Here is a 288,358-nt window from a genome sequence, read left to right as displayed (position 1 = left end):
AAAGATCCACCCTCTGACAGTTAGTGGGACAATTAACTGGAGTAAAAATGAATTAAAGCTCTTTCATCCTGTTTTGCTGAAAGTTGAGTTTTAACTGCTTATGTTATGTTATAGTTGTGTTCCTGCAGTTTTTCCTCCTGTGACTGATTTCTATGATTAGAGCAATGGTCAATAAAAACTGTTACTGCAATTCAATTGTGTCATATCTTGCTATTTCCAATCTGGGTATATGTCATACCTTGCTGGTTATATGTAATCATTATATTTCCAACCTGGTTATATGTAATCATTATAATCTAAAAACTTGAGCAAATTAGTATTTAGTCTGGTCATCTATCTGTTACTGGATAGTGTGTCTATGATATTCAAGTGTTTTTTTTTTTTTAAAAAGTTTGTAAATAATGAGAGGACAATTAGCACAGTGAGACCAAACTGCTATTTATGGGGATTATAGCTGACAGCCTTTTGCCTGTGAGACAAGCATCTCTTCACATAGGAAGCTGCTGGCCAATCTATTTTGGCCCCTCTACATCTTGTAGCTGTTCTTGCAGACCAGTCTTTCTATCTCAGACTGTTCTGACCTTTATTTGTTAGATTTGTGGGGTTTTTTGTTGTTCTAGATTTTGGTCAAACTACAGGTATTGACTTGCTTCTGGGACCTAGATCAGCTTTGATTGCCAGCACTTCACACCACACATATCCTCTGCATGGACTGAGAGTCTCTGTCAGTGCCCATCCTGAAGCCGTTTTGAATGAGGCTTTATCCTTTATCCCTGATGGACTGATATGGGGGAATTTAGGAACCCTGATTGGGTCATCTATTACTGCATGTTTAAGATATGGGATGGATTTGTTAAAACTGTGTAATGATTGCTGTATGTTTGAGGGATTTTTAGGAAACTTACTGTACTAGTTTGTTATGCATAGGAATTTTGATTCACTCTTGGGATTTATATGTGGAATGGTTATTTGATAATTCCTTTCTGTGAGGAAAAAAGGGAGAAAGAAACTGGTTAGGAAATTGGGGAAATTGATGTATTTTTCTAGAAATCTTTAAACAGTCCTTTTTGTTTTTACTTCTTGCTTAAAATTTACTGGACTATGATTTGCTGGTTATATTTTAACTTTGAAATCCCTTATTCTATTGGAATTGCTCTGGCAGACTCGGTTTTGGGGATCATTTTTTAGAAATAACCAGAAATCAGACACCTGTCTGGGGACTGACAGTCTCTCTGATCTCTTTCTCCATTCCTGTATCCCAGGTCCTTAATTAGTATTGCAGCATTCTCAAAGGACATCACAGTTTGGTATTAGGCCTCTAAAAGTTTGGGGTTGCCTGCCTTGGTCTAACTGCATAATTTGCTCAGAAATTTGGATCCTAGTAGCAGTTACTGTTCTATCAGAGGGGACGTATGGAGCTATTCCAGGCCTCACTTTCCCCCTCTTTGGAGTCGCTGACAGACTTGAGGTGCCCCTCTTAGGTTGGGCAGCAGGACTGTCTTGAGCACTGCTACTCCCTATATAAGTAGAGGCTGACTTAAATGCACAAATGACCACAGACCTAACTCACAGTGAACTGTCCATTTCAAACTGGATTCTCTGGCTGAGATGCTCCCCAACTGCAGAGGATCTGACATGCTAGCAACAGGGAGCCTTTGTGCATTGCTGATTAACTGGGGTTATCAGAGAAAGACTTGTCCTTGCCATAAATCCTTGCATTGTCTAGTTTTATTTTGATTTATTTGCTTTATATAGGGTTCAAATTTATGGTCAAAATTATGGTGGTAAGAGCTTCTGGAGGAAGGTAATTCAATGATTTGAATATTCAGAAGAGAGAGAGTGTGGAATGTTGTGCCACAGTTCTCTTTTATTGTCCTGACTCGATTTCCCTAAATTGTCCTGCCTTGGTTACCCTGAATTGTTCTGCCTTGGTTTATAATTGTTCTGCTCAACCACCCCTCCCTCCTAATCATGATGATCCAGATAAGGAGAAAGACATTTTATCTTAGGCATCATCAGAATGTTGGGAGCCTTTTCCCTTCTGTAATCCCAATTATCAGATATCCCCCATGCCTCCCCTCACCCTGTCAGAACCGGATTGTTAGTCCCGTGTTCCCACTCTCAGCACCCTGACTCTGCTCCTACCTCAGTCTACCCCCTGTGTCTGAGCTACGTGTATATAGGTCATTGAGAACTCACATTGTTTGCTGGATTCTTGGAGACCCATAGACTCATTCAGCCCTGGGACCACACCATGGATCCATTTGGTCCCAGTAAATCTCCCCCTTTCAAATAAATAATTAAATACTCTCTCTATTTTGCCTCAGTTTCTCCGGCATTACACTCTTGCCTCCATGTTTTTACCTTGGCCATCTCATATGCCTGGAATTCTATTCCTTTTTCCCTCAGTCTTACAAAAACTCATCTACCTTTAAGATATAGCTCAGTTATCATTTTCTACATGAAATCTTTCTGAATCTTTCCTCTCCCCCTTTCCCTGACAACTGCTAATATACTCCCTTCTAAACTACCTTATATTTAATTACTTTAAATATATATATTTTTCTTTATTCACTTTATATTTCATAAATTATATATTATAGTTTATGCTATATATGTGTGCATGTATCTATGTATTTATCAGTCTACATAGATAAATACAAATATATGTGTATTGTAATCTCCCTCATTAGAATGTAATATTTTTGCAAATAAGGATTGTCTTTATTTTATGCATTTATACCTCAAGTTATCAGCCCCAAGCCTAGTACATTGTAGATGTTTAATAAATACTCATTGATTGAATGATTTTGATTCCAAATCTAGAATTCTATTCACTATGTCATACTGCTTAGGAAGGAAAGAGGTGAATCAGATTCCATTTCTCCTTCATGGAAGGTATCTTCCTCCAGACAGAAGCTAAAAACCCAGAACCACTTTTGGGAAAGCAATTTTAATAGTTGCCTTGGGCTGTATATTTGTAACAAAAAACAAATGAGATATATAGTGATTCAGGTGACAGAGGGGGATTGTTGCCTGACCACATCTGCCGGAGAGGAACTATATTTGTATCTCAGCAAATAATTTGTAATTAAGTACGCCAGCCTCTTCCACCCAACCTACCAGTTAGATTGATCTGATTCTCCCTGATGTTATCTTTCAGGCATTTCTCATAGATGCTAATGAACATTCCCTTTGGCTGTCTTATCGAGCTATCGTTACATGGGCTCTCTAGACCAACAAGTGACTTCATTCATAAGTATGAATTCTTTGACTTCTAAGGCACTTAGCCAAAGGGTGGAGTGAATGGGTTGTAAACAAAAGTCTATCCTATACCATCCCTTTCTACTGAAGGCCCAGTTCTCTTCCACCAAGCCCTTGAGCAAGGAAAAATGTCTCAGTGGAAACTAATTTGAATCAGAGAAGACTGCCTCAAAAAGTTTATGTAAATCCTTCCTTTAAATGTTTGAATAGCCTGGAAAAAGCAAAGGAAAAGACAGAGCGAGTTTCTTGACAGGTACAGGAAGGCAGCTGCTACTGGAGGCTATTGTGAATCAGATATGAGAGAACAGCAATAGCTTGTTCTCTTATTATATATGCTCCTGAAGTCAGAACTATTGTGTACTTATTGTCCAGTACTCAAAAAAAAGAGGGTGGAGGAGGAGGGAAGCATTTCCTGAGGATAGAACTGTACTTTCCACCTTCCCCCACTTTTTTTTTTTTTCATAATGATACCTCTAGGCCAAAATCTGAAACCCTTATAATAGCCATGTCATAACCTCTTAACTGGAACATCCTTTGAGGCAGGAGTTCCTTTTTATAGGATTCTTCCCCAGATTGAGAAAAGAGAAAAAGTTGGAAATGAGAAACTGGAAGCAGTAGGTGAGGACCTTTCACTTATGGAGGAGAGCATACTGGATCCGGATTCAGAAATACCCAATTTGGTTCATATCATGTCTCAGACAGTAACTATCAGCGTGATCCTAGTTGTTGTTGTTAATAATAATTAACATTTATGTAGAGTTTTAAGTTGGGCAGAATATTGTTATTTATGTTATCTCATTTGACTCTCACAATAATGATATATCCATTTTACAGATGAGGCAGTTGAGGTACAGAGAGCTTAAAAGACACAGCTATGAATATTTGAGGTACGATTTGAACTTGGGTCTTTTGACTCCAAGTCCAGAGCTTTATCCACTGTACCACCAGAATCTTAATAAATATATATTGAAGCAATCCCTGTGGTTTTGTAACCGATCCTTTGTGGATATAGAAATAGCAGTGTTTGTTTTTCGTTTTTTTTTTTTTTTTCCCCAGGTTATATTATGAAAGGAGAAATTTTTAAAAGGATAGAATTTAGGAGACATTGGGCATGTCACCAGAGTTCATGATAAAAATAGGGCCCAGACCCAAGTTTCAATATTGAGGTCTCTGAGAGAAACAGGTGTTTTAAAAGAGGGAAAGTCAGTCAAGCCAATTGGCCATTACTATTTTCAGGAAAAGGACATTCCTGGAACTTTCCACAGAGAGGGAAGGGTGATTCATCCCTGGAATACTCTAGTGAAGCAGGAAACTCTTGCCTAACTGCGTACTTCCATCCACTGTGGTACAAGCCTGGATGTCCTGGCTTTGATCAGTCACCTGCTCAGATGTCACTAGCTCAGAGTCCCCTGGGGACTTTTTCCATTGCAGTCAGACAATCGCTTTAATAGTGACTGTATAATTGTTGCTGTGATCCACCAATAAGCCACGAAATGACTAGCATTTAACGAACACTTTAGAGTTCTTTACAAATATTATTGCTTTTTCCATCAGCAGAATGATTTCAGAGACACCTGGAGAGACTTACATGAACTGATGTTAAGTGAAGTAAGCAGAACCAGGAGATCATTACATACAGCAACAAGAAGACTACACAATGATCAATTTCTGATGGACGAAACTTTTCAACAATGAGATGATTCAGGCCAGTTCCAATGATCCTGTGATGAAGAGAGCCATCTACACTCAGAGAGAGGACTGTGGGAACTGAGGGTGGATTACAACATAGCATTTCACTCTTTTTGTTGTGGTTTGCTTGAATCTTATTTTCTTTCTTATTTTTTTTAACCTTTTTGATCTGATTTTTCTTGTGCAGCAAAATATTAGTATAAATATATCTGCCCATTTTAGATTTAACACATATTTTTACCATATTTAACATAAATTGGATTACATGTCATCTAGGGAAAGGGGTGGGGGGAAGGGGAGGAAAATTAGAACACAAGGTTTTTCAAGGGTCAGTGTTGAAAAAAATATTCTTGCATATGTTTTGAAAATAAAAAACTTCAATAAAAATAAAATAAAATAAATTTTTTATGTGCAAAATGTTTTTTGTTTTTTGTTTTTTGTTTTTAACAGATGAGGAAACTAAGGCAGGCAGTGGTTAACTAATTTGGCCAGAATCACATAATTAATAAATATCTTCAAGCTGGATTTGAATTAGACTCTTAAGTCTGGTGCTCTATCTGATGTGTGATCTTGTTGCCATTTGTGGATCTTTCCTTTGTCCCCAAAACAGGAAAGCAAGATAAGTTATCTTTTGGTATCTTGTGGATAGAGTTATGCAGAAGAATTAGACTTTCTCTGGTGAGCCCTAGATCACAGCTGTAGGTGCTATATGCAAAGAGAAAAATTTAAATTTAATGTCAGGAAAAACTTTCTAAAGTTTATTAGAACTATTCACAAACAAGATATGCTACTATGGGAAGTAGTAAAGTTCCTATTCTGGAGAATTTCAAAGGCTTAATGACTACTGGTCAAATATATTGTAGAATATGTTCAAGTACAAAATGAACTGAATGATTCAAAGGTTTCTTCCAAATTGAGATTCTTTAATATCCTATGGTTCTTTATGCTCAAAGGGCTACAAAAGTGTGCAAATCCTTTGACCAGCAGTGATACTATTGGATCTGTATCCCAAAGAAATCATAAAGGAGGGAAAAGGACCCACATGTGCAAAAAAGTTTGTAGTAGCTCTTTTTGTGGTAGCAAAGAATTGGAAAATGAGAAGATGCTCATCAATTAGGAAATGGCTGAACAAGTTGGGGTATATAAAGGTAATGGAATATTATTGTTCTATAAAAATGACGAATGGGCTGATTTTAGAAAGGCCTGGAAAGATTTACATGAACTGGTACTGAGTGAAACAAGCAGAACCAGGAATACATTGTACATAGTAATATCAAGAATGTGTGATAGTCAACTATGAAAGACTTGGTTCTTCTCAGCGGTTCAGTGATCCAAGGCAATCCCAATAAACTTTAGAAAGAAAATGCCATCTGCATCCAGAAAGAAAACTATGGAGACTGAATTAAATCAATATAGGCCATTTTTACTTTTTTCTTGTTTTTTTTTCCCTTCTGTAATAGTTTTTTTCCTTTTGTTTTGAATTTTCTCTTTCAATGTGATTCATAAGGAAATATGTATTTAAAAAGTTAATATACATGTAACAACAAAATAAAAGAAAATATATATGGGAGGGGGGAAACATTCTGTGGTTCTCCACTAATGCTCTCCTCTATTTCCTCATGATGGAATAAAGGTGATTTTTGATGCTGAAGGTATATGCTGTGGTGGGTCCTCCCAAGCTGGAAGAAGGCCTGGTCATGGATTGGGTTGCTGCTGTCCAAGAGCTAGCCTAGCCAAGTGTAAATAGAATTCGTAATGCATTTCTGATTGTGTGGTATACTATTGAAAAACTTCAATACTCTGTGATTTAGAGAAAGTTCATTAGAGTTTCCCTCCAGGTGTCAGATCATACATATATTTTATAGTAGAGGCTTTAGGAGGATACCAAATAATTGTTCATAGTAACTAATGCTTTTGCCTTTTAATGAGGTGAGTAAACACACAGGTACAGATTTATTTCTTTATTTTGGTTTTAAAAAACGCCAAAAGCTGTAGGTATATGTAATTTCTACCCTCTATATCTGTCGTATTTAGAGACATAATTAACTGAAACTGTGCCTGGAATAAATTCAGTTGAAATTGGGAATGAGGTGCCATGACATTACACAGAGCCAGAGATTCAGGGGAGTAAAGGATTTCCTGTGATCTCTTAACGAGTCAGGAGGAGAAGCAGATCTAACTCTAAATCTGGAACTTGCTCAATTAGGATTCCCCTCCCCAATTCCTGCCTCTCCAATAACATGCATTAACATCTTCCTATCGTGTTCCTGCCCACCCTTTCCCCTTCCCTCAAACTCTCTACTCTTCTACCCGTTGCTCCAGAAATAGAAATCTAATTAATGTTAGCACTGTTTTTGGAAAGGGCACATAAATTTGATTGCTCTATGGCACTCCTTACTATCCCTTTGACTTCACCCCTCCATGGTTGCCATTCCCCCATTGGAATGTAAACTCCTTGAGAGTGGGGACCATATCTTTTCACATTGGCACTTAGCACAAGGCTTTGCACCCAGTCATAATTTTTTAAAATTAATTCAATATATCTGATAATTGTTTAATATTTCATCATATTTATTCTTCTCTAAAAAGCCCTTTTGCAGTGCAGCATCCTGGAGTCCTCTAGCCAAGTTTCCATTGCATCATTTTGCTGGTTGAATGGGAAGTTTCAGGATAATCCAATTTTGCTGCCTCCTTCCTTCTTCTATCCTGCCAATTCTTCTACCTGGGCACACTTAACCTTTACCTGCAGGCATCCAGATTCTAAGATAGGCAGGAAAAATATAGATACTTGACAAAGTGAAAGGTCTGAATGAAAAAATTTTAAAATATCTACTATGTGCCAGGAATTATTCTAGACTGCTGGGAATACAAAGATAAAAATTAGATTATCTCTGCTTTCAAGAAGATATATTCTAGTAATATGGAGATGCAATATATATATATATATATATGGAAATGTAACCTAGGAATGAGGTTTTAATGTAATTATAGGGACTTTAAGAGGAGTCACTTCATGTCTATCATTTATACTTTCAAGATAGTTTTGATCTGATTATTGTGGCAAGAGATGGAAGAAGGAAAGGAAAAGGTAATCTTTTCACATAAATGTATATGTATATATATATGTACACACATATAGGCGTCTATATACAGGCAAGTATATATATACACATGTGTATTTGTGTTATATGTATAAATATTATGTGTATGTATATCTACCTCCTGTACAATGTGCCCATACCCTATCGGGGTATTTCCTGGCAGATGGTTGGATGAGGTCTGAAGCATAAGGCTGGGATTGATTAACTATACCGGTTTCAATAAGTATTCATTCACTCACCCACCAGAGCTGGTAGTTTGAAATTTTAATATATATGATAGAATTTGAAAGATAGTTTCAATCAATTCTATCAATCAATCAATAAAAATTTATTAAGAGCCTACTTAAAAAAAAAGCACTGTGCAAAGTACATAAAATACAAAAAGAGACAAAGATAGCCCCTGCCTTTAAGAAGCTTGCAGTCTAATGGGGGAAACAATATGCTAGCAAATATACACAAGGCAAGCTATATACAGGATAAATAGGAAACAGGGAAGGCACTGGAATTAAAAGGGGTTGGAGAAAGTTTCCTGTAGGAGGTGAGATTTTAGTTGGAACTGAGAGGAAGCCCTGAAGGTCAATAATTGGAATGAAGGAAAAAGGGAGAAGCCTGAGGGAGAGCCAGAGAAAATGCCTGTAGACCTGGAACTCCCTGCTAAAATACCAAAGTGGAAAGAGTTTTGGGGTTGGTACCTTAGAGCTCATCTAGTTTAACACCTTTATTTTCCAGGGAGGAAAACAGAGGCCCAGTGAAAAATAAATTGTCCAAAGTCACATAGATAGCTAGAAAGTAGCTTGCTTTTTCTATTACAGCAACTTATTCAGGGTCACACAACTAGGAAGTGACTGGGGCCAGATTTGAACAGGTTTCCTGACTCTGGTTACAGTGTTTTATTCACTGAAACACTTGGACCACGTTGCCTTTAAGAGGGCAAAGTCTTATTCTCAAGAAAAGCATAGTCTCTATCTATCTCTGTATCAAATTGTTTACAGACTCAGGAAGGGGAAGGAGAAAGGGAGAGGATTTGGAATTCCAAATTTTAAAAAACTAAACTAAACTAACAAATGTCAAAAATTGTTTTTTTCATGTAATTGGAGGAAAATAATTTTTTTTAAATGTGCAGTGCCTAGGTGTATGTGACATATACACAAATAAATATATTATAAAATAGACTGGTGGAACAAAGGAGAGATTAAGGCAAAATGCTTTGGAAAACAGGAAGAAAGAAATAACTGCTCACCTATTGCTACTGACAGAAAGGAATTACTAGTCCTAATAATTGCTACAAATAGGTTTTTAATTTGGTAATTATTTACTGAGTACTTTCTATATATCTATCACTGTTCTGGGTACCCTGAGAGATACCTATTATGATATAACACAGCTTTTAACCTTGAAGAAATTATTCTTTTGTTAATACAGTCACAGGCTTTCAGATAAATTAAAGCCACAATAGGAAAAAAAAAGTGGAATTTGATATCATTTGATATCACATCACAAACTCTACTACAAAATAATAATAAAAACAATTTGGTACTAGTTAAAGAAAAGTGGCAGGTTAATCAGTAAAATAGACTAGGTACATGATATATTGAAACAAATAAACACAATAGCATAGTGTTTGAGAAACCTAAAGAATTTAATTAGTAGGAGAATGATTAACTGATCAACAAAACTTGCAAGGAAACTGGATAGCAGTTTGGCAGAAATGATGTTTAAACTAACATCTCATACTATATACCAAATAGATACATATCCTAAATATGGCCATATCATTAAAAAAAATTAGAGAAGCAAAGAAGAAACCACCTTTGGGATTTATGAATAAGGAAAGAATTCATGACTCAGTAAATATTAGGAAAGACTACACAAAATAAAATAGACAATTCTGATAATTTATAATGAAAAAGTTCTTGCACAAACAAATCTAGGGATTTGTTTAATTAGACGGGATATCTTTGTTTTTTATTTTTCTCAAAAGTATTTTATTTTTCCAAACACATGTAAAGTTAGTTTTCAACATTTATTTTTGTAAGATTTTGTGTTCCATCAGCTACACCCAGCAAAAGAACTCTGGGAAATGAGTGTGAACATAGCATTTCCAATCCCTCTATTTTTGTCTGCCTGTATTTTTGATTTCCTTCACAGATTAAGTGTACATTATTTCAAAGTCCAATTCTTCTTGCGCAGCAAAATAACTATGGATATGTATGTGTATGTATGTATGTATGTATATATATACATATATATATATATAGTATTTAACATATACTTTAATATATTTAACATGTATTGGTCTACCTGCCATCTGGGGGAGATGATGGGGAGAAGGAGGGGGAAAAGTGGAATAAAAGGTTTTGCAATTGTCAATGCTGAAAAATTACCCATGTATATATCTTGTAAATAAAAAGCTATAATAAAAAAAATAAAATAAAAAGATTTTGTGTTCCAAATTTTTTTCCTTCTATCCCTCCCCAAACCAGCAAGTAATTGGATAAAGGTTATATATGTACAATCACTTCAAACATATTTCCTTCTTAGTCATGCTGTGAAAGAAAAATCAGATTAAAAGGGAAAAAAAGCATGAAAAAGCAAAAACAAAAAAGGGTAAAAATATTATGCTCTGATCCAAATTCAGTTTCCATAGTTCTTTCTCTGGATGTGGAAGCATATTCCATATCAAGTCTATTGGAATTGTCTTGGATTAATATATTGATGAGAAGAGCTAAGTTTATCGTAGTTAATGATCACATGATCTTGCTGTTATTGTGCACAATGTCCTCCTGGTTCTGCTCATTTCACTCAGCATCAATTCATGTAAATCTTTCAGCCTTCTCATCATTTCTTATAGAACAATAATATTTCATTGCATTCAAATAATATAATCTATTCAGCCATTTCCCCAAATGATGAGCATCCACTCAATTTCCAATTCCTTACCACTACAAAAAGAGCTGTTACAAACATTTGAATTTGTGGGTGAAGGGATACCTGTGTAACAGGTTTCTCTGATAAAGATCTCATCTCCAAGATATATAAGAAACTGATTTAAATTTATAAAACTAACGATTCCACAATGGATAAATATGAACAGGAAGTTTTCAAAGGAAGAAATCCAAGCTACCAACAATGAATTAACTAGTGGGAGAATGATTAATTCTCAAAAAATTCTCAAAAGTACTAATAATTAGAGAAATGCACAATGAAGCATCTTTGGAGTTCTACTTTATACCCATTGGCAAAGAAGATAAAATTTTGAATATTGGAGGGGCTGCAAGAAAATATGGATACTGGTAAACTTTTACTGGATCTATAAACTTATCTGGCCATTCTAGAAAGCAATTTATTCAAAAACTTATCAAATTATACATATCCTTTTTGACTTAGCAATACTACTACTAGGTATGCCCAAAGAAATCAAAAGAAAGAAAAGGCTTATATAAAAATATTTATAGCCACAGTTCTTTCTTGTGCTAGCCCAATACTGGAAAAGAAGAATGTAGCCTTCTATGGTGGGAATATAAACATAAACTAATTATGATATATGACTAGAATGGAATATTACTATGCCATAAGAAAGGATGAAGTAGACAATTTCACAACAAACTGGGAAGACTTCAGTGAAAGCAAAATTAGAAGAATTTATATATAGAGAAAAACAACTTTGAAAAACTTTAGAATTCTGATTGATGCAATAATAAATCACGGGTCCAAAAGACTGAAGATGAAATATACCACTTGTTTCCTAACTTCCTACTCCTAAAGAAAATGCAGTAAGAAACATACATTTTCAGACATAGCAAATGTAGGAATTTATTTTGCTAGCTTGTGCATCTATGTAATGAGGATTTTATTTTTCATGTTTTTTTTTCCCTCTAATTTTTTCTTTTGGGAATAGGGAAGGATAGAGGGATAGAGACAGATGAGAAAAAAAGAAATATATATTGCATATACATACAGAGATGTACTATATATGTTCTCTGGGTTGGTGAGGAAAAGACATTTGTGGGAAAATTTAAGTGATGTAAAAACACATTTTTTAAAAAAAGAGATAAATAATGAAACTATAGTAGGAAACCATTGAAATCAAAAAGATTTTATTGTCACCAAATCATGTTCAGTGATATCTTGACCAGGGGCAAAGCTACATTTAAAAAAGCTGGCCATATCCCAAAAAAGGTTGGAGAAACTCAAGAGTCTTCTCAGAACTGGGTAATAATAATAAATTATAATTTATTATAAATATAATAATAAAGCTGATTGTAGTGACCCTACATTATTATTTCATGGGTAGTTTAGAAACTGGACCTATTGCAGCCCTGGTGAAAGTATAGCTTGCTTTCCTAGCATCTCCTAGTATAGCCTAAGGTACTAACCAGGATTAGCCTACTTGCATACCTTTAAGTCAGTGATCCCATCATATGAAAGGCAGGAGTTTAGACCTTGTGAATTATGGAGTGCTTTAGACAATGAAATAATATTAAGAGACTCTCATTCTGAGGTCATGCTGTGATCTCCTAGATGAGACTGTTCCCTCCAATGATGCAGATCACTACTTATCCATGCCTGTTCATCTAGTGTGACCCAGTACTATGATCTCTCAACATTTTGTTATAAAAAGGTCCAAACATGTTGAAGACCTTTCTCACCTTCTTTTCACGTCATTTGAATACGTCAATAGAGAACGTGCACTCCCCATTGCTCATCTCTCATTCTTGTGATCAGCCCTTCTTTTCCATTTAAGTCTTTATTTAATGAAATCCTTTATGCTTTCTCTCCTTCATAATTCCTTTTTTGTAACACTAGTCTCATTGATTTAATTAGTGTAATGTGTTGCAGTTTACTCATACCCACCATGAACCTTTCCATTGCCTTCTGGGCAAATGGAAAATAACACTTATTTCCAATTACTCAAAGACTGTGTTTCCTAGCCACACAGTAACTGCAGAAAAATTTTGAGATTAAAAAGATGGGTCTTTGTTTTAGGGAGATTTGCATGAACTGACATGAAATGAATTAAAAAGAACCAGGAGAATAATATATACAATGAACATATTAGTATAAATAATTGATAACATTAAAAAATATTAGAACGCAAATTAATGCTATAACCACTTTTTTTAAAAATGCCTTCTTTATTAAATAAAGCCAATCTGCTACCTCTAGATTTGTTTGTGCATCTCTACACTGTTGTTCAAAAGTGTTATTCCCATGGTATTAAGACAATCACTGAATGCTTTCATAAAGTAGATGATTAAAGTGAGTATTAAGTTTGATACCAGTTACTCATTTCATATACAATCAATATCTCTGGCTAATTGATATATCTTCAACTCTGCTGTTACTCAGGCCTACAGGCTCTCCAGGAAATGGTCATGACTTTGCTAATGTGCCCATTGCAAAATACTTTAATAAGAGTCATTTCATCTTTGCTAGTGAAGAATCTAATATTTTCTGATGCATTCTATTCACCATAGAAAGTCCTTAACTCATTTCTTATCTGGGTCAAGATAGCTGAATTCCTCTCACCTCCTCCCTGCCTCAGAATGTAGATTGTGTATCTTTACACATTGATCTTTACTTTTTGATGAGTCTTTCTGAGATTGGAGATTAACAGCTAATAGGCCAGTATGCTGACATAGAGTGTGTGAAGGCAGACAGAATGAAATAAGGCTGAAAAGGTTCTTTGGAACAAGTAATGCTTTCAAGTTTGCAAAGTACTTTCCTTAAAACAAATCTATGAGGTAGATAATATAAATATGTGAAACACTTTATATACCTTAAAGCACTATAGAAGTGTTAGATATTATTTTATTATTTGAGGATTTTTTCTGTGCTTCATGGGAAGTCCACAGGCTTTTCTTTTTTCATCAGGAGCTATTAATTTACTTTTCTTCACATAATATTTATAATAGATTTTTATTTTTCAAAATACACGCAAAGATAGTTTTCAACATTCACCCTTGCAAAACTTTGTGTTTCAAATTTTTCTGCCTCCTTCCCTTCCCCCTCTCTGAGAAAGCAAGTAATCCAGTATATATTAAATATGTGCAATTCTTATAAACATATTTCCACATTTATCATGCTGCACAAGAAAAATCATATCAAAAAGGAGAAAAAAATGAGAAAGGAAAAAACAAGCAAGCAAACGATTACCACAACAAAGTGAAAATATTATGTTGTAATTCATATTCAGTCCCCATCATCCTCTTTCTGGATGTAGATGGCTCTCTTCATCACTATTGAAACTGGCCTAAATCATCCATTGTTGAAAAAAGCCATGTCCATCACAGCTGATCATCATATAATCTTGTTACTGCTGTGTACAATGTTCTTTTGGTACTACTTTACTTCACTTAGCATCATCATATAAGTCTCTCCAGGACCTTCTGAAAACAATCTGCTGATTGTTTCTTATAGAATAATATTATTTCATTACATCCATAAACCATAACTTATTCAGCCATTCCCTAGTTGATGAGCATCTACTCAGTTTCCAGTTCCTTGATACTATAAAAAGGCTGCTACAAACATTTTTGCACATATGGTTTATTTTCCTTTTTTTTATGATCTCTTTGGGATACAGAACCAGTAGTGAGACTCATATAATATTTGTTAAGAGAGTTTTGTATATCTGAGGTTTTATTCATTCTTCCTTCTCTTTGTTGATTTATTTGCTTTATGAACTAAGATTTTTCCTCAAGAAATCTTAAGAGTTTTAGCTCTTTTTTGGATTTCCTGGTCACTTGCTTTCTAGCTCTTCCCTCTTTTCTGGTAATCTAATGAGGAGAGGCTGTAAGGCTGCTTCAGACTTCTTGTGTTGGGGATATAGGGTCCACTGGTCTGGTTCTTGTGCTGATTAACTTCTGGAGAACAGAATCAGTTGCAGTTAGACTTCATTTTCCTTTGTTTCAGGCCAGGCAGCTGGCCACACAAGCCGGCATCTTGATTCCTCCCTCTGTTTTCATCATTTCTTTCCCATATGAGAATAAAATGAAATATTTGTAAAGTACTTTACAACACTTCAAGTACAACAAAAATGCTACTTCTTTTTTTCTCTTCCTCTTCCTCCTGTTCTTTCTTTCTTCTCCTCCTAATCCTCCTCCTTCTTATTGTTATTATCATTATTATTATGGTTATCTCCAGATAACATTAACCTATCCACCCATATATTATTACTACCTGTTAAGATCCCAGCGTGGCTAACTTTCAGTTTGATGAGGTTTTATTTTTATCCTTTCCATCATTTGTCCTATTCTCATATCTTTCTTCCTCTAGCAAGAAACAATATTATAAGTGAACTTAAAGCCCTGAGAAAAAGACAAGGTCATAAAGACAGGTAACAAAAAATTAATGACCTCAGACCACCAGAATAGTTGCAGGAATCAGAAAAAAAGAAAAGGAAGAGGAGGGAAATTTCAAGAAGCCTCAGAAGTATATGGTTGTCAACCAAGACAGTGACTAGTTGACAATGATAGAATCATTTTCTTAGGGACTTATAGAAATGGCAATTAAAAAGCATTCTCTTTTGAATTTAACTTACATTCTCCAAGCTGGGGGAAACCCCAAACCTAAATCCTTTCACTCTGTCCCACTGTTTTTAATTCTTTGGCATTTCCTAGCATCCACCCAGACATAGGGAACACAATTTCCTAAATATTCCCAGGATGGCATTTGAAAAGTTTCCTTGGACACCAAAAGGAGGAAGTGTAGTTTCCTGTTGTATTCACTCCCTGTTCTCTGTCATGGTGCTGACTGATTATTTATGTCCAGGGGCAGCTGCTGTCCTACCTGTCCAAGAAAGCCTGTCTCATAACCATCCTCTTGTGCCCTTCCCATACCCCACAGCTGTGTCTGAATTCCTTCCTTCCTTCCTTTCCTGACCACATTTTTTTAGGGGAAAAATGCAGTTCCTCTGGAGATTTTTTTAATGACCCCAACTAGATGAGAGGTCCACGTCATCCTTTCCTAAGGGACACTGGGACTATTGTAAAATTTTATCATACAAAGACATAGTATAATGCAGTGGTTCTCAAAGTAAGGTCTAGAGAATCCTGGGGATCTCTGAAACTGTTTTAGAGGGCCTACAAATTCAAAAATAGTTTTTATTTCCAAAATGGTAAATGTTTATAAATATAATCCAGATAAACAAAAACGCTTTGGAGAGATCCTCAATAATTATTAATAGGATAAAGATACTGAAAACAAAAGTTTGAGAGCCACTGGAGTAGAATTGAAATAATGTTGAAGTTGGAGTCAAGAGATGTGCTGTTAGTTCTGACACGCCAATTGCTAATTGTGTAACATTGGACAAATCCCTATAGGTAGAGGTGATCCTGGAAGTGACAGGGAGTCTCTGGGATTTATTGAATAGATTAGGGGTGACATGGTCATAATTACTATGTGCTACAGACCTCATACCCACCATCTGCCTCCTTCATTTATGATGAATCATATTTCTTATAGCACAGTAATATTCCACCGCAATTATATAACACAATTTGTTCAATCGTTCCCCAGTTGGTGGGCATCTCCTCAATTTTCATTTCTTTGCACCACAAATAGAGTTGCTATAAATATTTTAGAACACATAGATCTTGCTATTGTCTTCTGAGTGACATTCATTCTCAATTCTTTGGAGACGCTGGTGCTCTATGATTCACAGCCATACAATAATATAAATATTATTATAAAAGAATGATGGAGCAATTAGTCCAAAGTACTCATAAAAATAAGAGGAAAGAATTGAGCATTAGAGGTGTTTTGCTTATCTGATGGTGGGAACACACAAGATTAGAATTTGGTTCTTTAGAATCTCAATCCTGTACTTAATATAGATTCACAGAGTTAAAGATAAAAGGGACTTAGGACACCAACCTCCCTCATTTTTAGATGAGGAGACAGGCCCAGATAAATTAACTGACTTTCCCAGAGTCTCACATACCAAGAAAGAAGTTTTTATCATAGAATTTCCTTTTTTTCCTCTTCTATTACTTCATTTCTCTATAGTTCTTGGTTTGGAAAATGTAGAGTTCACCTGCCTGAATCCCTGCACTGAATAACTTTTGAAGGAACAGGTCTACCAGTCCCAGTTGTTTATACTAAAATATATATAATTTTTTAAAAAACCCAAAGTTTTGTTAATATGAGTACTTAGAGAGAAAGGAAAATGACTAGTAGTCAATATTGTCATTAACTTGAAGATAATTTATTATGCTCAAATTATTTTTTCCTTTCCACTGACTTTCCTTCCTAAGATGTACAAAGAAATAAATAGGTATTACTATACATCCAGGATACCAGCTTAAAAATGTAATGTTTTAGAGTTAACTTATTTTGCCTTAAAACACACACACACGTACAAACACACAAAACCTAGCAATGTAGGAAGAAACAATACTGTAGCTGAAAGGAATAATACTCTATATCTTAGCATCTAACTGGTAATTAGATGAAAGATTTGTGTTGGGAAATGTCAAAGGAATGATAGAATTTTTGAATTGTAAAACACCTTAAATTGTCTAATTGAGAAGTATCAAATATGCCCAAGCAATACTCTTGAGTTCAGCTTGCACTAGATTAAAATGTAACTAGGAAATATTTAACAAATACAATAAAACAGATAATATTAACATTTGTTTTTCAAGCTAATATGAAGTTGGTAGGGGTGCACATGTATGGTTTAGCAGCTTTAATTTCTACTTTAATTTGATATCGCTGGTCTAATCCAACTCATTTTACTGAAGAGAAAACAAAAGCCCCAGAGTAGTGTTAATAAATAATTTTTAAAAAATTTTACAAAGGAATTTCTTTATAACAACCCAATGGAGCAGGTGGTCTTAGTATTGTTATTCCTATTTTGTACATGAGATTTAGAAAATTTATATAACACTAGTAACAGCTAATGAGTAACAGACTTAAGATTTGGATCCAAGTCTCAGTTTCCCCATCTGTAAAATAAACTGGAGAAAGAAATGGTAAACCATTACAGTATCTTTGCCAAGAAAACCTCAAATAAGGTTACAAAGAACTGGACACCACTGAAAATGATTAAACCACAACAAAACCTGTGACTCCAAGTCCAGCATTCTTTTCCTTATACTATGCAGTGAGTATACTACACTTCCAGTGAGAAATTGGGAGAAATTCCAGAATTCACCTGACCACCAGAATCTCTTCCTTCTGTAAACTATTATGAACCATTTTTTTTACATATCTATAATTTTCTCTTTCAAACAAAGTGGAAACTATAAAGGTAGAGATGGATTTTAACCTGTAAAATTTCTTCCACAATGCCAAGGATCATGTTTTCTTTATATAAGATACTGAATAAATATTTGTTGATTGATTGAGCTATCTGATAATATAGGTTTGCATTGAAGGTATATCCTGTATTATGTTATTGCCACCAATGACATTTTGCAATGAAAAGAAAAGGGAGATCCTGCAAATTATTCAACAATTAATTATTGTTTACTTTGGTATTGGAAGAAGGAAGGGAATACACATTTGTTAAACATCTATTATATGACAGGCACTGTGCTAAGTATTTTACAAATATTATCTCATTTGATCTTCACAACAATCCCGAGACATAGGTGCTCTTATTATGCTCATTTTACAGTTAAGGAAACAGGTATTGGACTAGGTATTAGATTTGTAAAGACAATCCCTGTCATCAAGGAGTTAGCAATCTATTGTGGAGAGAAGAAAAGGTTATAGTGTGTATACAAGTAAGTAAACACAAAATCTATACAATATTGTACAAAGTAATGTCAAAAGGGACAGAGTCAGAATATTGTGAGACTCAAATAAGATTATGCATAAGAAGCACTTTGCAAAATGCAAAGTTCTATATAAATTCCTATTATTATACTATTATAGTAATGATATTATAATTGTCACATTATTATAATAGTATATTGCTATAAAACTATTATACTATAAGTCTCCAGACCCTCAGTCTGATAATGACTTTATTCCCTGAGTCTTCTTCTTCACTAAGTTTAAACAATATATATAGAGCATAGGCGTATGCTATGTGTGCTAGGTGTGTAACAACCAGGCTCTCTAGAAGAAAAAAAAAGATATATATGTCTATACTTTCAAGTTTAATGAGCATTAGTAACATTTTTTTTAAATCTAGTCAATCAGAAAAACAATTAATTAAGCCTTGATTTGTATTAACTACCTAATTTTTGAGGGTTGAATGCTCGCACTGAAAATGCAACAATCTTGTAAGCCAGTTAGATCTGGCTCCAGCAAATTCTTAGAAAGAGCTAATAACTGAGAGCGATCAGAGAAAGCCTCAAGTAGGAGACAGCACTTGAGTTGTGCTTTTAAAAGAAGCTAGGGATTGTCTGAGGCTCATCCTTTCCTAGAGAGATTACCATGAAAATTTGAGGCACTGTCCATAAAGAAACATTTAGTCAAAATTTTCCAAGTGTCTATGATATTGAAAGAGAAGACAGAAAAACTAAAGACTGGGAGTTGGACAGAATCTGAGTCAAGATTACATTCTGAACTGTCTCTCCAGAGAACTGAATAGTAATGATTGGTGATCCTCAGTCAATGAACAGACTTGAATGAAAATTGCAGAGTCCAAGATACATACGAGAACAGAGAAGGGAAAGGCAAATCCAAGACAAGTCAAATGTGAATAGAACCAGCAGATTGTAAAGGGGCTAGTGAAAGAAATACACTTGATCCTCCTTTCTTTTCTTTTTATATGTTATTGTATGAGTAATTTAAACTAATTACTAATGTTCCCTATTCTCCATCAGTAAGAGAATGGGGAAGAAGAAGGGAGGGGAAAATAACCATTTTGTTTTCTGTGAGTTGTAGTCCCATGAAGCCATTGTTTTGATGAGTTCTCTCCTAATTGTTCATTTTTGTTTACTATATTATTTGGCATTGCTATGAGCTCTTCCATGGCCTATAACCAATTCATGGTTTTCTTTGAGGCTTTAGATATAGAAGTTTTGATTTTATTCTCTTTTTCTGAGTTTGAGCTTCCCTATAACTATAGTGACTTTCTATAGTCAGGATTTTTTTTGCTGCCTGCTCATTTTCCAACTTTATTCTTGACTTTTAACTCTATGCTAACATAGAACTCTGCTTCTGGAGAGGAGGGAGCACTGTCCCAAGCTTTAGGGTTTTTTGATAGTTGTTTCAAAGGTAATTCTAAGTTACTCAAATTTTTGGTTCTTTCATGGTAGTATGATCTAAAGAGAGATGTGTTTACTACTCTCCTGTATAGTGCATTGGTTTGTGAGTAACAACAATCATTCTTTTCTACCCTGGAACTGTGACCATAGTCCTCACTTTCTGCAGCTCCAGAATTTGTTTTATGGCATTATTTAAAGATGTTTGGAAAGGTTGAGGGAAGAGCTCAAGTGAGTCCTGGCCTTTTCTCCACCATCTTGACTCCACCCTCTCAATTCAATATTATGAAAACATTAGATGACCATCAACCTGACTTACATGGTCATTGGATGTTTGTAGTTTAAGAGAGAGAGAAAAGAGATGAGAGACATTGTTTTTTGTTTTTTTTTTTTTCCCTCAGCAGAAGCTAAGGCAGGGGTTGGAATCAACAAAAGAGCAAACATTTGAAACTTTTATTACATTTCAGAGTGTATGTGAATCTTGGCCATCCCTTAGACACACAGAGAAATACCCATAAAGAAAGTGAGCTGAAGAAAAGAGCACACGATGGTTGTAGGAGGATGGGAGTTGCCATTTTAGCCTGCTGAAGTGGGCCCACCATTTTTAGGTCTGTGAGCAACTGAGATATTGGGGCTCCCGTTATCCTTTCGTGGAGGTAAAAGAGGCCTAAGGATTAACCCCATCACATACAGTAAGAGACTTACATGTAGAAACTCATCCTTGGGAAATTTTTTCTTTTGGAAAAAAAATTTTTTTTCATCCTGTCATTGAGATGATTAGACTTTTATTTCAATTTTTTGTTTTGTTTTGTTTCAACAGATTGCCCAGGTGACAATAAGAAAATTCTGGGGACACTTTTTCTATTGAGAATTCTTTGATGATTTTGAGTTTTGGGAAGATTTCTTGTCTAGCTTTTATTTCTGCTAAGTGAAAGACATTTTTAATGATTCTCTTTTCTTTCTTTTCCCCTCCCTGGGCAATTTATTGAGCACTATTTGACTCATTTGCTCATGTGTAAAATGAAAAGGAACTAGCAAACCACTTCAATCTTAATTGGGGTCACAGACCCTTCATTTCAGTTGAACATGACTGAACAACAAAAAACTTGGTTGAAATATATTACCGTGTTAAAATATAGGGACCTCTTGATATTAGGAAAAGACCTTGATTATAAAAATGAAGATATAATTAAAATGTTGAAAAGAATTGAAATGTTTAGGGAATTGCAAAATAACTTACAATAGGGTTATGCCAGATTATGATTCAGGATATACTAGACTACCAGACTTATTTATTCACTGTGGAACTTAATGCAGTAGGAGATAGATAGTATCTAGGAATAAATTCTAGATCCATTTCCATCTCCACCTAAGGAAGAGTTGTTTGCCTTAGTGAGCAAGGGGATCTTATCATCAGAGTCTGAGAAATATAGTTAAGACAGAAAAGAAGTTCTCTGTGAGTAGAGTAGAAATTAGGTCTTTTATGTTAGAAAAAAAAAACTTTGCCTTTAAGGTAAAGTTGAAGTTAAGGTATCTTATTAAAGTATCTTATCACTTTGCTCAACACAGATTAAGCTCCTTCTTCCAATTGTTCAAGGATGTACTTACTTCCCAATTAGAATATGGTTTGTAAGACATTAATCACCCTTTGTAGCGTTGTTTCAGTCAAGATCATGTCTTCACAGAGCTCGTGAACCAATTATTGGGGTACAATGATGTACCTCCAACTCCAAACTATGCTGCTTCTATTCTGGCCCTTATCTGGACCTCTTCCCCACCAGACTCTCCTCCTTAAGAACCATCATGGACTCTGAGAGTTGAGTTCTTCCTTTATCTTGCCCAGATCCAAGCCTCACAGCCTGGCTCCCAGCTCCAAACCACACCCTCCACTTGGCTCCCAGTCATTATCCTTTCATAATCCTTTACCCCATTATAATGTAAACTCTTAGAGAGAGTAATAAGGGGATAATAACTGGCTAAATATTTGTATTTGTATCTCTAGTACTCAGTTCAGCATCTGGTAGCCAGGTAGTGCAGTGTGATAAAGTGCTTGGCCTTGAATCAGGAAGATCTGAGTTAAAATCCAACTCAGACTCTTATTATCTGGACAAGTCATTTAAGCTCTGTCTCAGTTTCTTTATCTGTAAAAAGGGGATAATAAAAATTATTTTAAAGTTATAATATAAACATAGATAAACATACAAAAATAAAATGAAAGTTAAAAGGGTTATCATGAGGATCAAATAAAATATTTGTAAAGTGCTTTAGCATAGGGCCTGGCACATAGTAGGCACTTGTTTCTTTCTTTCCTACTAAGTGCTTAATAAGTAATCATAGTGAATATTTCTAATACTCTATGTGTTTATGTACACATATATAAACATATATAAACATATATAACACTATATACATGTATACACACACATATATATGTAGATATATATATACTATATGTACTATGTATATATGTCTATGATATATACACTATATGTGTATTGTATATATAGTATGTGTATCTATATACACAGTTCTATCTATATGTATATGTGTCTACACATGTCTACAATATGCATATATATCTATATATACTGTGTGTGCATATATATATATATACACCCACATATACATTATGTACTCATTTTATATATATACACATTATATATATATATATCTATTAATACATACACTCTGTGTGTGTGTGTATATAAATACACAGCACTAGCTATATGTGCATATATACACACAAACACACACATATATATTTATATCTATCTAGTTATCAATCTATCTATCTAACTACCTATAGTCATTTCATCCTCTCAACAACTCTGCAAGGTAGAGATTATTATCCTTCTTTTAAAGAAAAGGGAACTGAGGCAGACAAAGGTTGAATAATTTGTCTAAGGTCACACAGATAGGAAGTGTCTGGAACAGGATTGGAATTCAAACCTTTCTTACCCTAATTTCAGTAGTCTTAGGCACTGTATTTATCTATATATTTATCTAAACATCTCTCTATTAATTGGTACTTGTTTTTACAATAAAACCTTATTAGTTCAAATCCTACTCATTCAGATTTGTAATCAATTGAATTGGGACTGGTTCTATCATAGATAATGAAAATAAATCATTCAATCCCTTTATAGATAGTGAAAATAAATAGTATAAGAATATTGAAGATGCTTAAAACAAACTCTGCAAGAACTTAAGCACTTGAGAAACAAATATTTATATAAAACACTTGATACTGTAACCAACTATGTCTACTAAGAAACATTTTTTAAAGCTGTTTGCCTTAGTGCGCACATTTGAAATTGAAATCCCTTTGAAATGGACATGGAGAACTATGGTCTCATCTCTCCTTAGACTTTTTCAACTTTGTTTTGATTCTGCTTTTTGCTCCATAGTTTTCTGCTTCTAGTCCTTCAGGAACTCAACCTATCTCTGGGTTAGCTTGACTTACCTAGCAGCTTTGGCTCCCCATAGGAAATGTCTAGTCTTATCCTCTCAAGAGATATCACTCCTCTGGTAATCCCTTCCCTCCCCATTCCCTAAAATGGAAAGCATTTAGGAAACCTGACCTGGAAAATCTGCTTATGTGGATTCTGGTTTTGACCTTGTTCCTGGAGTGAAAACAGTATAATAATAAGGGGATATCTCTTTTTAATATTCTATATTTGGAATAATTCAGATTTGTATTCATTTTCCTTCCTCTCACCTTTGAGTCTCTTCCCTTTAGTATGAATGAGATTCACAGTTATCAACTAATCCTTGAGTTTACTTAATTTTATTTATTTAACTTAGTTAAGTTTAATTTAATTAATTATTAAATTAATTAGTTTAATATTTATTTATATTAAGTAAATAAGTTTATTTACACTTATTTAAAAAGTGTAAGCGGCTGTCCCTGAGAATGCCTAGAGTCACCTAAAGTGGAGGTACTTTGTTTTTCTCTATATCTTACCCAAGTAACTGGAAGACGTTTGCTTTGATTAGTTATGTAGAAAGAACAGGTTTCTTCTTTTTAAAACTTCCAAAATGGGACAGTTGCTCCTTGGGCTTCCTTCCTTTTACTGTCTAGAAAGTGAAAGATCACATATAGTTTGCCCACATCATGGGTACCATGAATTGAACTAGGAGGGATGATACTTCTGTCTCTTCCCCTAGACTAGGGGTGTCTGCTTCTATGATTTCATTTTTCCTTTGTTTCAGGAATGATAGTTTCAGGCATTCAAGCCATGGCAACCTTGCAATCAGGAAAGCCTAAACAAGGCAGGGTGTCTGGGGCTCAAGTCTGTGGGAGAGTAGCGGTGTGAAAGTGCAGGGATAGAGGCGAGTTAGTCTTAGAACTTGAATCACTGCTGTATGAGAATTGGATTAAACTATGAACCCAATTCTGATAAAGGCCTTATTTCTAAAATATATAGATAATTGACCAAAATTTATAAGAATTCAAGCCATTCTCCAATTGATAAATGATCAAAGGATACCTACAAACAATTTTCAGATGAAGAAATTAAAACCATTTCTAGTGGAATGAAAAAAATTATCTAATTCACTGTGGATCTGAGAAATGCAAATTAAAACAACTCTGAGATACCACTGCACACTTCTCAGATGGGCTAAAATGACAGGAAAAGATAATGATGATTGTTGGAGAGGATGTGGGTAAACTGGGACATGAATACATTGTTGGTGGAGGTGTGAAGTGATTTAACCATTCTGGAGAGCAATTTGGAACTATACTCAAAAAGTTATCAAACTGTGCATACTCTTTGATCCAGCAGTGTTACTACTGGGTCTGTATCCCAAAGGGATCATCAAGGAGGGAAAGGGACCCACATGTGCAAAAATGTTTGTGGCAGCCCTTTTTGTAGTGGCAAGGAACTGGAACTGAGTGGATGCCCATCAATTGGAGGATGACTGAACAAGTTATAGTATATGGATGTTATGGACTATTATTGCTCTGTAAGAAATGACCAGTAGGATGAACACAGAAAGGTCTGGAGAGACTTTAATGAATTGATGCTGAGTGAAATGAGCAGAACCAGGAGATCACTGTACACAGCAAGAGCAAGATTATACAATGATCCATTCTGTGGATTCTGTGGAAGTGACTTTTTTCAATAATAAGATGATTCAGGCTAATTCCAATGATCTTGTGATGAAGAAAGCCATCTGTACCCAGAGAGAACTGTGGAAACTGATTGTGGATTGCAACATTGCATTTTCACTTTTTGTTGTTGTTTGCTTGTATTTTGTATTCTTTCTCTTTTTTTTTCCTTTTTGATTTGATTTTTTTCATGCAGCACAATAATTGTGGAAATATGTTTAGAGGAATTGCACATTTTTAACATATAGTGGATTACTTGCCATCTAGGGAAAGAGGGAAAGGGAGGGGAAAAATTGGTTTTTGCAAGGATGGATGCTGAAAATTACATATACATATATTTTGAAATAAAAAGCTTTAAAAAACAAGCAAAAAAACCCTGTGAACCCAATTCCTTTCCCTTTTCCAGAGACTGAGGTGATATAATAGAAGTTGATTAAGCCTCAAAAGAGGAGTAAGCTATTTGTATACTTGTTAACATTCCTTTCAAGTAAACATTTCCCCCTAAAAACTAATCTATTAGTGGTTAAATGGAACTAGGTTACAAGGGACTGTCTTCTCCATTTGTGGAAACACTGTCAGTGAGGGTGGGAACCATTTATTTACAGAGAGCTAGACACCTTCCAAATACTCTTAAAAATATGGACAAACCCTATAGGAAAGGTGAGATGTAACACATTAAGCTTTAGGTGGTAAGGTTTAAAATGACCAATGTTATATAAAGTAGAGCCAAACAGATTCCCAGTACTGGTCTTTGTGAAAGGAGGGGGCAGAAACTAGCCCTAGGTGTATGGAAGAAAGAATATGGTGTTATCAACTTTTGGATATTAATAAAAATAGTTAACATTTATATAGAGCCTACTATACTGCCAGGACCCAAACTAAATGTTTTACAAATATTATATCATTTGATTTTCATAATAACCTTGCAAAGTAGATGTTATATTATCCCCATTTTACAACTGAGGAAACTGAGGCAGGTAGAGGTTAAGTGACTTGTTCAGGACCACACAGGTAGTGTCTGAGGTAAAATTTGAACTCATATCTTAAGATAGACCCATGTTTATAGGGAGTAATGTTCAAAACCCAACTGTGAGGGTTTTTGCATGGAAGATATAATACTGGACAATCAGTATTTTTCTTTTTACCCTGAAAGAGACAATCTCCAATTCTGAGCAATGCCTGATTACTCTCTTTTTCAAGAATCTTTGAATTCTTTTTATTTATTGATTTTTTAGTCTAATAGTATTTTATCTTTTCAATTATGGATAAAGATAGTTTTCAATATTCATTTTTGTATTTTTGATTTCCATTTTGATTTCCAATATTTTCTCCCTCTTTCCTTTAACTTCCAAGATAACAGGCAATTTGAAATAGGTTATACATGTACAATACTTTAAAAATATTTCCACATTAGTCATATTGTGAAAAAAAATTAGAACAAAAGGAAAAATCACAAGAAAGAAAAAACAAACCAAAAAAAAAAAGGTGAAAATAGTATGCATTCAGTTTCAATAGTTTCCTCTCTGGATGTGGACGGTATTTTTTATCCCAAATCTATTGGAATTGTTTTGGATCACTGCATTGTTGAGAAGAGCTAAGGCTATCATAATTAATCATCACTTAATCTTGCTGTTCCTGTGTACAATGTTCTCTTGGTTCTGCTCCCTTCACTCATCAGTTTATATAATTTTTTTTAGATATGTAAGCTTTATGTAGATCTTTCCAAGCTTTTCTGAAATCAGCCTGTTCATCATTTCTTATAGAACAACAGTATCCCATTACATTCATATAACATAACTTATTCAGCCATTCCCCAACTCATGGGCATCTAAGAGTGTTTGAATTCAACTTTCTACTAAAGGCAATGGTGGCTTCCTGAACTCCCAAAGAACCCTTTTTCTTCACCTTGCCTTTGTTTGACTTGGAACTTTTTTAAACATGAGATCCCAAAGGCACTTGAAGGGACACTAGGCAGAGTCCCTATAATTTTAGAGAATGAAATTTCAAAGTGAGAGAGATGAAAGCTGAGATAAGATGAGAGTTCTTTGTGGACCAAAGCTCTGGAAACAAATCTTCCTACACTCCCTAAAGAAGTGGTGAATGTTACTGTAGAGATGGACTTTCTTTCCCTGCTTCCGTCACCCTCTCTTTTTGTAGGCAGTCCTTTTGTTCTTCAAAATGGTTTTATTCAGGAGGGAGGCAGAATCAATAGCTGTCAGTTAGTCAAGCATACACAAGGGGAGTGACAGGATAGATGGGAGGGTCAGAGAAGGAAAGATTTGATGGCATAGGGGTTTTAATTGGTAAGAAATATAAAAAAGACGCATGTATGACTATAACACTCTCCAAGCCACAAAATTCCAGTGACTTCCCATCATCAGGATCAAATATAAATTTTTTGGTTTAGTTTTTAAAGCCTTTCATAATAAGATTCCTTCCTACTTTTCTGGATTTCTTGCACTTCATTCTGCTCTGCTCGCTCTAATCCAATCTCCTTATTGTTTCACCTGACATTTCATCTCTGAACTTTGGGCCTTTTCTGTGACTACTCCTAGGACTAGAAAGCTCTTCTTCCTCATTTCTGCTTCCTGGTTACTTACTGGCTTCCTTCAGGCCTCGGCTTATGTCCACCTTCTGCAAGATGACTTTCCCAATCCTTCTTCATCTTAACACCTTCCTCCTCTGAGATGATTCTCAGTTTATCCTTGTATATATCTTGTTTATATCTTATTGTTTGCATTTTGTGTCCCCCTCCCACTTAGACTGGGAGCTTCTGGAGAGTGGGACTGCTTCTTGCTTTAGCATAGTGCCTAGAACATAGTAGGTCTTTAATAAATGTTAGTTGAGGGATAGACTGATTGCTAGTTCCAGGGGAAAAAAAAGAAGAAAAGCAAGGGACAAGATCTTTCCGTTCCAACTAATTAAAAAAAAAAAAAAAAAACCCTGAATTTGAAGCTTCATGAATGGGGGAGAGAGAAATCATAAGTTTGGGAGAGATTTCTCAAGAGTTCCAATTCAGGGATTTCTGCCAGATTACTGAGGTTCACACCCTCTGGGGCTAACTCTCAGCTAGATCTCTTGCCACCCACTAACCTACATTCAAATTAAACAAACAATAAAGGATTTGTTTATTTCCCCTGAATATCTGGAATTTTTTGTATCTTTTAAAGAAAGTGAATACTTGATTTTCCTCCCAATTTCCTACATGTATTTGGGGATATATGGACACAACCATATATGTGGTTCTTTTTTTTTTTTTTTTTTTTTTTTTGATTCCCTTGAGTCAAAGAGACCAGAAATCTGATTAGTAATAATAGCCCATACAAGTATTGGTCCATTTGGCATCTTTGTTGTTGTTTGCCCTTTGTTCTTTTTTTCTTTATTAAAACTTTTTGTTTTCAAAACCTATGCATGGATAATTCTTTAACATTAATCCTTGCAAAACCTTGTGTTCCAATTTTCCTCCCTTCCCCCATCCCCTCTACTAGATGGCAAGTAATCCAATATATGTTAAACATGATAGAAGTATATGTTAAATCCAATATATGCTTACATATTTGGACAATTATCTTGCTGCACAAGAAAAATCAGAGCAAGCCAGAAAAAAATGAGAAAGAAAATAAATGCAAGCAAACAATAGCAAAGAGAGTAAAAATGCTAAGTTGTGAACCACACTCAGTTCACACAGTCGTCTATGGCTCTCTTCATCACAAGATCATTGGAACTGGCCTAAGTCATTTCATTGTTGGAAAGAGCCACGTCCATCAGAATTGATCATCCTATAATATTGATGTTGCCATGTGCAATGATCTCCTGGTTCTTCTCATTTCACTCAGCATCAGTTCATGTAAGTGTTTCCAGATCTTTCTGAAATCATCCTGCTGGTCATTTCTTACAGAACAATAACATTCCATAATATTCATATATCATAACTTATTCAGCCATTCCCCAACTGATGGGCATCCAGTTTTCAGTTTCTTGTCACTACAGAAAGAGTTGCTACAAAGTCCTTTGTTTTTGAAGAAGACCAGGACATCAGGGAGGTGATACCATGACATGAAAGTGCATCTGATTTAAGTGATGGAGGGTTGGGTAAGGTCACCTGCTTCACTTTCCCCTCCAGAGCCATCTGGGTCCAATGGCCAGACATAGATCAGGACAAAAGGAGATGGCCCTGGATGAAGTGGAAGAAGCTGGTTTAAACTAAAGTTTTTACCAGGTCTCTGTGTGATTGAGGCAATACCCAATCAGTGATTAAGTCTAGGTAAGAACTGAGGCAAAGAATGATCTCTTACCTTAATCTGGGAGGGAAAGACCCTTAGGTTTCTGGCTAAAACAGAAACAATTGCTATTTACAGTCACTCTGAGATATCAGGGCCCAAATAATTGCCATTTGGGGCTTGGCCTGGGACCACTGTTGGCCAATCAATGAGAGGTAGAGTAATCTGGTCCTTAAGAAAGAAATGGAGCCCTTAAACCCCAAAATATGTTGCAGGGTGTCCTTTCCATATGGGGCATCCACTTGAAAACACTAAATGCTTTTGAATGAGGACAGATTTAGGTACTAGATTTATGATTTCATTGGTCTGGGAAGTGCTCTAGACAAGGAAATTCATTCTTCCATTGCATGTCTACACCTGATCTAGAGAGAGTTGCCTCTAGCACTAAGAAATGAAATGGTTTATTCAGTGTCTCACAGGTAGTAAGTGTGAGAGACAGGACTGGCACCCCACATTTCCTGATTTCAGGGCCAGCTCTCTATCTAGTTTACCATGTTGCTATAGAGGCAACTTTGGGATGAGAAAAAAAATTAATTAAATATAAAACTTTTTGTTCTGGGCCCTGCCACCTGTTCCCACCATGTCACAGATGGGAGATGCATCCCACAGTGGCAAGACTTCAACTGTGTCTTCATCCAGCTGAGTGCCCTCACACCCACGTTGCCACAGAGAGGAGGACGACAAGTTCCCATCAGCTTGTCTTGCAGTATCATATCAGGCTGTCTATACCCCAGGAGCAGCATGCATCTTGGCTAATCATCTGCCATTGGGATCATTGCTGTCTGTCTTTCTCTAACATGGAACCTGAATGGCTACTTAGTACCAGTGCTTCCATTTTTCCCTATTGCTTCAGCAAAATGAATAGCAATCTAAACTCTTCCAGAAGTTGCCACAATTCGCTGTGTAATCTCTTCCATCAGACTTGTAACACAGCCTGGGAGGTATAAAGTAAACTGTTTTCTATTGACAGATGTTTCTGGGGAAAAAAAGAAAAAACAAATGAGAATTTATAGTTATTCCAGATTTTTTGTTCTTTGGGGTAAATGTCAAGTACATAAAACAGAAGGAAACCAATTTCTTCATAAAATATACATTCCCACAAAACTCCAAAAGTGGTTCAGGGAAGAATGACCCCAGACTTCTGTTTTGAAAGCAAAATTGTCTGTCTTTAGTAAGACACTTAAGCTATTAGGGAGGGGAAAAGATGAAATTTGCCTATTCCCTTTGAGTTCTTTCCTCTACTTCCTGACCCATCATTCACAACTTACCAAAAAAAAAAAAAGTCCTTGGATGGGATTCAGATGTGACCCATTCAAACTGATAAGCAGGCCCAGCAAGTGACACTGTGCCTGCTTTGACATCTTTAAGAAAGAAGGATGTTATACTTCCTGGCTGTGTGATCCTAGGCAAGTCCTTAACCCCAATTACCTCAGCAAAAAAAAATAAAAAGAATGAGAAAGAAAGAAAGAAAGAAAAGAAAGGAAAGAAGGAAGGAAGGAAGGAAGGAAGGAAGGAAGGAAGGAAGGAAGGAAGAAAAGGAAAGGAAGAAAGAAAGAAAGAAAGAAAGAAAGAAAGAAAGAAAGAAAGAAAGAAAGAAAGAAAGAAAGAAAGAAAGAAAGAAAGAAAAAGGGATGTGAGAAAGGATGAGAAGTAGTTTTGGATGAAAGCTCAAATCCTCATATTAATCATCAGAGTTTAGTTTATAGGATTACAGATTCTGATTCCTAAGGAACCATAGAGACCAACTCATCCGACCACCTCATTTTGCAAATGGGTAACTAAGTCTTAGAGCGGGGCAAAGGACTTCCCCAAACACATATGAGATAAGTGGCAGAGTCCAGTTTAGTACCTAGGACCTCTAAATACCAATCCTGGTGTTTCATAAATGCCAATCAGTGCAAAAATGAAGGTTAGATGGGCCAAGGAGATAGGCACAGAGCCTGAGATAGGAAATCAACAACAAGCCCAAAGGGACAGTGCAGATTACAGTTTATATGTTTGCAGGCCTGGAGGTTTAGAACCCTCATTTTGCAGATGAGGATCAGAAGCCAGGCCAGATGTCTGTCAACTGGGGTAGGGCCAGGAATTTGGTAAGTAGGAATTTGGCAACAGAGATCTAGGGCAACCTTAGGGAGGGTTAGAGTTGGCAAGGGCAGTATTTATAGGAGCTGCTGACCCATTGAGTTCTGGTTTTATAATTCCATTGGCTGAGGTCCTCTGACATTTTAGCTAGAACTCCTACAGCTCATACAGTCATGGGTCCATTTATGTATGAAGAATAATGAGTGAGGGGCATGTAAATGGCACACTGGTCAGATTACTAGTCCTGGAGTTTTTGCCCACCTAGGTGCCACAAGCTAAAAGATAATGATTAAAAAACAATTTTATGCCCCTATTAATAGAAAAACAAGAATAATCTAAACACCAAGTATGTCAATGATATCTTCTTTTTTAAAAAAAAACATTTTTAATAGTATTTTATTTTTTCAAGTACATATAAAGATAAATTTCAACATTCGTTTTTGTAAGATTTTGTGTTACAAATTTTTCTCCCTTCTTCCCTTCCCTTCCCTCCTTCCAGGTTGATTTTTTGTCAACCTACTTCATGGAGGTATTGCGCACAAATTTTAGAGCATTTTATAAATGTGAGTGTAAGTATGTACATATTTCATCAGAAGAGTTAATCCTATGAATCAGAATCCCTGGAAAGAGAAGGGAAAATATAGTTAGAATTTTCACTTAGGGAAGTATATTTATGTAGGGGTAGAGGATAGTAGGGTATACTGAAGAATTTTCTGAATAGACATGGTTGGTTAATTCTCCTTGTTATTCCTCCTCCCACCAGCATCTCTAGTAAAGGTATATATATTTAGTTTTATTTACTTATTTATTTTTTACTCAAAAGTATTTTACTTTACTGGTAAAACATTTACATTCAAAGGTTCTGAAAAGGCCTCATTTCTAAAATATATAGAGAACTGACTCACATTTATAAGAATTCAAGCCATTCTCCAACTGATAAATGATCAAAGGATATGAACAGACAATTTTCAGATGAAAAAATTGAAGCTATTTCTAATTACATGAAAAGGTTCTCTAAATCACTATTGATCAGAAAAATGCAAATTAAGACAACTGAGATATACTTATCTGTTAAATTGGCTAAGATGACAGGAAAAGATAATTTCAACTGTTGGAGGGGATGTGGGAAAACTGGGACACTGATACATTGTTGGTGGAATTGTGAATACATCCAGCTCTTCTGGAGAGCAATTTGGAACTATGTTCAAAAAGTTATCAAACTTTGATCCAACAGTGTTACTACTAGGTTTATATCCCAAAGAGATACTAAAGAAGGGAAAGGGACCCATATGTGCAAAAATGTTTGTGGCAGCCCTTTTTGTAGTGGCAAGGAACTGGAAACTGAGTGGATGTCCATTAATTGGAAAATGGCTGAATAACTTATGGTATATGAATGTTATGGAATATTATTGTTCTGTTAGAAATGATCTGCAAGATGATTTCAGAGTCTCATGGAGAGACTGCCATGAACTGATGCTAAGTGAAGTGAGCAGAACCAAGAAAACATTGCGGCAACAAGAAGATTAGGTGATGATCAACTCTGATGAATTCGGCTCTTTTCAACAGTGAGATGATTCAAACCAGTTCCACTCGTGCAGTGATGGAGAGAGCCATCCACACCCAAGGAAAGGACTGTGGGAACTGAGTGTGATTCACAACATAGCATTTTCACTCTTTAAAAAAGTATTTTATTTTTCCAAATACTGAAAAGATAGTTCATCCCTGTAAGACTCTGATCCAAATTTTTCTCCCTGCCTCCCTTACCTCTCCCCCTTCCCAAAACAGCAAGCAATCTGATATAGGTTAAACATACAATCCTTCTAAATGCATTTCCATATTTGACTTGTTCAAGAAAAATAAGACCAAAAGGGGGAAAATATGAGGAAAAAAAGCAAATTAAACAAGAGGAGATGAAAATACTATGCTTTGATCCTCATTCAGTCTTCATAGTTGGATGTGGATAACATTTTCCAACCCAAATTTATTGGAATTATCCTGGATCACCACATTGCTGAGAAGAGCCAAGTCTATCAAAGATGATCAAAGGATATTTGTTCTTGCAGAAAGGAGAAGGTCTTGCTTACTAGGGTTAGGAGAGCAGCACACTTCAAAAGTTTGCAGAGTTTTTTTCCCAATAATCATTTGCTTTCTTTTCCAGTGATTCCACCCTCAGGATGTTTGCTCTGACTCAGCTCCTAATAATACAAGTGGCAAGATTATTGTCCCTATAGAGCACAAACCCTGGGACACAGATGGACCTTCTGAACACACCAGTCAGAGAGACATAAATGTTCCCATACAAGGAAGAGCTTCTTGATACCCTATGGCAATGGTGACATGCCCCTACAGAGACCACTCCCAAATCTCACTCATACTTAACTCCTAGAGATCCCTTTTTTGTTCAGTCCCCTAGAAAGTCTTCTCCAAATTTTGGCTCATGAACTTTTATCAATGGATTTACTTGTATTAGTTGATCAATCTCCAAAAATTTGTTATATGCCTGCTTTGTACCATACCCTGGGTTAGCTGCTAGGAAGCAAAGATAAAAGTGAAAGAGTCCTAGTCCTCAAAGAGCTTACATTCTATTGGGGAAGACATGTATAAATAAAATTATGTATAAGATCTATGCCAAATAAATTTAAGATAATCCTTTTGGAAGGGAAGGCATTAGCAGCTAGAAAGGACTAATAAAGAAATAACATTTGAAATGAGATTTGAGGAAATTGGGGATTTCAGGGGCAAAGGAACTATATATCTTAGTTCGAAGCAAAAGCATTTAATGAAATACCATGGCAATAAAATTGGCAGCAAAATATTCTACCCCACCATTGTACTCCAATTGCTGAATCCTCATTTTGTTTTGGAGATTGTTGAGTTTTTTGTTACCATAAAATGTTGCAAGAAATATTTTGACATATAACATCTTTTTATTTTTTTTATTCTTGGGATAAATATTCTTGGATATTCCCAACAGTGGGAACTCAGGGTCAAAGGATATGAACAGTTTTAATGACTTTTCTCATATTGTTCTAAATTATTCTCTCAAATAAAAATATAAGGTCATATCTCTGCCAAGAATATATTGGTATATCTTTCTTACTTCAGCTCCTTCAACATTGACAATTATTTTGTCATCTTTGGGCATCATGTTTTAGGGATGAAGTAGACATGTCTGGATAAAGACAGCAATGGACCATATCATTTGAGGATTAGTTTAAAGAGACATATAGTCTGGAAAATAGACGATGATGATGAGAGCACATGAAATTTGTCTTCCATTTCCAAAATAAATTTTGGTCTTATTTTGCATTTTCTTATTACTTTGGGATGTTCCCTAATGAAATAAAGCTTGTTAGTTTATGAAACAATAAAAAAAAAAGAAAAGAAATTTTTCTTCAAGTATTTGAAGGAATTTCATGTTGAAAAGGGATTAATTTTTTTTTCTTAGTCTTAGAGAAAAGGAGCAATGGGTGGAAATTTCAGAGAGACAAACTTAGATTTGAAAAAAGGGAAAGTTTTATAATAATTAAAACTATCTAGAAGCTTCTAGAATGGGCTTCTTGTGATGGAAATCAATTTCTCTCCAAGTCCTTAACAGTAATTAGAAAACTTAGATGGGGCTTCAGAAAAAAAATCTCAGACTGATCAGTAGTATAGAAAGTAATATGTACCATGTGGTCCAGGGGACCTCCCTTCCTATCCCTTCAATTCCTATCCCTCCCATACACATAAAAGAAGCTTTGGGATTATCTAGACCCAGGTCCATTTTAGGGATCTGACTTCTAGGACATCAGGTTTTTCTCACAGGCTCCATTTTCATTCTGGAGTAAGGCTCCAGTAAACTTTTAAAATAGAGTATTGTTCATTCCTAGGGTGTCTCCAAATCCTGCATAGAGACTTGAGGTGCAACATAATTATTGGGTATGGGCTAGCCTTTATTTCACCCCATAGAAAAGGATCAATTTATAAGAATCTCTGAACAAATCTAGCACTATTAAGAACTCAAATAGCCCATCAGCTTCCCTACAGAAGGAAAATTAATTTGGTGTTCTTGTCAGGGTAATTTTCTGTCAGTTCCACAGAATCCTATGTAGTTTCCCCAAGGTTCACAGTACCTGTGACATTAGTTACTTAGTAAATTAGTTTTTAGAAAGAAGTAATTATTAAAGTGGTATAGGAAGAATAGCTGATATGACACTTTCCCATAATTCTGTCTCTGTGCTTTTCACTGACTGTCCTTCATGCTTGGAATTCATTCTCTTTTTTTTTTTTTTTTTTTGCTGAGGCAGTTGGGGTTAAGTGACTTGCCTAGGGTCACAAAGCTTGGAATTCATTCTCAACTCACCTCCACCTCTTAGAATCCTTTGTTCCCTTCAAAATTCTACTTACATGGCATTGTCTACACGAAGGCTTTCCTGATCCCTTCAGCAGCAATTGTCTTTCCCCATAATTTTCAAAATTGTGTTATATTTAATTTGTATATATTTATATTTAGATACATATATATTGTCTTTCCTAATGAAATGTAACTCCTTGAAGTCAGGAACTATTTAGTTTTTGTTTTTGTATTCCTATGTGTAGTACAGTATTTGACACAATAACACTTAATAATTGTTTGTTAATTGATTGATGGATCTACCACGTTCATAACCCTTGCAGAAAAAAAGAAATATGTTTGAATTGAACTAGTAAATACTCCCAAACTAAAATACTTTCCATTTATTTAATGAAATGTTTTAAACATTTCATTAAAACTGATTAATGAAAATTAATATGGTCCCTGTTTGATGAAATTAAGAGAATTTTTAAAAATTCTATCTAAAAAGAAGTTACCTTTTTCTTTCACTCACAGCTCCTAGTTAATTGTACATAGTTAATTATATATAACTATTTCTTAGCTAGTTCCAATGTCTCTTTCAAAAACTTTAGGCTTCATTTCCAGGTTTCTTGCTCTTTTCACTGTAAACACAAGCTCAAAGATGAGCAAATCTAAAATCTAATGACATTTCTATTACTATCCCTAGTCCAGTCTGAGCTTAGTCCCTCTTAAGTGGGGAGGGAGGTTTCTGATCCAGCACAAACACATGTTTTTAATGACTTGTTTCTTGGCAGGAGTTTTGGGTACATTTGGCAAGGTATGCCTCTGCCAGGGGGCTGTGGGTGAGATAAAGATAAATATCCATTCTGCTGGATAGCCAGATTTGTGTCTATGTGGCTTCTGCTCCAGCCTACTTTGGGGGAGGAGGACCTAGACTAGGAAACCCTTGGAAGGCCAAGGTCGAGCCAACCTTGGGAGTAAGGAGCCAGGGAGGGGAGAAGTAGGTTACTTGAGCTTGTGCAAATAAATATCTTCTCCTCTGCTCAGAACTCCACCCATGAGCTTAACTACTGGGAGAATAAACAGATTCTGAATTCAAACTGTGGGTACCAGGGGTATCAACCTCAGCCCCAAATTTACCTTTAAAGAAAAAAAACAACAACAACAACAAAGTTCTGTACAGGAAACCTCTTCCATTTTCAAAGGCTGCTCTAGGGCGTCCCTTCGTCCTAAGCTAATAAATAGAGTATCTTCTAAAAAAAAAAAAAAAAAAAAAAACATTTTGTTCCAGAGACTTGCTTTTTTTCCCCCTTTCTAGTTATAACATCTTGGAACCAAATAGCCTGGCCAGCATATTGGACAGTCAGCTCAGAGTGACTGTGCAGTAGCTTGCCTGTGCAGCCTCAAGACACCTGCACACAGGGAGTTGCCCCGAGAGCTGCTCAGCTAGTTCCCCCACGTTTGCTACATGCGTGGTTTTTTGGTTTTCCGTGTGGGTGGAAGAACCTCCCCTGCTTGCTCACCTTGCCTGTGAGGAGTCTTTCAGTCTTATTGGTTTAGTAAGACTTAAGTCTTTGCACCAAATAGTCAAAGGGATGGGAGAGTTCCTGTGGGGAAATCCGAGCAGACTCCTCTCTCTATTTCATCATCCATCATTATCGTCATTAAATATTTATTGGGCACTTTTTGAACTGTACTGAGTGTTAGTGATTATTCTAGGTACAGTGTGAGGTACAGAAAAATGGAACACATGAGTTGCTACTTGCAAGGGCCTTATAATTTAGTAGTGGGGAAAAGATTCTATCTTTATACTATTTTATGGCTAGGTAATCATAAAAATACCTTACATTTTTATAGCTTCGCTCTTTGTGATTTGTCATTCCCATTATCTCATTCAGTGTTTTCATTTATTCATGCCCTTAAACCTCAAAATCATGTTTTTCTGATTCCTTTTCCAATATCCATTTTGAATCCAACCTGGGTCTTAAAGTTATTCATCATCACAATCAATTACTCAATTAACAATCAATCAACAAGCGTCTATCATGTATCAGGCACTGAGTGGGATACTAGGGGTACAGAGACCAAAAAAAAATGAATCGAAGCCTATTCTCAATAGTTGATAATCTACGGCGATAATACAAATGAGCATAAATACATACACAATAAATATATAGCACATGGTTGGAAAGTTCTTAAACCAATCCCTGCTTCTATGAATGAATCAAGACCTCAAAGCATAGCTAAGATATAATCCTATAAAATTATGAGTCCCTACCAGTGTGCTCCTTACCATGATTATCAATAATATTAATTAACTGATCCAGGATGGACAGAAGCAGCTATACCCAAAGAAAGAACACTGGGAAATGAATATAAACTGCTTGCATTTTCGTTTTTGTTCCCCGGTTATTTATACCTTCTGAATCCAATTCTCCCTGTGCAACAAGAAAACTGTTCAGTTCTGCAAACATATATTGTATCTAGGATATACTGTAACCTATTCAACATGTAAAGGATTGCTTGCCATCTGGGGGAGAGGGTGGAGAGAGGGAGGGGGAAAATCGGAACAGAAGTGATGCAAGGGATAATGCTGTAAAAAATTACCCTGGCATGAGTTCTATCAATAAAAAGTTATTTTAAAAATAATAATAATAATATTAATTAACATCTTTAAAGTTGTTGTGAAGATAAAATTAGATAATATATGTAAAGTGAATTTACAAATCTTAAAGTGTTATATAAAAACTATCCAATGATCAACTATGAAAGACTTGGTTCTTCTCAGTGATTCAAAACAATCCCAATAGATCTTGGACAGAAAAAGCCATCTGCATCCAGAAAAAGAACTAAGGAGACTTGAATGTAAATCAACACATGCCATGTTCACTTCTTTTTTCTGTTTTTTTTTTTAAATCTCTCCCATGCTCTGATTTTCCTCTCCCAACATGATTTATAAAGCAATGTGTGTTAAAAATAAGTTTTTAAAAGGAGATAAATAAAGAAACAAATAAATAAATTCCATCCAATTTGAACAGTTCAGCCTACTAAAGTGTCCAGGTCATGTTCATACCTGATGAATAAAGGAGTTGTATTCTCACCCAATAAATGTCTCAGCTAAATGAGGGTGAGATAATTTCTGGCTGTACCTTTTCAAATACAAGCAAAAAAAATACAAAATAAATATTTGGTAGTTGGGGAGAAAAGTGTTAACTGTTGAGGAGGATGAGGAAGGGTTTTGTGTAGATACTATTTGAACCAGGTCCTTGAATGAAGTAAGGGATTCTATGGGATGGAAGTGAGGAAAGAATATATTCTACACATGAGAGGAGGGGAGCAGTCAGATGCATTGAGATGAAAGAGGGGGTCCCATATGTGTGAGGAATAGAGAGAATGTCAGCCTGTTCAAACCAAAGGCAAAAAGACTTGCTGATACTTGACGTGATCCTTAGGATGATATCCTTACAAATCATGCTGTTGCCTTCCCAGCTGCTCAGAAAAAGAATTACCTAGAAATAAAATGGAATTTCTTGGTAAACTATGAGTTCTCATCACTGGAGATCTTCTAAATTCCTGATGAGCCCTAGCAGGACTACACTATAAAGGAACTTCAGTTAGGGTTGGACTAAATGATCCCTTGATCTTCTTTCAGTTCTAAAGTTCTACTAGGGAAAACTTTAGCAACTGGTGTTAAAAAGATGAAAGATTGTAAACTCCTTGAAGGTAGGAATTGTTTTGTTATGTCTCTTCTTCCCTCTAGGCACTTAATAAGTGCTTGTCAAATTGAACTAAATTAAATGTACTCTTCCCTTTATAACTAAGAGAGGGGAATAAAAGTCCTCTGCTTTCCCTCAGACAACAAGGCTGCATGTTACTTTTTTGGTGACTTCAAATCCCTTCAAGCCTGCTCTGAATGTTTATTTGCTTGAAGTTTGTCCCTGAGCACCACCTCATTCCCCAGGAATCATATCTCAATTCCCTTAGAGATAACCTTGCAGTTATGGTGGCTGCTAGGGAAGGAAAGGGGGTGAGAGAGGTCAGATCATAGCCCGACAAGGGAGGTCAGCGAAGGATTAGAAGGTAGGAAAAACTAAGGGAAGAATGGAAGAGTCACCTAATTTAAGCCTCTGGTGTTCTAAGCATTTTCCAGCTCTTTGAATCTTAGGATCTCTAATCATCTCTTCCCTGAGGTCCATAGCCCATAGTTCTTGGGTTCTAGACTTCAGAATTCCCTCTTCTAGCAGATAAAGAATTTGAGACCCAAGGAAACTGCCCAAGGTCACAGAAGGTCATACTTTCCTTCTGCAGAAGGACCTAAACTGTTATTTACTCAATGCCAAATCTTTATTGTTGAAAGTTGGGAGGGGAAGAAAAAGACTGGATGTTATAACTCCTAGAATTACTCTATCCCCCACCTCCAGATAATCTGACTAAAATTCAAATAAATTATTTATGCATCTTAGACATTTGATTTTAGAAGGTGGTCAGAGACATATTCAGTTCAAAATTATGGTTAGACACATACTTGCTTCCTCAAGCATGAACACCTTATCTTCCTCTGGACCTGACTTAGTTGCCCCAATATTATAAAGAGATAGGAGAGATTTTTCACCAGCAGAAAACAAAGAGCTGACAGTATTTGGCCTATACTTAATAGAAGATCAGAATTTTAAAATAATTCTTCATCAATTGTTATGATGTATTTTTAAAAATCCATATGGCAAAGAAAATAGGGTGAAAATTTTCATTTCAGAAATAATATTTTCCCCTCATAATTGGTATAACTGGCCCTTCTAGGTTTTTTTCATTTTTTATAATAGTTTTTTTATTTTTCAAAATACATGCAAAGATAGTTTTCAATATTCACCTTTGCAAAACCTTGTGTTCCATATTTTCTCCTTTTCCCTTTTCCCTCTCCCCTAGATAGCAAGTAATCTAGTTAAAGTTAAATATGTGCATTTCTTCCAAACATTCCCACATTTGTCATGCTGCACATGAAAAATCAGATCAAAAAGAAATAAAAATGGAAAGGAGAAAACAAACAAGTAAACAACAACAATAACAAAAAAAGATGAAAATACTATGTTGTGATCCACATTCAGTCCCCATAATCCTCTATATCACAAGTCTATTAGAATTTGGCCCATCTAATTTTAATAGCCTATAGTGTCTATTTTCAAACAGCTTTCTCTTTCTTCTTCCATAATTCTCTACTTCCTCACCACTGCAGGGTCTTTGATCCATATTCTAGTATATGCTGCCAGTGGATAAGAAATGTGGTCAAATACTCAGGATAAGCTGAGTGGTGACAGGGAGAGTGACTAGAAACTGTCAATACTTCAGTGGATTCTGAGGGAGGGAGAGGGAAAAATAAAATTAAATGAAAAAAAAAGCAAAACATCCAGATCAAAAAATTCTATATTATCAGTCCTTAACATTTTTCCTTGATTTTTTTCACTATCACGTGAACATAGCACCACCTTTTCTTTTCAAGGATTTTACTTCCCAAGGACAGAAACAAATGTCACAATTGTGCTTGCCAAAGTACCCAGTGTTTCAACAAACTGTTTTCTTCCTGTGTCTGTTTTTATCAAGGAAAACTAGAGAAGCCCTGTTTTCCCCTCTCCTGATGACGCAGTGGATTTTTAGCTTGACATCCCTTCACTGGCTTTTCCCCACTTCCTGTCTTCTGTCTTCGACTTTAAATTTAGTCCTGGGCTAACCAACAGAGAAGCCTGGAAGGCACTTCTCTGGTTCTGGCTTTACTCTGTGAGAATGGGTAGATCCTTTTTGTTTTTATTTTCCACAGCTGTAAAATGAATCACAGAATGGTAGAAATTTAGATCTTTGAGATGATCTAGTCAAGCCCTTTTTTAGGTCTTTAGACAGGAAGGCGATGTCGCAGAGATGTCACAGAAACAATCCAGTTCAATCTATTCCATAGTTAACTAAGTCCAGACTCTCTTCCTAGCCAGCTAGTTGGTTCAATGGATCTGAGTTCAAATTAAGCCTTAGACTAACCTTGAACAATCACTTAACTATTTTCTGCCTTAGTTTTCCCATCCGTAAAATGGAGATAACAATAGGACCAACCTTCCAGGGTTTTTATGAAGATAAAATAGATAATATTTGTAAAATTCTTTGCAAATTCTAAAGCACTATATAAGTACTAGTTATCATTATCCTGTTAATGGGGTTATATCCTGCACTGGGACTCTGGAAATAACTTCTCCTATTGAGGGACTTAGTGAGAAGTTTCTCTCTCTCTTTCTCCATATTGATCTATAAAGTGGTAAAGATTATATTAAACACAGGGCTGAGGATTTGGTAGTACCGGCTAACTGAACCTGAGCTTCCTGGGAGCTCAATAGAGGAGCAGAGGGGTGTCCAGTGGCCTTCAATTTCTGTATTTCCCATCTGTCACAGCTGGCTAAGGTGTCGAACAGCCTTAGTCCCTTAAGAGGAGATGTCACAATCTATTAGTCCACAAGAGCCTTTTTTTGGTGCAAATTCTAAGATGTTACCAGTTGGGCATTTTTTATGTGCCCAGGAACTATTTCGGGTGCTACATCTGTACAAAATTGACTTGTATCTCAGGAATGTGTACCATGGCTGACAAGTGGACTGGCAAAGAGAGCATGATTAAATCAGTACCTACCCCTCTCCTTGGAAAAACAGCTTAAAGGGTGTTGCCTTTCCAATGGCAACTAAGGAGTATGGAATTTTCTAACTCTTTCAGCTGAATCCTGTGGCTTCTGCTGACAGACGGTAGCTTTCTCGGTCCCATCAAGACATATTTCTGTGCATTCCATCTGGACATACTCAGGACACTCCCTGGTGACTTCTGATTTCCATGGTCTTTCCCTAAGATGAGGCAATCACTTAGATGTTATCGGAGAGGCTCTAGAAGAAGACCCTCTGCTTCCAAACTGCGTCCATCAGCAGACCATGAGATTACTCAGTGGGTTATTTCTAGATACCATGAATTAGCCCATGAGCCATTAGTTCTTCAGATGGGTTGTTTGAAAATGCTGATGATCAGACAATGAGGTCTGAAACACAACTTGAGACTAATCAGAGACAAGCAGATGGAGGGTGGGAGCAGAAAAGGCCCTGGGGAATGAGGTGTCTGTATGGCTCAGGAGGATGAAGAAGGGGGAGAAAGAAAAATATCATTTAGAGTTGTTGTTTTAGTAAGAACAAGCGGCTCTGTGAGTGAAGGCTATCTTTAGGTCCTGCCCTCTCCCTCCTTATCCCCATTAACACTCCCCCCACTCCTCCTCAGTTGGGGTATATTCTGAAAAGAATAAAACCTGAGCTTTATTTTAAAAGTTTAGCACAATACATTGGCCGGGTGGGGATCCAGGAAGAGGGCTGCTGGCTGACTTGTTGGTGAAAGCTAACGACTGAGCTTAGATGCTCTCCTCATCACCTGGCCAGCCCCAACTGCTTCTCAGTTCCTGTGGTGAGCTCAGCTCTACTTATTCAGATCAAGGGAGAAAATACTCACCTGACACTTGGGTTACTCCTTAGCTACACCTCCGTTCCCTCCCCCCAAGACTAAGGGGTGGGAAGAACATTAGCAGTCTCCAGGTGCTCTTTTCCCAGTTTAAAAGCTATCTTATCCTTCCATCTCTTTATATTTACAAGGTTTTTGTCACTCTGTCTCATTTTCTTTTCCATTGTCCTTATTTCACAGATGAGGAAATGGAGGCCCCAGAGCTAAAATGACCTCTTCAAAGTCACAGGGAAAATTGAGAGGCAGGTATGTATAGACATAAGATGTACCTGCTAGGAAGGGGAAATAGCATGACAAAATATAAAAATGAATAAATCATTATGGCTCCTGACTCTGAACCACCCCCTCCTCTATCTCTGTATCTTTCTCTTTTCCTCTTCTTCTCCTCCATTTCCCCCCCATTTCTTTCCCTCTTTCCCTTGGTTTCTCTCCCTCTCCCCTTTTCTTTTTTTTCCCTCCCTTTGTTTCCCTTTCACTTTTCCACCCTTCTCTTACTTTGTCCCCACAGTATTATACATTGCTCTTCTTCTGGCTCTCTAAAGTCCAGCCAACCGACCTCTTGCTGTTCCTTGTCCTCCATGCCCAGAATACACACCCACATCATCACATTTTTTGGAATTCTTTAGTTCCAGCAACAATCTGCTCAATCAACATGAAATCTTTCCTGACTCCCTCCTTTCCTAACTGCTAGTCCTCTACCCCAACAACAACAAAATATTTATCCTGTATTGATTTAAAGTACATGTGTATAACAAATTATCTCTTTATATACATATGTGTATACATATATTAAAAAATTCTCTTTATATGTGTAAATTTGTGTAGTCGTTGCCAACCCTATAGAATATAAGCTCCTTGAGGGCAAGAACTGTTTCATTTTTGTTATGGTCTCTCCAGTGACTGACACATGATAGGTGTTTAGTAAACGCTTGGGCTCTCATTGTGTTATGGAGGCATCCTGGTTTCTCAAGGGCTGGACCAATGCCCCATCACTAAGCCCTTCTAAACTAGAAAGCCTTCTGATATAGACGATGTAATGGCATCCGTTGTTTGAAGCACAGGCTAGCAAACTCTGAGGAGGCACATCAGAAACCTTATCATAGAATGATGAGTTTTGGTGATAGCAACTCTGAAAGATTGCCTAAGTGAGAGGAATTAAGATGGACAGCTACATAATTATAATAATCAATCTTGATTCTGAATAATAGATAAGGGAATACATATTTCTTTTAATTGGAAAGGCAAGGGAGTATGACTTTGGATGCTGTATATGATACCAGAAATGGTTGTTATATGGGTTGTTTTTGCTTAATTTTTCTTTATCACAAGGAAATGCTCATGGAGAGAGGGTAAGAGGGCTCAAAGGGCACAGTAAATAACTGATGTAAAAATGAAAGATATCAATAAAATCAAAAGAAAGAGAAAAGGATCACATAAGCACTTCAGGAGAGAAATACTCCAATATTGTACACATACACATATACATATATCTATATCCAACAGCATTTCCATGTACATATATATGTGTGTGTGTGTGTGTGTGTGTGTGTGTGTGTGTATAATGCATGTATACAATAAGAGTATACACATACACATATACAAATATACATGTGTATATACACACATATGTATACAGTCCTTTTGTATCACTAAGCACTTGATACATATCAAATAAAATAATGATGTAGGTGATTGTGAAGTTTTTGGAAAAAATTATAGTCTTAGCACCTTAAGAAATCTTTCAAAGCTACAATAGGTATTTTAAGGGTGACAGCCTTATATCTTGTCTCTAAATAAATACATATTATGGAGAATCATATTTTATGCAGTTTCCATTTTTGACACAAATAACAAACTAGGCTTATTTTCAGACTCATTTAACACTTTGCTCAGAATTACCTGATCTCGCTCCCTTGTGAGAGATAGTATGTAGCATCTATTCCTGCAATAATCCTGCCAATTATCTAGCTGTGTGATTCTCTGGAAAAGGCAATACAGAAAGGAAGAGGGAAATTTAGTTGGGAACTAATGGGTAGACCAGTTCATGGGCAGCAGAATATTACATGAGGGATAGTGAGAGATAAGGCTAAACGGATGCATTGGGGCTCAATTATAGGAAGTTTTAAATTCTAGACTAAAGAATTAGAACTTAGAAGAAAGAAAAAAAAATTACACATAAAGTTGACTAAGTGATTCTTTGGTTTTCAACTCTGAATAATTCTTTAAATAAATTCATTAATCATTAATTAATGAATAAAAATACTTATTTCATATGCTCTCTCTTACACACACATACACACACCCCTATATGTGTACCTATGTATATACCATATATACAATATGCTTATAAACCTATATTTACTATATAAATGATATGTATATATACCTACCGTGTTTCCCCGATAATAAGACCTATCCCAAAAATAAGCCCTCCCCCTTACTGTGTAAGATTCCTCTAAAATAAGCCCTCCCCTGAAAATAAGCCCTATTGAGATTGCTACTGTAGTGAAGGTGATCCCCTGTGCTACATGCTACATTACGGTACCTTCTGTATGCACCGTCCCCACCCCCCCTCCCCGGTGAAACGCACACCGCGCTCCGAGCTGCATCCAATCAGAGCTGCAGCAGTGAGCACATCATCCTGTTCTTCCTTTTTTTTTTTTTTTTAATAACTTTTTATTGATAGAACCCATGCTAGGGTAATTTTTTACAGCATTATCCTTTGCATTCACTTCTGTTCCAATTTTTCCCCTCCCTCCCTCCACCACCTCCCCCAGATGGCAAGCAGTCCTTTACATGTTGAATAGGTTACAGTATATCCTAGATACAATATATGTGTGCAGAACTGAACAGGTTTCTTGTTGCACAGGGAGAATTGAATTCAGAAGGTATAAATAACCTGGGAAGAAAAACAAAATGCAAGCAGTTTATATTCATTTCCCAGTGTTCTTTCTTTGGGTGTAGCTGCTTCTGCCCATCTTTGATCAATTGAAACTGAATTAGATCTTCTTTTTGTCGAAGAAATCCACTTCCATCAGAATACATCCTCAAACAGTATCATTGTTGAGATATCTCCTGGTTCTGCTCATTTCACTTAGTTCATGTAAGTCTCACCAGTCCTCTCTGTATTCATCCTGCCGATCATTTCTTACAGAACAATAATATTTCATAACATTCATATACCACAATTTACTCAACCATTCTCCAATTGATGGGCATCCACTCATTTTCCAGCTTCTAGCCACTACAAACAGAGCTGCCACAAACATTTTGGCACATACAGGTCCCTTTACCTTCTTTAGTATCTCTTTGGGGTATAAGCCCAGTAGAAACACTGCTGGATCAAAGCATCCTGTTCTTCCCCAGTAATTTGCTCGCTGGCACCACTGAGAGCAGTGCCACAGAAGAGAGCTGAGGCAGGACAACATAAAAACCCAGTATGTAAGTGGGAGTGAGGGAGCATGATGGAGGATAAAAGGGGCATGATGGAGGATAAAAGAAGAACTCAGGGGGCATGATGGAGGATAGAAGGAGCACTCAGGGGGCATGATGGAGGATAAAAGAAGAACTCAGGGGGCATGATGGAGGATAGAAGGAGCACTCAGGGGGCATGATGGAGGATAAAAGAAGAACTCAGGGGGCGTCATGGAGAATAAAAGAAGAACTCAGCCAGCACTCACCACACTAAAGAAATGAAGAACTTGCTTGCAGAGAGAAGAATAGATCAAGTAATGATTCCTGCAGGAATGACTGCCTACCTCCAGACCCTTGATATTGCAATAAACAAGCCATTCAAGGACCATTTGCACATGGAAGTCAATGACTACATTGAAAATAGAATGGAAAGAAATCAGCGTGGAAACTTTGTGAAGCCCTGTCTGCAAGAAGTCGTGACTTGGGTGAAGAAGTCATGGGATAAAATTACTGACAGCTGTGTCGCCAAGGCACAGGTTATCTGGACAGGACATGTTCATTTAAAGAGAGCTATATTGCTGGACATGACAGATTGGGTCCATTTCTTCTGAAGGAAATAGAGGCGCAAGACATCCAGGACGGAATTCAGGGTATGGACACTTATGACGATGTTGTTGAAGAAGATGACATGATCATTATTGAATAAAGGTACTTTTTTTTGTTCACATTTACCTGTTTATTAAAATTGCTGTCAATGTTCATTAAAATAAGCCCTTCCCTGAAAATAAGCCCTCTGGTGTTTTTCTGTCCAAAAAATTAATTAGACAGTGTCTTATTATCAGGGAAACACAGTATATATATATATATATATATATATATATATATATATATATATATATATATATGTATGTATATATATGTATATGTATACATATATATATCACATAAACCATATGCATTATATATACACATACTTATTATATATAAGAAAGAAGGAGAAGAATGGCCTTTACTTCTCCAAAGTTCCAGCCCTCTACATCTTTTATCTAGTCAAAAAAAAAAGTTAAGGTCCAATCTAGGAGAGGAAGATCCTCAAGGTTTGTGGCCAGAAGAAAATAACGCACTCTGAGTTAATCAGGCCCCAAACAATGATCAACTGGGACTTGACCTGGGACCTATTTCTGGCCAACCAGTGAGGACCAGAGTGAATTGGGTTTAAGAAAAAGTCCTTGAGGAAGAAATCTAGTCAGTAAACTTCAAAATATCTTGGGAGTTTCCAGAACTAAAGAAATGACCTCCTCTGGGCATCCTGTCCCTTCCAAATCCTCCAGAGTTCACTCTCCCTCCTTTTCCATGGACTTCTAAACTGGACATAGAATACATTTAGGAGCATTTAGATGAGAAGAATTAGTCTACATATTATTCTTTTCAAACACATACATAGGTAGATTAAGTTTACTGCATACTACCCCCCATCGAACATTCATTTTTTAAATGAAAGCTTTTTATTTTCAAAACATATGCATAAATAAGTTTTCAACATTGACCCTTGCAGAACCTTGTGTTCCAAATTTCCCCCCTCCTTCCTCGCACCCCTTCCCCTAGATGGCAAGTAATCCAATATCTAACATTCATTTTTGACTCTGTCCTGAAAACCTATATCTGATTTCACTAGAATGAACATTTGGAGGTTTGTGGGATGGGGTATTAAACATTACATCGTGTCCTGCCCTGAACTGCCCCTGTGTGCTGACCCCAGAATTCAGCTGGCACACTGAGAGTGCAGACAGCATAGTCAGCCAAGCCTTGATGCAATCCGTTGTTTTCCTGGAAGTAATCCTTTCAAATCAAAGAAATGATAAGCATAACAGTAACCATCCTGTTACAGTTCCTGCTAAAGCTTTTGACCCCAAGCACTCAGAAATTTCACAGGGAATCAACAGAAAGCTGACCTACTGCTCCTAGGGGGCCACCTCTCAAGCACCATTGTTGGACGGGATTATCTAATCTGCTCCCTTTTCCATATTTAGCATCAAGTTTCTCAAAAAGGAAATATTTACAGAGTTTGGAGATTGGAGGCAAGGGTCAAATTGTCAGCTGAACCTTGAGTTCTTAGAATATCTGGAAAGGGGAGTGGAAAGGAGGAGGAGGAGAAAGAAATATCAATAATCTTATGGAACAAAGAATTATAATTCTTTCAGGCCCTCTATTATCAGACAATGACGGTAGCCAAGGATTAAGAGTCAGATGGTGGGAGTGTAATTTGTGGACTATGAGTAAATCAAAAGGAGAACAGAGAATAGTTGCAAATGTGTCAGAGTAAGAAAGAGAAGGGACCCACGGATTAAGAGAGCTCTCCATGACGCTAACATCCCTGTCCACTTTGTTCTCCATTCACCTCCTACATGCCTAGGAATGCAACAAGGGCACTCCATCTCTGTTATTGCTGTTTCCTACAGACCTTGGGGAGGGATGTAGGAGTAGGAGTGGAATGGACTAAGTATGTGGAACTGGGAGAAGGGAACAGATGAAGTGTTGAGCACTTCTGGGGAGATCCAGTTGGATTTCTTAGCTATCCAAAGGACACTACCTCCCTCAATGTCGATTCTTTTTCCTGATGTTTCTGATCTCATTTGCTTTCCTCTTCCAGGCTTTCTAAGATATCCCATTCCCTCTGCCTTCTTCCCCTTTGAAGGAAGAAGGAGACTATGGACTAGGGGGCTTCATGAGTAGGTGACCGCTTCTCTTTTGCTTCTTGGCCATGGGAAAGCAAAAGAAAGATCAGAGATTCTTAACCAGGCCTATGAATTTACTTCTTTAAATATTTTGATAGCTGTATTTCAGTATAATTGGTTTCCTGTGACATCCCATGTTTTTTATTTTATTCACTTATAAACCAGAGAAAGGATTTATCCACAATGAATTTGTCTGATCTGCCCAAAGTCACCTCTTATGTATACACATTGAGCTCCATCTTCAAGAATGGCTGAAGCTATGACAGAACGTCCAACTCTTTGCTCAGCTCTTGGTATTGTAGTTTTGTCCTTTGTTTTACAAGAGAACCATGACACCAGGAGTGACGCTGTGACATACAAATGAATCGGATTTAAATAAGGGAGGGCTGTGCAAAGTCACCTGCTTCACTTTTCCCTCCAGACAGAGATATACATCAAAATGTCTGGAGGTGGCCCTGCATGAAATGGGAGGTCTTGGTCTTTTTAAGCTAAGGTCTGTTTGACTGAGGCTGCACCCATTCAGTGATTAAGGGTAGGCAGCAATTAAGACAAAGAATCTCCTCTTTCATTTAGTCCAAAAAAAATCTAAATAAATGAATGAACAAATAAATAAATAGATCAATGAATGAATGAATGAATAGATAGTTAAATAAATAAACAAATAAATGAATGAATAAATAAATAGACAGATAGATAGATAAAGAAAGTGAATGAATGAATTTGGGAGAGGAAGCTCTTTAGGGTTTATGACCAAAGTATTGAATGACAGAGGGAAACTGGCATAGGTTATCCCTACCTACCAGTAAGATTCCATCTAAAACAGTCACAAATGAGTCTTCCTAATTCCAAGAGCAGTACTCTATCCATTGTGCTACCTAAGTACCCCTAAAAGGAGCAGTTTAGACTAGCTTATACCTAAGATTCATCCTGGCCTTGCATTCTAAGAGTCTAAGATTCAGTATCTAACTATATTTAAGTCATTTTTAGCAGTAATGTCTTCACCAAAGGCAGCACTGAGCCTATGTAGGAAACTCTGAGAATAACAGAACTATCAACAAGAATTGTGAAATCATTTTCCTGAATCTGAGTGTAGAAAGACCCTAAAGACTGTCCAATCCCTGATCAAAGTATATCCAACAACCGGCCATCTAGCTTCTGTTCAAAGACCTGGTCAAGGAAGAGGGAACCCTCTACCTATTGAGGTAACCTGTTTCATTTGTGGAACGCTCTGGTTCTTAGGAAGTTTTTCCTTACATCAAGTCTATATTTTCCTTTCTGAAACTTCCTCTTATTGTTCCTGTTTCTGCCCTCGAAGGCTCCAAATCCCTTTTCCAGATGACAGCACTTCACCATCCTGGTCACTCTTATTTTGGAAACTAGCTTTTTTTGTCTTTCCTAAAAATGTGGCACCCAGAATGGAACACAGAATTCCAAATGTCATCTAATCAGGGTAGAATGCAATTATATCATTAATATTCTCTTTCTGGATATCTTTTTCTCTCAATGCAGCTGAATATAACATTAGATTTTTTTGTGGTTGCCATTTCATTCTGATGACTTTTATTGACCTTATAGATTATTGGACCCCATATCTTTTCCAGATAAATTGTCATCATCTTGTACTTGGGAAGATTTCCCACTCTGCTATGTCATCAGTGAACTCTAATGCCCCTTGTTTCATCTACCTGTAGTCTCTGTGTTAGATATGAAGTTCTTAGGTCATTGTGAGAACCTCTCATCTCTAAGGCTCTTGCACCAACTCAGAGAGCAATTGGGAATAATATCAGTATTTGATATCACCCTAAAAAGTAGTCATCAACTCCCCTTATAAGCACCCAGATTCACAAAGAATTGAACAAAGTATATATTTTGTTCAAACAGAAAGGATTCAATCCTAAATCCATAGTTGAGCAAGAAAGTTTATTTTCCCTTTCTGATGGGTCTCCATTATACCTTTACCCCCACTTCACCCTCTCCCGTAGAGACTTTTGACTCAATTCTACTCTTTGCAGAACTCATAAAGGGAACAATTGGAACTCTACTTCCCCATAGCTCCCTGCTCTTTGGCTTTCTTTCTGCAGATGAAGTTCCTCCAGAATGGTGCTAAATCCTTTTTCCCCTTTGTATTTTCTTTATGGAAAATTTTCCATAAAATTCTGGAGATTTTCCAAGTCTAAAAATTCACTAACTAAAATGTGGGAGGGATGGATTTAGCCATACTTTTGCCAAGAGCCTATGACAATACAAAAAGAGACAGAAAAATGGCAGATGGGGTAGGTCAGACAACTATGACACAACGGGGAAGCTTCATGTCCCTGCTACATACTACTCATACTATTTATTGTATGAACTTATGTTTTATTGATTTAAGATTATTTAATAAATCAATTTGCCAGCAAATTATTAAATACTACAGTGTCAACTACTGTATTAGCCTCTGAGAATACTAAGAGAAGAATGAAATGGTTCTTGTCTTCAAGGAGCTTACTTACATTCTGTTGGAGAAAACATGCAAATAAATAAATAGATGCAAATAAAATAAATAAAAAAGAAAAAGTGCAAAGAAGAATTGAGAGAAGGGAACTCTAACTACTGGTTGAATCAGTAAAGGTACATAGGTGATGCCTGAGCAAAATTTTGAAAGAAAGAAAGGATTGTAAGAAGTGGAAGTTCATTTCAGTGAGGGAGAAGAATTATGAGACTGAGTGTTGTATGAAGAACAAAAAGGCAGCTTAGAATATAGGAAGGGGAGTAATGCATAATAAGGTTGGAAAGGTTATCTGGATCCACACTGGGAAAAGCTTGAAAAGCTAACTAAAAAGCTTACATTTGATTTCAGAGGCAATCACCTTTATAGCTAATGGAGCTGAGTCAGATTTCTACTTCATGAAAGTTACTTTGGCATCTGTGAGAAAGGACAATTGGGTATGGAGAGATTTGGGATGGGGAACGCAAATAGGAAATTATTGGATTAATACAGAGGTGAGGTGATAGAGGGTTGAACTAAAGTGGTAGTCTTAGGGATAGAGATTAGGAGCTTGATACAAGATAGAGACAGAAATGTAGAGATAGAAATGACAAGATGTGACTTAATTATATATATGGGATAAGGAAAAGAGAATAAGCATTTATACAGTGCGTATTCATGTGCCAGGTATTGTGCTAAGTACACCATTTCATTTGATCTTCATAACAGTCCTGAAGGATGGATACTAATATTAACTCCATTGTACAGCTGAGGAAACTGAGACAAATATATCAGGGGTATAAAAAAAATTGAGTTTGCAAAAACTTTTACTATCAAAGATCTTTACTTATTAAAATACATAAACTTTGAAAAATTATTTGATACAGTAAGATGAATATGGAAATAGGTTTAGAAGAATTGCATGTGTTTAACCTATATCAGATTGTTTGTTGTGTTGGAGAGAAGAGAGGGAGAAAAATTTGAAACACAAGTTTTGCAAAGGTGATTGCTGAAAACTTATCTTTGCATGTATTTGGAAAAATAAAATACTATTAAAAATAAAAAAGTTAAATTGATGACTTTAAAAAAAAAAGTTAGTATATAACACTCCAATTCCCACCCAATATCTTCCCCATTTTTTAAAATGAAAAAAATCAACAAAAAAATCAAAGAACAAAACTACCCCTCTCTCCTTTGATTGGGGTTATTAGATTTAATTGACACATTTCACTGATGTTTCCCCCCCAGACTTTTAGCCTAGTTTGCAGATTATGAGCCAGCAGAGTTTTGTTTTGTTTTGTTTTGCTTTGTTTTTTCCTGGGAAGCCAGAAACATTGTACTGGAAATGCCTGAAGTAGGATGCTACCCTCTTCAGAGTCAAAGTTCCTGAAGTCTGAGAGCAGCTTGGGAAAGTATACCAGCACTAGTTTAGGAATCAGAGGATTTCACTCTAAGTACTCCCTTTATGGACAAGTTATTTTTCTGTCTGAACCTTCATTTCTTCATCTGTAAAATAGGGAATTGGACTGGATTTCCAAGGTTCCTCCTAGCTCTCAGTTCTATGATATTATAACAGTTCTGACCTTTCCTACTTCCATTCTGCAGAGCCAGACTGCAGAGAAATGGAAACTTTAATTCTTTTTCCTATGGCCTCCAGCTCATTTCAAATCTAAGAAGGGGATGTGGATTATCTCAACAGTGTCATGATGCATAACAAATATTCACAAAAGGAAAAGATCATTCTTTGCCCAAAACCTCCAGGGAAGGAAAGTCCGGAGAAGAAGGGGGAAGAGAGAGAGAGAGGGAGGGAAAGGGAAAGAGGGGGGAGGGAGAGAATGAGGGAGAAAGTAGAGGGGAAAGAGAGAGAGAGACATAGAGAGAGATACACACACAGAGACAGAGACAGACAGAGAGACAGATAGAAAGAGGGAGGGAGGAGGAGAGAGAGAGAAAGAGAGAGAGAGAGAAAGAGAGAGAGAGAGAGAGAGAGAGAGAGAGAGAGAGAGAGAAAGAGAGAGAGAGAGAAGGAAGTGATGAGACCAAAGTAACATCTTTTATTATTTTTCAGACCAAATGATAAAAATGTCCCATTAAAGGCTTACTAGAACTCTCCTATTACGGAGATGAAATCTCAAGCTGTTCAAAGTCTTCACCCTAGAAGCAGAGAAAAGCCATACTGTAGTGGAAGCTGAGCAGTGCCTACTTTATATTTCCTTCTTTCACTGATTCAGATGTCCTCTGTGCCTCTAGAAGCCTTTCTTACAGACCATGACATCCTGGGACTGTGCAAGATTAAAAGAAAAAAAGAAAACTAATAGCAACCTCAGTTTATGGAGATCATTACTCTTTTTAGGCCACAATCCTTATTTGGTCTTTGGAAAAGGAAATCTTTCTGCTGATTCACAGAACTCATCTCACACTGAACATGGAGAAAAGGGGGGGGGGGGAGAGAAGAGTAAAGGGACAAAATGTGAAGAAGCATTTTGATAGATTCTATCCTATTAGATCTTATCTCATTGTGGATTTACTGATGCTTCAATATAGACTCCTTTCTTGCTTTCTTTCTTCCCCTTCCTATTGCCCCCCTTTAAAAAAAAAAAGGCAGTTTTCAATCAGTCTGTTTGTTAAAACAATGAAATTACAAGTTGCGGCAGGTCAGTCAGTCAATAAACATTTATTAAGCATACACTATGTGCCTGGCACTGTGCTAAGTGCTGGAAATACAAAAAGAGGCAAAAGACAGCCCTGTCCTCGAGGAGCTTACAGTCTAATTGGGGGAGACAACAAGCTAAGAAAAATGTACAAGCAAGTAATATGCAGGATCAAGGAGAAAGAATTAACTGAGGGAACACACTAGAATTAAGACTAATTAGGAGAAGTTTTCTGTAAAAGGTGGTATTTTTTAATTTTTAAAAATTATTTTCTTTCCATTTTTAAAAAATTAATTAAGGTTTTTTATTTTCAAAACATATGCATGGATACTTTTCAACATTCAGCCTTGCAAAACCTTGTGTTTCAATTTTTTTCCTTCCCTTCCTCCCACCCTCTTTTCTAGATGGCAAATAATCCAATATATGTTAAATATGTGTAATTGTTCTATACATATTTCCATAATTATCATGCTGCACAAGAAAAATCAGATCAAAAAAGGAAAAAAATGAGAAAGAAAGCAAAATGCAAGCAAACAACAACAAAAAGTGTGAAAAAAAAAAGTGATCCACACTCAGTTCTCACATTCCTCTCTCGGGATGTAGATGGTTCTCTTCATCACAAGACCATTGGAACTGGCCTGAATCATCTCATTGCTGTAAAGAGTCATGTTAGAAGATGGGATTTTAATTGAGATTTAAAGGCAGCCAGGAAGCAGAGATAAGGAGAGAAAACATAGGAATGGAATGCCTAGAGAAATGTAAGCTCTTTAAGGGCAGGAATGGTTTCATTTTAGTCTTTAGCTCTGCATATATTAGACATTTAACAAGTGCTTGCTGAATTTAAATTAATTTCTCTGTGCCAAGTTTTGTGGGAACCAGTAAAAATGCCAGAAATTAGAAGATGGAGTGTCTTGTTCAAGGATAGCAAGGGAGGCCAATGTCACTGGAATGCAGCCTAGGTGGTGGTGGGAGGGAGGCAAAAAGAAGGATATACGAAAACCAGAAAATCAAGAGGGATCCAGATTGTTAAGTGCTTTGAATGCCAAGCATACAGTTTAATCCTGCAAGTGATAGGGAGGATATGAGTTTGGGAAGGGAAGCATGAAAAGATAGGATATTATAACCTACGTGAGGGGCAGGACATTGATCTTTACCAATAAGGAAAGAATCCCATACCAAGGGCTTTGGGACTGGAGCTATAGTATGCTGAATCAATAAATATATTTTATGTTTTTTGTTTGGAGGAGGCAATAGTTTTAATGGACTTGCCCAGAGTCATTGAGCTAGTAATAGTGTGAAGCCGCATTTGAACTCAGGTCCTCCTAATTTCAGGGTCAATGACCTATCTGTTGCACTTAGCTGCTCCTCAATAAATATATTATAGAGTATTGAAATAAGTATGTAAGCGAGACATAAAGTGCTATTGGAATAGCTCCTGCTGGATATGTCAAGATTTTAGGGGTAATCTCCCTCCTAATTCATAAATCTCCCTCACTATAGTCAAGTTTTATTTATGTACTCCCAATGAGAAGGGCTCAGTAGTTTAAGAGGCAGCCCATTCAATTTATGAGCTGCTTTTATGGATAAGAACTTGTTATTTAGAGAATTCTGAAATATATGTGTGCATATACATATATGTATAGATATGCATTTTGTATACATACATAAAGATAGCATATATGTTGTATGAAGTAGAGTGAATCTTATAGCACAAGCACATATGTAACACATATGTACCACACAAGTATATTATATGCATAGTACATAGTATACATCTCGCTAACCTGGGGCCTGTAAATTTGCTCCTGCATTTGTAAAATTAATTGTTGAATCTATGGGTAGCACCTTATCATACAATTCATGGACTCTGTTACTTCCAACCTAAATGATCTTGTACACATATTGTAATGCAGATCTGAGTTTCTTCTAAAATGAGGAAATTGAACTGGATGACTAAGAAAGTTTCTTATAAATTCAAATACCATGAATAGTATTTTTAAAGTAGATATTTTTAAAAAATGTATGTAAACACAATGCAACACAAAACACACATAATGTATATACCTTTGTATGCATATATATGTATATACATACAGATTATGTGTATATATGTAGATATACATATATGTGTCTGTACATACACATACATACATACATACATATATATCTTTATGGACAGAAATATAGTGTTTCAAACTTAAGAGACAATAGTTCTCTATTCTGTAAATTGCCTGCTGGTCTATCTAATTAATGCAAAAGACTGATATAGGAAGTACTGAGCAAAAACTCTGAATAAATGTTAACTTACCTACTGACAGTTATAGCAGGTTAGCAATTTATAGCAATTTTAAGATTAAAGACTAGATTAAGAAGGTGAAATCATTGGAAAATCACGTAATCAACAAACAATGGCATCTTTCTTCTTTGTTTTATGTCAAGCCAATATAGGAGGTCCCTACCTTCTTGGGAAAAGATAAACAATATTTGCATCCTTTGGGTGATCCAGATTCCCTCCCTGATTTATTTCTCCTTCCTTTTGACTCTTTAACAAACTATAAAAATCAAAGATCCCAAAAATGTATATCTGGAGATGATTTTAATATCTTGATTCATTATCCTGGATATGCTGGGAAGCAGAGAAAAGTGGTGAAACATCACCTACACATATCAGAAATCAGATTTTTTTTGTGTGTAAAAAAAGGAAAGATAGAAAGTGATCTTTATTGCTGTGTCAGTCTACAAGGTAATCTAATTAGTTGGTAATCCTCCGTTAGTGAAAACCCACCTTGAGACATAGAATTGAAAATGGTAGCACCATCCAGCTTCAGCCCTCCTCTAGGATCTTAGCTGGCTAGAGCGAACAATCTTCAGTAAATCCTGCTTGGATATATAAAGTTTTGTGTGTGGGCTCCTTTTTTTCTTTTTCTAAAGTGTCTTTTGATTTACCACAAAAACCACTCATTTAGGAGGATTTGCTGCTGAATGGCAGGAAGTAAAATGATTAGAAGAAAATATTTGCCTTTCAAAATTTGTTTTAAAATTCTGAACTTAATGAATGCCTCCACAAATTAACATTTCATATATAAAGTAGAACAGAAAAAGCTTTTTTTTTTTTGGTGAAGTTATAAATTTCTATTACATTCAGCTTGCTTTTAGAAAATACATAATAAATTCAGCATGTTACTTTCAAAGTTGTCTTGTTTGACTATATTTCCTTCTGAACTTACTTTTGTTCTCTTCTATACATTTTTTAAATGATTTAAATGAATCGTGCTTTTTTGGGGGGAGGGGAAATTTTATTCTAGCTCCTCTGTCCCTCCCTCCATAAGCTTAAAAAAAGAAAAAAAAAAACTAATCCTTGTAATAAATAAGAGCAATTAAAATAAATCCACACATTTTTCTGTATCCAAAAGTTCATTTCTCTTTCTGCCCCTTTAATTCATCATCTCTCTATCAGAAGGCAAATAGTATGCTTCATCCTAAGTTCTTTGGAGTTGTAATTGCTCATTGCATTGAGCAGAATTCTGAAGTTTTTCAGAGTTTTTTCTTTACAATATTATTATAGTATAAATTTTTCTCCTTGTTCCACTCATTTAACTCTCAACCATCAGTTTATATGAGTCTTCCCAAGTTTCTCTGAAACTGTTCCTTTTACAATTTCCTAGGATACCATAATTATGTTCATATACCATAATATCTTGTCATTCCCTGAGAAGAATGGAATATTTGCCATTATAAAAAGAATCGTTATAAATATTTTTAATATATTGGTCTTTAACCTCTTTCTTTGTTATTTTTTTTTTAGAATATAGGCCTAAGAAATTAGGCATGGACCCACACTTAACACCATATACCAAGATAAGATCAAAATGGGTCCATGACCTAGGCATAAAGAATGAGATTATAAATAAATTAGAGGAACATAGGATAGTTTATCTCTCAGACTTGTGGAGGAGAAAGAATTTTGTGACCAAAGATGAACTAGAGACCATTACTGATCACAAAATAGAAAATTTCAATTATATCAAATTAAAAAGCCTTTGTACAAACAAGACTAATGCAAACAAGATTAGAAGGGAAGCAACAAACTGGGAAAACATCTTCACAGTTAAAGGTTCTAATAAAGGCCTCATTTCCAAAATATATAGAGAACTGACTCAAATTTATAAGAAATCAAGCCATTCTCCAATTGATAAATGGTCAAAGGATATGAACAGACAATTTTCAGAGGATGAAATAAACTATTACCACTCATATGAAAGAATGTTCCAAATCATTATTGATCAGAGAAATGCAAATTAAGACAACTCTGAGATACCACTACACACCTGTCAGATTGGCTAAGATGACAGGAAAAAATAATGATGAATGTTGGAGGGGATGCGGGAAAACTGGGACACTGATGCATTGTTGGTGGAGTTGTGAACGAATCCAACCATTCTGGAGAGCAATCTGGAATTATGCCCCAAAAATTATCAAATTGTGCATACCCTTTGATCCAGCAGTGTTTCTACTGGGCTTATATCCCAAAGAGATACTAAAAAAGGGAAAGGGACCTGTATGTGCCAAAATGTTTGTGGCAGCCCTGTTTGTAGTGGCTAGAAACTGGAAATTGAATGGATGCCCATCAATTGGAGAATGGCTGGGTAAATTGTGGTATATGAATGTTATGGAATATTATTGTTCTGTAAGAAATGACCAGCAGGATGAATACAGAGAGGACTGGCGAGACTTACGTGAACTGATGCTGAGTGAAATGAGCAGAACCAGGAGATCATTATACACTTTGACAACGATATTGTATGAGGATGTATTCTGATGGAAGTGGATTTCTTTGACAAAGAGACCTAACTCAGTTTCAATTGATAAATGATGGACAGAAGCAGCTACATCCAAAGAAAGAACACTGGGAAAGGAATGTGAACTATTTGCATTTTTGTTTTTCTTCCCGGGTTATTTTTACCTTCTGAATCCAATTCTCCCTGTGCAACGTGAGAACTGTTCGGTTCTGCAAACATATATTGTATCTAGGATATACTGCAACTATCTAACATATATAGGACTGCTTGCCATTTAGGGGAGGGGGTGAAGGGAGGGAGGGGAAAAATCGGAACAGAAGCGAGTACAAGGGATAATGTTGTAAAAAAATTACCCTGGCATGGACTCTGTCAATATAAAGTTATTATTAAATAAAATAAAATTTAAAAAATAAAAAATAGAATATAGGCCTAGTAATATTATAATACTGCATTAAAGGTTATGACTTTGCAATTTTATGACTTTGGGTATAGTTTCAAGTGACTTCATATAGTCTTCAATAGTGCACCAGTATGTCTATTTTCCTCCAATTCTGTCATTTATATAAATTTGATAGTTTGAAGTAGAAGCTAAGAATTGTTTTAATTTGTATTTCTTTAATTACTAATGATTTAGATAATTTTTATGTCATTAGTAATAGCTTAGAATTCTTCCTTTGAGAATGGTCTGTTCATAGTCTCTGGCCACTGACCTTCTAAAGAATGGCTGGTGTTTACCTCTCAAGGTTATTGTGAGAATCAGTGAAGTAATATTTATAAAGAGTTCTGCAAATATTAAAGTACTATGCAAGTGCTAGTTGTTTACTGTTGCTAGACTTTTAGGACCCTGCATAGAGATGATGGTATAAATGGAAATATGTAGTCCAGAACAGTAGAATACAAGTGACCATCATTTGTTAGACATTTACCAGCACTCCTTTTAGTGTCTTTGAAAGAGCTTGGGCTTAGGGGACTGGGTGATAAAAACTAACCAGATATAGAATATAAGCATAAGTTTAAAATTTCCTAAGGAAAATGATGATATCAACAAGATAGTGGATTCCATGTTTTGGGTATGTTCAAATTCACCACTTATCAATGGCATATCAGCCATTTTTACTATATTTTAAAATTTACTATTTACTATATTTACTATACTAACAGGATAGTACAAACAACAATCTGGTACCTAATAAAACTTTTCCTATGCATATAACCTGTGCCATGATCTACAAGAAAATAAAGGTAAGTAATATCAAGGAACATGAGAAAAGTGCCTCTCAATTTTAGAAGTGAATCCTAAGAAATCTGATTTTGGTGATTATCTAGTACCAGAAGAAAGGAAGAATCAATTGAGTCAGAAACTCATCAAGAGGGCAGTTGTCTGTGATGGACTTGGCTGTTTTCAGCATTGAGGTAATTCAAGGCACTTCCATTAGACTCATGATGGAAAGAGTCATGTGCATTCAGAGAGAGAACTATGGAGACTGAATGTGGATCAAAGTATTGTATTTTCATCTTTTGTTGTTGTTGTTTGTTTTTTCTTATGTTTTTTTTCCCCTTTCGATCTGATTTTTCTTGTGTAACATGACAAATATGAAAATGTGTTTAGAAGAATTGCACATGTTTAACCTATATTGAAATACTTGCTGCCTAGGGAAGGGAAGTGGGGGGAAGAGGGGAGAAAAATTCGGAACACAAAGTTTTGCAAAGGTGAATGTTGAAAATTATTTTTGCATGTATTTGGAAAAATAAAATACTATTTTAAAAAAGAATGACTGGTGTTCTTGCACATTTGAATAAGTTCTTTATGTATCTTTGATATTAAAGAAACTTGATCAGAGGTTTCCAGCTTCCCCCCTCCCACCCCCTGACCTCTCCATCCCCTGCCAGTTAACAGTTTCTCTTCTCATTTTAATTGCTTTAATTTTATGTAATCAAAATGATCTATTTTATCTGATACCTTGTTTGGTCATGAACTATTTCCCCATTCATAAGCTTTGAAATGTGGTTTTTTTCTTGGTCTTCAAATATGTTTATGATGTGACCTTTTATGTCTAGGTCATATATCCATTTGGAACTTCATGTAATATGAAGTGTTTGTCTAACTTAATTCCTGCCAGGCAATTTATCAGTTTTCTCAGTAGTTTTTATTGAATAGTAAGCTCCTATTCCAGTAGTTAAAGTATTGGGTTTATTGGAAAGTATATATCACATTCTCATTTTTTCTTATAATACAAAAAGGGGGGAAATGGGAATGGGAGAAACAGAGTAGAGAAAGATAATAAAAAAAGTAACATTTGGTACAAAATGGTACAGGGGCATCTATGACATGGGATTCCTTTGTTTATTCCTGGGTATAAAAGGTAGAATAACTCAAAATGGAGAAAAGGCACTAAAATACTCCAGCTTCCTTCATAAATCTACTAGAGGGCTTCATCTGCTCTTAAACAATAAACAAACAAAGGAAGTAGAATACTTAAAAAAAATACTTAGTCAGCAAAAACCCTTATCTGAAGAGGGAAAAATGTTTAACAATTTTCCTGGCATTTCAGGGATAAAGGAATTGGAATCTGATGAAAGAGAGAATGGAAAGATACATACCAATATTTAGTGTGGACATCTCCTTACCATGACTTGGAAGTGTGTGAGGGATAGAATATGAAGACCTGTTTTCAAGAGCTGATTCAGACTCCAACCAGATGTGTTATGACAATGGGCAAATTATTTAACCTTGCTAGACCTTAGACCTTAGACCTTAGACAGTTTTTAAATCTGTAAAATGAGGCACATAGATTCCATGACATCTCTGGTCTCTTCCAGGTTTAAATCTATAATTCCCATGGTCTATTTCTGTATTTTGGAGGTTATTATGAAAGTTTGGTTTCCAAGTCAATCTTTAAGAATACTTTGATCTACTCCTTAAATACAGAGTGTCCCAAAAGTCTTGGTGGAATTTTTAAGTTCCTAAAATTTTTGGGACACCTTGTATAGTCCAATATAGCATTCTGAACAGGCCTAAAAACTTTACAAGAGAGGATACTGGTAAAGACAATAAAGTACTGAATACCATTTGTTTCATTAACCAGTAATATAAATATTCTGGGCTAGCTAAAAAAAAACAAAACAAAACAATTTTTTTTTCAGTGAAGTATTCTACAGTGAAAAGAAAGATAGACCATGAGGAGACCCATGATGTGGTACAAACTGTCAGATATTCAGAAGATACAGCTCTTATAAACATAGGCTTTGTGATCATTGGCCTAATACTTCTGAGTCTTGAGTTCCTTCTCTAGAATTCAGCAAATTATAGCCTGAGGCCCACAATCTGCTTTTGTTTAGAACTAATAATGGTTCTTATATTTATAAAAAACAAGATAAAACAAAACAATTTTGTTATTTAATTTTAAAACAATTTATTTTAAAGTATAAAATTGACTCAGCTGTGGTGTACAAAAACTGGCTGCAGGTAAGATTTGGACTTTGAGACAATAGTTGGATAACTTCTGCTTTAGGTTGAAGGTAGTAAAAAAAATTACCTCAGTTAGTTGTTGTGAGCAAAGTACTTTGAAAATATCAAAGTTCTGTGAAAATATGAATTATTAATCCTGTCCTGGATATTTTTAATCTGTATGACCTTAAATAGGCCTAACCTCTCTGAGCCTCAGTTTCTCCATCAAGTAAGTGAGAGAATTTGTAATCACTGAGGTTCTTTCCAGTTCTAATATTTGATAAGAACTTCTGTCATCCCCCCCCAAATTAGAATTATTTATTCCAAAAAGCAAGTGATCATTTTGGAACCTGTTGTATAATCTGAATTTTCTTGATAGTATAAGGTTAGAGAGAAAGCAATTGTGATTTACCATTACTATAACTTCTGATTAATGACCTGAGGTCATTGTAAAGGTCCTAAGAATTATGCATCAGGATTTCTACCAGCTCTGAAATCCTCTGACCTATAACTCTGGAGAACTATTACTTTCCCATTCTCTCCCCTTTTTCATTTCTTTTTCCTTCTTACCTTCTATTACAAGTTAAAAGCATAATCCTTGAGACTTCAGTAAAGCATCGGCCTAAGGAGAATATAGTGGTCAAGTGTTGGTGCTACTATGTATTAAATGTGTGGCCTTGAACAAATTACTCATCAGTAGAGTTTGTTACATCACTAACTGTTTTAAAAGAGAAAAAAGAAACATGAATTGGGGAACTTGATATCTGGTTTTTTTTTCTGATAGTACTGCTTCAGTTGCAGTATTAAATCACTGTAGTTTAAACTGTTTATACATGTAGCAGTCCACTACTAGCATTACATTTTATTCAACAAGTCAAAGTCATTGGGTACTACCAGTCCACTGGCCCTGGTGAGTGTGTGTATGTTAGCATCAACTGGGTTTCAGACAGTAATAAATTAAACAAACAAACAACAAACAAAAATATTCTCAGTTTTCTCATTTGGGAAAATTGGGGTGATAATGCTTCTACTATCTACTCTAGAGAGTTATTATCAGGAATAAATAAGGTGATATATGTGTAACAATGAGCTCATGAGAAGTCCTAAGAATTTTGGTTATTTAATATTGAGCTCCCATAAGAATAGCATTCTTCAATTACAAACCATATAAGAACTATTGATCCAATAGTAAAAATATTTAATTAAAACATAAAAGCAATGTAAAGAACAAAAAAGAATCATGTAGTAAAATCATTTTCTGCTACCATATTCAAGAACATGCAATCATCCCTGCTTTCTGAAATAATGAAGAAACAACTTCTTAGGCAAAATGTGTGAAAAGGTAGAGAAACTATCTTTCAGTAGACTCTGAAAGCTGTCAGTTGTTTGCCTGTATCTTCAGCTTGTTCTCAATGACCAGTACAGACATCCACTGTAGGTCTTTGGGGTTGTATTTATCTCAGCATGGCCTCTGAGCTGCCCTCTCCCATCCTCTGAGTACAGCTGAAGGACTGATGTCTTAAGCTCTGCAGATCGTTCCTGATATCAGTTTGTTCAATCTTGGCTTGCTGCTATGGTTACTGAGAAACATTGAAGGATTCCTCTTTCAATGAAGTCCCTCATTTCTTTCCCCATGGGATCCTCCTCTCTTTCCTTCTTTTTCCAAGTTGTCATTTGATCCAGACACAGGATTCCATGGGATCCTGGCATTTTGGAACCTCGTATAGCAGTTCTGTTGCCTTGCTATCATGGGCACTTGATAACTCCCATTAAGGGCATTGAGACTTGCTCTTCATCCCCACTGCAAGTATAAAAATGCTTTGTAGCTATGAAGTCTTAGAGAAATGTAAGATAGTAACATTCTTCACAATTTGCTGCTTCTTCTATCTTTTTTATTTTAAGATAATGATATGTTGTGTATAAATGCTCCAGAGGAATCTACCCAAAATACTAAAAAATTTTCTTTGATTCTTTTAATATCTTGAGGGTACCAGGATGTCGCTTGAGCTAACTATCCAGCTATTGTTTCTTTTTGCATGCTGTTTTCTCCATTAAAATTTGGCCTCCTTCAGGGCACAGACCATGTTTTTGCCTTTCTTTGTATCTCAATAGCAATGCCAATAACATAATAAATGTTAAATAATCCTTGCTGTTGATGATGATGACGTGACTGGCCCGCCTCCTTTTCTGGCCAGAAGTATCTTTGGTGATGTCTTTTTGCATGTGCAAATCATCATAATCAATGCACTACAGACCATTAAATACCCATCTTGTGTTTTTTCATTGTCTTTATTATTTATTAGCAATTTACTTCTTCTGAGATCATGTTGCTCAATGATTCATAGCCAAATAGCATCATTGGGAGAATAATGATGTTGAAAGAGATGGTTTATGATAGCAAATAACTCAGGATTGTTAAGAGCAATGCATAATTTTCCAAATGCAACTCAGTCTAATTTCTTCCTTTTCTTCAATTTAGGAACCAGTTCATTGTCCATCTATAGGAGTTATCCAAGACATATCTATTAACTATGGGTTATCAATCCAGTTGCATATCAGAAACCAAGCTATATGTGTTTTTATCCATTTTGTTTTTCTATTATAAATGATCGAACTAGTTTTTGGATTATTATTATTTCATTGGGGAGACTTTTTAGCATTCTGGGGATTGGTATAATTAATACAAAACACTGGTGAAAAGGAGAATTTAGAAGACCTTGTCACTGATAGGAAATTTTCAGTTCTTCGATACTGGCAAACATTTTTGCTTGCTTCATGACAATTTTTAGTGAACTGGTGAATAAAAATAATTAAAACAGCTAATATTTATGGAAGCCCTATTATGTACCTGGAAGACCAGGCAGCTATATGATGTAATACCTAGAATTTGAGGCCTAGAGTCAGGAAGACCTGCGTTTAAATGTGGTCTCAGATATTTTTTAAATTTAAATTTTTCCCAGTTACTTATAAAAGACAACTTTTTTTGGTTATCCATATGCATTCACTTTTTCACATATTTCCCTATGAATCATGTTGGGAGAGAAAAATCAGAACAAAAGGGAAAAACTATGAGAGAAGAAAAAGGAAAAAAAAAGAAACATGGCATGTGTTGATTTACATTCATTCTCCATAGTTTTCTCTCTGGTTGTGGATGACATTTTTCAACCAAAATTTATTGGAATTGCCTTGAATTCCTGAACCACTGAGAAGAACCAAGTCTGTTATAGTTGATCATTGTGCAATCTTGCTGTTGTTGTGTATATTATCCTGGTTCTGTTCATTTCACTCAGCAACAGTTCATGTAAATCTTTCCAGGCCTTTTTAAAATCAGCCTGTTCATCATTTTTATAGAACAATAATATTTCACTACTTCACTTACCATAACTTATCCAGCCATTCCCCAATTGATGGGAAACCAGGCAGGATGCCATTAGTGGAACTGTGAACTGAACTAGTCATTCTGATTTGTTTGTTTGTTTTTGAGACAATTAATGTTAAGTTCTAGGTCACACAGCTAGGAAATGTTAAGGCCTCAGACACTTAATAGCTGTGGGACCCTGGTAAATTACTTAGTTCTGTTTGGCTCAGTTTGTTCATCCTGTAAAATAAGCTGGACAAGGAAAAGGCAAATTACTCTATTCTTGGCCAGGAAAATCCCAAGTGAGTTCACAAAGAGTTGGACATGACTGAAATGACTGAATAACAATAAAATGTGTCAGGCACAGTGCTAAAACTTTACAAATACCTCACTTTATCTTCACAACAACCTTAGGTGCTATGGTTACCTCCATTTCCCAACTAAAGGGACTGAGGCAGATTGGGGTTAAATAGTTTGCCCAAGGTGATGCAATAAATTTCTGAAATGCCATATGAATTCATATCTTCCTAATTCCAAGCCCACCATGCTGCCTAAGCAGTCCCTTGCTTGTCTTGGTGTTGAACAGTTATCTTTAAATCATATTCCTTCTTACTGCATGGAAAATTAAATAATTTTAACCTATATGTATAAAAAATACCCTTTCTGGAGACATTTTTAAAAAATTATCTTTAGACTGCATTTAAATTTTATTACTTCCAGGAAGGACTTTTCTCTCTGTGTAGGTATTTTTGTTCAGGTCCAAGCATTCTTCTTAATTTCTAATTTTTTAAGCACTCTTGTTACTTCCTTCCCTGGTATACTGATTCCTGAGAGGGTAAAATCCAAATGGTTCTATCATTATTGTCCAGGAGACTAGAACACTGGAGAAACACCATCTGATCTGTTTCATTTTGTGGCTTGTTCTCCTTCCAAGTCATATACGAATATTCTGAAGATGATTTGATTTAGTTGAGTCTCTTGCCAAGATTTCACAAGATCATAGAATTTGAAAGTTATAAAGGACCTCAGGGGTCATCTAGTCTATCTCAAATGTGAAATGAATTCCTACTATATTATACTCTACAAGCATTCAATCGGCTCTGAAGACCTCTGAGAAGGAAAATTTACCACTTCTCTAGGAAACCTATTACGTATTTGGACAATTCTACATCCTAAGAAATTTTTTCTTTTCTACCTTATTATATTCTCAGCTAAAAAAAGTTTTAAACATTTTTCTGTGGTGATAATGTCTATAATTTTCCAACATCTTTCTCTGTAATGTATTGCACATGAGCTTATACTCTGAACTGGGGCCCTTATCTGTCCTGTCTCTCCATTTGTTAAAATTAAATATGTGATGGTTTGTACTGAAATGTCAAAGTGGATATAAATCCAAGTCTGAAGACAGGAAGACGCATTTTCTTAATCAAATCCAGTCTCAAACATATACTAGCTATGTGACCTTGAACAAGTCACTTAACTCTGCCCCAGAAATTAGCTGGAGAAGGAAATGGCAAACCATTCCAGTATCTTTGCTGGAGAAGCCCTAAATGGCATTAGAAAGAGTGAGATATGAGTGAAATGACTGAACATTGTACCACCTATTTTGTAACAGCTAATCTTCTCTGAGAAATATTAATATACTTATTATATTCCTGTAGGTATTATCTGCATTATGGTTCATATATTTACTATTGTTCATTTCCTGTTTTGCACAGTTGTTGTTTGTACATGTTGATGTTCGATTATTATAATAACATTTAATGTCTTCTTGTCCTTATTCTTTTTTTCTAATTTGATAACCACTTTGACCTTCACTCTAATCAGTTGTTGATCTGACTACATCCATACAGTTGATTCTGATGTGATTGCTGCATCTATCACATGACATTTCCTGTCTGTTGAGGTTGACTTAACATGTTTTTGTGATATTGTTTGATATTTGCCATGTCCAGACCCTTCTGAATTTCTTCTTGAAAGCATCCACAACGTCTGAGTCATCTAAAATCTTTGATTTCTTTCATTCTTTGGTCTTGAATTAACATAATTTTCATTGTATTCCTTCTCCTCCTTATGCACATGTATATATTTTAATTACTGAGAATCAAAGTATGTATTGACATTTTGTTTGGAGAATTTTTTCATGTCCTTTAAAGTTTCTCTAATTCTTCATCCTCTAAAATCCATTTTGGTAGTTGAGCTAAGGTTATTTTCATGGTAGTTTGTTTATATATTCTTATTGTGAGTATTGTAAAGAGAAATAATCAGGTACCCCACAAAACTATGTTCCTTTCTGCCTTTGGGTACCTAATGAAACTACCTTTGTCAGTTCCTATGTTGACCACCATGAAGAGAGCTCGTAAGAATATTTCTATTCTGCCCCAACTTCCTATCATTTATACCAAAAACATCATGTGGTTGTGCTTTAGTTCTTCCACTTGGATGTCAACTTCATTGTTGGACAAAAATCACAGGTTAAGAGTAATAGGCAAATTAATGTTTGTAGAGGCTTAAAATCTGTGATCCTTATCACTTGCTGCCCTTTTCCCCACCCATTCTGATAGTAGAGGCATAGAAACAGAAGGGAATTGTGTAAGAATCATTTTTATTTCATGGGTCACCGCGACTCATCTCATCACTCCCTTCCAAAAATCATCACTGAACAGTCCAACTTTTTCAAAAAGCTGATTTCCCCGCCACACACATTTAGCTCGATTAATCCTGTCCTCAGATAGAAAACATAGTCAGGTGACATGGTCTATATTTAAAATTCTTACACCACAGTAGGGCCCAGCAGAACGTATGTCCTACTGGTATACCCACTTTTAAGAGCATAGAGTCATCTGCATACAAGAGTTATTGCAATGGGACAATAAAGAAACAGTCTTGTCTCTCAAAGATCTTAAGCCCCATGTGGAGGATTTAGCATATAAAGGAAAGTTCAGCTTTTAAGGTAGATAGAAAATTCTGGAAATAGTAAAGGTACAGAGTTGAGGTGGATGGCAAGACCATTTAGAAGTATTTAAAATATATAATTAAATTAGTAAAAGTAAATTAATGCCAGGGTACCACAAGGCATGTAGATAGCTGGAAAGATGGTGAGACCTTGAAGATCTTAGGTGCCAGGAGCAGCAGAATAGGTGGTAAGGCCTGAGGGATCCTTCATCTCATCAGAAAAAAAGGGAATAATTAATGTTAATAAATGTTAACCCTTCAGAACTTTTTGTCTCAATTGAGTATTCTATCAATGTGGATTGTGCTATAAGAGTTCAGAGAAGAAATATTCTGTAAATTGATGAATTCAGAACAGAGTTCATAGATGGCATATTTATTAAGATGGTAAAAAGGACAGTTGAGAATATTTCACTTCTAGCTCAGCCCTTTGCAAAGTACCTTAGAGATATGATCTCATTGATCTTTACCACAACCTCATAAGATAGATGTTATTATCATCTCTGTTATACAGATGGAGAAACTGAAGTTGAAAAATTAAATCACTTACTCAGACCCACCCTGCTAATAGCTGTCAAAAGGCAGCATTTGAATTCAGGTCTACCTGACTCCAGTCCCAGTACTCTGGATGCAGGCTTTACATTTAATTCTAATATTGAGACTCATCTTTGCTCTTTCTATTTTTCCTTTAGAGAATGAGGACAGAGGCATGGTATGCTGGTGACTACAAGAAATTGACCCCAAATCCCAGACCCATTAAGTGTCAAATGATTTCTCAAGCTTCTTGGAAGCTCGGGGATAGGTCTAAGTACATCTGACATTGTCTATAGCTATGTGACTTGGTGGTTCCCCTGTATAATTGCTTCCTTCATTATCTTTATAAATTGCTGTGATCAAAAAAATTCATTATTCCATGACAGGCTTACTGGAGTAAATACAGATTTAAAATTTAAAATTTAATTTGAAAGTAATTTAAATGTAATTGGGAAACCTTTATCAAAATAAATAAAATTATAATACAAAATAGATAATATTCATTTATGGTCTTCTAAGTCAATTCGCAGCCCTGGGGAACTGAATCTGTTTCTGATTTTTGACTCCACTGGTGGCTTCACAGCATAGTGAAGTCTCATGGAGAAATACTAGATTGGGAAACCAGAGGATTTGAATCCAAATACCCAGTCAGCCATCTCTCAAGATTTCAGTTTCCTCAATTAAATAAAAAAGAGATTCTGAATTATAAAATCTCTTAGGGTTCTTCTAGCTCCAGAGCTGTGATCCTAAGGCAGGTATATTTAACTTTTTGTGGCCCTTAATCTTCTGGGGAAACCTATGTATCTGTTCTCAGAAAAGTATTGCTTTGTTAGTGACATTCACAACTGAAGGGAAAACTAAAAGTTCTTAAAGGTTAGTGAAAATAAAGATGTATAACCCTTGTCCTAAGGATAAGTTTCTGTCTTTGCTATATATATATATATGTACACAGAGGTAAGTGCACATGGTATATTAGTAGGTACTGGAAATATTATTTCTATTTTACAGATGTAGAAACTGAGGCTGAGAGGTCAAGTCACTTGGCCACAATTGGCCAATTAAGTGTCAGATTCAAATCCAGTTTTTCCTTATCCAAGATCTAATAGCTTGGTAGGGTAGTTGGCACCTCATTGACTGTGTGGTGAGTAAGCTGCTTTGAGAATTTTGAGTTGTCCTAAAAATGTGAGTTATTATTAAGTCATACTTCCTCTAATAGAAACCATCACTCTAAAGCTATTGAGAAGCATTCATGAGTCAGGTAACAGCTGAATTAGATAAAATGTGGTAGGACACAGAAGAGAAAGGTATGGTAGATTTTGCTGTTGTTCAGTTGTTTTCAGTCACGTCCAACTCTACATGATCTTATCTGGGGTTTTCTTGGCAAAGATGTTGGAGTGGTCTGCCATTTCCTTCTGGCTCATTTTACAGAAAAGGAAACTAAGACAGAGTTAAGTGACTTGTCCAGGGTCACACAGCTAATAAGTGTCTAAGGCTGGATTTGAACTCAAGAAGATGGCATCCTATACCTCTAGGTGTCCCTAGTTACACACATATATATTTAAATACACCTAGATGGAGCAGCAGATAGAGCACTGGGTCTGGAATCACAATACACCCGAGTTCAAATCCAACCCTAGATATTTAATAGTGTGATCCATGGCTATTTGACTTTTTTTGCTTTATAAAATGGAGATAATATTAGTATCTACCTCATAGAGCTGTTGTGAGTATTAAATTTAATTAAAATTTAAAAAATTAAAATGTAATAAAATTAAAATTAAAATCTTTGCTTATATATGCACATATATACAAACATACATATACATCTATAGATTATAGTTTAAAGATGCTTTTTTAAAAAGTTTATTAGTAGCAAAGTGATGCAATTTTGCTAAAGAATTCCCTTTATTATCAGTGCCAATATCATGAGAAATATGGGGCATTTGGGAGTGCAAATATAGAAGAAATAGACATAAACTTTGACCTAGAACTAGAGAGTACCTTAAGGTCATTTAGTTGAGCCCCTCCTCACTTTGTCAATGAAAAGACTGACTCTTAGGGAGACATATGACTTGTCCAAAGTCCTACAAATAGTAAGTAGTCAAATTAGGATTCAAACTCAAGTCTTCTCATTTCAAACTGGTGTTCTTTCTATTATGAAACAATGGGTAGTGTGGAAGATGATTGAACTGGATTCTACCAGGATATCTGGGTTAAGGAGAATAAGATCAGTGTATCATTAATCAGTCCATATGTAGGGGAGTGCGATGGTGATGGTGATGGTGAATTGAGGGGATACCTCAATTGAGGCTGTTTAAGAGGGGGAGGGCAGCAGCAGAGTCTAGTTATTGGGACTCCCTGACAGTGAATGGGGATATTTGAAGGTATTTCCATGGAAATTAGATTTCATTAATTTGATTATACAGAAATATGCCATCCATCTGATTGAAAGAGTCAGAATAAATTAAGATGTCTGATTGAGTGAACCACAATAAATATGACATTGGAAACATAATAAAATACCAACAAAACCAAGCAAATTTTCTTAGTAATTATTTACATTTAAATTACCTAATTTAAATGCAAATAGTATCTTAACAATTTTCACATAGTCCCTCTCAGTCCCCGTAGGTATTCTCTGATCATCATTTTTCTCTTAAATGGTCTTAGTCTCTGCCAATATGTCATGTCCTCTCACTAACCGGTCAGTTCCCTCTCACCATTCTACTCCCACACATAGTCTGATTAATGATAGTCACCTCATTCTTACCAATCCAGATGTCCTAGTAGAAATCCCAGCTCAATCACCTTCCACACCATTCAGTGCTCTCTATTGTTCTGTAGTGGAAAGAGCATTGAGTTTGGAGTCGGGGACTTGGGCTTGAATCTTAATTTGATTACTTACTTCCTGTAGGATTTAGGATAAATCACAAATCTCTGTAAGTCTCAGTTTCCTTATTTGTATCTCTGGGGTTGTGGCACTCTAACCAACATACCCTAGAAGTAGAGGGGTGAGCCTTATTCATTTTTCAGTCATGGCCAATCTAGAGCTGCCTATCTGAATTTTACCAACTAAGTTTACTCTTCTTTCTCTAGAGAAGAGATTGGGAAGGATGGCTAGGATAAATACATCAAATTTAGTAGTGCTAGGGAGGCAAAAGAAGTTTGCCTTTTTGTAGCTAAAGAAGGATTTTTTAAAAAGATACTCTTTTTTTATGTTGATAGTGACTCAGATTCAAAATGAATCTCTCTGAGGAAAAAGAAGGGAAGAAATAACAAAAAAAGTCACCCTCCCCCTCCCCATCTCAATTCCTAGGATTTAAAAAAGAAGCAATTCCTTTGGCCCATTAATTTCAATCAGATGCAAAGCTGAAGCTTGTTGCATTCCAAACAGAAATGAAAAATGTTTTATAAGATTTGTACATCAAAACAGATGGTCTCCAGGTCTACCAAAGGCATCTGACATAACCACATCTGAGTGAAGGGTACATGGAAGGGAGGGGCTTACGATGTTCTAGATCTTTATGGCAAAAAATAGATTGAAGATTACTGATTTGGAGTCCAAGGGCCCACAAGAAAATGGGGATTGCTAAGGACGAGACTAGTGAAACCCACAGAAGAGATAATCTTAAACTGGCAGCAATTAGAATGGTATTTTAAGCTGAATGCAAATGTGGGCACAAAAATAAGGTACATGGCTTATTGGTCACATCTACTACAGTTTATGCCTAATTCTATATAATGGGGGAAAAGACTACACCTGGTTACTTAAGATTTGAACCAATGTTATAGATTCTCTTTTTGACAATGTTAGATTGACTAATATTCTAGGATAGTGTATTGGAATGAATGCTGGATCAGCAGTTTGGAAGCTTTATTTGTATCCCAAGAGAAGCAGTTGGTTGTGTGTTACTGTGACCAATTCAATTCATCTTATCTTTTTAGTAGAGAAAAGAAAAATACTTACCTACTTTATGTCATGTAGTTGGTATAAAAGAAGATGGTTTTGAACCTTAAAGTGCTATAAAAATGTGTCATTTTCATTAATCTAATTGGTAGAAAAATACCATCCTGTGGTCTGAAACAGTCAATGTAAATTAAGATGACTGAGTGAATCATCATAGATGTGATATTTAAAACATAATAGAAAGCCAGTGCAACCAATTATGCTTTCTTAGTAATTATTTATATTTATTTAAATTACCTAGTTTAAATGCAAATAGTGTCCTAACAAATTTCACACACTCCCTTTAAAACCCTCCATGGGTATTCTTTGTTCATTGTTAACATTCATTTTTCTTTTATATGGTCAGTCTCTTTAGAGGCCTCCACGATCACAAATGTGGAGTCATCCCAGACTCCACTCCTACTCATACAACAAGATCTTGTCGTTTCATTTTCTACAATATTTCTCATGCCTGTCCCCTTCTTTCCCTACACACAATTATCACCCAAATTCAGGCCTTTGTCACTCTTTACTTGGATTGCTTCAATACTCTCCTTATTGGTATCCCCCTCTCTCTTTCCCCTACTCCTTCTCTGTCTCTCACTGTTCCTCTCACACATATCACATCTTATTTTTTTAAATTAATAGACATAATTTTTTTCTTCCTTTCACCCCCTACCCCACTGAAAAAGGAAAAAAAAAGTAAATTTCTTGTAACAAATATACATAGTTAATCAAGGCAAATTCCATTATTAGTCAATTTTTGTATTTTTAATTTTGGAATAAAACAAGTATTTTCATAACATAGCATAATAAAATGATTGTACATGAAACTTCAAATCTGTTATGTTCAACTTGCTATTACTTTCAAATATACAAAATTATCATATAAATTTCTTTTTTTTTTCTTTCCTCCTCCATAATAGAGATGACTATTAGATACAAATATATAAAATTATTCTATACATATTTTTATTTACCAGTGCTTTCTCGATGCAGATATTGCCTTTCTTCATACGTCCTATATAGCTAATTTGGGTATTTATGATAGATGATAAATAACTTACTTGCTCAAAGTCATTCTTAAAACAACTTGCTCTTACTGTATACCATGTTCTCTTGGTTCTGCTCATTTTGCTCTCCATTGTTTTGTATAAGTCTTTCCATGTTCTCCAAAATCATTGAACTCAGATTCAATTTATTATAGCACAGTAGCATCCCGTCAGAAATGGCTTTTTATATGTCCCAAATCCAATCATTCCATTAGGAGGTGGATAGCTTGTTTCATCTTTGAAATTCTGGAGTCATAGTTACATGGTTCAGTGGTTTCATAGATTTCAAAATTGTTTGGTTTTTGTGTTGTAATTGAATATTGTCCTTCTGGTTCTGTTCATTTTACTTTTCATCAGCTTATACAAGTCTTCAAAACTTCTGGATTTATATATTGTATAAATTTTTCTTCTGATTCTTTTCAACCTAACTTTATCAATTCATATAAGTCTTCCCATATCTCTTTGAAAATATCTATTTCCTCATTTCTTACAGCATTAATCCTATACACAGTAGCCAAAGTGATTTTCCTACATTGTAGATCTCACCATGGTATCGCCCTACTCAATGAATTCCAGAGGCTCTCTATTACCTTTTCAAATATAAACTTCCTTGTTTGGCATTTGAAGCTCTTCATGAATTGTCCCCTTTTTATTTCTTTAGTCTTCCATGTTAATCCTCTCCATATATAGCAGTCCAGCTATACTGGTTTATTTGTTCTTCCTTACATATGATTCATCTTTTGTCTTAGTGTCTTAGATCTAGCAGTACTCCATGTCTTGAATGTTCTCCCTTCTGATCTTCAGCTCTTAGAATTCCTGACTTCTTGCAAGACAGCTCAGGAAGCTTTTCTAAGTTATCCCACCTTTCTGTGCCATCCCTTTAAGGTACTCCTGCATCTTCTCTCATGTATCTTATATATACCTATTCATGTACTTAGAATGTAAACTCTATGAAGGGAGGAACTCTTTTTACCTTTTCTTTGTATTTCTGGCTTTTCATAATGTCTGGTACATAGCATGTACTTAATAAATATATATTGATTGCATAATTTTTAAAAAATTATCTTATAAAGTTCTTTCCAGATATCTGTGCATTCCTTATATTGACCAATCATAATTTCATTATAGTATTGCTTGCATGAATAAGTGTCCCATAATTTATATAGCCATTCCCCTTCTGTTGATCTTTTAAATTGCTTCCAATTTTTATAATCCATATGTTGCTCCTATGAAATCTTTGAACAGTTTTCTCCTTTCTGTATTTATACCACTTTCAGGGCATATTCTCATCAATGGAATTATTGGGTCAAGGAAATGCACACACATACACATGTGTATAGATATACGCATAAAGATATATGCATGTATACACACACACACACACACACACACACATATATATAGTCAAAGCATTATATTGGGTGTATTTGCTTTTTATTGCTATTTGATCATGTCAGCTTCATGACCCCATTTTGGATTTTCTTGCAGTGTTTTGCTGCATCCTTTTTCAGTCATTTTACAGATGAGGAAACTGAGGCAAAAGGATTAGGTGACTTGCCCAGAGTCACACAACTAGTCAATGTCCAAAGCCAGATTTGAACTGAGGAAGCTGAATCTTCCCCGCTTCAAACCTGACACTCTATCCACTGTGCCACCTTGCTCTCTATACCAGATGTCTATTTCCCTCTATATAGTCAAAAGATTAAACTGATTATTTTGTGTGTTTTTTTTTATCGTGTAGTGAGTATGTTATTCTCTAGAAAGATTCCATAAGTTTGAAAATCTACTAGCAATGAATGAGTATATCTATTTTTCTGTAATACTTCCAGCCTTGAATTTCATTGTTTTTTATTATTCTTTCCTAATTTTATGGGTATGTTTTATACATGTTACTTAAGAAATATCTCATGTGATTCTCTCATGACCACACAGTTATTAAATTATTAAATATCAAAACTAAATTTTTCTCACTTCATTTCTTATATTATCCATATGGCAGCCTGTAAGAGGTTTACTTTTTTCCCTTTTTATTTCGAGTCAGATATCATACTAACGGATTTATCAAGTCAAGAGAAAACAGTCTAGATGACCCCAGGCAAATTAATCTTTCTCGGGTAGCAATTTCTTCATTCATCCTATGGGTATAACCCATATATATGGTATAATTAATATGTCCATTTCACAAAGTAGGTGTGAGGATAAAAGGAGATAATGGATATTGAATCACCTTGAGGAGAAAAAAGTATTATACAATATGATAATTGTGATAATTTAAGGTTATGTAGGCTTTTTAAATTATAGCAGGTATGGTCATTTACCCTTCCCCTATTGACACATCTTCTCAGACAAGTGATCCCAGATTCCAGATAGTCTGTGAAGAACATCTGTTCAAAACTCACGGCTTCTGAGAACTTACCAGTGTGATTCCTTTTATTAGTTAGCCAGAAGACACAAGTAATTGAAGGCAAAATCATTTTGTAGAATAGTGAAGAAAGTAGCTTTAGAACATTTCTCTTTTAGACTTGGGATAAATATATCCACAAATACATGTATCATAAGGTGAAAGACTGGACTCATTTAGGTTACACACATACAAACGGTTATACAGATAGCATATATACATGTGGCCAAGGGACAGATGGAGAAGAAAGTTTGTGCCTTCAGGGTCACTACTCTTTCAGGTAAGGTCATCAAGCTGCTGTCAATCAGCCTGGTGTATATATGTTGCTGCTAAGCATGGGAGTATGACATGAAGTCTGCCAGGTTCCTTTGCTGTTTTCCTATTGTTGTGACTGGTTGTTGCCAGGTGAGGATGTGGTAGGCGTGTAGGTTTGGGAATTTATCTCTGTTTTCCCTTTCTGACTTCCTTTGGAATCCTTAGCTGAACGGCTACCTCTTCCCAAAAGACAAACAATGGACTCTACCATTATTTTGGCTTAGAGCATAGAGATTTAAGCTTAACTTCTAATAGGGAAATAAGCCCTTCACAATAGCAGACAAGGGAATAATCTTTTAGTTTGTTTTTCTCACTATTCATTTGGTTGTAAAGATTTTTGTTTTGTTTTGTTTTGTTTTCTTTAAGAGTGCCTCTAGTGGGCATACAGAAAATAGCATTCATAGGTATTAAGTAGAACTTTGAACATTCTTCCTGCTTACTAGGGTGGGGCCTGACTCATGATTCTATCTGATTTTGGGTTAGAGGGTCTTTGTAATTTCCATTTTCCAATAATTCCATCCATGATTTGAATATCATCAGAATCATTTTAAAGGAGCTACTTTTTCAACCTATATCAAAGACCATAGAAATATGAACTCCTCTCCCCACCTTGAACCAGTTTTCTCAACCGCCAGGCTCTCTTTTGGACTTCCATAAATGGAGCTCCATGGATGTAGTATCCTCAACCACAAACCTTTATTCCAAATTCTTGATTTTATTTTGTCTATATGGCCACAAACAAGTTTCAAGTCACCCTACATTACCCTTGGGGGATAAAAGTGCAAATTCCCCTTATGTAGGCAGATCCTAATGTAATCAATGGATGTAAAAATTTATAATAGCAAATGTTAAGTAAATAATATATATTACACATACTGCCAGCTTAAGAAGAGAATGACTCTTATACCCGCTATTAAGGGATTTTTTGGAGATGATAGATGATAAATTAGATAGATAAACTTAATATGTGTATGTATACACACACACACACACACACACACACACACATATTTGTTTTTTTTTTTAAATGAAGTATTCTCTATCATCAAAATTCTGGCCAAACAAAGATGAATTAACTAGACCATAGTCACTATATCAGGATATTAGATGCTACATATTACCCTTTCAAATTTCAAATTTAGATACACTGTTATCCTTTCAGTCATACACATTCTCAACCTAAAGATCATTCTCAACCTTTGTTGTTTTTCCCCCTCTGATCAGTTGTCAAGTTTCTTCACTTCTCTCGCCACAATTCTAATCTATCCTCTTCTCTTTACTCCTATGGCCACAGCCCTAAAAAGGCTTTTAGGTTCTCATAATGTCTCATCTGGGCTAACATAATAGCTTCCTAATTGATCTTCCTGCTTCAAGCCTGTATTCCCTCTAATTTATCAACAAAGTTGCCAAAGTGATTTTCCTAAAATATTAGTCTGGCAACATCATTTCACTACTATTATGACTATTAAGCTATGGTTGCCTTTTGCTTTCTGAATCAAATACAGACTGTCTGACATTTGCAGCCACAAACAGCCTGACTCTAACCTTCTTTCCAAAACTTATTATTGATTATTCCCTTCTTCATGTTCCTTGATCTCCCATTTCCATGTCTGTGTACTGGCTGAACTTTGTACTTTGAACTGGCTGAAAATCCCTGGAATATTTCCTTCCATGAAATGTATTGTTCCTTAATTATATATAGAATAAGAAAATTTAGTTATTAAGCCAAAGCTATGTCGAGATTGTTAGCAGAGAAGATTCACTCTGAACCTAAAAAGCTAATAGTAGAAATCAAAGGACAAACTGCAGAACCTTCATTAACCCAGCCTGAAGTTGAAAGTGATAGATTCTATATTTACTACAAAGGAGAAGGTTCAGGTGTGCAGAGAAACAGTTTGGAAGCAGATAATCAGAGAGATCACTCAATGGATCAAGAATTTTTGTGGAATAGACTTGGGAAAACAATAGAGCCATCTGCATCCAGAGAGAACTATGGACACTGAATGCATAGTATTTTCAACTTTTTTGTTGTGGTGGTTGTTTAGTTTTTTTCTTTCTCATGATTTTTCCCTTTTTATCTGATTTTTCTTGCACAGTATGACAAATATGGAAATATGTTTAGAAGGATTGTACATGTTTAACCTGTACTGAATTGCTTGCTTTTTTGGGGAGAGGGAAAGGGAATAGAGGGAAGGAGAAAAATTTGGAATATAAGATTTTGCAAAGGTATGAATGTTGAAAACTATCTTTGCATGTATTTGGAAAAATAAAATACTATTTAAAAATATTTTGGCTAAAATATCATGCCTAGTAGTGAAGCACAGTGCTTGATCAACTTAGTTTAGCATTAGAATTATCTATTTACCAGAGAAACTACAATCATCAAGAAACTGTTATAGATGATTCCTGAGACAGAAAGAGATGAATGAAGTGTACAGCTCCAGAGCTATGACTTATCCCAAACAAATGTTTGGGTTTTTTTCCCTTATGTGTTTCTTTAGCATCTCTGCCCCCCTTCCCATTCTGCTCCAAATCATGTGTTTCTGTTTCTGTATGCTCATGTTTCCCTACAGATACTGAGTGCTTTGGTGACATAATATGATCCAGCTTTATATAAAGATTATTGTAACACAATGGACAGGGTGCTGGGCCAGGAGTTCAAATCCACCCTCAGACATTTGTGACCTTGGGAAAATAGTTTAATTTTTGTTTACCTGTTTCTTCAGTTGTGAAGTGGATATATAATTGCATCTATCTCTCAGCATTGTTGTAAGAATTAAATGTGACAAGATTTGTAAAGTATTAGTACAATGCCTGGCACACAGAAGGTATTATACTAGCTATTATTATTAATATTATTAGCAATATTTGTCTTTAGCACATTAGTACCTGTGATATCATTATTTATTTTTCCTTTTGCTAAGTTAATGATTATGGTTTTTTTTAGCTTTACACACATTTTTTAATATATCATTAACAAAGAATCGTTTAGCCACTAATCACATTGAGGATAAGTAGTACCGAATCTATAAGTGTCTTATTAAACAATATAGGAAATAAAATGTCAGTGTAAGTAAATAGGGTATGTAGTTCTAGTTTGCAATTCAAAATAAAACCTGAAAAAATTATATACCTTTAACATCTTGTATCCCGAATGACTATGTTTAAAATCTAATAGTGCCATTATTGTGAATGACTAGTTTGGGATAAATAGAAGCATGTCTGTGAGGACTTGAAAGCCAAATCATTGAGAAGAGAGAGCATATTCTTCTCCAACAGGGAACTTTAAGTCGCTTAGGACTTTGAAAGAATTTTGAATGTAATCTTATGGTGGTAATCATTCCTGGGAATTTAGACCAATCAATATGAGAATAGAATGAAGTAAATGAGTCAGCCAGAGAAAGAAAAACTGTCCAAATGCCCTGTGTGAGAGCTTTACCTTTTATTCAGTGAATGAATACTTGTTGATTGATTGATGACTGAGTTATATACTCTCAGAACTGTGGATGAAATCAAAGAAATCCAACTTTAGCAAGAATCTGACTGGATCATAACCTAGATTTTCTTATTCCCAGATAAGTATTACATTAGGTGAACTGATAAAACCTTCTAGGTCCAGTGGTGATTTGATTAATATGCAAACATCCTGGAAGCCCAGACAGGAACAGCCAGATTCTTTTATCTTACCTATCTTAATTGTAGTATTTAATAATCAGCAACTCAGTTGAGGAGTATTAGTTCTAAGAAGAGACAGCTAGGTAGTAAAGTGGATAGAATGTCAGGCCTAGAATCATGAAGACTCCTCTTCCTCAATTCAAATCTGGCCTCAGACACTTGGTAGCTATGTGAACCTGGGAAAGTCACCTAACCCTGATTGCTCCAGTTTCCCCAGCTGTAAAATGAGCTGGAGAAAGAAATAGCAAAACACTCCAGTATCTTTGCCAAGAATATCCTAAAAGGGTCAAGAGTCAGACATGACTGAAAAATAAACAGCCTTAGAAAGGGTCTAGTATATAAAAAACTCTGCTTTACCAGAGAAGTATACCTGATAGTAGTGTACTCGGATAAGGAATCTCAATGGATTATCTGGTGGTTAAGAGAGTGCTTCAATTTGCTGAAGGGAAACTGTTCAGTTAAAATGATTAAGGCTGATTGTTAGTCCTAATCTAAAATCTCACAGATTCTGGGTCATTGGGTTCATCTGCCTTTAGAAGTAAAGAAGTGGTTTCAGCCCAGAGTTGTGTATCAGTTTGGGATGGGAACCCTCCTGGTGAGGGACATAGAAGAATCATACTCTGCATGAGAGGGCAGAGAGCTTTATAACAGATGTCAAACCGGCAAGAATGTGAGGTGAGTGGTATAGAATTTACATGTTGTCATAAATTATAAAGTGCTGATGGAGATTTTCCTGCATCTTTTCTGTGGTAGACCCCAGTAAAGGAACATCACCTGGGCTTTTGTTTCTGTGGTCAGGGCTAGAGTTATGAGTTATTGGAATTATTTGATGTCTTAGAAAGCTGCAGAGTATCTTCCTAGGGAAAGAGGGGAATGAAATTGGACATAGTTAGGTAGTATTATGCAAAGAGCTCTTGCAATTAAGAAATTAATTCAAATTCTGTGATTGAAAGTTACTAGTCTTCTGGAAAGATTTACATGAACTGATGCTGAGCAAAATAAGTAGAACCAGGAATACAGTGTACATACTAATAACAAGATTATGCAATGTTCAACTAGAAAAGACTTGGTTCATCTCAGTAATTTAGTGACCCAAGACAATCCCAATAAACTTTGGATAAAAAACTATCTGCAATTGAGAGAAAGAGAGAACTATGGAGAATGAAAGCAAATCAACACATACTATGTTCACGTTTTTCTCCTTTTTCTTTTGCTTTTTTTTTCTCTTGTGGTTTTTCCCTTTTGTTCTGATTTTTCTCTCCTAACATGATTCATTAAGAAATGTGTATTTTTAAAAATTGATGTACATGGATAATCAGAAAAAAAATAAAAAAGCTAAAAAAAAAAAAAAAGAAAAAAAGAAATTTACTAGCCTTACTTGGTATGATCCTAGCCAAATTGTGTTACTTTTCTCATCCTCAATTTCTTCCCTGTAAAATGGAGATAGTAGCTATATCACTTATTTCACAGGGCTACTGTGATCATCAAGTGAGCATGGTAAACACTATTTGCTTGTAATATTAATATTATTTTTATGATTGTGGTCACAATCCCCACAATATTTTTAGTGTATTATAGATTAGTCTGTCTCCTATTCAGACATGACAGTTGTGAGGCTATTTGCAATGAAATTTCTGGTGTGGATTTGGGGAAAAGGGTCAGGATTTCTGATTTTTATTCCATGACACCAGGAGGTGAGAATAGAGTTGGGAACATTCTAGCCCTCTCCCCTACTCCAACAATGTAGTTCTATAGGCAAACGACCAAATGTCTTCAGGTCTAATCTGGCTGACCCAAAGGAAATGTTGCAGTTGAAAAGTAGCCACAATAAAAAAAGGAATCATGAGTTTCTGAGAGATATGTTGGCCAGTTTTGACCTCTTGGCTTCAGATTTTGCACAAGACTGTTCCAGGCTGGGAAGGTTACTTTGCTCAGTTAAATGGGATTATTACATAAACAAGCCAGGCATTGGTTTGGTGCATACAAAATCAAAATTTCCATCTGAATTTTAGTTAATAGGAATGTTAAGGCCTCTTGAGCCTCAGGATTTATGAAACTCCAGGTTTTTGCAGCTGTGTTTTCCCTATGTCTACCAAATGCTGTAGTTAAAGTCTTAAGGAATTATGCAAAACACAGTTGTACAGCCAGAGTTTAATCAGTTTAGAATCTTCCATCCAACAACACTTCTGTTTTTCCCTTTTCTTCCTTATTTTTGGTGGGCACGAGGAGAGGGATTGGAAAATGTCAGAGATGGGGAGAGACAGAAGACAGGAAGAGGTAATCTTGGATCTTGCTAGAACTAAGTTCAGAAGTTATGCCTTTTCTTAAAATAAACTTAAGAAAATTAAATGCAAAAAAAATTGCTAATGTGGCATTTGCCATATGCACACTTATTTATAGAGAGAAATGCACTCAAAAGTGTACATTTGTTTATACACATAACAATTACACTGCATGTACAAGTCAGGTCACAACCTTCTCACAGCCCTCAGAAATACTACACTCTATAGACACTGTGCATTTCCTGATGTGTATTTAAAAAAAAAAAATGTAATTGCAATGTCAAGCCTGAAACGTACGCTGCATATGAGTATTTCTGTACCTGCCCTCATTCTTTTTACGTAGTATTTTAGCTTAGTATAAATTACAAGAAAGGGCTCCGGGATCTACTTTGTTCCAAAAGCTCATACAAGCTTTGCTGTTCTAAAATTTAAAATATTTTCAGAAAGAGTCAAACCTCTATCAGTGGTGGAAAAATGGATCGTATGTCTTTAACCCGCAGAGGTTGAAAGGGTTGGTTTTTCTTTTCTTTTTTTTTTTTTTTTTCTTTTTCTTTTTCTTTTTCTTTTTCTTTTTTTTTTTTTTGGTTAGCTAACAATGGAAACTTTTTTTTTTAAGTGTTTCCCTCCCGGTCCTGCCAAGCAATAGAAAAAAAAAAAAAAAAAGAAAAGAAAAGAAACTTGTTCCGCTGAGTTCAACCCCAGACAGGCTCACAACTTCCTTCCTGCTTTCCTCCCCCTTAGTCCCCCCGCCTTACTCCCTCCTCCCTCCCCAACCTTTTTTTTTTTTTTTTAATCGTACGTTGAACAAACACATCCAAGTGACTGCCAAGCTGAAACTGACAAGGGGTTATCTCTACTTCGGAGAGAGGGGCGCAGGGCTGTGCAGGAGGAGCAGCCTCCCCTACAGTTCCTGCTCGCTTTGCGCAGCATTCGGGAGACTTCTTTCTCTGTGTCCCCCTCGTCCTCTCCCCCCCCCCCCTTTTGGTGTGTCTCTCAGATCTTGATCTGGATGAGGAAACGGTTTTTGGGAGCATTTTCTCTTTAAAAAATCATCTCTGCCCGATGGGGTCTAGCGCCTCAGAGATGATGTAGTCTGAAGAGGACCAAGTGGACTAAGAAATATCCCAGGTAAGGACTGGAAGCTTTTAAATGTCTGTTTTCTTGTCTCTTCCCTCAGTTCTTTCCCTGCAAAGCCCCAACTGCCGGCTAAGTGGATTTGGGTGTTTCAGGTTGGTGGGGGGAAGGGGCTTGAGGAAAATCTTTCAGCTTTGGAGAGTAGAATATTTGCAAGAGAAGAGGGTGGCGGGGAGCCTCAGTAGAGGGAGAGAGAGAGATTCAAGTTTCAGTGTGTTCTTCGGCTTGCCTTCCGGGCTGATCAGTCCGTACTCCTCTTTCTCTCTGGCTGCACCGAGAGAGAGCCCTAGGATTTCCCCCTTGGCTGGGCTGGCGCCAGAAAGCGGGGACACCCCGATAGCTCCGGGGAGAGGCGGTGCAGGATTTGCAAATCAGGTCACCGGGGATGCAAGCTGGGAACTGGAACCGGCACCTCCACTTCCACCTAATCCAGTTAGCTCTTAGCTCTCTGACTTCATGTAATAACTGGCAGGGAAGGTGTGCTGGGGCTGTGCTCAGGTGGGCTTGGAACATTTCGCAGAGACCCCTGTTGCAACCCGGAGGAAGGTACCACGGCTGTCAAAATCCAGACTCCGCCTTGGCTTTATTGCCTTCGTGAATGGGGAGTTTCATTAAAGTGGGACGCCCGAGCTGTGGTACTTCACAGAGACAGCCTCCTCCCCCTGGGTGCACGGGGACGGAGATCCACACGTACTAACGTACACACGTGCACACCCCTCCGCGGGAGTGGGAAGCTAAACAGTGGAGTCTAGCAAGGTGGTAGTCAAAGAGGCAGTGTCCCAGGCCCCTGAGTTCAAGCACACTCACAAAATTTACACGTTCAATAAAAGGAAGCAAGCTCATTACAAAGAGATGCATGTGGAAACACATGGAGCGTGTGTATGTGTGTGTGTGTGTGTGTGTGTGTGTGTTTACTTTGGCTCCCGATGCTGAAGGAGATGGGACAACTTTTAGGCCAGATGAGGGTATTATGTGGTAGGATGTGACTGAAGGCCCTGGTACAAGATAACATTGTAGGCTGGAGGAGATTTACTGAGAGACATTCATTGGAAAATTAAATTGACACCAGAACCACACCGGGGCCCTTATTTAGAAGCTCAGACCACAAAGGGAAATTCATGGGCTAGATGTCCAATCCAGTTTTCCAGAATGCCTGGGTGGGGTTGGGGGGTTGGATTTGGAAGGAGTTTGAAAAATCTAGGGACTTGTGCTGCATGATAGGAGTGAGGTGAAACTAATTAAACACCCAAATTGATGTTCCAAGAGTGTAAGGCATTCCATACTGTAAGGACATATAGGCCAGACTATAGCAGGCACAGGTTATTTGCACCATACCACCCAGCAGAGAGAGCACCCAGAACCTGAGGAGTGAAAATATACTCTCAAATGACGCATACCAAACACAAGCCTATAGATGTGGAGAGGGATTCGAATTTGAAAGAGACCTCAAAGATTATCAGAGTTTGGGAATGTACAGAAAAAGGACATTTTCCCTTCTCTATATGGTTCCCCCTCACTCTTTTTTTTTTTTTTTTTTTACTGGTCACTTAATTTAAGGTAACAGTGGCAAACATCCTAGGGTCCTCACTAGGATAAGCACAGGACCTCAGCAGGCCATCAAGAAATGGATGTACAATACTGATGAACTGTATATTGACTTGCATGCCGCCCCCATCTACCCGTGTGGCTGGCCAGAGCTTCCCCAGGGTTCTATCCTCAGATTAGAGCTGGGTCCTCCTATCTCCACCAGACCTTCCCTTTACTCTTGGCTCTTCCTCTCTCCTCGTTGGGGTCCTAACTTTTCTCTCCCTTTCTGCTCCACAGCGGATCGGGTTGTTTATGGAGCTTTGGGCTGGGGCCAAGCCCGCTGCCCTGCCCCCATCCTGTTGCCGAGGCAATGGTGCCCCGGCTCCGCGGAGGACAGCAGCCGCCGGGCCTGCGGGGCTGACCCTGGAAGAGAAGGAGGAGGAGGGGACAGCGGCGCTGGAGTCAGAGCTGGAGCAGCAGCAGGGCTTGGAAGCGCGGCGGGACCCAGTACTATGGCTGTGTATTGCTATGCGCTGAACAGCCTGGTGATGATGAATAGTAGCAATAATGTGGAGAGCGGCAGCGGTGGCTGCAGCAGCGGCAGCAGCAAAACGCCCCCGCCCCCTGGGAGACCCGGGTTGTCGGTGCCCGTGCTGAGCCCCGGCAGCGGCGGCGTCTTCAGCCCGGGGAGGGGGACCTCCTTCCTCTTCCCTCCGGTCGATCGATTGTCTCCAGACGAGTCCGGGAGTCGCGGGAGCTGGCGGGGAGGCGGCGGCAGCTGCAGCAGCAGCAGCAGCAGCAGTAGCAGCAGCAGACGGAGGCTGAACAGTAGTAGCAGCAGCGTGGGCAGCCCCAGTTGGGCACCCAGTTTGGGAGGGGAGGGGCAGCAGGTGGTGTCTCCGGGCAGCCTTTCCCCAACCGGGCCGGAGGAGGCCAAGAAGAAGCTGAGGATCTTGGAGTGGGAGCTGCAGAATGTGCAGGTGAACCAGAAAGTGGGAATGTTCGAGGCGCACATCCAGGCGCAGAACTCCGCCAGAGAAGCGTCTCGGAGCCCCCGGCTGGGCAGGGCTCGCTCGCCTTCTCCCTGCCCGTCCCGCAGCAGCAGCCAACCCCCCGGCAGGGTCCTCACAGAGTACACCCGGATCGAGGAGAGGAGGACCAAATCCTGGGGAGAGCAATGCTTGGAGACCCCACTGGAGATGGGGAGCAAGGAGGGCCAGTCCCGAGAAACTAGAGGCTCAGTTTCCTCCCAGGAGATAGAGAGAAGGGAGCTCACCCTCAGGGCGTCGAGTCGGTTCATTCCAGTGGAACGTGGGAACTGGAGTCTGACACGTGGGGCACAGAGTACCCCATCTGGGGTGGAGATGGAGAAGAGGTCCTCTACAAATAGAGCCTGTGGCTCACTCACGACTAAGGAGGTCCACAAGGGAAGCCACTCACTCCCTGGAGAGCAGGGCTGCGAGACTCTTGTAGGCTCTGGGGGAGCAAAGCTCTCTAGAGAAGCCGGGGCTAAAGGAGCAGAAAAGAGGGGATCCACAGGTAGGGAGCCCCGCTGTGAGGTTTTCTCTCAGGAGACCGCTGCCTGGATAGAGAGAGGTTTTGCTTCCTTTGGTGTGAGAGCCCAGGAGAATCAAGTGCAAAAAGAGGGGGGAGCCAGGTGCAGTGGGACACCTGAAGACAAGAGCAGGATCGGCGGTTCAAAGGTTCCTGAGAAGTTGGAGAAAGGAAATCTGCCTGGCCAAGTGCAGGGATCCAGGGCTCCTGTGGAGAGGGAGAGCAGGACCACCCCGACTTTGGATATGCAAAGCTCTGCGGCCAAGAGTTGCACTCGGGCATCCTCAGAGCACAGCTCCACAGCCCCGGTGCAACCCCAGAAGAAGGGGTCCCCGGTGGTTTTAGTGCAGAAGCCGGATTCTGAGCCAGGAGAGAAAATAGGGACCAAATCACTTGGAATTTCAGGCAGGGCTGTGCATCTGGGGAAGGTAGAGGTGGAAGTGGAGCCGGAGTTGGGAATTCTTCGTGGCTACAGGCAAGACACTTTGCCTTTCAGGGATTCAGTAGAAAAGGAGGAAGGGTATCAGTGTTCTCCCAAGAACAGTTTTGGTGTTCAGTTCAAAAGCCTGGTGACTTGGCCTGGCCCAATGGAGGAGGCTGGTGCAACCTGGACAGACCCTGGGAAAGTGGTCCAGTCAGATGGGACTTCCGAAAGGAAGCAGCAAAAGGAACAGCAAGAGAACCATCAGGATAAAGAGCTGACCCCTGAATCTGAGAGGAAACCTTCTCTTAGGGAGGCTTGCTGTCCCAGCAACATCCCAGCTGTCATTATCACAGATATGGGTGCCCTGGAGGATGGGGGCTTAGAGGAAGTTCAGGAAAGCCCTCGAGGGATCATGCCTTTGAGAAAGCTGTCTTCCTCCTCTGCCTCTTCTACTGGTTTCTCCTCATCCTATGATGATTCAGAGGAGGACATTTCCAGTGATCCAGAGCGTTCTTTGGACCCGAATTCAGCTTTCCTTCATACTCTGGATCAGCAGAAACCTAGAGTGGTAAGTTTTGATGGGAATGATTTTCCACTAGTCTGAATTTCTCAAACTCAAGCTTTTTATGGCTGTCCTTATACCTGAGTTTCCTTTCTTATTTATCAAACTTAGGAAGTTTTAGGTCAGTCTTCCTGGTGAAAGTATTACTTTCAAGTTTTGTTTTCTGGGTTTAATATATCCTTATGTGGCTAAAAGATAATGAATCAACTGCTTTTGTCACTTGTGTAAATATATGTGGGTGTATATGTATATAGAAAATGTATATTATACATATGATGCACACAACATATGTCTAGTTGCATGTAAATGTGCTTTGTACACACGTTTGTATTGATAAGTATTGTTTTACACACATATATTTGTATTGCATTTATATTCATGATATACCCTATACATACATGTATGTGTTCTCGATGTATTATATACATCAAATATAGGTGTGTATTCACACACATATATTTGAAATGGTCTAGGATTCATGACATATTTTCTAGGAAAGCATGCTATCCATGAGCGAGACTCTCTGCAGACAAGCTGGTTCATTCTCAAAGAGAAAGAGTGATTTGGAGGTAAATCTTCCCTGATTAGGCAGAATATCATCTGAATCTGTGATTCATTTAGGTGGAAAGAAACTTAAAAGCATTTGATTCTCTTAGTTTGGCTTCTGCTGATACTCTAGAGAAGCAGATGGCATTGGTAACGAGGCAGGGCTTGTAAAAACCCTGGAAATGCATTCTGAACTAGTCCATATTGGGTATATAGCCATTATTAATTTTTTTCTTTTATAAACCCGAACCTATCTTATTAAGTTTGGATGAAACACCCCTCCTTTTCAGCACGGCAAGAGACTATGGAACAATTTGAGCTATGAAGGCAAGGGAAAACCATGGTCTGACTGAAGCAGGTGGCTTGTTTTTGCATTAAGGTTCATTTTTCATTATCTAAAGAGTCTGTATTAAGCTTCTATGCCTAAAGAAAGAGACACCGAGAGGCTGCTCTCCAGGAATGGAGAAGGATTTTAGTCCACTGACGTTCTGTAAGATAATTTTTCACATTCATGTCTTTTGATTCATTTCCCAGACATCTTATGCTGGACATACGTTTTATTTTTATGGCATGGTTAATCTCAACCCTGCCCTGCTTTCACTCTTGGTAATAGCAAAATGTCTTGCAGAAGACGCAAGAGTGCAAGTTAGTACTTCAGAGAATGTCTGGACTTTCTCTTAGCCTTGCAAAGAGTGGGAGGAGGTTTATGGTTGGATCTGATAGTTTAGTAAAGGGTTGCTGCCTTTCTTTGGAGTGCAGAATGAGAATATAGAATCTTTCAGTGCCTTCTGCTCAGATATTGAAGATCTGTAGTTTTCATCTTGAAAGTCCAATATTAATTATTTTAACTAGCACCTTTCAATTGATGCTCTCAGAGCTCTATATTTCTTTCTTCCACCTCATTGAAACACTCTGGATAGATTACTATGGCCTTCTCTGCTCCTCATCTCCTCCTTCTCTTCTACCTAAGAAAAAATCACAGACTAGAACTTTCACAGATCAGGCTTTTGTGTTTCTGTTTCCAATGTGGAGGCAAATATATATGCAAAATTTCACCCTGAATCAGACTGGCATTTTGTGGAAAGGAAAGGGCATTGAACAAGTCGCACCTGCAGCTGGTGATGTTAATGCCAGCATTGCAGGAAGGTTGCTCCACCTGAATGGGAGGAGATGAAGAGCATGGAAAATGCTTCTCATCAAAGGTGTGGTCCAGATTTTTGTATCTTTCGCCAGACAATTAGAGACTTAGTAAACAGGAGATTGGTCTCTTCCCTTCTCAGGATTTATTGTCAAGTCTTGAAGCACAGATAATCTATTTGTTGTCCCCTATCCTCAGTCTCTTCAGTGAGAGTAGATTTAGCAGCTTCAGCTGGTTGGAGTTTTGATTACATTTTTAATTTTTTCTCAACATATTTTTCAAAATTGGTAACTTTTATTTATGTCTTTTTAAAAATGAGTCATTCCCCAAAATAATACCCCCTTTGAATCTCTCTTTTTAACAAAGCCAGATTTTTTTTTGCCAATAATGGCAAAAAAAAAGATTTGAAAAACACTTTATTCATTTTCTCATTTGATCTTTACAATGACTCTGGGAAATAGGTACTATTACTACTTCCATTATACAGATGAGAAAACCAAGGCACAAAGAGGTTAAAGGATCATACAGCTAAAGCAGATCTTCCAAATTCTAAGTTTACCATGATACCTAGCTACCTAACCAACCTTGTTTGATGATATGTACAATATTCTCTGCCATAAGGAGAAAGATAGGTTTCCTCTTCTTTGCTCTGGGACCAAGACTGGTCATTGTAATTAATAGTGTCAGTAATTTTTATTTTATTTTATTTTATTTTTAAGTGTCGGTATTTTTAAAGAATTTAAATTGTCAAGAGTTGGGATGAAGACATTCTCTAATACAATTGGTTCAAATATTTTTTAATTATTATCTAAGGATAAAAAACTGAGGAACCCAAGAATCCTTAAGTAGCTTGCTCAAGTTAGTTAATTGGATCAACAGTAGGAATGAGACCTATCTAGCTGTCTGTGACTCTTACACAATCTAGATCTCCACCTCTGAACATGTTTTGAGATGTTTGTCCCTATGGTGTGTAAGACACCTACAGGATTGAAATAAGAAGAAGCTCCCCCTTCCCACTACTCCACCACCAGCTCCATATTCACTGAGTCCTTTGTTGACACAATGTATTTTTTCTTGGGGAAGAGGGGAAAGTAGTCAACTGCAAATTATAGAATCCTATGGACATCAGAAACTTTGGCTATGTTCCTGTACAATAAGCTAAGATTATTTTCATTGACTACAAATTATTATCCTGAAACTGTTGTCTGCATGATAGTGAAAGATCTGATCCTTTCAGCTCCATATCTATCATGGATATTGGCTTGCATGCTACCAAATGGTTGGATTGATTACATTTTTGATGGAAGTTCCTATATCTCATAGATGTTCCTATATCATATGATATATCATGGTCCATGAGAGAGCTTGTCTCCCTCATGCCTTTATCCTATCTATGCCTCTGAATTATGCTGCTGTTATTTTTATATTACAACTCCTTCCCCCCATCTTCAGCATCAACTTCCTCCCCCATTAAAAAAAAAACCCTCAACAACAAGAAGTAAGCAGATTTCTTTCATAAGTGATGCTGGAAAGAAAAAGCTTTGAAATTGAGGATAGAAACCTCACTCAGAGCCCCTTCAAAGATATTTGTTGTAAAGCTGTATCCAAACCTATTTTGAAGGTTAGAGACGAACTTAAAGCTATATTTATGATTGAAAACTTTCCTTAATTTAATTCAATAAATACAATCAAGTATGTACCAAATTCAGAACTCTTTGCTACATATTGAGAGAGATACAAAGTTTAGAAAAGACATAGTCCCTGCCTTTATGAAGTGTAAGTGTAGTACATCAGTATAGTACAGAATAGACAAATTCAAATCAGTTAGTCACTCAGTATTTATTAAGCAGCTATAATGAACCAGGCTTCAAAAGATAAATAGGAGGAATACAGCAGAAGAATTCAGATGTGGAGGGAGGATGTACCAGGTATAGGGAACAGTGACACCAATATTACAGAGATAGGGGAGAAAGGGCATGTCTATGGGACTGTGTGGTTGGGGAAGGAAGTATTGGTAAGGAATCAGAAAGGAGTCTAGTTTGGTAAGAGCACAAAATATATTAAGGGAGTAGTAACAAGTGAGAGATATGCACCATATTTTGGAGGATCTTGAAAGAGAGGTATATAAATGTTGATTTTACTTGGCAAGATTAGGAACTATTGAAAAATGTAAGCAGAAAAATGGTTCTCGGAGCAAAATGAAGAGTGAGGTCAATGAAAAAAGTAGAGGTGGGAAGATCTCTTAGGAGATTATTGCCAGAGTTGTAGTAGGTGATAATGAAGGGCTGTTTTAGAGTGGTTTAAATCAGAATAGGAGATGATAAATGTGGAAGATTGGGAGGGATTGCATCTATAGGTCTTAGTAACTGAGAGGATACTGGAGTTAGCAGGAGAGCAAGAACCCACATATAACCTTGAGGTTACAAATCTGGGAGAATAAAAGAACAGTAGTGGTAGAGACAAGAATACCAAAGTCAAAAGGAGGAACAGGGTTAGGTGTAAAGTTAATACTTCCAGGTTTTTGGTATGTTAAATTTGAGAAGCCTGTGGATTGGAAAAATGGGGCTGGGGTCCTTCTGAGATGTATATAGCATGTGATGTAGAACTAGCATTAAAATGCGGCTTCCCACTATTGTAGCACTTTACATTTTAAGGAGTGATACCCCTTTCTTATGTCTTGCATAAATTAACAAATATTCTTCACAAAAAGATTGTGACTGAGAGAGCTAATAGTTCTGGGCTTGGATTTAGGAAAACCTGAGTTTGGATGTAGCCTCATATACTTACTAGTTATGTTATCTGGGACAAATCCTTAACTTCAGTTAAATCACTTGCCTCAGTTTCCTCAATTGTAAAATTGGAATAATATCACTTGTCTCAGTTTTCTTAATTGTAAAATGGAAATAATAATAGTACCTACCTCCCAGAATTATTGTGAGGATCAAATAAGATGACATTTGTAAAATGTTTGGTACATATTAAGTGCCAGATAAATAAGTTTCTCCTTTTCCTCCTTCTCTCCTTCTCCTTCTCCTTCTCCTTCTCCTTCTCCTCCTCCTCCTCCTCCTCCTCCTCCTCCTCCTCTTCCTCCTTTTCCTTCTTCTGATATAAAAAAGAAAAAAATTAGTTTCTATTTAGTGAAAGCCTTAATGATTCTACCACAAACACATAGGTTTTACTAATTTTTTTGTGAAGAGGTTTGACAGGAGGAAGGTGTTCTCCAAGCTTCTCTTTTTGGTCTATATAAGTTCAAACATTGTTTGGAGGAGACATTCATCTATTCAGCAGAGGATGGGCTTAAAAATGACCTCTAAGATCTCTGTAGTTCTAAGAGTTTATGAATGTTTTTAACTTGGAAAATGTATTCTGGGTGCTTATTTATAGCTATTGAATTTGAAATCCATATTTTCTTGTGACTTTTGTTAGCACATGTTTGTTAAATTTTAGGTGAGACTGGCTGGCTCCGTCTAATTGATGGAGAGCTAATGTTCATAGGTCTATCAATACCACTGCTTTACTGTTTTGCATTTTGACAGGTTTCGAACTGGTCACTTAAAATAATATTAAAGTATATGATGGGATTGCCTTTGTCAATTTAAAGAACAAAATTGTATTGTTGTAGGCAAGCAACTGTTGATCCAGAGTGAGTTGGAAGATTTTTTAAGTCCAGGACTGAAATAGTTTATTATAGATATTTATTTTAATTCAGCATATATCTCTTAAGTACTTACTATGTGCTGGGTACTTTTCGGTCCCAGGGGGATATATAGACAAAAATGAAACAGTCCATGCCCTCAGGAAGTTTACTTCTTATAAGCTTGTATTAGGAAGATACAACTGATGTGCACTGGGGAGAAAGCCAACCAAAGAAGCAATCTGGGAACTAGTGATTCTATAAGGTGGAAGTGAGGAATATATTACAGATATGGCGAATCCCATGTCTAGACAAAAGGAGAACTTGTTTCTTGGGATTATAGAAGTTTGAATGGGGATTTAGGATTTGTAAATTTTGTTTTAATTTCTTAAGGCATACTTTGTTTTATGCAATGAATTTCAAAAAAAAAAAAAAAAGAAAAGATAGGGCTTGGAACTGTGATTTCATAGTATAAGAAAATTCCCAGGTGAGGAAAGTTTTTCTACTAATTTAGGATGACACCTTGTCTATAACTGAGAGGTTTAGAGAGTTACCTGGGTCACTGAGAAATTAAGGGACTTGTTCAGAGTTACAGCTAGGGTGCATCAGAGGCTGACTTAAACCTAGAATATCTTGATTTGAAGACTAGCTCTCTAACCTCTAGAGCACTTTTATTTTTATTTTTAAAAAAGTTGCCATTAAAAATGACTTTTTGCAAAGTGAATCCTAATTGTTATAAGCTTGCTTTTTGAAGATACCCTTTTTTCCCCCAAGTGAAGGAACTTTGTTTTTATGATGCTAAGTCTCTCATTCTGTGTAGCAGGTTTTCTTTTTTCCTCCTCTTTTTTATAATTTATTTTATTTGAAAAAAACAGAAAAGGAATACAAAGCAAAATAAAATAAAACAAAAGAGAACATTGTTATGTGCCCAGCAGAACATCAGGGAGAATTCAAAATATATAACAATTAATTATCAAATCAAGAAAGTATAAATATTAGTAGAAAAAAATATATATTCATGAATGTCCATTTTTTTTTTTTTGCTTTCTTGTAAATTGTTCTTTGGTTCTCTGCTTTTTTTTATTCCCCCCCCCTCACTTTTATCCTCCCTCCACTATTCCCAAGCAAACTACATTTAAGAAAAGATATATTTATGTATAGATATGTAGATATATACATATATAAACATACTCACACTCATACCCACCCCACATTTGCACATATTTCCTGTCCCTGCTGACTTTTTATTAAATTCTGCTCCATAGCCTTTTTTGCTATTACTTAAGCTCCCCCACTCAAAGATCCCTTCCTTGTCTTCTTCCCTGACCCTTTGTTTCCCCACCTGCTCATCCCTCCCCTTCTTTATTTATAGATTTTGGCAGTGCTATACCCTTCATGGTATATAAGTAGTGTTGCCTATTGAACCCATTCCTGAGAAGGTTTTCAGAACTACTCTCCTCTTTTCTCTAATGTTTTGTGTCTATTTTTCCTCTGTACTTCATTTACATAACATGATTACTAGTAGTTCTTACTTTAATTCTGCCAGTCTTTCTTTTGAGCTACCTTCTTGTTAATGTGAATCTTAAACATAGAATGTTTAAGAAAAAAAACACAATTTGTCCATGTTGAGTTCCTTAAAATTCATCTTTGATATTGGCTCCTCTGTGTTAAATGTTCTGTCAAGTTTGAGTTTGGTTGATAGTAAGTTCTGAAAATCTGCAAGTTCCTTGAAGGTTTTTTTTTTCTCATTCAAAATTATAGATAATTTTGTTGGATTTATTTTTGACTGCAGTTCTAGTTCTTTTGATTGTCAATAGACTTGATTCCAGGACCTTCAATCTTTTATTGTGGCTTCTGATAAGTCTTGTACAATCCTAATTGTAGCTCCAGCTATTTGAATTGTTTTTTCTTGTTTCTTGCAATATTTTCTCTTTGATCTGGGGTTTTTGAAATTTGCCAATAATATTCCTGTGTGTTTTCCACAAAAGATCTCTTTGAGGTGATGATTGGTGGATTTTTTCTATTTCTACTTTCCCTTCATATTCTATCACCCCAGGGCAATTTTTTTTAAGATTAATTCCTGCATTATTGTGTCAAGGTTCTCTTTTTGTTCACAACTTTCTGGGAGTCCAATTATTCTTATATTTTTTCTTTTGTTCTGTTCTCCAGATCTATCGTTTTCTTACAATGTTTCACATTCTGTTCTATTTTCTCATTCTTTATAATCTATGTTGTTATTTCTTGGTCTTTCAAAGCTCCACCAGCTTCCGCTTGCCCAATTCTAATTTTTAAAGCATTATTCTCATCTTTGAGACTCTGTAGTTCTTTTTCTAGTTGGTTAACTTTTTTTCATAATCTTGTTTTTCTTAGATGATTTTTATTTTATTTTATTTTTGTTTTTCCTCGATGTCTCTCATTTGATTTTTGAATTCTTTTTTGAGTTCTATACATCCTCTCTGTGCAGGGAACCATTTCACATTACTCTTTGGAATAGGTTTTTTTTTTTTAAACTAAAGTGTCCTCCTCTGAAGATGAACCCCGGTCTTTCCTGTTCCCACAACAGATTTCAATGGTAATCCTGCCTTTCTTCTTTGAAAGTTCGTTTTTTAAAAAAAAAAAAAAAAAGAAGTATTAGGGTAAGCACCTCTAATTGTGGGGTGGGGAGGTGTTGCCTCAAGCTTCCCTTCAGCCCTCTGACCAGGAACCCCAAAGCAAGAACTCTACCTCCTGCAAGTGCCCACAGCCAGCAGTGCCCTTGCCACTCTGCTTCTGCACTCACCTGGTGCTGGCTCCTTCTCGCCCAGGGTTCCTCTCAACAGTACAGCTGGGCTAGGGCGTTCCTAATGTGCTGAAGTTCACTTAGTCTTCCTTAGTCCTCCGGGACTCACAGTCTGACTCCACAAACAGTCCGGGAGGTGAAAGTCTTAGTGGTTGGGGCTGAGACTCCAACCATTCCAACTAGCTCAGGGTCTCGCTTGAAGTTTCCGCAGAGCTAGCCCGCAGGTGTTTGCACTTCAGACAGGATAATCCTGGCCCCGGATCTTCTTGATTTTTCAAGTCTACGTCTATGTCCTAAGGCGCATATTTGATCTATTTGTCAGGAAAATCGGGAAAGCTTGAAATTTACCAACGTACTCTGTTATCTTCCCAGAATCCTCCCTGTAGCAAATGTTCTCAAAACAGCGGACAATTGTGGTCCAGGTACATGTCTGACTGTCAACTGATGTGATCTAAATAAAAACTATCCTTGAGGCTTTGTCTGCAATATGTGGCTGGAGGGTAATTAAGATTGAAACCCCAGACTGGAACCCTTGTGACCATAATTTTCCATCCATTTGAGCAACAGTGTTGCAATGAACTGGCTGAAATGAGATAAATTAGGTAAAATGCTTTGTCAACCTTTAAACCCACTCTAATTGTCAGATGTTGTCGTTACTGCAATGCATGAGGATAAAACCATGATCACACACTGCGTTATCCATCATCATTCTTTGCATTTGTAGTCCCACTGCCTGGCACATAATAGGTGCTTAATAAATACTTGTTGATTGATTAACCACTGGGCTTCCCTCCATTTTTTCATCTTGCCAAGATAGGCAGAGACTTAGGAGGGAATAGATGAGGCTAAATACTGGCCATTAAATGCTTTTGTCTGCTCAATTGAAAGATGCCACAGAGATTTATGGTATTAGTAGGCAATTAAACTCTGGTGTTTACCATGCCAAAAAAAAAAAAAATTCTCGCCTCTGAATTTTGTACAAGGATAGCATAATAACATAGTTCACGGGATATATGTATATATATTTTATTTCTTCTTTTTTGCTAAAAGTACAACCCCCCTCAAGCCAAACTGTATTGATAAATAAATTTTTCAACATTAGATTGGAAGATCCTTGCAGGGAAAAGTTGGAAATTATCCCCCTTTGTCTCTTTAAAGCACAAGCCTGGTATGGTACCCACAATAGTGCTTCATAAATATTTATTTAATGAAGAAAATTATTTCAATTAAATTACATACTCACAAAGTAAATTCTTCTCTCTATGAAACATAAAAAAGAAGACTACCTCCCTCTGATATAAAGAGCCTCTTCAAATATTTTAGAGATTTTAGAACTCTTAAGCATGGTTTTTGTGGGAAACATGGTAGTGAATCAGGCAGGAGTCCCAAGACAGGCTTTTTCCTCCATGTACCTCTGCTTTTTTCCTAAATCTGTTGTCAGGTATGGGCAGGTAGGAATGATCAATTTCTAGAGCACTTAAGGTTTTCAGAACACTTTTCCCCCTGACAGCCTTAAGAAGCTGTAGGGAGGGACTGAAATACTCATTATTCCTACTTTACAGAGGAGGGAATTGTAGAGAACAGAAGTACCCCTTGACCAGTAAAGATAAGTGTCTAATGACTTTTTTTAAAAGGGAAGAGAATGGAGCATGTAAGGAATAGAGCAATGAGCTTGACCTGGATTCTTGGTAAAGTTCTAGGGCTGTCAAAGGAGCAGATTGTGAACATCTTTAATTAAAAAATCATAAGAAGCCAGCATAGTTTCAAAAACAGGTTATGCAAGATGATTAATCCCCCCCCTTTAAAAACAAAACAAACAAGATTACTAATCGATAGGGCAAGGAATATTTTGAATATTGTTTATCTGAATTTTATTTTATTATTTTTTTAAAATAAGCTTTATTGAGATTTTTTTTTGACATCACAGTCATTTCTGTTCCTCACAGCAACCCCAGGAGAGAGGCGATCTTATCCCCATTTTACAGATGAGGAAATTGAGGCAGACAGCCTTTAAATGACTTGACCAGGATCACAGTTAAGATTTCCCTACAACTCTATTGAAAGGAGGGAGTTAGTTTTCATCCCTTGTTAGTAAGAATCAAGTTGGACTGGTCATTACAGTTTGGTTACTCAGTGCTACTGCTAATATTCTTTTCATTCATGTTATTGTCTATTGAGGCTATTATTTTTCTGGTTCTGCTTACTTTACCCAGTATTATTTCATTCAGATATTCCCATTTGTCTCTGAATTCCTGACATTCATCATTTCTTATGGTATAATAATATTCCATTATATTCATATGCTATGATTGGTTCAACCATTCCCCAGCTGATGGGCCCCCACTTAACTTAAAAAAAATTTCTGCTACTACAAAAAGTACTGCTTTGCATAGGAGTATTTCTTTTTGTATTTTACCTGCTAGGAATGATACATTTCCAGGAATACAATCTCTGTTGCAAAGGCTATCAATAAGTTAAGTGCATTTTTATTTTTAATATTTGCAATCAATAAATCCACAAGCACTTACTAAGTTTCTAATAGGGGCCAGACACAGTGAAGAGTGAGAAATGAAAAATGAAAACAAACATTCCCTCCTGTCAAGGAATTTAAATTTTAATAGGCGAGAATTACACATAGATAAAAGGTATATATGAAAGACATTCAGAGATGGCATAAGGTAGTCTTAGGGAAAACCTTATGTGAACCTATGCAGAGGAGAGTAAGTAGCAATGAAAAAGGAAGTAAAATGAAACCACTGGATACTTGGGTACTGGTTAAAAAATAGAGATTGATCCATGAAATAGATTAGGGACACAGCAAAGAGAAGCAAACTAACCTAATAGCTTTGTGTTGAATAAATTCCCAAACCCCAGTTGCTGAGGAAAAGACTTCTACATGGTTGTACAGACTGATGTAAGTTCCCTCTTTATTTATATCCATTAAACTAATTATCTATCTATATATCTATATCCTTGTCTATATCTGCATATCTGTATTAATACTTTATCTATATGTCTATATATACATGTCTATAGCTATCTATCTATACTCATCTATGTGTCTGTATATCCATATTTGTCTATATACATTTGATCTATATCTATATAGTTATATCTATTTAACTATATTTATGTCTACATATATATGTCTATACTTTTTCTAAATCTCTAATATCTGAATCTATATCAATGTCCATGTCTATGTCTATATATCTGTATGTCTGTCTACATATCTATATCTGTATCAATATCTATGCTTACATATCTATATTTGTATCTGAATTTATATCTATATCCATGTTTATATCTATATATCTCTGTTTACAAATCTATATCTGTATCAATATCTATGTCTATATATCGATATCTTCCTGACTTTATATCTGTATTAATATCTATGCCTACATATCTCTATGTTTCAATATATATATACATATATATATATCTTATCTATGTCTATTTACTTGTGTCTCTGTCTATATATCTGTTAACTATGTTGATGTCCATATATGGATCTTAATTTATTTCTATATCGATGTTTATGTCTTTATAAGTGTATCTATATATTTATATCTGTGTCTATGTCCATATCTACATCTACTACTGTGCGAACTGACAGTAACTTGGCAAAAATTAGGTTTAGACGAACATCTCACACTTTATACCAAGATAAGATTTCAGGGGTATGTAACCTAAAATGAAAGGTCTCATCTTAAGTAGAAAAACAAGGAAGCAATCTGAAAGGTTGATTTCAGTTAGCTAAATAAATTATGTATATGAATATAATGGAATAATGGAATACTGTTATGCAATAAGAAATGAAGAAAAGGGACCTGGGAAGACTTAGATGAATTAATGCAGAGTGAAATGAACAGAACCAGGGAAAGTATACCATAACAACAGTATTATAAAAACAATTCTGAAAAACAAGAATTCTTATCAATGAAATTTTTAACAACTCTTCCAGAGGATTATTAAAGAACTTTGCCACTCTCATAACAGGATGATAGACATATATGCAGAATGAGAACTGCATTTTTAGATGTGGTCAATATAGAAATGTATTTTGCTGGATTGTTTATATGATTCAAAATTTCTATGTTCCTTTCTTTTGTCTTGCTTTCCCCCCCTCAGTGCTGAAGGAGATAGACCAAAGTAGAAAAAAAGAAAGGCTTAATAATTCAATAAAATTTATCTAAAAAAAAATAGAAACTGAATACTATATAATTTTGATGATGACTGAAGACATCCATTCTTTCTTCTTCATTCCAAAGGTGAAATATCATATATATATACAATCAGACATATTGTAGTCAACAAATATTTATTCCAGAATGTCTTTCTGGATGGTTAGACTGGTTCACAGTTGTATCAGTCATACCTTTTTTTCTCAAAGCCCCTTCAAAATAGAATCTTTCTTTTTTTTTTAATCATCTTTGCCGAAGTGTATGAAGTGAAACTTTAGAATTGTTTTAGTTTGAATTTCTCTTATTAATGATTTTGAAAAATCTTTCATAAAGTTATTGCTAGCTTGTAATTCTTTTGAAAATTTCATGTTCATATTCTTGCATCATTCTCTATTGAGCAATATCTCTTGATCTTATATATTTGTATCAATTCCCTGTATGTGGGATTATGTATAGTATTTAGATTTCTTAAATGCAGACTTTTAAGTAGACTTTCTATTCAAGAGAGTTTTCATATTACTATAGTTGAATTAATTTTGTTTATGGAAGAACATTTACTTTTATGCTGTCAAAATTAATTGCTTTCTCTTTCTTAATGGATTGCATTTTGTTGGTTAAGAATTCTCTCCCTATTCATAGCTGTTTAAGATGCCTATCCCATTCTCTACTGATTTTTTTAAAATGAGGTAATTTTAAAAATTTAGCTTATCTATCTATTTGGGACTTTCGGTGACACTATGGATTTACCTAAATTTTAGGAAAGTATTTGGCAAAGTCTCTAAGTTATTTTATCTACAAGCTAAAGAGAGTTAGACTAGATAATAGTATAGTTAGGTGGATTTGAATAGCTACATGAAAAAAATTGTCATTAATGGTTTATTTTAAGCTTGGAAAGATGTCATAATTGGAGGACAATTCCTGAATTTGTGCTTAGCCTTGTATTATTTAACATTTTTAACAGTGGATTGGGTAAAGAAGTATAAGGCATATTTATCAAAATTATTGATTTTGATAATCATAATATTATGGGAGATATTAACACAATGGATGAAAGAGAGACAGAATTTTTAAAAGATCACAGTAAGCAAAAACACTTGGATAAATTTAATCAGATCAAAGAGGGAGATCTATAAAATCTTATCCATAGTATAGTTTATCTGTGTGGTCAGTGCTATCATTGACATTGATAGTGGAATGTAGTAAATAAAAAGGCTAAGTTGTGCTTAGGATCAGGAAGCTGATCCCACTGTGGTGCTCTGTTCCAGTCTGAGCATAGCTGGAAAACTGGCTTTAATTCTGAACCCTATATTTTAGTTGGAGCAATAAAAGAGGTGAAAAACTTGGAAATTATGTCAGATTAGGGAAGATCATTTCTAGGATTGATTGAATATGTGCAGGGAGGGAGAATCAAAGACAATGGCAGGCTTAGGAATCAGGGAAATAGGAATGATGGTTGAGTCTTCAACAGAAATAGGTAAATTGAGAAGAGGGGTTAAAGGGAAGAAAGATAATGAGTTCTGTTTTGGACATGTAGAGTTTGAAATATTTCTGGATGTTACTTGGAATAATCCAGTAGATAATTGGTTAACATGGCATGAAAATTCAGGGAAAACCCTAAGCCTGGAGATATATATGTTTGTGTGTGTGTGTGTGTGTGTGTGTGTGTATATATATATATATATATACACACACACACATACATGTCTATGTAGACATATGTATATATATAGAATCTGGGCCCGGAGATATACACACACAGAAATATACTTATATATTTATATGGGTAGATTATATATAAATATAGATAGAACTGGATATGCATACATGCAAATTATACATAAATGTACATACACATATATTTCTATCTATGTTTTATCTAACCACCAGACTCAATCTCAGGGGATATTTATTATAATTTATTACAATTATAAGAGATGAATTAAAAATAAAAATAGAGAAATTATAAAAAATGAATTATTATAAAAATAAAATCATAGAATGAATTATAAAAAATAAAATTATAAAATTTATCCAAGATGAATTATAATAAAAATAAAATTAATAAAAGATGAGTTACAATATAAATAAAATTATAAAAATTACAAAAGATGAGTTATAATGAAAAACAGTATCTGTTTTTCCCAGGGTCTTTTGGTTCTCCCAAGGGATAGAGTTCTTTGTTGAGTGCAAATATCTGGCTATGGAGAAAAAGAAGTTTTTCTAATTATGTTTCCCTTTTTGTCAGAAATCCCCACAAACTGCCGAGAAGGGTAATGTGGCTTTTCAAAGGAGCGCCTGGTAAAATTTTGAGATCCACTAGTATGTCTTGTTCTCCTTAAAATAAAAGGGAATACTAAGGAATTTTCCTTAGCATGTTCTTGCTTTCTTTTTGGGGTTTTCTTTGTGAGAAAGATACTGGAGTGACAAAGAACTCCAGTTAATTTTACAGATGAGAAAACTGAGGCAATCAGAGTTAAGTGACTTACCCAGAATCACATAGCTATTACATGTCCAAGGAAGGATTTGAATTTGGGTCTCCCTGACTCCAGGGCTGACACTCTAGTTACTGTACTACCTAGCTGCCCAGAAGCCTGGCTTTAAGGAAAAACAACATACAGAAATCTAAATTTAAGACAGTGATAAGTTGTCTGGTTGTATAATAAAAGGAATTAGAAGAAATCTTAGAATTGTAAGATTATTTCTATGTAGACCTGTTTTATTTGACTTCAATTACATTTCTATGAGGAACTTTTACCTTATAGCCTTTTACATTTTTTCCCCTGAAATAATTGGGGTTAAGTGACTTGCCCAGGGTCGCACAGCTAAGAAGTGTTAAATGTCTGAAGTCAAATTTGAATTCAGGTCCTCCTGACTTCAGGACTAGTGCTCTATCCACTGCGCCACCTAGCTGCCCCTTAAAATTTTTTTTGAAGCTTTTTATTTACAAAACATATACATGGGTAATTTTTCAGCGCTGACCCTTGCAAAACCTTTTGTTCCAAATTTTCCCCTCCTCCCCCCCACCTCCATCCTCTCAGATGTCAGGTAGTCCAATACATGTTAAATATGTTAAAATATGTTAAATCCAATATATGTATACTTATTTATACAGTTATCTTGCTGAACAAGAAAAGTCGAATCAAGAAGAAAAAAACTGAGAAAGAAAACAAAATGCAAGCACCAAAAACAAAAAATAAAAATACTATGTTGTGATCTACATTCAGTTCTCACTGTCCTCTCTCTGAGTGCAGATGGCTTTCTTCCTAAAAGATCTTTGGAACTGGTCTGTGATTCATTTTTTAAATCAATGTTCTGCTTATAAAAATCTTTTAAGGAATTGCATTTATTACATAAAGGGAGGTACACACATATTTAGTCAGGTTCCCACAAAGTGTGAGTAATTCATCTTCTTGGGAATTAATTACCGTAAGGTCTGCTGGTTCTTTTCTAAACCAAATAGGGAAAATTATCTCTCGTGTTCAAAAAATGACAATCTGGTGACCTAAGTCAGTATATTCCTCAAAATGCCTTCTTTATGGTGTAGTAGAAAAAGCATTAGACCAGGAAGTTCATAGAATCTTATAGGTCTAGAACTAAAAAGGATATCACCAACTTTCTCATTTTACAAGTTAGTAAACTAGGGCAAAGTATAGTTAAATGACTTCTTCTGGAAAATGTTTCAGGCAGAATTTGAATCCAGAACTTCTCAACTTTTATGCCAGGGTCCTATGCACTATACCAGGCTTATAGCTCAGATGTAAAGAGTTGGATTGGAAAATTCCGATATTGCCTTCCTCTCTCTGTGTCTCTATTTCTGTCTTTCTCTGTCTTTGTCTCTCTTTCTCCCCATCCTCCCTTCCACCTCCTCCCTCCATTTTTGGGGAGAATTATTGATATTAATGATGGTTAGTAGTACTCAGTCAAAATAACAATTTGTCAATATCTGCACAACCCTATAGCTTCATTTAGAATTCCATGTTAGAAAATATAAAATTTCCTTGTCTCTGGACATTGCTTGAGTTTGGCTGATCACAAGTGGATGGGAATGTAACAGACTTAACAAAAAGTGACATTTCTCCCAGCCCCCACACCCCACCGTTGGCCAATAGCTCCCCCTCCCTCCTCGCACAACCCTGACCTTTCTGGAATCTTTCTTTTTTACTTTGGTCCTCAGTGAACTGTTAAATCTCATGATGTACCCAGCCAGGAAAGTAGAGATACAGATGTCAGGAGATGGTACAGTCTGGAACTCACAAGTAAGAGTTCAATTTGTTTCCTTCCCTAAGTAGGAAAACAAAACCATCTTCCTAAATCCAAGGGGTGTTATTTTTCAGCTAAAGAGAAATCTAAATGGGGAAGCCCTCGATTTTCATGCTAATCTAGCATTTTACTTTTGTGGTGAGATTTAGGACTGAAAGGGAAAATAAAATGATACAGCATCTCTAACAAATGGAGCAAAATTGTTTCCGCTGACCTGGTGACTAAGATTAAGGCTTGCTGTTACTCAGAGGAGATCCACTTGCAAATAGGTATTAGTAGAACGCTAAAAACGCCCCATCCTTGGCTAACAGCCCATGTTAAAGGGCAACCAGGTTTGCCAGCAACTCCCAAGGTTCTTTTCCAAAAAGGTCTCAGTAAAGGACCTGAAAGCTGTTGGCTTTTTTGGCACCTGTTGAAGAATTCTCATCTTCCCATCAGAGCTCCCATGTCTTCTCCTATCTCTACTTCTCTCTGCATCACCCCTTCCCTCCCCCGAAACCATTTTCATCAGGATGAATACACTTATTGTGCTGTTTTCCAAGAAGAAGCTGTAATACATTTTCTATTACAAGCTCTTCATATTTTTCACATACTGCAGGGAGTGTTCAACCTGCCGCAGGACGAAAGGGGATTTGCTTTCCTGGTGGCTGGCCATCTAGAAAGCTAAATCTGCAATCTCTTCTGGTATGCTGTGTTGGTGGGGCCTGCTCAATCACAGGGATATGTTATTGTACCCCCAGGCAGCCAACAACCAACAAGCATTTTTTTTCCTCCAGTTTTGCTGACATTCTTTCCAGGCTCAGTTGATGGCTGAGTCTTAAAATATATAATTCAGCAGGATCTTCTGTTCTGACATTCATCTCTGGCCCTATCAGAGCTAGGGCTTGAGTAATCCCTTGCCATGCTTAAGTGTGTAATGCTTTCTTTTAATAAGTTACAGATTTGAAGAGCAAATGCTTTAAAAAAAATTATGTCTCAACTCTTTAATATAAAGAAGGCTGGATTTTAGTGGAGGGATGTTTGAGTCAGTACAGTATAGGACCCTTATTTTGTGCTTGGAGCAGCTGGAGTCTATTAGTTGGAAACCAAAAAGCCTTGTAAATGACAAAGAGACAAACAACTTAATCTGTTGTTAATGGAAAATGGAGAATCCAACAGTAGGTTGGCCTGAAGCTTAAGAAATGACAAGTGAGACTTTAATGGGGAGAGCCAAACCAAAACCAGGGTAGAAGTTCTAGCTGCTTTGTTCCCAGCAAAAGAAAAAAAATCATTACGTAAACTGGGCAATTTGGGAAGGCTAGAGCTCAACAATCTTGGCTTCCAGGTCACCATGGTGCTGAACAGCAGTTTCATAGAGGCATATAATATTTTCCGGGCAGTTTTACTTCGAGTTATGGATGGAGCTCTCATTCTTCTCATTTGTGAGGTTCATATTTGACCATCATATAGACTTAATTCAGGGTTCTGAACAGCAGCACTGGGTGAGCTATGGATTGCAGTCATTTAACCTGTGTCAACTAGGTCTCTTGGGCTCTACTCCCTTGGCCTAACTCAGAGAGTGAAATGAAGGGAAAAGAAGGTGGTTGGCTATGGCTGAAGTATTATGCTGTAGTGAATGGAGTGGTGGTCTTATTCAGAATCAAGGAGACCTATCTAAGTTCTCATCCTGGCTTAGATTCTCTGTTAACAAGTTTTTATCAAATGTTTAATATGGCCCATACACTATGCTAAGCATTAGGGATACAAAGAAAGGCAAAAGCATGGTCCCTGTCCTCAAAGAGCATACTTTCTAATGGGGAAGACAACATGAAAATAACTAGGTATGTACAGGAGATTTATGTATCTATATATATATAAAAACACATATAATATACACAGATTTCCTATATGTACCTAATTATTTCCATGGTTTTTTCCCCCATTAAGATGTGTCCCCATTAGGACTGGGTCTTCAAAGGTCATTAGATAGAAGATCATTTCAGAGGAGATGGAGAGAATAGGGAAAGGTTTTCTAAGGAAAGTGGAATTTGAACTAAATTCTGAAGAAAGTCAGTAAATAGAGAAGTGGAAGGAGTCACTTATTTTTTAGTGATTCTAGGAAAATCATTTAACTTTCTTTAATCTCAATTTCCTTTTCTATAAAAGAAAACTAATAAAACTCTTTTAAAATTTCCCATGGTTCTCTGGGGAATCCAATGAGATAATGTATAAAAATATTTTATAAACCTTTGAAAATTGGATTTTTATTTATTTGTTTTTATTTTTGTTGAAGGTAGGGTCTGGGATGGGGAGAAGGCTCTGGTAATTCAGAAGGATCAAGAAAGGCTTCATTTTGAGCTAAGCTTTGAGGAAAATCAGGGATACTAAGAAGTAAAAATGATGAGAGATAACATTACAAAAATGATGCCATTAGGATCTTAACCTTTTTTTGAGTCCTGAACTCTTTTGGTCACCTGGGGAAACCTGGAGACCCCTTCTCAGAATAATATATATTTTTTAGAAAATTTAAAGAAATGAGGAATGTCAGTTAAAAGTTAAGGAAAATTTTAAATGTCATTTTTTTTTCTGCTTAAGTTTGTAGACCCCCTGAAATTCATCCATGAATCCTAAGTTAAGAACTTCTGCTACTTAGGTTGTTTACCTAACCAAGTCTGTCTCCCTAACCCTTTAAGAGACCTGCAGCCCTAGAATTTAAAATTCTAAAATTAATTCCTGTAATTCAATGAGTCCAATAAGTGGTTCTTTAGCATCATACATGTTTACCTCTTTGTATATCATGCTTTTTTCCCTTACTAAAGACTAAGAACAGAACAGAAGTGTGTGTGTGTGTGTGTGTGTGTGTGTGTGTGTGTGTGTGTGTGTGTGTGAAAGAGACAAAACTAGTGGAGATAGAGACAAGGATAAAAGAGGGAAAAGAAGTCAAGAAGGAAGAAAGGAAGAAAAGGCAGGAAGGAAAAAAAGAAGGAAGGGAAGGAAGGAAGGAAGAGGAAGGGAAGGAGGAAGGAAGAAAGGAAAGAAGAGAGGAAGGAAATAAGGAAAAAAGGAAGGAAGAAAGGAAGGAAAGAAGGAAGAAAGGAAAAAGGGACAGAAAGGAAGGAAAGAAAGAAAGAGTAGGAAGAAGGAAAGAAGGAAGGAAGAGAGGCATATGGGACACATGCTACCATGTGGAGACTGAAAGAGGAGCAACAAGAGCTAGTTTGGTTGGATGATAAGAGTTCATGAAAAGGAATAATAAAGTTGTGAGTGCAGGTCAGAGCCAGATGGTGAAGGGCTTTAAATGCCAGAAAAGTTTATATTAATTCTAAAGTCAGTAGGGAGTCAGGTGTGTATTGATGAGGGCAGTGTTGTAACCAGATCTTTAGGAAGATTAGCTCTGTGGAGGCTGGATTGGAGTTGGAAAAGATGTGCTGGTCGGGGACGAGTTAAGAGGCCATTGCTGTGGTTCAAGAAGCTGCTATTAAGAGACAAAGCCTTCCTAAATCTTTAATACCTCTAGACATGAGCAGTTATTTTAAAGATAGTAATTTCCATAGCTGCAGAACTAATATTCTCCCTATATAGGAACAAAAATGAGGCTTCTAGAACTTGTGAGGTTTTCTATTGTGACTTAAATTTGGCTGCTGTTGTTTTAAGGAAGACCAGTGGTTGAGATGCAGGTGGTGAGCAGGAAGCACTTTGTTCTTTTTCCTAATTTGGAAAATTTCATTCTCCTTTCCTTCTTCTGAATGGGTGTAGACTGTCCAGCACGTCTTATCTCAATTTTTTTTCTTTTATTTTCCTCTTCCTTTTCTTCCTATTTTTCTTTCCTTCCTCAAATTACTTCTTTCTCTTTTCCTGATCCCCTCCCTCCTTTATCAAAGTAGCAGATGACAGTGGGAATGATTCAAAAGGATGAAGGGGATGAGTAAATTTAAATTTGATGGAAGAACCTACCCCAAACCTGTCAGAAGCCACAAAGTCATCCTTTAACATTTCAGTCTGGGGACCTGTAGCTTCAAAAGTTGCTTTGAGGAAATAAAAGAGTATCTGGAACTAGAAGGACTTTCCCTTTCTCCTCTTCTTAGCTATCATTATTAGACAAGCATCAATCACCTCCTTCATTTTCCTGCTGATGATATTCAGACAAACATCCCTTTTAAATACTATTTAAGTGCATGCTTGTCTGGGAATGCACATTGTATTTTTCTCTAAAAAATAAGAATTGTTCCAGCCATGATATCTTTACATATCATACCTTCATCACAGAATTAGCTTTATAGAGTTGCTCAAGTTTTCATTTGCTCGTTATTCAGAGGACCTTCTGTTTCCTTCAGAGAGGCTGACAGACTAGACTTACAGAATTTATTTTCCAAAGGGGTTTCTCAGTTGCAGGAGAGGCCTTATTTTGTTACCAAGGCTCAGGATGAAGTTTTTAAAAACAATCCACTGTATTCAGCTGCTGGCAAGAGGTGTCAAATTACTCACTCTGAGGACCAGCCTCTTTTTATCTTAGGTAGGGGAGGTGGAAACTCAACTTTTGTCACCCTGCCAAAGGAATCCCAGACACCCAGCTTTCAGAGATGGGAGCCTCCAGTCCTCCCTCTCCTGGCTCCCACCCCTCTCTGCCTTTGTGCCAGACCTTGTTGAGTCCCTGTAGCTGGTGTGGAGAAGAGGAAGAGAGGTGCCCTTATTTTAAAAGCAAAACAAAACAAAATTTTGTAGAACTATGGCTTTTTTCTCCAAGGAGGTCATTCTGTAAGTAAGTGTAATTTTTTTTTTTGGTCATCCTAACTTTTCAGTAAGGTTAACCTGGGTGACGTATGCATTTTAAAAACGGATTCCTATTTGAATTCAGGGAATGGTGCTTTATTTTATTTTGCTGTGATAGAAACTACAGCAGAACAATACTGGGGATAAGGTGGTAGAAAAGGGGTCCATGATTTTGAATGAGAGGATCTGAGTTATGATTTTGGTTCTTTTGCTTAGTATTTTGTGACAGTAAGCAATTCAAGCAACCTCCTTAGGCCTTAGTGACAGAATCTCAAGTTCTAAATTTAGGCTGGTGGAAAGGAAGGGGTGTTGACTTCGATCAACCCATGTTCAATTTCTGTCTCTACTGTTTAATAATCTTGGGCAAGTTTTTTGGTAACATTTCTGGACCTCAGTTTCCTCAACTATAAAATGGGAATGGGGTGGGAATTGAATTGAAAGCTCTTTAGGGTCGTGTGATTTTTAAAGAAATACAATAAAGGGATCATGGATTTTGTTATTAGGAGAGACCTGAGTTTGAGGCCCAATCCTTAGTTTCCTAATTTGTAGAATAAGAATAGCAATACTTATATGTCCAACCTTACAGTGTTGTGTTTGTGGAAAAAGTCCTTTGTAAACCTTAAAGTACTTTCTAAATATGAGTTATTTTAATTGATATGAAGAAACTTGCTTAAGACTCTAGAAAAGTTCTTTTTTAATTTAAACTTTTTTTATTTTCAAAATTTTTTCATGGATAATTTTCAACATTCATCCTTGTAAAACCTTGTGTTCCAAACTTTTTCCCTCCTTTCCCCCCAACTCCCTCCCCTAGAGGGCAAGTAATCCAAAATATGGTAAACATTTGTAATTCTTCTATAGTGTTTCTACAATTATCTTGCTGCAAAAGAAAAATCAGATTAAAAAGAAAAAAATATGAGAAAGAAAACAAAATGTAAGCAAACCAACAAAATGAGTGAAAATACTATGTTGTGATATATACATTCAGTTTCCACAATCTTCTCTCTGGGTGCAGATGGCTCTCTTTATCACAAGACCATTAGAACTGATCTGAATCATCTCATTGTTGAAGAGAGCCACGTAGGACAGGAGCTCTTAATCTGGAGTAGAAAAAATATTTTCAAGGCAGCTAGGTGGCACAGCGGATAGAGCAATAATCCTGAGGTCAAGAGGACCAGAATTCAAATTTGATCTCAGTGACTCTTGGCAACTCACTTAATCCTGATTGCCTTCCCAAATAAACAAGAACAATTTTTCTGATAATATATTTCAGTATAATTGGTTTCCTTTGTAGTTAAAAACTTTATTCTGGAAAGAGATTCAATAAACAAGAACAATTTTTCTGATAATCTATTTCAGTATAATTGGTTTCCTTTGTAGTTAAAAACTTTATTCTGGAAAGAGATTCATAGATTTTAACAGAATTTCAAAGGAGTCTACCTCACATAAAAGGTTAAAGTTCCCTTCTTCTAGGGCAAATTTTCAGAGGAGACAAAACTGGCATACAGATGGCTGATACCTGCTCTCTGTGCTGTCTCTGAAGACAGAGAGGGAGCAATGGTTCCCCAAAAGTTTTTTTAGTTTTGAATTTATTGATTGGAGATCATAGGGAAAGCCCAAAATATGGATTAAGATGGTCAGATTTGGCTTCAGAGAAACTGTAAACCAATGTTGAATGCTGCACTCGACTGTGGCGTGTACAGAGTTAAAGGATATAGTGGCTGTCTACTTTGTCAAGGATACTATAGTGCTGGTCAAATAAAAAAGGGTCAAATGGTTTGTCAGAAGCTGGTTTTGGGGGGGACATGGAGCTCAGACAGGAATGTGGGATCCTTCATTTTATTTATTCCTTAATTCAGGGAGCATTTGCTCAGTACCTGTTTTGGATAGAGATCTGAGCTAGACGTTGAAGCTCAGGTTTTGCACCATGATTTAGGTAGGCGTGTATATGATTCTGAGTGAAGTGGGTAATTCAGGGGAGAAAAATAAAACAAAGGGGAAAGAGAACATTAAGGATGTTTGTATGAAAATATTTTTATCAGAAAGATAGAGCCTTGAGGGATAAATCATCAGGATTCCAACAGGCCTTTTTTATTTCCTAACAAGGCTTCAGATTTGTACTTGGCTACAAAATTAGATTGGTGACATTGAGCAAACTCTTCCTGCCTTTTCTTTCCCTTTCTTTCCTTGAGAGTGAAAGAAGTAACCACACAATGATTACTCTAATGTAAAGGAAAACAACATTGGGATTCTGATTCAAAGTTAAGAGGATGGATCCATTTTTGTGAGCTCAATCCTCAAGTCCTTCTACTTCCAGTTTTGAGAGAAAAGATGAAAGAAGCCATTCCCACTTCATTGTATGTAATCAGTTTCCTTTGTAAGTCCTATTTCATATTTAAGAACATTATTCTGAGAAGTGGTTCACAGACTTAGTTCCAGAGGATGGAACATTCATTTTCTCAGTATAGGATCTTGGGTATTGGAATAGTGTTCATGCTGTTAATGCTAGTTATTGAGAGGACCTCTTTTATTTCAGAGAGGATGGCAGAATTCTGATTTCCTTGGGGAAGAAAGTTACAGCTTCACAGAGTTGCTGTGTGGGTTGGTTTTGCTTACCTGTTTTTCTTTGTTTTAAAGTATATTCTAGATGAAAGTGGTGTTATTAAAAAGTAAATTTAGTGTAAAATTTTTTTAAATCAATAACTTTAAAAAAGTCATCTAAATGCAAAAAATAAAATAAAATTTTGGTACAGTCGGTGATATAATTCAGGTATGTTCAGTTCAATTTAGTTTAGGCTTGTTCATTCAGCAATAATAATTGCTAACATTTACATAGTGCTTACAATGTGTCAGGTACTGTGCTAAGATAACCATTATCTTCTTTAATTTTCACAACAGCCCTGGAAGAGAGATGCTATTGTTATCCTTGTTTTATAGAGGAAAAAACTGAGGGGAACAAGTTAAGAGACTTGCCCAAGGATCACACAGCTAGTAACTATTTCTGACTCCATCTAGGCCCTCTATCCTCTGATGTCTTAAGGAGAACTTATTAAATAACTATTAAGCTTTGGAGCTATAAAAATTGAGAGAGAGAGAGACAGAGACAGAGAGACAAAAAGAGAGAAGAAATAGTTCTTGTCCTCAAGGAACTTACTTTCTACATATGTAAGCAGATGTTTAAAAATATATAAATAAATAAAAATAATTAATTTGGGGAGGTACTAAATAGCTGGGGGAATCAGGAAAGGCTTCTTTTAGGAGGAGCACTTAAAGTGAACTTTGATGGGAACTAGAAATTGTGTTAAAGAGGCCATGGTGAAGGAGGGGAATAGAGAGGTGGGGTGAGGAGATATCTTATATAGTGGCTTTTGGGGGTGGAAGATGGAATGTCATATCTGAGAAATATGGAGTGGGCCAGTTTGGCTAAAATGTCAAAGAGGGGAGGAGAGTAATGTATAACCTGCTTGGAAAGAGAAACTGGGATCAGATTTGGGAAGTGATTTGTATTTTATCTTAAGGGCCTATAAAGAGCTAGCCCCTTGAAGCTTCTTGACTAAAAGAATGACATGCCAGAAATATTTTGGGGCTAACTTGTAGCTTGGTAGTTTCTGTAGTTTCTGGTGTCCAGCACTGAGTCTTAGTTCCAGGTTGAAATTTAATTCAATTAATTCAACTAAACATTGAGTCATGTAAGAGAACCCAGCAGAGAAGGACTGCTCTATTAATATATAAGTGGAGCTTCCAGTCAGTAGAGAGATGAAGTTTTAGCTCATTTATATGTAGTTTTCCTCGTTTTCTTTCTTTTTTCCCTTTTCTTTATTTATAATTGAGTGTCACATTTGGGTTGTATATTCAGATTTCATGCTACCTATGCCCTTTGCAGAAGAGTAAGTGATATAGTTCAGAGAATAGCTTCTGGCTAGATGAAATGGGAGCTTTTAGTGCCTGGTCATATGTACTTGAAAAATAGCTTTCATGGGGGCAGCCACCAGAACAATAGCTCTTTTATGGCCCATAATCTGAAAATATACACAGCACAGTAATTAGTTTAGTCAAGTAATATAGAACTGTCTCTGGGATACTGTTTACACTGTGGTGTTATGCTCTACATTAAAAATTAGCTTTTCCCTCTGGAGATTTTTCCCCTATTACTACAGTTCAGGCTTCTGACATGTAAAGACCTGCACATTTTGTTTTGTTGTGGGAAAATTCTATTGTCCTATTCTTCCCTAAAGGCTGTCCAACTTGCTCTCCCTAAATTGAAATCTGGGCTCATTTTATTGTCTGTTTGTGGGGTCTTTTAAGATACATTTGTAGATAGATCAGCTCCATAGTTTGTCCATATAACAACATGTCCATATAACAACATATATTTTGTACAATATATATTTTTCATCCATTTGGTTTTTACTGTATCTATTGAAAAGACCAAGAGTTCTCCATAGATCTTTGAGATTGGTGTTTATTTTGTTTTCCATCTTTTTCTCTAGTAGGGAAATTTACAAAGAATCTGGTTCACCTGATATTCTGGAGTGTTGCAAGTACAATTGACTCTTCTGATTTATCTCAAGTGAGAATAAGATAGGGAGCATGTTCATCAGTAGTCTGTTGCTGCCATGGAGAATATTGGGTAAAAAATCAAATGCAAGATGGAAATTCCTTTTTAAGAATTTCTGCAGTACTCTGAGACTTGATGCAATAAGCAAAATCATCTACAAACAGAAGACCCTGGAGGATGACAAAATCTGGTGCCTGTGCAATGAGCCTAGAACATTGCAGATCTTTCTAAAAAAGGGAAATGCATCTTGCATTTGGATTTTGCCTGACATTCTCCATGACAATAAGCATGGCTCTCTGTTCTTTCATTTGATATGAATCAGTGGAGCGATCATTACCTCCTGAGTCACAGCTAAACCAGATGAAAATGTACCTAGGAAATGTAAATATATTTTAATATTTATTATTGCTATTTCCCCAGTTACATGTAAAGCAATTTTTTTTTACATATTTTCACATGAATCAAGTTGGGAGAGAAAAATCAGAACAAAAGGGAATAACCACGAGAAAAAAAAAAACAAGGAAAAAAAAAGTGAAAATAGTATATGTTGATCTACATTCAGTCTCCATGGTTCTCTCTCCGGATGTGGATGGCATTTTTTAATCAAAGTTTATTGGGATTGCCTTGGATCATTGAAGTGCCAAGAAGAACCAAGTTTATCATAGTTGATTATCACACAATCTTGCTATTGCTTTATACAATGTTTTCTGGTTCTGCTTGCTTCACTTAGCATTAGTTCACATAAATCTTTCCAGGTTTTTCTAAAATCAACCCGTTCCTCATTTTTTATAGAAATATAATATTCTGTTGTTTTCATATACATTATTTATTCAGCCATTCCCTAATTGATGTGCATCTACTCATTTTCCAATTCTTTACCACCACAAAAAGAGCTGCTATAAACATTTTTTTTGCACATGTGGATCCTCTTCGCTCTTTTATGATTTCATTGGGATGTAAATCTGGTAGTGGCACTGATGGATCAAAGGGTATGCACAGTTTTATAGTCCTTTGGGCATAGCTCCAAATTACTCACCAGACTAGTTGGATCAATTCACAACTCTGTGAACAATGCATTAGTATCTGGGAAATATTTAACAAAATAAGTTAAAATAAATAGAACATAAGGTTAACATATGATTTTCTAAGTATATAGCTGCAAGGATCCTTCCCTTTATGTAGTGTAGGTTTCTATTTCAATTTGACACTATTGATCTATTCAGAGATATTGAACAGAATTATCTCTATTTTTTCTCTTTTGGGGAGGCTCTGGTATGATTTGGATATACATATAAGAAGTACCTTATTGAAAGAGTCTTGAAGGCAATTATTTTGCTCTGTTGAATCAAATACATTTTGTAGTAGAAAGATAGTAAGAATAAGAATGATTGAATATTGCATTTGTGCAAGGCTATGGAATGATCTTAAGCTTCTGACTTATACAAAAGGCCCATCATTTTAGCATTAGTATTCTTCAAGTGGTGCTGTAAGGCTGAGTCACACCATTTCTGAAGAATTAAAGTTGAAGTTCATTCAGAGGGCAATAGAGGGGTGTATGGTGGGTGGGAGTAGGCTATTACCTATGAAGGCAGGTATAAGAAAAATGGCATGAAGGAATGTCATCAAAGAGAACTGGAAAAGGAGATAGCTCAGTCATATAATAAGTGCTGGCTAGCTTTCCCAGTATCTGCAAAATTTCAAGAATTTTAAAGAAAAACATGGGGATGGTGATAAGCATTTATATCATACCTACTGTGTACTAGGTACAATGCAAAGTGCTTTTGCAAATATTAACTCATTTGATCTCTCACATAATCCTATGAAACAGGTGCTATTATTATCCCCATTTTACAGTTGAGGCAAATAGAAATTAAGATCATTTAAGTGAATGGATGCTGGATCTGAACTATATTTTTCCCAATTTCAGGCCCAGTTTTCTATCCACTACACCATCTTTCTATATTCATATTCAAAAAATATTATTCATCTACATCATTCTGGAAAGACATTCATAGTGTTGTTCCTGCAGATGTTTGCTATTTGCATCATGATCTTGATTGAAGACATAGGAAACATATTAATAATTTTGATGATACAATTAGGAGGGATAATCAGTAATTTGGGTAACAGCATAAATATTCTGAAGAATTTTGGTGGGCTGGAATGATGAGCTAAAATCAACAGGGTGGAATAAATGTAAAGTCTTCTGGTAAGGTTCAAAAAATAAACTGTTCAGGTATAGGAGAAGAGAATCCCGATTTAACATCACAATATATATATATCAAAAAGAGGAAGTTTTAGTAGAACTAAACTTAAATTATGAGTCAGTAGTGTGACTATAGTTAACTGCCTCCCGAAGTAGTGATCTCACAGGATGACCACCTATCCAGGGTATTAGAGGGAATTCCTACATGAAGAAGGGATTTGGAATAGATAAGGGATGCTAAACCTGGGGTCCACACACCTCTGTCTTGGGATCTGTGAATAGATTTTAGAGGGACTATGAACCTAGAGTTTTTTTAAAAAATATCACTCTGAGGACTCCATCAGTTTGACCAGACACTTCCAGAAAGAGCCCATGACACAAAAATGGTTAAGAACCCTTAGATCAGTGGTCGCTTCAGCAGTACTTATATTAAAATTAGAACCACTGGATTAAAGAATCTCAAAGATTCTCTCTAATTCTTAGAGAGTATGTGATTAATTCATGTTAATTAAACACATGATTATATGCTATATAGCTTTTTTAGGAATGTGTGATATATTGAGAGTGGTGAGAATATAATGCAACCAAACAGATAATTTTAAAATATTTGCAGTTTCCAAAGGTGAGCAAAGGCAGCCTAGAGACATTCCATAGTTACATAGGGGATCATACCCCAGAACTGTCTCCCTGGTGGCTGTGAACTGTGGTAAGCCTCAGCCCACAGAATGTTATCCTCTTCTCAGATGTGTTTAAAAGGGATCTTGTTGAGATTAAAAATCACAAGTGCTATCTTGTGAGAGAAATTGCTCATTAGGAAACTGGGAAAAGGGGGAAAAAACCAATCCTTTCAAATGCCTCTTTGCAACTTCATATTGCTTCCTTCAGTCTTTTGCAATCCTGAAGATTCATTGTAGATTGCCCAGATGGTACTGGATTCCTGAAGTGTCATTTCAGGGGGTCCATTACACTGTATTTATATTTAGCACATTGAAAGTGAAACACACTTCAGGGTCATAAAAAATTCTACATTTTTAAAATATAAATTTATGAATATATACATAAATCACATATATCCATATACACACATATTGTTGTTCAGTCTTGTCTCACTCTCTGTGACCTAATTTGGGTTTTCTAGGCAGAGATACTAGAGCAGTTTACATTTTCTTCTCCAACTCATTTTACAGATGAGGAAACTGAGGTAAACAAGTGTCCTGCCTGGGTCACACAGCTAATAAGTAAAATTTGAACTCAGATCTCACTGACTTCAGGCTGGATGCTCTATCTACCAATTACCATATATGTATATGTTGTGTGTGTGTGTGTGTGTGTGTGTGTGTGTGTGTGTGTATAATAGATATATAGGGACACATTTAGATGAATTTATGCATATATAGTATATGTATATATGTGTGAATATATGTATATATGTGTGTATTTATATATACTTAAGCACACACTCTCTTAGGAATATGTAACTCATGTAATTAACAATTAAAAGCAAGTCTGAATTTGGTTATAGAACTATTTGACTATGGATGATCTCTTTGCCTCTTCTTCCTGTGAATACTGTCCCAAAGGGATAGAGAGCCAGGAGTGACCTTGAATTCCACTGCAATTGTGCCAGTTTGGGTTACCTTTTAGAACATCTAACTTGAGTCAGTAGGAGCCAGCCATGTAATGATAGACTTTAATGTTTTATGCCCAATGTCATATATAGGATTGAGCATCAGGTGAAATATTTGAACTCTATATGGCTTAATTTTGCAGTCATAGATCTAACATTTCTGTAAGACAAATGCCTTTGTTTCTCCTTAGGCATCATGCAGAATACTAGTTAAAGAAACACACCCTTTCCTCTGGCCCAGGATTTACTATAGGTGACAATTTTTTTTTTTTAACTTACAGAAAAGATTTATTTTTTAGGAAAGGATTTGGGGAAATAAGCAAATGAATAAAACTATTTTCTTCTCAAATCTGTATGTAAATGCTTATTCTTACCAAGATTGAAAATCATAATGTATATAAAAACAAATGGAAGTCACTGATTACTGTGTGCACTTTATGGACAGTACTACTCTTCGGGAGTTGGAGAGATACTGTTAGTTTGCTTACAATCCACGTCAGCTAGCATAAGCTGAATGTGACATTGGTTTGGTTCTGGAAATATTTAATTGTTCTGGTTCATTAGTTTTAGAAAACTACTCCCTTTAGTTTGATCATGTTCAGGTTTTTTTTTAACATATGAGAAATCAACTAGTGTCACAGACTAGTGTTGGGGGAAGAGCAGGCTAGTCAACATATACCTCCCTAGTACTCTTGCTTTTTGCTCCCTCATCACTTTTTCCCCTTTCTCTTAGCCTATTACTGCCTCCTTTCTTACTGTGACACTCTAAAGGTACAAAGCTATTGTTCCCCCTGTATACTTCCCAGAATACTAGAAAATAAGTCAATAAATTGGAAACTGACACCTTTTATTGGCACCTGACATTAAAGGAAATAGGAAAAGATTTCCTGTAGATTGTGGGATTTTAGTTAAGTTTGAAGAAATCAAGGGAAGCCAGGAGTTGGAGATAAGTAGGAGGAACAAATAAAAAGGAAAGGAAATCCTAGATAGAAATAGAAATACAATCTTTCAAACATTTGCAAATAATGCCTCTTTTTCCCTTCCTCCTCTTCTCCCTCTTCCCCACTCATTCTCCCCCTTCCTTTTTTCCCTCTTCCTCCTTCTTCTCCCCCTCTCTTTCCCCTCTCCCATATCCTCCTCCTCCTTTCACATTTTCTCCTCCTCTCCTCTATTCCTTCTGTCTTCCCTCTCACCTGTCATTTTTCTCATCCCCCCTATTTCACTCCTTCTTTTACTCTCTCCCTCCGTTCCCTCTCTTCCTTCAGTCCTCTTCCTCCTCCCTGTTTATGTCTTCCTTCAAAAACCAGTACCTAGTAGCCTTGCTTTTGCTTCTAAATCACTAAGTTTTTTTTGTTTTTGTTTTCCCCCTCCCTAAGTGAGTAAGAAATTGCTAAAAGAAGTAAGAAATGTTAGGATGCCTAAATTCCAATTAATAGTGCCACTAATAGTGTATAACATGATTCGTTATTCCTTATTAAATTCTGAGAAACTCAAAGACCTGGGTTAGTAATAAAATAGGACCTAGTTGTTTGCTTAACCTCTCCCCTTTTCCTTCCTCTATCTATATATTTTAAAGTGCAAATTTTTTTTGGGGGGGGAGAGGGAGTGAAGGGGAAGAGAATTATGCAAGTAAATGTGATATTGCTGTAGTGGATTTTTTTTAGACAAAAGAAGTTGTTGATTATATCTGAAGCTCTATGAACACAAGGGATTATTCCTGTTGCTGTTGGTTAATGGGGCTGTGTGTGACATTTAAAAGCAAACATTTGTAGGGCCCAGCAAAAGAACAAGGAGCCAGGTCTTGGCTGTTGGGGTTCCCAGCCTGGGAGGTTGTATCAGAGAAGCCAAAGTCTCCCCCCCCTTGACCTAAGCAATGGGATTAAAGAATGTTCTTAGCATTTCTAATAAAACTTTTAAATCTATTGCAAATTAAGTGACATTTTCCCTGTCCCATGTCAATGCAGCCAGACTAGCTTGGATGTATACACAGGGGCTAAGAGATAGAAGCAGAGTCCATTCAAACAGGAGCTGACCCCAAAAGGGATAAAGCAGGAAATTCCTGGGGGGATGGTATTATTCTTATAGCCTTTCCTCAGAGGAAATTTAAAAAAACATCAATCCCCAACTTCACTTCCACATTTGTTCCTTTTCCATTTCCTGGGTGTATCTCAATGATTACAAGCATGGATGCAGAACAAATGAGGGAAGAAGGCATCAGGAAAAAAGGAAATACCACAGGAGCAGAGTCCTTTGAGGCTTTCATAGTTCCTAGTAGCCAGCATAGCCCAGGTTTTCCCTTCACATTTCAACTCTTATCTTTGGATTTTATTCTAAATCAATACACGAGTCAAATCCTGAAGCATCCACTATGTGTAGGTTGCTGAGCTAAATACTGGGAATACCAGGAAGAGCAAAAATACCTTCCAGGAGCTCTTCTAATAGGAAGATAATATATAAATGTCTATGTTCCCCCAAGATAAGTACAGGTTAAATTGGAGATAATAGACAGAGAAAAGACATTAGCATAAAAGGGGAGAGGGAAAGACTTCTTATAAGAAGTCCTTCCTTTTCCAAGAGGGCAGATGACAGACTTTTTGGGGTGTGCGGATTGCATGGATTTAATCAAGACCCAATTCCACCAAAGTGGTCAATCTCACTCCACCTTCCAGAATCTTTGACGTCCAGCGGCAAAACCCAAATCAAGACTTCTGGCAATGGTAGGATTGTACATGAGACTTGAAGGAAACCACTGAAGTCAGGAGCTGAGGGATGGAGAAAATTTCAGGAAGGGGGAAGATAGCCCGTGAACTTATATGAGAGAGGCTGCAGGTAAGGAGAGAGACAAGTTAATGAGGGAGTCCTGGGTAGTTTTGGGTGGGATGGGTGTATGAGCTATGGTTAGTAATCTTTCTAGCCTCTGGCTGGCATTGTGAAAAATACTCTATTCCTATTGCTGGCCTCTATTCTTTTCTCCTTAATTTTTCTCCTGATGGTCCTACCAGCTCCTTTATCCCTGTGAATTACTAGAAATATTTTTTAGAAACTTCATAGATGCTCTAGTCCTATGTTTTCATTTTATAGATGAAAAAATTGAGACCCAGAATTTGCCTCACCTGAGAGCTCACAGTTTAATAAATGGCAGGACTTGGACTCCAAACTTTGCTTTTGGTCTTCTTCCCATTCTTTTTTCCACTTTTGCCATAATGCCATGTGTCTACAATCTATCGCTGTTTTCCCTTCTGCTTAACAGACACATGTCACGTAGAGATGACCAGGAAGTGCTTTGCAAATATAAAACATCTTGGGACTCTGTTAAAATAAGGGAACATTGAGAAAACTTACAGAACTCACTTCAACCTTAGCTTTCTAAACACCTTGTCTCAATGGCTCCATTGTCAGATGTTAGCCAGGCATTGATGGCGCCTGGGAAAACTTGCTGACCACTGCTTATAGCAACCTTGGGCTTGGCTTTAGGCCTGTTCTGGGTAATTGAGGGCTGTAGACCTCTTCACTTATTTTGGGATTATGCCCACAATAAAGTGGGAAAGAGTCTGGCTGTCAGCCAATGGAAGGTCCTTCCTTCGGTGCTTGGTAGATAGTCTGGGACTGGCAGTAAGTAGTCCTTGATAAGCCAGGCTAGGTTACCCCACCAGAGGGTCCACTGCTTACCCCACAAGGGTGGTAGGAAGATTGTTGAAATAGCATCTCTACTTTGAGGTCTGCGGAAGACACAGGTGCTATATATAGATGGACCCATTATCTCACCCTTGCTAAGTTTCCACCCTCATGGCTTATTGCAAGCCACAGAGGAGCAGATTTCCTGAATGAAAGCCTGGCCCTAGATCTTTAGTCAGCCAGGAGGAGCACTATGTACTGTCTATGTGAAATAACTTTCTCTCCTGGGTGATGATAATTATAGAACTGTTGATAGTTTGGAATAGGTGATAGAGCAAATGGTTCCCGGAGAAAGTTAATTAGTTTGCAGGGAGATGAGAATGGGGTGGGGGAGGAGGGGTAGGGAAGCGAAGAGAAAACTCCCTGCAAGGGACTAGAAAGAAAGAATATTGGATTTGAATAGAAGGCTTAGATTTGAGGCGTCGAGGACATGGCAGAGAGTCTCAGTTTCCTCATATATAAAATGGGAATAACAACATATCCTACACTTTTGTCAGAGTAGTTAGAGGTAAAGTGTTTTGTAAAACTGAAACACCGTAGAAATGTGTTGTTCATAAATCTAGAAAAGAAAGAACCTTAGAAAACAGTTAATCTAAATCTCTCAGTGAAGAAACTGAGGGAGAAGTTAATGTCAGTTACTCACTATGGTCATATGGCTAAAAATGGCAGAGTTGGAATTTGAACCTTAAGCTAAGATCTTTTCCACTGAGTCACTCCAACTCTTCATATAAAAATGACCATGAATCCTCCTTTCCTCTTTTCTTCCCCCTTCCCCCTACCTTCTTGACCTTTTTGCTTAGGTCAAGGGACTACATACTTTACCTGGAAGGTTTTATGAATATGGGGCCACTAATGCTTTACCTGGAGATTTTTATCTGCATAAAATATCCTGGGATTCTTTGGAATGTCAATGGGTCTGGTAACCTCCACCCCTTTACTAGAAGTGCGGGGGCCTTGACTATAACAAATATTTTTTAAAATTTTGATTTATTATTAGAATGGGGAGGGACAGTAGAGGTCAACCAGGGCTTCTTAAACTTTTCCCACTCACCACCCCTTTCCTCCTGAGAAATTTTTATATGACCTGAGTATATAGGTATATAAAATAAGTATGCAATTCAAACATTTACTGATAATAAATCATAATTTTGTGACTTCCCACATGCAGTTATGATACCCCATTATGGGATCCCAAACTACAGTTTAAGAAGACCAATTTTATTTTTTAAAATAAATTTTCTGCCTTAACACTCAACAAAGGCTTGTGTTTTTTTTTAATTAAAACTTTTTATTTTCAAAATATATACATGGATAATTTTCAACATTCACCCCTACAAAACCTCTGTTCTAATTTTTCCCCTCTCTTTCCCCTCATCCCCTTCCCAAGTTGGTAAATGATCCAATATATGTTAAACATGTATAATTCCTCTATACATATTTCCACAAACATCATGCTGCACAAGAAAAATCAGATCAAAGAGAAAAAAAATGAAAAAAGAAAACAAAATACAAGCAAACAACAAAAAGAATGAAAATACTATATTGTGAACCCCATTCAGTCCCCACTGTCCTCTCTCTGGGTGCAGATGGCTTTAAGAAGACCAATTCTAAACCAATATCTTCATTTTAAAATTTAGCGAACAGTCTCAGAGGAGGAAGGGACCTGTTTAAGGTTTCAGAATATATTCAGACCCAGAGCTCTTTCTGGGAATGGTGTCTTCAGATGGTAAATTTTTTTAAAAAATGGTCCCTTAAAATAAATAAATTAGCAAATATATAAAGTCTACTTTTTCTTATTTCTTGAGCAAATGTGGACATACTCACATTTTCTAAATGTAAAGCAAGAAAGCAGAAAGCCCCTCAGATAACCTGTGGTTTGAGGTTTCAAGGGACTCTATGTTAGTTTTTATCATTCTTTTGGCTAGCCAACAATCTCTTTTTCTAACTCTCATACTTGTCCTTTCTGCTCACTTTCATCCTTCCACTTTTGGTAGAAACAACAATTCAATATATGTAAAATATGTTGAAATGCATATAGTATTGTTAGTGTTAGGAATAGAAGATGAAGTCAGGTCTCCATGAAGTTACAGTCTATTTATATAAAATTAAAGGATCGGACCAGACAACCTATCAGGTCCTTTTCTACTTCTAAAACCATGAGCCTCTGAAATTCTATAATCTATGATGCAGAGATTTTACATGTTTGGGCAAAACCAGAAAGTCTGAAGGGAACAAAAACAATAACAATAATAAAGATTATAATCAGTGAAAACCAAATTTTAAGTACTGAATCATATTTATGGAAGATAAACAAATGAGATTCCATTTAAAATTTGGGTGGATGTCTAGATTATATAAGCATAATATATTATAAGAATACTTAAAAAAAAAACCAGTTCCTTAGTTCCAACAGAATTCTTTTATCTATGTAACAGAGGTTGATTCACAAAAGAGCAGTTTTGTAATGAATGTGATATAAAAACCAAAAGATATTAAAATGAGAATCAACCACTTATTTCATTTATATCACACAATAGGAGCTTCAAAGTCAAATCGCGTTTTACTCTCATCCATGGCAATTTTGCTAATTGCTGTGACATCAGCCTCTGTATAGATGACCCCCAGATCTCATTCTTTAGCCCTTACTTTTCTCCAGCTCATACCTTTACACCTATAGTCAGTTTCTCTCTCCCTCTCTCCATCCTTTCCTCCCTCACTTCTTCCCTTCCATACCCCTATTACTTTTGATCTCTCTTCTCTCTTTGTCTCTCTGTCTCTCATCTCTTTCTGTTTCTCTATCTCTGTCTCTATCTTTCTCTCTCTTTGTCTCTGTTTCTGTCTGACTGTCTGTCTGTCTCCTTCAATTCAGTATATACAGACTTTTTATCAGGATCATCCCAGTCTACATCCTTAATCCTGAAGCTATCTTTCATCTTCCCTTTGTTTAGAATTCTCAAATCCAATAATTTACCATACATAACTACATTCATAATTCTATTGTTTTATGGACTCAGGGGAAATACTTTTTTTTTGTTCCTCATTTTTTTTCTTCTGTAATAGTGGGGGCTAAAACTTCTTGAGGCTAAACTTCTGACACTAATCTCCCTGCTAAACAAGGGTGCTTAAAGAAGGCTTCCTGCCATACTAATTCCTGATAATTGTCTTTTTATCAAAGCACTTGAGCTGAGCTTTTGGAAAAAATGACTTCACTCCCCTTGAATGGGGAAAAGGAGATTGGTGACAACATAACCTTCTTTTCCTTTCTATTCCCTTTTACTCAAAACCAAGTTTTGTGTGTATGTGTGTGTATGTGAGGATGACAGAAGGAAAATGATTAATGAGAGACCTCTGGTGAGTCACTTTCATAACTAAGAAGGGACCATGGTACTCCTGACACTCCCTCCCCCCTCAAACCTTTACTCCTCATTTTTCACTAACTGTACCTGAAACCAGTATATCAATATATCATACTGATTTTCCCTTTAGCTGCTGCATGTTCATGTTATTCTGTCTCTTCCCAAGGAGGGCAGGGATTCTTGTTTCAGCCTATTTCCTCCACAAGAGGAATGCCATACCTCCTACTATGGTATAATCTGAGTACACAGTAAATCCTCAATAATTGGTTGCTGAATGAATGAATGATCCTATAGTGGGAAGGTGTTTGACCTTGTGAATGTCCTCATTAGAGAGTAAGACAGTTTTTGTCCTTTCTACTACTTCTTCCATATTGTATAATCTTGATGAAATGTCTGAGCCTGGCTTTACTAATTTTATTAACCTTTTTTGGGGGGCGGGAGGGAGGAGATGCAGTATTAGAAGTGTGTGTTAAACACATATAGAGCTTAGTCTCACTGTATGCTGCTCTGACCAGGCCAAGTCTAGAGCATTTTGTGATTAGGTTTAAGTGGTAGATTTTAGGAAAACTGCCCTGGGTTCAAATTTGTCTTAGACACTTGACTCTTACTAGCAGTATGATCCTGGGCAAATCTACTTAAAAGAGAGTGGGGGAGGAAGAGACATAGAAATATAGACACAGGGAGACAGAGACAGAGAAACTGTTTTTAAAGGAACTCAACCTTTTTAGCCTGAAATAAGCAACCCTTAGAACAGAGACATCATAGTTAAAAATAGTTAAATCATATTTGAAGGACTGCCATGTAGAAAAAGGATTGATTGTCCATTTCAGTTTTCTCATCTATAAATGGGGATGATAATAGCATCTATCTTTTGAGATTGTAATGAGAATAAAATGAGATAATTTTTATAAAGTGCTTTGCAACTCTTTATTAAAGAGAAGGGAGCGATTTTATTTGGCACTGGAAGATAAAACTAGCAACAGTGGGTAGAAATAGTGGAAAGACAGATTTCAGTGTGATATAAAGATAAACTTTTTAACAATCAGAATTGTCCATAACTATATGGGGCTTCCTTGACAGATAGTGAGTTTCTCAGTAATGGAGGTGTTCAAGTTCAATATTAGATGATTAATTATCAGGAATGTCATAGGAGTTCCTAAACTCTGAGGATTCTTGCAATTCTGAAATTCTGTGATTATGGCATGATTATTTTTGTAAAATGGGGTGGAGATTGTTTTTTCCCCTGCTTTTCCTCATTTCACTATTGGAATCTAGGAACATAATGAAAATAATAATTGGGTTATTGTGAAGATTGAGTAAGATAAAGCCCAGTTAAAGCATGATTATTATTGTTAGAAACAATGTGAAAACAATGAGGACACCTGCTGTCTAGCCTTAAAGCTCAGCCCACTTAACTTTTAATCTTATGAAACTTTAGTCACTAAACTTTTAATGCTAAAAGCAAGTCTTTAGGACTACAAGTAGTAGAGAAAGTGCTTACTGTAGATTTTGCCATCTGGGAGGTCCTCCTGTTATTGAAACTACAAATCCTTGTCTCTTAACCCTGCTTATTATTGTTAATTGGATTTGCTTCCATCTATAATGGCTTCCTCCTATAGAGGCTACCTTCCCTAGTGTCAGAAATAAATGATTTATTTCTTGATTTCCATGTTTGTGGAATTGGGTAGACTATTGAGTTCAACCAAAGTGTATTTTCCTATCATGCCCAATTCTGCTGCATTAGTGTAGACTGGCAGTTTCAGGCTTAAATAGAAACAAGAACCATAAATTATACATAAGGCTATCTATTGGCAGTGTATTGACTCAGAAAATCACATATTAATATCATCTATATTCTACTTTATCTTATTTTGTTTTTATTTCATTAAATATCTGTTAAATTTATTTTGTTCAATATTCCCCAATTACATTTTAATCTAGTTCAGGCCACATTCAGGAGGGTTCTCCCACACCCATGTTTCATATCTCGAGTGTGGACCCAGCTCCTGATTCCTGAGCTCTAGGTTATAGGGAAAAAAACAACCCAGAATCATTGAGTCTGCGAGTTGGAAGGCACATCAGGGGTCATTTAGGACATTTTGGAATGACTTCCACAGCATCTCTGACCATTTGGAAGAAAGTCCAGAGCTTGTGTTCTGGTCTGCACTGACTTCTATATGACCTTAAGAAAGTGATTTGACCCCTGTTCCTCTCACTTTCCTTCTTTATAAAATGAGGATATTAGAATAGATTCTAGGTTCCTTCTGGTTCTTGGTATCTCCCAAGTCTACAGCTCAGTAAGTAGCACATAGAACCAGACTAAGTATATAGCATATTGGGGCATGTATTACCATTGATCCTTCCCCTTAGGGAAAGTGTGGAAGGGTCTACATTTTATGAATGCCCATGTTCTGAGAAATGATCATTTACTACTCCTACAAGACCTCCCTGTTGAATAACTCACAATTTCCAGAAGCAATTCACGATACTTTAGTAGAACTTTAATTGTTAGGAAGTATTTCTATATGTCAAGTCGGAATTTGCATTGGGATAATTATTACATACCCCTGACACTTCCAGAAAATTTTCTGAGGATAGAGTTGGGGGTAAAAGAAGTCCCAATGAATTTGTGACCAAAGAACTGGAGATCATTATTGATCACAAAATAGATAATTTTGATTATATTAAATTAAAAGGTTTTTATACAAACAAAATTAATGCAGGCAAGATTAGAAGGGAAGTAGTAAATTGGGAAAACATTTTTACATTCAAAGGTTCTGATAAAGGCCTCATTCCTAAAATATATAGAGAATTGATTCAAATTGTAAGAATTCAAGACATTCTCCAATTCAAAAATGGTCAAAGGATATGAACAATTTTCAGATGAAGAAATTGAAACTATTTCTAGTCATATGAAAAGGTGATCCAAATCATTATTGATCAGAGAAATGCAAATTAAGATAACTCTGAGATACCACTACATACCTCTCAGATTAACTAAGATGACAGGAAAAGATAATGACAAATGTTGGAGGGGATGTGAGAAAACTGGGACACTAATACATTGTTGGTGGAACTGTGAATGGATCCAACCATTCTGGGGAGCAATCTGGAGCTATACTCAAAAAGTTATCTAACTGTACATATCCTTTGATCCAGCAGTGTTTTTACTGAGTTTATATCCTAAAGAGATCTTAAAGGAGGAAGAGGGACCCACATGTGCTAAAATGTGGCAGCCCTCTTTGTAGTGGCAAGAAACAGGAAGCTGAATGGATGCCCACCAATTGGAGAATGGCTGGATAAATTATAGTATATGAATGTTATGAAATATTATTGTTTTGTAAGAAATGACAAGCAGGATGATTTCAGAGAGGTCTCGAGAGATTTACATGAACTGATGCTAAGTGAAATTAGCAGAACCAGGAGAGCATATAACAAGATTATATGATGATCAATTCTGATGGACATGGCTTTCTTCAATAATGAGATGATTAAAACCAGTTCCAATTGTTCATTGATGAACACCCAGATGTTCTACACCCAGATAGAGGACTGTAGGAACTGAAGGTGGTTCACAACATAGTATTTTCACTCTTTTTGTTGTTTGCTTGCATTTTATTTTGCTTCTCTTTTTTTTTTCTTGTGGGGCATATGATAATTGTATAAATATGTATGCATATATTGGATTTAACATAAAAAAGGTTCAATGTTGACAAATCACTCAGACATATGTTTTGGAAATAAAAAGCTTTAATAAAAAAAAATCTTAAAAAAAAAAGAAAGAAAAAAGTCCCAAAGACTAAGCAAGGAATTAGTGAAGGGAGAGAGTAAGGCATAGAATACTAACTGGGAAGCCCAGTATTGGATACTGCCATGGAAAGGGAGGGCTGATAGGGTCAAGAATGTTAAGCACAATTTTATGGTTTGTTTTTTAATTAATTAACAACAAATTATTTTCTCTCTTTCCCTCCTTCCCCATTGGAAAAAAGGCAACATCCATGCAACATATGATCATGGCCAGATAAACAAATTCCTGAACTGGCCATGTCCAAAAATGTGTGCTTCATTCAGTGTTTTGATCCTACCTCTATGGAGAGGTGGTTTCACATTTCAAATATCCTCCAACATCATGGCTGGTCATTACATTAATCAGTGTCTTAAGTCTTTTAATGTTGTTTGTCTGTATAATGTTGTTGTTATTATATAACTTGTTTTCCTACTTCTGTTTACTCTGCATCAGTTCAATCTTCTCTGAAAATGTCCTTTTCATCACTTCTTAAGGCACAATAGTATTCCATGCCGTTCATAGGCCATCATTTGTTCAGCCATTCCCTAAATGATGAGTATTCCCAGACTTTCCAGCTTTTTGCCATCCTATAAAAAAGAGTTGGTATTGTTTTGTACATAAGGGTCCTTCTTCCCCCCCCCCCAAAAAAAAAATTCTCCTAGGGATATAGGCCTAGTGGTGGTAACCCCTAATCAAAAGTTATGTACATTTTTGTAACTTTAGGGGCAGAGTTCCAAGCTTCTCTTCCTAATAGCTGGACCCATTCTTTATAGTTCATTTTTACAGTTTGCTTCTGGACTGGAAGGTGGGAAGATACGTTCAAGAGCACTTCATTTTTGACTTGTGCCCACATGCAGTATCCTGAAAAAGGCTCATTATCTCTCTTCCATACAGAGCACTATATTTATTTCATTTTTAATTTCAGCCCATGTAGATTTAAGATTCATCCACTCTCTCCCACCCGAGAAGGCAAAGCAGCCTTGTTTTTTGGAAACTGTCTCCGTGGAAAACAATTCATCCTGGGTGCTGGGGCCCGATTGCCAGCTGCCTAGTACCTCAGCCCTGGTCTGCCACCTCCAGTTATCCTGCCCTTGTTCGACACTTCAGGCCACACAGCTGCTGTTGACACACCCAGGCCTCAAAAACCAGACAGAGTGGCGGCTCCAGACTCAACAGAATCCTTATAATTGAAAATGGAAAAAGCCTGGTAACATTGGATGGTCCTCTCTTGTCCCTCCTTCCAGCCTGTGTTGAATGATTCTTTCACACAGCAAATCTTATTGTCTTAATTTAGTTTATAAGACAGGTGCTACGGAAAAAGAGCACTATTTTGATTTGGGAGATCCAGAGGGCAGGAACTGTTTCTGTTTTTTGTTGTTGTGGTGGTTGTTGTTTTAACCTTTGTAATTCCCCTCAAAGAGCATAGGTAAAATAGGCAGCTTTGGATTTATAGCTGGAAGACTACCCAAATTCAGCTCCTTCATTTTACAAATAAGAAAACTGAGTCCTAAGAGAAATTAAGTGATTTGCCCATATTTATATAAAGCTTGAACTCATAACTTCTGATCTAGTGCTTCTTCTACAGTAAAAGACTACCTGTTTCTCAGCAAGCATTTTATTATCATTTAGTCATTTCAATCATGTTCCACTCTTTGCAACTCCTTTTTGGGGTTTTCTTGGCAAAGATACTAAAGTACTTCCTTTTCCAGCTCATTTTATAGATGAGGTAATTGAGGCAAACAGGGTTAAGTAATTTACCCAAAGTCACAGAGCTAGTGATTGCCAGGTTGGATTTGAACTCTATCCACTGCAACAAGCATTTAATGAATAGCTTTTAATTAAATACTTCCTGGTCTGGAGGAGTTGAGTGGAGGGGAGAGGTTGATGAAGGGGGACTTCTCTAAGAGTTCTTTGCAGAAAACTAATGGCCCTAGCTCTATTAGGTTTCATCCTATTTCCTGGAACATATTAGATGCTTGATAAATGTCTGTTGACTGATTTTTAGAGTTAGAAGGCAGAGGAAAAATGCTGTCTTACCTGATGCTGTTTTCTCCCTTCTATGCTTCTTTGTGGTTGTCTTGATGAGAAGGCTTCTTTGTTCTGGTTTCAAATGCTCTTGTCATTTGAGATTTGGAAAGTGACCTGGCAAAAAGTTATTGATGATGTTTGTCTCATAATAAGAGTGTTATCTCTCCAGAATTACTTTATTAATTGGTGTGTTGATTTTCTTGTAGACAAATTCGGTGGGTTAAGCTCCTTAAGTGGCAAAGGATTGCATCCTTAAGACTTTCGGGGGGACAAAATCTTTTCCATCTTAAAATCAATTTTTTGTCATACCTTTCTTGATATTTCTTTCCTTTTTTTCCCTCTGGCTGGAAGAATGACTTTGCAAGATGTTGCTTTCTTCTATCCCAGAAGGAGAAAGCCTTGAATTGGTGCTTTCTTACTTATTTAATGGCAGTCCAGTATGAGTTTGCTGTAAAGAGAATTCATGTGTAGAGGTAGTAGAAAGATAATTTTCAATTTTTCATGTTTTCATATTTTTTCATTCATATTTTCTTCAGATCCAGGCACAGTGTATTTGGAGACAAAGCACTTGGGGTCAGATCCTTTCTCTTTCTTTAACTACCTGTGGGATTGTAGGCAAGTTACCTCCCCTGGGCTTCAATTTCTTTAATTCTAAGATAAGAAATTAGACTTATTGTTATTCCCCCATTTCAGTCACATCTGACTTCATTTAGGGTTTTCTTGGAAAAGTCACTGAAGTGCATTTCCTTCTCCAGCTCATTTTATAAGTGGAGAAACTGAGGCAAAAACAACGAAGTGACTTGCCCAGGATCACACAGCTAGGACGTGTCTAGGAAGTGTCAGTTTCCTCAATTGTAAAAAGAACAGGTTGGAACTAAGTTACATCAAAGGCTCCTTCTGGTTCTGGATCTATAATCTTAGGACATTTGCACACTCATACAAGAGAGATGTTGTTAATATATGCTCATACTGACAGAAAAAAATTAGCCCTAGAATCAGAACATCAAATTTTGTACCTCAGCTATACTTTGGTGGTGTTGATGCTGAATTATTTGAATAGTGACTTTGGCCAGATGTTCTAACACCTCTGAGATTCTATTTCCTTAGATGTAAAAAAGTTCTTATGCATAAAAATTTTTCTTATATGTATAAAGTAGTTGTGAAAACTTTAAGGCACTATCTATCTATAAATAGAGAAATTAAAAGACTATCTTCATCGTCCTCCTCACCATTCCTACAAGACGGTGAGTGTTTATTTTTAAAATTCCAAGCTTTGCAGGAAGTTTGTTCTGAGGTTCAAAGGAAGCCACTACTTTGTTCTAGGGCAAGGTTGCAGAGGGAGTGGACACCTCCATCCTGTTTCACAGTAAATGGAAAGGCTTTTGAAACCACAGCACCAGAGACAACTTCTTATAATTAGCCGGGTAGTTGTTGAATGTCCATCACTTGTTTAAATGGAGGGTACCTAACCTTAATCGCTGAATGGGTGTTGCCTCAGTCAAAGTGAGACCTGTTAAAGACCTTATAGCTTTAAAAGGTCATCTCCACTTGTCCTGATCTATATCTTGTCACCGCACCCAGATGGCTCTGGAGATAAAGCAAGTCTGGTGACCTTGCACAGTCCTCCCTCACTTCAATCCAATTTACTTGCATATCATGGCCCCATTTCCCTGATCTCATAGTACTCTTTGAAAACGAAGGACAAACCAATCAAATGGAGGATGGTGTCTTTTGAAAGGACTTATTGATATAGCAGAAAGAATACTGGAGACGAAGTCCAAAGACTTCTCTTCTGGTCCCGGTTCTACCATTAAAACCATGATCTTGAACAAATTTTTAACCACTGGCACTCACTTACCTTCTCTGTGAAATGAGGGCATTAAACTGGTTGATCCTCAAGGTTCTTTTTAGTGCTGATGCTATGTAAGCCTCTGGTTCAATAAGCCTTTTCTGGTCTCCCTCCCCTCACCCCCACCCCGAGTTAGAAAGTACAGCTTTATTCTGGAAGAATCACCCTTAAAGAGATGGGGCTACTTTTTGTGATTTTTTTCCTTATGCTTATCTCGTTATTTAGTACCCGCAAGCCCACAGCCAGTTTTTAGGATTCCATCTCTTCCCCCCTCCTCCCCACCCTCGCAGTTTTTGTTATCTCAGTTGGTAGTGGGAAGCATTGCTACAAAGTGTTGTTATATAATAAACATTTTTTAAAAATTGAACAAACTGGTATTACTTAATTCTATGTAGCTACTTATTGTATCAGTGGAAATTGAAATTGCTACTATAGATTAACACCAGAAAGACCAGGTAGGTATGTCAATTAACATTTTAAAAATTATTAAAATTAATAAATTATTATTATTATTAAAAGTTACTATGCTTTCTTTTATCTGTAAAAAGCACTTTAAATACATATAATTACAAGTAGCTATCTAAGTTTTACTTTGAAATAAAAGTTTTTATTAGGTCTTTTTTTTTTTTTTTTGCCTTATGGTGGAAGGAGGGATTGCCTTATAGATTTAAAAAATGCATTGTACCAATTAATGCAGGTTGTTATTTTGAGAAATTCTTAAAACTTCAGTCCTTCTTAAGGAGCTCTTGCAAATACCTTTCCCCTTTAAACATTTTTTCTAAAATTTATTTCATTAAATATTTCTCAGTCACATGTAACCTTTTTTAAACATTTACTTTAAAAAATTTTCAATTTCAAATTCTCTCCCTTCTTCTTGCCTCTCCTCCACCTGTTGAGAATACAAGCAATATGATATTGATTATACATGGGAAGTCATGCAAAACATGTTCATATTAGTCATGTTGCAAAAGAAAATATGTACAAACACAAACAAGAAAATAAAGTTTAAAAAAAAAAACATACTTCAATCTGAAGTTAGAGTTCATCAGTTCTTTCTCTGGAAGTGGATGGCATTTTCCATCATGGGTTCTTTGGAATTATCATGGATAATTCTTGATTATCGAAGTCTTAATCACAGTAGCTAAGTATTTTATAGTTGATCATCCTTACAACACATCCTTATAAACCTGCTCTGCTCACTTCAGTCTGGATCAGTTCCTAAAGGTTTTTCAAGGTTTTTCTGAAAGTATCCAATTTATCATTTCTTAAAGGACAATATTATTACATCATAATCTTTGTTCAGCCATTCTCCATTGATGGTCATCTCCTCAATTTCTAATTCTTTACTACCACAAAGAGAGCTGCTATAAATATTTTTGTACATGTAGATTTTTTCCTATTCTTTGATTTCTTTGAGATACAGATTTAGTAGTAATGTCCTTCCTTTTAATGCCAATGTCTACCACTCATTTCATATTGCATAGACTAGTTCAGCTTGCCAGAAGGGATGAGGAACAGATCTTTTGGGAAAGACAACAGTGGCCAAAATGTGAAATTTAGATTAAAATGTTTAATTACTTTCTCTGCCAAGACAGAGGCACTTAGGGGTCTACTTTAATGAAATATAATTTGGAATTGGCATGCTGTTTGTATTCCCTTTGGAAGAAGCCAGTTTACATAAGTAAATTAAACATGATTTTATGATCTTGCTTACATACTAGTCATTGGCCTGGAAAATACTTGTTTTGTGTTATAGATTGAATTTTCACAGTTAATCTTCATAAATGTAGAAAATAATATTACTTCCCATTTAAAAATCATCAATGTCTCTTCATTGTTCATGGGATAAAATAAAAATTCCATACTCTGGTATTTAAGGCTTTCCACGTTTAATGTTAGCCTTCTTTGCTGAATGTATTTCAGTCTCTCAAGGTCCATGATTATTAAGCACCTATATATATTCTATATATATCATCATATAAAAGATAGTATTTGATTTGATTTTTGGAGAGTTTAAAGATTCAAGAAGCAGAGAGCTAAGAAGAGATTGCACTCAGGAACAAAGTTCATGTTATTCTTTTACATTTTGCTGGATGTTGACTGGCCTGCTCACTCTACCCTGATCTCAGCTGGCTGTCAATCACTTCCTTGCATTCACTTACCAGTGTGTTGAAAACCTTCAGTCCACTATTAAAGTCTTCTCTTTGTCCAGCATCCTGATCTACCTTCCTCACCTTGAGTTCTCTAGGCCTTTTTGTTTGAACTCCCAACTCACTTTTCTCATTTTAACTTGTTTTCTATTTCTGTATGCAACTTATCTTCCTAATGAATCACATGTTTCTTGAAAGTAGGGAATAGGTTGTTCAATGATATATCCTCTAAATCTAGTACCATATCCTATACAGAATAGATGCTTCTATTGTTTGGCTGGGAATCCATCCAGTGTTCTGGTAAGCAATTTGGAATTATGTAAATCATGTGACTAAAATGTCCAGGCTCTTTGAAGTAGAGATTTCTTTGCCAGGCTTATAGACCAAGGAGAGCAATGATTAAACAAAAAAGGCACTATATATACCAAAACATTCATTAGCATCACTTTTCGTAGTAGTAAAGAACTGAAAACAACACAGAGGCTCTTGATTGGAGATTGGCTAAATAAATTGTGGTACATGTGCTGTGAAAAGCAATGAAAGTGATGAAGGCAGAACAACATGGAAGATTTATTTGAACTGATCCAAAGTAAAGTAAGCAAAACCAGAAGAACTGCATACACAATAATTACAACAACTAAACAAAACTGAATTTTGTGAAATTATAATAACCAAATCTGGTCCTAAAAGAAAGAGAAGTCACCTTTTGTCTTTGCAGAGCTGTGAAATGTGGAGGTCAATCTTTTTTGATAAGTGGGTCAGTTTTGATGAATTTTTTTTCTGTTTTCTATTCTTTGTCATAAAGGAAGGTTTTCTGAGAGGGGAGGGGAGAGATATTGGAATATGTAACTATAAAAGCAAAAGATATTTAAAAAGTTTTTAAAGTGTTTGTTAATTATTAAATTATATTATTACAGTTTTTATTAATTTTAAGTTTTTAATTAAAAAACCAAGGTAATTGCTTAATGTTTGTTGAATTGGGGAGTGGATTGGCCCCATGATTTCTCTGGATAGGGAACTTCCAGGTCAGGAAATTCTCCATACTAGCGCAGATTAGTATTTTCTCAGCAACTGATTAAGTCTTCTGAAGTTGCCTGGAGCACACAGATGAAGTAACCTTGCTCTGGAGTTAGTTAGTGTGCCTCAGAGACAGTATTTAAACACAAGTCTTATTGGCTGAGAAGCCAACTATATCTTTTCAACTATATCATTTGTCTTTATATGCTAAATTGAAAATTTCTAAATTAGTGTAGTCTGAATTAATGAGGTTTCACTTTGTTAGTGCCTTAATTGCTTAAGGCCATAGAGAATACACATAGATTGCATATTGGACTATTCTGGCTTTGTTGTCTGACTCAGAAAAATCGATCAACTATTAATTAAGTGCCTCCTGTATATGTGCCTGACTATGCTAGGTTGTTACAGAGATCGGAGTGAAACAATCCCTGCCCTACAGGAAATGACTTATCTATCAAGGGGAAAGATGTATGTTTTTTTGTGTGTGTATGTGGATTTTTGATGGAGAAGCATTAGTAACTGGAAAGAGAAGAGAGCTCATGTGGCAGATGATACTTGAATGAAACTTTGAAGGGAAGAAGATATTCTGGGAAGCAGACTTTTCTTTTTTTTCTTTTTTTTTTTTTTTTTTTATTCTTTTTAAGTTACTAGAGATAGGAGATGGTCCTCTACGTATATGAGAAATGACAAGCACGACAGTTTGATTGAAAATAAACAGCCAATAAAATTTGGAAAAGGATAGTGCCAGATTGTAAAGGGCCAAAAGAGGAAATTGTATTTATTTTTAGAGGTAAGAGGGAGCCATTGAAGTTTATTGAGTATGAGAGCATATGGTCACGCCTGTACTTAACTATGGCTGCTTGGTGGACAGTGCTTTAGAACAGGAAGAGTCTTAAAGGCAGGTTATTAGATTAGTGCAATTAGTGTAGTTGATATGCATGGATTCCACAGATTGGTAGTATATAGGTGAATGTCCAAAATATTTATAGCATGCTACTGTCATTGACTCATATTCTTGTTGAAAATAATTTGGATACCCAACAATGGAATCCATGAACATTCACAGAAATTATATTTCAGTGTTTCCTCCTCCTTTTTCTATGGCTGTGTTACCATAATCTCAGATTCCTCATTGGTTTCTTTGTGTTCTAGGTGACTTATAAATAGTGTGAACAGCTATTTCTGATCCTCTGTTTTTACCTTGAAATAGTTAGGATCAGAAGCTCTTAAATAGCAGTGGGGTAGCCCAAAGATTCTTAAGCTTTTTGAGTATGATGATACTGTTTGAAGGAGGTTTTAGTGACTTTAGAAGCCAGTCTAATCATTCATTTTTCAGATGAGAAGTTAAGGGATTTATTCAAACTTAGTTAATAGCATAGTTAATTAGTGGCAGGCAGTAAGGGGATTTTAACTGAGGTAGTATAATTACTGATCTCTTTCCATTATACCATACTAACAATAATTATTCAGGTCTCTGGACCTAGAGTTAGAAAGAACTGTTCAAATCTTTTCTTAGACACTTACTAGCTATGAGATCTCGGGCAATTCACTTAACCTCTGCTTCAGCCTTAGTTTCCTACTCTGTAAAATGGGAATAATAATAGCACCTACCTCCCAGAATTGTCACGAAGATGGGAGAAGGTGATATTTGCAAAGTGGTTAGCACAGTTCCTGGCACATAATAGGTGCTCTGTAAATGTTAACTATGATTAAATGCTAGCCATTATCTAATGATGATTGAGAAAATACATGATGGTAATTCAGGAGCACTTTTAAATTAATTTATATTTTATGTATTTACCTAGACTTGAAAAATAGCCATTACACATATGCACAATACATTGTTTATTTAGCCTGTAGAAAGACATATTTGCTTATTTAGTTTACTGAGTCATTTAATGATATGGCCAGGGTTGTCGTGCAGCTTTCAAAGATTGAATCAGAATATAGCATGCTTGGGTTATGGTCCCAGAGGTTAGGAAATGTCAGTTTAATGAACAGAATTCTGTCTTTGAATACAGAAGACCTGGGTTTGTTATCTTGTAGCTGCGCAGCTTTGGGAAACCTTTCTAGCCTCCCTGGGACTCGGTTTCCTCATTTGGAAAAAAAAATCAACTAACTATTGCACAACTGAATTACTTAACCTTGAATAAGTTCACTTTGCCCCTTTGGGCTTTGTTATTCTGTTTTGGATAAGCAGGGAATAAATTGGATAAGTTTTGTCAGAAGCAAAATGTAAAGAGCTTTATTATGGGTGCATAATTGTCTCACTCTCTTTGCACTGGCTGTCTCCTATGCCTGGGGCACATCACTTTCTCAGCTCAGCCTGGAAGCCTTTTGCCTTCAAAACCCAGCTAAACAAGATAATTGTATAAATATGTATACATACATTGTATTTAACATATACTTTGACATATTTAACGTGTATGGGACTATCTGCCATTTAGGGTAGGAGGTAGGGGGGAAGGAGAGGAAAAGTTGGAACAGAAGGTTTTGCAAGGGTCAATGTTGAAAAACTACCTATGCATATGTTTTGTAAATAAAAAAAGCTATACAAAAAAAAAAGAATAAAAATTCCCCACTCAAAAAAAAAGAAAAAAGAAAAAACAGTTAAAGCACAAAACTCACCATCGATGGGAAGCTGTGCAGATTTTTTTTCTCCCTTTACCAGAATACTTTGTGCATTTCATATACATTTATAAAAATATAAACATATACATATACACAATAATATATACATATATTTCATATGTATGTATGATCTTTATGTATATGCATATGTATATTATAGATTTACATATACACATGCATATATGAGAAACACAAGGTAATTTGGGATATATATGCCTGACCCATATTAGGCAATTAGGTGCCTGCTTTCAAAGTCTATTGGGGAGACAACATATACACATACATATACATAAAATTATTCAGACTAGATATGTGTATCTAGCCTCTGTACAAATATATATAATGAAATTATACAAGAAATTTAATATAATATGGTAAATATATAATAATATTTTGTAAAAGACAATTACACATATGCAAAAATAGTCTCTGTATAATTTTATACACACACACATACACAAATACATACTGTCTCTCCTGAGAGAATGTAAGCTGTTTAAAGGCAGGAAATGTTTTTTAGGCTGTCAATAAATCAGTAGGCACTAGGCACTATGGGAAACATCTAATAAGCTCTAAGTCCATTTCTGTTTCTTCCTTTAACTGAGGCATCCCTACCTCATGTTCGGACTTTACCAGGAGAATCTAATTTCAGAAAATTAGAGAGAAGGTGCAATTTTCAGATTGCACCTCTCTCCCCCACAAAAAAAATTCCTGAGTCACGGGACAGAATGGGGTACACATGTTGGGGAGTCTGCTTGGCTTTAAAGACATAATCAAGCCTTGGATTTTTTTTTTGCAAGGCCTCCGAGAGGCAGCTGGGGCATGCTGGGATTGCAGCTCTGAGAAGTTGCTGCTGGCCATGCGTGGGTGGAGGTGCAAGATCAAGGGCAAGCCTGAGGCCCCCTAGACTGACAGTGCACATGCTTAGGAGATTAAAAAGTCTGCTGATGGAGGCAGGAACACGGGACGGGCAATGGTCAAAGTTAGGGGGCAAGTCTCAGCAGGACTCCCCATAAGCCCTGTCTGGAGTTTCTGAAGGCTTGGGAGGGGGAGGGAGGAGGGGATATCCAGCTTCCCTCTCCCCCACCCTCCTTTTGACCTTCCTGTGTCAGCCCCAGTGGACTGACTGGCCCAGAGATAGAGGCACTTCTCCATGTGGCCGACGGTAAACAAGTCACAGGGAGGGACGTGGGGGAGTGGGGTGAAATCAGCCCCATTTGTTTAGTGGGTAGTGTGCTGTTGGTGTGCTGGCCAGGGAGCAGCCTTTCAGAAGAAGGGTTGTGCAGTTTTAGAAGGAAGATTCCCTCTCTCTTTGGGGGACCTGGGAGCCATTCTTCCTCTCCTCCCCAAAAGCTTAGCTCTGCTTAGGTGTTAGGAATACTCCCCTCTGCTTAGGGGTGGTGGATCTCAGATTTGGAAGGGAACTCAGGGGTCACCGTGTTCAAGAATCCACTTTGTACTATCCCCGAGATTGCCCTCAGAGCCCATACAGGTCACACCTCCCAGAGATGGGGGACAGAGAGAGACAGACAAGACAGAGACAGAGAGAGATACAGAGAGACAGAGACAAAGAGAGAGACATACAGAGAGAGACAGAGAGAGAGAAAGAGACAAAGAGAGAGAGACAGAGACAGAGAGAGAAAGAGACAAAGAGAGAGAGAGAGAAACAGAGAGAGACCCTCCCAAAGAAAGAAACTTGTGGAGAGACATTTTTTCTTTAGGTGGAAACTTTTTTTTTTTTTAAGAGAAATTCTCCTTAACTTTTCGCTTTTTGATTCTAGCTCATTACATGGAATTTTACTTATTTCAAGCCCATGCTCCTCCCCTCACTATCAGCAGGTGGTATAGCAAATAAAATTTCAAAAAATTCTCAGTGTGAATGCTACTCCTGGTACTGTGGACCAAGAGTACTGGATTTGGTATCGGAGAACTTGAGTCCTATGCTGGCTCTGTGTGCCATGGGGACTTACTGTGTCCTCATCTGTATAATGAGATCAATGAGCTTGATGAAGTCTGAAGTCCTTTCCAGTTGTCATTCTATGACTAGAGACTCTCTCCTGGAGTAGACTGCAGCACCTTAATGCATTTTAGTGGGTGAGTGATCTGGCAGAATAGCTTCAGTCAAGATAACAGCTTATCTTTATATAGCATTGTAGAACTTACAGAAGCACTTTCCTATCAACAACACTGTGAGTTAAGTCAATTTTGTATTCTTATCCCTAGTTTATAGAAATCAAGTAATTTGTTTGTGCCCACCTCCCATAGTTAGGGTCAGCCCAAGGTTTCAAGTATAAATCTTCTGATTTTAGGTCCATGGTTCTTTCTATGATAGTTTTCAGGAGACTTCTTAGAAGTACATTTGCTTCTGTCATTAGTAAATAATGCCGACTGAAATGAATATTAAATTTTTAATGTATTTAGGAAATATTTAGTGAAATAAATAAAAATATATTTAAAATGTTTATCAAGCAGCAATTTCATGCAGAGCCACATACAGTATCTACTGTAGGAAGAAACAGAAACAAATTTACTAGTTTTAGAGCAGAAATTCTAAATCTGGGATCCGTGAACTTCAATTTTTTTTTTGTCAACTACTCAAAATAATCCCTTTCCTTTATAATTTATATATTTTATTTTATGCATCAAAATATTATTTTGACTGCCAAATAGAATCCTTGTCACACAAAAAAGGGTAAGAAACTTTTGAATGAAAAATTCCCAATGGAAATTAATGATAAAAGTCTTTAATATATCTACTAGCTCTCACAAGTTCCTTATAGATAGGAACTGTGTTGATTTTGTGTGTGTGTGTGTGTGTGTGTGTGTGTGTGTGTATGTGTGTTTTACTAGTCCTGAGCTATGTGCCTGGGAAATGCTAGATTCTAATAACTAGGCATTTAATAGATGTAATTAAACATTTGAATTGCATATATGTTATTGTGTCTGATAGTCCAACCTTAAGATTGGGTTGGCATCAAGTGTACCTGTTATTGAAATCTCCCAAACTCCTCCACAACTCACCTTTTGTGCAGTGACCTAAATGTTCCTTAACCTTCTTTTCTCTCCCTTCCATCTTCCTCCACCCACCCAAGAGCCAGATTTCTTACCAGAAGAGGGGGAAAAAAGGAAGTTTCAGCCAAAGTATAGTTGGCTAGCCCTGAGTTTTTCCCGCCCCCCTGCAAGTCAGACAGGGCCAAGTATTTTCCCTTCTGCTAAGAACAAGTCCTTCTCTTTGTCCTAATGAGCCCCTGTTCTCCATAAACCAGAAAGTCAAGGACATTGTTAAGAATGACTCCAAAGATACCTCTTTTGGGGAGGTGGGGAGGAGTGTTAAAAGGATAGGAATGAGATAAAGCAAGAATGGACATAGGAAACTTAATAAACTCAGTGAAAGATAATAATAATTTTTCTTCTCCTCATTACCTTGGACAGCTTGCTGAAAATTCTTCTCCCTGTCTTATTTCCATCCTTTGCTTGGGGCTACAAAATGGAGGCCACTTAATTTTATGGAATTGATGCAAATGGAGTATGAAAGGTTAAGACTTTCTAAAGAAATAATGAAAAAAAAGTGAATTTACCTACCAAGTTACGCACTACAAATACATAAATACAAATATAAAACATTGTTTATGGGAACAAGAAAGACTTAAGCAATTGGAGAAATATTAATTGCTCATGGATAGACTGGGCCAATACAAGAAAAATCACAATACTTCCTAAATTAATTAATTTATTCAATGCCATATCAGTCAAACAAATTCATTTGGAGGAACAAAAGGTCAAGAATCTCAACCATTTTTGTCATGCAAGTGCAAAGTTCTTAGGTATTTCACTTGGTTCACTTCCAAGATAGCATGGAACCATTAATGATTACTTTTGGGTCCTATTATCCCACCGGTTATGAATGCACATAATTGTTCCATCACATAGACCAAATGTATCATACATAGTCCACGGGTCATATATAGCCCACAATGCTCTTGATTGCAGCCCAAAACTAGATTAAAATGTTAACAGGGAAATAGTTAACAAATAAAAATACAATTAAATATAGTTAACATTATATTTTAAATCAGGGCAATACATAGCCCATAGATATCCTTATGTTTGGGTTAGTAAACCTTCCCCACTTCCCATTTCAATTCGAGTTTGCTTCGCAGGTAGAATCTGCATCTTTTGTGGTCCTGCCCTAAGGCAATGGAATAATTAGCAAAATGAATTAAGGTCTATTCTGATCCTGAAAGATCATTAATTTCTGCTTTCATTGGTTTATCACACCTACATCGACAGGGTCTTTCATTTCCCCTTCTTAAAAGACCCTTTGTCCTTTCCCCTGTCTTTAAGGTCATCTCTGCTTAACAAAGAAATGGAAATCTAGCAAGGTAAGATGCTATGCTGATACTGAGATTCTGAAGGAGAGACAGATTATCTTCTAGACCTCCAGCTCACCTTTTCTTTACCCAGTGAAGAGAAAGTGGGTTAGTCTCATTTTAACACAGCTAGGGGAATGATGCTCTATCTACCTGCTAACAATTTTGGTGATATCTTTTAGGGACAGGAAAAAAAGAACTTTAGTAATACAAGATAAGGGAAGAGCAGATTGGAGACAATTTGAGAATCTTCCCATCTATTCCCAGCTTAGTGAAGGAGTAGTTTTTATTTCCCAGATTTTCTGATCAGCATTCACACAGTTGGGCAGACAAGTACCAAGACACTTTCCAGACCACAAAGCTTTCCTACTATTTAGACCAGGTTACACAGCTTGCTCCATTCAGAGAGTGAAATAAATGCAATAATCACTTGTTATTCCTAACTTCAGGCACATGGGCAGTTGGCTATGGGTGAGGTATTTTGGATCTTTGCGGGCAAACACAACATCCAGATGTTACAACACATGGTCCATATCCCAAAGGCCAAAGGGGTAGAATCAGCATCTGCTCTGCATGCTTTCTTGGCCCAGAAGGCTTTGTGAGAACGTCCCAGGGAAACCTTCCTTGGAGTCTCTGAAGAGATGGCTCATCTCTCATGGACTTGGCAAAGTTTTTTTTTTTTTAATGTCAGGACTGAGATGGGGAGGGGTTGGTGTAGAGCCAGTCACTTTATCTCCCCAGAAACATAGCATTAGAGAACTTAGAGCTGGAAGGAACCTTAGAAGCCATTTTACAAATGAGACAACTGGCTCTTACAGATTAAATGACTTGGTCAATGTCACAAAGAATGTTTTAAGAGATGTTAGTTGTATACTACTCCTCTGATTCAAATCCAATGCTTTTTCCACCATAACATATTTCTGGGGACCTCTGCCTTTGAGCTAATTTTGGGAGAGAGAGAGAGAGAGAGAGAGAGAGAGAGAGAGAGAGAGAGAGAGAGAGAGAGATGCACATTTATGCAGTGTAGTCTTTTACAGGAAGTCTTTCCCAGCCCGTCTTAGTTTTAGTGCTTTCTTTTGCAACATTCCTATTTCCTATTTATCCTGTATGTAGTTTGTTTGTATATATTTGTTTCATATTGTCTCCCTCTTGAGATTGTACCTCCTTGGAGGCAGGGAATGCCTTTTGCCTCCTTTTGTGTATATTCCTCTTAGCCCTGTGCCTGGCACTCTGTAAGTACTTAAAAATGTTTATTGGTTGATTGATTGTATAGTTGTGGAAATTGCTGTGTATAACGATTAGGTTTTGAGGTTTGGGGAATAGCCAAAGCAGAATAAATGAATTTCACTATCAAGTACCTGCTCTTGCTCCAAGATGTAATAATCATTTCACATGATGCTATCTCAGAGGGAACTTTTGATCATAATTGGTAGACCTAAGTCAAATTTTACAAGACTCTCACCATTTGTGACTTAAATATCTTGGCATGGAGACAATGGCTGGTTCTGAAATGCCAGGTAAGACCCCAAAAAGGAGATCAAGATGTATTTTGTGCTTTCTATTTGCAATGCAACTCAAGTCATCTTCCTAATGCATATCTCTGCTCAGGATGGTCCTTTACTCAAAATTTTCAGGGGTTCTGCATTGCTTATTGAATAAAGTACAAACTACTGATTTTGACCCTTTCATGTTCCACTCCCTTCACAGTTTGACCTCAGTCTACCTAGTTAGTTTTACTTCATAGCTTTCAAGAGTGTACCTAATAGACTGAGCATTTTTGTGCTGCCTTTTACTTTCTCTTTGTTCTTTGTTTATATTGTTCTTTCTGCGCCAATCCCAATTCCACGCGCAGAGTGGATTTATTTCCCATGAAGCCCCTTCTTTTTTTCAAGGTCCAACTCAGGGGCTATATTCCCCTCTTGAAAATTTCTTTGCTCTGTTTACTCTTCTTCCATGAAAGCAAACTTTTCTTCTTAAGTGCTTTGCCTCAACTTCTCCTTTGTGACTATCTCACTTTTCATTTTATCATAGTCACTTATGTAAGTCTCTCCCTGACCCATAATAGCTCCTTGAAGAAGGTGTTAACATGATATTTTTCTTTGTTTCCCCAGAACCAAGTACTATGTCTATTTGGTGCTTAGCAAATGTTCATCAAATGTTTGTTGTTAAACTCTGAAAAGCCTTTTTTTTCCATCTAAGAGGTGATCCATCCTAGACATTGACAAAATAAACTTTCATTTTCTGACTCTTGGGGGAATCTGGTGGGGAATTCAAAAGTTAAAACAAGAAATAAACAAACAATAAAAGTTGTTTACTTTTCCATCCCAGAATGTTTCCCAGATGCATGAGACAAAATAAAAGCAATCAACTTTGTATTTTGCTTCCTAAGTAAGATGCTGACTTACCCTCCTCAGATGACATATCAATCACTATCTTTTCCAATAGTAAATGTTGAGATGTGAGGGGTGTGTGTGTGTGTGTGTGTGTGTATTTAGAATGTTGTTAAGTATTAAAATTTCAGTGTAAGGGTGAATTCTGGGGACTTTCTAAAGTCTGAAAATCTGTCATGTACACTGATGCAGGAATCGGAGGAAGGTAGGTATGAATGATGTAGGTGGAGGATCAAATAAAGGGAGGGGAGAGAGGAAGTAGGGCTTTTTTTGGTAAAGATTTTAATCTCTTTTATCATCATCATGATTCTTACTTATTTATGCCAGATTTACTGGTTATAGCTATTCTAGAAATTAGGAAAGCAATGATCATTGGAAGATGACCAACCCAAAAAAGAGTGACCCAGATTGAGGCACATTGTGAGGAGCCGGTATGTTTTTTGAGGACAGGAATTGCTTCAGTATTTGTATTTTTATTTCCATTGCCTAGCACAGGCCTGACACTTAGACATATATGCTGATTGATTAATTGATAGAGAAGCAAAGGAACCTTTTGATCTATATGGCTTCCAGGCACACCCTAGTATGGGGTATGGTGTATTATTTGAAAATGGGTGCCACAGATATATTTTGCCTGAAAATATTCTCAGACCTTTTTTTGATTACTATTCCAGAATAGGGATATGATTTTGCTTAATGATAATTATATAAGATAAATTGTTTAAGCTGTAATTTCCTTATCTATGAAATAAGGGTAGTGGTCTAGATCAAAACTTCTTAAACTATGGGTTCTGACCCAATATTGGGTCTTATAGCTGAATGTGGAGGTTGAAATTATGATTTATTATAAGTATATGGTTTGATTTGTATACTTAGTTTATATACCTACATACTCAGAGTCGTGTAAAAATTTATTGTGTGAAAAGGGGTCATAAGTGGAGGAAGTTTAAAAATCTAGTGTAGGTGGTAGATTCTTAACTTGAGGTTCAACTTAAGGGCTCTGTGGATAAATTTCAGATAGTCTGTGGACTTGAATAAAAAAACAACTTTATTTCAATAATTGGTTTTCTTTATGATCTTATGGATTTCATTTTACGTGAAGAAGAGGCCCATAGATTTCACCAGATTGTCAAAGAAGTTCATGACATGAAACAGGTTAAAACTCCTATTTTAAAAGAACCTTCAGAATTCATTTTTCTTTCCTAAAGAAAAATATGGTATCATAAGAGGTAGAAGGGCTTCAAAGGTCAACCAAGCAACTGGTCCAATCTCCTTTCCAATTCAAGGTTCTCCCTCTAAGACAATGTGTTTGGCAGAAATGTCCATTTGAACCATTATGAGTACTGTCAATTTAATTTAGGGGGAGGTCTATATAAGAAAGTTCTTCTGTTTAGTGAATCCAAATTTGCTTCCTCATAACATTTACTCAGTGGTTCTAGTTATATGACTTTGAATCTGTATGGGTGAAGTCTAATCTCTTATATGTGACTTTCAAATATTTGAAGACATGGAGCATCTCGCGTGATCACTTGCCTAGTTCATGCCTCCATCATCTTTCGCATGGACTATTACAATCATTTCCTAATGGACATTTCTCGGTTGGTCTCATCCCTCTTTGTCTCTTGATGAGTGTTCATTTCCTAAATCTGCTCTTCAGCTTTTCCCTTATACAACGAACATCTCCAGTTTCTCTTTTTCTAGACCTCTCACCATTCTCATTAATTTCCTCTAGCTATGCTCCATTTGGTCATTGTTTTTTTCTGAAATTTGGTGCCTCGATTCAATTAGATATTTCAGATGTGCTCTGAACAAGGCAAATATATATTATATTCTTTTTGTAGACACTGTTTCTGTTCATGACTTGAATTAGCACTTTTGGCCCTTCTACCATCCTAGTAGTCAATCGTGAGTTTGCTCTTCAATTAAATCCCCAACTTTTGTTCTCATGAGTTATTATGTAACTTTGCCACCTATAACATGGAGTTGATTTTTTTTTAGCCTAAGTGCATTCAGGACTCTGTTAATCCCTATTATATTTCCTTTTATTAGATTTGATTTGTTAGATTTATTAGATTAACTATTTGAGTTCTTTGGGGATAATAATTGTCTCTCCCAGTGCCTTGGCTATCCTCTCAGTTTAATATTATTTATGAAGCATTTTGTCACATGTCTTGCTTAATAATTAAATAATGCTAATTATTATTGTTACTATTATAATTGTTTCTTTTTCTTTTGAATGATTTTTTAAAAGGGTAATAGCTGTGCAATCTTATATGTGTATTCCTTTAGCTTTTGGCATTAATTTGCCTGAGGGTGGAGACCATTATACGATGTCCATTGTGCTTTGAAGTTAGATTATGGTAAAAGCCCACTGGATAATTTCTCTGAGTTCTCTGAAAATTGATAATTTGATTGGTGATTCCTGACTTAATCCTAGGAGTTTAGGGTATGTTATAATATAAAGAATTGATATAGCTACCTATATAGCATTATATATAATTATTATACATAATTACATATAGATTTATATAGTGATTTAAACCTTGCAAAGTGTTTTACAAATATTATTTTGTTTTATGCTTACTTGTCTTCACTTTACAGATGAGGAAACTGAGGTAAAAAGACATCAAATGACTTGTACAGGGAAAGACTTTGAGGTCTACGAATGGAGCTTTAAAAGATATTTAAGCAGTATTCCCTTAGCTTTTCTCTTCAACAAAAGAGTGGGTTCTCACTGTTTCCAGCAACAATATTTGATACTATAGCTCTGGCTTCTTGATTCTGATGAAATTGCAGCAGGTTTGGTTTGGGAATCTCATCTAGAGGTCTGAGATAGAAGGGGATAAAGGGAAGAAAGTTTTTTTTTCTTTATTTTTAAATAAAAATCTTTTTTGCTTTTATATAATAGTCATCTCTACAGGTACTTTCCCCTTCCCAAATTGAACTCTTCTTTTTTACTTTTCTTTTTTTTTCTTTTTTGCTGAGGCAATTGTGGTTAAGAGACTTGCCTAAGGCCATGCAGCTAGGAAGTGTTAAATGTCTGAGATCATATTTGAACTCAGGTCCTCCTGACTTCAGGGCTGGCGCTCTATCCACTACATCAACTAGCTGTTCCTTGAGCTCTTCTTTGTAATAAGAAAGAACAGTGAAACAAAACTCAACTTGGAATTTGTCCAACACTCTATCTTCGTGGTCCCCCACCTTAGTTCTGTGAGATTTCATTATCTGTTCTGGAATCATTAATGACTTTGGGTAAAAAATCCAGTTTCCTTTCAATGATCTTTTAATTTATAAACTCTTGTAATCACTATGTAAGTTACCATCTTGGTTCTGTATATTTTTATCTCATCAATCCATGAAATCTCCTTGTTTCTCTTATATGAGATGAGGTCGATGATTTTCTGCTTTTATCCCTGTCTTTGTAGTTTCTGGTCAATTTGATTTTTTCTTTTAAATCCTATTACAGAGAAGTCTGAGTTCCTGCTCAGTGTATTTCAACAGCTTGCCTCTCTGCTTGCCAGGCCAAGCCTAAACTGAAAGGTTAGATTTCTGGAAAACTGTATTTGGAAATACTAACTGGGATGAGACTAGATAGAGATGGGATTAATCCTTTAAGAAATTTATATTCAGGATTAAGCCTGAATTCCCTGATGTCCTCTCTCTCCAATAAATTGAACAGAATTTGGGCATTTTCTCAGGAGTTCCAAAGTGCAGGAATCAGCTGAGACAAGTCCATAATCCCAGGAGCAAATTGAAAGTTGAAGATTTGCTAGTCAATAACTACCTTAGCTAAATTCTTCCCAGGGTTTTGTTAACAGGGATGCTTGTTAAAAAGGATTAAAAGCAGGAAGACAAGGATCTGCATTCTTAAAAAAGCTTGTACCAAAACTGTGGGGTTTGTGTTCTTAAAGGAAGGCAAAGGAGGGGAAAAGATGGGGAAAAGGAAAAGATGTGTGTGTATGTGTGTGTGTGTGTGTGTGTGTGTGTGTGTGTATAAAATCTTGAAAATTACTTCCTCAGCATGAATGATTTTCCTCCATAGGTGTGTGTGTATGTATGTGTGTATGTATATGTATATGTGTGTATACACACATAAATAATCACTTCAATGAGATGCAACCTTCAGATCTTTGTCTCATCTGAACTGAGTGATATATTTGAGTGATTTTTTTCTGTATTTACAGCAGAACCCCCAGAAATAGTCAGCAAACTGACTGCCTCAGACCACAAGAATCTCCACAAATAGGATAAATGCTTTGGAGGGAGCAGAGGGTTCATCCTCCTGTTGCTCTGGGGATAGGGTGGGGTAAGAATATGAACAGATTTATTTTAAGGAGTCCAGGACTCTGGAGAAACAGAATTTACTTTAGAAGGCCATCTTTTACAAAAATAAAAAGTTTACCCTCCCCCTGCAAAAAAAACTCTTAAACCTTACCACTACCATCTTATTATTGCTATCATTTATTTAAAGAGTCATTGGCTTCTGGTTAGCAAGTTTCCTGTTGCTTTATGTAACATGTCATATGAAAAGCGCAGCTCTGGAAGGTATTTTGTTTACTAAAGTGGAAATTGGGCTGGCTTATTGAAAACTTGGTGACACTTGGAAAGCTGGCAGGCAGAAACTTCTGGGTATGGGATCTTTCCTAATTAACTGGTTGCATTGTTATTTTTATTCATTTATTTTTTCATCTATCTGTCTATCTACCTTTCTATCTCATCTATCTATTTCATCTTGTCTATTTAATCTGTCTATCTCTATCTCATATGTCTGTCTAGCTCATCTATCTATCTATCTATATATATCTATATCTATCTATCTATCTATCTCTATATAGATATATATGTCTAGTTTAAATCATCTATAAATATTCAGATTAAGCACTGGCATTGTATTAGGATTCCATAGGAGTCAGTAGCCCAAGTATTGGATTTTGAATCAGAAGTTGACATTCAAACAATTCCAACTCTTCATGACCCCTTTGGAGTTTTCTTGGCAGAGATATTGGAGTGGTTTGCCATTTCTTTTTCCAGGTTATTTTATGGACAAGGAACCTTAGATAAACAGGGTTAAGTGAATTGTCCAGGGTCACCTAACTAGTAAGTGTCTGAAGTCAGATTTAAACTAAGACAATGAGTCTTTGTGATCCCAGGCTAGGTACTCTGTGCACTCTGGCACCAGCTAGCTGTCACTTGAGGCAGATGATGCAGGTTTGAATCCCAGCTTTGACATATCCTGCTACTCTGTGGCCATAGCAAAATCCCCTTGGGACTCAGTTTCCTTATCTGTAAAAGGAGGGAGTTTTAAAGAGTTTCTTAGCCTGAGAACTGATGAACTTTAAAAATATAAATGCAGGGAGCAGCAAGATAGTGCAGTGGATGCAGCACTAAGTCAGGAGTTCAATGTTTATGAGTTCAAATCTAGCCTTCGACATCTAACACTTATTAGCAGTGTGAACCTGGGCAAATCACTTAAGCCCAACCACTATATGGACATATATATTTTATATATATAAATAATTTTTATATTTATACACACATATAAACATATACATAGTACTTTGATAACTATTTCAGAATAACAATTTTTTTATAAACTTAATTATTTTGTATTTAAAAACATTATTTTGAGAAGTAATTCGCAATCTTCATCAATCTTCCAAAAGGGTTCATATTACAAAAGAGGTGTGAAATCATCCTGTTAATAAGCAATTAAGTATTCACTATGTGCCTTGTACTGGACTTGTCAAGGACCCCCAATAGGCAATCTCTAAAGACTCACCCAGCTCTAAAACTGGGATCTTAAGATGCTGTCTTCCAGGCTTTATATAATCCTTATTTATCATGTCAGTGATTTATAGCCAGATGTACTGTTTCCACATGGCAATAGTTTCAGAGGTTTTTGTTTGTTTCTTTTTTCAGTTTGGGTCAGTTTAGAACTGAACAAACTAAATACAGAAATGATGGGAAAAATGGAAAGGAACATAAATAGTAGATGAGAAGAGGAGGGCACAGCTGTTGGGATGGTATGACAGGCTGTGCTGCATTATTTATTTATTAGGGAAAATTAAAATATTGTCAAAGTTCAAACTTTACCTGAAGATATCAGTTTTGGCTCTGGAAGTCTTCACTTTCCTAAACCCCCTGGATTCAGCGACAAGGGTGCTTGCAGTAGAAACGCTCCTATCAATATTCTTATAGAATGTGTATCTGTGCATGTGCAGTGGGGAAGAGACAGGTGAGTGATTTAAGTATGTAGCTTAGTGGGTAACTGGATTTGGTATCAGGAAGATCAGGGTTTGAATTAAGATATAAGTATGTGACTCCTGGGCAAGGCATTTACTCTCTATTTGCCTTGGTTTCCTCATTTGTAAGCTGGGAATGTTGAACTTAGTGATCTAAGATCTGTGATTTGTGATATTTGCTTTCTTTCCTAAAGGAAGATGAGAATGTCGGGTTTTTCTTCAAATTTTAACACTCATTTATTAAAAATTTTGAGTTCTGAATTTCTTCCTGCCCTTTCTTAGGAATGTAGCTTTAAGTGACATTCTCCAGGTGGCCCATGTCTGGAAGATTGGGGTGAGTGGGAAGAGAGAAGAGTGATGTTTCCTGCTAAATAGAGTATGTTCTCTTGCTCCTGTTTGATTTAACAGGATTATTAATATCTAGGAGGGTATCTCCTAGCTTGTTTTTCAGAGGTCCAGATATCAGGAGAAAGTTGAAGATGGGGAGGAGGGAATCCCGGACTGTTATGGGACAAGCTCTGTTGGGGTTGCAGGGAGCAAGACATGGGCTTGCCGAGAAGAGAAATGATTGCTAATTAGGTCTATTCTTTCTAACATGTCACATGAAAGCTCCCCAATAGCCCCAGCTACCTCTGTGGGATCTTCTGGCAATCTCATCTCTTCCCTTTTGACCTCCTCTTTCCACTAGTCCTCCCTTTAATACATCATTATAATCTGGCCATCAAAAAAATTAATTTATCTCTTGGGGACAATCACTCTTTGGATGGACTCTTTGCCTCCTTGACCTCTGAGTCCCTAATTCTTAACATCAGGGCTTCTTAAACTTTTTCCACTTGTGACCCCTTTTCACCGGAGATATTTTATGTGATGCTGGGTATATAAGAATATAAAATAAGTACACAAATCAAACATTTACTGATAATATATTATAATTTTGTGACTCCTGCATTCAATTATGAGATTCTTTATGGTATGTGAACCAGAGTTTAAGAAGCTTGGCTAATACAATGCATTGCATATAGAAGGTGCTTAATAAATGATTATTGAGTTGAGATTTGATAAAGTTTGGAAGCAGCATAAGAATCAGAAGGCAGCATGGTGGATAGAGTGTTAAGACTTGACGGCATGAAAATGTCATCTTAAATACTGATTCTGGTTAAGTCACTTAATGTCCTTCAGTTCAAAGTTTCTTTGTCTATAATATAAGGGGAGGTTGGACTCTAGCTTCTCAAGTCCCTTCTAGTGCTAAATCTCTGATTTTTGTAGAATTTGACTTTTAAAAATCCTCAAATGAAATAATCTTGGTCAGGGTCTGGCAGATTACACTTTATTTTTTATTTATTTTTTTTAAATAACTTTTTATTGACAGAACCTATGCCAGCGTAATTTTTTACAGCATTATCTCTTGCACTCACTTCTGTTCCAATTTTTCCCTTCCCTCCCTCCCTCCACCCTTTCCCCAAGATGGCAAGCAGTCTTTACATATTGAAAAGGTTACAGTCAGATTATACTTTAGACTCTGATGAAAAAACTCCATCAGTTCCAAAGCACAGTTTTATGTTGGGTGTCTCATTGTTAACCAGGTCCTTAAACTCTGCAGGAGTGTTTGGGTGATGGGTCCACTTAGAAATCTTGGTCAATATTCGTTCCCCAATTTTAGCCTGTTCTAATTTTGGTCATTTCAGTTCCATTCAAAACTGCTGTTAGCCTACATCTTAAAAGAAAGACCACATACTATTTTCTTAACTCTGGACCAGAATACCCTGTGATTTCTCAATTTTCTTTTAAGTGTCTCTAAAAAGGGGACCATGGAGGCATGGAAATTTTTTTTTCCTTTCACTCCTAATTTTATTATGGAATGACAAACGCTAAGGTAAGGGACTGAGGGCCCCCTCCTGTCTCCTGTAGATTACAGGGGAACTTGAATTCAGGTCCCCTTAAATGGACCTGACAAAAAGCTCTGAAGCTTTCTAATAGGATCATGTGTTCTCACAGCACACCATGTAAGGGGAGGTAGAAACAGTGTCTATTTTACTGGCAGCTTTGTTGATGATTAGCACTGTAGCTTTAGAGTTAAAACAGAAATGAGAAATCACTCTTAACCTTTATTTTCCTCAGTTTCCTCATCTGTAAAATGGGGATCATAATAAGCACCAGCCTCCCTTGATGGTTGTGAGGATCAAATGAGATAATTAAAAAAAAAAAACACTTAGTGTAGTGCTTGGCTCATAGTAGTCATTATATAAATGCTAATTATCTCCTTTTTCCCATTGGGTAGCTGGAACTGATTACCTACAGGTCTCATCTAGATATTATAAGACTCCTGCTAACTATAGCAGAAATTGATCTTAGAGATATCTCTCCCTAACATTCATTTATGGTGGGTGGAATAAGTTATTTAAATGCAGAAAGACGTTTCTGTGACAAAAGGCACAGTTTACTTCCCCAGCTGGACCCTGAGCTGAAGGGGCCAAGAATGGGGCACTTGGGTTTTGCAGTCGGAAATATAGAGACCATAAAAGGCACCAGACCCCATTGTTCTCATGTTCAGGCCCATTTTTGGTGGCTCGGTGGTGTTGGCAGTGGGGGAGAGCTTTGCTTGTTGTTAAGGACCCATTGGCTCTGAAGCTACCCTCTACTCATATAATTTACAGTCTTGCAACCCAAGCCCTAAATAGTTGGCAGCATTTTGCAGTGTTTTTGCCTTCTCTCCTCAAAGTTTCTTCTGCTTTGAACCATCCTCTGGCTGAGTGTAAATAGAAAGATGCCCTTTTTTAGGTATCCCTTTTCACCTACTTTTACTTCAGACATAATAATCAGAATTACCTTCATTAGTGAATCAAGAGCCTTCTGGGGTTGGGGAGGGGTGTATGGAGGGGTCCATCCTGGGGCTTTCTCTCTGTCTGTCCTAAGTTAGTTGCTGGTAGGGCTCAGGCAAATCGACTAGAAATTAACTTCTAAGATTTTTACTTTGGGGTAGAATACTTTTGAGTCAGCTCTCTGGAGTTAAACTGGGATCTCTTTCTCTCTCTCTGCCCACTACGCCACTACTGAAATCATGTAGCACTTAGCTTTTTGGGCACTCTCCAGCCAGATCTAGTGAAGAGTTTACTATAGGAGAGATAAATTGTGGACCTTTGTCAAAATTATGAAAAATTACAGAATGTATTTAAGAGTGCTGATTGTGAGAGGCATCTGGTCAGTAGCCAATCAATCAAATAGCATTTCTTAAGGACTTACCATGTGCTTGCCACATAGACATTGCCAATCGAATGTCTATTGATGTTTAAAGATTGTTTTGACTTAAACCATTCCCCGCCCCCTTCTCTCTGCTTCCCTCTCTTTATTAAAAATACACCGTAAGAAGTGTTTCTGGGATCATGATGAGCTTGAAGAAAAGGCATTACCTCCAGTGAGAATTATGGGGGGGTGAGGAGAAGGCTTGGGGACAGACCCCATCTAAGAGCTTGGTTTTCACAAGTGGTGTCTAAGGAATTTTGAGACGGATCTTTCCGTTCCTTCTTACTTCACTCAAAGTCCGGAATGGATCTGTTTTTGGGGTCTTCCCACTTTAGTTCTAAACTTGGCACTTTAATCCCACTCAATCCTTGAAGGAATCCCAAGTTCAGTAACAGTATCTCTGTGAAATGAAAGAATGGAGAGCTAGGAATTTTTCCATTTCCTCTCTTAACTAACCACGACCTGCTTTCCAATCAATACCAGACGGGCTAAAAAATGAAATTGGCCCCACTGGGTGGCTGTGGGATTGGAGACATTCCTAAAACCAGACAGAGCCTTGCTGCTGTTCAGGGAGGCAGGCGCAGAGTGCCTGGATAGCTTTGCTCTCTGCCTCTTGGTGAATTTGACTGATAAGTAGCTCTGTCCATGGACTGAAGCCTTATCTGTCATCCTGGATGTGCCCATGCTCCTTCCTGTTAACAACTGGCCCAGTTAATCTTTGGTCAGTTTCTGCAATAACGTCTTTATTTGGGGTATTTTCGTTCCCCTCCCATCTCTTCCTCCCTTTCTACTTCCCCCCTTCAACAGCTCTCCTCCTTACAAAGGCCAGCTTCCTCTTGTCACTCCCTATTTCAATTTCAGGAAGAGGGGCTCCCTTTACACTACCCATCATCTCTTGGGGTCTCTCAGATAACAACAACAATAATTACAACAACAGTAAAAAACAGTGTTGTGTTTGTTTTTTTAAATAAAATTGCATATGCTAAAAGACCCTTTGGAGTAAATATCATAGTCTCTGTGACTTTGTGAAAGAACTTTTCATACATAGCATTCCTCCCCTGGTTATTTTCTGGTTTCCATAATCACCCAGACTTTTATAGGGAAAAAAGAGAAAGACTGGGATTAATTGAACTGCCTCAAATATGTCATATCCAGGACCATAAAACTTAGATTGGATTGAAGGAATGAGAGATGAGGAATCTTTGTCCAAGGTTGCATAAGTATTCAATGCCAGATTCAGGATTTGAACCCGAGGTTGATAAAAGTTCATCCTATCATATCACACTAATATAAAGTGATTTTCTAAGGTCACCCAGCTAAGTATTACTAAATTAAGATTTAAACCAAAAATTTCTGACTCGAAACTCAAGTACTATTAATACTCTCCTACACTGGAGCAAGTAGGTGGTAGAGTATAAAGCACTGGAGTCAGGAAGACCTGAGTTCAAATCTAGTTTCAGACTTTAGCTATATGATTTTGAGCAAGTTACTTAACCCTGATGGCCTCCCCTGGGGAAAAAAAAAAGAAAAAAGAAACTCTCCTGTATTATCTTTAGAATATTTCCACATCCTTTCCCTCTCCCATTAGCCAGCAAATAAATTACTAAGTTAATATATTTGCCCTTTAAAAATACTCATTGTGTGCATATATGTAGGATCATGTTGAAAGAAGGTTGCAGAAGAGAGGAGAGCAATAAATTCCTAGGTGTATCCCTTATTATCCTGTGATCTCTTTTAAGATGCTTGACCTTTCTGTTCCTCAGTTTCTTTGTATGAGATATATGTATGATATGAGATATGGTGTATACCCACACAAAAATATATAAAAATATATGCATGTATATATATACAAATAATTATGTCATATATACACAAATACATATACAACATATGTGAGTATATGTATATACCCACATATATAATTGTACTATAAAAACACACATATAAAATTATATGTGTGTATATATGCACACATGTAATTGCACCATGTATACACATACATATATACATATATGTGTGTGAGAGTATATGTATATGTACACATAATTGTACCACAGACAGAATCTAAATATATGTGTATATGTACACACATATAAAATTGTACCATATATACAAATACAAATACATATATACACAATACATGTATTACTGTACCATACACACATTTATACACATATATAAAATAATATACATATATACACACATATAATTGTACCATATATATACAAATACATATAAATACACACACACATAATGACTAGATGAGTACAAATGAAAAGTACGTTGCAAACTTTTAAAATACTATATAAATACAAGCTAGTATTACAGTTATAATAGCTGTCCAACTTCTCAGGAGTTTTATGACATAGGACAAGCTTTTACTATCATTCAATCAAATAGCACTTATTGGGTTGTTTGCTCACCAACACTCCCCACTAAAAGGACCAAGATTTTCTATCCTAGGAGTTGGAGCTCCCAACTGACTTGCTCAGAGGATGAATCTGATGTCTGGTTTATGTCCAGTTCATCCAAAGGAGACCTTTTGCTGCTAAAATAGTCACTCTTCCATCTGCCTGGTTGATAGCTCAGTATTTCTGCTCCCTGAAGGTCCTTTCCTGACAGGATGCATGTGTTCATGGGGAGGGATGGGTCCCTCCTCTTTGGGCCTTCAGAAGAAACCAGCCCCTAGATGCTGACTTGTTCTGTAAACTCTTTTCTATCTTGTAGGAATTGTTTTATGTCAGCTGAGCCTTGCCAAACTTTTCTTGGTTGCAGATGTGGAGTTTGGGTGAATTTTAGATGCTAATTCTAGTTCTTCAGTTGGGATGAAATGTGTGTGTGTGTGTGTGTGTGTGTGTGTGTGTGTGCGTTTTCCTTGTTGACCACTTCCATTCTTTGCTCCTTTCTCTTGGATTTTCTTCCCAAGATCTATATGTCAAGACAAAGATGGGAAGTCGGGGTAAGGGAGAAAATTATGGCTTGGTGAATTGGGTGCAGGGCACTAGATCCACCCAGACTTAAAGAAACCTTACTATAAGATTTAGAGCTTGAAGAAACCTTAGAGAGCACAGATTTGTGGCTTTCTGACTACAGAAATCATCTAACTCAAACCTTCATTCATTTTACAGATGAGGAAACTGAGACTCAGGCAAATTAAGGAATAATTATCATCAGCATCACCATCATCACTACACATTCATATAGTGATTTAAGCTTTATAAAACACTAAGTTGCAAAATTACTTGGGGACAGAGCATGTTTGAGTACATTTGCTTTTTTGGGTCCAAAATTCCCCTGAAATTCTGCCAACTGAGACTTTGTGGTCCAAGCAGGCTGTGACAGAATGCACTGGAAACTTAATGTGATTTCCATGTCCTCCATCACTGCATGTGTTACCATAAATTATCACTTCCTTCTCTGTGCCAGCAATTATCAAGCTCTCTTAATATTCTTCCTCGCACCTGTAATTCATTTAATTTCATGCATGCAATGTAGCACAAGTGAAAGCAAGTGAAAACTTTTAAATGGTATTGATTTTCAAAAAATCTAGGTGGTTGGACTAACTTTCCCTTAACCAGGATCTTAGTAGCTTGTGGACATTCACTATTTGCCTTTATTTAGATGTGGATGAGACAGATCTTTTAAAAGAAGCTCAACTTCTTGTTCAAGGTCATAATGACAGGGTTAAAGATAGAACCTGTGACATTTTGACATTTTGCCCAATGGGCTCAAGTAGAACCAGTAAGTAGTCTTGTCTTAACTAGGGCTTTTATCTTGAAGTATAAAAGATGGGTCCATGAAATGGGAAGAGTGGTCTCATGGAACTTTAAAGCTAGAAGAGATATGAGGGAGGGAACCTGTGGTCCACAGAACTTGGGGGCTAAGTATACAAATTTCTTTGTTTCATGTTTTCCACCCTGGGAAACACTGGGATTTGCCTAGTTTCTGTGACTCTATGTGACCTTGTACAGCCCTCCTTCACTTAAATCCAATTCACTTGCATGCCATGGCATTACCTTCCTGAAGTCATGGTTTTATTGGAGAAGGAAAGACAAACAGCAACAACATCTATGGCTCGATGTAGATAGATAGATGAATTAAAAAGGTCTTTCAGCATCCTTGGAAACACTTAGGTTAATAAGATTAAAAATAGGACATGATTTATTTTAAACCAAAATAAATTCAGAAAAGGCTCATATATACCAAGTCTTTAAATAGCCACAATAGGCAATTCCTTTCCCTTTCCTGGTGAATCTCTGCCCAGGTGTCTTTGGAGTCTTCCATATTTATAATATTACTTTGGTACCTCCATCCCTACTCCCCATTCTTGCAAGGAGAAAGGAATGAGTATTGTTAGTTAAATAGTCTTTCCTCTCTGGTGAGTTTTCATTTTCCTAGTGATCCATGCAGTTCCTCAGACTTATAGTATTACTCTATGTCTTCACATGCCCCCCCAATATCACCCCTGTCTCCCCAGCAAAGGCAAAGAGCTAAGAACTGTTGAACCTGCTCAGTCGATCTGACTCACATGTTCAGTTGAGAGCCAGGTTTGTCCCTTGTTGTGGTTCTGTGCATCACTGGCTCCTCAATTCTAGTTAATCCAGTTCTATGGTCCCAGAATTACTTTGCTTGATTTATGAACTTCTCTATTTTCCTTTGCCTCTTTTCCGCGTGGTTTCCTTCTCTCTTAGGGTTTCTGCAGGACCGGGAAGCTGGCCTCTAAGTGACATGTCTGTTTATCTGCTGTCTCTCTTTCAACTCACTAGATTCTGTGGTTTAGGTGTAGCTCTTATAAAAGCCAAGCCTAAGGATGCATATAGCTTAAGCATATGAGCTATTCCCATCATCATTATGATGTTAAAATATCAACCAGATTGCAGTATTAGATGACTACATATTGCTAAAAAATGGACTTTTCCCATAAAATTTCACCTCTTCTTTAATCAATAGAAGAGGGAAGTATTAGATGATTTTATATATTGCTTAAAAATGGACTTTTCCCATAAAACTTCACCTCTTCTTTAATCAATAGAAGAGGGAAGAGGCACTCTTGCTAGGTTCTACTGTTTACACTCACTACATTTGTTATCTAGTCTAGCTACCCATGTTACATATAAGGAACCCAATGGACAGAATAGTAAAGACCAACACTTTTGATAATTAAGAAATAAGGGTGGGGAAGCTGGAAGTGAAGGAAGAAACTCCTTGTTTTTTGTTGGTTTTCCTATTCTCAGTTCATCAGAACTGAATCAAAAGATTGGGGAAGCAAGGTCTATGAGTTGGGATCGACTCCCTTCCCCACTTCCCCCCCCCCCCGACCCACTTTGAGTACTTCCTAAATTCCTCACCAGTGTCTGGTTTCCATTAGTTCTGTTCAGTTTACCTCAGGTCAATTTCCTGAAATGCCTTATAGAATTTTCCCCATCTATACATCAATACTTAGACCTTGCCTACAAGCTCATATAGGTGGAGTGGTACATATGACCATTCCCCAGAAACCAAATTTTCCATGCCATTTGTAGTGCTCTGATTAATTTTTAATTAATTTGTTAATTAATTAATTGATAAAAATTTAAAAAATGTATTTCATTAAATATTTCCCAATTACATTATTTTTAACATTTTTTAAATTTGAGTTTTAAATTCTCTTTCTCCCTTTCATCCCTCCTGCATCCATTGAGAAGGCAAGCAATATGATATTAATAATACATTTGAAATCATGCAAACATATTTCATGTTGCAATGCAGTTATATTGGAGAAGAAAACATGCAAAAAATAAAAACAATTTTTTTAAGTTTTAAAAGTATGCTTCAATCTACTCCATTAGTTCATTAATTCTCTCTTTCTCTAGAGGTGATTTTTCATCATGGATCCTTTGGCATCCTCACAATATTGTTGTTACTGTGTATAATGTTCTCCTGGCTCTGTTCATTTCACTCTGCATCAATTCATAAAAGCCTTTTCAGGTTTTTCTGAAACCATCCTACTTGTCATTTCTCATAGCACAGTAATATTCCATTACAATCATATACCATGACTGAAACTCTTGTTTCAAGTTAAAGAAAAGAACAAGTAGATATAATTTGACAAGTCCTTCCCAACCTAGGAAGGAAATAGCTTTCAGTTTATATCTAGAAGACTTTTGGGGGCTAGTAGCAGGTGCATTTTTTTCTCTTCAAACAACATATTCACTAATAGACCTACAAATATCTTTTCTGGGCTAAAATAAGGAAAACAGAGGGGTGACCAAAAACTTATGACAGTAAAGGAATTCTAAGCTCTTTCCCCTCCTCTCTCCAGTATGTAAGCTTTCTTTAGACTTCCTCTGCAATTAAATGACCATGAACTCATGGACAGAATGGTAGAATTCTATCATCTTGAGTTGGAAGAGACCCCATTGTCTAGCTAATCTCAGTTTTTTTCTGAAAGAATAAATTGCATACATAGCATGCTTGCCTTCAGATCTCCAGGGATGGGGAACTCACAACTCCCTGACGTAGCTAGGCCCTTCTATTTTTGGACAGCTAATTGTTAGGAAGTTTTCCATTATGTTGAACTGAAATCTGCTTTCCTATAACTCCCGTAAGATAATTATGAAATAAACAGAAGTCCCCATAGGACTTTTCCTGTTCTCAAGAAACATAGCTGGCTTGCAAAATATTACTAGATTTTCCCATCTCTCCTGAAGCAATTACACATCATTCTCTGCTCTTCAGATTGAATGATGACAGTGGGATTGATGGGAGCCAGGAGAAGTCCAATAGTGTGATACAAAAGGAGGAGCAGGTTTAAGAACATTAGACAGAAAATGAGAGTGTGTGGTGGAGGGAAAATGGGAGATTAGGAGGTTTTCTTCCCCACCTTGATCTAAGTATGATAAGATTCTTTACATGCTTCTTGTTCATGGTTTCATGTGAAGTAGCTTAGAGTTGTATGTGCTCTTGAGGGTATCCTGTTTGGAAAAGTGAGACTCATTATGCCAGGGGTGGGGTAGGGAAATAATAGGGAAGATAATACCTTCTGAAAGTGCTTTGCATCTTTCCTCATGTAGGCAGTACACAGCAGGTGACAGATGCCTATTTTGCCCCTTCATTTTCAGAGAAGCCAACTTTAATTTATTGGCCTAAATCCATCATTTTGGTTCAGGAAGACAGATGTATTACGTACCACTGAGTGAAAATTAAAGGAAGGCAGGTGTCACCTCAACATAAAAGAAAGTTTCCTAACAATTAGAGTTATCCAAAAATGGAGTGGTCTTTTTCAGTGGTCCCCATCATTTGAAGTCTTTAAGCACAGAATGGATGACTATTTGGGTAAGTCACTTAATCTCTTAGTTTCTCAGTTCTTCATTCTAAAATAAACTGGTTGATTGGGCAAGTGGATTAATGTTTCTAAACCTCAGTACCTTCACCTCTAAAATTAGGAGGTTGGTCTAGACCAGAGAGGTCGAATGTGAAGTTTTCCTAAAACTCAAGGGCCTAGCTAGAACCATATTAAAATGTAACTGGAAAAAAGTTGAAATAAAAATACAGAAAATATTAGAAATGCTAATTTGTGGTTTTTGAAATCCCTGTGTGCATTCAGGATCCTTATGTAAAGCTTGGAGAACATGATTTCCTATTTGAATTTGATTTCATTGTTCTAGTTGACTTACAAGGTCATTTGTTGTAATAAGTTCATCCTTTTGGTAAAGAAGTGAGAACTATGGGTGCAGAATGTTGCATACAATATCAGATAGGCTTCTGTAGTTTAGCTTAAATATTATTCTTTATTTTAAGGAAGATTTCAGTTCTGAGGCCTGAGGGAAGTGACATTAAAAAATTATTCTGAGATTAAAATAAAAAGCATCAAAATAACTTATTTTAAGGAATTAAAGAGAAAAAAATCAGAGGAAACTCAGGTTTGATGTTCCATTAAATTCTGGATTCTGCCAACCCTGAGATTTAACAGCTTCTTGGGCTTTTCCAATATGATTTACTTAAAATGTCAGCAAAAAAAACTTTACTAATAAAGTTTTCTTGTTTCCCTTAAAAATAACCAGGTAGACTGGATAATTTCTAAAGGTTTTTCTAGTTCTACATCCCATGGTCTTTATAAGCTTGTTGGAAAATCTTCTGATTTCCCTAGCACTTGCTACTCTGTTTATGAGTTTATCATATTCTTTACTTGTGTTACCTGCATTTATATATATTTGAATATTATTTGTCTTATCTACTTGGTGAGAGTACATGCTTCTTACAAATAAAGAATAGGTCTAATTTGTCCATGTAAACCCTCCAAAGTGATTGGTGCTATTGGCTCTGTATATTCTTAAAGAGACACTCAATGCTGCAGCGGCTAGAGAGCTAACCCAGAAATCATGGAAACCTGAGTTCAAATGCAGCCTTTATGGGATTTTGGGCAAGCCACTTAATCTCTGTTTGCCTCAATTTTCTCATTTGTAAAAATGGAGCTAATAATAGCACCTATCTCCTGGGCTTGTTGTGAGGATAATATTTGTAAAGTAGTTTGCACAGTGCCTGCAGAGTAAATGCTATGCAAATGTTAGCTGTCATTGTTAGCTAAAGAGATGAAGCCCAAGTTCAGAAAGGCCATAGTGATCCGGGAATTTTAAATCTGGACCTGAAACGGTCCTCAGAGACTATGTGGTCCAATCCCCACGGTAATGAAAACTGGTAATGGTTCAAGCCATGACCTGAGAGAGTGAGCAGAATATAGCACATCAGGTGTATGCCAGAGAAAATCATGTTAAAGAAATCCATAAGGCTGGGTAGAATTTAGGAAAGAAGGCTATCAGATCTGAAGAAAGGGAAAGGAAATTAGGGTAGGGAAGCCTTGAGTTTCTTCAGCGTCTCAAAATAACAATCCCTGCCCTCAAAGAACTTATGTTCTATTGAGAAGTGAAGAGGCAATATGTGTCATATAATACAAATTAAATATAATGAACAAAATTAATACAATATTAAAATAAAAATTAATAAATAAAATTAAATATAATATAAGTTAAACATAGTTTTGGAAAGGGACAGAGCGGTGAGGACATAGGAAAGGAGGCATTTGGGCAGAGCTTTGAAGTCAAGTAAGCATACTAAAGAGACAGGGGAAGGTGTGTTCTCAGCATGGGCAACAATTTGTGTCTAGACATGGAGATGAGAGATAGTGCTTCATGACTGAGGAGCTCCATAGAGCATATGAAGGGGAATCATGTACAATAAGTTTGGAAAGAGACATCAGATTCAGCCTGTAAATATCAAACAAAGAAGTTGTGCTTAATTCTAGAAGCAGAATGACTAAATTATTGAGCAGAGGGGCAGCTTGAATGGGCATTGCTTACAGTAAGGACTTAATATTTGTTGAATGAATAAAAAATACTGGCATAATAATAATAGCTACTTATTTATATAATAGCAATTTGCAAGCCACTTTATATATGTTATTTGATTCTCACAACAAATCTTTGAGGGAAGGATTACCTTTGCCCCCATTTTACCAATGAGGAAATTGAGTCAGAGAGGTTAGGTAATTTGTCTAATGATATCCAGCTACCATGTGTCCGAGGGAGGATTTGAACTCATGCCTGTCCCCTCTGCCTCCCAATTGCCCGTATAGCAATGTAGGGGAAAAGCAGTCTTTTTTTTGTAAAAACATTGCAAAGAGCCTTCTGCAGGTGCTGCAAGGGGATGATCCCTTCATGCTTACTTCACTAACTTTCGTTTTGTTCTAGGACTAAACATTTAAATGTTTATGCAGAAAGGATAAATAGCAGATACAAATCAGGTTCAGGCAAAACAAATGCAAATGTAGTTTATTAAAAATGCAAATGTGATTTATAAAAAAAAATATCATACTTGATTTTAAACTCAAACCCTTTATGTTGAAGCCAATGGAAGTCTTCCAGGTAAACTTGCAATGTTCTTAACTAACTTTGCCCTTTAAAAGACAGAGGGAAGTTCCATTTCTTTGTATTTTTGAACTTGCTGGTGAATTGCCCTTGAATAAGAGTAAAATTACAGCCTGCAATGCAGAAAAGGTTATTACAGAGTGTTACACATAGCCTGCTGGGCAGGAATTATACTTTCTCTGGCTAGGGACCAGTAGCAATTTTTGCTATGTTAGATTTAAAGCTAGTACAAACTCTAGAGATCATCTAGTCCATTCTTTCACTTTGCAGATAAGGAAACTGAGTCCCAGAGAAGTGAAGTTTATTATCTAAGGTCACATAAGCAGAGTAAAGATATGAGCTCATATCCAAATTCATTTCCACTTCATCAAGTATATTTCATTGGATCATCTGCATGCCATCTTGGTAGAATACCTCACAGGATCCAGAGTATGAGAAGGGACCTTGTTCCAACATCCCCTCAGTTTAGAGATGAGAAAACTGAGGCCCAAAGAGGTGACTATTTTGTCATCTTGTGACTATCTTGTCACACAGGGGTAGAGCTAGAATTCAAAACCAGATTCTCTGACTTCACATCCAATATTCTCCAATGTATTCTCTAGCCCGATTCCTTATCTTTACAAATTAGGAATACAAGGACTAGAGAAATTAAATCACTTTATCACTGTCACACAAGTAGTAGGTACCTGGCATTCAGACTGGCTTAATTTTTCTGGGCTATAACTCCTGAGTTAAAATCCTATTTCGGTACTTTAGATCAGGGGCTCTTAAATTTTCCCCCTTCTTTACCTCTTTTCTCCGGAGAAATTTTGATGTGACCCTGGGTATATAAGTATATACCACAGACATATAAATACAAAATTTACTGATAATAAATCACAATTTGGTTACGACCCACTATTTAAGAAGCTGGGTTTTAGATCATTGTTTTCCAAACCAGAAGAGTAGGTGTACAGGCTGAACCCTTTCCAAACTAGGAGTGTTTTATTCTTTGAACATGGGACCTTTGTTCAAAAGGTTACAAGATTCGGGGATTCCCCCCTGAACAGGTAGAAAAGTCCTCCTACTGGCCTGTTTCGAGCTTGTCAGTGTGAGAGTCTGTGGAAGATAAGCTATCAGTGGCATGTGGTCCAAGGGTACATAGGTTGGAATGTTGGAAACTACCTCCCTCTCCCCACCTCCTATCATGTTTACCCTGGTTACAAGGAAGCTGTCCTTCTTTGGGGAAGTGAATGAATAACAGCACAGCCCCAAAGCTTCTAGGGAAAGGCCAACCTCCGCTTGGGGCTGTTTATTGAGATTTGGAATGGCTGAATGAATCTTTTTGGTGAAGGAAGGTGTTTTAAAACTAAAATGTTCAATTGTTCAGGTTAAACAGCACCCTACTTAGGTGCCAAATGTCTTGATTTTTCTGTGGCCAGTTTTACAGCTGAACCAATTGAATGAGGTCTCCACACCAGGTTCTGGTCCTTTTTTTGCATCCCTGTCTTACAATAATTGGTGTGCCTTAGCACAGTGCCTCCAATTAGGTCTTTATTGATTGAATGACAGATGAATTGATTAGTTCTCTTTTCTCTTCTTTGGGGTATGAGTTGTCCCTTTTCTTTCTTTTTTTCTTTCCTCCTTTCCTTTCCCTTCTTTTTTTAGAGTGGGTTTTAAAGATTTAAAAATAAAGGTAAAGACTCCATTCCACATGTCTCTGGGTCAGTTTGCTAAGAAAAATATAGCTACTGATCACAGACTGCTCGATAATCATCTTGTTTTGATTTAGGTTATGGTGTTGTTAGATGAGGACCTGAAAAAGGGAGTGTGACTTGTTCATTACAGTGTCTTCCACATCTGCCCTCTTTTAATAAAAACTGTCCACTCTGTTAGTTTTTTAAAGAGAGCCTAGATTTTTTTAATAGGATTTTTTCACTACAAACAGCTGTAATGCTTTCAGATCTCCAGATACCTTGCCACTTCTGGGAAAACCCCAACCCAGGTCCATGAAATGGCTTTGTTATAGGAGAGGTCAGCTGGTTAATAGACATCTTCTAATGGACAGAGCACACTGAGACTCTAAATGGCACAGTCACCATGGAATAGAAGGACTGTTTTAAAATTGTGATTGTTTTAAATTTTATGTGAATACTTGGTTAGTGTCTTAACATTATGGAACCAAAGACTCCCCAAGAAACTTTTTAAAAGCTAGAAAGCTCCCAGACACTTTACAAAATTCCAATTAATGGTCTTTGGGCAGAGGATCAAAGGAAATGAAAATAAAGGAAGTGGGAGGGGGAGTAAGGAAAGACTGTAAATATTAGTAAATTCAGCAACTATTCAACCAATATTTACTGAACTGCCACTATAGATGTAAAATATTGGTGACAAGAGATGAATAACATCCCACTCAGGTATGAACTTGGAACACTGGACTTGGAATCAAAAAGAGTCATATTCACGAGTTCAAATCCAGCCTCAGACACTTACTAACTGTGTGATTCTGGACAAGTCACTTGACCCTATTACTGAGTTTCCTCGTCTGTAAAATGAGTTGGAGAAGGGAATGAAGATTTGGGTATAGCTGGAAAATGACTCAATAACAATTTACAATCATAGATTTCTATTTGGAAGAGACTATGGAGGTTACCTCATTAAATCCTTTCAAAACCTCCTCTCTACATACATATACTTAAAGAAGAAAAATCATTTACCTAAAGTCACACATTACAAAAGGTGGACTGTATAGAGTTCCTGGCTTCAGAAAGTTTTTAGTTTATCCTAACCATGGATAAGTCAGATAGAAATTGGAGGCCATTTAACAATACTTAAGGATCTCTGTGGTACATGTTGACTCAGAATGCCACAAATTAACATTATTTACATTTTATTGTATTTTTTACTTATTTTGTTAAATATTCCCCAATTACATTATGATCTAGTTTGGGCCATACTCAAGAGTATAATGGATACTTTTAACCCCTCTGGTTCAAGCATTGGCAAAGAACTCAGAACCAACACACATGAAGTCAACTTTTCCCAAGTTTCATTTATGATAATCACTTTCCCATTCTCCCAGTCCTCCAACTCTAGACTCTGTGGCAAGTCCCTCTGTCTCATTCTCCTTCCCTCAGTCAGTCATCAAGATATAGATTCACCATACTTTCTTTCTCCAATTAGTCCTTTCCTCCTTCCTCTTCCTATTGTTTGCCCCTGACTATTAATTCAGCCTAAGAATAGGAGCCATGTTTTTTCAAAGCCTTGAAAGTTTATCTTTCGAGAACTACCAAACCAGGTCTTTCTGATCTCAAGTTATTGTTTATTGATTATATTGCTCTGGACCTATGATTTCATTGATATGGGACATATGTATAATTTATGCATATGGTAAATTATGCAAAAGGAAAGGGGCTCCATGAGAACTGAGGTTCCTGGTGAGGACATTCTCTCTATCAGCATAGATTGGCAAGCTTAAGAGTTAATACCTGTGACATTTATTTATCTGTTTATTTAACCTTCCTTGCTGTACTTTATATTTATAGCTCTTAAATTCCACTTGATTAGTTTCTCCCATGACTACTATCTTTTGCTTCTATGCCAATTTTGTAATCTTTACCAAGGAAATAATGTTAATTTGACCAGGCAGTCGGTCACATATTCCACAATTATGTGACATTAACTCACTGTTTAACCATGGGCAAATCACCTAACCTCTTAGCTTCCATGCTGTCTATGGGATAATTTCCTTTCCTTTTAATTTGTATCTGTGTATAAATTGTACACATGGACCTGTGTGCCTGGAAAAAGATTCCATAGTGATTGAATGGGGGCAGGAGAGTAACATATAACATCAATAAATTGTAAAGATGAGGTAATTCTAGAATGATGTCAGTTTTATGGAATCTTAAACCTATAGTTGAAAGGTATCTCTCTAGGCCCATGCTCTCATTTCACAGATGAAGAGAGATTCAGGGAAAATCAAGAAAGATTGTGGTCTTTAGTCAATGTCCCTACTTCAGTTTTTAGTGAAGTATCAGGGAATCTCCAGGCTGAAATCCTTGGCATTTATAGTCCCATCTCAAAAGGTTTTATTGGTTGACTTAATTATTTTCATTTGGCCAGCTTTGATTTCATAAGAGTCATTTCTAATCCATAGGTTCTAATTACTCTGATTCTACTTGGAAGATCACATAGAATAAGGGCAGAGATTGTCTTCTTGTCAAATTGTATTCCCCAGTACCTTTTATCATCTTCAGAGCATAGTAGGTCCTCAGTAAATGCCTGTTGCATTTAATTCAGAATTAAATATCCACAAACCCTTGAAATGAAAAGTAACCTTTTTCAGTCAGCATCTTGAAGTATGGAAGCTCATTGGAAAGGAGCCAAGAAAGCACTGGGTTTTTTGCTCTTTGCTGGGGGCCTTTTTTGCTGACAAATTTGTGTTCCTCCTCCCCCATTCATGTTCCTCCACCCCTTCCTACCCACCACCAGGCCAAAAAAGCATTAGAAAGCCTTGATCCTCTTTCTAAAATCTGAACTAAAAAGCCAAGAAACCTTACGGAAATATGAACATTTTTGCAGAGAACACATTCATTGTTTTCTTGATTAGCACAAGGGGCTTCATTGGAACTTTGGCTAGGCATTTTCAAACCTTTTTTTTTCTGGTCTAGGTACGTGCCAAGAAATCTCTTTCCAGCGATATCTCCCCTCCTTCTCCCTCCCCTCACCCGAGCTCAATTTTCTTTTGGCATTCTGACTGCCCACCCCACCAGTCTTCCAAATGCCCCATAATGGAAAATGTCAGAGCTGAAGCCCACGTCATGGGGTCTCTTAGCAACCAACCACTGCAGCCTGAGGAACAGTTGGACTTGTCAGACCCATCAGCAGCTGCATCAACAGGGGAATGGACCAGTGCATTGTGTACTAAATGGCTTCGCTTTCCCACCCAATGTTAAAAACTCAGGGGTTAGGGAGACTTCTTGCTGCTGTTGGTCATGAGGTAGCAAGGTGATTTAGGGATGTCTCTTGGGTTGCCAATGGCTTCCCTAAACAGGGCAGAAAGATTGGCATTTAAGTGAAGTGCTAATATCAGTAGAAAAACATTTAGCTTCTTTAGTGCGATAAAACTTCCTTCTTTTTTTCTTTTGCTTTGATTTTAACTCTTTTCAGACTGATCTGCATCGGAGCAACCATAGTTTCTGCTTCTTTCAGTATTCAGTTGTGGTCTTGTTTTATGGGTAAAAGTACTGGACTAATACATAGCCATTGATTATAAAGCCCTCTATTCTTTTTTTTTTAAGCTTCTATCCATTCTCTTTTCAAAGAAGAAAAAAGCTTTGCCCAAATGCAGATTGTTAAAGGCTAATTTTTCATTACACAGGGAGTCAGATTTTGTATTTTTAAAAAATTGCAGGGAAAGAAGTAAAAGAAGGAACACCAAAAATGGTAATTAATGAGATAGTGCAGTTGATAGACTGTGTTCATATCCAGCCTCAGACACTTACTAGCTGTGTGATTCTGGGCAAGTCATTTAACTTCTGTCTACCTCAGGTTCTTCAACTGTAAGATGGAGATAATAATAGAATCTAGTTCCATGGGTCATTGTGAGAATTAAATGAAATAATCCTTGTAAAAAGCACTTAGCACAGTATCTGGAGTGCAGCAGGTACTTAATAATGGTTATTTCTCTGTTCTTCTCTGTAAAGAGTTTAGCAGATGCAGGGTACATAGTAGGTGTTCTATAAAATGCTTATTCCCTTCCCTTTCCCTTCTTTTCCTTGTGAAAAATAACCATATTGTCTCAGAGTGGAGGGGCAGATGGAAAAATAGGAAAGATTCCATCAACAATGGACAAGTTTTCTTTCAGAATTTGTATGAGTTCTTTGCTCAACTATCAACAGACATTTATGAGATTTTAGATTTAGATTCTAAGATCTAGACTAAGAGATCTAAGATTTAGAGTCTAAGATTTAGGCTAAGAGAGTTAAGATTTAAACTCTCTGATCATAGAATCATATTAATTTAGAACCAGAGGGTAAAAATAACCAAGGACAGGCTTATAGGATGGATTCGGAGCTGGAAGCAATCTTTAGAGGTCATTTACTTAGTGCTACAGATGTATGTATGTGTGCTCTCTTGTCATCATTTTGGGAATCATGTGTGGTCCCTTGAGATCTTAGGACCTGCCAGCTTTCATAGCATGTGAAATTTTATAATTGTCCTGATGTCTCTCCATAAAGCCATCATTCTTTCTTCCTTTGGAGGATTCAGATATAGTCACATGGCACGCCAGCAGGGGCCAACCTAGTTGTTTGCATCTTATTGGCTCTTGCTGGGAGTCTGTCCTGTTTCTCTTGCCTGGAGTATTAATCAACACCTCTGTTCTCACTTCCTGGGAGGCCTCACTCATCACACAGGAAGCTTCCCTCCCCAACATTGCCTATAATAAATCTATTGTGAAGATGGTTGCCAAGACCACGTACAACCTGTACAGAACCCTTTGCACAGCCTTGTCTCATTTTGGAATAAATCAATTTATCCTGTCCCTCTCCATCTTCTGCTTTTTGGAAGCCCTTTTGTTTGAAGTCCTTTCTTTGCATGGTGAAGGAGCTCAGTTGGGTATCTGTGGGTCACTTAAAAGCATAGAACGGCATGACATTTTAAAGGAGACAGTCCTTTCACCTTGCAGATGAGTAAACTAAGGCTTGAAGAGGGCAAGTGAGTTGTCCAATTTTACCCAGAGAGTATTTGGTTAATGGCGATGATCCTAGGATAGATTCATCAACCTTTATCCTATATCATGATGCCTTCCTTGGACAGTACTTTAAGATATTTTCAATTTTTATTTTGATGGTTATCTTTTGGAAAGTGAAAACCTACTAACCTGGAAGCTCCCTTAGGGCGGGGACCATGCATTAACCTAAGTTTGTTCCCACCTAGTACCTATATAACCTCTAAAACTTAGTATTGTGCTTTCACATTGAGAACCTACTAAATCCTGTTTTAAGAAGAGTAGAACTGAGTGGGAGATGGATTGACACCCTTTCTTATGTATGATATATAGAGCAGACAGGTATATATAAAGGCTTCAAGGTTGGTCTCCTGACTGAATCACCCTCCACTCTTCCTTTCTGTCCTTATCTAATAATACTCCCCATCATGTACATATACAATATGTTCTAACCAGACTATTTTACTCTTCTGAACATGTTCCATACAACTTTTCCTTAAAATAGGAACATATATTTAAAACCATCAGTAAGCATCATATGCAATGGGGAAAAACTGGAACCTTTCCCAGTAAGATCTGGAGTGAAGCAAGGTTGCCCACTATCACCATTATTATTCAATATTGTATTAGAAACACTAGCCTCTGCAATAAGAGTCAAGAAAGAGATTAAAGGAATTAGAGTAGACAATGAGGAAACCAAACTATCACTCTTTGCAGATGATATGATGGTATACCTAGAGAACCCCAGAGATTCTACTAAAAAGCTATTAGAAATAATTCATAACTTTAGCAAAGTAGCAGGATACAAAATGAACATGTTCCATACTTTTCCACTTATGAAATGTTGCTCCTTTTGTACCCCTCACTCTCTCATCTCTGTATATTGACATCTTGTCCACAGAAACATAAAAATTTAAAACTGGAAGAAACTCATCACCCATTTACAGATGAGAACCCTGAGACCCAGCAAATAGTTTGCCCAACATCCCATAGCTAGTAAGTGGCAGGATTTGAACCTTGATTTCCTGTGGCCAAGCCCAATAATCTTTCCATTTTACTTCACACTCAAGCTTTGACATCTAACTCACTCACATTTCGGATTACATAGCACTTTGTATTCATCTTACTTATATTCAACAACCTAAACAGGTTAAGCATTCACGATGTACAAAATCATGTTTATGTTATACATTTAGCTTATCTTTATTTGTCTTAGCTTTATGTATAGTCTCCTTGACTAGGTTGTAGGTTCCTTAAAGCCATAGGTCATGTTACAGATGTTTGTATTAGTTAGCTTTATGTAGTCTCCCTTGCTATATTATAGGTTCCTTAAAGCCATAGGTCATGTCGTATCTCTTTATATTTCCCTCAGTAACTGATGTAGTATGTAGCTTGTAAAAGGTGCTCAATATCACAGAATTTAAGCATTTAGAAGAAACCTCAGAAACCATGAAGTCCAGCTCTTACATATTCCATAATAAACATTTGTTAAATGTTTATAAGTGAATGAAAGAAATTAATGTTAGTCTCAGGGAACTGGTTTCTTTGGATCCAGAAGAGGAGAGGGGAAAGGGGGACCTTTTACTTTTCCACTTCTTTCTGCCTTCCAGTTGACCATAACTGGCTCTAGGGATGCTCTTCTGGCATTGTTCACACTCTCTTTGATCACTTATGTCCAATACATTTAGTTTCATTTCACTAGATTTTTTCTACTTGCTACTTTTAGTTGGAAATGTTTAAGGAGGCATCAAAAGACTAGGACCTGGACCTATCTACCACATTAAGCCTGAGATGAACCCAGTGCGATAGGGCTTAGGGAGTTAGAGGCTGGAGTATATGAAACTGTCAGGTTGGCACAAGTGTATTTGTCATTGGTTGATCTTGGGGTTGACCCAGGCTCAGAGGAGGAGGCTGGGAGCTGAGACAGAAAGAGCCTGTTTTGACACTTTATTTTTCTTTAAAAAAAAAAAAAAGGCATAAGCTTCTCTGAACAAAGCCCCAAACAGTTTCCACTGCTTTGTTTATCTTTTTAAATGTTTTATTGATGTTCTATTCTCTTTCTCTCACTTCACTGTCACTTCCCAATGTCTCCCCTCCTCCACCTACCCCAGAGAGAACCCTCCCTTCTAACATTTAAACACAGCCAAGCAAAACAAATCGTGCTGACCACAGCCGAAAAGGCATCCCTCCTTCTGCACCTATGGCTCACCACTTCTTCTAAGGCTTTCCCTCGGCCTTTGGTGACCTTTAGGGAAGTCTCTTCGGTGGCATTTTGTGCCAGCTCTCTACGAGTTAAGGAAAAAACTGAGAAGGAAAAAAAAAAGCTGCTTGAATCCTTTGCCAGCCGGCAGTCAGCTAATCAGTAGGCCTCCCAAGTCAGCTCTTTCATAGGCCTCTAGCAAACTCCTGAGGGATTGATTGGGTAATACCCTGGTGAGCAGAATACCCCTTTGTGTGCTCTGGAAACTTTAGAAATCCCTGAGGGGTAACTCCCTCCTGGTACTGATGACAAGGATGCCTTTGGCCCTGAAGGGTTTTAGGAAAACACGGTTTCAAATAGCTGTAGGGCCTCCAAGACAACCTGGGGGGTGGGGGAAGGAGGAGCAGGGGGGAAGGAGCTGCCAACATGCTCAGAGGGAAGTGGAGCCTGTTGAGAACAGAGGAGGCAGTCTGTGGATGCTGCCTGTTCTGGACAGCACGGACAGGTCTGGAGACAGCAAAGAGACTCGTTCATGTCGGGGCTAACACGACTCTTGCTGAGCATTCCGTGGCCCAAGGAGAGAGCCCTGGGTGTGGATTCAGGGGTTCCTGCCTTCCAAAGTGGGCACTGCCGCTTACTATCCAGCGGGAGCTTCGTGCCTCAGTTTCCCTATCTGTTACAGGAACGATGGGGAGTTATTAGACTGGAGGATTTCCAAGATTCTAAGTGCTTTGATCCTTCTGGTTGGTCTCCCTTCCCAGTTCAACGCTTCCTTTGGGGGATAGCAAAGAGAAAGGGCATAGAGTGATTATTCTCTTTAAAAAAACAAAACAAAAACGAATGCCCAGAAGAATGAACTGTTCCTATTGTAGACTGCTGAGATCAGAATGTGTGTGTACGAATTGTTGCGTGTACCACCAGCTTTATGGGCTTTATAGACTTCCAAGGGAAAAAGAACATCGTAGTCCTGGGAGCTGAATTCAAATGTGGCCTCTGCCACAGCCTGCCTGTGTGATCTTGGACAAGTCACTTATCCCCTGGTAGCCTCATCTGTAAAATGAGCTGAAGGAGGAACTGGCAAATCCCTTCAGTATCTTTGCCAAGAAAACTCCACAATGGGGTCACAAAGAATCAGATATGACTGAATCATTGAACAGCATTAGCAAATCTATATATAATCTATATTTATATGTTATATATATACATTTATATAGATAGTATATGATATAATCTCAATAAGTTTCTTGAGAGCAAGGAGCTGTTTCATATTTGTTTTATTCCCCACTTCCCCACCAGTACCTAGTTTATAGAATAAACTGTATCTTTATATGTATGTGTACATGTAAGGAAATCTACATTATTTATGTACATATACATTACATTAGTATAGTTCATCTCTAAAATTTTTTCCACCTCTAAATCTCAGGTTCTGTGAATACATCTCAAGGCAGCAATGCCAAGGCACTATATATTTATGGAATATTTTATGCTTTCAGAATATTTACATATCTATTTACATTTTCATTTGATTTATACAAGAACTCTGTGAGGTAAGTGAATGAGAATTAAAGTCAAGTGCTTGACCTAAGATGACATAGGTGACAAATGGAAAGACTAGAGTAGGGAGCTTTGAATTTTTTCCTTAAAATTGCACACATTTAACCTATATTAGATTGCTTGCAGTCTAAGGGATGGAGGAGGGAGAAAGGGAGGGAGAAAAATTGGGACCACAAGGTTTTGCAAAGATGAATGTTGAAAACTATCTTTGCTTATATTTGGAAAAATAAAAAAGTTATTTAAAAAGATTTTTTTCCTTTCAATGTCCTATTCATTATCCCACACTGCTTACTTACAACAATTTAATTAAATAAATGAATTTTTAAAAAGCATTTATTAAATGCTTACTATGTACAAAGAACTGTGTAAAGTGCTAGAGATTCAAATAGAAAAGTAAGGAGGTCTCTGCTTGCAAGGGACTCTCATTTATTTGAGAAGATAATACTCACAAGAGGTTTCAGCTGCAAGTCAAGTGGAAAGTCCCCATAGCCCTTAGGGTACAACACCAAGCACATGGTAATTCATCTTCTTTAATGTCAAGTTCACCGATAAAGTCACATCAGTTTCTGGTGTTGAACTATTTGGCAGTGCCAAGGATTTTTGGAAAGAATTTTCTTTCCTGGGTCTTTCCTGTCTATGGTGGTAGCCCTTGCAGATGGAGCTACTCTGGGGATTACTTCCATAGATGATGGCTAGAAATAGGATCAGTGAGAGAAGTGATGTGGGAGGTGAGTTCTGGGATTCTTGAGTTTAGTGGCCAGTCAGTGGCAATTGGTCAGTAGTGTTGGTCATTACAAAAAAAAAAAAAAAAAAACAGTGGTTCCCTTCTCTGCAGTGATTGTCTCCTTCATTGATGGATCGATTGAGTGATGGTGGATTAGACTGGAAGCAGGTAAGTGGTTTGGGAGGCGCTGCTTTTCCTAAAGCTCTGGAGTTCAGGGCCCTGGGCTTTCTCTCCTGGATGAGGAATGTGGAAAGTAGATTTTCTTTGGTGTCTAAGATCCCACTTTGACTTTTCAGTAGAGGATTTCAGAGATAAAAAAAAGTATCAATATGGATCTTCTAAATGGAAGTACTGAGGAGAAATGTAAAACTTCAGAAGTGATAGATTAAAATTCAATAGGACTTAGATGTGAGATACTCAGGGCATGTTAGCTACTGTGAGCACTGTTCCATACCTCTACCATGGTGTGCTGTGTACAGGAAGTTTGTTATTCTCGGAGACTTAGAGTAGCATTTGGTGCTTCCTGTCTCTAAGTTACTGTCAAGCCTGGGTTGTACAACAGTAGGAGGAAGGCAGCCTTCAATGAATCAATCAACAAGCCTTGCAAATAAGTGCAAATTTATAGGCCTGGAGCATGTCAGAAATCAGGCAAGTGGCTCATTTCTTTTGGAATAAATAAATAATACATATACATATATGTATATAATTATAAATAGACAAAACATGCACACATAAACATTTGTTGTTGAATCATTCCAGTTGTATCTGACTTTTCATGACCCCTTTTTAGGGAGTTTTCTTGTCAGACAGTAGAATGGTTTGCCATTTCCCTCTGTGGCTCATTTTACAGATGAGGAACTGAGGCAAATAAAGTTAAGTGACTTGCCTAGGTCACACACTGCTAATAAATACCTGAAGTCAGATTTGAACTCATGAAGATGAGTCTTCCCAATTTCAAACTCAGTGTTCTATCCACTGTGCCACTTATCTGCCCCACATTTATATATAATACATACATAAACATGTAATTTTCTTCACAAAAATTGATTTGTTATGGGAAAAGCTTTTTTGGAGGAGGAAACAGGCTCAATTTGGATGTTGGTTGTTAGTTATAATTTAAAATACGATAGACTGGATTTTATTTAGTCTGGCCCTCCAAGAAAGAGGTTGATCTAAGAAAGTGTGTTTTCAATTATTGGGTCGATTTAACTTCTTTGGTCTCATTCAAGTATTTATTCCCCTCAGTGACATTGTCCAGGACTTACAGGGTACCTCAAAAGTCTTAGCTCTAAAGCTAGCGCCCAAAACTATCCCAAGACTTTTGGGCACCAACTGGAAGCTGCTTGGACTGGAAGTAAAGATAAGCCAAGAGTGGTAAGGTCAGGGAGGGGGAATTAGAGTCTCTTAGCCCGTGGTACTTCCCACATATTTAGATTCCTGACATTCAAAGCCTGCCATTTTCATGTAATTTTGTTAATCCTCTGAGCGAAGACATGAGAGACTTGGGAAAGAAACTGAACCTGCCTCTGGGTTTATGGTGGCCTTGGAGACATGGACATGGAGGCCAGATAGACTAGCATTCAAACATTATCTCATCTATCAGTCATAGGGTGATTCTGGGCAAATCACTTAACCACTCTGTCTCAATTTCCTTATCCGTAAAATGAGAGGGGGTTATACTTAATGACCTTCTCAGGTCCCTTCCAACTCTAAATCTATGATCTCTGGTAGGGATCTCAAAAAATTCAGCTATGGCTGGAACATAGAGCAGGGCACCCTTCTCCCCCATCCCCCATCCTAGGAACTGTTTGGATATCTCAAGATGTGGCTGGCTTCTCAAGTGCTTTTAATGGAAAGTAGTAAGAGTTCCATTTTCCTGTTTCAAATAAGCATTTCCCCCTTGGGGTTATAGCAACCACTTCCTCCTGGTATGCAGTGCAATGATGTAAACACCCCTTTCAGCAGAGCATTCCCTTCTGAGAACTTCACCGAGGTCCTTTAAAAAAAAATTAAAAAGTAACAACAAAAAGCCAAACCCCAAAATACATCTAACCAAGAGCCTCAGAAGGCCATGCTGGGTTCTCCTCCTCTCCCTGAAAGCTGTCAAGTGGCTTTAGAAGCAGAAAACTCTCCCCTCATTCATGTGTGATTGTAGTGTCAGACATCATCCTGCCCATGTTTGGAGAGCATTAGGCTGGAGTGGAAGTCAGAAGAATGGACAGCTTAAGACATGATGTGGTTATAAATGGCCCAGAGGGGGTTCCCAGCTTCTTAAGGGGTTAGTTGTTCGATTTTTATTTGCAATCCCCATTCTTTTCATAAATTCCCCAGAAAGAGGGAGCCGGCATTAAAAAGAATCTCCACTTTTAAATAAAACCTGATCTCAGTGGGCATTTTCTACTCTAAGAGTCTACTTCATAAAAGATAATATTCAACATATGGTGTGATGACAAGTTGGAGAAGGTGCAGTCAGTAAAGGTATATATGAAGGATAGATAGGATAATAATTGCACCAACCTCCTAGGGTTGTTGTGAGGATCAAATCAGGCAATAATTGTAGCACAGTCCCTGGCACATAGTAGGTGTATATAAATGTTAGCTATTATTATTTAGATGCCATAGCACCCACCCCAGCTATTCCGGCGCCAAAAGGGGTGGAGGTGGGGGGAGGAGCAAATCTACTTTTTGTGTTCTTGTGCTTAACCTTTATGCATTATTAAAGAAAACAATAAGAGTTCAGGTCCCTGGTCCTATCAAGAAAAGATCTCTTAGCCAAATAAGCAGGAGCTTCCTGCATCTCTGTTGGCCACATTGCAAGGACAGCCCAGATATAGAAACGTACATTGCAAACAGCTTCGGCATCTTTCCTCCTTCTGCTGGTTGGAAAATGAAGCTAAAAGTGGGGGGAGGGTGTGTGTGTGTGTGTGTGTGTGTGTGTGTGTGCGCGCGCGCGCGCACGTATTTGTGTGTGTATGTGACTGTGTGTTTACCCAGAAGATCTATCAGTTTACATGCAAAACTTCATACCTGTCCAGATAACTCACCGTTTAATAGGTGAGAGGTTTCACATAGTGGTCTTTGGATTGGGCTTGGCCAGGTTGCTCATTGGTACCCACCACTTATTTGCTGAAATTAGCCAAACAACAAGCATTTCTTAAACACCCACTATGTGCCAGGCACTGTATTTGGCTTTAGAGATAGAAGGATAAAAATGAAGTGGTTTGCTGACCTTCATATCAGCCTTCTGAAATCTTTGTTTAACCTTTCTCCAACTAAATCCTGGCCTTTTAATTAGAGGTGTTTGGGAAATATCTCTAGATCTTTAGGATAGTGCCATATAAGACAACTACCATTTTTCCCTCCCAAAATGACTTTTTAGGGCTACTTGTCAGAATAATGATGTATTAGAAAGGGCATAGCATGTAGAATCAGAAATCCTGAATTCAGATTCCAGTCCCACTGTTCAGTATACCTGTGACAGACTTTGGGCAAGACCTTGAGCTCTTTGGGGTTGTTTTCTTATTTGTAACATTAGGGTGGGGAGAGGAGAGGTGGGTCTAGCTGAGTTCTAAGACCATTTATGATCCCTAAGATCTCTTTAGAATTGGGATATAGCAAAGAGGAGGCAGAATCATGGAACTGGGAGTAGGACCACATCTTCCAAGTGGCTTGGCAGCAAGTGGCAGAGAGGGAGGTGCCCATCAGCATTGGTTCCGGACTTTGGGTATTTTCCTGTTTATGTAATTGAACTAGTCTGTCTCTGCAGTTGTTGTTCTGGGACTATGGGATTATCATACCCCTCTTTCCCATATAATCCTCATCAGAACCAGATGGAGACTTTCTCATTGTGGAGTAAGGATGAAAGTATTTACCAAGGGGATTAGCCCCCCCACAGGAGTGCTGTCCTGTACCCCAAACATCTTTCTTTTAGATCTAAAAATTACTTTCCACTTAGGCAAATACTTTGGTCCTTGGAAAAGTGTGATTCTTATGAGTTTTGCTTCTGAGTTTAGGTTAGGCTCATGCAAATGAAAATCAAGGTTTTTCTCCTTCTCAAATTCAGATATTTCTCCTCCTCATTCTCTTTCCAAACACCCTCATTAGGTTTCTTATATCTCTATGGCCCATGCTTTCAGATGTTGGGATCTCTCCCCATATGATGTGATTAATAATTGGTAGCTGTTGTTATTTTTATCTCCAATTAATTTTCAAATGCCCTTTAGGAGTCATGGGGATTTTAATCACTAAATTTAGCATCTATCATATGTAAGTCATTGGAGTTCATAGAGATGAAAATGAAATGGTTCCTACTCTCAAAGAGCTTACATTCCATTGAGGGAGACAAAACAAATCCATGAAAAATAATAAATAAAGAATACAATTTTTTGAAGGGAAGGGTACAGGCAGGAGAGGGAAATCATGAAAGGTTTCATGAAAAGGTATAATTTTGAACAGTTTTCTTTCTTTTTTATTTATTTAATTTTTGGGTTTTTTTTCTTAAAACTTTTAAATTTTCAAAACATATCCATGAATAATTTTTCAACATTAACCCTTGCAAAACCTTGTGTTGAACAGAGTTTTCAAGGAAACAGGATAGGCAAATGTATACACAGTATATGGGGGAACCTCTGGGTTTTGACCTTTTGGAGGTTAGATAACAGATGAATTCTGCTGAAGAAAAGGTGAATGGCATGTAGGTTGATTTGGAACAGTGTTTTAGCTAGAAATGGAACATTCAATGCTAAACTGTCAAAGAGGGAAGTTCTCACCTACTTGCTCTGTTGGAAGAAGTCTTGGGATAGATATTCCCCATATTCATTGAGTTTGAGATCTGTCTTCTGTCTTCAACCTGGCTCAGCTTGTCTACTGAGACAAATATCCCAGGGTGTGGGCACTGCCCATGCTACATCTTGGAGCCACGGGGGAGAGATGGTGGGTTGGTTGTTGACTGAAGAAGGAATTCAAGGACAGTCTCAAGACACCTCTGAATAACTTTGGAATCTATTGTGAGACATGGGAGACCCTGACAGGGAACCACTCAGCACCATCATCTGTCTCAGGCAGCTTGATGGTGCAGTGGATAGAGCACCAGCCTTGATGCCAGGAGGACCTGAATTCAAATCCAGCCTCAGACACTTAACACTTAATAGCTGTGTGACTGTGAGAAAGTCACTTAATCTGAATTGCCTTTCTCCCCCTCCCCCCCAAAAAAAGGCTCTATGCTCTGTGAGCAAAGCAGAATTGCAGTAACTCAAAAGGAATTTGAGATGTGCAAATTTAGAAACATCTCCATGTTCTTGTAGATTATTTGTGCCCAACCATCCTTCCAAACTCATATTGGTCTGATCAGCCACGAGCCAGACACACGTACTTTGACCCCTGTATAGTGATGAGAGGTGGGTGAGAAGTGGACACCACAAGTGGATGGACAACACTGAAAAGGGCTCAGTAAATCCTCATGCCAAAGGTGCTAGTCCTCCTTGGACACCTCATAAACCTCGATGGCCACAAAGACGGCAAAAAAAGGCACTGCAGAGAAAGAATTTAGGGCTTGGCCAGATATCAGAGACCCCAAGGTCATCCACTCATCCCAGTCCATCATCAGTTGTCTTGACTTTTGCTGTGTCGCTGAACTTTGATGACTCTGGAAGAGAGTGAAGTTGACTTTGTGTAGCTCTGCCTCATTTAAATCCAGTTTTCATGCTACTCAAGACATCACATATATTGTCATTGATCCTCTCTGCAAATGACGGATGAACAACAACATTGAAGAGGAATGCAATCTCAAATTAAAGGAAGGAGAGAACAGAAAGAGATAGTTTTCCTTTTTAAGCCAGAAGAGCTGAATACTAAATTTTCAATGAATTCTTGGAATCATATATTTAGATTAGTCAGGAAAGATCATCTATTCCACCTCCCACTCCATCCCCGTTTTACAAAGGAAGACACATGGTAAAGTGACTTATCCCAAGAGCATACAGGTGGTAAGTGGTATGGCAAGACTGTATGTGTCCTATGAGCATATTGCTTGATAGAAGAGTTTACCCTGTAGTTATCATCTGGAGGCTGAATAGTCCTTTTTCTCCATCACTTGATCAGTGTCTTTAATTCCTAAAATAGGAGTGAGGTAACAGACTTTTGTCTTCCCATTAGGGAATTTTTGTTAAAGATACATCAAGGAAATGTGACATAAATATTAGGAATCAGAGCAAAGAACTGGAAAAAGATGTATTTTCTGTCCCTTCTTTCTACTTCCATGTGTGTTTTGGAATTCATTCATTCAGCATTCAACAGTTTTTATTGAGATCTTATGCTGAATTCTATTCATCTATTATTCTATCTAATTCTATCTATTATTGATTGTGCTGAATACTATCCTAGAAGCTTTGGGGCATAGAAATAGGAGACTTGCCTCCTACACTGAGTAGAGAGAGGGCAAAAATGAAGCCTGATGATACAGAGCATAGACTAGTTAATGTGGATTCAGCCTTGCATTTTTTCAGGTGGATGGCAAAACGACCAAGCAGCTCCATCCATCCAGAAATAAATAAACACATAAATGAGCGGACAAATATGCAGGTAGATCTAGAGATAGAAAATAGCTAAAAGTAATAATAGCCAACATTTATATAATGCTTAAATTATGTGCCAGGCACTGTGCTAAGTGCTTTACAATTATTAAATCATTTGATCCTTATAGTAAACCGAGTAACTTGATGCCAGGAGGACCTGAATTTTATCCCCATTTTATAAGTGGGCAGAAGTGAAGTGACTTGCTCAGTGTCTAGTAAGTATCTAATTGATTTCAAATTCAGGTCTTCCCAATTCCAGGCCAGTGTTCTACCTACTATGTCATCAGAGAGGTAGACAGATAGATGGATAACAGACAATAGCAAATATTTATATAATGCCTAACTTTATGCCAGCACAATGCTAAGTGCTTTATAATCATTATCTCATTTAATTTTCACGGCAGTCCTGCAAGGTATCTACTTTTATTATTATTATCCTCATGTTACAGTTATTATTTTTCTCACTTTATAGATAAGGAATCTGAGGCAAATAGAAGATAAATAGCTTATCTAGCATCACATAGTTAGTCTAAAGCCGGGTTTGAATTCAGGGCTTCCTAATTCCAGTTTCAACTCTCTATCCACTGTGCAATTTAGCTAAAATTTAGATAGATAGAAAAATAGATAGATAGATAATAGGTAAAGCTGTGATTACTAAGAGGAGACCATATGGAAGTTGGTAAAATCTGATCTTGAAGACTCAAGTTAGAGTCAGAAGATGTATATTACTAAGTACCTGTATGATCTTGGACAATCACTTAACTTCTTTTGATCTCATTTCCTCTCCTGTGAAAGGGAAAAATTGATCCAAATGGCTTCTCAGGTTCCATTCAGCTTTAAATTGATGTTCTGTGAGTTTCTGAGATAGATGCCTTTGGGTCTGCCAGCTGCTCTCCAACTTTAAGCCAACACCTATTTTGGACATAAGAATTCTACCCTGATTAGATCTTCCCTATAATTCTTGTTGTTCAGTCATTTTCAGTCATGCCCAACTCTTTGTGACTCTATTTGGGGTTTTCTTAGCAAAGATACTAGAGTGATTTGCCATTTCTTCCCCAGCTCATTTTACAGATGAGGAAACTGAGGAAAATAGAATTAAGTGATATCCTCTACCAACACAGATCAGCAACTGTTTTTTGAAATTTATAGTCAATTAATCAACAAGCATTTATCAATTATTAATATCTATATATTATATATAGTATAACATAAATATTCATTAAACTGTACAGTGTTGGGGATACAAGAAAGAAAACAAGATGATCTCTGCCCTCGGGGAGCTTACATTCTAATGGGAGAGATAACATAGATATGTATAGTTATAAATAAGACACATTAAGAATCAGATACAAAGTTATTTGAAGGTGAAGGTACCAGCAACTAAGAGAAACAGCAAAAGATTTCTCTAATACAGTGGTGCTTGAGCTGTCTGGGAGGAAATGAAGAACTTCTGAAGCCTTTCAGGCAGGAGAGACAACTAGCAGAAAGATACAGAGATGGTGTATCCTATGTGAGGAACAGCAAATGGGGCAATACTTCTGGGAGGCTGATATTCTGGACATATAAAAGGGTCTTACGCTGTGAAGTAGTTTAAGTCCAAAACAGAGTGATTTATATTTATCTAAGTTGTGAAGTGGCTTAAGTCCCAAACAGAGTAGTTTATCTTTATCCCAAAATGACAGGGAAGCATAGGAGTTTATGGAGTAGTGGTATGATAATGAGAGAATAATGACTTGTCCAGGGTCACACAACCAGTATGTGTCAGAGAAGGTACTTGAAGCCGGGTCTCACGCCCAAAGTGGCTTTCTATCCATTACACCAGACCACCTTTCTGTCTTACTTTTGTGGTCCCAAAATCTTAGCCTCTCTTCCCTATTGCATCTTCCAGCTCTTTAATTCTGTACCTAAAACCCCCAGGGGAGCCACTTTGGGTTTCCTCTACTTGGAGATGTTTTTCAGTATGATGTCATGATGATGAGAGTTGCTAAAGCTCCTCTGAGAAAGAATGGGCTTGCTTGAGAAGAATTGCCATTCTCATTATTAGAACCACATGTTAATGGAATGCCTTCTCCTAGATTCTTAAATTTTATTATTCCATTTTGGGAATCACTCAGAAATAAACTGTCTGATTATTCAGTATTAATGGGGATTTGATTCTGAGTCAGCATTGTGTTTCAGATATAGGAGTGCTTTGCTGCTGACTGACTTCCCTTATATGACAGGAGTGGAGAGATTTCCATATATAGGCCAAATTGGGGGAAGTTGAAGGGGGAATACAGTTCAGGAGATGCTGTTTCTATTGCTGTGCAGGAAACTTAATAGTATGCAAATAGTTTAACAACCCCACTTTACCCATTCCCTCCTTCCTTCCCCCTGCCAAGTTCTGCCCTTCTTTGGAGATCTAATGACTTATTTCCTTCTCCAAAAATTGCAATGACAGTTGCTTAACAGAGTCTTTTTTAAAACTTGGTTTTTCTTTGGTTAATTCACAATAGAGACATGTATGTCCTGATGGTGTAATTTATTCTTAAGGGGGACAAACTAAACCAACTGGTTTTTTAGGTGTAATTTTATAATAATAACAATAATAACAACAATAACAGCTAATATAACATAGCACTTTAAGATTTGCAAAAGACTTGCCTATATTATTTCTTTTGATAATATATGTTGTTGTTTGTCTTTCATTCTTGAAAAGGACTATGACATCTGGGAGGTGATTCCATGAGACGTAAAGTGATTTGGATTTTGGTCACCTGCCTCGCTTTCCCCCTCCAAAGCCATTTGGGTCCAGTGACAAGGTATAGATCAAGACTACTGGAGATAGCCTTGAATGAAATGGGAGACCTTGGCTTTTTTAAGCTAAGATCTTCAACAGGTCTCAGTTTAACTGAGGTTGTACCCCTTTAGTGATTAAGTCTAGCTAGTAACTGAGGCTAAGAATCTCCTCTTTCAACTAGTTAAAAATGAATGAATGAATAAATCTGGAATGAGAAGACCTTAAGGGTTTCTGGCCAAAGCAGAAATGACTGTTGTTTATGTTCAATCTGAGTCAATCAGGACTGTTTACAATGATGTACACACATCTTTCAGATACCACTGGATAGCCAGAAATATGAATTGTCTTGAGAGTCTATATCTCTCTTTTTGCTGCAGAATCTTTGAGGCTCTTCTCGTCTTGGAAGAATAGCTTTCTGCTACTGACTAGCTGTGTGGAACACTCTCCCTCTTCTGTCCCGACTACTGACCTCCCTGGCTTCCTTTAAGTCCCAACTAAAATTTCACCTTATAAAATAAAGCTTCTTTGATCCTTCTTAATTCCAGTGCCTTTCCTCTTTTAGTTATTTCCTGTCTATTCTTTATATAGTTTGCTTTGTATATAATTATTTGCATTTTGTCTCCTCCAGTAGATTATAAGCTCCTTGAAGAAAGAGACCATCTTCTGCCTTCTCTTTGTATCCCTAGTACTTAACACAGTGCCTGACATAGTAGACATAATAAGAATTTATTGAATTGAATTGAAAAAGAGATACTGCCCTCAAGAAGCTTATGTTCTACAGTTCATAAATCTTACTTTCTCAGAATTCCACATCTCGGAAATAGATTCTGACTTCTACTACCTATTTTGAAGTACCAAGGGATAAATTGCAAAATGAGATTTCTATCTTCAAGCCTGTTGGGCTTTTAGCATGTTGTTAAATGGTATCTGATCCTTTTGCTCCTGGCCATAGAGTGAAATGGAAATCCCAAGCTTGGCAAGCTTGAAGCTGTGCTGGGCCAAGCAGAATCTGGCTTTTCTCAAATGGGCATCTCTCATGTCCATGTGTTTCTGGAATGTAGACTTCTTGGAGCTGATCAGGCAACACATTGTAGATACTTGTATGAATGATTATTCCCTTCTCAAGATCATCTTTCTGGCTCTACCAGAATCCAGCTCCCCCTTTCTCCAAGCAGTTCTCTATGAATAGTAGTTATATATTTTGAAAGATGTACTGAATAGACTATTCCAATGTCCCTCAATAATACTCCTTCATCTCATTTTCTTAAATAGGAAAGAAATTCAGATATGGGTACATTTTGTAAGCTATTCCAAGAAGGCATCACCTTTAGCTTGGGCCAGACACTTAGATTAAGGATGATTATTTTTATATAAAGTAGTTTAAATATATTGATTTGGATCAGAATCCCCCCTTCCTGATATCAGCATGGTGATTTTCACCACACTGATTTTTGCCAACTCTCAAGGTTCCTTTACCTCATCTCACAGGATGCCACAAAATTCTCAAAGCAAAATAAATTGTAATTAATTTGAATTTAAAATAATTAGAAATCAACTGGTGGCTTTTTTAAAGTAAAAAATAATTTTAACCTACATCTATTTTTGTAATGTTCAATAGTTTATAAAGCACTTCCCTAACAATAGCTCTATAGGAATATTTTCCTATCTTACAGATGGGAAAACTGAGGAAACATGAGAAAACTAATGAGAAAAAATAAGAATTAATCACTCTGAGGAATTAAGTGACTTTTGAGTTACATAATATGTGGCAGAATCAAAACTTAAACCTGGGTCTTCTGACTATATAACAACTTCACATATGTTATTTTATTCTGTCCTCACAACAACCCTGTGAGGAAGATGCTGTTATCCCCATTTAACAGATAAGGTCACAGAGATTTAAAAAAGGCTTGGCCATCAATTTTGACTTCACAGCCATAGTCAAAACAAGCTAAAACCATTTCCTCTAATACCTTGTGGGCACAATTATCCCTATATGTATCATCCAAATTTCTGGATAAAATTTAGGCTATCAGTTTATCTCAGTTCCTACATAAGATTGACCCCTCCAAGATCAAGTGTAAAGCCAGCAGGGTTGGAGTGTTACATCTTTGCTCCTAATGTTGTTTGGGGGAAACTAGCTTGGCTCCAATGCCTGGTCTATATTCCTAAAATCTTAGATGTCCATGACTCTCCCTCAGATCTCACTACTCATCCAGATCCAAGATCCCATATACTGTATCCAGAACTGAAAAGAACATAACGCACAAAAAGCCAATGATTCAGGTTCTATCTCAGGGAACCTTGGTGGGGGAGAGAAGGTCCCTGGTTCTCCTTCTTATATCAAGGTTTTTTCACAGGAGACTATTAAAGAAGGAATTACCTCATTCTCTCAGCTGCAAGACCCTGGCTGGTGCAAACTCAGGCCATCTTATTTTTAGATAACAAAGAAATCTCATTTATGCAAGCTGACAGCAAAACTGAAATCAGAGAAAATGAACATAGGAACATGGAAACTAGACAATGTAGACTTGAAGAAACTCTTCAGTTGGAAGCAAGCTCATTTAATTGAACCAAGAGAGAGAATCCCAGATCTCATCCAATGGGATTTTAAAGACATCCATAATTTTAATTCAGTAAGACTGCTTTCAACTACATCTTAAGCCAATGTGGACTGTCTAAGAATGCTCTAGTCTTTTAGATCCCTGAATCTGGTTCTCTAGCATCTTCTGGGTGTATGATACTGCCATCTTAGCAAACTATTGGTACCTGAACACACACCAAACCCTTATTCTGCTTACATAAGAGTCTGAAGTCTCTGGAACCTGTTGGGAAGATTTCTAGTGAACTTCCATTTTTTTTTTAACTCTTTCACTGGTTTATCAATTTGGGCTATTCTATATCCAGAGAAGAGTTAGCATGCAGAAGATAGCATTCCAGTTTTGCTCCTAGAATGTTACTGTATGTGTCCTTTGGATCTCCATTCCTTCCACTGTAAAATGGAAGTGATTATGCTAAAATGGAGTTTATGCTGAGATTATGCTGACCCTTCTCCTAAGAGAATTGTAGAGAGGTTATTCTTATAAAGAAAAAGGATGATTTATCTTAATACAAACTTATGGGGTGAGGAGGGGGATCCTGTTGACAGGAAAATACCTAAGTATGTTGTGAAGAAGGATGTTGAGCTAATTCATCAGTTTTTTGGAATCACAAATAAATCCATCAAAATGAGGATGAGGTGAGATTATAAGGCCAGTAACTTTAGGTTCTGTTCTCTCATGAGTGTTATTCTGTTATACTGTTATACTGCATAGATGGTTTTCTTGGGCTTCGGTGACCTTTCTCATCCTCATTCTCTGAGTGGTGGTGGACAATAACGTGGATCATTCTCCTTGACCACAGAACCATTAAGCTTTCTGGGATGGAGCCTTTAGAAAGCAGCTCCAAGTGCTGAAAGCTTTCTCTCAGGAAAACTCCAAATGAGTATCATTTTGCTCTAGGCGAATTAGTGTAATCTGACAGAAATATGAATTGCACCAAAGTTATCTTGTTTGGAAACATTTTCTAAATATAGTTAAATATTTGATGCTGCATGTAAGCAGCAATGTGGTACTCAAGTTCTTCCTGAAAAGTTTCCTCATCATAAATTCCTACACAAGGTTTACAGAAAATCTGCCTTTCAACTTATTTCCAAACTACTCCTTTACCCAAACTTGCCCTAGTGTTTCCAGGAGAAATCCCTAAGTGTTCCTTGCAGTTTCAAAAGAAGGAAGTAACTTTGACCTACAAGCTAATGCCAACTCATGCTCATGGATTCCAGAGGTTAAAAGGCAGGGGATTCAGGGATTTGAGATAGAGATACATACTGTTGCCATATCTGGTTTACTTTTGAATTTTTTATGCTAGATCTTAAAGCCTTAGGAACTCATTTTTGCCTAGTCCATTCAGAGAGAGAAGGGGGGGCAGGGTGACAGAGGAGAAAGAGACAGAGACAAAGACCAAGACAGAGACACACACAGAGGGAAATAAAGAGACAAAGACTCACATAAAAGAGAGACAGAGACAGAAGTTAGAAAGACAAAGACAGAGACACATACAGAGGAGAAAAAAGGGAGAGACAGAGAGAGACAGAAACAGAGACAGAGAGAAAGAGACACACAGAGAGAATATATATTTATTAAGCACCTACTATGTGCCAGTCACTAATATCTTAATTTTATGGTGTTGCTGTGAAAACCTCTTCACCTCCATTCCTCCTTCCTCTATAAAATGGAGGTGATTATGCTGACCTCTCTTAAAGGGGATTGTGAAGGATTATTCTTATAAAGGAAAGGTGATGACTCATTATAGTATAGGCTTAAAGAAGACCCTACTTGTAAGGTAGGTACCATTATTATCTCCATTTCTAGGCAGATAAAGGTTAAATAATCTACCCAGGGTCACACAGCAGGTAAATTCTGAGGCTGGATTTGTATGGAGAGCTTCCTGATTCCAGGTCCAGCACCCTAAGATAATATTAACTCATATTTAAATAGTGCTTACAATGTGCCAGGCACTTTGCAATGATTATATCATTTGACCCTCACAACAACCCTGGGAGATAAGTAGATGGGAAAACACAGGCATAGAGAGATTAAGTGACTTGCTCAGGTTCATGCTACTAATAAGCATCTGATTCTGGTACAACACTCTCTCCATCACTTTGCTGATCTTTACTCTTGTTCACAAAGTTCTAGGGAACCAGATGTAGCAAGAATATCATAGAAGCTGTGTTCTTTTTTTTTTTATTTTTAATAGCATTTCATTTTTCCTAATATATGCAAAAATAGTTTTCAACATTCATCCTTGCAAAATCTTGTGTTCCATATTTTTCTTCCTCTCTTCCTCCTACCCATCTCCTCATGACAGCAAGCAATCTGATATTGGTTAAACATGTGCATTTCTTTTAAACTTATTTCCATATTTGCCATGCTGCACAAGAAAAATTAGATCAAAAGGGGAAAAAAAAACATGAGAAAGAAAAAGCCAAGCAAGCAAACAACAAAAAATATGGGGAAAAAACAGCTGTACTTTGATCTATATTCAATCTCTATAGTTCTCTCTCTGGGTGCAGATGACTCCATTACAAGTCTATTGGAATTGTCTTGAATCACCACATTATTGAAAAGAGCCAAGTCTATCCCAGTTGATCATTATATAATCTTGTTGTAACTGGATAAGGCATTTTTTTGGGGGGCCTTAGTTTACTCATTTGTAAAATGAGTGTTGGAATAAGTGATATCCAAGGTTCCATCTATCTCTAAATTACCTCTTCATTTAGGGACTTAAGGAGAACAGATACGAACAGATTTGTCAGATCCAGAGCTAGTGGGAGCCAAGTATTATGGAATAATTCTGTTTAGAGGATCTTCTCCCCTCACTCCCATTCTTAAAGCCAATGGAAGCAATGGCAATTGTGATTTGAACTATCAAAGTTAGAAAAAAAGACCTCAGAGATGGTCCCAGGATTTGCCATTGTTTTAGAAACAGAATGAAAAAGTATTTGCTAGGAATATATCACATACTGTGTTAAATTCTGGGATAAAAATACAAGAAATCAGATAGTTTATTCTTTCAAGTAGCTCATATTCTAGTTAGGGGAGATGTAGGATCTATGAAAAAACCTGAAAACCCTAAGGAAGTAGCAGCAGGACAGGTGGCAAAGCTCTGGAGTACTTAGATGGATGATAGGACTTTAGAGTCCTTAATATTCTATCTCAGGTTGTATGGTAATACCTGGAAAATGGTCTAGGAACAGAAGTAGACCAGATTATAAAGCCCAGAGGACTAAAGGGCCTTTATAGAAAGACCAGGTTGTCTTCTTTTTTACTGAAAGGATTATAGATGGTGTCTCCCAATCATCCAAGGTCTTAAGCAATCATGCTGCTCTTTCAAACGAGGTAATATTTGTAAAGTGCTTAATGCAGAGCTTGGCACCTCAAAGACACTTCATAAATGTCTGTTGCATCTGTGCTCTTTTTCTACCCCACTGTTGCATGGATATTTGGGGATTTAGGTCAAGGTGAAATGACTATAGCTCGTGGGGATAAAATTCAAGGTGAGAGGAAAGATGGCCATGGAGATCAAGATAGCCACAATTCTTTGAGTCCAGATGACCTTTGGCTTGGGAAAGAAAGAGGGAATCGATCCTGAATGAGAGTTTTAATTTAATTTCCCTTGCCACTTTCTTCTAGGTCTTCACATTTCCTCCCTAGACAGGAACCTAAAAGAGAACAGTTTATCAGTTAGTCAATAGATATTTTTAGCATCTACTCTGTACAAGGCATCATGGAGTTAGGGATACCTAGGTTCAAATATTGCCTCTAACATGTATTAGCTAAGATCAAGCAAGTCAGTTGGTATTCTTGACAATTCTATGAAATTAAATGGTAGAACAGTTACTGGACTGTGAAAGTCTCTGCTGCAGGGAAGCCACGGATTTAAGCCAAAAAATTCAAGCACTGACAAGATGATTTATTAAAGGAGGTCATCAGGAAAGCCTTTGCAAAGAAGATCAGATTTGAATCTTGAGCTGAGCCCTGAAAGAGAGACAGTGTTACAGAGTTTATTAGATTAGACTTAAGTGTTGGGGATCAGAATTCTTGTCCTCTTGAGCTGTATGACTTCTTTTGGTCTCAATTTCTTCATCTGGAATGAGTGAATAAATAAATGAATGAGTGAAGGAAGTAAGGTGAGTCAGATTGCAAAGACCCATTCTAGTTCTAAAAATATTACAGAGGGAGACAGACATGAAAAAGCACTTTCAGCTACCAAATATTTGGTGGCCTTCACTTCCCAATCCTGGATTTCCAGCTGCTTGCTACTAGGCTCTAGATAGAGCCTTTGGTGTGAGTGGAGCCCACAGCAAACTTCCGTTTACTATAACTCTGCCCTGGCAGGCCATTCCTTTTCTATAGAGAAAGAAATTAAGGTAAAAATAAAAGTTCAAAGCTTGGCAGGTGAGGGGAAGGAATTAATGAATAACATCAAGAAGGACTGGAGACAGAAAGGAGATTGTCTAAATAACAGGTGACCCTAAAGTAGGATAGAGCCCTAAGCCTCAGTTTGTCAGAGAATGCTCTTAGAGTTTCTTTCTTTTAAAAATCACACATGCTTTATAACATCACGCATGCTTTATCCATTAGGAAGTCACAGCTGTAGGAACTTGCAGGAACCTGCAGGAAAAAGGGTTGACTCTTCCCCTAGAGGCCCCACCCCACTTGCAACAGCCTTCTCTCTACCCCACCCCATTTCCTTCCATTGTTTCCTTCAGTATAGCCTATGATGCTCTTCAGGACAGACTTTGTCCTACTGTCCTAACATACCCAGGCCACTGTGTTAAACCAAACTGGGTCTTAAGTTCCTTTTCCCCCCTCCTCCCTATCCAAGGTGTCCCATAAGTCTTAGTGCCACCCTCTATTTCTGCTCCCTTTTGTTTTGAATCTCTGAGAGAGACAGAGGGGCAAAGGTGGTATAATGGGAGAAATTCTGGAATTGGACTGAGAAATTCTTTATCTGTTTTTCCCCCTAGGTAATCTTTAGAAAGTTTTTTTGTTTTGTTTTGTTTTGTTTTAGCTTCAGTGGGCCTCAGTTTTCTCCTCCCTTCCAGTGTTTTAAAGGCAGTTCCTCTTGCTTAGGTTCTTTTCTACTTGACTTGCCTTAGTATGAGAAATTGGGCAGCAAGTAAAATAATCATTTTTGTTTTAATTAAGGGACTTTGATACTCATCCCCTCCACACCACTTCCTCACCCACCCACACTCCAAATAACTTGTCAAGGAAGGGCTAGTTTGTTAAGATGATTGGGACTTTTTGATGCTTGGCTAAAGTTAGGGAGTGAGTGAAAGTTACACATATGATATGGTAGTCATACAAAGAGTTATTAATCTTAACCCCCTCCCATCTTAGTTGTTTTATCTCTATAGTTTGGAGATAAATACTCCTGGAAAAAAAGAGAAGAAAAAATATTTGTGGACAAAACCAATTGCAATGCACGTGAGGAGGGGGGAGAAACAACTACAAGGGTACTCTGGTACCATGGTTGGAATATTGTCCACAAAGCAGTTTTAAGTTTTAATAGCTTAAAAAGGCATTGAGACTTTGGGGGCATTCTGTACTAATAGTTTGTGTAATCATGGTCAGATTATTTAAACTCTTTGGACCATCACTATTTTATCTGTAGAATGGAAATAATACCACTTATGTTATCTATCTCTGAGAGTATATGTAAAAGAGAGCTGTAAACATGAAAGAGCTTTGGAGATAAGACGTAGTATTTATTTATTGCTCCACTGATACTTTTGATGTAGACATTTAAATAGGCAGATTATTAAGGGGAGACTGGTAATTGTTAGTAACCAGTGCAGTGGTTTAAGATTAAAGGATTGAATAAGTTTTTCCATATTGGATGAAATGGGCCAATGCCAGAGGAGATGGCCTTAAAACATCCCTACACTCTCTTAGCATAGGGAATAAAGTTCTCCTTTTCAACTCATTAATTCATTCAAACATTCATTCATTCACTCCTTTCCACCTTTGCTTGTCCTAGTTGATCAGACACCAGGAATTATGATCTCATGATTGCTGTTTCTTTTTGTGTCTTAACAATTATACTTTGCTTTTGTTCACAAAGATTTTGGCCTCCTCCTCAGTCTTTTGTGGTATATAGAAACTGTCTATTCCTTTCAATACCTAGATATTTATAATAATCTGTAATCTCTTGAGTAGTGGTATTCCTAATGATGCTTGATAATAATTTTTACACTGATGATTGAAGATTCAGGTTGAATGTGAACACAGTCTTCAAGTATTTGAAGAGCTATTATGTGGAAGTGATTAGACTTGTTGTGGCTGATACCCCCAGGGATCTTGTACCTGAAGATGCAGCAAGGTACAATCAAGTTCAATATGAGGAAAATTTTATAGTTAGGAAAAAACTATAGTATAGTTATGGTAACCAAAGATGGCAAAGCATGCTTCAGGAGGGAGTAGATTCAGTCTCACTCCAGCTTTCTCCCCACCCCACATTGTAAAAGAAAAAAAGAGAAAGAAAGAACAAAGGAAAAAGAAAACTTGTAACAAGTATACAGAGTCAAATAAAACAGATTGCATTTTGGGGATACCCAAAAACATGTCTCATTCTGTAACTCGAGTCCATAAACTCTGTGTCAGGGAGTGCATTAAGTAGCATGCTTCATGATCAGTCCTTTGGAATCATGGTTGGTCATTCCACTGAGTAGAGTTCTTAAGTCTTTCAAAGTTATTTTGTCTTTACAATTTGAAAAATATTTTAAAAGCAGTTACTATGTTCTAGTCATTGTGCTAAACACTAGGGAGAGAGGCAAGAATGAGGCAGTCCTTGCCTTCAGAGAACTTCCAAGGGAGAAAGGATGCACACACATAAATATGTGCAAAATATTTAAAATAAATACAAGTCAGTTTTGGTGGCAAGGCACTGGTAGTACTAAGAGTGAGAAAAAAGCATCATTTAAGATGTGATGTTTGAGATGAGCTTTGAAAGAAAATAGGCATTCTAAGGTGGTGGAGATAAGGACTCAGTCAACAAACTTTGAGACCTTACTGAATTCCAGGCACTGTGCTAAGTGCTACAAGTTTGTTCCAGAAAGAAGAAATTACCTCTCCATAGACACAGATATAAGACCTGGAATATGATATATGAGGAACAAGAAGACCAATTTGACTAGACAGAAGAGGTTATAAAGGAGATGGATATTTTTTAAGCTTAGAAGGTTAAGTCAATAAGCATTTCTTAAGCACTTAATATAGTTGAAGCATTATGCTAAGAGGTAGAGAAACAAAGAAAAAGCAATCCCTGTCCATAGAGAGCTTACTTTCTAATGGGGAAGAGACAAGCTACAAAATGGAGCTAAAAAAGGCAGTGGAGGGAGAAGGTGCCCTCCTATTGGGACATGGTGCTGATGTCCAGAAAGTCAGAAAAAGAGCCAGGAGAAGAATAATGTATTCCTCCCAGGTTTCTCCACAAAATAGAGGCCCTTGGAATAATAATAACTCACCAATGGGGGAAGATATTGGCATTGGCAGAAGGTGAAAAGGCCATAGGTACCAAGAAAAAAATCCAGGGGTAGCCAAGGGGTGATAGCAAAGTTTAGAAAGAAACTGAGTGGGGAAGGGAGGTGTTAAGCTCATAATTATATAATATACGAATGTCAAAGATGGAATTTGAACACAGGTTTTCCCGAGTCTAAGTATGATTTTGTGTACTTTTGTTTCACTTAAATGCATTTCATACACAAGTCAAGATGTCACCTTATGATGTCATTGGTCCTTTTTGAAAACGAAGGATGAACAACAATAGCAACTTCAGTAAGTCACACTGCCCCTCTGGAAGATAGGTTATAGTATATGTGATCAGAGGAAAGACAGTCTAGGTAGGAACATCATGAGTGTAAATAAAATGTGAAATCAGTTTACATGTGAAAATGGAAGAATAAAATTTATTTATTATTAAATGAAAAAAAAAAAAAGGAACAGTAACATCTGCTCTCCTACCACTTTCAGGGAACTTTCATGAGAACTTAATTTATTACTCTATTTCAGGGATCCATGTTTTTAATGGCATAACTATCCCCTGGGAGTGAGCTCAAACTCCTACCATGCCTAGAATGAGTAGGTGGTTTTTGAAAAGTTCATCAGCCTACAGCCAAGCTGGTGATGAGCCACTCTAAATTTGACTAGACTAACCTTAGTCTCAATACTGTCCGTGAGCTGCCTCTGACCCAAAGCTTAGACTTTGCCAACCCAGCCATCCAGAGTCCAGGGTCATTGTCACACCCCAGTGGGATACCAGAGAAGGATTTTGGTAGTAGATTTGGTGAGAACACATGAAAGAAAAGATGTTAAAGAATTTTGGCCAGCTCAAAGAACAGTGTTTTAGCGGTAGTAACTTTGGGGGTACCTAGTGGAGCGAAGGGAAATCAATCAATCAAATCTGCAGATATTATGTGCCTACTATATGTCAGATATTGTTCTAGGAATTAGGGCTATAAAGACAAATGAAACAGTCCCTAGTCCCAAGGACCTATATTGTATCACAAGTTTTAAAAAGTACATATATAAATATATACAAAATAACTACAAATAAAGAAGGTGGGCTGTACTAGTAAAGATTATTCAAAAAATGTGTCTTTGAGAGTGTTTGTTTTGTTGAGTATTGAAGGAAATTAGGAAGAGGTAAAGGTGAAGAGAGGGGAAAAAAGCCAATTTGGCTAAAACAGTGAATACATCTAAGATGGGAAGCATGGACCAGAACCAGAGTTTGAAAGGTTTTAAATGTTAAACAGAGGCAATTGAAATAGGGGGATAATAGGGAGTCATTGCAGTTTATCCCCATTGCAGTAGGGATGTGACATGATCAGGTGCTTGAATCACTATGGCTAAATGTGTGGAGATTGGAGAGGATAGAAAGGCAGGTAAACCCATTAGTAGGGTATCCTAATAATATAGATAGAAGTTAGTGCAATAGCCCAGGTGAGGTAATTGGAGCAACTAGGTGGCACAGTGAATGGAGCAGCAGGCCTGGAGTCAGGGCAACTCATCTTTCTGAGTTCAAATGTCTCAGATATTTAACTATCTTGGTGATCCTGGTCAAGTTACTTTATCCTGTTTGTCTCAGTTTCCTCATCTGTGAAATGGCCAGAGAAGAAAATAACAAACCATTCTGGTTTCTTTGCCAAGAAAACTCCAAATGGGATTATGAGGAGTTGAATGTGACTTAACTAAACAACAGCTACAAAGTTGAGAATTGGATCTTTTTGAGGGGAAAAGTGGTTATTATAAGCACATTCATTCAACAACCATTTATTTAGTGCCTACTATATACCAGGCACTGTGCTAAGTGCTAGGGATAAAAAAGAGGCAAAAGACAGCTTCTGTCCTCAAAGAGCTTCCACTAAGTACTCATAAACAGAAAAGTTTATAAAAGAAAGGAACCTAATCTTTGGATTCATAATCCTGCTTGCATGACATCACCCAAACCCTTTGGTTTAATTATTCTGATCCATCTTGCCTCCCTCCTTCCAGTTCTTCCCCCGGGCTCTGGGGAGCTTATTTTTGGCAGGAACTGGGGTTGGCTCCAGCCTGGTTTCTAAAGAAGACACCAACCCTCCTGTACCTGCACAGGCTTGCTCAGGGGCTGGAGTCACCCCATCTGCTCAGTGAACGTGGAACATAATGAACAAAGTTGGCCCTCCTCAACTGTCTCCTGGGAGAGTTACAAGGCTTTTCCCTTGAGAGGGAAATAATTATCACTAGGGAAACCCTAACTACTTTTTTGGAAAGGCCAAAAGAAGAAGAGGAAGAAAAAAAAGCATTTTTCCAAACATGGAAAACTCAGTGGCTTTTTCTCAGACTTTTGCAAGCACAGAACAAATAAGCTGACACCAAATGAACCTTCTCTGGGCAAACCTCATCCCTTCATGCACTTTTGGGGCTTTGTTGAATGTGGCTTCACTGAACACTTCTATGAAAAAATTTCTGGGAACAGACTCTGAGGGCAGGTTGTGTTGGTACTCATTCTCTGAACCCTGAAGGTCATTTACTGACAAAGCTTTGACTGTGTGAGAGGTTCCCCATTCTGGCTGTTCAGCTTCTTCTGCTTCTCTCCTTTTTTCCCTTTCCTCTCTCCTCTTTCCCTTCTCTTCTTTCTCCATTCCTTTTCCCTTTCTCCTCCTCTCCCCTTTTCTCCCTCGATACAAATATGCAAAATAACCAAAACTTGTTAAATTGAAAAGTTGAAAAGTTGAGGTGAATGATAGAGAAAATGGAAAATTAAACATGGAAAATTAAAATGGGAAAGTCTGGGGAAATAGACTTTAGGATGAGAACCTATAATGATCCCTCTCCCTTTTTTGCCTCATTAGCAAAACTCCAACATTAGCAAACCTCAAATTTGCTAAACATACAATAGTCACAAAATGGTAGATTTGAAAGAGACCTTACAGGTTATTAGGTCCAGCCTCATAATCTAAGTTAACATACATTATAAAGTACCTATTCACATTAACGGTGTTCTCTTTGGTGTTAGGGACTTAAAGTGAGGGAAGACTTGAATTCAGATTTCATCTTAGACACAACTAGCTGTGTGTTCCTAGGCAAGTCACTTAACTCTGCCTCAGTTCCTTATCTGTAAAATGAACTGGAAAAGGAAATAGCAAACCTTTAGAATCTTTGCCAAGAAAACTCCAAATGGGGTCTCCAAGAGTAGCTTACTGCTGAGACAATTGAACAACTATGTAACAAAAATAATACTAGACATTGAAGATATTAAATATAAGGACTGAAACACTATCTATTCTCAAGGAGTTTACATTCTTATATTGGTATCAAGAAGTACATGTTTAAAGTGAAAAAGATAAAAAGTAGTTTGAGAAGGAGAATAGGAAGAATTTGGGGGAATTAGAAAAGCCTCATGCAAGAGACCATGCTTAAGCTGCTGCATCTTGAAAGAGAAGGGGAGCTCTATGAGGTGGTGGTGAAGATGAGGGAGGGCATTCCAGGTGAGAGGGCCTGCAGAAGCAAAGGTCAAAAGATCAGAGATGGGAGGAATGGAGAGAAAAGATGAGAAATAATGTCTGTTGAGCCTAGAGGAAAGATAGGTTGGGGCCAGCCTGTGTAGAGTTTCAAAAACCAAAACAGAGGAATTTCTATTTTATCATAGAAATTATGAGAGTTGATTAAATAAGTAGTCAGATATTACAAAGTTGGAAATATTAGAGATAAAAGAGAAACTGGCATGAATCTATAAGAAAATCTGAAGGACATCAGAAGAGACTTCATGAAGGAGGTGTCACTGGAGTGAAGCCCTAAAGGGAGAGAGGGATGATAAAAGGGGGAGATGAAAAGGGAGCACATTCCAGGCATGGGGAATAATGGCTTATGCCAAAATATGAAGACAGGAGACAGAATGATGAGTTCCATTAAGCGAACAGCTTTGGCTGGAACAGTGAGTGCGTGAAGGAGGTAGTAGGAAACAAAGCTGGAGAGAAAGGTAGGCTGGAGCCAGACTGTGGAGGTTTTTAAATGCCAGGCTAGGGAGTTTGTATTTTATCTTAGGGAGAGAGCTGCTGGAAGTTGTTGAGAAGGGAAGTGACATGGTGAGAACTGTGGTTTGAAGAAGGTTATTTTTGTTGCTGTGTGAGGATGGGAAAAGGTGGAGATGGAAGGCAGTAAGCCATTATTCTAACAATTTTAGAGAAAAGGGGGAAAGTGGGAACTCCAATGGTTTAAGAGAAAGAGGAGCATTGGGAGTCCCAGTAGTTTAAGAAAAAGAGAAGCATTGGATTTAAGAGCAGAAAGAGTGGTGGGAGTCCCAATGGTTTAAGAGAGACATTGGGAGGTTCAGTGGTTTAAGGGAAAAGAGAGGTATTGGGAGCTCCAAAGATTTAAGAGAAAGAGAGGCATTTGGGAGCCCCGATGGTTTAAGAGTAAGAGGAGCAATGAGAGCCCCAGTAGTTTAAAAGAAGGAGAGCTGGTGGAATCCCCAATTGTTTAAGAGCAAGATAGTTGAAAGCATGAATAAGGGTAGAGAGGAAGTGATAAGATGTGAATAATGCATGTGGAAGTATAATGGACAGAATCTGGCAACCAACTGAATGTGGGAGTTGAGGTTGAGGGAAGACTCTAAGATGACAGAGCTTTTGAGCCTCACCCCTAAAAGATGGTTCTTCAAGTTATGTCAAAGCTCAGCTCCAAATATGTGCGATAACATGTAGTCTTTTCCAGAATCAGGCCAGATTGTCTTCTCCAGACTTCTCAGTCCTGTTGCAACTCTTTTGACATAATTAGGGCATCTTATTGTCTAGTGTGGATTTGGCCCTCCAAACTAGCTAGATTCTTCTGGGTCTGCTGAACTTTGAAAAGAAGGAAAGCAGGGAAAGGAATGGGGAGCTTCATACAGAAGGTAGAATTTCAAACAGGATGAAGAAGAAGAGTGGTATAGTGGGGAGCAGGAGTAAAAAGTATTGGAGCTACAAGATGAAGTGTCCTGTGGGAGGAGGATGGGAAAGAAGAAGAGGGGGAAGAGAAGGAGGGGTAGGGAGCAGCTCTGGGAAAGAGATCAGCTTTAAACAGAAACCAGATGGCAAGGAGATGGCGGTCTATTTCTCTCAAATCCTCGACTTAAGGGGCCTAGACCGAGAAACAGTCCAAAGACAGTCTGGGTCTGTGGGGAGGGAAAGCTGAGAGAGGAGATTTCTCTTTTGGGGTAAGCTTTGGAGTTCCAGAAGCTCTTTACAGACAGCTGTAGTCTCTGAAATAACCCAGGTACGATGGCCAGTAGTGTGAACATGACAGATGAGGATGAGAAGAAATATAACAGAGTTGATTTCTTGTCCTGGAACTTTTCACTTTTTTTTCCCCCAGAAGCATCATTGATGGAGTTTACATGGGCAAGGCTCCCATATCCTATAAGGTTTACCAAACCTGCTTTCTCTCCTCCTCTACTAGTATGGGATAACTAGCCAGTCAATAAGCATTTATTGAATGCTTCTTGCATGCCATAGTGCCAAGTGCTGGAGATACAAAGAAAAGCAAAAAACAAAAACAACAATAATAACAACAACAAAAATCTAGTCTTGCCCTTAAGGAATTGACATTCTAATGTGAGAGACCAAGTGTGAACAACTACATACATACAAGATCTATAGAGGATAAGTCAAAGTAATCTCAGAGAGAAGATAATGAGTGGGAGAGGAGACATGGTAAAACTTCTTACAGAATTTAGGACTTGATCTGATTCTTTTTGTACAGCAAAATAACTGTTAGGACATGTATGCTTATATTGTATTTAATTTATACTTTTACATATTTAACATGTAGTGGTCAACCTGCCATTGTGGCAGGGGAGGGAATGGAGGAAAAGAGGGGAAAAGTTGGAACAAAAAGTTTGGCAATTGTCAATGCTGAAAAATTACCCATGCATATAACTTGTAAATAAAAAGCTATAATAATAATTTTTTAAAAAAGAATTTAGGACTTGAATTGATCCTTGAGACAATTCAAGGGGTAAAGGTAAAGGGACAAAGAGGAAGAACATTTTAGGCCTAGGAGAAGAAGCCAGGAAAAGGTCTGGAATTGGCAGGAGTATCCTATGGGAGGAACAGCAAAAAAGGTCAGTAAGTCCTTTGAGGATAGGAACCTGGTTTAATAATCTTTGTAACCTTCTGCTTTACCCCTAAAATATTCTTAGCATAATTTTGCACATAGTAGGGTACAAGAAGACCTGAATTCAAATTCGACCTTAGATATTTTCAGGGTCATATTTATCTATATAGACTCTCTCTACCTCATACATAAGGTTGTTGTTAAGATCAAATGAAATGAAAAAAGCCTTCAAATAGACTCTCTCTACCTCATACATAAGGTTGTTGTGAAGATCAAATGAAATGAAAAAAGCCTTCAAATATTATATAATGCTAGCTGCTACTATTATTGTTGTTGTTGTTGTATTTTGAGAAGCAGTATTGAATAGTAGACTCAGAACGCCTTGCATCTAAACCAGATTTTGACACCATCTACATGAAACCAGGATCCAGCCTCTTAACGGATTGACCTCAGTTTTCTCCTTAGTAAAATGGAAATTACAATACCCCTCACTGAGTTGTGTGGATCAAATGAAATAATCTATGGAAAGGTTTTGAAAACCTTCAAACCCTATATAAATGTCAGCTATTATTAGTAAGTACTTAATACAGACTTGTTTGGATTGAATGTAGTCCTTGGCTCAGCCTGTAGGCCAGTCAGTAATCCATCAACAAATATTTATTGAGCCTTTAGTATGTGCAAAGGCCCTGGACTAGGAGCTCTCAGGGGCTGGCAGCATAAGACAGGTCCCTGCCTCAAAGGAGCTTATAATCTATTTGAGGTAAGATATTCAGGAAAAGATAATTATCCAAGGCTCAGTACTAAGTACTCTAAATAAATAAGGCTGAAAGTATTGCCTCAATTTCCTCATCTTTAAAATAAGGTTAATAATAACACCTGACTCACAGTATTGTGAGGATCAAATGAGTTTTGGAAGGTTATGCAAATATGTATATATAACATATGTAAAATGCTTTGCAAGCCTTGCCAAGGAACATAAATGGTAGTGCAGTGGTGAAAACCATGGATCTAAAGTCAAGAATTATTCATTCATGTCTGACTCTCTATGACCCCATTTGGTGGTTTTTGGGGGGGCAGAGATTCTGGAATGGTTTGCCATTTCCTTCTCCAGCTAATTTTTTACAGATGAGGAAACTGAGGAAAATAGAGTTAAGTGACTTGCACAGGATTACATAGCTACTAATGGCTGGATTCAGATCATCCTGAATTCAGGCCTGATGCTCTCTATCCACTGCACCATCTAGCTGCCCAAGAACTCAAATATCTGTTGTTCAATGTCCCCTTCAGGTTCCTTAGCAATGGAGAGCCAGACTAATCTTAGCAGAAAAGTCCCTCAGGAGGTAATAGCAATGCCAGTAGTGGAATGAATGCTGGGCTCAGCATTAAGAGGCTTGGGCTTGGAATCCTTGCTCAGACCCTTAAGATGGGCTTCACCTGATCCTCATTGCCTCTTGTAGATCTCCGAGTCCTCCTATAGAAAATGTGGGGGTTATGCTAACTGATCACTGAGGTCTGCTCTGTAAATCTTTCAGATGGTAGAACTCAGATTTAGAATTTGGAAACAACAGGTAGCCAGAGTGGGAGAGTAACAGACTAAGATTTTAAGGGAAGGGGCATGTCTTTTTGGCTTTCTCCTGTCATCTGCAATGGCCAACTCTATAGTCAGCAGTTTGTTTCAGGTTTAGGACTCAAATCAATTCAACAAACATATTTAACAAACCTGGAATTTCTTCCTTCCTCATTCCTTCCTCCTTGATTTCCCAAAGTCTCAGCTAAAATCCCAGTTTCCACAAGATAACCTTTCCCAATCTCCCTTAATGCTAGGACCTCCCTTCTCTTCATTATTTGGAATGGATCTTGTTTGTATATAGTTGTTTGGGGTCCTGGAGAAAAGAGGCTATCTTTTTGCCTTTCTTTGTATACTCTAGCAATTAGTAGAGCCTGGCCCATGGGAGGTACATAATAAATGCTTATTGACTTGACCAGCCATAGTCAGAATGCTGTAAGAGGATACAGATTTGGAAGCAGAGTCTAGCAGGACACAGTGTAGAATCGTTTGATTACAAATCAAAGGGTGTCGATCCAAATTCTACCTCAGCTCACTTACTACTACTACTCCCATCTATGGAATTGTAGGCAACTCATTTAACTTCTGTGCTCAGTTTCCTCATTTGTAAAAAAAAAAAAAAAACAAGGTGGGCCCTGAGACTCAGTGAGCTTTGAAGTCTTCAGCTCTAATTCTGCAATCCTATGATTAATCAAGCCAAGATAAGCTGTCCCTGGAACCCTACCCAGTTCTAGTATCATCTGTCCATGTGAAACCAAAGGGAGGTACCCATTTGTTAAATAGTTGAATCCCTACAGAAGTGAGTGGGTAGAGAGAATGTCCTCTTTTGTTCTCTCCTAGCAACAAATACTATATAAGAAGGCATGTGGTCCCTGAGCCCCTAAATCAATCCTTCTTCCTTATCCTTTAACACCCTCTTCCTTCCCAGCTCTCTGCTTACCTGCCATATGGAAAACAATGCCCAGAATTTAAGGCTAACCCCATTAATAATTTTGTTTAAATTTACTAATTCCCCTGACCTTTCAGAGCATGTGCCTCAAGCTGGGTGGAGCAGGTGGAGGAGGATGGGTGTACCCTAGAGATTAGGGAACCTCAAGATTTTATGTTTAGGTAAACATAGATGAACCCCCATTGTGGAGAAGAATCAACAATTAATTCAGTCAGGCAGACACACCTGAGCTTAGGTGGTATTTCTAGCCAGTAGATAGGGGTAAGAGGAATTTAGCCATTTAGTTTCTTGGCTTTCTTGTCCCTGTTAGGAAATTACTCCCTCTTCCTCTATCCCCCACTCCTTAAATGTTCTCTTGGTGAGATTTTCACTCCAAGAGCTCTTGATGTGCATTAAGGGTAGCAGGATGAATTACCATGTTTTTTTCCTAGTGCACAGTGTTGTGAGTGGAAACTGCTGGCCAGGAGAGAATTTCAGTTGTTATCTGCCCTTCCTCTCCTGTTAAGCTGAGTTTGTTGAACCTATTTAGCCCTAGGGTTCTGACCCTCTCTTCAAATGCACTCAGATTTACCCTTGGGACTAGAAGTTGTGGGAAGGGAAGGAAGAGACAGGCAGATGGGATATTGTTTAATCCCAATAATAAAAGCACATTTTTGTAGCACTTTAAAATATTTTCTTCATAACAGTTCCGTGGTTAGGTAATAGGAGTGTTAGCTCTATTTGAGCAATGAAGAAACTAAGGCAGAAAGCAATTCTAATGACTGGTCCAGGGACACTTAGCTGAGTAGGCATCAGGGATTGGACTGGAATGTAGGGCCTCTGACTCCCAAAGCTGTCCTAATGTATCTAGATGTGTTTATGTCTCTATGCTTCCATGAGGCAAGGATTTGTAATTCTCTGAGCTGGTAGAAACTAAACTGAAATAGTTAGATTTTTTGTGGAGAAAAACTGCCCTTGTAATTTACTATGATGCTTTTAAAAATTCCATTTCATGAGAATCTTCCCTTTATCTCAAATAGGAGTAATATTGTGGGGTTTTTTTTCCCCTTTTCACTGAATTTTTTCCACTCTCTGAATATTTTAGCTTCTGCTAAGTTGGGTGCAAACAGATAAGGGGGGGCTGGAGTGCTTAGCATGGGAACTTTCTCTGAGTATGGGCTCTCTCTAATATTCCACCATGCTACTTCTTTCTCTTGATTCTTCTTAATTGTCCAGGGTTACCTCCGGACTTTGTCATTCCCCATGTTCTGGCCTCATCCAGAGCTCAGCATGAAACTTTACATCTGCTCCAGAGAGGAATGTTGGCCACCCTTCTTGGGTCCTAGGATGGTCAGTGAGGTCACATCGGCACAGTATTTTGGGTAGAAGTCAGCATGAAACATAGCACAGATCTAAAAAGAGAGATTTATACTTCAATGCACTCATCCAAGGAGTGAAATAGCTTTGTGCAGATGAAGGTTTGTAGACAGGAAATTTTTGTTGAATTTTAAAAACAACTCTTTTTTACTATCAGAGTGGCTTCTATCAACCTAGATTGCTGGAGCTCTGACTTAAGATGGAATAGGGGAGAGAAAGCACTTGGGTGGGGAGCCAAGGGACCTGGTTGTAGAACTGGGTAGCTGTTCCTTTACTTCCCTGAGTGATCCTGACTAGTCCTCTGGGCCCTTGTTTCTTTAGCTGTGAAATTAGTGAGTTGGACTGCAATGGATGATTTTTAAGGGCCCCTGTAGCATTAGCATCCCAAGAATCTATAAATGATTGTTATTAGTAGAACTATTATTCTTCTATGATTCGGTTAGCTGATTGCCAACCAAACCTTGGAAATCTAAAAGGGACAACTGGCTTTGTCCATTTACCAAATATCAGTTAATGACTCTAACTGAGGGGTTCCCTTTTTTTTTCCTTTTCCTGGTTAGTTCCTGAGTTGTGTGTGAAAGCTATTTGTATTTCAATCCCCTGGGCTATACCCTCTGTTCTCTATGTTGATCCTGCCCTCTCTAATTTTCCTTTAGCCTATCTCTGTCTCTGCTAGGACTTTCAGCCCTGCTACCAAGTGACACAAGGTATAGGCTTTGTCCATGAAGCAAATTAGAGAACATTAAGACTCCCAGGCTCTACCACTTGAATTTCATTTGGCCTTTATGTTCACACACAGCATGAGCTGTACTATGGAAGATTCTTAGGAGCAGTTCTAGAAAGGGAACAAGGTAAGAAAACCAAGAAGCTTACTTGTGCAATGGGGTCTCCATTCCACCTTTGTTCTGACAATCCCTTTTTCCAACTGGCAACTGCCAAAGACCAGGCATGTCTTGTTGAGATCCCTTCATTCAGGAACCAGTGAAGTATTACTTTCTCTCTGATCTCCCTTATTGCCAACAGTGAGTTTTTTCTCTTTTAAAATTTTCATAACACTTTCTCTTATCCCTTATCTTCCTTGTATTTTCCTTATCCCACTCTTCCTTGTATTTTAGTTATTTGGGGTCATCTCATTGGATCTCGTAGGTGGAGGGGTCCTTAGATATCACCTAGCCCAACCCTTACCTTATCTTTTCAAATTAGGAAACTGGCCCAAGATCACATGAACAAGTGAAACAGTCAGACTTCGAACCTTGGTCCTTGTACTCTCAATTCTTTCCCCTACACTAATTGTCTGTGGGTATCTTTCCTCAATACTACCCCCCCCCCCAATTGGATTGTAAGATCTTTGAGAGTCAGCTCTCTGTGGCATCTTTATATCCTTATATCCCAAAGCCTGGCAGTCTGCCCTAATCACAGGAGGTTTAAAAAATATGGAATGGAAACCCCATTCCCATAAAGTACATTGGTTCTTGGTTTTCTTACCTTGTTCCTTCTCTAGAATTGCTCTTAAGAACCTCTCACAGTAGAGCTCATGCTGTGTGTGGGCATAAAGGCCAATTGTAATCCAAACCACAGAGATGGGAAGTTTTAATATTCTCTGATCTGATTCATGGACAAAGCCTATACCTTGTGTCACCTGGTAGCAGAGCTGGAAGTCCTGACTTAGCAGCCCCATAATATATCTCAAGGCATTGGCATCTTGTTAAGAACTATTCTTCTGATGGGCCACAGGCCATCTTCAGCTGAAGTAATTATTGCTTAAGCGCCACCTGGGCAAGGATACTCATCCAGCCAGGGTTGACTGCCCAAGGGAAACATCTTGAATGAATCTGCTAGTATGTCTTTCTTCCCTCTGACTTCTATCTCTTATCTAGCTATCTGAGATCTGAAAGGAGTTCTCTCATACCAGCAGTACCCACTCTGCCCACACTTGTTGACAGTGTCAACCACTGAAGAATTGTATTTATCACAGTGGTTCCAATATAAGTGCTTATTACCATGCCTCCTCATTTTAGTCTGGTCACCATGAATGAATTTAGGGACGTGAAGATATGCACCTATGCAAGTGACTCAGAATGCCCCTGGGTTTGTTTGTGTAGGTAATTTTTTTTTGGGCCAAGTGAATAACTTCTGGTTGAGAAGCATAGGGTCCTTTTAATTTGCTTTGGAAATGGACAGCAAAAATATTTCCTATTCCCTTCCCCACCACATCAACTGACAGATAAAAGAAAGTAGAAATGAGATCAATAGCTTGTAGTCATTCACTGAAAAACAGGCCAAGTAGAAGACCACAGGAGACTCACTGCCCCCTGAAAGGGCTTGGACTCCAAAATTTCCACTGCCAAGGTCCCTGCTAGCTGTTGCTTCTAGGGTGTCCTGATACATGTTGGCATATTGAGGAATGAGAAAGGGGTTATTTTGCAGGAAAGCAAGCAAGTGATTATGTTCAGGATTACTTTGAAGATACTGGAATGCTGAGGATTACTGTTTCCTGGAAAATCCTACCTTATTCTAAAAATAGAAGTACTTGAAAAAATAAAGGATCATAAATTTAGAGCTGGAGGAGTCCTTGAAGCTCTATTCCAACTCTCTCTCATTTTAAACCAATAAAAAAATTCAATGACTTGTCCAAGGTCAACACAAGCAATAAAATGGAAGCAGTAGGAAGGAAACCTAGGCCATCTGTCTCCAAATCCAGCATTTTCTCCACTGACCCACACTGTTCCTTGGGAGGACTTTTTTGATTTTCAGATTTAAGAAAAATGGTTGAAGGATTCCCTTTCTCCCCAGTTCTTAAGACTATGAGGGATCAGATAGGGAGAGAAAAAGTCATGAGGATTCAAATCCATTCAGTGACTTTCCACTTGCCCCATTCCATTTTCTTTCTTAGCTCTTAGACATAGAGGAAGATGAGTGGTTAAAAGCTTTCTCAGAGTCCTGGCTTTCTCAAATCTGAGGCTATTGAGGGGGAGAAAGAGAGACAGAGACAGAGACAAAGACAAAGACAGAGAGAAAGAGAAACATGGAGAGAACATTTCATCTGGGAAACTTTCTTTGTCATTTACCAGGGAACAGTTTTTACCTGAAGCAGGTTTAGTCCTTATAGGTCCAGTAATATAGGTTTCTGTGAATACTATAAAATCTTTTTTTACCCCCTTTCTCTTTCCTTATGGGCTGATTGGATCTCAACTTGCAGACATTTCCTCAGTAAGATTTCAAGCTCTACATTGCCTTTTTGGTTTGGCAGTGAGCTCTGCCAGAACCCCTGTGCCTTATTTTAAAACCAGAGAGGGGGAAAATCCCCCCTCTCTCTTTGCCAACAGATAGTAAAGAATTCTCCAAGAACAGAACCCACTCAGTTGAATCAAATCATTTCTGGCATTTATCTGGAAATGGAATATTCCATCGCCTTCAGCTCTGTTTAAGGGAGGGCTGCTTGGGGTTGGGAGGACTTCCATACCTTTGGCCCTTTGGGGCCCATCTCCAGGTCTAACAAATGCTTCCTCACGGAGGACTAGGAAAAGTGAAGCTGAAATTGGAAAAAAGCCCTAAGCATTCAGAACTTAGCTATGTTGGGAGGGAACTGGATTGTGTCCAATAGACTCTGAATACCTTAAAGTTTCAGGATAAGAGTATGTGTTCCCACTTCTTTCCTACTGCTCTCTCTCCCTTTTTCCTGGGAAACTTGGTCATTTGCTTCCTAACAGATAGAAGAGCACGCATAAGCATTCATAATCTGAAACCCCTCACAACTCTTGCACTATGTCCTTTCCCTTCAGAAATCTGAAGGTAACCATTTTCCTTCTTTAAAATGGGCTTGAGATTGTTAAGTGGGAATTGTTTCATATTTGTATCTCTACTGCCTAGCACAGAGACTAATCTATAGTAGATATTTAATAAATGATTGATTACTTTATCTATGAAATCTTTCCCTCTGTTCTTAGTCATTTCATAATTCTAAGGATCCATTTGTGTGACCTTATTCTAACCCTCCTTGAATACATATGTATAGCATATCTAGAGAGAGCTCTGTCAACTGTATCTAGTCTGCCTCCAAGGGATCTGTCTTTTTTGTTCTTTTGAATAAAACTTGACACCCAGTCAAGACTCAGTAAATATTTCTTAAGTGACTCATTATACTGGCTGATGTGATTAAATGGGCCTAACCCCACTTCTGGAAAAGAATCTTTCTTATATGTTCCCTGAAGAGAAAAGACAAGAAATTAATCTTCCTATCATACCTCATATAAGGTGCTGTTCCCCTGTTCAGAAACTGCCCATGGCTACTGATTATCTATGATTTCAGAGCCAAATTCTTTGGTCTGGCATTATTTGGCTATATCCTATCAAACAACCTTACCTCTTCCCATTCTCTATAACAGAACTTTCCCTTCACTGCTCCGGAGCACAGTGGCCTGCCTGGAAGATCCTTTCTCTTTTTCTTGTTGTTCAGTAGTTTTTCAGTGGTGTTCGATTCTTCATGATCCCATTTGAGGTTTTCTTGGCAAAGATATGGAAGCAGTTTGCCATTTCCTTCTCTAGCTTATTTTGTAGATGAGGAAACTGAGGCAAACAGGGTGAAGTGAATTGCCTGGGGTCACACAGCTAGTAATATGAGGCCAGATTTGACCTCAAGAAATCAAATCTTCCATATTTTAGACCCAGCACCATCACTTAGCTGCCTCTGCTCTTTCATTTTTGTTTTTTTCTCCCTCTATATGAAGTCCATTTATCCTTCATGGTCCAGTCCATGACCCTACCTCCTACATGTGATCATCTCAGATCACTTGGGACATTTCATCTCTGAATTAAAGGGTTAAAGACATAGTTAAAACAAAGAAGACATAGCTCATGCTTGCAGATTACAATTTATTGACATAAAAATAAAGGATAGAGGGAGAGACCCACTTAGAAATCTAAAGCTTCTCATAGTCTCAGGATCCATTTGCTGCCCACATTTAATCACCAACATTACAGATTCACCTTGAGTAATCTCTTCCCACTTCCGCCACCTCCAACATAGTACATTCCTTTGTACCTAAAAGCACCAATCCAAGGGAAGAAAATCCTATGTACCTATATAGATCTATCAATCAGAAGTAAGCTAGTTAAGGATATACACCTGAGGAATTTTTTTTTTTTTATGTTGTTTATTCCCTGGATGTTTCTGCATTAGAAACCATCAACCCTTGCCGGGAGGCCAGGTCTGACCAGACAGCCTCACTTCTTCAGCCATGTACTTCAAAATGAGAATTGTACTTATAGTTCAGTATATGATAAGTAATGATCCAGGCATCAGTAAATATTGATAAAGCGCTTACTGTGTGTCAGACACAGATGTTACAGTTTCTAGGTATGTTAGGTGTTAATAGAAAGATTAAAACTAGAAGAATAACTGCCCTCTAGCTTAAATTTTACTAAGGAAGATGAATAAATATATTCTTATATATGCATAATGATACAAAGTAATTCTTTTGGTACAGAAGGAATAAGAATTTAGGGTATCAGGAAGATTTCATATAAATGATGCTGTTTGAGCTGAGTCTTAAAGGTATCTAAGGAGTCTAATTGGGCAGTGAGGTAGTACAGTGGAGAGAATTTTCCAAGCCTGGAGTCAGAAAAACTTATCTTCCTGAGTTTAAATCTGGTCTTAGACACTAACTATGATTCTGGACAAGTCTTTTAACCCTATTTACCAGTTTCTTCATTTGTAAAGTGAGTTGGAGGAGAAAAAGGCAAATCACACCAGTATCTTTGTTAAGAGAACTCCAAATGGGATTGGACATGACTGAAAAACAATAACAACAAAAGGATTCTAAGAATCAGAAATGAGAAAAGAGTGCATTCCAGTAATAGGGGAATAGCCTGGACAAAGGCATGAAGATAATAGATTATTATGTGAGAGGAACAAAAAAGCTAGTTTGGCTGCAGCATAGAATATATATCTATATCTATATGTATATATATATGTATGTATATATATGTGTGTGTGTGTGTGTGTGTGTGTGTATTAAGACCAGAAATATAGGCTGAAGCCAGATTGTGAAAATCTTTGAAAGCCAAAGAAAGGAGTTTGTAATTGATTCTAGAGATAATGGAGAGCCAGTGAAGTTTATTGAACAGGCAAATGGCATGATCATTAAGTATATTACTTGACAGCCATGTCAGTAGGGATTACCAAGGATGAGGAAGGAGATTTGAGGAAGGGAGACCAATTAAAAGTCTATCATAGTTGTCCAGGAAAGACGTGACAAGATAATGGACATATAAATGGACAGAAGGAGATGTATATGAGAGATCTTATGGAGGTAAAAAACTAATAAATAAGAAATTCAGGGACTTTATTTAGTTAATCTCACTTCAGCAGATAGAAATTTTATCAAGCTAAGGCAGTAGTCAATGAAAAGGCCACTTAGAGCAACATTTGTTTTATATGTGAATGTCTTTTCTCTCCTCAGTTAGGGAAGGGATATAATTGTATACCTACTTCAAATCCCTTGGATAGATGAGATCTTAACTTGAGGTCTGAATTTTTAAAATAAATTAGTAACTTTATTTCAATAAAATGTACAAGATGACAAAGTAAATTTTATTTCAATAATTTTTACTTTGTAATCTTGTATATATATATATTTTTATGTATATAATAATTATTCTGAAAAGGGATCTAGAGGCTAGTTTACTAGATTTCCCAAAGCATCCATGACACAAAAAAGTGGAAAATCCCTGTTTTATTTTTTGGGGGGAGGAAGGCAATTGGAGTTAAATAACTTGTGTAGGATCACACAGTTAATAAGTGTCTGAGGTTTGATTTGAACTCCGGTCCTTCTGATTCCAGGAACATGTGCTCTATCCATGGTATATCTCACTGCAACAAAGAATCCTGTTTTAGTATCTGGAATAAATGAATGCATAAATGCATAATGCATAAATGAAAAGAAGAGAATACATACTAGAGGATAAAATTTGCTTAGATTCTTAAAGTCCTTCCTCATTTATGCTTCCAAAATGAATTCTCTTTCCATAGGTCTATCTTACATTGATGATTGTTATTGTTCCTCTGTCTTCTCTGACTTCTTTTTTCTTTTTTGAAAAATTATAATAGCTTTTTATTTTTATTTTTTTAATTAAAGCTTTTTACTTACAAAGCATATGCCTGGGTAATTTTTCCAACATTGACCCCTGCAGAACCTCCTGCTGCAAATTTTCCCCTTCTTCCCCCCATTCTCTCCTCCACCTGGCAGGCAGTCCAATACATGCCAAATATAGGTTGTTTTTTTTTTTAATACATGCAATAATAATTGTCAACATTCACCCTTACAAAACCTTGTGTTCCATATTTTTCTCTTTTCCTCCCTGCCCCACCCCACCCCTAGATAGCAAGTAATCCAATATAGGTTAAACATGTGCAATTCTGACTTCTTTCAAATCCCAACCAAATATCACCTTCTCCTTACCTAATCTTAATTAAATGGTGATTGCCTGAGCCCTGTTAAAGACCTTACCTTAAAAAGGCCAAGGTTTCCCATTGCATCCCATCTCCAGTCATGCTGATCGGTATCTTATACTGGATCCTGATGACTCTGGAAGACAGAGAAAGGCAAATAATCTTGCATAGCCCTTCCCCACTTAAATTTAATTCATTTGCATGCCATGGCATCAACCCCCAGAAGTCATGGTCTTCTTGGAAAACAAAGGACAAACAACAATAGCAACAAATCTTAAATTCTACCAGAAGTCTTTCCCAATTCCTCCTTAATTCTAGTGCATTTCCTCTGTTGATGATTTCCAGTTTATCTTGTATATTTTGTTTGTACATAATTGTTTTATTCCCATTTATTTCCCTTAGGCCATGAAGGCAGGACCCATTTTGTTTGTTTTTGACTGTTCTTTGTATTTGCTGCACTTCCTCTACTGCCTAGTGTGTGTGTGTATATATATGTATATATACATATATACATATATATGTGTGTGTGTGGATATATATATATGAAATGCTTACTGACTTGACTTGAATCTGGTAAAAAAAAAAAAAAAAAAAAAAAAACATCCATGAGCCTTTGGCCTTTCTGTCTGTAGAGAGCCAGGTTAACTCTGCCTCTGTTTGGAAAGAATTGAGAGTGGACAAGTTGGACCAAGGCATGCCCTTATTTCAAAAGCAGAATGAGCCAGGTAATGGTTTCCTATGCATTTTTCCACCGGAGCTGCCTTAATGGCTTTTAAAGGAGCTGGACAATCACTGCTTGTCTCATCTTGTGTAATTAGATTTTTCCATTGTTGCCCCTGTGCATTGTCTCCATTGATTGTTCCTGGAGCCTTCTGGGTTCCCAGATAAGAAATACCTCCGCCTTCATTAGCTTTCTGTTTTTCTCCCCATCAAAAGAATCTAGAAAAAAAACAATTTTTTTTTTCAGTACAGGCCCAGCCCCTTTTATGGCAAAGTTTCCTCTAGTTCCTGCAAAATACCTCCCCTAGTTTACATGAATAACTCTTGGCCTTGGGTTTAGGGGTTAATGTAATTGTGATGAAGATTACTGGTTGCAGGAGGAAAGTTTCCCTCTCCTTGGGCAGATTCAAGCTTTATGACTTGATGACTGAAACAGCTGTCTCTCAGCAAAAAGAGAAAAAAAATATAGATCTATGAAGTGGGGTTTTTTCCTCTTTTTTTGTTTGTTGTAACCTTGGGATTCAAAAGTTTCTGGCAACTGAGATGCTTCCTACCATCTGGCAGAGCATTGGGTTCTGAGTCTACTCAGCTGCCTTCTGGGATTCCACATGGTATTCTGACTTCTCCATTTCAATTGTTCTGTTCCATTTCTAGAATCAAAATCCAAAAGAGCATGGGATTTGCAAACAGTAGATATTATTTTGAAACCTGGGTTTTCGTCTTTATTCCTTTATTTTAGGACAGATCACTTACTCTTGTTTCCCTATCCATAAATTGGTGCTTGTGGTAATGAAGCAGATTAAATTCTTTGTACATCTAAATCCTATAAGAATTTAGGTTAGGAAATAGAGAACTTTATAGTTAGCATCACTGAGTATATATCATCAGTTTCTCAGAGTATAAATATCATCTCCATGCAGGAGATGTCATCAGAGTATAGCATCTGACAGGAGATAGATAAGGACCAACTCTTCATTCCTTCATTATTCTTTCTCAACTCAAACAACTTTTTTTTTTATTTATTTCTTCTTGCTGGTCTTGGGTCTTGTACCTCAATAATGCACAGTATCTAGTGAACACAAGACTCATTCATGATGTGTTAAAGTAGGGCACACATGGCTTCCATTGTTGAAATCATAGGATTTTGCACTGAAAAGGGCTATAGAGAGCATACAGTCCTTGAACAGCATGGTACAGTGGCTGAGGGAAAGCTGGATATGGAGTGCCAGAGTCTGAATCCTGGCTTTATCTCTTAATCTTCATGACTCTGAGCAAGTCACCTTTTTGAGTCTCAATTTCCTCATCTGTAATCTGAAAGAGTTTGAACAGATAATCTCCTTCAGCTTTAAAAAACAGCCCAATTTGGTATGGAAAATGCCATCCACATCCAAAGAAAAGAACTATGGAGACTGAATGTGGGTCGAAGCATAGTGTTTTCATCCTTTTTTGTTTGTTTTCTTTCTTGTGTTTTTTTCCCCCTTTGGCTCTGATTTTTCTTGCACAACATGGCAAATATGGAAAATTTTAAATGATTGTACAAATATAATCTATACCAGATTTCTTGCTGTTTTGGAGAGGGGATAGATAAGGGAGGGAGGAAGAAGAATTTGGAACAAAAAGACTTACAAAATGAATACTGAAAACTACCTTTACATATATTTGGAAAAATAAAATACTATTTAGGAAAAAAAAACATGGCCCCTCAAATAGACTTAGCATTTTTCTGGACTATATATTATTTTGGGTTAGCAAGGGTGTGTTCCTTGCAGAAAATACTTAAGAAACTAAATAGCTCAGCTCATTATGGAAATAATATGATGGATTGTGTTTCCATACTTTTCCCCATGAAATCTAGTGACAGTCTAGTCATTAGAACATTAGAGGATGTATTCTGTAGTCTTATATCATAGTTATTATAGATTATCACATACACGTACATATACACATACACCTACACACATCCATTTATATACATTGTAGCTCCTCCATTAAAATGGAAACTTTTTAAAGACAAGGACTCTTTTTGCCTTTTCTTTGTATCCCCAGCATTTAGTAAATAGACAAGCATAGGGTGAATACTTTGTCATTATCATCACTGTCATCAGTGATTGTTGATTGTTGATTATTGTCTTTGAGACTGAAGCTCAAGCCAGGAAAAATCTCTCTGGTACCTCCTTCTGAAGGAAGAAGCTGCCAGGAGCTAGAATCCTGCCAGTAGGTTTCTCCTGAGGGGGCCATAGGAATGCAGATGGTTAGGTTTATATTGTTGTTTCCCTAGTGGGAAAATGGGACATGGTGACCAGATATTCTGAATTTTTTAGGACAGTATTGATTTCAGATACATTGACCTATTATCTCCAAAAAACATCCCAGTGTTCCAGAACAACTGACATTTTAACAGATCAGCAGCAACTCAATGAATCAAGTCAGGAAGCACTACACTAAAAATATTCCTAATAGATAAAAGATTGAAACATGCCAGAAAAATGATAGATGATCATAGGCTAAAGAAAACCATAGATATTCATTAATTAATTATTCAGTCCCCAAATATTTATTAGGTATCTGTTCGGTACTTGGTACCGAACAGATACCTAATAAATACTAGGATACAAAGACAAAAATGAAAACGTTCTATACATTTATATATATATATATATATGTATGTATGTATAGATGGAAAGAGCCCTTGGTCAAAGTAACTGAGTTCAAGTGCTGGCCCAGCAACTTAATAGCCATGTAACTATGAAAAGCAAATAACTTTGCCTCTCGCAAACATCCCCCAAAAGAAATTAGTCTAGGACACATTGCCCAGCTGAGGAAGAAGACTGAAGCCACTGAGGGCACCAGGTTATTGTGAGAAAAGCACTTTGTAAATCTCAAGAGCTAGGAAGTGTTAAGTTTCTAAGGTCAGATTTAAGCTCAGGTCCTCCTGACTTCAGGGCTGATGCTCTATCCACTGTGCCACCTCGCTGCCCCAAACATATTGTTCTTATAACTATAAACAATTAAGGGCCAACTGTGGGTAGAAGTCCAGCTTCTAACATGTATTTACTAGGTGATCAACCCTCTAAGAGCCTAAGTTAGAAATGAGTTGTTCTCTGATCAATACACTGTTCTACGATAATTCCAAAGGACTCATGATGAAAAATGTTATTTGCTGAGAGATAGAGACAGAGACTTTTTTGATTCTTTTTTTGGGCAATATGGCTAAAGTGGAAATATGGTTTGCATTGTAAAGGGCTGCAGATAGTGGAGGAACACTGGGTAAGGTATAAGACCCTTCACCCCAGAGGAAACCTGCTGACAATGTCTAATTTGGCTCCCCACCTCCCTTTGGTGTTCTCACCTTTCCTGAGAAGTCAAGGAGGGCGTGACTACCTGTGTTCTACTTGAAGCAAGAAATACTTGAAGCAAGGGTACTTAGAGTTAGCACTTGCTCAGTGTGATTGATGAGATAATGGTTCTCTAGTTAGCACATACTAGTGCTGTAATGATGTAAACATGCCGAGGTATTTAAGAGCTGAGAGGACTGGAAATAACTCATTCCATCTTTGACCATGCTGGTGACTCTCTTGCCTACTTCACTTCTCCACTAAAGACCAAGGTGGGTCCAGAAATCCTCCAGAAAGCTAATCCGGACACTACATTTAATCTGCTTTTGGAAGATCAAATCAGATAATGCGTGTAAATGGAGTTTCCAGAATTTAAAAAGGCACATAAATGTGAGTGTTAGTTATATTTTGAAGGAAGATTTTATAATTTTAAATTTTGATCAATATACTTGAAAATTAATTCAGTAACCTCCAATGGCTCCCTATTACCTCTAGGATCAAATATATAATTCCCTTTTATCTTATTTAAAGTATTTCATAACCTGCCTCTTTCTACTTTTTTTCCTGTCTTTCTACACCTTACTCTCCTCCACATATTCTGAAATACAGTAAACTAGCCGCCTTGCTGTTCCTCTCTTATACAACATTCTATCTCCAAACTCCAAGAATTTTCAATAGCTGTACTCCATCGTCTTTCCTTCTATCTATCCACTTCCTGGTTTCCTTTAATGTCAGTTAACCTCAAATCTTCTGCAGCAGACAAGCCTTTCCCAGTTCTCCTTGTGCTTAGTACTTTCCACCGGAAATGATCTCCAGTTTATCCAGTGTATAATTTATTTATATATAGTTGTTTGCACTTGTCTTCCTCTTTAGAATGATTTTCTTTAGAACAGGGATGGTTTTTGTTTCCTTTCTTTATACCCTCTGTGTTTAACACATAGTATTATTGTTGTGTCTGACTTTTCATGATCTCTTTTGAAATTTTCTTGGCAACAAGATTGGAGTAGTTTGCCATTTCCTTCTCTAATTCATTTTACAGATGAGGAACTGAGGCAAATAGGGTTAAGTGACTTGCCCAGGATCACACAACTAAGTGTATGAAGCTGGATTTGAACTTAGGAAAAGAAATCTTCCTGATTACAAGCTCAGTGCTCTATCCCAGTACATAGTAGGTGCTTAATAAAGTTGACTTGACTAACTTAGTAACTATCAACTAGAAGATGATGATGTATAGGAAAATCTTCTAGAAATCACGGGGAAGGAGAAAGGATATAGAGGAGATAGAATTTCAGACCAGGGAGATATCTCAGAGGCAATTCTGTTCCATTCTGAATTAAAACAAAATTCTCTGTTAACAAGCACCTGCTATGTTCCAGGCATTGTACTCAGCTCTCTTGAGCAGTGTATTTTACAAGTGTTGCTTCTACTGAAGGGTTTCAATGGAAGGGAACCCATTAACTTCCCAAGTTAGCCCATTCCACTTAAAATAGTCCATATTATGAGTTTTTCCTTATCTTAAGGCCAAATTTGGTTCTTTACAATTTACCATTTCCCCTCTCCCTCCTCTCCACATTGTTCATAGTTTTGCTCTCTTGAGACAAGCAGAAAAAGTCTATTCCCTCTCTTACTCTCACAGCTTTTCAAATACTTGGAAATATTCTCTCCATCCTGCCCATCCAACTAATCCCTTTCCTTTCAGGTTAAGCAGCCACAATTATTCCAATCCTTCTTCAAGTTACCTGGTTTCCAGTACCCTCTACTTCCATGATGGGAGTTTGCCACACATGATGAAAATCATAAATTTTTTGGATTGCAATATGTATGTGCTTTCTGTCATGTGTCTATAATTCTCTCAGTATCATATAAATACTTGTTATAGGTGTTGCCATGTAGATACTGGCTCAATGGCCAACTACAACATTTCAAGTTGTAAAGCCAGTGAATGTTATATCAACACCATATAAGTATTTATACACATGTATGTATGTGTGTATGTATGTATATATACATACTAGGGGAAGAAAAACATTTGTAAGAAAATATATTCCAATATTTTGTTTACAAAACATAGTTACCATTAAAGTAAATTTAGAGCACTCAAGAAAGAGTGACCTGTTTTCACCTTCACCATTTGTTGGTCTCAGTCTCAGGCAAATACTGATTTCTCTGGGCCTAGGTGAATTCATTTGTCAGAATGAGAATTCCCACCTTCTCTGTATTCTGGTGAAGCACTTTTTGTGCCTTGAGGTTTACCAGAGGTACTGGTACAGTACTGACCAACTTTCAGGAGGCTCTCACCTTGCTTAGAATTAGCCTGATCAATAAGTAGAAACCCTCTTTCTAATGAGTAGGACTTTTCTTTGTTGATTTCTAGAGCAAATCATGGCGGAAAATCAAGAACATGGTGCACTGGTCTCCCTTCGTCATGTCCTTCAAAAAGAAGTATCCTTGGATCCAGCTGGCGGGGCACGCAGGTAGGAAGGAGAAGCTCCTTTGGCCACTCCCAATAGAACTTAGGAAGTCCCCTACACATTGAGGGGAGGGTGACATCCGTTACAGTCATGTCTTCCTTTTTGAGAAGTTAGAAGTTGAAGTTCAGAGGGCAGAACTTGGGCCCCAGAATATCTCCAAAGAATTTTGGGGTAGCTAGAATTAGAGTTAAGTAGAGGCAAGTGGGTGGTACAGTAAATGGATCAATAGGCTTGTAGTCAGGAAAACTCCAAATTTAAACCTGGTCTCAAAGTCACTTAGCTCTCATTCTCTGGGGAAAATAATAGCATATATCTCACAGGATTGTCAAGAGGACTAAATGAGATTATACGTATAATACAATGCTTAGTCTGGTGGTTGTCCCATAGTAGGCAATATATAATTAGCTATTGTTATCTATAAAGTGGGATAATAACACTAACTACAGAGGATTGTCATGAGAACCAAATGAAAATTTATGCATAATAAAATGTTTATTCAGAATGGTGGCTGGCTACTATATGTAAACGTTAGCTCTTATTATCTATAAAATGGGATAATAATGGGACTAACTACACAGAACCAGAAAAATATACTTTTGTATCACCCTACCATCCCTAGTACAGTACCAAGTGCCTGAGAGGGGCTCCATAAATTTTTCTTGATGACTGACACCACACAAGTTCTATCTCAACTCCCAATTATGGAGCCAAGGTTATACTCCAATTTTCCAAAGCTATACCAAGAGATCCATGTTCTAGTAGATCCTCCCAAGTTGAAAAGGCTTCAAGAACAGACCCATCTGTAGAAAGTAAGTCAACCAGCTAAACGCAGAGAAGTTCATGAAAGAAGTTTGGTTTCCCAGATTATTAATTTATTTGGCCGGAACAACTCACAAAGAACATCAACTAATTATTAAAAAAAACCCAAAACCTAACCACCATTTATTAAATGCTTACTGTATACCAGACTTTGTTTATAAATTTTATCTCTTTTGACCCTCACAAAAACCCTGAGAGGTAACTGCTATTATTATCATCTCATTTTACAGATAAAAATGACAACAATAGGCATTTATATAGAGCCTTTCTATGTGTTAGACACTATGCTAAGCTTTTTACATATATTCTCTACTTGATCCTTGCAACAATAAGCATTTATATAGAGCCTTTCTATGTGTTAGACACTATGCTAAGCTTTTTACATATATTCTCTACTTGATCCTTGCAACAATAAGCATTTATATAGAGCCTTCTATGTGTTAGACACTATGCTAAGCTTTTTACATATATTCTCTACTTGATCCTTGCAACAATTCTATGAGGTAACCGCTGTTATTATTCTCATTTTGTGGAGAGAAAATTGAGTTGAACAATGCAGTGTCCAAGGTTCACATCAGATCTTTCTGATTCCAACCTCAGCACTATCTAATGGATCACTTAGAGGATCACTTATAAGCTTCTTGGGTAGAGAAAATTCTCCCCTACTCCTTTAACAATAGATCCTTGAAATGTTGAAGAAAAGTAAATGTGGAAGGAATATGGAATTAAATGAACAGACAGCTCTTTGAAAAAAAAAACTATTTTTAGTTTTTTATATATCATGGACTCCTTGGGCAGACTGATGAATCCTAAGAGTTCCTTCTTAGAAAAGTGTTTTTCAATGCATAAAATGAAATTTATGAGATGATAAAGACAAAGATTAGTGAAAATGATGGTGTAATTTTTTTTTTAACTATCCAAATTCATGTGAAATCTCTTCTCAGACAAGGTTATAAGCTCCTGGGCTAGAGTATTAGGGCATGTGTCTGCTCATCCCTTGCTGTACTTTCCTGTTCCCCAGTGAGGGAGATATGAAAGCACAGAGATCAGCCCTCAAGGGGAGTTACTGAGACCAGGAGAGGGTCCTGTTGTGCCCTAAAGCAGAGCTGTCAAATAGAGTGACCCATTCCTTCTTTGTAATGCTTGTGAATGGCAGCAGAGGACTCTGTTAAAGCTTCTGGCCATGTTTTTAACAACTGCTCAAGCAGCTGTTGAGTTGTTTATGGCTCTGTGGAAAGAAATGGAGCCATTAGGATGCATGTGAAGAGCACATCTGAGGTTATGACTTAGAGAATTTCACTTGGAAGCCTGGAATGAAAGATTTTGCCAATTCAATTTATTTCATTTTCATCCAGTGCTTGCTATTTATAGAACAGTACCCTAAGAATGGATGTGAAACAAAGTTTACGTTAAGACACAACCTTTAGATCCTTATGGACCTTATAGTATAACAATTACTTGGGGACCAAAGTCTTTTCCTCTGTCTTGTGATGCAGGAAGTTTCAAAGCAGCAGCCAATGGCCGGATCTTGAAGAAACACTGTGAATCAGAGCAACGTTGTCTTGATCGCCTTATGACGGATGTTCTGAAGCCCTTTGTCCCTGCCTACCATGGGGATGTAGTGAAGGATGGAGAGCGGTACAACCAGATGGAGGACTTGCTGGCTGACTTTGACTCTCCCTGTGTGATGGACTGCAAGATGGGAGTCAGGTGAGCTAAAATTATGTAGTAATGGAGTCACATAGTCATAGAGGGGTTTTTGAGGAAACTGATAATTGAAGGAGAACCTCTAACTAATTGTTGGGCCATGGGAATGACGGAGAGGTTGAAGAAGTGTTCTCTAGTTCCTAGACATCTCAAGAAGCTCGAGCCTTTTTCTAGGGATGGTATCCAAATTCAGCTTCATTCAAGTTGGTAGTAGAAAGACATGATTAGGACTAGAACCCAGGTTAGACCTTCCCTATACATTTTATGGTCTGACTCTGGATGACCTCCCTTTGGATTAAAGTGGGGCCTGCTCCAAGACCTCCCTCCCTGAGCTAGACTGGAGGGATGACCTCCAGAGAGTGGTTTGAGATGAGTTCATGTTGCCAGATACTTTATCTTCTATGCTTAGCTTACTTAGGGAACAGTCAAATAGTAGGAAGGCTGTTGCATGCATAGTCGTGGAAGAGAATAGTTTGGGGAAAGGATAATGTAAGCATCAAACAAGATGATTACTTGCTTATAATGGAATGATAACAAGGAAGCTAAAAATACATTTGGCTCTCAGGTATTTCCATAATGAAGGGAAGCAATGGATGATAAAAAAATAATTGTTCATTCAAAACATTTTATTTCTGTTTAGCTTAGGGATACAATCAGAAATGCACAACAGGAATCAGAGAGATACTCGTCATCTACGACCTTCAACTCAGCTAGAAAATGAAAAAGGGTAGATGGGTTTGAGTGGTCTTACATAAACCACAAAGTATGTCATCCCTTCTGGTATTTAAATACTTAACTCAAACCCTAAGCCACTAACAGATGACTGAGAGTTAATGGTATTCCTGCTACCTAGAGGTCAGCAACATCACTTTGGGAATCATTGGCAAAGTAATGGGTACATATAGGTTGGTCAGAGGCATAGAAGAACAAAAAAGAAAAAAATTGCGGAAGATCCAGTTGTTAGAGTGGTAATAATAGTGATTATAGCTGACAGTATGGCACTTTAACATATGCAAAATGCCTTTGTGAGCATTATTTCCTTTGATTGACTTGAAAATCCTATGAGATAAGTACTGTTCTTAGCTCCACTTTACAGAGGTTAAAATGGAGACTTGAGAGAAGTCTTGCCCATGGCCACACAGCTAGTAAATGTCAGAGGCAAGATTCAAACTTGGCTCCTTCTTATTCCTGGGCTATGGTCTTTCCATTGTTTCACATTATCTGCCTAAAAGAAGCTTTTGATGAATTTATGTATGAGCAAGCAATTTGCAAACTGTAAAGAATATACATATGACAGGAACATTTTAGTATTGTTATAATGAGAGAGAGAGAGAGAGAGAGAGAGAGACAGAGAGACAGAGAGAGACAGAGAGAGACAGAGGACAGAGACAGAGAGAGACAGACAGAGAGAGAGACAGAGACAGAGACAGAGAGACACACAGAGAGAGACAGACAGACAGGGAAAAAAACAGAAAGAGGGAAACAGGCAGGCAGGCAAGCAGATAGACTGAAAGACAGACAGGCAGGCAGAGAGAGAAAGAGGAGGGAGGGAGGATGAGGGAGAAGAAAAGAGAGAAGGAGGGAGGGAGTGACAGACAAACAAGCAGACAGGCAGAAGGAGAGAGGGAGAAACAGACAAAGAAAGAAAGAAGAGACAGAGAGACAAAGAAACACAAAGAGAGAAACAGAGAAATAGAGAGAGAGACAGAGACAGACAGACAGACAGCATGGCCTACTGGAAAGCTAATCTTGAACCCAATACCTGAATTTAAGTCTAGTGTCTGGAACTAGATTTGGATACATTCCTTACCCTTTTAGTGCTCTAGACAACTCTACAAGATTCAGAGTTTCAGAAAAGATGCTGACCTGCATTGGAAAAGGGAGTTTCTTCACCTGAGAGTTCCCTATACTAATAAATCAATCAACATGAATTTATTAAGTGCCTACTTTGTGCCAAGCACTGGGGATACAAGTAATCCCAAGACCAGCCCCTCTCTACTAGGTAGAAAGGGAGAGCAGGGAATACAACAGGTATCTAGAGCAGACAGCACTAGCAAGTTCTCATGAGCACCTTTTCTTTCTGACTGTTGCCATTTAGCTTCTTTCCCCTCCCCAGGTGCCTCTCTGGAAGCTGCTTGGCTGGGTAACTTACTTAGCAAGTCTGTTTGCCTTGAGGACGCCTGGTGAGCTCTCCTCCTTGGGTTCAGGTCACATTGTGTATTTTGTGGCTCTCTTGCCAGGCTCAATCTGGGTGTGACCCAAATGGGCACAGAAGAGTAGATGGAATAAAGTCTTTATTAGGCTCTTCCCATTGCTGTCCCTGGATGGTTTGGGGAGGTGGGTGGGTTGGAGTGGGGTCAGAGGCATAGTAGAAACATCTCTCTCTGTTTGAATTACCTGCTTTGAATTTTTATGGGAAAAGAGCTAGGATTTGGCGTGAAGATGCCATGGTTGGCAGATCATCTTCAAAGGAAAGGGACAAAATGGAGACTGGTATAAAATCCAGACCACTTACCCTCTTCTCCTTTCTACCTTTTGAATTCCTTATATGAAATATGAACTATTACACTAGAGTGCTTTTTTGTGTCTTTAGTTATTGTAGAGTGAGGGTTGGAGGAAAAGGTTAGGGAGCAATAGATAAGTAAGAGATACCAGTAATAAAACCTGCATTTCATCTTTCTCCTTTGTTGCCCTAAGTCCCATTATCTTCTTGAAACACAGGGAATAAATATGTTGGGAAATCTGGACTTGATCAGATATTAATTCCTTATTTTACCAAATTTCCTTTCTGCCTCTGAAAGACCTTCCCAGTAGATACTCAGCTGAGCTGCTCTGGAGCCCAGGGTAGTATCTCCCAAGTGGGAAATAGGAGACCTTTCTTTTAACCAAAACATTATAGAAAAGCTCATCCTGCCTGGAGGGGAGTTGAGTTCTGGTGGCAGTATAAACAGATGGAAAATATTCCAACTGGCGCTTATCAGAGCCTTGCCCAAAAAATCACATCCTGGTTTGGAGAGATCACTGCTGATAACTTTCTGAAAATTGGCTTGCCTGAGTCCCAGCCACTGGTCTTGCGTACCTCCTAAGTGGAGAAATATAATTTGTTCCTCTTATTTAAGTCACTGGAGAGAAAGCAGAGGGGTCTCTGACTCAGGGCCGATAAAATTGTTACCTTCACCCCCTCTGCCCTCTCACAGTGAGATACAGTGCATGGGAGGAAGGAAACTTCAAGTTCCTTAGCCTGGAGAGTTTCCAGCAAGGCTAAACAGCATCCAAGGGGACGCTGCCAGGCTTAGGGAGCAGTCAGGGAAGGATAGCTACCTAGTTCTTAGTCTCCCACTCACCTCCCACCTTAGTACTTCTCATGCTATAGCATTCTCATCCCTATATTTCCATAAATTTGTCCTACAGGCCTCCATAATGGGGGCATCCATTATTCTCAGTTTTAAGGTCAGCTCTCCATCTTCTACCAGGGGTCCTCAAACTTTTTAAATAGGGGACCAGTTCACTGTCCCTCAGACTGCTGGAGGGCCGGACTATAGTAAAAACAAAACTTTGTTTTGTGGGCCTTTAAATAAAGAAACTTCATAGCCCTGGGTGAAGGGGATAATCATCCTCAGCTATCGCATCTGGCCCGCGGGCCACAGTTTGAGGACCCCTGTATAGACTATGGCATCATTTTGGCTCCCTTTTGCTACCTCAATCAGTCATTCAACCCTTGGTATCGCAAGGGTTCCAAGGGCAGAGCCCATATGTAGTTATTTATCTGTTGACCCTACAAAACTGGTTTGCCTTCTCTTCTAATTATAAAAGCATTCAGTGTCTTTTACACAACTTCTGAGTCAAGTCATCATTGGTATCAGACTACAGCCTCTTTTTGACCATCACTGTCTTCCGGGTTTTGGGTTACTTATAGTCCTGATCTTTCCAAGATGATGATAATCCTTGGTAAGAAATAAAGAGGGATCCTGGTTATACAATACTGGGTTGTTTTGAGATTCAGTCCTTTCCTTAGAGAGGACTTCAGGAAAAACACTGGGCTCCTTCACTTGATCTCTTGCTTCTCTCAGTCCTTAGTCATCTCCCATATTCCCCCTCCATTCAATGTAGGACTCTTCTTGGTGGTGTAGCTACAGTCAATCAGTCCAGTTTCAAATCCCAGCTCTTCTCTGTGAGCACTTTTTTTGTATGAGTCTGGAGAAAGTACAAGTAGAGAAGGAAGGGCTTTGACCTTAGAACCTGGTTCCTGTTTAAGAAACCACATGGGAGGTGTTTTGCGGAAGTATAATCCCTGACCCTCCAGTCCCCTGGAGTCTAATTTCTCGCCCTTCCAGAAGATGTCTATTGAGACGGAACCAGCTCTCCTTCCCAATAAGGCATACGGCTCATTTACTGATCTGAGTTCCAGATCATCTATTTAGAAATTGGTACAATATCCGATGAGGGCAGCTAGGTGGTGCAATGGATAAAGAGTCAGGTTTGGAGTCAGAAGACTCATCTTCCTGAGTTCAAATCCAGTCTGAGACCATTATTATCTGGACAAGGCACTTAACCCTGTTTGCCTCAGTTCCTCATCTGTAAAACTGAGCTGGAGAAGGAAATAGCAAAATCGCTCCAATGTCTTTGCCAAGAAAACTGAATCACAAATAGACAGACAAGACTGAAAGGATTCAATAGCAAGATATCAGATGAGTCAAAAATGGCATCAAAACAGCTCAGTGCAAAAACATCCTGTTTAACACGCTTCACTGTGGTATCCTTGATTGCAGAAACAGGGTGTGTGTGTGTGTGTGTGTGTGTGTGTGTGGATTGAGTGGATAAGAAAGAGATGTCTCAACAGTTTTCAGTACTTCTTAAAAGCTACAAGAACCTCAAGAAGAGGAGTTTGTCTTTTTTAAAAGTAGATTCCAAGCTTTCCCCCCTTTTCCTTTCATTTGACTTGTGCCGCCAGTTGGTTCCATGGTCTAGCTTGACTTGGATGATCCACAGCTTAGAGGCGTTAAGATTCCTATAAAAGACCCCTGAGAAAGAATGGTCAGCTCAGAAAAGGCTGGGGAGGGGAGTGGGGGGGCAGGAAGGACAGAAAACAAGGCTGCATGAGATAGAGAGAGGAAGAGAGAATTTGGGAGGGGGAGGCAGGCCCAGGAGAAGGAAGAGGGTAGGTCTCTAGCTTGAAATAAGCTGCCTGTGTGGGCAGCTTCCACCTACGCAGAGTGGCCAGAGGAAGACAACTTCCCTGTAATGTCACAGACATTGTTCATTTCTGTTTTGTCACATGCTCCTTTGGGTAATTTTGGAAGCAGGCTGGGGGAGTTTAAAAAGAGAGAGAGAGAGAGAGAGAGAGTCAAGCAGGCAGAATTAGGAACAGGCAAAAGGTCATGCTCATCCCCTATAGAGATGACCTCCACTCTTGGGGTCCAGAGCCAAGAGTCCAATAGGAAAAGGATGCTTCCTTGGGGTATCACTTTACCCCAGTGACTCTGGGCCTTTTGGGGGGATAAACAAGAACCAAAGCATATTTATGTTCCCAAAACATCACCAAACCAACCTGGGTTGTTTGGGGGGATAAGAAAGAGACTGATCCCATTTATGAAACAGTTGAATCCTTGAGCTTTTTGCCCTTTCTAGGTTCTTCACAAACTGGCTCCAGCTCATCCCTCCAGTGTTATTACATTGTACTCCCCTTCTTGCACATTATGGTCTTTTTTTTTTGCTTTTTGCTGAGGCAATTGGGCTTAAGTGACTTTGCCAGGGTCATAAAGCTAGGAAGTGTTAAATGTCTGAGGTCAGATTTGAACTCAGGTCCTCCTGACTTCACGAATGATGCTCTATCTACTGTGCCACCCAGCTGCTCTTATTATGGTCCTTCTAAACTGACCACTGACCTCCTTAAACCTGTCCCATTCTGGCCCCCTTGATCCTGGAGGTGTATTCCAAGATCATAGCCTAGAATACCTTTCCCCCTCAGCTTCTCTTCTTAGAAACTCTGAACCCAAGTGACTCCTGCATGAAATCTTTCCTGATCTCTCAGCTTCTCATCCCTTCTCCCAGATTTAATATTTGTAATGTATATGTCAATACATATCTATCTATCTATTTTTTTTATCTATCTATCTATATGTCTTCCCTTCTGCTAGATTGTAAGCTCCCTGGGAACAAGGACTGTTTCCCTTTTTTAATCCTTATTATTTGCAACACTTAGTAGAATTTTCCATGTAACAGAGACTTAATAAATACTTGTCGACTGATTATTGTAAAGGTACAAATTCCAAAGCTGTCCCACTCTCTTTTTTGTGCCCACGATGAAGTCCAAACTACCACCTGCTGGATAGAAGGTAGGAGGGATGTGGGCTGACCTATGACAAAATTAGAATTAATCACTGTAGGGACTTGGGCAGCAACCAAGGCACTCATAGAATGTTTTTTTTGCAATGGAATCAGAAAGAACATGTGTTTTGCCTCCTCTTCCTTAGCTGGGGGTTCCAACCATGCTGTAGCCTTCCCTCCCCCAGCTCCCTGGGGTCTCTTGCTTTTTATTGCACTGAATAGGCTTGATTTTAGACCACAGTCTCTTTCTTTCTCTTCTCAGCTAGCTACCATTATGTTCAATTACATTCAGATATTAGTTGGATACCTGCTGGATGTAAAGTAATTTGCTAGATTCTGGGACATAAAGAGGAAAAAGGTCACAGCTGTTATGTTCTCTCCAGAGAGAGCTTTGAGTACAAGATTCCAGCCCTGGGTATCCATCTCTCCTTGGTGGTCCATTAAGTGAAGCTTCCCAAATTGGATGCTATTTCCTTTTCTCCTCCCTCCTGTTCCAGTGGAAAGAGTTCTGGCTTTGAGGTCAGAGGAATTGGATTTGATTCCTGGATCTGGTCAGTATTACTTGAGGCATATCATTCTTCCTCTGGACCTTGTCTGTTAAATGGAGAGTTTAGACTAGATTAAAGATTCTTAACCTGGGGTCATGGACTAGATTGTAGATAGATTTCATGATCTTGGGTGAAAAGAAAATTATATTTTTATTTCCATATAATTGGTTTCCTTTTTAATCCTGTGGATTTTATTTTCTGCTTTCTGAGAAGGGTCTTTGAGCTTTACCAAACTGCCCAAGGAGATCTGTGACACAAAAAAGATCAAGAACTCCTGGACTGCTTCTGTGACCCATTCAGAAATGGCTTTTATAGACTTAGACCTATAACACTTAGACCCTGGAGTCCTCACCCAGCTAACTGATTAGATGCCTTCATCCAAGTCCCTACATTTCTTGTACTAAAATGGAAATGCTAGAAAATCCTATCCTGTTTCCCTCTTCTTTTCCCACCTTTGTTGCTACTTCTGTTGGTTAAATATGTCCAGATAGCAGGAGTCCGAGTGGAGTTGGATGTGTATCCCAAAATGGCAGCATGCTAATGGCACAGAGAGCCTTCATGCAGCTTTGTACCCCATGCAGGACCTACCTGGAGGAGGAACTTACCAAAGCTCGGAAGAAGCCTAGCCTTCGCAAGGACATGTACCAGAAGATGATTGAAGTGGACCCCAGTGCCCCCACAGAAGAAGAGAACAACCAGAGAGCAGTGACCAAGCCCCGATACATGCAGTGGAGAGAGACCATTAGCTCAACAGCTACCCTGGGATTCAGGATTGAGGGCATTAAGGTAAAGAGGGAAGTAGGGGATGGGGAGATGGGGCCACTCAGAACCGGGCTGAGGAACCACATGGATTTCAGCTCATAAAAACCCACCCTTTGGAGCCTTTCCAAAAAATAAGTCATGGAATTACTCCAGACCTTTTGTTATTTCTGAGTTGTGTCTGACTTTGTGACCCCATTTGGGGTTTTCTTAACAAAGATATTGGATTTGCCATTTCCTTCTCCAGCTGATTTTACAAATGAGGAAACTGAGGCAAACAGAGTGAAGTGACTTTCTCAGGATCACACAGCTAATAAGTATCTGAGGCCAGATTTGAACTCAGGAGGATGAGTCTTCTTGACTCCACCCGCTATGTCATCTGGTTGCCCCTAGGCAGCTGTTCCTCCAGGTCACGGGGTTATTTCCTTTCCCCCATAAAATAGAATTGAGATGTTGCACACATATTGCTTATATCAGCCAAACTCAACTTGCCTCTAAGAGAAAGACAGTGAAATTTTCAGTCGGTAAAATCAGACATCTTGATAATCTGAGCGTAAAAATAGATTTAGAGCCCAAACCAGAAGACCACTAGATCCATGTACTCCATTTTATAGCTGAACAAACTGGGAGGTTAAGCAACATATTCACTGTCTGATGTCTGAGGTCAGATTTGAACTCCAATCCTCCTGATTTCAAGTCCAGCTCTCTCCGTACTTATTCCATACTGCCTCAACATGGTGTCGGGTCCTAGATCACCCAAGCATTCACCACAGCTGAAGTCTTAAAATAAGATTAGCTGAGAAAACAGGTTTCACCCCTTAAGGGAAGGAACTTTCTGGTTGGTCTTCCTACAAAAGGCTAGCCAGAAATCAGTCTTACCAGTTGGTCAGCCCCACAGAGGCCCGGTCATCAGGGGAGGAGGATGGTTGGGAGGGGGCAGAGGGGGAAGCCATATAAGCTTCTTTCTCCCAGCATCCAGGAAGCTGGGGATTGTTTATTCAGCATCGAGGAGGCAGCCAATGCATTGCCACCCAGGGCAGAAGCAATTCCCTCCCAAGGAACAGCCTGCTCAGTCAGAGAGCAGATCTGATCTCCTATTAAAAAGCAATAACCTAAAGAAAGCTTACATTGATTAAGTTCTAGTACTGTGCAAGAAATGGTTAGAGCATCAGCCTTGAGCCTGGGAAGGTCTGGGTGTGAATTGCTCATCTGATTCGGATTTCTCATATGACCCTGGGGAAATCACTTAGGAGTTGCTACAGGTTAGGAGTTGCTACAGCTGCCTGTAGCTTCTAAAATCCTAAGGGATAGAGAAGGTAAAGATCTCTCTAGGTAGAGAAAATTCCTCTTCCAGCTCTCTCTACCAAAGAAAACGCAGGTTCAGTCCCTGTAATAATAGCTAGCATTTACATAGTTTGCAAAACATTAAAATGAACTCAAGGAATTGTCACAAATATCCTGGGAAATAGATCCTGTTATTATCCCCATTTCAAACTGAAGCAGCCAGAACTTAAATGGCTAGTCCTAGGTCACACAACTTTTAAGTGTCTGAACAAAATAATAATAATGAGTAACATTTACATAGCACTTTAATATGTGCTGGGCACTGTGCTAAACACTTTGCAATTATTATCTCATTTGATCTTCTTATCTCTCCTGGGACTTGGTAATATTATTATTCCCATTTTACAGATGAAGAAAGTGAGACATTCAGAACTTAAGTGACTTATCTAGAGTTACACAGCCAGTATCTGAAACAGAATAATAATAATAAGAGTAATAGTAATAACAGCTAACATTTATATTGCACTTAGTACATAACAGGCATTATGCTAAGTGCCCTATAATTATTATCTCATTTGATCTTCACAAGTACCCTGGAAAGTAGGTGCTGTTACTATCCCCATTTTATAGAGGGGCAGACAGAACTTAAGTGATCTGTCCAGGACCACATGGCTAATGACTAAAGCTGCATTTGAACTCATGTTTTCCTGACTCCAGATCCATGTCCATTATGCAGCCTAAAAAATAGAGAGCTTTAAAGTTTGCAAAACACTTTTACAACTATGACCTTATTTGATCCTCACAATTACTTTGGTACGTAAGTGCCATTATTATCCCCATTTTACAAATGGAGAAACTGGGGCAGGGAAGTTAAGCTACTTGCTAACAAATGGCTAAGGGTAGATTTGAATCCTATTTGTCTTGACCCTGAGAAGAGCATTTTATTTACTGCACCACCTGATTGCCTCTCTCCAGCTCATCTTAGGCACAGTGGGATGTCTCTCAGTCTCTGCAAGCCATTGAGGGCTGCAAAATGGGGAGACCAGAAATAATGTCATGCTAGGAAGAGGGAGATAATTGCAGAGAAATCCAGACAGATTTCTGTGAGAAACTCAGGAGGGAAGAGGTCCCCTGGATGTTCAGAGAAGGCTTTTTGGAGCCGGGCTAGGGAACAGTGGGAGCAAAGGCAGGGCAGGGGAAGGAGGGTGAATGGGGGTGGGGGGTGGGCAAGAGCACAATTTTCCCGAGTAACTAATGAGAGCTACAAATGATTAAGTCAGAACCTGTCAAATCCCATTTATTCCTCCTTCAATAAAACACTTTCAATTTCTCTCCATTTTTCTCCGGTTCAGACAAAGGTCTCTTATCCGGCTTCATCTACGGTCAAAGGAGGTGATTCCTATGAAGTCGTGGCTCACTCTTCTCTTTGTTTATTCAAATGTTCCCAGCTGACATTTCAGATACACCTGTCACATAACACTCCAGGGCAGCCCATCTCTGTAAGTGAGGTCATTGGAGAGCAGGTTGGAGCCAGATGTACAGAGGGTCTCTTGAGGTCATCTTGTCTGACCTCCTGCCTCAGTTTAGGGGATCTGCCTCTAATCCTTCTGATCTCTTTTCAGAGATACCCAGAGGAGGACATTGCATCCTCCTTCAGTGTCCCGTCCTGTTCTTTACTGTTAGTTCCAACTTTTCCCCGTAGAGGCTCATGCAAGGTTTTGATTTTGAATTCGAGGTTTTGATTTAGGATTTGTGATGAATTTATAAATAAGACGCTGTCGGGGTTGTATTACACCGCCCATGATAAGTTCAGCTGCAGTCTCATCTTTTCAGGCAACATCTAAATTTGTACTCTTAATATAGTTAATAATAGTCCAAAGAGACTCCTTTGCCCTGGTTCCCCAGTCACTCGTCTACCCCTAAACACAGTGATTTGCTGGATAATATATTTACCTTTCGTGCTTAGAAGCTGTTTAGCCTTCTTAAACCAATCTAATTTTTTAAGCCTTTGGACAGCCTGGGAATTATATTTTTGTCCCATTCCCTGCCTCTTTTTTTTCCTTTTCCTTTTTTTTTTCCTTTTGTCCTTTCCAAACAAATCGGTTTCTTCCTTTACCTTCTCCTCTTGGACAGGATGTTCTTCCGATCCCTGTCCATTGTCCTGTTATGGGAACAGATGGGATCCTCCTCTATGCCAGAATCGCATTGATTTAGAGAGAAACAAACTGTTTATCTTAGGACTCCCTCTCCACGTCATGGAAGCGACTGGGTGGCTCAGTGGATAGAGAGCTAGGCCTGGAATCAGGAAAGTCTGAACTCAAATCTGGCCTCAGACACTAACTAGTGACGTTGGTCACTTAACCTCAGTTTGTCTTAATCCCCTGGAGAAGGAAATGGCAAACTACTCCGATATCTTTGCCAAGAAAACCCCATGTCTAACATGAAAGATCAAATACGAATGAGCGACTGAACAACTCCACTCCACTGTCTAGGAAACACACTCCACAGATCAGCCTTAGTACCATTTGAGCAAGACTTCCCTCTGCCTTTTTTTGCTCATACCTTCCTCCCTAGATTTTTGATGCTGTTCCAGTGCCCATTTCCCTGTTCCAGAAGTGACCTAGCTAAGAGTTGATGTTCTGTGATGAGAAACTACTCAAGAAGCACCCTTATTAACTCTTCACATGAAAAGAGTAAAAGCCCAGTGAGTGAAGGAGTGAAGGAGACTTCATGAGCCACTAGCAGAGCAATGAGCCGTGTGGCTTAAGTGCAAACTAGTCCCCTTGGGTTAGTTGGTTGGTTGGGGAGCTGAGTTGGTTAGAGAAAGGATTATTTTGTAGCATTGTTTTTCAGGAGAATCCAAAAGGAAAGGTCTTAAATCCCTGAAGAAAGCCAAGTTTAACTTTTTTCTGCCTCTATATAAGAGCCACAGGAAGACTGAGCATTTTTCCTCTTATATTGAGGGAGAAAAAGTGAGTGTCACTTCTGAATTTCCCTGCCACAGGTTAAGGCATCTATTCCTTTACAAAGCTCACCCCAGTGTCTCCAGAAGCCAACTTTCCTAGCGAGGTCCCAGAATAAAAGCACTTTTGCTATCCTATGTACCATTTTACTGTGTTATGTACCGATGACTTCATGCCTTAATGAGGAGGGGGTATTGATCTGCTTTTCAGAAGGAAGATGGCTCTGTGAACCGAGACTTCAAGAAGACCAAAACAAAGGAGCAAGTTACTGAAGCTTTCAGAGAATTCACTAAGGGAAACCGTAACATCCTGGTGAGTAGCATCCATCAGGGCTTCTCTTCCTGTAGGCTCCTTGAGGACAAGAACTGTATTGATTGTTTTTCTTTATAGCCTCGGTGCCTCACAGAGTGCCTGAATATCAGCAGGAATCTGCTCAGCTCAGGGTCTTAATATTCATATTAGGAAAATAAAATGAGTCCTGCTCAGTGGACAGATACACTTATATTGTGTAATCTATTGTGCTTTTCTCCCTGAAGTCCGTTGAAGTCCTTATTGTTTTAGAACATAGATTTTAGCTCTAGAGTAGATCATCTAACTAACCCTCTTTGTCTTGCTAAAAAGAAACTGAGGTCCTGGAAAGTGACTTGCCTAATAAGGTTAAGCAAACTGGAAGAATCCATGGCTTATAGATTTAGAACATTTCATTTTAAAGCTGAGTTAGTATTTGTTGTGAGATGGCTCTGGAGGGGAAAGTGAGGCAGGTGACCTTGCACAGCACAAATCCAATTCGATTGCTACCATGACATCCCCTCTCTGATGTCATGGTCCTCTTGGAGAATGAAGAAAATAAATAAGAAGATAAATAACATAATTAATATTATATATTATATTATATATTAAATATATTTATATATTATATATAATATGCATCGTATTATATATGATAAATATATATTTATATATTGCATATAATATAATATGTATTATATTATATATAACAAATATATATTAAATATAGAAAGAAAAAAGAAAATAAACAACAGAAACAAATCCTATGGACTTCTGTGTATTCCTGACTTCTTCCTTTTTCCTTTAGTCAGTGGGTGTAAAGGGAGTATATCCAGAAAGAAAAAAAAAACAAAACAAATGTGAAGCAAGAGGCATGGATGATTCAGGATTAATTAGGTTTTTTTTTTTTTTCATTTTCTACTGCCAGAAAAGGCAACACTCAGAACCAGGCAGAGCACCAAGCCAAAAGTCAGAATGATCTGAGTTCAAGTTTGGCTGTAGACACTCAATAGTTGTGTGACTCTGGCAAGACATTTAATCCCTTTTTGTCTCAGTTCCTCATCTGTAAAATGGGAGCTCAATAGAAAAGGAAAAGCCAAACTCTCTAGTATCTTTGCCAAGAAAACTCCACGGACAGCTCCAAGGGGTCATGAAGAGACGAGCACTACTGAACAACATATATGAATATATATATATGTGTGCGTGTACACATACCTATACAATTCAGAAAAACTTTTAAGTGTCATATAAGTGTCACATCTGATGACATGAATATATAAACATGTGTGTACAGGTACATACATGTATATTATATATTTTATCATGTATTATGTATACAAGTTTCTCACAAAAACTTTCAAGGATCAAATAAGTGTCCCTTTTTTTAGCTATACACACAAAGATACACACATATCATATGTATAACATGATATATGTATGTGTTTATATAAGCTAACATACGTACAGACATATTACTCAGAAAAATTTTAAAGCACCATATGTTGCCTTTTATACATACACATTACATGTAAAACATTATATATGTATGCATTTATGTTCAAGCTAATATGTATGTATACACAGATTGCTCAGAAAAACTTTAAAACAACTTTTATATATACACACATATTACATATATATCATTATGTATTTTTGCATTTATGTACAAGCTAATATGTACGTACATATTGCTCAGAAAAACTTTAAACTGTCATGTGTCACCTTTTATACATATACACCTAAATACACACATATCACCTGTATATTATTATGCATGTATGCATTTATGTACAAGCTAGTCTGTATGTACACACATATTGCTCAGAAAACTTTAAAGTGCCTTAAGTGCTCCCTTTTATACACACACACATATTATGTGTGCATACATTTATGTACAAGATGATTTGATTTGCCCAACAATCTTGGGAGGTAAGTGCTGTTATTATCCCCATTTTACAGATGAGGAAACTTTTGAGATTGAGGAAACCCATCCACAGTCACTGATCTAGGAAGGATCTGAGGCAAGATAAGCATCCAGGTCTTGTTGAGGCAATTGTGCTGTAGTGGATAGCAGGCTGGATTTAGAATTGAGAAGACGAGTTCAAAACCTGCATCGGCCCATTACTGGATGGGGAAACCTGGGCAAGTCTGAGACTTAGTCTCCTCATCTATAAAATAGATAAAATAACAGAGTTAGGTGTTAGGATCAAATAAGTCAAGGATGTGAGGTGCTTTAAAACTCTTAAAGGTGTAATGTAAAATCAGCTATTATTACTATTCCTGGCTCTAGAGTCTAGTGTTCTGTCTACTAGAACGCCTCTGGGATTCTCTGCAGTCAAAGAACCTGGATCCAAACTTGATTAAGATCTGCTTTACCTTGAACAAGACCCTCCGGGTCTGTCTCCTCCCTTGCAGGACGAGCAGGGTGGACCATTGGCCTCTGAGGCCCTTTTCCGCCCTCGTTCCACGAGCCATTGATTTGGACCTGGCTGAAGTCTTGGCCACTGGTGTCTTGTGGGGAGCTCCCTGTCCCCTTTTTGCTCTAAAGCCACCCTTGGCCCTGCCGGCTGGTACCAGGGCAGGCAACAAAATTTGCTTTGACTCCTGCCTGACCTGCATTGTCTCAGCTCCTTTTCCAACAGCTCCTGGGTTGTCCGGGGAGCAGTGGTTCTGCTTCTTAGCAATGTCAGCTCAGAGAGCCGGGGCTTCCCCCCCTGCTGCCCCAGTGGTGTGACTCAATGGGGTTTATTCTTGGTTTTGTAAACTCCCCGGAGCCTCCGGCCCAGGTCCCCTGCCAAGTTGCGTCACTGTGTACAGATGGGCATCAAGTAACTTTGCCCAAGTGTGTGACAGCATCCCACAACGAACCTGTTGTCCTGAGTGCATTAGACCAACGAACTTGGCCAGTGTTTTCCAGGGGGCTGAGGCAGTGGGGCTGGCTTGGGATGAGGTGGGTCATCAGGACCCCATCTCACCTCATCAAGGAACCAAATGCCGATGGCAGGAGTGCGGGTCGTGATGCTCTTCGTCCCTTTGCCTCCCTTTTGGAAGTGGGGCATTGAGCTGTTTTCCACATTGAGTTTTAAAGATTTAACTGGATAAAACATGCAGACATTTCAGAGTGAATGAAGCATGACTTAATACGTGGTGGAAGGTAAAATGTGATGAAGAGGGAGCAGCACTAGTATCCTCTTGTTCCCAAGAAAGTGGAGGAAAAGCCCCTCACCAATCGGTCCCAAAGACCCATCAGCAAATTATTTAACAACTCCGATTCTCAGTTTCCCCAACTGTAAAATGAACTGTGTAGACTAGATCAGGGAATCACAATCTTTCTACGTGCTACCACCTAGACTTCTTTGGCAGTCTGGTGGAACCTCTCTTCAAAATGTTTTTAATGCATAACATAAAATTTACAAAGGAAACCAGTTAAATTAAAGTGAAGAGAGAGTTTTTGTTTTCCCCATCCATTTTCTTGACCTCCTGAGATCCCCTTTCCAGGTTAAAAAGTAAAAGTCCCCCTTCTATTCCAAAATGATATGATTCTACTGAATTTTATGAGTTTTGAAACTCCTCGAGGACACTCAACAACTTGTGTGTTTTTCTGCTTCCAGATTTGTTACCGGGACCGACTGAAAGATATTCGTGCCACCTTAGAAATCTCACCGTTCTTCAAGTGCCATGAGGTGGGTAGACTGCCCTTTTAGTCTTTTGTGAAAAAAGCTAAAGCACCAGTACTTCTTAAGTAAATGAAATCAGTTGTTCTTATGAGCATCTCTCTCTCTCTCTCTCTCTCTCTCTCTCTCTCTCTCTCTCTCTCTCTCTCTCTATTTCTCTCTCTCTTTTTGTTTCTCTGTCTCTTCCCCCCGCTCTCTCTGTCTCTTTTTTTCCCCTCTCTCTTCCTCTGTCTCTCTTTCTTCTTTTTTCTTTTTGGTGTGACAATCAGAGTTGAGTGACTTGTTCAGGAACACACAGCTAATAAATGTCTGAGGCCACATTTGAACTCAGTTCCTCTTGACTCAACACTCTTTTCACTGCGTCACCTAGCTGCCCCTCTTTGTTTCCTTGTTCTTTTTTTTAAGTATGAATACAGCCATAATCGAACTATTAAGTCCTAGAACCTTCTTGACATATTCAGACCAGGCCCCATATGATGTCAAGCTCTCAGGCTCCGGGTACTAAACAAGTGCTTGAGAAATTAAATCATTTCTCCTTTCTTCTTTTCTCTCCTCTCAATTTTTAGCTTTGTTAAGAATGTGTAGATAAAGCCTGTTTCACATAACCTAGGCTTTTTTCCTTTGGGACTTAGGTTAAGATATTTCCTGAGCTTTTATTTTGAATCATGAGAGATTCCCCAGAATTAGGTAAGGACTTTGGAGACCTTGAAGAAAATAGGAGGGATTCAGGCCAGTTCTAATGGTCCTGTGATAGAAAGAGCCATTTGCACCCAGAGAAAGAGAAAGAGACTATGGGTACTGAGCGTGGTTTGAAACATAGTAATTTTACTTTTATGTTGTTGTTTACTTGCATTTTGTTTCTTTCTCATTTTTTTCCTTTTTGATCTGATTTTTCTTGTGCAGCATGATAACTGTGAAAATACTTGGTGTCTAGGAGAGGGGGTGGGAGGAAAGAAAAGGAAATTGGAACACAAGGTTTTGCAAGGGTGAATGTTGAAAACTATCTATGCATATATTTTGAAAATAAAGAACTTTTAAAAAAAGAAAGAAAAAAAAGTGGGAGGGGCAGCTAGGTGGCTAGAACACCAGCCCTGGAATCAGGAGGATTTTATTGTATCTTTAAGTCACTTAACCCCAATTGCCTCAAAAATTTTTTTAAAAAAAGAAAGGTAAGTCGTTCCCTTCAGGAACCCCTGCCAGAGCAGACACGTTCTCAAAGAAGGGGCATTCCAACCCTCTTAAAAACTAGAGACCAGAATGACTGGAATTAGCCTGAAAAGCCCCCATGATGGCAAGGAGCCCAGAAAAACTGAAGAAGCAATACTTATCTGGGCAAAGAGGCAAGTCCCAGGGAGTGAAGTCCCAGGCGCCAAGAGACCCGGGGTGTTCCTTCCTTTCCCCCACAAGCTCACCCTGAGGAATGTAGACAGCCTGGCTTGCTTCAGGGAGCTACAACTGCTGCTTACGTTAGCTTGACTGGCTGGGAGTGGTGGTGGTCAGAGCTGCAGAACAGTAAAAGAGACCAGATCCTGGCTGCATCATCCCCAGGTCCTGAGATTGTGAATCTCTGACCCCACTTTATTCTTGGTTAGCCACTTTTGGCATGAGAGCTGAAGATGAGGCAGCCTGTTACAATGGATTGTGAAAGGGAGAACCCAAGTTCAGATAGTGACTGCTGCTTGTTACCTGGGTCAGGTCACCTCCTGTTTCTGGACCTCAGTTTCCCTATCTGTGCCTTTTGCCTCTTTTTGTCTGGTGCATAGTAGGCATTTAATAAATGTTGTTTAATTGATCCTAGGGAAGACTTGTGATTCAGTCTCCCAGAGCCAAGCTGCTATATTTTCCCTTGGGGCACCTTTCTTCAGGTAACCTGGGAGGTACAGGTGTAGATATCCCTCAGGCCAACATTGCACCTGAGTCATCACTCTCTCCACCAGTGAGGAGAGCCTTGTGCAAAAGCATCAGGCGGAACCCAGTCTACATTGGTAATATGAGAGGGTTGGACTAAAGTCTCTTTCACTTTTGTACCCTCCAAATCTCCTTCCAACCTGCTTTTTCTACCCTTCACAAATACTAACTATGCCCATGAATGATGGGAACCTGGACAGAAGCGCCCAGTAATTACAGTTTTCAGCATTTTTTTTTTTTTTTTTGCTGAGGCAATTGGAGTTAAGTGACTTGCCCAGGATCATACAGCTAGGATGTGTTAAGTGTCTAAGGTCAGATTTGAACTCAGGGCCTCCTGACTTTAGGGCTGGTGCTCACTATACCACCTAACTGCCCCATCAGTATTCATTTTTATAAGACTTTGAATTCCAGTTTTTTCCCCTTCTTTCCTCCCTTCCTGCCTTCATCCCTAAGACAGCCAAGCAATCTGATATAGGTTATACTTGTATAATTATTTAAAACATATTTGTCACGCTATGAAAGAAAAATCAGAACAAAGGGGTAAAAAACATGAGAAAGAAAAAAAAACAAGAAAAAGATGAAAATAATATGCTTTAACACACATTCAATCTCCATAGTTCTTCCTCTGGACACAGATAGTATTTTCTATTCCAAGTTAGAATTGCCTTTGGATCACTGCGTTTCTGAGAACTTAGTCTGTTATAGTCGATTATTACGGTGTTATTGTTCTCCTGGTTCTGCTCACCTCATTCAGCATCAGGTCATGTAAATCTTTCCAGATTTTTCTGACATCCATCTGCTCATCATTTTTTATAGAATAGTAACATTCCATTCCATTCCTATACCGTAACTCATTCAGCCATTCCCCAATTGATGGGCGTCCACCCAAGCTGTGAGCATTTCTATGAATAGTTTAGCTTGGGGGCTTTGGGATCCAGACTTGGGCTCCCACTGACCTTAGGTCTCAGCAGCCCAGGGGTGAGGTCAGGACTGCAGAATTCTTTCTTGTTCCTGGGTCCCTTCTTCACTGGAGCCATTCAGAATTTCCCAGATCTTTGCCACCTCCAGAAGGGTCCGGCCGGCAGGAATGTTTTTATGTTGTGGGCGGTCTTTTCTTTCTCCATCACCCACAGCCATAGCTTCTGATAAGATGCTAAAAGGTCACCATTCATTCTTCCTGGCTGAAGCTCTCCATCCTTTGCCTTTCCAGATCATACCTCCTAGAAAACAGTTATCTGTTCTGTCCCCTTCCTCTTCCCCTCAGAAAAAAAAATCTCTACAAAGCAACAGTCCGCTGGACCTGCTCTCTGGCTGCCCTCCACCCCACCTCATTCCTCAAATCCATCCATGAGTTAGGCAGCCAGGCCCCTGAGGGGTGGGGGCAGAGGGGAGAGGGAGAGGAGGAGAGACTTACAGAACTAGGAATTCCCAGCTCAGTCTGCTGGAAATGTCCCTTGGCAGAATTTCCCAAGCAGACCAAAAAATGCAGACCCTGGCTGTGCCCCCAGCTTAGCTAGTCTGGAATTATCTCCTGGAACAAGTGAATCTGTTCAGGGTAGACTCCAGAGGCTCTCCCTGCCCTTTCCATTAGCTCTTCAGACTCAACGCCAACCATCTTGTACCAGCATTGCCAACCTGGTGCTTTCTATGGCAGTCTTCCCCTTCTTTCCCTCCACATCTGTTAGTTTGTTTCTGAGACAATGAGTGAGGCTGCCCATTGGCCCTTCTCTTCCTCAGGAGTCTGAATCCTGTGGGGAATGGGGGAAGAGATCTCTCCAGTTTGAGATGAATGTCTTCCCTTCCTTTCCCCAGCTGAGAAAGCTGGGAAGATACTTGGATGATTTCCCCCATGGGATTCTGTCCTTTGGAAGCTGTAAGGTGTATCATAGGTGAACCCATAAGATTCCTTCCAGTCTGAATCTATTTTCTTTTTAATGTATTAAAGCTTTTTATTTACAAAACATATGCATGGGTAATTTTTCAACATTGATCTTTGCAAAGCCTTCTGTTCCAAATTATCCCCTCCTTCCCCCCACCCCCTCTCCTAGATGGCAGGCAGTCCAATACATGTTAAATAAGTTAAAATATATGTTAAATCCAATATATGTATACATATTTATACAGTTAGTCTAAATCTATTTTCTATAAAAAGAGTGGAAGGAGCTCGTAAGCAAGTCCCTGCCCCTGGGTTTTTGTCCAGTATCTCACGTTATTTCTCAGTATTATCATCATTATTCTAACAATAACCATTATGAATAGCTAATAATAACAGCTGACATTTATATAATGCTTACTGTATGCCAGACACTATGCTGAGCACTTTATAATGATTATCTCATTTGATACTTACAATAAGGGGCAGGTGGGTTGCTCAGTGGATAGAGCACCAGGGTTGGAGAACCTGAATTCAAATTTGCTCTCAGACTCTTGACACTTACTAGTTGTGTGACCCAGAACAAGTCATTTAACTCCATCATCTTGCCAAAAAAAGAAAAAAAAAAGATACAATAATCCTGGGAGGTAGGTCCTAGTATTTCTCCATTTTACAGATGAGGAAATTGAGGGTGTGGTGGTGAGTGGGTGTGAGCTCCCTACCAAGTACCACAAGAGGAGGTGAAATAGTTTGGCTTTGTAATAATGGGCCCGAAATATTCCCTAAGCAGATAAGGAAACTGAGGCCCAGAGAGACAGGTAGAAAACCTCTCACTTACAAATCAGTGAGATTTCCCATTTCACCCACTTAGTAAGTCTCAGCGGTCAGATTCACATCCTATCCAGGCTGAAAGTCTCGAAGAATGGGGCCCAGAGCATTTCCAATTCCCTTTTCCTCCCCTTCTCCCTGACCTCAGGGGTCTGGATTTCCCTTCCTGGGTCTACCTTGGAGAAGAGCATTTCGGGTAATTCCTTCCAGATTCCACACTCGAGAGGGCCTCTGGAATGTGCATGGGTACAGCTCAGGGGCTTAGGAAATGCTGATTTGCTTCTGGAGCAGTTGATGGCCTTTTATTTTAAATGCATTCCTGCACCACTGGGCAACTCACTTGGGGACAGGATTGGGGTGAAGAGGGCAAAGCTGGTGGGACCAGAATTGGGGAAGGGGAAGAAAAAAACAAAGAACCTCCTCCAGTCCCCTCAGTTTTGCCTCAGTGGCTGAGCATCGGGGAAACCTCCAACTTCACCCTCCCTCATGGGATTTCTCAGGAGGGGGGTGAGGGTAAGGGCTGCCCAATGGCACAAGGTCCCAAACACAGCCCTAGGGGAATGTAGTCCTGCTGACACAAGTGAGGGGGGCAGGTGCCAAAAATAAAGCAAAGTGTGTAGGGGGGGGAACGGGACGGGAATGAAACCTAATCCGCCAGAGCCATCCTGGGCCTGGCCAATGTGGATAAATGCCATTGTGCAGTTCCCAGTGGGGGAGAAATAGGAGGAGATGATGAGGGAGGGAAATGCTTTTTAATTCCTTCTTTAAAATTATCCGACCTTTGGGAGTTTAAGAGCTTTTATGGCATGCACTGAGCTTTGCAGTAGCTTGGAGATTTGTGTGTGTGTGTGTGTGTGTGTGTGTGTGTGTGTGTGTAAAATACTCTTCTTCCCCACTTCTCCTGCTTCCTCCCACCTGACCCAAACCTGGAGTTATTTATACAGCAAGGCTAGGTTACACTTATTTTTAAGCCCCCAAATTATCAGTACAGTCCTCCCCTGGAAGAGAATATTTCCAGGTTTCTTTCCCCTTTACTTACCCAAAGCAATGGATCTCAAATCCTGTGAGATGCTCTCCAGCTAAGTCCCGTTTCCCCCCCATCCCTGTCTCTGTCCCTGCCTTGTCATAGTGAAACTCTTGTACATATGTCCTGGGATGGGGAGCAGGGTGCAGCTGTAAATTGTGAGCTATGAGATGATTGAAGGGCCCTCACATTATTTTGCTTGGCCCTCAAAGGGCTGGCCTCCCTCCTACAATGGTATTTGATATTTCAGTCTTTGAAACCTACTCTCTGTCCTACTGTCTCTATTGTATTTTATATCCCCTCTTTTTCTATCCCTCCAGATCCATCCCTTCTTTCTTACATCATTGGTACTCTTCTAATGGTTGATTTCATCTTCCAGAGGATGAACCAATTAAGTGTTAGGGAAAGCAAAGATGAAAAGCTATTTCTGAAGCTCCACTCAAGAAGCTTCCATTTTATAGGGAGATGCAGCAGGTCCATATTAAATTACAAATCAAATAAGCATATGCAAAAATATGTATGTGTATATATATATATAAAAGATACATTAAATTAATGTATTATTATATTATATAAATTATATATATTTATATAATTATAATTTTATATTTATATATAATGATTATATAAATTAAATACATATTTATGTAAATACAAATACATAAAAATAAAAACAAAAAATAAATTAAATAAATACTTTAAATAATTAATATATGTATAACAATATACATATTATAATATAACATATTATATATAACAATATAATTTATATATTATATATCATATATAAAACAATATATGGATTATTGCATATTATAATACAATGTCATATATAATACAATATAATATATAATATATACAATTATACATATAAAACACAAATATATTTTGTATATACAAATACATACAATATAATATAATACAATACAATATTTACAATATTATAATACAAAATTGTATATTGTACAATGTAATGCAATATATTGTGTTATATAATATATAATACAATATAATATAACATTATACAATATACAATAATAAAATGAAATAATTTGGAGAGGGTGATACTTGTACCTGAGTGAATCAGGAAAGGTCTCAGGAGATGGCATTTGAGCTGAGTTTTGAAGTCCAATAGGTTTCTAAGAGATGCAAATGAAGTCAGAGAAAAAAATTCTAGGTGTGAAGAATAACTTGTGGAAGCATGGAGTATGGAGTGTTGGGTGTGGATTGGTAAGAAGGCCAGTTTGGATCGGTTGTAGAATGTATGAAGGAAAATAATGCATAATAAGACCAGATAGGTAGATTGTAGACAGAGTGTGAAGGACTTACATTTTAATCCAGAGACAATAGGAAACCACTTCAGATAATTTCTATGTCATATATATATTTTGCTGAGGCAATTGAGGTTAAGAGACTTGCCCAGGGTCACACAGCTAGGACGCGTTAAGTATCTGAGACCACATTTGAATTCAGGCTCTCCTGACTTCAGGACTGATGCTCTATCCACTGCGCCACCTAGCTGCCCCTCATATATGCTTTTAAAGCAGCCGACCTTTTTTTTTTTTTTAATTTATTTTTATTTTTTTAATCCTATTGATTGGTAGAAAACCTGGAACTTTTTTTGTAAGCTTTCCCCATAAGTCTTCTGAGTAAGAATATTGCACGGTTAGCTGGGGTGAGTGACTGAGAGAAGGCAGAATTAATATCTGAGCTTTTTAAGAAAGTCAGGTCACTGAAAAGTTTCACTGAGGTGGAAATGGTTTACAAGACAGGCAATTCATGCATCTCCTTCTTGTCATCGCATAGACAATGTAGCACGTATCTCAGAACAAAGGGCCATTGTGGATTTATTGGAAGGACTTTGGAGGTCAGGTGGTCGGACTCCCGCTCGGCGCAGACATCACAGATAGGTAGTCAGTCTTCCACGAGCTGAGAACGAAGGCTAGTGACGGGGAAATCCGCTAGTGCATTTAGTTTCATGAGGAAGTCCATTTCATTTTCAGCTAACTCTTAGTTCTTAAGAAATCCTCCCTCCCTCCCTCCCGCCAACCCACTTTTCAACCCATTACTCTCCAAAGTTATTCAGAGCAAGCTTAATCGCTCTTCCACATGGCATCCCACCAGATATTTGAAATTAGGAAGCCAGCTGTCATGTCCATTGGAGTCTTTTCCTTTCTGAGACAAACATCCCCTGCTTTTCCCTCACACGGCATGGGATGGAGTCAGCCTTAGGCACCCATCATTTGAAGAATGAGTCAGAAGTGAGTAGAGGGACTAACTTTGCGACTGAGTAAAGCAGAGAGTACAGGACTACAGCTTCCTTCATTCTGAAAACCAGGTGGCCTTTAACCCAAGGTCTCTTTTTTATTTTATTTTGTTTTTTATGGTGGTGGTGGTGGTGGTACAACCATAGCATACTGTTGACTCATGTTGAACCTTGCAATTCACTAAAGCTAGTGAAGATAAGAATGTTAAAAACGTGATACATCTCAATGTTCCCTTCATGAGCCCTAAGAATTAAGCTCCTGATAAAAAGGAGAGTCCTCAGGGGAACACACACACAAAAAAAAATGTCAATGAGTGTGGGTTTTATTTCTCTCTTTCTTTCTCCCTTCTGCAGGTCATTGGCAGCTCTCTGCTCTTCATCCATGACAAAAAAGAGCAAGCCAAAGTATGGATGATTGACTTTGGAAAAACCACACCCCTTCCGGAAGGACAGACCCTTCAGCACAACATCCCTTGGCAGGAAGGAAATCGAGAAGATGGTTACCTCTCAGGACTGGACAATCTCATTGACATCTTAACAGAAATGTCTCAGAGCGAGGCCCTCCCCTGAGAACCATTTTCCCCCCTCCTCCTCACTCTCAGTTTTCTCTCCCCTGCTATCTGGATTCTAGAACTGACTCCCAAACTGCACTATAAGACACTTTCTAGAGGAGGAGGAGAAGAGAGAGAGACATAGAGCGAGATACACACACACACCCAGAGAGAAAGAGAGACAGAGTTTTCTAAGCTTTCTCTTGTACGTGAGTTTGTGTTTGGAGCTTGGGCTGTTGTTTTTGTTTCGTTTCCTTGTAAATAGAATTCTATACTAGAACAACAACAACAACAACAACAACAACAACAACAAAAGTCCAGGTTGAGGTTTGAGTTCCTGTAGAAAAGGATCCATTTGGTTTCTAAGGGGTAGGGGAGAAGGGGACTGACTAGTCCCATGATCCTTACAAAGCATCTTTTAGCTTGTCCCAGCCAGATTAATGCAAGCTTTGAATACTACATGTTATCCTTCACACCATCCTCCAGACCAACGTGTTCTTTCATTCTTGCTAAAGGGAAAAATCAGTGCAGAAATCCCCGCTTTTGTAAGAGAGGATACTCTTTGCCCTACAGAGACAGACTAAATCCATCAGCAGCCACTCTATGGAGGGAGCCCCCTGCAAAAGTAACGGCAAAGAATCAAGCTTGTCTGTGGAGACTTGCTTCCATCTAGTGGCTATTTTGAGTAATACTTGCCCTTCCAAGCAGTCTGTGTATTGCTCTGGGAATCTCGTGTAACAGACTTTCAGAATTTTTTTACAGTGACAACCACTTTTAAGAACCTGGAATAAACAACCTTAGGGTCTCTGGAAGACTTAGAGCAGATCCTCTGATCCCACCTCCAGTTTGAAATGTAATCCTTGGGGAAGTGGATTCATAGTATTTCTGGGTTCAGTGACAATATTTTTTGGGGAAGAATAGTTCTTTCTATCCCATGTTGGAAATTCCACATAATTCTCCCAAAATCCCCATAGCCAGATCTTACTTCTGATCTGTTTTTCTAATGTAGACCAATTTGTCCATCCCTCCTAAGGCAGTCTGGTGACTTGAGGGGTTCACCATATTGGTGTCAAACTTAATGTGGACACCCTTCAGCTTTTTAGCTCTTCAATAAGCATATTTCTAGAAGGAAACAGGGCCAACTGTTCAATCAATATTGAACACAACCTTTCAAGACATTTAATTTTCCTTCCTCCCAAACTTCCTTCCTTTTTGTGATCTTCTCTGTCTCCATCTCTAAGTTAATCCTCCATGAAGCTGAAACATGGGAGTTGGAGTTGCTTGGCTGGAATATTTGTGGGGAGAAAAAGCTTCATGTGGAGACTCTTCAGCCCATGGAAAAATATCAGGACGTTCTCAGAAAATTTTTGGCTGACAGAGGAGGCCTTGAGTCTCCATTCCTTCAGGTTCTCTGTCTTTCATACTTCCCATTCCAAACCCTTCCTTTTCTCCAACTGCAGTCAGCACCATCTACCACATATGCAGGAGGTTATTTAACTAAGCACCCTAAATTTTAGAGTCTGAAACTGATATTTGAGGAGATTTGTGGAAGGTGTTTTGCATAGAGGAATCACAGTTATCTTTTTATTATTATTGTCACTTTTTCCAGAGAGAGAGAGAGAGAGAGAGAGAGAGAGAGAGAGAGAGAGAGAGGAGGAAAATGAGGGCTCACTATCTCTAGTGTGTTCAGCATTGGGTTTCTGTGATGGAAATTGTCTAGGTTGAGAGATTCCTGAATCTGGAAGTTGTCTGATGATTTATCATCTTCCCCTACTCACCAGGATCCTTTAGGAGAAGATGGGCCTTTGACATCTTCTATATGGACATATGTATATTTATCTTTTCCTAACTGGGAAGTTATCAGGAGGTAGCTTGTTAGAATGACTAGAAGAGGGACAATGTGGAGATGTCCAAGGGGACCTATAAAAAGATTTTAAACTTTTATAGATTTTGTTGAACAGAGGTGAACTCATGGATAACTAACTCATCACCTCCCTTCTGCCCCAGCAAAGAAAAACCCTATGATATGCATGTCAACTGCTGTAGTTTACAGGAGGTTCTAAGAGCCAAGAACAGCTTTTGGTCTTATTAGGAATTTTTAATGGGGATTCTGGGCAATTCTTGGCTGAGATAGCTAGTAAGTGAGGTTCCAAAGAGGAAATCACTCAATCAACAAATAATTGTTAATGCTTGTTCCTCCCACACAGCTATAGTAAAGGCTCATTAATTCAATCCTTACTAACCTAGAATTCCTGTTAAATCAGATGTGGGCTGGGCTAAAGTTTACTTTTATATTATATAGGAAAGAAAAGGTTTGGTTGGCAAATTAATAGTTTAAACAAAATCTAAGGAGATATTGATATTTAACACACTTAAGAATAGGGTTTGGGCTTTATTTTTGTTTTGTTTTCTTGTAAATAGAATTATATGCTAAAACAACTATAACAAAAAAGATCTAAATTCAGGTTTGAGTCCTTGTAGAAAAGAATACATTTGGTTTTAAAGGGATAAGGGAAATGATGAATGGCCCTGTGGTCCTCAAAGCATCTTTTAGCTTATCCCAGCCAGATTAATGCAAGTTTTTGAATACTATTTTTTATTCTCCACTTCAAAAATTTCAGCAGCCTCAAGTAAGTGTAGATTATGTGCTAGAAAAAAACTTTTTTTTGGTGAGGCAGTTTGGGGTTAAGTTGCTTTCACAGCATCACACAGCTGGTAAATGTTAAGTGTCTGAGATTAGATGTAAACTCAAGTCCTCCAGATTTCAGGACAGGTGTTCTATTTATGAAATTTCTTAAAAGTTACTCCTTAAAGCAGGTCCTTCAGGATCTCTCCTTGGCTGTGCCTCATCAGCCATGAGTTTGGGTCCTTGAAAAGAGCAAAACTTAATTTCTTTCAAATTATCCTATAGTTGAGATTTTTCATTGTTGAGACTGGTTCTCCACCCAACGCCCAGTTCCTTTTCTCCCTAATCCAAATTGCTGAGGTTTATACTGGTTTTCTAAGTTTCAGATTCATACTTTACCCTCCTTCCTTTTTAAAAATCATCACATCCCCTTTTTTACCAGTCTTTCATGCTGCAAAGGAGCCCTAGAATGGAAAATCCAGAAAAATTTCTTTCCTCTCCTCACAGACTTCAGTGCCTAATTACAGTCTCCTAATTAAGGTCTTTGACATCTAGGGACAGCAGGAAATATTGCTAAGTTGTATGTATGTATGCTATTCCCTTGCCATTTTTTTTCCTTTAATAAGACTATAGCAGATAAGACAAATCTTACCTTTCTAAATTATATGAGATTCAGTACTAATTTGTCCGCACTATTGAGCTTTTATCCAAGTTTTATCCCTAGCTGCTTTAGGTGGATTTGCCCCTAGTGTCATGGAAGAAATTTTTAAATTATATTTATTTTGTGTTGGGTTTTTTTTTTTAATTGCACAAAACACTAAGTTCATGTAAGTTTGTTTGGGTTTTTTTTTAAGCTTTTTATTCTTTCTAAACTTACTTTCTCAGCTTTTTTGGAAAGGGCTTGGAAGTAACCTTCATGCATTTTTGTCAAGTTCTCTTTTCCTGTTTTTTTGGCTGTATTTAGCATTGCTTCTCTCTAGACATGGTTAGCCTCCACATGTATATAAACCAGGCCTTAGCTTTATGAGTTTCACAAAAAAAAAAAAACAGGTTGTTCATTCCCAATGTTGGTGCCTTCTCTTTTGGCCAAGAGCCCTCGTGCCACAAAGGTCTCTCCTTGTTCCTGCCACCCTCTGCCTGGTCCTTAGATAAAAATGCAAATTTTCCTAAAACACCAGCACATAGTGCCTGTATGAAAAGCAACCTGTAACTTTCTAAATAAAGGTATATGGAAAGAGTTGAAAGAGTCTCTCTGGTGTGTCTCTTTTGTAAAGGAAACTGGTGTGTTGTTTGTGTGGGGGTAGGTGATTTGTAGAGATAAGTCTAATTCTCTGACTTTATGAGAACTGAGGCCTGATTTGTCCAAGACCACAAAGCGAGTAAGTGATATATCCCCAATTCATATTTATATTTTCTGACTTCAAAGCCTGTTTTTTTTCACCACTCTAGTTCCTTGACTGTCTCTGGTGATGGTGATAAACCTGATTTGTATTATTAAAATCTGAACAATTTAGATATAACAAATCTTTTTGAAGCTAATATTTTCTAGTGATTTTTCCACAAAACTTTAGAAAACTGTTTATGCTATTGAGTAGAGAAATGCAAATTAAAATAACTCTGAGGTACCATCTCAGATATACTAGTATGACAGGAAAGGAAAATAATAAATGTTGGAGGGCATGTGGGAAAATTGGAACCTAGTGCACTGTTGGTGGAATTGTGAACTGATCCAGCTGTTTGGAACTATGCCCAAAGGATTATAAAACTATATAAACTCTTTAATCCAGACATAGGTCTGTATCCTAATGAGATAAAAAATGTGGAGGAAGGACCTATTAGTACAAAAATGTTTATAGCAGCTCCTTTTATGGTGACCAAGAATTAGGGATTTAGAGGATGTTCATCAATTGGGGAATGACTGAACAAATTGTGTTAAATGATTATGATGCAATATTATTGCACTATAAGAAATAATGAGCAGTCTGATTTCAGAAAAATCTTTGAAGAATTATATGAACAGATGCAGAACGAAGTGAGCAGAACCAGGAGAACATTATACACAGTAATACCTATATTGTATCATGAGCAACTGTGGATGACTTACTTAGCTCTTTTCAGCAATAAAATGATCCAAAGGACTGATGATGAAAAATGCTATCTGTCTCCAGAGGAAGAACTGATGGCATCTGAGTACAGGCCAAAGCTTACTATTTTTCGTTTATTTCCCTTTCATTTTTTTGTGTTTTGAGTTTTCTTCCAAAATTATTCATATGAAAATGTTTTACATGATTACACATATGTAAGATATATCAAATAGCTTATCATCTCAGGGAAGGGAAGAGGGAAGGATAGAATTTGGAACACAAAACTTAAAACTGTTTTTCATGTAATTGGGGGAAATGTAATTAAAATTGTTTTTACATGTAATTGGAGGAAATAAAATGTTATTAAAATTAGTATTTAAAATTGATAGGAATAATATATAACTTGGAGAAGACCTGAGAGATTAGCTTATTCAAAGTTTGCTGCCCTTTTAACAAAGAAACCATGACTTCAGAAAGATTTATCCACCTGTTCAAAGTCACACAGCAAGGAGCATAGCCAGAATCAGTTTGATACTTCAGCATGGTGTTCTTTCCAGTATCCCACAGCCCTAAGGAACAAACTTGTCTGATTCTTCATTCTCACCACTTTTTTTTTTAAAGAAATTACACTTTTACTCTGAATTTAAGCAAATGCCGAAATAAAATGAGCATTTCTCCATTCAATGTAGAAAAGGAAAGGACTATACATGAAACTGAATCTCCTTACCACTTTCCCAAGTATTCTCTGCCAAAGGAAGTAACAAGTGAAAATATGGTTAAAAGGCAAGCAGCAGAAAACCCCAGTTAGTACATTAGATATTTACCATCTGTCTCTGTATTGTGCTTCACATTTCTATCCTGGATTCCTTGTCTTCACTTCTGTACTCCAGGTTTCCCTTTAAAGTGGGAATTCAGTGTCACCTGTGGCTCTTGGTCCTCAAAAATCATAGGCTCTCACTGACATTGCTCCAATCTTAGGAGCTGATCCCAAAGGATTATTATTACTCTCCTTAGCTTTGTTCTTATCCTTGAAAATCTACTTAAGGAATCTTAAATATGATTCCTCTTTATGTTTTCTTTAAAAGTAATAGGATCACAACTGCAAATAAGCACTCAATATTCTATATAGATATTAGCTATGAAAGTCTTTATTTCATCTGCCACAGAAAGTGTATGACATAAAAGAACTTATAGAAAAGACCTCATGAACAAATACAAAAAACATTCAAAGGATATGAACAGTTCCTTATTAAAGGAGGAAATCCAAGCCATCAACAATCATATTTTGTTTAAATAATAGCTTTTAATTTTTGTTTTTCTTCCTGGATTATTTTTACCTTCTGAATCCAATTCTTCCTGTGCAACAAGAGAACTATTCGGTTCTGAACACATATATTATATCTAGGATATACTGTGACATATTTAACATGTATAGGACTGCTTGCCATCTGGGGGAGAGGGTAAAGGGAAGGAGAGGGAAAAGTCAGAACAGAAGTGAGTGCAAGGGATAATGTTGTAAAAAAAATTACCAGGCATGGGTTCTGTCAATAAAAAGTTATAATTATTAAAAAAAATAATAATAGCTTTTATTTTCAAAATACATGCAGAGCCAATTGAGGTTAAATGAATTGCCCAGGGTCACACAGCTAGGAAGTATAAACCATCTGAGGCCAGATTTGAACTCAGGTCCTCTGACTTCAGGGCTGGTGCTCTATCCACTGCACCATCTAGCTGTCCCACAAAGATAGTTTTCAACATTCACTCCTTTTTTTTTTATTCATTCATTCATTCATTCATTCATTCATTCATTCATTTATTTATTTATTTGTTTGTTTGTTTGTTTGTTTGTTTATTTATTTATATAACTTTTTATTGACAGAATCCATGCCAGGGTAATTTTTTTACAACATTATCCCTTGCACTCACTTCTGTTCCGATTTTTCCCCTCCCTCCCTCCACCCCCTCCCCTAGATGGCAAGCAGTTCTATATATGTTAAATATGTTGCAGTATATCCTAGATACAATATATGTTTGCAGAACCGAACAGTTCTCTTTCAACATTCACTCTTGCAAAACCTTGTGTTCAAATTTTTTCTTCCTCCCTTCCCTCCACCCTTTCTCCTAGACAGCAGGTAATCCAATATATGTTAAACAAGTGCAATTCTTCTAAACATATTTCCACATTTACATGCTGCAGAAGAAAAATCAAATCAAAAAGGGAAAAATGAGGAAAAACAAAAATCAAGCAAGCAAACAACAAAAAAAGGTGAAAAGACTATGTTGTGATTTGTATTCAGTCCCCATACTCCTCTTTCTGGATGCAGATGGCTCTCTTCATCTTAAGTCCATTGGAACTGGCCTGAATCACCTCCTTGAACAACCATGTTTGAAAAACTTGCCAATAGTAATAATAGAAAAATTCAAAATAAAGTGACTTTGAGATTCTCTCTTATACCCCATTATCATCACTATTATTCAACATCGTACTAGAAATGTTGACTTTAGCAATAAGAAAAAGAAATGAAAGAAATTAGAATAGGCAATGAAGAAATAAAATTATCACTCTTTGCAGATGACATAATGATATAGTTAGAGAATCCTAGAAAATCATCCAAAAACCTACTGGAAACATTTAACAGCTTTAGTTTGCTAAAGTTGCAGGATATAAAATAAACCGACACAAATCATCAGCATTTCTATATATTACTGACAAAACCCATCAGCCAAGAGATAGAAAGAGAAATTCCATTTAAAATGACTGTAAACTAAATAAAATATTTGAGTCTACCTGCCAAGACAAACCCGAGAACTATATGAACACAATTATAAAATAATTTTCATATAAATAAAGTCAGATATAAGCAATTGGAAAGATACCAATATAATAAAAATGAAAATTCTGCCTAAATTGATCTACTTGTTCCGTGCCATACCAATCAAACTGCCAAAAAATTGTTTTATAAAACTAGAAAAAATAATAACAAAATTCATCTGCAAGAACAAAAAGTCAAGAATATCAAGGGAATTAATGAAAAAAAAATACAAAGGATGGCAGCTTAGCAATACCAGACAAAACTATATTATAAAGCAGCAGTCATCAAAGCTATTTGGTACTGGCTTAGAAATAGAGTAATGGATCAGTGGAATAGCTTAGATACATATGAAACAATAATTAAAGTCTATAGTAACAAAGAAAGGAAAGGGACCTGTATATGCCAAAATGTTTGTGGCAGCCCTGTTTGTAGTGGCTAGAAGCTGGAAAATGAAAGTATGTCCATCAATTGGAGAATGGTTGAGTAAATTGTGGTATATGAATGTTATGGAATATTATTGTTCTGTAAGGAATGACCAGCAGGATGAATACAGAGAGGACTGGCGAGACTTACATGAACTGATGCTGAGTGAAATGAGCAGGACCAGGAGATCATTATAGACCTCAACAACGATACTGTTTGAGAATGTATTCTGATGGAAGTGGATCTCTTCGATAAAGAGAGCCTTAATTGATCAAAGATGGACAGAAGCAGCTACACCCAGAGAAAGAACACTGGGAAATGAATATAAACTGCTTGCATTTTTGTTTTTCTTCCCGGGTTATTTCTACCTTCTGAATTCAATTCTCCCTGTGCAACAAGAAAACTGTTCGGTTCTGCACACATATATTGTATCCAGGATATACTGTAACCTATTCAACATGTAAAGGACTGCTTGCCATCTGGGGGAAGGGGTGGAGGGAGGGAGGGGAAAAATCAGAATAGAAATGAATGCAAAGGATAATGCTGTAAAAAATTACCCTGGCATGCGTTCTATCAATAAAAAGATATTTTAAAAAAAGTCTATAGTAACTTAGTATTTAATAAATTCCCAAGCTCCAGCTTCTGGAATAAGAACTCACCATTTGACAAGATTTTCTGGGAAAAGTGGAAAATAATGTGTCAGAAACTCAGCATAGACTTATACCAAAATAAGGTCGAAATGGGTACATAATTTGATCATAAAGGATGACATCATAAACAAATTAGGAAAACAAGGGATAATTTACCTATCAGATCTTTGGAGAAAGAAGGAGTTTATGATCTAAGAACTAAAGAACATTATAAAAGGCAAAATAGACAACTTTGATTTCATTAAATGAAAAAATTTTTGCACAAACAAAACTTACAGAAACAAGATTAAAAGAGAAGTACAAAGCTGGGGAAAAATCTTTACAGCCAGTGATTCTGAGAAAGGTCTCATTTCTAAAACATATAAAGAACTGTGTCAAATTTGTAAGAAAATAAGTCATTCCCCAATTGATAAATGGTCAAAGGATATGGACAATTTTCAGATGAGGAAATTAAAGCTATATATAGTCACATGAAAAAAAATGCTCTAAATCATTATTGATTAGAGAAATACAAATTAAAATAACTCTGAAGTACCACTTCATACTTCCCAGTTTGGCTGACAGGAAAAGATAATGATAAATGTTGGAGGGGATGTGGGAAAACTGTGACACTAATGTGTTGTTAGTGGAATTGTGAAATGATCACACCATTCTGGAGAGCAATCCGCAACTATGCTCAAAGAGCTATAAAACTATGCATACCCTTTGACCCAGCCATTACAGGGTCTGTATCCCAAGGAAGTCATAAAGAAGGGGAAAGGACCCACATGTGCAAAAATATTTGTAGCAATTCTTTTTGTGGTAACAAAAAATTGGAAAATGAGCATATGCCCATTGATAAGGAATAGCCAAATAAACTGTGATATATGAAGGTAATGGAATAATATTATTCTATAAAAAATGATGAACAAACATTTTAGAAAGGCCTGGAAAGATTTACACAAACTGATGCTGAGAGAAACAAGCAGAACTAGGAATACATTGTATACAATAACAGCAAGAATGTGTGATAATCACTATGAAAGGCTTGGTTCTTCTCAGTAGTTCAATGATCCAAAGCAAATCCAATAGACTTTGGACAGAAAATGCCATCTGCATCCAGAAAAAAAACTATGGAGCTTGAATGTAAATCAACACATGCTATGTTCACCTCTCTCTCTGTCTCTGTCCTCTGTCTCTATCTCTGTCTCTGTCTCTGTCTCTGTCTCTCTCTCTAAAGAGATAGGTAGATAGATGATAGATATAGATAGATAGATATGTAAAATTAAATTTTGGTGGAATATTTAATGCTTTTTACTGTTGTCAAATTTTTCACACATTCACTTATGTGTTCCCATATGTAGTTGTAACCCACAGTTTAAACTTTGGATTATACAACAATTCTTCTTGTTCTCATCTCTTCAGCATAGAATTTCATCGTTTGAGATGCCATTTTGGGGAAGAGAAATTTAAAGGATTGAGGAAAAGGTCCTTGGCAGTGTAGAAGTCAGAAGATGAAAAAAACCTGAGGATCATAGATCTGAAGGAAACGGGAAGCTCACTTCTGGAGAATGTGTGTGTGTGAATAATTGGAAAGACTATTTTGAAGACCTTTCCTCATTTCTGCTCTGCCTCAGATTGTAGGGATACTTGTTTTCATCATCTTGACATCTACTGTCTATATTGAGTTCTACCTTGTCAGGTAGGTGGGGCAGGCATTGAATGGAATCAGGAAGACCTGAGTTCAAATCCAACCTTAGATATTAGCTGTGTAATTGAGCAAGTCACAATCTCTGCCTCAGTTTCCTGAACTATAAAATGGGGACTATAATAGCACCTACCTCATGAGAATCAAATGAGAGAATATTTGTAAAGTGCTTAGCACAGTGCCTGGCACAGAGTAGGTGTTTAATAAATGCTCACCCCTTATACACATACTTTACAGACAAGGGATGAAGAAAAAATCAGCAAATTTCATTCACAAACCAGGGGAGGCAAAGCAAATCTAGCAAGAAGCAAGCAATGTATTTATTAAATGTTTACTTTGTGCCAGGCTCTGTGCTAAACCCTAGGCATACAATGACCAAAATGAAACTGTGCAGGCCTTGAAGGAGCATACATTCTATTGAGAGAAATATATACTGTGTTTCCCTGATAATAAGACACTGTCTTATTATTTTTTTTTGGATAGAAAAACATCAGAGGGCTTATTTTAATGAACATTGACAGCAATTTTAATAAACAGGTAACTGTGAACAAAAAAAGTACCTTTATTCAATAATGATCATGTCATCTTCAACAACATTGTCATAAGTGTCCATACCCTGAATTCCGTCCTGGATGTCTTGCGCCTCTATTTCCTTCAGAAGAAGTGGACCCAATCTGTCATGTCCAGCAATATAGCTCTCTTTAAATGAACATGTCTTGTCCAGGTAACCTGCTCGTAGTGCCTTGGCAACACAGCTGTCAGTAATTTTATCCCATGACTTCTTCACCCAAGTCACGACTTCTTGCAGACAGGGCTTCACAAAGTTTCCACGCTGATTTCTTTCCATTCTATTTTCAATGTAGTCATTGACTTCCATGCGCAAATTGTCCTTGAATGGCTTGTTTATTGCAATATCAAGGGTCTGGAGATAGGCAGTTATTCCTGCAGGAATCATTACTTGATCTATTCTTCTCTCTGCAAGGAAGTTCTTCATTTCTTTAGCGCGGTGAGTGCTGGCTGAGTTCTTCTTTTATCCTCCATCATGCCCCCTGAGTTCTTTTTTTATCCTCCATCATGCCCCTTTTATCCTCCATCATGCCCCCTCACTCCCACTTATATACCGGGTTTTTATGTTGTCCTGCCTCAGTTCTCTTCCATGGCACTGCTCTCAATGGCGCCAGCAAGCAAATCACTGGGGAAGAACAGGATGCTTTGATCCAGCAGTGTTTCTACTGGGCTTATACCCCAAAGAGATACTAAAGTAGGGAAAGGGACCTGTATGTGCCAAAATGTTTGTGGCAGCTCTGTTTGTAGTGGCTAGAAGCTGGAAAATGAATGGATGCCCATCAGTTGGAGAATGGCTGAATAAATTGTGGTATATGAACGTTATGGAATATTATTGTTCTGTAAGGAATGACCAGCAGGATGAATACAGAGAGGACTGGCGAGACTTACATGAACTGATGCTAAGTGAAATGAGCAGAACCAGAAGATCATATACCTCAACAACGATACTGTTTGAAGATGTATTCTGATGGAAGTGGATCTCTTCGATAAAGAGAGCTAATTCAGTTTCAATTGATAAGGATAGATAGAAGCAACTACACCCAAAGAAAGAACACTGGGAAATGAATATAAACTGCTTGCATTTTGTTTTTCTTCCCGGGTTATTTATACCTTCTGAATTCAATTCTCCCTGTGCAACAAGAGAACTGTTCAGTTCTGCACACATATATTGTATCTAGGATATACTGTAACCTATTCAACATGTAAAGGACTGCTTGCCATCTGGGGGTGGAGGGAGGGAGGGGAAAAATTGGAACAGAAGTGAATGCAAGGGATAATGCTGTAAAAAATTATCCTGGTATGGGTTCTATCAATAAAAAGTTATTAAAAAAAAAAAAAAAGGAAGAACAGGATGACGCGCTCACTGCTGCAGCTCTGATTGGATGCAGCTCAGGGGATTACCTTCACTACAGTAGCAATCTCAATAGGGCTTATTTTCGGGGGAGGGATTATTTTAGAGGAATCTTACACAGTAAGGGGAGGGCTTATTTTCAGAATAGGTCTTATTATCGGGGAAACATGGTGTGTGTGTGGGTGTGTGTGTGTGTGTATACAGAGAGAGAGAGAGAAAGAGAGAGAAATTTATAAATATTGACAAACTATACACAGAGCAAATACAATGTAATTTGGGAGAAGAGGCACTAGGAGTTGGGGTGAGGAGTATGGAAAAGCATCAGAAAAAATTTGGAATAAAAGTTGACATTTGAGATGAACCATAAAAGAAACAGAGGATTTCTAAGAGGTGGTTGGTGAAGAGGAAGAGCTGAGAGATAATCTCTTTTAATCCCATGTAATATTCTGATTTGGGGATAGGGCTGCTTTAAAGAACAATTTGTTATTTATTCATTTCCTTGCAGGAAAATTCACACTTTTCATAGAAGAGGAGGAGGCTGGTGTAGTGAAAAGAACATCAGATAGGTCTCAATCTGATCTATGAGCATAACATGGCATCTCTCAATCAAATCAGGTTTTATTATAGGTGTCTGAGTTATACAGCAAGTCCTCATTGCATGAGTCAGATCCAGGGAAGTGATCACTTGGGATGGGTGAATGTATGCACTTGTGTGTGTTTGTGATCGCATATATACACAGTTATAAGGCTTAAATCACTTAGGACAGGAAGTTAAAAACTAAGGCTGTCTCTCTTAATACAAGGCTTCTGGTCACCTTACCAGATGAGTTTGGGTAAACAAGCTGCTAAAATGTTAACTGCCTTACCTTAGAGGCCCAGTTGTTCCTAAGTAGCTAATTCTATAAAACCATCTTCAATCTCCAGTCTTACTATACTCCTTTTCCCATTTTTTAGTGTTCCTATTCTGTTCTAGCAATGAATGACTTCTTACTGCCCTCCCTACTACTGAAGGCAGCTAGGTGGCTAAGCCTTAAGTCAGAAAGATTCAACTTCATGAGTTTAAATTTGGCCTCAGATACTTACTATGTGACTCTGGGCAAGTCACTTAACTCTGTTTGCCTCAGTTTCCTCATCTGTCAAATGAACTAGAGAAGGAAATGGCAAACCACTCTGCCAAAAAAAAAAATAGGGTCACAGAGAGTTGTATGTGACTGAAAAATAACAATAACAACTATCAAGGAAAGTAATATGATGATATAATTCAGGAATCCAAATAACTAATAATAACACTTTTTTTTTTAGCATTTTACAATTTATAAAATTCTTAGTTCATAGCAGATGACCTAAGATGAAATGGTTAGCATAAGTATTATTATTCCTATTCATTAAGAAAGGAACTGAGAAATCCGGTCAGTTAGTGAGTATCATTGTTGAAATTTAAAACCAGATCTCCTTATTGCAACACTGACATTTCATTTTTGCTAAGGTAGAGTGTGCTATTTCTCTCCAAACTATGCGAGTATGTGGGAAAGTCTGTTTTAAAGGAGATATCGAGAGAGGAAAATGCTTAACCCAAAGAAATGACTCACAGGTGTTGGAATTTCCTGCAGTCTGAAACCTGAAGAGAAGGAAGAGATTTGGGGAAAGGGGAAGAGTTCCTCAGAACTTTCAATGACACAGGTAAGAGCATGTTCTACCTCCCAATAAGGTATTAGTGATCTCTGCTTCAGAAGGTCAGGCAATGCAGGGGACAAGGAAGGCAAAGACTCAATTTATAGATATCTTGGGTTGGAGATAGGAAGGCTCCTATTCAGCTCTCTACCGTACACCTGGGACTTATTCTTGGCTCCTCTTTGAGAGCTGGCAAGAAAGTTTCTAAATGCCTTCGGGCTTCAGTACATTTAGTTCTCATGAAAATTGTTAACAAATACAAATGTCCCTTTTAAGAAGCCTTCCTGCTGTCCTTTGTGAGGTTAAGTAAATAGAAATTCCTCAATCTACAAACATTTATTAAGCACTTACTATTTGCCAGACACTGTCCTGGGCCCAGGGAATACATAAGCAAAAATCAAACCATCTACTTTCAAGGATCTTTCATTTTATTACAAGGGACTGTACATGTACAGATATTAAATATATAAAGAACAAATACTAAGAGAGTTTGAGAATCACTATCAACTGGGGGAAGAGGAATCAGGAAAGGTAATCCGTACATCATGTCATAGCATCACCTCCCTAATGTCATGGTCCTCTTCGAGAATGAAGGACAAATAACAGGAGGTAATTGAACTGAGCCTTGAAGGAAACTAGGAAATCTAAGATAGGGCTTCTTAAATTTTTTTCTACTCATGACCCCCTTTCAACCAAGAAAATTTAATATAACCCCAGGCATGTAAAATAGATATATAAATCAATCATTTACTAATAATAAATCATAAAGAAATTTATTTTTAAAAAATTCTTTGGGATACATATGATCTTTACCATTTATTAAAGCTCAAAGCTAATTTGCATACTAATGAGATGGGTATGCTTGTTTATTTTTACAAAAAGAATTAAATCTTGTCCTGGTCCTTGAAATGTGATGGGCTCACAACATTTGCTTATTGTTCATTTCCCAGATGTCTTTTACCTTACTTTTTGCAGACTAGCTGGTTTTCAATGGAAATATTCAGCAGTCTACTTATGTTCCCCGTGTGTCTCTCCACTGCCCTCAGTCTTGCTATTTCAGTTTTTTATTGTTTTTGTTTTGTTGTTTCAGTCTTATGGTCACTTCCAAAACACTGATGAACAAATGTCACTGATGGAGAGGCTGTTGAAAAAACAGGCACAAATTAGAGTGTTTCTACCTCCATAATATCTTTCATATTTCCTTTTCTCTTTACCCATACATTCACTTGAATGCAGGTCAGGCCCTCATCTCTTCCTTCTGGACTATCCCCTCCCCCAGCAATAACTTCCTATTTGTTCTCCTGACCTTAAATTTCTCCCCTTCTTCAATCCATCCTCCACATAAAGCTTCCAAAGTGATATTCCTAAAGGGAAAACTAATCTCATTTATCATCTTTTCAACAAGCTCTATTGGCTCTCATCTCTAGGAGAAAATAGCATCGTACAGCATTCAAAGTCCTTCATAACATGGCTCCAAATCTATATTTCCACCCTTATTATTTATTATGGATCTTACATCTGCTGCTCTGCCTGGTTTCAATTCCACAGAACAAGATGCTCCTCCTAGAATAAGCTCACCTCTCTAAATTCACTGCTGTGCTGTTAATTCAAGGCTTGATTAACAGCATCTCTCTCAGCCTCCTTTTCCCTCTGTTAGGAGAGCTCAAGGATGGAATATCAAATTCCTCTCATTGTCTTCCTTTATAGAGGGCAGAAACTAGACTCTTATTTGATTCCTCCCTGCATCTGCTGTCCCATCTAGTTTCAGCTCCGTGGAACAAGATGCCCTCAAGTCAGGTACCTCCAAAGTGTCCAGCTTTTCCATTTTACTTCCTGTTTCCTTTTTGAGTTTTATCTCCCCTTCTGGATTGAAGGTTTATTGAAGGTGAGTATTGTCTTTCTTTTTTTCATTAATTGCATCCCCAGTGGTTGATACAGTGTCTGGCACATCATAGGTGTCCTCTTAGGTTCCAGATATTGGCTCATTTATTTTCAGCTATAGATGCTTGGTCTCTTTATGTCCAATTCAAATGCAGCATCAAAGAAGAAACCTTGCTTTGGATTTTTTCCCCTCTTCCACAATTCTGACATTCTCTGATCTCACTAGGGTAAGTGTGGCAGGCAGGACTATATTAGTATCTTAAGTGTTTACAGTCTGATGTTCTCTTGTTCCAGATCAACATGTCTCCCGTGGCTAGAGACTTAGCTGCTATCCCTCCTCCTCCATCTAGTTTTCTCCTCCCAGTTGTCCCACTGGAGCTAACTGGATAGGATTATTCAAATTACCTAGGACTATTTCTCACACCATGGCTAGCTTTAAAGACCTAACCTGGAAGGATTTCGTGATTCTCTTGACCTACTCCTCTTATTTTGTAGATAGGAAAACAAAATTCTAGGGAAGTGAAGAAATATGTCTGCAGTCACACAAGTACTAAGCATCAGAGTTGGGACTTTAAACAAAGTCTTCTGAACCAGTCCTGGTATTCTTTCCATTGAACCTCACGGTTACAAGTAGGAAGATTGTCTCTGAAAAACCCTCCCTTTTCCCTGACCCCCAAGTGCTTTGCCTTGTCTAAATAAGGGATTGGGTACAGCAAAGAGGGAAGTCTGTTGGATTGGGATCTACAGTATCTGAGTTCAAATCTCAGCTCAGCAATTTATTGACTGTTTTGCTTGCGTACAAGCAAAATGATTTGTAAATCATTTACCCTTTTCAGGCCTCTTGTCTCCTATTTGTGAGTTAAACAAGTTAGTCAAAATGACTTCTTAAGATCTCATGATCTAATTTAAGCTAATAAATAGATATGCTACTTCTCTCTGGTTTACAACTTCTTAAAAGAAAATTTTACAACATTTTTAGTGAAGTATTTGAGATTTGGACTAGAATCATTTCTGAAAACAAAACAAAAGATATTCCCCTTCCAGAGCCCAATCATAAAACAAAGGAAAGAAGTAAAGCATCTCATATACTAACTATTCCTGTCAACGTATACAACGAATACTCTATCACAGCTAGCATTTATATAGCTTTTAAGATTTTGCAAAGGACTGAAAATATTAATTTAGTTGGCCTTCATGGCAAATCTCGGAGGAAGATACTATTATTATTTCTGTTTTACAGACATGGAAACAGGTAGCAGTAGTTGTTATTTGATTGGGGCACATAGTATCTGAGTTTGCATTCGAATTCAGATTTTTCTACTCCAGGTCCAGGGTACTATGCAGTGCTTCACCTAACTTCCTCCCAGCAGTTCTTTCCCCTCTTTGCTTTGAGGAAGGAGATATGTTTCATTACATCCCTGTGGTTCATGCCACACTCATCATCTCTTTCCACCTCCACAGTAGTGTCATCCCAAGGCTCCATGATTCTGCTTACCTTTTGACAGAGAAAGCCAGATATGAGTTGAGGAGGGGCATTGTTATTGATAACTATTAACTTGCCTTGATAACCAGGGACTCTACCAATACCTAAAACTGCAAATGTCAAGAAGTATTCAAAGGGAGAGGAAGAGAAGGAAATGCACAAGTGGGAGGGAGATACAGGAATATTAGTGAATTGGTGATTTGATCTTCAATTAGCTTTTTCCTAGATTATTTTCTTGTGTTGTATTTTCAACTTTTCTCTTGCCATTATTTTATTTTCTGTACTTTTTGAAAATGTTTTGTTTATTTGATGTGGCGAGAGAATATATATAGTCTAGATTATATTACCCTCCACCATGTTCCCTAGTTTCCACATATTTACATTTTTTTCATAGTTTGGTACTCCCCGTCTTGCCCAGGCTGGAAATCCAGGGATCACATACAGGAAGATCCTACTCTGGTGTGCCCAGACACTTTTCTTTCCCATTTCTTACCTGGGCTGCCATTTTCTTTCTTATATAACTTAGTAGGGCTCAACATATTAATACCAAACTTAATGTTGACATAGGAGCTATCCACTGTACCTCAGAACTCCCAGATTTTGGAACTTCTGACCTCAGGAGATCACCAGTCTCTACCTTCTTGGTAAAAGTTATACATGTGCACCAAGAGTTTATTCTTAATGGTAATTCAGGGTTTGTTGCCACCCTCTAAATACTACTAACCATCACAAATACTGGCTGGCTTGGGAGAAACCCCAACTTGTAATATCCTGTTACCCCCATCTTGCCTGAAGCCCTCATCTCTCTTCTCTTCTTGTCCATCTTCCGCTTACTTTTCATTACATTGAGTAAAAATGTCAGAGGCTTATGCAATTCTCAAACTGCCTTTAAAATTAATATCTAATTTTATTATCTGTTCCATAAACTGTTTTGCCAATGCTGCCTAAAGGAGATAGTTTATATACTAGAGATGTGACTGATAGTAGTTATACTTGCAAGTATGGTCTAGCAGGGAAAATGCTTTAAACTAAAAGTTGTTCAAATGCTGAAACTCTGAAACAAACCACTTTGCCTCCCTGAAACTCAGTTTTCTTATCTGTAAAATGAAAGAGTTGGATTAGATGATATCTGGACTCTAAATGCAATGCTTAGCACAGTTTCTGGCATAGAGTAAGTACTTATTAAATGTTGATTGGCAAAAATCTGTGATCCAACAATTTTAAGACATGTAGAAATGGATATAAAGGCACGAGCTGAGCCCAAACATCTTCTGCAAATATTTGTCTCACTAACTTGTCAGAGACCATAGGAAGGACATTTCTAGGAGTAGAAGGAGATCCCTTACAAAATTTCCTTGGGGATCCAGAAATTAAATTTGAGCAATATAAATGACTGCTGCTATTGCTACTTCTACTATTTCTACTGCTACTATTATGACAACCAGTATTGCATCTGCTACTATAGTTACTGCTAGTAGCAGTATTAGTAGTAGTATTGCTATAGTGATATTGCTATTGCTATTCCTACCAGTGCTAATATTGTTACTACTGCTGCTACTACAATTACTATTGTTATGCTGCTGCTGTTATTACTGATACTGCTGTTGTTTCTGATACTATTATTATTATTACTACTGATGACTATTACTAATGCTACTGATGCTTATTCTTACTGTTACTGTGGCTGCTTATTATTACTTTTATTCCTGCTTACTATTACTATTACTACTTCTACTGCTGCTGTTACTACTGTTGTTATAGCTTTTGCTGCTAACTGTTGCTGTTACTTCTTCTGTGGATTATATTACTGTTTCTCTTGCTGCTAATTTACTGTTACTGCTGCTTACTATTACTGTTGTTCCTGCTGTTGACCCTTACTGTTATTGCTGCTGCTATTTACTGTGACGGTTACAACTGTTGCTACTTTTGCTATTGTTGTTACTGCTCCTCCTGCTGATAATTAGTGTTACTGCTTACTATATCTGTTGTTGCAGTTACTATAACTGCTGCTCCTGCTATTACTGTTACTGCTGCAACTATTACTGTTACTGCTGCTGCTGACTGTTTTTGATATTTTCTGCTGATACTATTACCGCTGCACCTACTGACTATTACTGTCACTGATGCTGATGATCTATTATTGTTACTGCTAGTACTGCTGCTAATACTACCACTTTTACTATTACTGCTGCTGTATCTTCATTATTACTACAACTGTCACTCCTCTTGCTACTACTGTTATTAGTGCTGCTGCTGCTGCTGCTACTATTTCTAGTAGCACTGCCTCTCTCCCTGCTTTTGCATTGTATTGCTATGTATTTATGATAATAATAATAGCTAGCCCTTTTATATGTAGTACTTTGAGACTTGCAAATCATTTCACAGATTTTAAATCATTTGATCCTCACAGCAATTCTGGGAAATAAGCTCTATGAAGAACTTCATTTTACAGAATAAATAAATTGAGATAAATAAATTTTTCCCATGGTCACACAGGTAGTAAATGAGTCCACCTTCAGTTCTCTGTGCATTGTACCACCTCATGTGCTTTAAAAAAAATTAAAAGAATCCTACTTTTGGAATCCCGATGGTCTAGTGTCAAGAACAGAACTGCAAAGAGACAGACTTGGGTTCTGGTCTTAACTTTTGTACTGATTTGCAGGTAAAATGCAACAAGGTATCTATCATGTCCGTGATTCAGTTTCCTCCTTTATTGAACAGAAATGTTAATGGAAATTTTTTCTGCTTCATAGTGCTGTGAGGAAATCTCTTTGTAAGTTATCAAGTGTGATATGAATGCTAGCCTTTGTCAAGGTGCTATAAAAACACAACAGCAGAACCCAGCATTTCATTTTAAGAGTGTTTAGATTTCTCTTTATAGCCTGTCTTTAGAGTAAGTGGAACATTAATATCAAAAAGGCCTGAATTCAAATCTCAGTTCTAATACTTACTACCCATGTGATCTATTAGGTCACAGCCTTCCTGAACCTCAGTTTTTTATGTGGAAAATGGGGATATACCTATGCTACCTAATAATTACTGGGTTGTTGAGAAGAAAGCATTTTATATACTAGAAAGAGCAACAGACATAAGCTATTAATAGGATGGGATAATGGTACTATGGGAAAAACAATGGAATTGGCTTCAAGTTCTTATTTTGCTTCCTTACTATCACTGTAATCTTGGGCAACATCACTTCATCCATCTGGTACGCAAGTGTTCTTCTCTTCTGTTGGTTGGATTTGATTTGATTATTTTTATATTCTTCTTGGCTCCAGAAAACCAAGTGTTTTGAGACCCCCTGTATCTATAGTAGCCTTGTTCCTCCTTTCCATGGATGGAATTAAGAAGGGGAAAGAAGGAAGAGCAATAGGTCCAATTCTTCTTGTCTCAGCAAGACACAAATGACCAGACAGCACTACAGCAAGGGTTTCAGATGAAATTTATTGAGGTCCTACTATGTTCTATGAAGATATAGAAAAAAAGACAAAAAAAAGCAAAAAACTTGATTTCTCATTTTCTTTTTCTGACATCTACTCTTGTATTGAATATAAAATCTTTCTATATCTTAGCAAAATCATGTCTGGTTAAAAAATAGCAAATATTATCTTGATCTTTTTATAAAATATGGAATATGAATTGTACTTCTGATTACCATACTTCTAGAGAGATAATGTATGTGAAAAAGGCTTAAACAATAGCTAAAATTTTCTTTTAAAAATATGGTACTGGAAAGAACAGACAAAGCAAATAATTTTATCATATAATGTTAGATTTGGCAGAGGCCTTATAATTTACCTAGTCCATTTTTCAGATAATGAATACTGATAAAAGCAATAACTTAACAATGAAAATCTATGAAGTATTGATTCATCCAAGGTCACTTAGCTAAAGTCAAAGTCCAGACTAGTGCCCAGGACTTATGATTCCAAGTTCAGGGCTCTATCAAATCAAAACTTTTCAGTTTGAGAATTTAAAGGCTGAGAAGAGAGATGGTCAAGGATTATCAGATCAGAAAGTATGGTCAGGGTCAACAAGTATTTGCTTAGCAAATTTCAGAATTATGAGGACTATGGACACATCTCTTGAATCTTGAAAATATTTATAGGCAGATAGGCAGTACAGAACGGGAGTCAAGTGGCTTAGCATTTTAGAGCCCTAGATCTGGAGTCAGAAAAACCTGAGTTCAAATGTGACCTCAGATACTTAGTAGCTGTGTGACCCTGAGTGAATAATTTAATCTTTGTATCCCTCAGTTTCCTCATTTGTAAAGTGGGGATAATAATAGCACTCACTTCCTAGGGTTGTTGTGAAGATGAAGTGAAATAATTTTGTAAAACACTTAGCATAGTGTTTGGTGCTTAGTAAACACTATATAAATTTTAGCTATTATTATTTTTGTAAATATGAGAAAGACATTCTGATTAATAGTGGATGCTTTCCCAATTGCCATTTGTAGGTATTAATATAATTTCTAATTTCTCCCCACTCTTATTTTTAAATATTCCTAAGTTTTTGGCAAATTGTTTATACATGTATATTTGTGATATTTTCCCCAGGGACTGTTTTTGAATCTGTAGTATCTCGTTTAGTGCCTGATATATAATAGGCTTCAATTAGATATATATTGATTGATGGAAAAGTTTGGATAAATAAAAAGTTTTATGTGCATTTGAATATACCTGGGCTAATGATTTCATCAGTATAGGGAGTTTCTGATAGGGAAACTTTCTCCATAAATGCAGAATAATTTGCTTATAACTAAAAATCTTAGAGAGTTGCCTGGGGATACTTAGAGGCTAATAAACTTATTCATAGTCACACGGATACGATCAGTAGGAGAAAAGCCTGGAACCCAGGTGTTATTGATTTCAAAACTGGTTCTATATCCACAAAAATACCAAGCAATATTAGTGGTACAGATTAAAGAAGGACCATAGGGAGAGCAGCAATCTGAGTGCAGTTGCGGGAAAGTAGTCCATGGTTGTCAGTTCTCCCTCTACTACCCCTATCTTGTTAAAGAAAACTCCAGAATAATCTATATGATCTTAGTATTAACTTTCAGTGACTCAGTGGTATTTGAAAGAATGTATTCATCTCAATCCAAATATCAGCCAATTCTGGGAAAAGTTTTCACTGAAAGATAAACAAAAGAATTTAAAAGAAAGATTTGACTTAAGGGATTCTTGATTTGCTGGCTGAGTATGACTGTGGGTTTGCATCACAAAGGAGTTGTTAATAATACTCCTAAGCAAAAGCTACAAAACAGCTGCAATTCAATGATGAACCAGTAGGTGTCAGTGGGAGCTCAGAAGAAAGTCAAAAGGTAAAATTAGCAGAGAATAATGACATCAATAGATAGTGACATCAGCAGCTCGCAACTCACAGAAGAAATTATCTCAACAGATGGCAACAGGAAACCAGCAGGTGACATCATCAGTTTTTCCAGGGAAACAGGAAGCGGTAGATTCAGATATAAAGAGCTTTTCCTGATGGAACACAGGTCTAGGAGCCTGAGTTGCTTGCTCTTAGGAATATTATCCAAACTGTTATATGGCAGTCTGTGAAAGAACATCGCCCTTGTATGTTTGGGAAAGTTATTTTTATTTACATTGCTGTTCTGTTTAATTTGGTACCTTTGTTGTGAAAGAAAGAAAAAAAAACTGTGTTTTTTTTAGAGATGCTGTCTCAAAAACCTCCCTTGAGTTGGAGGATAGCTTTCAGAGTAGACATTAGAGGAAGTCAAATTTTAGATAAATTTGTGGAAAATACTAATTCACTTTATATTGGATTTTGAGGTTTAAGAAGTAGATGATGGAACCATATGGCATTGTGGAATATTCCCATGTTTACCATCCTGTAAGCATTTATTAGGCACCTGCTGTGTAGTTCTGAGCACTGAGTTGAGAAGGTACAAAGACAAAAATGAAATAACACCTTGTTTACATTCTTTCAAAGGAAGGGACTTCTGAGGTCAAGCCCAATGCATTTCTGAACAAGAATCCTTTTTTTTAATAATCCTGACAAGTAGTTATCTAGCTTTTGCAAGAAGTGAGGGAAACCCCTCTACCTTCTGAGGCAGTTCATTATACTTTTGAATAGCTCCAATTACTAGGATTTTTTTCCTTATGGAAATCCTAAATCTGTGCCTGGGAAACTTTTACCCATTTGTTCTAGTTCTGGCTTCTGGAGCCAAAGAAAAGAAGGCTAGTCCCTCTTTTACATAACTTCCATTCAAATAACAAAAAAGATTGTTGTAATAGTCCCCCTAAGTTTTCCTTTTTCCAGATTTATACTTAACTTAATTAAGGATGCTCTCTCTCCCATCCTTCCCTTCTCTTCTTTTCCTTTCTCTTTTCTTCCCTTCCTTTCCCTTTTGCTTCCTTCCCCCCTCACAAGTGTAATTTCATCATGGGATAGAGAACTTCCAGCATGGAAATTCCAGCCACTAAGACAAACTAATAATTTTTGTGATTTATAATCTTAGAATTATCTAGGTGTCTTGAGAAGTTAAGTGACTTGCCTGTGGTCACATAGCTAGGATATTATTAGAAGCAGAATCTTGCTTCTGAACCAACTCTTTATCCTTTATAACATGCTGCCTCTTATGAGAATGTATTCCTTTCAAAAGAATTGTTATTTGCATCTTCTTTATCAACAAGATTAAATTTTGGTGAAAAGAAAGGATAAAAGGATCAAAGAATCTTAAAACTGGACCTTAGTTATCTCTTAAACCTCCCTCACCCTCACCTTTTTTCTCTTACAGGAAAGAGGGAAGGAAGGAAGAAAGAAGGAAGGAAGAAGGAAGGAAGGAGAAAGTACCTACTATATACTAGATGTTTTACAAAATTATTTCATTGAATCTTCATAACAGCCTGGGAGGCAAGTGCTATTATTATCCCCATTTTACAGTTGAGGAAACTGAGGTTAAATCCAAGAGCACCCAGTATGTAACTGTCTGAGGCCACATTTGAACTCAGATCTTCCTGACTCCAGACCCAGCTCTCTGTTTATTTTATAAATGAGAAAAATTAAGTATATTCCCCAGTGTCACACAGCCAGTGAATAGCAGCTTGTGGGGGAGATATTTTAATATAGGGATAGCTTTCTGACAACCCTTAAATTATATAAAGTAGGCAATGACTTGCTCTTCCTGTGGGTAGTCTGAGAACTAGAGGGAGGGGCCTGAGGAAAGAGAGAAGACCCAGTGGACAGAATATTGGGACCTAACATCAAAATAATAGACAATGCTGTGACAAGGCAGTACATCCACTGCCTTCCCCAGTCCCTACTTAGAGCTCTAACAAGGAGGCCCTCATCCCTATTGTAAGCATCCCACAAAACATAGTCTTCGTAACAATTAGTGGGCACCCAGATGTTGTGTGTGGCTGGCACCTCTGGAGCCAGGCAGTGATATGTGCATTTGAGCTGGAGGATACCTTAAGGCATAATGAATCCTTCCCCCATTAATTTATAAATACAGAACTAAAACCAAAAAAGGTCACACAAGTATTAAATAGTAGAGTCAGAATTTGAACCCGACTTCCTTCATTCAAAATCTAGTGTTCTCTCCATAGTAGCATTCCCTTCAGAGGGCATGAGGCAGAGAACTTGGTCAGCTTCCTCTGTTTTCTTGCCAGGAGAAGCACAGGACTTTTGGGAACTGACCAACATTTCTCTTTCTGTAAAACCATAAAAGGGAAAAATCTTAGTTCTCCAGAGGCTCAGGGCTGCCCTGTGAATAAGGGAATGAGTCAGACCTACCCAAGCCTGTGGAGCAGAGATGCAGACTGTTTTGATACCTTGTTAAAATGTCAGCAATGTCAACCTTCCCCTCTCTGCCACCTCCACCCAGCATGACACTGGAGGATGAGAGGGGAATCTGCCTTCTTTTGCAGCTTTGTCTTATGTTTTTATAGGGGTTTCGAGAGGAAAGAGGGTTTTAACACAAAGAAAAACTTTTAAAGTGTCCTCATCTTTCCCAAGGCAAAACTCTATTGTCTTGGAATACAGTTATCAGTTGGTCCATTGGGAATGATCACCCTTCTCTGTTACAGATAAATCAAATCTAGATCTTCTTAAGACAGGAGAGGGATAAAAAAATGATTGTAATCTGTGGTCCTAGGCCAAAGTTCTGGATTCATTTGAAGCTGGATTCAATTTGGGCAGAACTATCCTGGAAACATCAGATTTTGGAACATCTTCTCCTGGGAATATCTTGTCTAAAAGTGTCCTCTTCTTCAAAGCAAGCATTCAGGCTTATTAAGACATTGATTAAGGGGCAAGTTTTATTAAACCACAATTAATAAATAATTAAGGAACAGACCTTTCTCCCTCTACCTCCCCTTTCCCCAAAGTAGTCCCCCAGACATAGTAGTACCCTTGGTACTCCTTATAAGGGAAAAAACTCAGGGTTTTGGTGAGTCCCACCCATAGTCACAATCAGAACAAGCACTAAAGCTTTGCCTTGTGGGAAATATGAAAGGGAACAAAAAGTACCAATCACTTGGGGAATAATTTTCTTTACCCAACTCTTTTTTTTCCCCAACTCTTAAAGAAATTTTTAAAACTTTCAATTTCAAATTTTCTTCCTTCCTCCTGGTCCTCTCCAAATCATTGAGAAGACAAGAAATATGATAACTATTATACATATGTTGTCAGGTAAATATTTCCACATTAGCCACATTAGCAAGAAAAATAAAGAAAAAAACTATACTTTGATCTATACTCAGAGTTTATCAGTTCTCTTTCTGAAAGTGGATATCATTTTTCATCATGAGCCCTTTGGAATTATTGTGGATCATTATACTGATCAGAATAGCAGTCTTTAACAATTGATCATCATTGCAATCTTGCTGTTAGTATGGACAATGTTCTCCTGGTTCTGCTCTCTTCACTTTGCATCAATTCATATAAATTTTTCCAGTTTTTCCTGAAATCAGGCCTTTCATTATTACTTATAATACAATAGTATTCCATCATAAGCAGATGCTACAACTTGTTTAGTCATTCCCTAGTTGATGAGCCTCTCCTCAATTTCCAATTCTTTGCTACTTCAAAAAAGAGCTGCTAAAGATATTTTTGTACATACAGGTGTTTTGTCTTTTCTTTTAATTTCTATGGGGTATAGATCTAGGATAGGGTTTTCTCTTTAATCACATAAAGTAGACAATCACTTGCTCTGCCTGTGGATGGTCTGAGAACTAGAGAGAGAAGCCCTTGTCCATAGATCTGACAGATAAACTATTTCATACCCTCCTAATTTGCTTATAGTATCACCATGTCTAAATCATGAACTCATTTTGACCTTATCTTATTCATATACAATATGAGATGCTTGCCTATACCTATTCTGTAGTTCTGAGCAATTTTTGTTCAAATAATGAGTTTTTGTCCCAAAAGCATGGGTACATTGGTTTATCAATTACTAGATTACTTTGTAATAGTGTTTTGCTTTATAAGTGTATAGAGGTAATATAGTGTCATGGATGGAATAAAGACTTGGAGTCAGGAGGTTGTTGTTGAGTCATTTTTCAGTCGTGTCTAGCTCTTCATTGCCTTGTTTGGGATTTTCATGGCAAAGATATTAGAGTAATTTGCCATTTCTTCTCCAGTTAATTTTACAGATGAGGAAACTGAGGCAAACAGGGTTAAGTCACACAGTTAATAAATATTTGAGACTGAATTTGAACTCAGGAAGATGAATCTTCCTGAAACCAAGTCCATCACTCTAGCCACTGAACCATCTAGCTGCTCATAGAATCAGAAAGAAAGGGGTTCAAATCCTGCCTCATACTAATAATAACAATACCTAGCACTTTTAAGGTTTATAAAATGATTTTAAAATATCATATTATTTTATCCTTCCAACAAAGCTTGGGAGGTAGAAGTTATTTATTATTATCTCCATTTTATAGAAGGGAAAACTAAGACTGAAAGAGTTTAACTCACATAGGTAGTAAGTATTCAAAGCTGTATTTGAATTCTAGTCCTCCTGTCTCCTGGTTTAGTCCTCTGTCCGTAGTTTACCTGCTTCATATAGATGTTAGCTATGAGATTCTGGGTGAGTTACTTAATCTCTGTCTTATACCTAAGGACCTCTAAGGCCCTTATCAACTCTAAATCTATCAGCCAATGAAATAAAAACAAAAAGTGTGGGGAAGCTAAGATCAACCCACAAATCTAAAACTGAAACAGTCCACAAAGGCCATCTAATCCAACTGTGTCTTCTCCAGATGAGGAAGCTGAGGACCAGAAAGGTGAAAATGCCCACCCAAGAATGCACAGGTAGTCAATAATATTTCTCCACTGAAATCCTTTGGTGGCTCCCCATTACACATTGATTAAAGAATCTTTAGCCTGAAATTCAAGATCCTCCATTCTCTGAGTCCCATCCCTGCTTATCCCCTAAAATACTCCCTATAAACACCCCATACAATAGCTAAAATGAATTATTCATTTCTTGAAATGTTAGATGTTTTCCCATCTCTGTTCTTCTTTCTGCTTGGAATGTCATTAAGTTGTTAGCTTCTAGAGGTCAGAGCTATCTTTTATCTCTTTTGGTGTCCCTAGTGCTTAATACAGTGCCTGACACATAGTCGGCACTTAATGTTTATCAAATTGAAGTTAAATTGAATAGGCTTTCTACTCTCCATCTCTGCCCATTATAAGCCTATCTATCTTTTGATGCTCAGCTCAGATTCATTAAATCTTCCCTGTTCTTCCCAACTGGACAGAATCTTGTCCTTCTCTAAGCTTAAGCAATTCTTAGCATTTTATTTGGACATTTCCTATGGCATTTGTTATATCCTTCCTTGTATTACAGTTAAAGTAACACTAATAATAGGTGGCTTATATCATGACTTGAAGTTTGAAAAGGGATTTTTTGAAGGACATACATGATCTAATTGTTTAGTTATAGAAGTGAGGTGGAGATAGAACAATAGGCTTTGAAACGAAGAGAAAGATTTCTGACATAAATTTGCTGTGTGATGTTGGCTAATTCTCTTAACTTGTCTGCACCAATGTCCTTCCTTGTAAAACAGGGATGATAATATTTGCCTCACAGAGAGGTTGTGGAGAAAGTGCTTAGTAATCCTAAAATAATACCTAAATGGGAGTTGTTATTGCTAACTCATCTTTGCATCTCCCACAGTGTCTTGCACATAGTCAGGGAACAGTCAATGTCGAATTAATTAAGGCACAAGAGAGGCAGCAATGACCATTTGCTACTTTGGGCAGTTTCGTTTCTTAGTGGCAAAGGCTTTGGTTTGAGTACCTCTAGACAAGTCCCAAAGGGTAGTTAATGATTAGGAATGAAGGAAGAAGCCCTGACCTTCTACATCATGCTGAATACATCATCAAGTCTTCCCATACTCCTCCTGGCCCCATCTTTGCTATAAGCCTTCCTGGCATTCTGTCAGTTTATAAAGCTTTTTTTCCTGGAATTTCATCTCGACATCTGGGTGAAACAGCTAGATCATTTCCTGGAATGAGACTGATAAGTCTTTCTTAAACTCCTGAGACAGAGACAGAATACATTTGCCATTTCTTAGCTCCTGGGCAGCCGGTATTGAAGAGGTTCTAACAGAGAGATCTGTTGCTTTAGGCGCTGGTAGGGATTGATGTATACAATGTACACAGTGTATACAGGATACACTTCTGAAGTACCTATCCAGCATTTCCTGGGAACTGAAGAAGAGTTTCTACAGGCCTGGTTTCCTTAATACAAATACAACATCTCCATGGATTTAAGGCATGCATTTTTTCTGTTTCCCAAAAGCCCCTGCTTTATTCATTTATTTTTTATCCTCCTTCTTCTCTGTTCATACCATAACCCTCATCTTCATCCTCTGCCAGGAGATCAAAGTAAATATTTTTGCTTGGATATCATCCATAAGTTTTGATTTATATTAGGAGAACTCATGGTTAATACAGAAGTAGGACTTAGAATCAGTTTTTTTCTTGTTGCTCATTGCATGCGACATGCAGAAAAATTTATGCTCTTGTTCAGGAGACTAAGCACATGTACACATCCAAAGTAAACAACTCAAGACTATTTAATGAAGCAGTGTATCAAATTTTGCCACATGATACGATCCAGATGATCTACATAAGAACCAATAGATGTGAAATAATTCAATGATCGTTGTCTGGAAGTAAGTCAGGGAAAGCAAAGGCAAAGTGAATTTTGAACAGTGTTTTTAAGGTTGCTTTTATCCCCTGTCTCCATTTCCTATTATTTTAGACCAATGAAAGAACTCTCATGCTTGACTCTTCTTAGACATAGAAAATCGAAAATCTCAGGTCCAAAACCCACGATACCATAGCACTGAAAAGAACTTTCCTTGAGGATGTTGTTCATCCTTCATTTTTGAAGAGAACTAATGACATGGTGGATGATATCTTGACTATCTCCTGAATTGGATTTAAGTGATTTAAGTAGAGTTGCACAAAGCAGTCAACCTCCCTCTCTCTTCCAGAGCCATCAAAGACCAGTGGCAGGACAAAAGTCAAGATGACTGGTGATAGTTCATGACACAGTGGATAACTATGACATCTTCAATGTGTAACCAAGCTCTAAGCACTCCACAGCATCTGCTTCATTGGCCTTTGTGGCTTTTAGAACAAATTGTTCTCATCTTCCCTTTCCACAAGAATTGGAGTAAATTACCCCATAATCAGCAAGAGGTTATAACCTATTGGTTACCTGCAACCTGATTTAGCCTATCACCCAGATAGTTTGATTGGGGTGTGAGTGCTATAGCTTCTTGAGTGAAAGATACTGTGTTAAGTGCTTTACAAATATTATCTCATTTGATCCTCATAGCAGTCCTTTGAGCTAGATATATTTACTGTTGGGGGAAAATGACTTGCCTGAGGGCACACAGCTAATACATATATGAGGAGAGATTTTAACTTGGGTGTTTCTACATCCATGTCTACTTCTTTATCCAAAGGTGAATGAGCAGCTCTGAAAAGGGTTCAGCAAGCCCTCACACCAGAAATGTTAGTCTTCTATGAACATCTCATCCATCCCAACTTTGAGGGTAAGACAGACAAAACTTCACAACCTGAAGTTCCACCCAATTGATACTCTTCTGGAAAACCAGATCTATCTGATAGGCTAATCCTCAGGCTAAGTCCTTGCATGTGGGGCTCTTTTTTAAAGTGGTGCTTTGGGGATAGAAAGTATTTCCAGTTCCATGTAGATTATGTACATCCAGATGAGTCGTCTAAACATTTAGATAGGTGTCTTGAGAGGAGACATGGTTGGATGTGATCTGAAGTCTCCAGTGCCTCTGAGGAGATGAGAGATGACGTGCAGGGGTAGACAAGTCACCAGAGATCTACAAGGCCGAGGCCCTTTTCTTTAGTCTCCAAAAGAGATATCAGATTAGAATTATATCTTCTCATTCTCCTAACTATTGCTGACCTAGGGAGATATAGAGTCAGAACAAAGCTGCTTCCCTGGCTGCTATCCCTTATGGGGCAGAGGAGGAATAATGTCAAGCTTTTTCCAACCTCCTTAAACACTGGTTACACAAAGACTGTTTTTAGAAGGAAGCAAGATAAATTGTTGTTCAATCATATCCCACTCTTCATGATCCATTTTGAAGTTTTATTGGCAAAGATACTGAAATAGTTTGCCATTTCCTTCTCTAGTTCATTTTACAGATGAGAAAACTGAGGCAACAAGGGTAAACTTGAACACAGACCTTGAACATACAACTTGTAAGTATCTGCAGCTGAATTTGAATTTAGGATTTCTTGATTCCAGGCCCAGCACTCCAACTGATTCATAGGGACAAAATAAGCTTTTAGCTTAATCAAAAGAAGTCCCAGTATTGCCAAAGAGAAAATTTCCAAAAGTCTCTAGAAAAACAAGCTGGAAATCAGGGATATGTTGAGGAGTCAGCTTCCCCTACATGCTTGGAGCAACCAAAATTTGTCTTTTTCTTTCCACATGTCTGAAGTCAGCCTAAAGAGGAGTCCAAAACCAGATGTTTCTTCTCCCAAAGAAGGAATGTCTCTTCTTGAGTAAATCCACCTCTCCTTCTGTCATACAAGGTCACCTGCGTATTATCTTTATGAATTATAAGAGTCTCATACAAAATGTTCCAAATTTGATTAGTGTCCCGGGTTACTTGTAATATTACTCAGCCTAATATTGATATATCTATATCTTTATATCTATATATCTATATATGCTGATATTTATTTATTGTAAATTATTACAATATTATATCAATATTTATATTATATCAATAAATATTGATATATTTATTGGGAGGTGCAGCCAAGATGGCAGAGTAAAAGCAGGGACTCTCCTAAGCTCTCTCCCAAACCCTTCCAAATGTCTTTAAATAAAGACTAAACAAATTTAAGCAAGTCAGAACCCATAAAAAGATGGAACGGAATCATTTTCCAGCCAAAGACAACTTAGAAGTACAGCAAGAAAGGTCTATTGCACCAGGGTGGGACTGGAGTGTGGACTGAGCCAGCACAGCTCCAATCCCAGCAAAACAGGATACTGTTGTCTGAGGAATGGAGCACATTCCTCCAACCCCAGTCCCAGCTGGGTCTCCCTAAAAAAGGTTGACTACAGTGGTGATGGAGCAAAACAACAATAAGAATAATTAGGCCAAGTTAAAGTCTTTTGTTGAGATTTAATTCCTATATCTCAGGAGGGAAGGAAAGAAATGAACTATTATTAAATACTTAGTATATACCAGGTACTGTGCTAAGTGATTTACAAATATTATTTCATTTGATCCTCTTAAAAGACCTTTGAGGTAGCTGTATTATCCACATATCACTGAAGCAAACAGTACTTAAGTGATTTTCCCAGGTTCACACAGCTAGGAAGTAGATGAGGAGAGATTTGAACTTGGGTTTTTATGTCCAAATGGCATATGGACAAGGAGCCCAGTTCTTTATTTACTGTGTCATGCAGTTGCCCCTAGGCTAGTATGCTAAGAGAATTTGACCATGAAAATCAACCAATTTGTCAGATGTGGGTCAAAGAACCAGAGAAGACATGGGGGAGGCAAAAATGGAGAAGGGAGAGGGGGAAGGAGGCTGTAGATAAGTAGCTGTAGAGAAATATGCTTCTTTACCCAAGAGTGCTAGGATCCATTAGTCTTTCAAGCCTGACTTGTCCTATTAGACTGAAAAGCTTCAGTTGGTGATGGCAGCTTGGCTACATTGAACAGCGATTCTTGTAATATATTTCAAGGATCCACTGAGACAGCAAGTTGGGAGTTTGGGCTGCAATATTAATAAAAGTAAAATCTATGGAATTAAATAATCTCAGAGTTGGAAAGTCTCCTAAAGGTCACTCAGTACAGTCCCTACTTAAACTTTGAATAGTTTTCCTGTATCATTGATAAGGGGACATCTTGCCTTTACCTGAAATATAATGGAAGTCCATCAATCTTATAAATGGTTTTTTCCCCATTAAACTCCCTTATTTTTCCATTAAAAAAAAAGAAAAGAAAGAAAAACAACCAATGGTATATTCTGTGGCAGGATGGTTATCTATCTAGTATAATTTTCATCTTTATTTAAACTCTCTTTCTATTCCTTTTAGGCCTAGATTGATTCCTATGGGCCATTGGGCCTGTGGGCTTGCACATATTTGTATGGTTGTATCATATCCATTCAAGGTAAGTGGGAAACCAGCAGAAATAGTTTCTAAATTTAGGTACAAAGAATATTCCTTTTATGAAACATTTTCCATTTAGAGTGGGAAGTTGGAGGAAGATGGGAATTGAGATGCAGGTATATTTCATATCAATTAGTAACTTGCCACTTTTCATTTCACTTTCCCCCCATGTGATTAAATTTATCTGACACTGTGTCATGGCTGACATGCAGAAAATAAAAACATAATGAAAACTTGTACAGTTCTACAGAGAGTTTTGTGTTTGGAAAAGATTTGGAAGCAGAAGAAATGATCTTGTTCTGTTGGGAATTCAGATGGTTTTGAAGACCAAGCTATAGGCTGAGAGTCCAAAGTAAGATAATATTCCTAGAAAGTTTAGAAATCAAGCAAGCCTTTAGGAAATTATTTAGTTTTTGCAAGTGATCAAAAGTAAAAAACTTTTGGGCAGAGGATATTCTTTAGTTATATGAATATAGAGTTATAAAGGCCTAAAAGATGATCTGGTTCAACTCTCATTTTTCAGATAAGGAAACTGGCAGAAATGTCAAAGTTCATATAGTTGATAAGTAGTATAATTGAAATTCAAATCTGAGTTTTCTGATGCTAAATCCAGTAATCTTTGAGTTCTTCCTTGATAGTTGTCACACCACAAGGGGTATAGTATGACTTCCTGCAAGTTGAATTTTATGCAAAAGTATTGGATGTTTGACTCTCCAACAATTACAGAATTCCTGTTTCAGGCCTTTAGAATAAGAAAATATTTATATACTTAATTAATTTGGTTTAAAATTTTTGAAGGATTTTGCTTTATTTTTTACATTTAATAAAATATATTATTCATGTGGACGAGATAGGGAAATATGGCTTAGCCAGAGATGTCAAGCTCCTTAGAGATCTCTAAGGAAGAATATTGATACACTGAAGAAGATGCAACCAGAGAGGTGAAAAATCTTGAGATCATTCTACAACAGGATCAGATGAACAAATTAGGAATGCTTAGCCTTCAGAAAAGAAAGCTCTGTCTTCAAATATCTGACATATCTATATACACACTTTAAAAAAATTGAAAGTAGCAATTTTATTTCAGTTAAAATTATCTACAAAAGCCCAAGGAAATATTGCATGAAACTCATATAAACTATTTTTCCATTGACCTTTACTCCAAAGATCACAACTCAGAAATATTATTTTATATAATATGTTTTAAGAATGATTTTGACCAAATAAGTCATTTTTGACTATTATAGATATCCAAATTAACTATAAAAGACATATGAAGAAAGACAATACCTACATCCAGAGAAAGAACTGATAAAAAGAAGTATGTATAGGTTAATTTTACACACACACACACACACACACACACACACACACACACATATATATATGTCTAAAGATAGTCATCTTTAGGGTGAGAGAGGAGGGAAGGAAGAAGTAAAGAGAAAAAAATAAATGTACAATATAACTTTATAATATATTTAAAAGGAATAGCAAGTTGCACAAAATAGATTTTCAATTTCATATGCAATCATGTTTTTTTGATTATACTATGCTATGGAAATGCTCATTTTATTCCATAAATTAAAAATAAAATTACTTTTTAAAAAAAGAAAAGAAAAGAAAGCTCTGTCTTCAAGAATCTGAGAGATCATTGAGTAGAAGGGAATGAGGCTTGCTCTGCTTGTTTGGCCATAGAGAGCAAAATTAGGAAGAATAATTAAAAGTGTAAAAAAAAAAAAAGAAGAAACTTTAGACTTGATGTAGAGGAAACTTTCTGACATAGAGCTATCTATCTAAAAGTGGATTAGATTGTCCCAAAGTGTAGTAGATGTTCCTTCAAAAAAGGCTGGATGATCACTTTGGGAATATGTATGTTGTTCAGTCATTTCAGTCCATTTGGGAATTTGTTGGCAAAGATACTTTGTCATTTCCTTCTCCAGCTCATTTTACAGATAAGGAAACTGAGGAAAACAGGGTTAAGTGCTTTGCCCAGAGTCGCACAGCTAGTAATCATCTGAGGCTGGATTTGAAGTCAAGAAGGTAAGTTTTCCTAACCCAGAACTTCTATCTGGATCTTCTAAACCCAGAACTGTATCCACTACACCATTCAGCTTCCCTTGAAGTTTATATAACATCTCTTCTATAGGAAGGGATGCCATATGCCTAGATATTATTAGTTTAACTAGTTGGTCTATGTGGTTCCTTACAACTTTGAGGTTCTACACAAAAACAAGACAAACCAGGTCTCTCCTCCTTTTTAAGGGAAAAAGAATACTTGTATATATAAACTAATGCTGAATGTTTCTCTCAGAATGGTGTCTTTTTTTGGCTTAGACATGAGGAAAGGATATAGGATCATGATGGAACTGGACAGTCAAACAACTATGTATGAATCACCTACATTCTACGTTCATGAATGAGTGAACAGACAAAAAAGCATTTACTACTTGCTGTACAAAAAAGCAGTGTGGAGTAAAAGAAAGAATCAGAAAGATCTTCTTTGCTGAATATCCACTGGTGTGTCTCTCAACCTCTCAGTGCTCTCTAAGAATAATTACCAGAAGAACTTTCCTGATTTGAGAATTTCCTATACAACTGATTTCTATACAAAATGCTATATAAATTCCTATATAAAGGGATTCCCTATATAAATAAATCCATGTGTCTAATTTCTAGTCCTCTGTTCTTGGCACTGAATTAAGCATCAAGGACATGTGCCACAAAGAAGACAACATTCTTCAAGGGACAAAAACAAAGAGATAAAGAAAATTAAAATGGTACTTGCCTTCTAGGAGCAGGAGTCTAATCAGGGAGATGATATGAGGGCAAAAACAGCAACTTCCAGTGGAATGGGATAAGGGCCAAAAGTTAAGTATTTATACTCTAAGGAAGTAGGATTGTTTAGCAAGTAGATGGAGAGAATTAAGGGATACAAATATTTGAAAGACTATCATTTGTAAAAGGAATTTGTCTTATCCTGGTTGTTCACAGAGAGAAATAGCAATAAATGGAAGTAAAAAGAAGCCAACAGACAGGTGGAGGAAGATGTGAGTCCTGAATTAGTGGATCATCACAGAAAACTGTAATGGGGTTAGGAAGACAGCCACAATGTGAAAGACAGAGCAGAGAAAGGAACATATTCCAAATAAGTGGAACAATGTGGAAGAAAACATGTAAGGGTATTGAGTGTCCTGTGTTTGGGGGCAATAAGCTCAATTTTAAAGCATGGATATCTTGTCAAATTCAACAACAGTGGATTTCAAAATATAATAAATTTGCTTTAAGGGATTAGAGGGAGTCTCAAACTAGGTCTGCTGTCTCCCAATGTTCTGCAGAAACTTGGGAGAGATTGGGGAGCTCTCAGGTGTTTGGGACTGAAATTGTGTCTATCAATAATGACATCACCTCCAAGAATAAAGAGAATAGAGAGAAGAGGAAGAGAGACATTTCCAAAGTTTAAATTTCTAGAGTTATTTTTAACATAAATATAAATAGTTTCCTCTATTACCCACCCCCTTCCAGAAACAGCTGCAGGTCCTGGCTCCAAAGGCCCAGCATCTCCTCCACAGCTAACTTCTACCCGTAGAGAATATGATGCAATTTGTTCCATGTTGAGTGCAAAAGAAATCTCTCTTGAGAGGCCGGGGTCAGGAGCCAGGAAGTATGGGGTCCTTAATTCTATATGTCATCATCTAAAGATTGTAAATGAGAGTGGCTGGTATTGAAATTTATGGAAAATGTTAGAGTAGGGCAGAAAACTTAGGGCTCTCCAAATTTCCTCTACAAAAAAAAGACACATCATCTCAGAGTAGCAGAAATAAATACAGAAAAAAGCAGTTTTTCTCCTATGACAATGTAAGAAGACCCTAGAAAAGATCTAAACTCCAGGGGAAAAGGTTCAGTCTGAGTGAAGTACCAATCCCTCCAGGCTGACTCTGCAGAGTCAAGAAGCAACAAGTTTTTGGGGCAGCTGGGTTGAGAGTCAGCCTCAGTCTTAGATACTTTCATCTTGCAGACAGTGTGGGGGTCTGATGGCTGAATAAAGGATTGAAAGTTCTTCTACTCTTCTAGTTATGCTGACCAGATGCAATCTGGGTTGTGGCTGCAGGGAGAAGAAGCTAGCCCAGATCTGGTGAGTGAAATAATGAAGGGCAGGATCTTGTTGCTTATAGGATCTTATAGGAAAGTAGAATCCCTGGTTTCAGCTTCAGCTTCAATTTATTTTTGTTTTTGTTTATTTTTTTCAATTATGTGTAAAAATAATTTTCAACATTCACTTTCGTAAAATTTTGAGTTCCAAATTTTTTCTCTCCTTCCTTCCCTCCACAGATAATGAGCAATCTGATAGAGATTATACATGTACATTTATTTCAATATTCAATATTTAATATTTAAAATTCATTTAATATTACTTATGCTGTAAAAGAAAAATAAAAACAAAAAACAGAACTAAACAAAAGGTTGAACATAGTATGCTTCAATCCTCATGTAGTCACTGTAGTTCTTTCTCTGGATGGCATTTCCCACTGAAGTCTACTGGAATTGTCTTGGATCACTACATTGCTAAGAAAAGCTAATTCTGTCATAATTGGTCATCACACAGTCTTGCTGTTACTGTATACAATGTTCTTATGATTCTCCTCACTTCAATAAGCATCAGTTCATGTACAACTTTGCAGGTTTTTCTGAAATCGGCTTGCATGTCATGTTTATGGGACAATAATAATCCATTACATTCATAAGCAATAATTTATTCAGCTATTCCCCAATTGATGGGCATCCCTTCAAATTCCAATTCCTTGCCACCACAAAAAAAAAAGCTGCTAGAAACATTTTTACAAGTGTGGATCCTTTCCCTTTTTTAATGATCTCTTTGTTGCCTCTTGGTAGTGTCACTGCTGGATCAAATGGTATACACATTTGGGCATAGTTTCAAACTATTCTCCAGAATGGTTGGAACATTTCACAACTCCACCAACAATACCTTCATGTCTCAATTTTCCCATATCCCCTCCAACATTTATCATTTTCTTTTCCTATCATCTTAGCCAATCTAATAGGTGTGGGGACCTCAGAGTTGTTTTAATTTGCATTCTCTGATCAATAGTAATTTCAGCATTTTTTCATAAGATTGAGGAGTGGGTAAATTAAGGAATGGGAAGGCAAAATAGTGAGTAGAAGAAAAGAAAAGGAGTAAGAAGGGATAGGGCAAATTGGGTGAGAAGGATAGTAAGGAAAAATAGGAAGGAGGAAAATACACAATAAGTAGTTGTAGCTTAGAATGTGCAGAGGATGAATTTACCCACAAACCAGAAATAGATAGCAGATGAGAAATTTGAATCCAACAATATGTGGCTTTCAGGAAACATTATAAAAATGAGAGATACACACAAAATTAAATTAAAGGGCAGAAGAAGAATTTAGTATATAAAAAGCAGGGAGGGTGATCATGCTCTCAGTTAAAAGTTAAAGGTAAAATAGATTTAATCAAAAGTAAAAATAGAGAATTATACTTTGTGTCAGCAATATTATTGGATGTTATTTTAGACTATTTGAAATATCTAGACAGCATAAAATATCTGAGCATATATTTATCAAAACAGACACAGGAACACTATAAATATAAACATAAAATACTTTTTATACAAATAAACTCAGATCTAAATAATTTATTTGTTGTTCAAGGGTAGATAAAGCCAATATAATTTTAATGACAATTTTACCTAATTAATCTATTTATTTAATGTCATTCCAATTAAATTACTAAAAAAACCTTTTACTAAGTTAGAATAATAACAAAGTTCATTTGGAAGAACAAAAGGTCAAAAATTTCAAAGAAAGCAGAGGAAACAATGTTAAGAAAGTAGATTCAGCAATATCAGATCTTAAACTATATTATATGGCAAGAACATTGTTGAAATATAAAAAGGTTAATTTTGATCATTTTAAATTAAAATTTTCTTGTATATTATATTTTAATATATTTATATTATATTTATATATATTTTAATATATTGATATTGATATTGATATTGGTCAACCTGCCATCTTGGGGAAGGGATGGGGGGAAGGAGGGGAAAAGTTGGAACAAAAGGTTTTGCAATTGTCAATACTGAAAAATTACCCAAGCATATATCTTGTAAATAAAAAGTTATAATAAAAAAGAAATTATAAATAAAATGAAATAAAATTTTCTCGTATAAATAATCTATGTGGCCAAGAATAGAAAAATGCAGAAAATTGGGGGAAATGATTTTCATAGACTCTCTCAATTAGGATGTGATTGGATTGGAATGTTGTGATGAAGGAAATGATGAGCTGGGTGATTTTGAAAAACATAAAAATTTTGAAACAAATAATATGAAGAAGCAGCATAGTATGGCATTACATGTATGTATATGAGAATATACATGTACATGTTTGTGGATATCTATGTCTATATTTATATGTATATATTCATGTCCAATGTATATGTATATACAGACAGATACAATTAAGCATGGCTCTCTCTATATACATATAGTGTACGTGTATATTTATATATAAAATTTCCATATTTAATTGTTGCTTTCTCTAGGATGGTTGGGGGGAGAGAAGAGGGGAAAATAAAGTTAAAAAGGGCAGATCAGAGAACAAAAGAAAACCAATAAGGAAGAAAAGAAAAACTGGACAGCTTTGGAAACAATATGTAGCATTTATTATATAGGAAATTTATAGTTTTATATTGAATCTTCTCATGATCTGTTGTATAAACAGCAATCATGTTTTCAGTAATTTTATATTTAAGTTTAAACTAAAAAAAAATTACCCCCTCAAAATAAAACGAAGAAGGCATTCTCCTAACATTAGCCGGGGTGGGGATAGGGAGAAATTGTGCCAATTTACTTCTTTAGTATAGGGGAAAAGGGACGTGGAAAGGAAGAGAGACATCACCTTCTCTGAGACTGATGGGGATATCTGTCTGATGTTCAATTGGCCTTTGAATCGTGTATTCAATTCAGACAGAGAAGCTTCCTGTGGTAGATTATTTCAGTGAGAACCTGACCATTTCAAAGGGCAGGATTCTTATCCTCATCCTTGGGAATAGGAGCTTGAATGGAGATGGAAGTTCTGTAGCTGGAGAAGTTTGGATTTAGGGGAGGGATGCTGAAGGATGTGTGTCATTCTGAAAGGACAATGTGAACCCTTGATTTGTTTCCAGTGACCACAGTGGTTGAGTTAATGCTACAAGAGAACCATGGCACACAATCAACTCCATGGGAGATGAGTACCTCTGACAAAGTTCCATGCCCTATAATACCATTAAACAAAGGGGAGGGGAGTAGGGGAGTTCTTACATTAATCATAAGTTCTTCTCATCATTATTCCAATGATTCAGATCCAAGAAATGATCATAGAAGCAATATATATGCCTCCATTATGATATTGGAACTTTCGAATCTGAAATGGCTACATTTTGTTTGAGGAAATAGGGGAGTAACTTCTGACAAAAGGCAGGCAGAGAGGAGGGACCTGACTTCTGACAATCCTCCTACTCTTCTCCTTCAAAATTGGGCCTGGGTTCCTATTTCCCAAAGATACTTGGTGCTCATGCTCTATGCAATAACTTTTTGAATCAAAGTGCCTTCTTTAGGTCCATTGTCTCACCCAATTAGACTTTGAGGATAGAAAATGTCTTTCTTTTCTATGTGTGTCCCTATCATGTAGTACAACTCTTGGCACATGGTAAATGTTTCATAAATCTTTTTTCATTCATTCATCCACATGGGGCAGCTCTGTGGCTCAGTGGATTGAGCAATGGACTTAGATTCAAATCCAGCCTCAGAGACTTATTAGTTATATGACCCTGAGCAAGTTACTTGATCTCTCTGCCTCAGTTTCCTCACCTGTAAAATGGGGGTAATAATAGTATTTGCCTCAGAATTATTGTCAGTATCAAATGATATAATAATTCAAAAGGATTTAACAGTGCCTGACACATAGTCAGCTCTATATAAATGTTTATTGTTATTAATTATTATTATCATTTTTTCAATGTATGATGTTTTAAGCTACTCCTTGGCTTATTTTGAGATCCAGAAAATCTCGATCCTGCCTATTGTAGGAGATATCAGAGCAATAAAGTACTCCAAAATTGAGGACATTATGCTGATCATTAATAGAAAGAAATAATCATTCATCATTGGTGACAGACCAAAGGACTATTGGTTACCTACTTCTTTGCCCTTGGGAATTGGATTCCTAGAAGGGGAAGAGAGGATTCATTTCAAAGGATCAGCACTGGAGGGCAGACTCTGACAATACTGTGAAAATACTGGAAAAGAACAGAGGAAAATTGGGGAAAAGAGAGGAGAGAGAGAGAGAGAGAGAGAGAGAGAGAGAGAGAGAGAGAGAGAGAGAGAGAGAGAGAGAGAGAGAGAGAGAAGGAAGAAGGCAGGGAGGGAAGGAGGAAGGGAGGGAAAGAGGAAGGAAGGGAGGGAGAGAGAAGGAGGGAGAGAGTACATGTGTATGTATATTGAAAAAGGCAATAATGGTGAGGACAGATAAGGTCTCTTCTCAATAGACTAAATCTTGTAACTGTTGGAATTTCTTTTTTCTAGCTTTTCAGTTTGGCTTATTAAGCAAATCCAACAGAATTCCTAGTGTATCAATTCTCCCTCTCTCTTTCTCTCTCACTCTTCTCTCTCTCTCTCTGTCTCTCTCTGTCTATCTGTGTGTGTGTGTGTGTGTGTGTCTGTCTATCTGTCTGTCTCTCCCTCTCTCTCTTTGTTTTCCCCAAATTGCAGCTTGTAAAGTGTGGTAGATTTCATCATTAAAGTTTTTTAAAAGTTTTACTTGCTGGTTATTTATATTTTAGCTGAAGTGCTAGAAAAAGATAATGTTAATTTTAATGACATCTATGTTTATGTTTTTACAAATAGGCATTCTTAACCTGGTCTCCATGGACTCCTAAGGAGTCTGATGATATAGACAACCATAAATTTAGAT

At 37.4% G+C, this 288,358-nt stretch overlaps 1 protein-coding gene across 1 annotated transcript; it reads left to right on the top strand.

Moving 5' to 3' along the window:
* Positions 1 to 84,167: 84,167 nt before the first annotated feature.
* On the top strand, positions 84,168 to 250,337 carry ITPKB (inositol-trisphosphate 3-kinase B). Its single transcript, XM_051993420.1, has 8 exons — positions 84,168 to 84,687; positions 86,518 to 88,766; positions 219,552 to 219,651; positions 221,964 to 222,177; positions 229,631 to 229,835; positions 234,266 to 234,367; positions 237,955 to 238,026; positions 246,271 to 250,337. Exons 2-8 carry the CDS (start codon positions 86,733 to 86,735, stop codon positions 246,484 to 246,486), a joined length of 2,943 nt encoding a protein of 980 aa, XP_051849380.1. The 5' UTR covers positions 84,168 to 84,687; positions 86,518 to 86,732; the 3' UTR covers positions 246,487 to 250,337.
* Positions 250,338 to 288,358: the final 38,021 nt, after the last annotated feature.

Source organism: Antechinus flavipes, chromosome 4 (assembly GCF_016432865.1).
Source record: "Antechinus flavipes isolate AdamAnt ecotype Samford, QLD, Australia chromosome 4, AdamAnt_v2, whole genome shotgun sequence".
Taxonomy (NCBI): Eukaryota; Metazoa; Chordata; class Mammalia; order Dasyuromorphia; family Dasyuridae; genus Antechinus; species Antechinus flavipes.
Note: the sequence above shows the minus strand (reverse complement) of the source record. Positions and strands in the feature narration are given on the sequence as shown.

Coding starts and splice junctions, on each gene's coding strand:
- ITPKB (XM_051993420.1), top strand. CDS start 86,733: ATGGCTGTGTATTGCTATGCGCTGAACAGCCTGGTGATGATGAATAGT. Junction 88,767..219,551: donor ATCAGCAGAAACCTAGAGTG/GTAAGTTTTGAT, acceptor GTTGATTTCTAG/AGCAAATCATGGCGGAAAAT. Junction 238,027..246,270: donor CGTTCTTCAAGTGCCATGAG/GTGGGTAGACTG, acceptor TCCCTTCTGCAG/GTCATTGGCAGCTCTCTGCT.